The 237500-nt window shown below is 43.3% G+C and overlaps 18 protein-coding genes across 34 annotated transcripts in view; 14 read left to right on the top strand and 4 right to left on the bottom strand.

Moving 5' to 3' along the window:
* Nucleotides 1-510: 510 nt before the first annotated feature.
* LOC139649321 (ubiquitin carboxyl-terminal hydrolase isozyme L3-like) lies at nt 511-2017 on the top strand (the record flags this gene model as incomplete). The annotated part of the gene is made up of 4 exons (XM_071525686.1): nt 511-558; nt 728-803; nt 1003-1061; nt 1172-2017. Coding segments are annotated over 4 exons (273 nt in total), but the record flags the coding sequence as incomplete, so codon positions are not given.
* Nucleotides 2018-3448: 1431 nt separating this feature from the next.
* Nucleotides 3449-53269, top strand: lmo7a (LIM domain 7a). Its single transcript, XM_071525676.1, has 31 exons — nt 3449-3532; nt 11047-11117; nt 13204-13273; nt 18607-18713; nt 27037-27067; nt 28313-28426; nt 29471-29699; nt 30654-30900; nt 35911-35940; nt 36846-36960; nt 37911-38053; nt 38738-39422; nt 40054-40317; nt 40870-40984; nt 42100-42261; nt 43213-43397; nt 43572-43635; nt 43940-43996; nt 44351-44392; nt 45458-45483; nt 45952-46059; nt 46889-46975; nt 47787-48151; nt 48387-48443; nt 48814-48869; nt 49142-49300; nt 49864-50068; nt 50502-50819; nt 51676-51784; nt 52329-52431; nt 52518-53269. The coding sequence occupies exons 1-31, from the start codon at nt 3464-3466 to the stop codon at nt 52538-52540; spliced, it is 4416 nt and encodes a 1471-aa protein (XP_071381777.1). The 5' UTR covers nt 3449-3463; the 3' UTR covers nt 52541-53269.
* On the top strand, nt 31149-34930 carry LOC139649315 (LIM domain only protein 7-like). The gene is made up of 4 exons (XM_071525677.1): nt 31149-31513; nt 31996-32313; nt 32854-33000; nt 33476-34930. Exons 1-4 carry the CDS (start codon nt 31149-31151, stop codon nt 34293-34295), a joined length of 1650 nt encoding a protein of 549 aa, XP_071381778.1. The 3' UTR covers nt 34296-34930.
* A 28519-nt stretch (nt 53270-81788) lies between the features above and the next one.
* kctd12.1 (potassium channel tetramerisation domain containing 12.1) lies at nt 81789-83331 on the bottom strand. The gene has a single exon (XM_071525689.1). It carries the CDS (start codon nt 83329-83331, stop codon nt 82456-82458), a length of 876 nt encoding a protein of 291 aa, XP_071381790.1. The 3' UTR covers nt 81789-82455.
* Nucleotides 83332-85323: 1992 nt separating this feature from the next.
* Nucleotides 85324-87804, top strand: acod1 (aconitate decarboxylase 1). Its single transcript, XM_071525679.1, has 5 exons — nt 85324-85345; nt 85576-85737; nt 86266-86355; nt 86462-86661; nt 86857-87804. The coding sequence occupies exons 1-5, from the start codon at nt 85334-85336 to the stop codon at nt 87797-87799; spliced, it is 1407 nt and encodes a 468-aa protein (XP_071381780.1). The 5' UTR covers nt 85324-85333; the 3' UTR covers nt 87800-87804.
* A 95-nt stretch (nt 87805-87899) lies between these two features.
* On the bottom strand, nt 87900-89634 carry LOC139649318 (glutamine amidotransferase-like class 1 domain-containing protein 3, mitochondrial). The gene is made up of 4 exons (XM_071525681.1): nt 89382-89634; nt 89010-89181; nt 88668-88866; nt 87900-88541 (listed from the first exon to the last, which is right to left on the bottom strand). The coding sequence occupies exons 1-4, from the start codon at nt 89487-89489 to the stop codon at nt 88346-88348; spliced, it is 675 nt and encodes a 224-aa protein (XP_071381782.1). The 5' UTR covers nt 89490-89634; the 3' UTR covers nt 87900-88345.
* Nucleotides 89635-89966: 332 nt separating this feature from the next.
* cln5 (CLN5 intracellular trafficking protein) lies at nt 89967-92873 on the top strand. The gene is made up of 4 exons (XM_071525691.1): nt 89967-90169; nt 90730-90904; nt 91049-91274; nt 91877-92873. The coding sequence occupies exons 1-4, from the start codon at nt 90063-90065 to the stop codon at nt 92362-92364; spliced, it is 996 nt and encodes a 331-aa protein (XP_071381792.1). The 5' UTR covers nt 89967-90062; the 3' UTR covers nt 92365-92873.
* Nucleotides 92874-92983: 110 nt separating this feature from the next.
* Nucleotides 92984-100087, bottom strand: fbxl3a (F-box and leucine-rich repeat protein 3a). Its single transcript, XM_071525678.1, has 5 exons — nt 99835-100087; nt 98873-99251; nt 98634-98756; nt 97069-97240; nt 92984-96517 (listed from the first exon to the last, which is right to left on the bottom strand). The coding sequence occupies exons 2-5, from the start codon at nt 99248-99250 to the stop codon at nt 95877-95879; spliced, it is 1314 nt and encodes a 437-aa protein (XP_071381779.1). The 5' UTR covers nt 99251; nt 99835-100087; the 3' UTR covers nt 92984-95876.
* A 799-nt stretch (nt 100088-100886) lies between these two features.
* On the bottom strand, nt 100887-165752 carry mycbp2 (MYC binding protein 2). 13 transcript variants are annotated; one of them, XM_071525698.1, is made up of 83 exons: nt 165065-165752; nt 162652-162727; nt 157316-157531; nt 155179-155332; nt 154627-154823; nt 152589-152831; nt 152156-152227; nt 151630-151726; nt 151441-151514; nt 148797-148935; nt 147965-148041; nt 145802-146006; nt 145447-145611; nt 145132-145290; nt 144802-145006; nt 143061-143206; nt 142451-142537; nt 141984-142088; nt 140037-140156; nt 139302-139383; nt 139099-139216; nt 138471-138829; nt 138072-138244; nt 135154-135279; nt 134604-134731; nt 134087-134178; nt 133803-133937; nt 133534-133617; nt 133323-133419; nt 132994-133186; nt 132406-132680; nt 131789-132010; nt 131337-131528; nt 129690-129896; nt 129413-129550; nt 129145-129323; nt 128914-129056; nt 128668-128768; nt 128330-128548; nt 127978-128200; nt 127447-127565; nt 127207-127294; nt 127052-127101; nt 126768-126940; nt 126454-126598; nt 126055-126261; nt 124691-124746; nt 124500-124615; nt 124272-124369; nt 123434-123550; nt 122608-122748; nt 120125-120349; nt 118883-119015; nt 118653-118778; nt 115621-115800; nt 111526-113160; nt 111178-111347; nt 110450-110694; nt 110178-110345; nt 109753-109910; nt 109427-109626; nt 109041-109190; nt 108789-108949; nt 108263-108419; nt 107868-108092; nt 107635-107700; nt 106903-107142; nt 106650-106739; nt 106469-106549; nt 106087-106353; nt 105526-105809; nt 105285-105381; nt 105009-105128; nt 104809-104910; nt 104586-104714; nt 104260-104392; nt 103947-104050; nt 103575-103763; nt 103373-103480; nt 102862-103071; nt 102647-102754; nt 102371-102536; nt 100887-102230 (listed from the first exon to the last, which is right to left on the bottom strand). In XM_071525698.1, the coding sequence occupies exons 1-83, from the start codon at nt 165334-165336 to the stop codon at nt 102115-102117; spliced, it is 14148 nt and encodes a 4715-aa protein (XP_071381799.1). In that variant the 5' UTR covers nt 165337-165752; the 3' UTR covers nt 100887-102114. The 13 variants fall into 13 exon arrangements, with proteins under 13 accessions (XP_071381799.1, XP_071381804.1, XP_071381801.1 ...); XM_071525703.1 differs by having other exon boundaries at nt 120314-120349; nt 142451-142561; XM_071525700.1 differs by having other exon boundaries at nt 120233-120349; nt 142451-142561.
* A 4611-nt stretch (nt 165753-170363) lies between these two features.
* scel (sciellin) lies at nt 170364-177995 on the top strand. 3 transcript variants are annotated; one of them, XM_071525684.1, is made up of 25 exons: nt 170364-170468; nt 172092-172136; nt 172504-172612; nt 172883-172945; nt 173104-173172; nt 173348-173383; nt 173519-173557; nt 173640-173675; nt 173798-173842; nt 173945-174022; nt 174110-174190; nt 174691-174762; nt 174897-174965; nt 175071-175124; nt 175224-175265; nt 175361-175429; nt 175525-175575; nt 175675-175725; nt 175907-175981; nt 176086-176145; nt 176314-176376; nt 176508-176579; nt 176679-176787; nt 176916-177018; nt 177160-177995. In XM_071525684.1, the coding sequence occupies exons 2-25, from the start codon at nt 172106-172108 to the stop codon at nt 177174-177176; spliced, it is 1494 nt and encodes a 497-aa protein (XP_071381785.1). In that variant the 5' UTR covers nt 170364-170468; nt 172092-172105; the 3' UTR covers nt 177177-177995. The 3 variants fall into 3 exon arrangements, with proteins under 3 accessions (XP_071381785.1, XP_071381784.1, XP_071381783.1); XM_071525683.1 differs by having other exon boundaries at nt 173643-173675; nt 176505-176579; nt 177160-177994; XM_071525682.1 differs by having other exon boundaries at nt 176505-176579; nt 177160-177992.
* Nucleotides 177996-178609: 614 nt separating this feature from the next.
* slain1a (SLAIN motif family, member 1a) lies at nt 178610-187597 on the top strand. 2 transcript variants are annotated; one of them, XM_071525696.1, is made up of 9 exons: nt 178610-179058; nt 180635-180771; nt 182695-182811; nt 184088-184198; nt 184446-184595; nt 185091-185420; nt 186570-186755; nt 186967-187300; nt 187522-187597. In XM_071525696.1, exons 1-9 carry the CDS (start codon nt 178610-178612, stop codon nt 187595-187597), a joined length of 1890 nt encoding a protein of 629 aa, XP_071381797.1. The 2 variants fall into 2 exon arrangements, with proteins under 2 accessions (XP_071381797.1, XP_071381798.1); XM_071525697.1 differs by lacking the exons at nt 178610-179058; nt 180635-180771; nt 182695-182811; nt 184088-184198; nt 185091-185420 and having other exon boundaries at nt 184535-184595.
* Nucleotides 187598-189979: 2382 nt separating this feature from the next.
* Nucleotides 189980-191328, top strand: LOC139649322 (p53-induced death domain-containing protein 1). The gene is made up of 3 exons (XM_071525687.1): nt 189980-190000; nt 190110-190273; nt 191094-191328. The coding sequence occupies exons 1-3, from the start codon at nt 189980-189982 to the stop codon at nt 191326-191328; spliced, it is 420 nt and encodes a 139-aa protein (XP_071381788.1).
* Nucleotides 191329-192855: 1527 nt separating this feature from the next.
* Nucleotides 192856-195995, top strand: kbtbd7 (kelch repeat and BTB (POZ) domain containing 7). The gene has a single exon (XM_071525712.1). It carries the CDS (start codon nt 192856-192858, stop codon nt 194722-194724), a length of 1869 nt encoding a protein of 622 aa, XP_071381813.1. The 3' UTR covers nt 194725-195995.
* Nucleotides 195996-196355: 360 nt separating this feature from the next.
* Nucleotides 196356-197871, top strand: LOC139649320 (ras-related protein Rab-33B). The gene is made up of 2 exons (XM_071525685.1): nt 196356-196613; nt 197392-197871. Exons 1-2 carry the CDS (start codon nt 196356-196358, stop codon nt 197836-197838), a joined length of 705 nt encoding a protein of 234 aa, XP_071381786.1. The 3' UTR covers nt 197839-197871.
* Nucleotides 197872-200341: 2470 nt separating this feature from the next.
* Nucleotides 200342-208321, top strand: katnal1 (katanin p60 subunit A-like 1). Of its 2 annotated transcripts, none has more exons than XM_071525694.1 (10): nt 200342-200503; nt 200742-200902; nt 201776-201947; nt 202162-202289; nt 202396-202501; nt 204995-205153; nt 205266-205392; nt 206136-206270; nt 206824-206950; nt 207526-208321. In XM_071525694.1, exons 1-10 carry the CDS (start codon nt 200342-200344, stop codon nt 207722-207724), a joined length of 1476 nt encoding a protein of 491 aa, XP_071381795.1. In that variant the 3' UTR covers nt 207725-208321. The 2 variants fall into 2 exon arrangements, with proteins under 2 accessions (XP_071381795.1, XP_071381796.1); XM_071525695.1 differs by having other exon boundaries at nt 201776-201938.
* Nucleotides 208322-212224: 3903 nt separating this feature from the next.
* Nucleotides 212225-218392, top strand: tspan7 (tetraspanin 7). Its single transcript, XM_071525693.1, has 7 exons — nt 212225-212356; nt 216449-216637; nt 216987-217061; nt 217162-217257; nt 217420-217575; nt 217881-217964; nt 218324-218392. Exons 1-7 carry the CDS (start codon nt 212291-212293, stop codon nt 218390-218392), a joined length of 735 nt encoding a protein of 244 aa, XP_071381794.1. The 5' UTR covers nt 212225-212290.
* A 7772-nt stretch (nt 218393-226164) lies between these two features.
* LOC139649326 (mid1-interacting protein 1-B-like) lies at nt 226165-227779 on the top strand. The gene has a single exon (XM_071525690.1). It carries the CDS (start codon nt 226451-226453, stop codon nt 226925-226927), a length of 477 nt encoding a protein of 158 aa, XP_071381791.1. The 5' UTR covers nt 226165-226450; the 3' UTR covers nt 226928-227779.
* Nucleotides 227780-231100: 3321 nt separating this feature from the next.
* The window catches only part of LOC139649323 (cyclic AMP receptor 3), a gene marked incomplete at its 3' end in the record, with an annotated part of 20410 nt that continues 14010 nt past the window's right edge, over nt 231101-237500 (top strand). The window contains exons 1-5 of the mRNA XM_071525688.1: nt 231101-231232; nt 233879-233931; nt 234784-234838; nt 236120-236176; nt 236313-236373. Coding sequence (XP_071381789.1) covers nt 231152-231232; nt 233879-233931; nt 234784-234838; nt 236120-236176; nt 236313-236373 — 307 coding nt within the window. The remainder of the gene's footprint in view (nt 231233-233878; nt 233932-234783; nt 234839-236119; nt 236177-236312; nt 236374-237500) is intronic.

A 237500-nucleotide genomic window follows, 5' to 3' on the forward strand; every position in this document is an offset into this window, starting at 1 on the left:
TTTTGTGTAGCTCTCTCTCTAGCCCCTTTCACACTGGTCAAAAAACCCACTAACACCCACTAACATCTGGCTTTTGTCTTCAGCATGAAAGGGTACAATCGACATTCATTCCCGGGTCAAATGACTCTGCAGTAGTCACGGGTATTTATCGGCTCCAGCTCCAATTGGCAGTGATGGAAACATGACACCCGGGTGGACACGCTAATCTCTCTCTCTTTCTCTCTCTCTCTTTCTCTCTCTCTCTTCTCTCTCTCTCTCTCTCTCTCTCTCTCTCTCTCTCTCTCTCTCTCTCTCTCTCTCTCTCTCTCTCTCTCTCTCTCTCTCTCTCTCTCTCTCTCTCTCTCTCTCTCTCTTCCAACTGAACTGTTTGAATAGAAAAAGTTGGGTGGACTGCCCACTCTTTTGGAAAAAAGCAGGGGGGATGAACTGTAAGGATGATGACTCAACTCTTGCAGTGCAAAGCCTTTGGTAAATTATAAATGATTTTTTTTTTTCTGCTTTCTCTTCCAGAGTATACGCGTTACGCATGAATCCAGTGCACAGGAAGGACAGACTGAGGTTAGTGTTAAGTTTTAGGTATATTGTCTGAGGTTGCTTTTGACAGAGGTAACACCACAGCACATATTACAGTGTAGAGTTATGTGATGGACATGCAGTTTATTACACATTAATCTAACAACATGACTTGAACTCAGCCGAACTCTGTGTTTATTTTTGTGTGTCTTAGGCCCCGAGCATAGATGAGAAAGTAAATCTGCATTTTATAGCTTTTGTGAATGTTGGAGGACAGTTGTATGAACTGGGTAAGTTATCCACTGCTAAAGGATCTTGTTGCACGTCACATACAGAAAATATTGTTTGATTGAGCATTTGTCACATTGTTGACAGTAATAGCTCCAGTCCATATGACTCAAAGTGATGGATTCAGTGGTGACAGAGCTGTTATTTCAGTCAATTTAACGTGTTGAAGAGGTCTTGATGAACTGTCTTTGATGTACCTAGATGGCCGCAAGCCTTTCCCTATTGTCCATGGAAAAACGACTGAAGACTCTTTCCTTGAGGTAAAACAATTAAAAGATACAACAGACACACATTCTCATAAAAATGGCTGTGCAAGTTTAATTGCAAATATTATTTTTTTCCTCTTGTTTTGTGTTCCCATGCACTGCAGGATGCTACACAGGTGTGTAAGACTTTCATGGCTCGCGACCCTCAGGAGCTTCGTTTCACGGTCATCGCCCTCTCCAAAGATTCCTACTGATGACACTTCCTTGCGACTGCCGAGAAAAGAAAGAAAACGCAACTGCCAATCATTCTCAAGTGCTGACTTTATTAGAAAATTAGAATTTTTACAAAGTAGCTTAGCCTGTGGTGTGGGAAAAACAATAAAAAGTAAGGGATATCATTCTAAAGTAATGTTCCACTTTTGTTACACATTACTTGTTAAGAGTTGTGTGGCATTCTAAGGGAATTAGAATGTTGCTATGCAACTGAAAGTGGCTGGTGTGAGATCAAAGTAAACCAGTTTCCCATAGTTGAAACATCCCAGTAACTACTGCAGATTTCAGTTGTGCTACCTTGACCCTGCACTAAAGTTTGTTTACATGGCGTATTTGGCACTCAGTTAAGATTGTGAAAGTTGGGCAATATTTCCCATAAGACACTGGATAACTGAACTTGTTTTAACACTATGGACTTAAAAGATAGATATACAGTAATCTTTCTTTAAGCCCATATTATCAAAACAAGTTTAAGAAGAGTTTTACAAGGCTTTCATAATTTTGTTCAATAGAATAATAGCTTTGAAAACAGGTAGGCCTAAATTATTGTATGCAGTAATGGCGTTATGAAGGAGCTGATCAAAGGAGCCTGCCTCCTATATGTGAGGCTAACTTTTTGTTTTTTTTACTTTGGAATTTATAAGATCAAAATAAAAATGCAAGTGATACATCTATGCGGAAGGTGCCTACATTTTTGTAAGAAGAATTAGACATTCTGTCAAATAAAAAGCAAATTTATGAAACACTTCTCTTGTGAATACTCTATGGCACAAATGAACAGCATTTCAGTTATTTGGAGCATGCATCTACTTACTGTAGTGTATTTTGTAATTTGTACTTGGACAGGTTTGAAGAATCTAATGTCAATAAGACTGGTGCTACTTCAAAAGAGTATTTTTGAAATGGTGAAGTAGGCTACTCTATCTGTAGTGTCAGCAGTGGTGAGGGAAAACCTGTCCAGTAACTTGAGGAGAGGTCTTAAATAAAAAGTGTCCACTTCTTCAAAAACTATTTTGAATGCAACCATGAACCTATGTTGAAAGTTGCAAGCCTAAATCATAATAATTTTACTGAAAGTGTTATAACACTCTGCCAACAGTTTCGTTCTGTTATTTTGGCTGATGAGAATTTTTAACAAGGTTAAAGGGGGGTTATGCTCAGACAATTTTGATGTTTTCCTTGAATATAGATTTTGTAATTTCTCTCCTGTTGTAACACTGCAACACAGCCTAGTCACCGCTGGGTGGCGTTTCAGGAAAGAATAACCCACATAAAGTTTTTGGGAGAGAATTAAAGTTCACTTTCTCTTTAAAGTGCTGTCTCCTTTGGGGCTCACAAACCTTTTTCATTTTCATCCAGATAATCCTAACCGTTAGACCACGGACCCCAGTTTGATAAGATTTTACCACGAGGGGGAAAAAATCTGAGAAGATAGATAGTTGGGATTTGGTATAGAATGTGCTGCAGATGGGGAGGAGGCAGTGAAACCTGTGAAACCAAAATTAGCCTTCTTGACTTCTAGGGAGTGAAATAATAGCGAAATTGAACTATTCCTTATTTTGCTGGGGACCACCTGGAGCCCCTCAAGGACCCCTGGAGGTCCCCGGACCCCACTTTGGGAACCCCTGCCTTAGCCTACAACACAACCTCCACATGAAAAGAGTCGGTAGCTCCCCTGTCTGACACTGCTGACTTTCTTAGAAACGCAGTGAGCTCCGGCCGGCTCCGAAGACACGTTTGACCGCCAGAAAGGTGAAGTACTGGAAGCGTAACGGATTGTAAACAAAGAAAAAAACACAAAAAAACAAAGGTGTGTCGGAGGAAAGAACAGGTAAGCAACTGGTGCAAGGGAATTCATTACTGTTACACCCTGCATTCATCCAATGATATGAGACCAACACGGTGTCAGTAGCCGACCCAACCCCAGAGACACCGATGGAAATGAACAATAAGAGGCATATTTCATGATGAATAGTCAGGAGTGTTGTTGTTATTAGGCTGCAAGTTCACCTGTCGCGCTGAAAAGTGTGCCGTATCAGTCCGCGTGACGACTCTGAGTGTCTTAATTGTGTCTGCTTGTCTGACTTGGCCCACATTTATGTCACTGGACTTTACATGCGGGCCACTAGGAACTGATTTGGCCCACTGGTGTTACTCAGATCGCGCTTGGATAAGTTTTTGTGATGGAGTGGCGTGAGCAGTCCGCCGTCAGCTGCGACGAAGCCTACTTGGAGGCGCAGAGATGGCTTGAGGTGAGTGCAACTACCTAATGTTATACCATAACTTTTGCTTTGTTGTTTTTTTTTGGGGGGGGGGGGTTTACAGCTGTTGAAAAGCCTACAAAGATTTCTGTCATTTTTCATGGAAATAATGAAACTGAAGCAGTGTGAAATATATGGGGACCAGTGATGTTGAGGTAAATGATTAGGTGCATCCAATCGGTGATCATAAGGCAATAATAACAAGCACCAGTATAAGCAAAAATCGATTGTATTGTCAGGAAAGTAACATCTTTCCCCATATCCACGTATAACTTGCGTCAGTTTGATACTACTCAGGCTACTGTATAGGCTACTCTGACTTTACATATTAAAAATGTCAGCCTAAAAAGATGAGTAAGCAGAGTTTAAGTTGGGTTATTTTACAACACATTCCTGATTGAGAAGCATGTTGCTTCAGTTTTTAAGCCTTTGGGTGAAAGCTGATCAGGCAGCCACAGCTGCTTGCCCCCAGAGAACAGAAGTTTGGACCAACAGATGCATGGATGGATGTGTGACTCTTGACCGGTCCTCACCTCTCAGATAACCTATGAGGTCGTAACAACTAGAAGAACCACTGGGTTATTTTAACTACTGGAACTCAATTGGCTTTACTTCACCTAAGCAACCCCAATATCTTTGTCTGTCTTCAACTTCATCTCTCTCTCTCTCTCTCTCTCTCTCTCTCTCTCTCTCTCTCTCTCTCTCTCTCTCTCTCTCTCTCTCTCTCTCTCTCACTCACTCACTCTCTGGTACATGGTTTTGAGCCCATTTATCATTATTGTGTGCTTGTTTCCTTTGTCAGGTCTTGCCTAGACCTGCTCATCAGATTTTTGAATGTTTTCAGCAAACTCTGAGCTTTGAGGCTCCAAGTGCAAGGAGGCAGTGAGGAAGAAATTAAATGTCAGAGACATTAAGTAAAAGAGTAGATCAATGGTCTCGGTATTGCACTACAGACCTAAGTGTTTAAATGCAGAGAACAAGCCAGATTCACAGGATTTCACAGAGTTTACAACACATGCAATAAAACTGTTAACACTCTCAATCCATACAGAGCATATTGGAATTGTTATATTAAATGGCAGTAATGAAGGAAAACCTTTGCAACTTGTTTGGGACAATTTTGCGGAAAATCTGTAAAACACAAGCTCCATTTGTATACTGAATCAGATCCAATTCTATCACTTGTACCAACTGTTCACATTCACATACATTTTTGAAAGAAAAAAATCCCAGACACCTGTACATGCCAGGAATATTTCTGTTGAGGATAAATCAGCTGTTGAGCAGCAGGATATGTACATACATATACATGAAGAGCTTGTGATGTCTCAGTAAGTGCATTGTTTTCTGAGCCAAAGTAAAAACTGCTTTTTTCATGATCATAATGTGTCCCCTTTCCTAGTGCAATAACCCAATAGCTACCTACCCAGTAAACCTATCCAGCCCTTTCAATAACACTTTCTTTTCATTTCTAAAATGTCAAATTATCTTAAGTTTCCATCAAGGCTCCAGCCAGCCTCCCATTCTTTCTTTCCTCTATATAAGCGGGTGAAATTATGTTTCCTCGTCCTGCAAATTCCCTTCCCAGCAGGGTGTCATGGAGCCGGTGCACCGGCTGTACTAAACAAATATTGTTCTAATTTCATGAGGGGTGAATCTGAATGCTTTCAATGTGACATCAGCGTCTCTCACACTTGCACACTGGCCCATTGTAGTGGCTTGGCTCGTGGACTTTGGTGGGGGCATGATCTCAGGCAGGAGCAGAAAGATTGAGGGGCGGGTAGGGGAAGGGGGATTAAGTAGGAAACTGACTAGGTTGAATAGGTAAAGGGTATAGGTGCAGGTATAGGAGGCAGGGGCTGGGGCAATACAATAGAGAGCAGAGGCCAAGTTCTGGCACAGGAGTCACAGTTTCCTTCAAAGGGAAAGTTTTGTGGCCATGGGGTCTGCCACTGAATGATTAACAAGCTGCTTGGCTTCACAGCACTTTTAACAGAGGCGTGTGTGCATGGCTAGGTAGGTGGTGTTGTTAAAAACTAGACTAAATGGTCTGGAGTCTGTCACATGGACACATTCCTGCATTAGCTGCCATGGCTGTGAGCATAGCCCCCTCAGAGCTGGCTGGCCTTCAGCTCAGTTCACTGTGTACTACAACTACAGGGCCTTGTGCAATAATGAAGGTCCTTGTTAATTGAATAGAAAGGCCTTTGATAAGTGACTCTTGTGACAATAAAAGCAAGTGGCAGCGACAGGTCATAAGTAACATGTAACATAACAGCATTAGGTCTGTTATGAATAATAACTGAGTTGTTATAGCAGTTAGCTACCCATAAAGTAAGGCTGGGTATTGGCAAGGACCTCACAATACGATACGAATCACGATACATGGGTCACGATACGATTGTATCACAATACATTGCAATACGATACATATTGCGATACATTGCAATACGATACATATTGCGATACATTGCAATAATTTAATAATAATAATAATTTACTGAAAATAGACCTGAAAATACAACTTGCTGTGTACCACCTGGGTAGTCTAATATGTACATCACATTATATTGATAACTCAGCGGACAAATTGAGTCAAAACTATTTAATTCAAAGGGATTTGAGGGAAATTTAAGGACATTTTAAATCTGTTTAAAACAGGAATAATTTTTTTTTATGTATCGATACAAGGGGCTGGAAAATCGATACAGTATCATGGAAAAAAATATTGCAATACTCAGCTGTATCGATTTTTTTGCACAGCCCTACCATAAAGTATTGAGATTATGGTTTTTTCTGTGCTACAATGTTGTTTATGGTTATAGTAATGGAGTTTAAGTAACTGTAGACTGTCAGATATTTTATAATTTGGAAAGGTGGGTGCTTTTAAGTGCTTTGTTAACTGTGATGAAGTGGTACGTCACATACATAGGAGTGTCAAAAACAACTGCCACGCCAATTTTGTCATTAAATGTTTCATTGAGGGTGTTATAGGCATGAATGTGCTGTCTCAAAGTGCCTCCACTCAGAGAATCTTAGCCAGAATACTTAGAATACCTCTTTAACAATTGTTTCTTTTCTCTGAGTATTAGGCAGAGGTTCAGCTACAGTAGCTAATGATCTGGTTGAAGGTAATTTAACAATGCAGGGTATGATCTGTTCTGTATCAGGTTTCAGATCCAGCTTTGATTTTTATTCACCTGCTTTTGTGTCAGAGTGACTGATTGAAATGGACCATATCATCTTCCTCATAATTCTTTAACCCTGGAATAAAGCAGCCAATAGAGGGTAACATAATCCTGTGTATTCCTTGAAGTTTGGTTACTTATTCTGTTGTTGCTCTCATGTAACATTGAACAAAGCCTGTGGTGTGAAACTTCCCTCATCGCTTCCTCATGGTTTTGGTGTTTGGAAAACAGTGCAACATGATGCTACTTTTGTGGATGCATGCTTAGATTGATTGCTCTGAATGCTAATTACTCATGGATCTGCATGTATATAGGGAATTTGCTCAAGCTTGCAGATTAAGTCAACAATGATTAAATCACATTTTTTAATATTTCCCTCATTCGCCTCTCTCCTTTCGTTTTATATCTTGCCCGTTCTTCCATTCCATCATTTGTAATGTGTTAGTCTTGCGGCCCACTCTCATGAATGGCTTTCGTGACCTACAGCTCAGTGTTGTTTTTCACACTACGGGCAGTGTGGCCGGACCGGTCCTTCATCACGTCACTGCAGCGGCATTCTGTTTGTTGACTGTTTTGATAGAGAGCCATGACCAGCCAGCTTGCATGCATTCAGATGTACTCATGTGAAGGAGGACCTCACACGAGGAGCTACGACTTGCAGTTACACATTGATGCTGATAAGACGCTAGTGTCAATAGTGATAGCTTCCACAGTGGTATATTTCTTGAGGCAGGTCCTTGAAATATTTGGATGATGTCCCAATTGCCCCCATGATCCCATCCCAGGAGCAAAGAATTTTAGGAACAATTAGCGGCGGGTTGCATTTCGTGCATCCACACAAACCTTGAATACTGATTTGCCTCAGTGCCCTGCATGAATAAACAATGGCTGTAGTCGGGGACCCAGAGACTCCCCCTTCCTCAGATGAGTCACGTTCTACTGAGACATAATTCCAGCATGTACATCTGATTCATTGCAATAATAATGAAATCTATTGTTTTCTATAGAGTTTCAAGCATGTATCGGAGCAGCAAAAGACCCCTTCGTGTTCTCCAAGGTCTCCATTTGTCTTCACGGGGAGATGGGGAAAGTTGTTATGGCTCCAATTCCTGGACACCTTCAGCTGCGAGGAAGTCTAGCACATTCTTCAAGGGAGGGAGGGGGGAGTTTGCAGGAAGGCGAGCTGTTTTTCATATCTGCTCCTGCCTTAAGTCTCCCCTGTTTAGTCAGAGTAGCGGTATGTTGTTTGCAGATTAGAGCTGTAATCCGACATGGCAGGTTCAGCGGGGGAGGCAGGGTAACGCAGGCTGGATCTAAGGGGAAGTTAATACTTCTAATGATGACGATACAGGGGAGGAGAAGTACCCTCGTGCAGGCTACAGCCAACTTAAGCGCCAGTGCCAGGGTGGGTCACGCCTTCTACACTTGGGCCGGGAGATAATATCTTAATTAGCCCATTCACTCTGCTTGACTGATGTAGCTTGATAAAAGACTGTATAGTCCTGGATGCCAAGTCTTTATGTAACAGCAAAAACTGAATCACAAGCACCTTAAGTAGGCAGCACTGAAAGCAGGAAAAATAATGGTGCTGTTTCCCCTCCACCCGATTTTATCAGAGGTGTGACCAAGTCAACTTGCTGGAGTCCCAAGTCAGTCTCAAGTCTTGAGACACAAGTCTCAAGTCAAGTCCCAAGTCTAAATGTAGATTGCCAACTCACGTCCAAGTCAAATCCATGTCATTTATGTCAAGTCTCAAGTCTAAATGTAGAACACCAAGTCAAGTCAGAGCAAATCAAAAGTCCAGTATCAATTTAATATCTGAAAGAAAACAAAATATGTTGGACTTTTCAATGCAATATTGTTTTATATGGATAAAAACTTGGTAAGTGCATCATGAGTTTGATTCTGTAATCAGTTTCAGCTTCAATAAATTCAATCACTCCATTTAAATTCAGAAAACAGAATTCAAATTCAGTCACTGGTGGAACAAATATCATCACTTTCAATCTAAGTAATTTACACAAACACACAATCTTTTCAAGTCATCAAAGTACAAGTCAAGTCAAGTCCCAAATCACCAGAATCCAAGTCAAGTCAAGTCTCAACTATTGTCTTCATGCATCAAGACAAGTCTCAAGCAATTAAAATAGTGTGTTTGTGTATTTTCAGTGTTTGCGTTCGCTTTTCATGGTTGAATACTCAGTGTTTTCAAGTGAAACAGAGAACAACTTAGAGTAACTGCCCCAGGTCTCTGCTCTCTGATAATAGCAGGTTGTCTAATAGAACAGTAGGGGTCAGGATTTCATATGCCAACACCAGGGCATGACTGATGATGGTGTTTATTGCTGTGTTTATGTGTGTGAGTGTCTTTGCATATGACTGTTTGCAGCTTTGCTTGTCTGTCTGTGTTCCTGTTTTCAGTGTCTGGTTATGATTGTAATTTTGTCAATGGAGGTGGAGTAGGCCAAGTGCTTGCTGTGTTTTGTAAACAAATCAAGTATTTCCTAACAATGGCTGGATCACATGACAGAACTACTTTATGACTACTGAAGGCTAAAACCTATGAAACTTGAGCTGCTTCCTCCAAGTCATTTAGCACAAGTGAGCGTTCTCACAAATCTTTGATCGTCTTACAGTTTGAAGTGTAATGAGCCTGCACACTCGACGCTTACACCATGCAAGACAAAGAGGAATTCCTGTGTCAAAACATTCACCTTATTCATCAAATACAATACGCTCTAATTCCCTAGGAATGATGAGCATTTTAGGCCTTGGCTTACTCAGGTTTCCTAGGGTGTGTTCTGGGGTGTAACCAGACTTTGTTTGCAAATAATAGTGAGTGTCCTCCTGTCAATCCAGTTAATTGGCCTGGTTTCTCCTGCTCTCCTCAAAATGATGACCTTTACTTTGCTATTTTAGTGTTTGTTCCTTCAAAGAACGCCTGTAAGGGAAAGGGACAAAAGCTTGAAACAAGGCGCATCTGACCAATTTGGTTGGTGTGACCTGTTTGACCTGTTTTGCTTCTGTGTGTATGTGTGTGTGTGTGTGTGTGTGTGTGTGTGTGTGTGTGTGTGTGTCTGTCTGTCTGTCTGTCTGTGTCTGTGTGTCTATGTGTGTACTTTCCTTTATACATAGTGTCCCATTCTTATTATGTCATATGTCCCTGTGTGTGCATATATACTTAATAAATATAGATAATAATTGTCAACAATAACAATTATTGTAACAATAATAATTAATTTTGTCCCACGCAGACTCGGAACTAACAGAAGTTGTTCTGTCTTATTGTTTACTCATTTCTTTTACACATATGTCACTTTGTTTGGGACATTAGCAATTTATTCTAAAGCAGTTTATCCTTTTTTATCCTAAAATAATACACATCCTGTTACAGTAAGTATCACAGATCCATGGCTGTAGCAAAATATGATTACAATGTGGCTCCCACTGTAATTATTTAAACTATTTTTGTTGGATTTAGCAGCCGAGCTACTGATACTGCTGGGGGTAACATTCCTCAACAGAAAACAGGAAGCTCTCTTGAGGAGTGGCTATTGGCACGAATTAGACATCCCTTAGCCCTGCATGAGAACCTCATAAAAAATCAGACACTTTTATTGCCTTAAAAGGAGTATAAGTTTCACAGTGCTAAGATACATTTTTACAAAAAAATGTAACAATTTCAGTGAAAACCTCAACTGGCAGAGTTTTTAAAATGCAGTTGAGTTCAGCTGTGTACATTATAATCACATATGTAGAGCATTCTGTTTAAAATCAAGGATGTAAACATTGTGTGTTTATGTATGTGTGTGTGTGTGTGTGTGAGAGAGAGAGTGTGTAAGCCTGCATGTCATGCATGCAGTGTGCGTATGTTTGCCTGCGTAATGGGTCTTGGTGTTCCTGCAGCGGTGGTTTGCGATCATGGGAAAGGCATGAGGCTATAACACAGCGCTGTGTTTCTCCGGCGCTCCAGATGCTCCCATAGCCTTGTGGCTTGGGCTGCCTGGCTCCGACTCTGTTCAGCACAGCTCTCCTGTTTACCAAAGGCTTTTAGCATTGAAGTGAGGAAAGGACCGAGCCACTCCAGACCTTCCCAAGGAATACCTGAAGAACTCTCAACCCTGTCCCAGAGACACTGTAGGAACCCAGGAGGAAATACCACTGACTTCCTCTCCTACTGTTCTCAACATCCTACCTTTCTTCTCCGACCCCCCCCCCCACACCCACCCACCCTTCTCCTCACTCCACCCTTCTCCTCACCCCACCCTTCTTGCTATTTTGCTCTCTCTCTCTTTCTGTATCCTTTTTTTTTTCCAGGCAGTAACCAAGAAAAAATTTGGGAGCAACAACTTCCGATCGGCGCTGGAGAATGGCGTTCTGTTGTGTGAGTAAGTACTCTGCTTTTCCCAGGCACGTCTCTTAAGCCACTCATTCATTGGGAAGCCCTCTCCTCTCCTCCAGGCCTGCACTCCACCGTAAGTGTTACTGATATTTCCCAGGGCGCCCGGCAGACCCCCTGCCGGGAGCGAATTGTTTGTTTGTCGGCCACGTTAATGGAGCCAGTGTTTTGGGACGGCAGCAACAGAGCTTGTATTGTATTGTATAGTTAGTGTTTTCAGTGTCAGATCTGCCCTCTGTGGTCTTGTTTGAGATTATGCGCTCTGATCTATTTCGAGGGGGATTGTGTTGCCCGTTTGACAGATGTTACAGCGCTGTGGATGGGCAGAGCGCCATCCTTACTTTTAATGAGAGCTGTGAGAAGCTGTGTAGTAATTGGAAATCCTCTAGCTGAAACCACACGGGAGAGCCAGCGCACCCTGCTTTCTCATTAGACTGGGTGCATTGAAAAGCAGGAGTTTTGATAAGTTATAGAAAGAACTTTGTCTGCACAGAATAGGTTCTTGCTTTCTTAGAGTTGTGGAGCTGCAGCTTTTCTGAGGTGTAGACTAGATCAGGGATGTGCATGTGTGTATATGTGTGTGTGGGCAGCGCTGGTGGATGGACACAATGGTGTTATTTGCATGAGTCAGCAGGATGCTGTAATTACCAGCGGCCCGTGCAGAATCTCCCAGACCTCTCCTGGCATCTGTTCTAAGGAGAAGCCCTTCATTCTGCTGATCTGAGCCTGACTCCACTGTTTCATCACTCTCTGTAAGAACAGCAGGCACATTGTCATTCAGAGAGCTGTCCATGATTTCTCAGTGTGAGGAGGAGGAGGAGGGAGCCAGACAGCAAAATAGTTATCTTTACCCACAGACACTCTGCCTCCCATTGTGTTGTGGTTATCACAAGTGCCTGGGAAGAATTGTTCTGCTATGTTTAGTATGGGTCCTACACATGATCATTATCATACTCAGCCTGTTTTAGCTCAATGACAAAGCCACCATAGCTTTCTATTGTTTTATTCCTCCTAGTGCTGCCGAACGACTAACTTGGATACAAATGTCAGAGGTTGTAATCTTTCTTTACCTGAATTATCAGTCCAGGCAAAAGTCAATAGACCAGGCCTAACCCCCCTCCCCCTTCCCTCCACACACAAACACACACACACACCCCATCCCAACCCCCGCACCCCCTGAGTCTGTCTGCTGAATGAGCAGAAGAGACACAGGGTCAGACACAATCTTCTAGAAAGACTTCTTGTCACTTCTTTTACTGCATTGTTACTTACATCCATGGTCTAATAGGTCATATGTGTTTGATTTGAATCAGTGCCATACATTTTTTTTCTTTTTTAAACTGTGTCACTCTTAGCCTTAGTCAATAGTCACATTGCCACTTTCCTGCCATGCTTTCATAAATTGGGACCAGATGAGACAGAATTGCAATGTGGCCCACAACCCCTAACTATCATGTAGTGCAATAGACTATCTTTATCTGTCTGTTTCCAATCCCTTCATTTGAGGAGAATGTGGAAAGGCATCACAAACATAGCACTGTTGTCGTGTGAACTCCCATTTAGGTGATTTTCATTTTTTAACTTCAATTGAGAGATTACATGGTCCTCTATGGGTTGAAGAAATTCTTTGACTTCTTAGGTTTATTAAACCCTTTCAAAACGAAATATTATGATTAAATATTTAAATATGAAATATATCAAAATGCATTGTTATCAAGCTAAAAACAAGGGTATTTTTCGTAGTTCCTGAAATGCTGACATTTTGGAGATACAAGGTTTTCACCCAACAGCAATGATAAGGGGTGTGTGTGTGTGTGTGAATTCAGTGGGGTTGTTTCAGGAGAGGAGGGTATGTTTTAGCAGCAGAGGACCAGCATGTTTACTTCGTAGTGCTGCACCGGCCATTTACTAAACTGAAGCCAGGTGGCTACCATTAAACCAAGTCGTAAACACACAACACCGAGACTTTGCAACTGTTTTTGTTCATTCCTAGTCAGACCAACCTAGCCAATGACCAACCGCTCTCACTTTCCTTCTCCCTTTCCCTGATTCCATCTCTGTTCCTTTTCCCCCAGTCTGATCAACACGATCAAACCTGGCATTATCAAGAGGGTTAACAGGCTCTCCACACCCATCGCTGGACTGGTAAGTTGAGGAAGTCTTCCTCTCTTTTTATTTATCCTACATGTGAGGTTTAAGATTTTGCATGTAATGCTTTGGATGATTTACCTGGACTTGGCATTCCATTAAAAAGACATATTTACATTCACAATAATCCTTAAATTCATGCTAGTCTTCTTTCCATATAATTACCTCCACCAACAGAGTTGGACGGGGGTTATGTTTTCGTTTAGTTCGTTCTGTTTGTTTGTCTATTAGCAGGATATCTCAAAAAGTTATCTGTGGATTTGCACAAATCTTTGTGGACAGATTGGTCATGGGGAAGGGAAGAACTGTTTAACTTGGCACATTGATTGGCCGAAGGGGGGTGTGGCAGTGGGCGTGGCTTCTCACAAAAAGGTACATAACATACGAACAGATTCACGTAACACCGTCAAACTTTGTGTGCATATCAGCAGACAGAAGAAGAGGCAAACCCTCCATTATTGGCCCAAGCAAAGAACATGGGGGCACTGGAGAGCTCATTTCCAGTTTAGACATAATCGCCCTGCTAATTTTTCCAAAATTCAGTACAGTGGTAGAAGGGCAGCCCTATCGGCCGCTGAACAGTTATAGAGCTGATTGGCCATGTGGTGTTGCAATAATTGGCTAAAATGCTTAAAAATGAATTCGAACAGGCAGATCTCATGTCCCATTTTAGGTCCAGTCATGAAAATGTGTGCATCTTCTACAGTGAAACAAGTTGGAAATGGAGCATGGAAGAAATAATTAACTTTTGGTATAAATCTGACATGTGGAACTGGCATAGCTTGACAATTGCATAGTGGTGGCAGAGGTATGCGCTCTACTGAGTGCTGTCTGGTTTTGTGTCTCGTCATGATAATTTCTCCATAGTGTATTAGGGCAGCGTCTGTGGGAGCGGGTGTGGTCAGATGTGACAGGGAGCAGTGTGAGGTGCAGGAGTTGAGTTGACTGATGACAGGTCTGAGGCATGGCTGCCAGTGAGAGAGAGAGGTGTCTGCCTCAGTGACTTGTCATTTCTCATATCCATCCACGCTAATAAGCGCAGTGAATGCGGAGCTGCTTGAAAGGCCAGTGGGCGTAGTGGAGTGCACCCTAAATATGATGTCTGCCACGCTCGAGGCTGTGCTCAATCAAAACCAGCATCCTAACACAAAAAGTCTTTGTACTGGTGTGGTAATTAGTTTTTTGATTGAGTGGTGGGAGGTCAGGTGGGGGTAGCGTTTGGTTTAGGTAATTAACTGTTATTAGATCGCCGCTTCTCAATCTTTCAGACAGTTGCTCCTTGAGAACGCACCTTTTTAGGCCTGGACATGTTTTCAGATCTAGGCAACTTGTGGCCGAGGCCTTTTGGGCCACAGTGGCTCAGTTGAAATAAATGTTTTGGGAGTGTCTGCATAAAGTACTTGGGAAGTAGAGGGTTGAAAGGCACTACCTTAAACCCATCCCTCACAAAGCGCTCTCTTGTGGGTGTAATTGAGTCCAGCTGCCTCGAGGAATTATAGAGAACCCCAACCCTAGACCCAGTGAGTCTGGGTGTTTGACGGTGGGCTCGGTAACACTCAACATGTTTGGCAAGACAATGACAAGCTGGCTGTAGTAGAAACAGACTAGCACTTCAGGCTAGATGTAAACAGTAGACATAGTATTTACAGTACCAAACAATGTACCATCACATCTGTGTTATGACATAAATCACACTGCCAGCCAGCTTGTTTTGGACCATTACTCTTTTAACTGGCCAGGCACCTGCTGAGTAATGGGGATAAGTATCTTCTCGATCAGTAGCATCGGTGTGGTATTTTTCCGAGACTTGGACTCGAACCTGAAACCACCTGATCATAAATTCTCCAGCAACTGCAAAAGCTCCTGGTTGGCCCAGGGCTATCAGTTACTGCCAACCACATGGAGAAAAGTGGAAAGCACTCCACTCACACTCAGTCTGTAGTGGGAATATCTCTTCTCCCAAAGTAGTCAGGAGTGTTGTTCCCCTCCATACGCAGTTAGTCTGCTGCTGTATCTCTCTTCTCTAGATAGTGATGTGTCCGTTCTTTAAATGTTGTCAGGAAGGATTTCTTTTTATCTCACCTCCTGAAATAGTTGGGGGATTTATTTGTGTTTTCTAAAATAGTTAATTAACTTAAAACTTTAGTTTTGCCTTCTTGTCTTCTGATAATTTGGGTTACTGTATAAAGTTTGCCTTAATGTATGCTATACATTAACTGAATGTTCTTGGAGAGGAAGGAACTGGAAAAATTTTGTTCTAGTGTGTTGAACTTTCATAAATGCCTATGGAGGAGAAATACAATGGACAAAGAACAAGAGGAATGCTGCCGGTGCTTTTTTGTTTGTAATTTGGATATGACTTAAATCGGCGCTGAATGAAAGGCTCTTTACGAGCATGCCTCATTAACACTCAAATATGAAAATGTGCTGCCATTATGGTTATATCTGTCCTTTTAGTTTTGCTTTCTGAAAGATTTCACCACTCAAAATCGATACCAGGCTCCAGCCCTGGCAGAGTCAAAGCTGAGGGAGGGAATGGGAAAAAACGGAAATCTCTGGTTTTGTGGAATATTTAGCAACATTGGCTCCAGATCCTGGCCTATTCTTTGGTTTCACTTGTGTCCAAGGGAATGTTTCCCATGTCAGCACACTTCTCTCCCTGTTCTGTCCCTGATGAGCACTCAGTGAGCTGCGGGTTTGGGTAACGGTGCCCCGGTTTCTGCCGGCCCGTTCTGCTTTTACCAGTGCTGGGGAGGAAGCCTGCAGTTGTGCGGTGGGGCAGCCAGCCACATGAGAGGGGGCCGGGGTTTGAAGCCCGCAGGGCTGAGGCCAGAGGGACGGAGTTAAAGATGACTCCATCGGCCTCTGCCCACCGTAAATACACTGTAATTGACGTGTTGCTGGATGTTCCCGCACACACCAACTCCTTAGTGAGTTGAGGCTGTATGAAATAGAAGGTGGAAGGAGATAAACAGACATTTTCATTGGCCCTGAGGGCGTCCTTGCTCATTTAAATGTCTGTGTAATATTCTCTGTAACGACAGGCATTTGACCATGTTTTGTTACAGTGTTTGTGTTGTAAGGGTGCATGTTTTGCCTGGATCTGACTGTTGGGACAGGAGGGTTTTTATGGTGTCTGTTTCAAGAGAAGGAACATTTCAAGTATTCCGTCTCCTCTCAGTTTATTGTGACAGGATTTGAAAAATGTGTAGCCTGATATTTTAACCATGGTTTAGCTAGATGTTTGAAGCATTGCCAGGGGTCAGTTGAGGGTAATTGTAGAGTTCGCCTGTCTCAGACAAGAATCCATTGGAATAAATAGAACGACCACAATGTGACCAGTAAGGATGAAGGTCCTGTTATGCCAAATCAGACACCTTATGAGTAAAATCTTTCCGTTTCTTTGTGTGAAATCCTTAAATCAGAGTCCTCCAGTCTGTATGAGAGGATTAGAGGCTGCTGGATGGGTACAGCATATTTAGCAGGATTATGTGCAGGCACAAGTCAGCATAACATTCCTTCAACATCATTATCTCTGCATGCTCTGAGACTGACTGGGGGGGCTTTCAGACTGGCTTACAGTGTTAGTAATGCTGTTGGATGGGGTTGTTTAAATGACACCCATATCTCCGTGTCATTAATTGCGCTCTTATTTTTGCATAGACTGTTTCACATGCCCGAGGATCTGCTTCACAGGGGTGCAGGGGAAGCTTAGGGCACAAAGGAGATAGATTCTCAAATGTTCATCTAGATTGTAACAATACAGCACATACAAAGAATATAGAAACTATACTTGCACAATATCTGTACTTGATAGTTCATAATCTAATGTTGTCTTGTGAGTCAACATGTTGCGGTGAAATAACGTGGCCAAGATGTATGAGCCACAGTCATGTATACTTTGTTACTTCTAACCGGAGTCACAGTACGTGCCGTACACACTGAATAACAAGGTCTTAAAAGACAGTGTCAGTGAAGAATGGACATGTGGATTATGTTATATGGTCTTACATATGATTTAGAGGAGAGTTTTCTTGTCCGGGGGAAGGTCACTGTATACTATCCGTGTAATTAAATCAGTTTCTCAATCAGTCACTTGAATAATTAGCTCGCACGTCCCTTTTCCATCTAGATCTGGCAAATTAGATTATCCCCATAACCAAAACAAAGTGGGAAAAGAGAAAAGCTCCACTGTATCATTATGAGTAAACAGTGGCCTCCATACGCAGTTGACTCACGCACAAGAGGAAGGGGGCTTGACCTTTGGCCTGTAGGGACCCTTAATGACATGTGGGGCCCAGCAAAGCGCCATTTAAAGCAAAGCTGTTAGGAAGGGACGCCGACACAGAGAGGTCAACTCTCTCCTACCATTTGCTAATAAGCATGTTTGCTATTTAAATATAGAACTAGCTACCCCTTAATTATTTCAGCCCATGTTGAAGCCATGTGTCATTACATGAAACCCTGTTGGGGAACGCTGTCCCAATGGGAAATGCAGATGTACAAACAAGACACTTGGGAGTACATCGGAATGGTGCTGTGTGGTTGAGATTTGTTTGAAATGCTTGCGATGTGCAAAGTGTAATTTAAGAGCAAAATGTATTTTCAACACCTTCCAGTACACAGACACACACACACACACAAACACACACACACACAGACACACACACCACACCCACACACACACACACAAATGCAATCTAAGATGATCGAAGTGTAGGAGTTGAAACTCTCATTCCACTCCCTTGTCCTCTCGAGTTGCTTGGGGGAAATATTTGTCCGTTTCTGTCACCCGACCTCCTGTTTCATAGCAACCAAATGTCTCCAAAATACTCCGCCACCCCATAGATTCCACAGGTATTCTCCAGCAAAGGGCTTGGCGGGGAGGGGAGGGGAGAGGAGAGGAGGGGAGGGGAGGGAGGGGACAGTTTCAGGGTGTGAGAAGGAGAGTGCAGCAGCAGCAGCACTCCTGGGTGGCGGCTTTGCCCTGCATGGTCGGGTGGGTGGGATTTGTGCAAAGCTGTGATGTCATCCTTCCTAGTTCTGCCTCTGGCCCCACCCTAACCCAGCCCACAGGTAGTTTTGGTGCTGTCAGTCACCTCCTGTCACGCAGCCTCACCCCCTGCATGTGTGTTTGTGTGTGCTCTGCATTGTGTCACTTCTTATTTGCTACACACACACACGCTCCTCCCCGTCCCTCTCTGTTCTCCGCTGATATGAACTTTGGAAGCAATGAGTTGTGGGCTGTGTCCCTGCCAGAGAATTCCTGAGTGATTATTCTTTGCCTCTGAAGGTGGACAACCCTTCTCCCTGCTTTGTTCTTTGTCCAGGACAACCTAAACGTCTTCCTCAAGGCCTGCGGGAAGCTAGGACTAAAGGAAGCACAGCTCTTCCACCCAGGAGACCTCCAAGACTTATCCACCAGAGTTACAGTCAAGTAAGTTCTGACTTCTGTGATCATATTAATTGTGTGTGTTGGTAATACCATTTTGATTGCCATGCATGCCATCCAAGTAACATAGATGATCCAATAGACTCCCTCCTTTCTTTGACACTTTGTTGACTGACAGTTCTCAGCTTCTGTGCTTCCACTGATCTGAATGTTTAAATGTAACTTTTAGACTATATTTCTGAGCACGTGTCTCCTCATGTGAGGCATGTTTCACGCTACCCAGAGAGGTGTAAAAGGGGTCAACAGAAGTCATATTTGTTGCTATTTTCAGTACCGTGTATTCTTGTCTGGGTAAGCACCTGTTTTAGCACAGTGCTGCATGTGTCTTGTAAACATGATGGAGGTTAGGGTTGATGAAACCACACAAGCCAGTGGAACAGTGAGGTAGGAAAGACAAAATGACCTCCTGCCTGTCTGGCGCTCTGAGCTGATTTTATTCACTGAGGAAGGGAATAGAATAAAGTCCAAGCAAATTCACTTCCCTGTGGTGCAGCTTAAACAAATCATGGCCTATGTCAGTCAACGGAAATTAGTCATAAAAGTATTTCATTACTGTCAGGTGCAGGTTATTATAGCTTTCTAATAGAGAGAAGAGAAAGTGCAGTTCAATGTAGGTGGTGTTTGAGTTAGAGAGCAAGAATAGAAATGTCATTGCACTGCTACAATGTTTATTGTTTCTGTGTTTTTGTCAGTTGCTCTTATGTCACTTGCGTGCCGGGCAGGGATGCATGCGGTATGTTGAACAACCTGTTCAGTTTTTAAACAGGTGTGCCTTTAGGAGGCGGCGGGGTGAGGCAGAGCTAAGAGCAAGGCCCATCTACTCCCACACGTTCTCCATGGCAGCGCACAGCAAGAACTGTGCAAGCATAAATAAAACTGCTTCATCAACAGTGTCGGCTGTATTGTTGAAGTCACAGTTCATAGGCGCTCTATAGCAAATCTCCACAGACCATTTCAGGTGGCAAAAGTATTCACAGTGATGTAATGAAATTGAAACGCTCTGTGACTACAGCTCGCTCTCTTTCAGCTCCAAGCTTGCATGCGTCATTTAGTGTTGCTTAATTGTGCCATTATGCTCATTTTGGCCACTCCTTTGAGATGCTGGCACAACCTCTAGGATATTTTTTCCCATGATCCACCCTAGACTGTGGCAGCCACCCTTCAACAACACTGAGAAAGATGTCGAAACCACAATCATCACAAACACACACATATTGTAATATGCAAACAGACATACATACACTGGAATACAAGCTCTAAATAAACAGCTCTGCCTAACCATTATCACAACACACCCTCTGCCCAGCCCTCACAACAGGGGAGAGAGAAGATATGCTGCCTTAAGAGTGCCTCCTACAGCAGTGGTTCTCAAACTTTTTCACGTCAAGGACCCCTAAACTGACACAAATTAGACCACGGACCCCCATCTGATAAGATTTTTGCTTTCAGATGTTTTATTACAGAAAGTGTATGAAACCCATGACCAAAATAGTCATACATTCTGTCATTGTGTTACTTATTGATGGAATTATATGGAAAATAAATTATTCCCCTTTTTGCTGGGGACCCCCTGGAACCCCCTCAAGGACCCCTGGGGGTCCCTGGACCCCACTTTGAGAACCACTGTCCTACAGTATGATAAGGTGGGATTAGGTAATATCATTCATGAAATGATTGATTCAGTGTTGCAACTAGCGACAGTGCCTTTATGGATCTAGTGCCCTGTAACTTAACATCATTATCAGTTATCTTGCCTTTGACATAATCATTTCCCATGATAGTGACAGTAAATGTAAATTTAGTTCCAAAATGAGATATCCACCATTTGGTAAAAAAACAACACCCACTTTTATATAGTGATTACTAACATGAATGTAAAACTAATGAAATATTACTTCAGTTATTGACCATGTGAAGACCTTTGTTTATAAAAATTACAACTTTTTTGAGGAGGCATACACATGCATTTTACGTAACAAGTTTTTCGCTAAATAGAAATATAACATTTTTGCATGTAATCTTTCAAATGTTCTGCAGCAAATCCCACTGCCAGTGTTCTGTTGGGGCTGAGTTTAACTCTTTGCCCCTCTGTTTGGCCTGTGTGAGGGGGTTTGGCCAGAGGGGGCTCACTGGCCTATTATTAGGACCTGGAGGGTCACTTTGAGACATAGGATTGATTGGAATGGTGTCAGGACTCATGGGAGTGGAGCTTTTTATAGCGTGTTTCTCCTCCCACTGCATTCTCCCTTGCATCAGGACTTGAAAGTACATCCGTATTTGTGCGTGTGTGTGTATGCGCACGTGTGTGTATGCATTTGGAAACTTGAGTTTGGTTGTCAGTTGTGGTTGCATGTTTGTCATTGAAAAACCACTGGTCATAGAGTGAGCCCATTCATACAGAGGAAGACTTGAAAAGGCTGTGTGTCTTCCTGGAGCAGAACGCTGGAACGCACCATTGCTCATCTCACCCATGCTGAACAATCACAGTCTCTCATCTTTAGATGGACCTGTAGTTGCTCTTATTATGGTTACCAAAGTGTATTCTGTTGAAGTTAGCCGAATACTTTTTGTGGCTAGTCAGTGAGTCAGTCATGATGAATTGTAAGGTGGAAGTTTCTTCATTGTTTGGGAAAGTGACTCCTTAGATTAGAGTCAGTGTTATTCTTACATACAGCAGGGCTTTATTCAACCTCACTGGGCTGAATACTCCTGTCATAAAGAATTCTTATGAGATGTAAAACTTTGGGGGGGAGTTGAGTTTGTGGGCACATTTATGTGGTTCCCCCACTGGAGCATTTCTAGCCCATAAGGAGAGAGTGGAATGGATGGCACATGGGGAGTAACATGAGGAGGTACCTCTCTCTAATCCCAAACAAGGCTGCAGACAAGCAACCAATAGCTTTATTCACTGTTGCTTATCAGCGCCTAGGCAAATGAGTGACAGAGAGAGAGAGAGAGAGAGAGAGAGAGAGAGAGAGAGAGAGATGTCTCTAACAGCTGTCTCTACCCCTGGTGTGCATCCAACCTCCACTCCCTTAAACCCAGTCTGACAGGTGCTCTGCTCAGCCTCCCTGGTCTCGGTTTCTGCAGCAGTATGGCTGTTCTCATCCTGTTGGTATGTTGTCTCTTGGCCAGGCCTATTATTTGGTGTTCTTGGCAACATCCTGTACTTGACATAAAGTTAAATTAACGTGGTACTTTGTGGCACTGAACTGATCGATGACCTTTCACTGACCAACGATTGAGAGGCCTTGCTGATTGAAAAGGGCTTGACATCTGCATAGGAAAGGCTGAATTTCTTCGACATATTGACAGTAGGTTGCGCTTAAGATAAAGGTCCAGAGTTGAGCATACTGTTTGACTAGACCTTTATCTTTGTTTCATCTTGGAATTGGAGTCAGTTGTTGGGTGAGGCAACGTGAGCTGAGATCACAGTTCAATTCACAGTAGGCTTTTTTGTCACGACAACCATAAAAGATTATTGGGAGTGTATCTTGACCTTTGAGCTTTGTTAGTTGTTGTAGTATTGGCCTTACCTACCATCTGGACTGTATATTGCTCTAGTGCCTCACGTTATGCAACCTGCGCTCTGATAAAGACACTTATCTGTTACTGCCTGCATACTTTCAATATCAAAATTGTCATATACCATGAAAAACTGTTGTGATAGAGATACAAACTGATAAGAGGGAAGAAGACATGACACTGCAATGTGATATGTGGTCAACCAGGGAATGTTCTGGGAAGATTTCCTCATGCCATCCACCTGTCATAGAACTATATAACCTAGTGCAACCACACTGCAAACCACCCAGAGGTGTCAAACTGACCAGACTGAATTTGATTCATCATTGGAGGCTATGATTCACCGGCTACTTTGGACCAACTCCGTCACTTTCTAGCAGCTGCCCAGGAAATGAGGGCATTTAAGTGTTACAGTTGAATCATGGGCATCTGGATGGGCCAGCAGCATAGAAAGCTGCTCTATTTTAACGTAAGCCACTTCCTTTAGACCCTGCCTTAAGCGAGCATTTAGAAATTCAACAACAGCAGCATGGAGTCCAGGCCAGGCCGGTGCCACAGCTCTGAGCTGTCGTGAAGGAAAAGGCTGGAAAGTTTCGAGCCTGGTTTCCCCTACTGACCCATGCTGTCAGCATTATATTATACTTGACCTCTATGAATCTTTTAATAAGTGGCATTTCTCACAGTTCTAATTCTTAAAGGGGATTTCTGGCTTAGAGGAATGGAAATTACAGTGCATGGCACCGTGGATGCACAGGTATTACGCCATTACACACTGTGCGGTTAGTCGCTGAGGAATTCACATGCTTATTCAGCTTGTTTCAGTGTGTGAGCTACAGTAACCCCAAGACACTGATACAGGCTCAGATAGATCTTCCTCACCCCTATTCCCTGCTAAGGTTAAGAGGGATTACAGTATATCTGATCCCAGATACGTGGCGATGAATGATTTATATAGATCTTGTTGAACTCAGATGGCTTGGCGCGCTATGAGTCAGCTTCCGCTCTGTGACCTGCAGCAACTGACAGAACAAATCCCCCACTGAGAGCAGTCCAAAGTCTCACTGGTGGCTGCCGTTTGATTAAGCAAATTATTGACAAGGGTTGAACACTCTCCGAGCCAAAAATTAGGAACTGCACAAGATAGGTAGGCAGATCAAAAACTCTTTGCCCTTTGAGGAATTTGAATGACCCTTTCTTAACAATAGATAAAGAGGAGTGGCTGTGTGGCGTGATAGCTTGATTTTGATTATGCAACGGCATCTCTGGCTGTTAGTCAAACCGACTGTTTGAACTACCTGAAGGAATGTGTCGTTTCCCAGGCAAAACTGAACCGATTAGCAACGGGTTATCAGAATTTATTCAACAGCGGCATGCCGGGTATGATTCTGACCCATTGTACCTCACACATATGTGTGCCGTCATTTAGCTAGTTACTAATCTCATTGTGACAAATCTTTCAACTCACACGCGTTCCCTGCATGAGGCAAAAAAGACACACCAAGTGCCCTGGCTGTTAGCATTTGGGGTGCGGTTCACGGTGCTGGCACTGTGAGGCTTGGTTTCATGGTTTTGATATATGGCACCGCCGTCACTTCTTGTGCAGTGGTGTGTGAACTGTGGGCAGATTGTGAAACCAAACGAGTGATGATGGTGGATGGCCAATAAAGTCTCTACTCCATGGTTACGGCCCTGGCTGTAAACGGCCAACACAAGGGCTATATTTGTGCTGCCTAGCTGACTGGAGAGAGAAATGCCAGCCTCACCCTGTTCCCCCGCTCACAGTAGCTGCAGTGTCTCTGATAAGTATGACACAATGATGCCCGACACTGTCTCGCTCACAGCTGACTCCTTTATTGAAACTCTCCTTGCATCTGGCGTCTACGCTCAGCTGCGCTTAACCCTCCCTAAAAGCTCTCCTAGTTTTTGAGAACTCCTGACGTGCGCAGGGTGTCCGGCTCCGTCTTTAATTCCGAGGTATTCTATTATAATGTAAGAACGTGGACGGAGGGCATTCCATGCGGTGTTGAATGCGGCAGAGCAAGTGATCTTCATTGCTGAGGTATGCTTGTAAACATGCACACCCATTAATTTAAGGCTTTGGTGTTGGGTTAGTGATAGTGCTGTTTCTGTTGGACCAGAGGTTTAGGGAGTGGGCAGTGTTGGGACACTCCAAGTGCTCTCCAGCCTTTGTCCTCTCACTGTTATTGTCTAAAAAGAAAGGCTTGGCAGGGCTGGCTTGAACTAACGAGTTACTGGCATTACATGGACTGACACCGCAGGATGTGGTTTCACCCATAGGTTTTGTTCATCTTGTTCTGGACCTAAATACATGGTTCTGTCTCTGTTGCAACCATGGCCCGAAGGCCACTGCGTACCGATTGACTAATTTGGCAAGATCATTTACGTTATTTGTCTAACATTTGAATAGTGTCTTGTGTTTCTTCAATGTGTGTCTTTGACGTGCATAGGCACAACACACTCTTTGACTCTTCCTTCGAGTCAAATCAAATTTATTTAAAGTGTATTTTACACACAAGTGACACAATATGCTTTGCACAGACACTGACAAGAAAGAAAGGGAAGATGCCAAAGTGATAGCAATCATATCAATAACGTTTCCACCGGAGGGGGAAAGAGGAAGGATGTCACAAGCTGGTGGGGGATTGGTTCCCTGTAACCCTTTGACCTCTGCAGGAGTGCGGTGATGTGAAAGCTTGTGTAAGCATGCAAAGGTCGAGCCTCATGACTTAAATGATAGGCTGTGGGAAGTGATGAGAAGTTCCTGTTAATTTGTCAAGCTGACGAGTTTCCTGTCAGAGCGCTACATATCTAAAACTCGACGTGGTAAAGGTGCAATATGATAGCTTATAGGCCTATAGGTTCCTGTCATTCTGTTGTCAAACAACACTCATCAATGATAAGGATCCTGAAGTTATAATAGTCAACCAAACTGGAGACAAACTTGAGAAAACATGAGACAAACCATTGCAATAACCTTTGCCTAAAAGCCAAAAAATGGTCAAAGACCAATTTTTGGCTTCCTTACAAAATCAGAATTATTTACCTCCCTTTAAGATTTTCACATCTTCAGAAGACAGCCTATATGTTGTTCTGATCATATTCTGTTTGAAATATCTATTCTATGTATTGTATTTCTATGTTGAATTGAGTGGAATGTGTGAACTAAGATTCTTGTGTACTCAGTGTGGTTCTCTAGAATTTTCAGGTTTTCCTCATTCCCTGCGAGTACCATAGAAAAACACAACACTTCTCCCCTGTGCACATCAAAAATCTAATGTGATTATTATCAGTGACGCCATAATCATCTATTGCTCAGAAGTCATGTTGCTATTCTCAGCCCACACTGTATGTACAGAACATCGTGTATCAGACTCAAGTGACGTTTGTGATGATTCTCCTTATTCATATGAGCGCTCAGCTGATACAGCACAGTCCCGAGGGTCTGGAGGCCAGAGAAAAGCCCTTTTTATTCCCTCCTCTCTGTTCAGCTATTACCACTAACCATAAATTAGCATTAGGTAAGCGGTGCTGTGGTAGTTTGGTTTGCAACTCCCTCTCTCTGGACTAGGCTGCCACAGCTATAATCGTAGACTTTGTGACTGTGTTCCAAGCCACACGAGAGGGCATTTTTTCCCCACCTCTTTTATTGGGCCTATAAATCTGCAAGATGTGGAGTTGGTAAACGTCCATTTCAATTTTCACATGTTGGATCCCCCTGGTGTGAAATGACGTGTGTTGGTCGGAGAAAAGATCGGCCTCTCATCCTATCTAATGCTGCGTTGTTGTTGTTGTTTTGCCAATACTGTTGTCTCCTGTTTAGTAGTCCTTGTCTAACCAATGGCCAGGATTTAAAAAAAAAAAAAAAAAATATGTGTTTAATTATACCTTCTTGCTTTGCTCCCTCCCCATGAGCTAAGGAACATGTAGGAATCTCAACATTTTTGATTGACAGACAGTCATGTCAGGTGTCAGAACAGGGTGTTCATCACATTCTCAGCAGGTGCTCCCAGCTGCACCAGTTACATTGCATGCTGGGAAGGGTCTATACGATACCTAAGAATGTGTAGCATGGGAGATATGAGGCAGGCCATATATCGTCCTCTGTTACCGTGGTTATCATGCTCGTGTCGCCCTTTATCACCGTTTATAGGCCCAGGTCGTTTGGTTTCACAGGCGCAAGAATGAGCTGATGTTTTCCTGGGAAAGTGATTTACTGACAGCCAGACCTCTGAAATATGACTGAACTTCTGTCTAACCTTGGTAACATGCTTGGGGCTGTTTGCCTAACACAGGAGCCTTGTTTGGTATTCAGATGTCGAATTAGTAGTTATTAGTTCTATCAGTAGTAGGAGCAAGAGCTGTTTTTGTGTCCCTGACCTTAAACTTTCAAACGCTTAATATTTGTATGGTCGCATGATTCAGTGATTATCGTAAAAATAGCACACACCCACACGTTTACACACACATGTAACAGTTCACAGCGCTTTTTCATTACAGCTATTTTTGCAGAAATGTGTGTGTATTTGTGTTTGTGTGTGTGTGTGTGCGTGTGTGTTTACCCTCAGCCTTTGTGTTGTTGTGTGAGGCAGCAGTATGGGTGATTCAAGGGCTGGCAGTAGTCTGGATTGTGCTCTCATTTTCCAGCTCTTTCACTGCCGAACACAGAGACCCAAGCATGCCCTCCATTCTTTTATTGTCATTTTCCCAGCCTTTGGGCGATAAACCTCACACATACACCTCTCTCTTCTGTTCTTTCTCACAGGCATCAAGAGACCAACAGGAGGCTGAAAAATGTGAGTGGAAAACTTAAGCTTTGCTCCTTTGGAAGGTTTGATTTGGCGGCCAGTCGACCAGCAGTGAGGCTGAAACAGTTTGTTTTCAAATGCAATTCTCTGCTTGGGTGGTACATGATCTTATAGGTGTTGTTGGTCCTTGATGGTATTATAACAGGGCGTTCCACTGTGCCACAGAATACTATCTAACAACATCCATAGAAACCATGAAAACTGAAACTCATTGAAGCAGAGAGAAATTTTAAGCAGGCGATAAAGAAATGGCTAGCAAATAGTCTCTCAGAATAGGGACCTTGCACAAATTAACTTTGAGTTGTCCGTTTATGTTATTTCTGTTATGTGATTAAATGGATATTGTATTTGCATCTGTCAATCTTGCCGGGCTTGGCATCTTGCCCCCAACCCCCCCCCCCCTCCCCCCCCTTAGAGGATCACAATGGAAATAAGCCTGTGGGCTTTGTTGTGTAATTTAATCCTCGACAGTTTGTAAGTGTATGTGATAACTGTCTTCAGGTGAAGCAGTGTTATGTGTATTTTCAGATTGTCAAATAAATCTGTCTATCTATCTATCTATCTATCTACCACAGAAACCACGTCACACTTTTTTTTTTCAATTGTTTATTTTTAAAATTTTTCACAATACAAGTAAAAGCATTTCTGCAAACAATGTGTTTCTCATCACTCACTGTTTTCCCACATTTTGCCACAGCACAGTGCACAAACTACAATAATTTCTGATTTACATGAAGTGAGCCCATATTCATAAAGTAAGACCAAATACATACGGTGAGAGGTGACACATAAAGTGGAACCGGATCATGTGTAATGTGGCCAGCGTCGTTGATCTAGTGGTGTTTGTTTGTTTTTTCAGTGCACTAGGCTTACCTGTCCAACCCAATGCACACACAAACAGTAGCAGAGTATTCTGGATGGGCCTGGAAACAAGAGCATAGTGCTGGGTAATATGACCTTGTGTCAGAGCAGGGCAACAACTATCATAACAATCAACAGCTTTAGCACTGCACAATACATTCATCACCGAGGGTAAGCGAAATGATGCGCTGAGTCGATTGCACTACTATTACTGTCAGTCCAATAGTTGTGGCTGCTGAAGATGACTTATAGGTCTATTCCACTGTATTTTGCCTGGTAATAAACATTCATTTCCATGTATAAACATTTAGTCTATACATGGCAGATTGTATGATTTTGTAATAATAAGCTGTGTCTCTTTTTTCCCCGCAGGTGTTGATCACCATTTACTGGCTGGGAAGAAGGGCTCACTGTGACCCGTTCTATGATGGACCTTACCTGAATCTCAAGGCATTTGAGGGATTATTGGGCACAGCACTATCCAAGGTAAAGTGCTCCACTCCACTGTAAGCGAATAATCATCCCATGGTACAGTTAGAGCTGTCTTATGTATGTCGCCATGTAACAGGGGTTTAATTATTCTATGGAAACCAGGAATAGTATGAATGAAATCCTCTTTTACAGCCATTGCCCAGTACATTTCAGTATCCTTCCTGGTATGTAGACTATGTACGGAAGAATGAATGTGATAGGCTGAGGGGCCTCGGATTGCTGGCCACTAAAACCAAAGCTACGTTAAGTCATAAATGATCCGATCCCTTGACTCAGCTATTTTAATCTTGTTTACAGTGGGGCACACAGTTCACATAGTACATATTCGAAAATAGCTTCTTCTTTTACTGAAGAAGTCCGTTTCCAACCCCTTGCCGTGCCAGTGTTGAATTTGACACTTTGTTTTCACTTAGATTTATAGGTGGCAGTATGTCAGGCCCCTATAATTCAACTGACTACAGGGATTTTCAATAATAGCAGTTGGTTACAGCATGCCTTGTACGTTTAGCTATGATAATCCAAGTTCACTGGAGCAGTGTTAGGCTGGGCTTAGTTAGCGGACTTGTATTGTCTGCCAGGATTCAGGTGATCACAGATCTGAATATTATTTCCTTTGAAAGTGGCTGACGAGTTTTTGCATGTTTGTAACCATTCTGGTTAAAGTGGCTCCAGGGCTCGCTATGTGTTTATGCTATGCCTCTCTTTTTTTATGCAGTAAACACAACCATCAAAGATGCATGGATCGCAGCACTGTTTGTTTTCAGTGAGACAGCAGTGAATGGAAAACAATGAGGTGTTCCGCTTAAATTGCAGCATATGTTGCCCTTATAGACAGCGTACGAGTGCATGTGTGCAGTAACAGAGGGTGATTCTGCAAAGACCGAGTGGCCTGACGATACAGAATTCACACTCTACCTGGAATATCTCTCACTCACATGCACCACACACACAGACACAGGAGCTAAACACTGTAATTGGTGCGCGACTAACTGACCGTGTGTGTGTGTGTGTGTGTGTGTGTGTGTGTCTGTGTGGCAGGCTCTCGAGGAGTCGTCCAGCCAGAAAGGCAGCAACGTCAGAGACAGTGGTTTTGGAGACAGCTGGTACTCGGAGCGCGAGGAGCTCTTCCAACTGAGAGGAGGAGGAGTAGGAGGAGGAGGAGGAGGAGGAAGACACAGGAGAGACGACTCTCTGGACAGCCTGGACTCTCTGGGCTCTCGACCCCACAGCATCTCATCTGACGCCACCCTTAAAGGCAGCAGCGAGGGTAGGAGAACACATGGCAATCGCAACTACACACACACACACACACACGCACACACACTGAGACACATCTGACAAAACCTTTGAGACACTATGTTTCTCTGCTTTGTCTTCAGCAGTCCTTGTAGCCTGTTGCAGCCTCTCTCTTCATTTGAAATCTTATGCTGACATGATGCTGTTTGAGATGCCACAATGTGGGTTTTTTGTGGGGGATTTTTATAATACTCAAGATTGCCTCTCAAACTGAGCTTGTTGATGCTGGAGCTGTCTGTGTTCCCAATAGATTGTGCTCATTAGCTGAAGTGTTCGGGCTCTCTCACATGGTATCTCTGCATGAAATATTTATAATTCAATTCATCTGTCTAGAACTTCAAATATTTGTGAATAGGGAAGATATGCCATATCAGAGCCAGAAAAGTTGACTCCCATTTGTGAAAACAAATACCTATTGCCATCTAGTGGTATGTTATTGCAACTGAATACCTTTGTATGAAAATTCTCCAAGTCCAAGGAAGGAGACATATAAACACCAAAATCCCTCTGTGATTATATTTCATGACAAAAGTGTAGTGTGCTTTGAGACAGAGGAGCGTTTGGAGCTGGTCATTACAGAGGGCTAGCCCCCCTGTGGGAGAGGGCAGTGAGACATTCCACAGCGCTCCACACAGGCTTGTAAATGAGGAGGCCTCCATTCCCCACCCAACACCCCTCTGTTACTGCTCCAAACTCACGCCAGGAGACACAACACACTCCCTTCACTGGTCCTCTGCTGTCTTCCTCGATTCTCACCCCACTTGTCCTCTTAGCACTTCACAGCCCTTACTGGACCTCTGCCCTCCTCCGCCACATGTTGCTCTCCTGTTTCTTTTCCCACTTATCTTTGACCCTCCCTCATTTGTCATAATCTGTCTTACACCTGTTTATCTTCCCTCCTCTCCTCTCCTCTCCCATGCCCCAGGTTGTTGCAGTGACACAGACACAGACTCCGTCTTCAGGATGGCCGAGAAGGACTCTCTCAGTTACCGCCGTTCGCTGGTCATAACTCCCAAGGCGGCCACCCAGTTCAACCAGTTCCTGCCCAGTAAAGACAAGCCTTCAGGCTATGTGCCCGCTCCACTGAGGAAGAAACGGGCTGAGCGCAATGAGGACAACCGGCGCAGCTGGACCAACCCCATGTACACAGAGGAGGATGGCACATTCACCAGGTACCATATATAGTATACACGACTGTACGCACATAGTGTTGTATCTCATCCTGGCTTATTTATTGAGAGTTATTATGCCCTATACTTCTTTCTACAAAGCAACTAAACAGAGAATGATTAGAGAGAATGATGAAGTGCTGGGTTCAAATTCCTGGTTTGTACTTGCCTGATGCTTATACTGTGGCTGTTTTTCACCGTCTCCTCTCTCACTATTGTTGTTGTTGGTGGTGTTGTTGTATTGTCTGCGAATGATCCATGGTGGTCGTGTTTCATTGTGGCCGCTGTGGCATGGCGACCTCAGTGAGTTTTCTTCCGACTCCCACGGCAACGGACGAGTATCCCAGAGCGGCCTGCCCGCGGCTCACCTACAGTGGTCGTACGAGTATGAAAGCGGCAGTGACTCTGACGTGGACCGACCCGACCCCGATCTGGTTCTGGACGACCTGGCCAGCAGACGCTTCCACAGCCCCTCCCCTGCACCCCCCACCAACTTTGCCGTGCCCGTCAGTCCCCTGGCGGGGCGAGGGGCGTCTGGCAAGGAGAGAAGGGGCTCCTGGCCCAAGGTCACTATGACTCCCAGTGTCCCCCTTCAGCAGAACGTGACCTGCCTCAGGTCAGAGTAACGCAAGGCAAGAGAGTGACTTTGCTGTGCCTGCCTGATGAGAGAGCAAGTCAGAGTGCTTCTCTTGCCCTCAGTTTGCATGGTTAGCTATAACCATGAGCAACGCCTTTGGTCGTAGTGTGCTGCTTCTAACAGAGCTCATAGTTTTACAGTTTGCTTTTTTTATTTTGTTGGTTTCTGTTTGAATTGATTTAAATTTGGGCTTCCGCAAGTCTTTCTTTGCCCCTTCTGGATTGTATGAGCTGGAGGAGTGATTTGAGTCAGTGGCACAACTCCTCAAATGGATTTTTGCCTCCTTTACAGCTTGAGTTTTGATTTGAGTTTGCATTGTTTTCCTAATCCTTGCGTGCTCTCGTTGGAGAATTTTTGTGCTCAAGGAACAAACAGTGTGCTCCTTGCTGTGTGACTGGTTTGCTGTACGTGCTGCTGATAAATACTTTTGACGAGTGTGATTGGCTGTCTCTCTCGAGCAGCAGCAGCAACAGCGGGGCAATGCAGTCCCCCCAGCAGGGCTCCGTGAGGGTGGACCACCGCCGGCCCTTGTCTGCTGACAGCCTGCTCAGAGAGATGTACGATGACTCTGAGGATGAGGATGATGAGGTGGGCTACGCCGACCCCATCCAGGATGATCTCTATGCCCGAAAGTTGGGCCTCACAGGCCCGCCTGGTGGCAATGCACCTTATGACAAGTTCTTACCCAAGTTCTGGACGCCTGAAGAAGACGTTCACATACAGAAGATCAAGCTGGGCTCTCAGAGGAGACCCTGGTACAAGAAGATGCAAGGCTTCAGGTGTGTGAGTCCAATGTGAGATGGAAGTCACAGAAATATCCACCTAGACACATAGCCTGCTGCCACTTCTCCTATCTGCATAGTTTGTTATCGTCAGCACACTATTTAGACACATACAGTATGTTTGCCATATTCAAAGTAGCAATCCATTAAACCATCCAACAGTTTCACAAGTCAAGTGGCAGTACGAATCACATGACATCACTCCTCAATATCGGAGATCAAATTTATTCCCCGCTGCATTTGCACAGTCCTTTCTTGCTTACTGTGTATTTCTCCTTTTCTGTCTGACACACTTGATTGATATGCTATCCTTAGAGAGTTAATGCATGCCATATTAACCCTGTTCATGAGACTTAAATTACTGTTTTGATCCAGTTAGATCCATCCTACTGGTGTTCACTGCCTTTTCTGTTTGGGTTCTTCCTATCTGACCTATGTTTCTTTCTTTCTTTTCCTGTCTCCTGGCCCTCACTTTCCCCTTTTTACCCTCTCTCCGTTCCTGTCCCCTTCTCTTCATCCTGCTGTCGGTGGCTGTAGCTATAAGAAGTCGGGCTCTTCCTCAGATGATTCGGACTGTGACATCAGTCCATGGCTCTCCTCTGCCCCCTCCCCCTCCGGCCCCTCTCCCTCCCATTCCCACACACCCGAGGCCTCCGCCCACACCACCCTTGTTGTGGGGAAAAGGTCGATACAGCTGCATGATTGTGACGATGCAGGAATGTTCTAGAGCATCCGGATACCATAGGAGAAATATAAATGGCTCCTATCGGGGCATAATTTCTGATACGCTGCTTCCTAAAATACTAATGATAAAATACACTGTCAAGCTACTGGAACTGCCCTAACATGCCTGACAAAGCAGCTTGCTTGCACTGACCTTCGTGGAATATAGGCTGTGTTTCAGCATTATCCTATTTTTATTACAGCCCGTTATAGAGAAGCCATCAGTATTTTATAGCAACTAGCATAGCAGTATTACTTCATAGCAGTGTGATTGTAAAATTTTCATTTGATCAACATCTGTTTGAATCAAATATCACCACTTTGGCTGCTCATTTTAGTGCTTCCTCCTTTTCTTGCTCTTTCTGTGATCTGGTTCACATGCATGCACTCATCACCTCTCTATCCTTTTCTCTCTCTCCTTTTGCCCTCCCTCTAGTCCTCATATTCAACCACACACTACCCCCCAGCTCCCCAAGCAACAGCCCCCTCTGTTAGAGAGCCCCCCTCTGGTGTTTGCCCCAGTGGACCCCACCTCGGGTCCCAGACTGGTCAAATGTGAGAAGCGACCCCTCCTGGGGCGCCAAGACCCCAGGGAGCCTCCAGACCACTTTGATTATGAGAGCATTTTCCCTGACCTGGAGAATGATGACATGTTTACCAGGCGAACCCAGACCTTCCAGCAAAACACAGACCTGGCTATGATGAAGACTCAGCTGTCTGCCAACCGCTCCACACGTCATCTCTACTCTTCTGATCCACAACTCAATATTGTCACCCAGCCACAAGGCCTTGACAGCCCCACGGAAAGGATCCAATTCCCCGACATCGAACGGGACGACGTGGTATACCGTAAGATCAACCCCCAGCAGGCTCAGCAGCAACAGCCTCTCTCAGGTGCCCCTGACCACTATGCCCCCATGCCCATCCCAGAGCCCTGGGCCCTGCCTCCTAATCTCAAGGCCAGACTCCTGTGCCCTCCATGTCCTTTGACCCAGGAAGCAGCAGCGGATAAAAACAATCAGGTTAAGGAGGAGATGCGGCCCAGAACTGATGACATGCTGATCCGAAAGCTCGGGGTTTGTTCTAGTCAGAGTCAGGGGTCACTGAGAGGCCCATCAGCCAATCAGATGACTCCCTCAGTGCCAAATTCCTGTAGCGAAGGTGACCTGCTGAAGTGGCAGGCTATTAGGGAAGCCAGTCGGTTAAGGTATAAGAAGAGGCTCATGGTGGAGAGGCTAGCCGCTCTGAACTCGTAGGAATGGTCGGATGTAACAGTGCCTGTTGCTTTTACTCACACTGTAGGTTGTGTATTTTATCCTTCCATTTTCATTCTCTTTTCATTATTTCTGTGAGAGCTCATTAGTGGCATTTCACTTTTGGAATATATTCTGTCTGATGTTGAAGTGGCCTTCATTGCATGTTGATATACCTTATGATGGATTGGTGCTAAGGCCACCATAATCACAGATAATCACCCAACAGAGCACTTCCTCTTGAAAACTAATAGGTGCCTTCCACATTCACTGGATCAATCGCGACTATTTGAACACAACCCCCACTGGAGGAAGTGTAGTGAAATAACCTGCAGCACCAGCTTTATTGATTCTTTCTTGTTTTTAATGTTTGCTGTTACCTCAGAATTTAAACAAGAGGATTTACCAGTCAGGTAGATGGTGTACAATGCCTTCATAGGGCCTTTCATTATGGTTTACTGTACAATAGCAATGTGTTATACTGTAGTACCTTTGCAATACAATGATATAAATGCAAATACCAGATTGGATGGCCGTACTGTACATCATAACCTTCTGCTGCTGTCTTTTGAAGTGTTATTTATGAACAAACCTGCATGAATTCTCTTACAGCATTGACCAAAATGATTTAGTACATCATCAGCATTGGAAAACAGACCCAAATTCTGTGTTTTGTTTTTGTTTTTCTTCTATTGGACTGAGTTTGCCTGTGAATGGAACAACTTTATCCAAGCTTAAATAAAGAAAAACATAGACTTAAAAATTTTGTGATGGAATGCATTGAACCGGCCATCTGATGACCTCACCGCAGCACCGACATGGATCTGACCAGAGCACAATGTTGTTTCCTCTCAGCGAAGGGAACTTCACACTGACATGTAAAGCTGACAGCGCAGTGGGAGGGGTAGTGTGGAAGGGTTCAAGCCTGAGTAATAGCCAAATATAACCGGGGGCATGTCCTGAACACACTGCACCAAGCAGGGTCATTAAATGTAGTCGGGTCTATTGAGAACATAAAAGCCTATAGAAATTCCTCATAGCTCTGTAAGAAGATGAAAGTTATTAACTCCATGGTAACATGAAAACAAATCTATACCGCAGTGTTTGTACATGTCATGAACACACGCACACACACACACACACACACACACACATACACACACACACACACACACACACACACACACAAAGCAGCCATTTAACCTGAGTCAAGGCCATCTGGATTTACTTCACTTGCGTATGGAAAGTGCTTTCCAATGACATCATCTTGGAGACTCTAGAAAGGCACTATTGTTTAGAGAAAGATACATGTCCACACACCTTCTCAGCCAAGTGGCAGGCCAAGGAAAGGTGATACGGTAGTGTAAGCCTACTATATACACACCTTGAACTCTATCCTCTTCACCGTAGAAAGAGAAAACCAGGGGAATCGTGTCTTGGGTCTCGACTGTCTGGGTTTACGTTGGAGTCGAGCCGATGTGAGAGTCACCAGTTGGCCTCGCGAGGGAGGCCGCGCTCTCGACCCTTATGCAATGACAGTCTACTCTCACACACACAGTGACAGAGGCCAGTCTGCAGAAATGTGACTTTTTGTCTGTGGTTCTCTTTGGTTTCCTAGACTGCCCCAAATGCATGATGGTAGCGACGGGTGAGTTGATACGTGGTCCCAGGAATGTGGCACGTTTGCATTTGCTCTGCCCTCTACAGTCACACCCCGCTGCCTACTGCTTTTGTGTTGCTGCTCTCACTCTCTAGCTGCTAAACGCTGACACAGAACATTGCGGATTGTATGGCACAGGGCCAAGTCGGGGGTGGGGGTTGGTGGGGGGTGGTATTGCTCAACAAAGCTCTATTGACAAAGCAACAAAGTGGAGTGAAACGATGCATACAATACCAATACACTGGGTCATCTACCCAAACTGGTGAGTGTGTCCCACTGAGAGTTATGAGAGAGTGGTGGCCTAAGCTCTGTTTGAGTCCCTAAACACTCCTTGCACTCCTGTTAGCAATATGACGCACGTATAAACCTTTACAGGTAAGTGAAAACAAAGAGTAAACTTGTCAAGAGTCTGCAAGCTTTGAATGACTTTGCTGTTTTGCATGAAGGGTTGGATGTGATGTCCGTGAATACAGTGCTGCAGCATGTGTTTCTAACCCATCGAGCTTATAACTGCGCCGCAGTTTTTTGTGGCTGACCTGTGTGCTGTGTGTGCATACTAACACTCAGGCACAGGTATAAATGCAACTCATTTTCAGCCTCAATGCCAAGTATACGGATGGGAAATACAGGTTGAATACATTTTGGATCTATAGGCCGTGTTTTTTTCCTACAGTTTGTTTGGTGTAATGGTAAGAAATTATGCATGCATACTGTAACTGGAGTGGAACTCATTTTCAACTTTTGCAACAGTTTGTTTAACTTTTCATATAAAGCAATCTGCCAGGAAATGCAAACTTTACATACCCTACGCCTCTCACATGAGCTGCAGACGGCCTCTGGTCTGTTTTCAACTTTCTCTTCTGTCTGCCCCTCCTCTATCTCACTGTTCACAGGAGCAAATCAATGAATGACATCCAAGTGGACGCTGCCGTGCTGCGGCAGGCTCGCTACGAGGAGCTGCAGAAGTATCGCGAGCAGGTGAAGGAGAGCGATGACAAGTGGCAGGATGTGAGTATGACTGCACAGTACACTTAGAGGGATACTTGTTTGTTAACCACCAACCTTGTTATTCGAAACAAAAAATGTCTAGTGCGCCCAGTTTCACTCAGTAAATATCTGTAACCTGACTCTGTCACAAGGAGCATAACTTTCCAACATAGATGTCATTGAAGTGGAAGATGAGCACATTATCTATGGGATCTGTAGTCTAAGGAGAGCAGGTGTTGTGGTGCAGCCGGTGGCCACAGGGTGCAAGGAGAGCTGTTTAGACAGAAGCCAGAGACGGAGGCAGACACTGATTGGTGCAGCACTGCCCTCTGGCTATGGACTGTCCTCATTTCCAAATCTCAGTCTGTGTGATACTAATCACCACATTAATACTCAGAGTTATTGTGTAATGGTGTCGTCTAAGACAGAGACCCTAGGATGGAAATAATTAGACTGAATCTATGAAAAATGATATTACATAATAAGTTGTTTCATTATATAGTGGAAATGTGATGCAACTTTTTGCATGAAAAGTAATTTTCAATGGCCAGTGCTGTACTGCTCCAGTTTTGAAGGCCACAGATCCCAAACACGTCATGCTCATTAGGTCCTTCTCAGGTAGAATCATAAAAAACCCATTATCCATGTATAGTTGCGATGAGAGTGGTATGTCTATCAGCAGCCTGATTGAATAGTGTCATGGTAAAATAATGGAGTCTTAAAGCAGCATTTAGGTCACACACAGTCCCTAATACTCGGGGGACGTGAGCCGGGAGGAGCCTAAAGCACACAAATAGAACACCTTCAAATGTAGCCCTCTCTCTCTTTCTTTCTTTCTGTCTCCTTCTCAACTTCACTCCCTTCAGCTGTACAGTGAGCCACGCAACATAACAAATCCCTTTTGTCTATGTTGGCTGAATTAGTCGAGTAAGTGACAGTGGATGAGGTGATCTGGGCTTGTTTCTCTGCAGGACCTGACCAAATGGAAGAACAGGCGCAGGAGTGTCAACTCTGATATAGTGAAGAAGAAAGAGGAAAGGGAGCAGATTGAGCAGATCACAATCGGCGGCAACTCCAGAAGGTCTAAGACCTTCAAGGAGATGCAAGAGGAGAGGTAAGGAAAAACACACCTGGTCAGGTACTTATTGTAGTGCGAGGATAGTGCACATTCACTGTGAACTGATAAGGGGCAGGATGGCTGAGCGCACTGGAATACTATATAGATGCTATTTTTTGCTCTGATCCATTTTTTATTTTTTTTTACCGAAAAGCTACAAACATCCTAAAGGATTTGCTGCTACCTGTTGCATTACAAACACACTGAATTTGCTTCTCTTTTTGCTGTTTATTTAGCCTCTCAGGGGAGCACTTTGCTTTTTTTTACAACAACAGGGTAACAGCGAGAGAAAAGCTGTGTATGCAAAGCTTGTAGTACCAGACATAGGATCCTGCAGTCAGAGGCAGTGAAAGAACGAACTCTCTCTAATTGTGTCTTTAGTCGGCGAAAGTGTAATCTAATCATGGCTTGCAACCTGTCTCCCCTTTTTCTTTCTGCCCCACCTCTCCCTGCCCTCTCCCTTTCAACCTGTGTTTCTCCTTCTGCTCTCGTCCCTTTCATTCGCTCCCCTCCTCATTTCAACTCTTGCTTCCCAACCCTTTGTACTTCTCCCCTTCATCTCTCTAATACGTTTCCCTTTCATCCCCCTCATCCTTTATTTTACCAATTACTGTCCGTCCTACCCTCTTCCCATCTCTCCCTTTATCCCATTTCCCCTCTCCTCCTCTGTCCGGCCCACAGAGAGAAAAAGAGCTCCGTTGGCAGCCGTCTCGGATCTCTCTCTTACTTGAGCGACGACCAGGACGTATTTGACAACCCCGTCCCGCCCCCACGTACCCTTCCTGCCAGGAGCTACACTATTGACACCCCCTACTCCTTGGTGGATCGCTCCCCCGCCCGCTCTGTGCCCTCTCTGAGAGAGGAGGACCCCCCCGCCGTGTTCCCAGCTACTAGCCGGGCCGCTTCCCCTCCCACCTCACGTGAAGTTGACATTGTGGATAGTCCTGCAGGCAGTGACGCCACTACCGCTACCACTACCACCGTCTCCACCAGCCGTAGCTCCATCCACAGCCCCCTCTCTCCAACAGCTGCACCCATGGAGTGGAACACCGGCAGAGCCAAGACAGAGGAGACTTCCTCCCCCGCCGCCCCCGTCTCCTCGGCCAGCGTCCTCCAAAAGGCGCCCGAGCCAAGGCGCCCATTGGCGGGCGCACGGAGGGAGGTGGAGGCCCCCTCCTCCGGCTCCCTGTACAAACAAGCACAGTACAACCCGATGGAACCCAAGCTTCCCGGGGTGTCTCGGGTTTCCGCCTCCCTCCCTAGGAGCTACCAGAGATCGGATAGCGCGCGTCTCACCTCAGTCGTCACGCCCAGGCCCTTCGGGACCCAGTCCACTCGCATCGCCTCATTTCCCCGGGCCTTCACAGTGAGTACTGGACTATTCTACGGCTAAATACAACCTGTACCCGCGCAGTGCATAGGGCTGAAGGACGTCTAGAGGGCAGGATGAGCCGGGTGTTTATTTGGCAGTAGGAAAACCTTGGTCTGTTACAGTGTTATCTATTTGGAGTACATCAGAGTCACTCACGAGTCAGATCTGATTACTTTGTTTGTGAATAATGGATGAAGCTAATGTTTTTATATTGCTAACTCACTTAGCAGAGCTGCTATTTTCAGCCTTCACTTTTAGCACTGTTACAGCCAATGATAGATGATACATAACGCTTCATTGTATCAGGGGAAATAACTGTCAGGTTTCCTTAACAAGTTAGTGTTTGTCTGTCAGGCCCAGACATGATATGGTTATGTCATTTTGAACTCTTGAAGCAGTTCCAGTTTACGTTCTACACCACTCATCGAAATCGACCCACACATCTACTGTACATTCTCCAAATGCATTCCCCCCCATTCAAAAGTCTTAAAGGTTAAAAGACACTATTTAGTAACCAAAAGCTCTATTCTTTATTCAAGTTTGTTTTTTTTATGTGCATTCCATTCTCATGTACTTGAGACTCAAGCAGTGTGTACTTTGCCACTCTACACTCATCCCCTGACAGATGGATGACTCTCAAAAGCGTGTGAACGGCGACGTGGATGTTTCTAAGAAGTCGTCCGTGCCGAGCCGCTACCACCAGTTCATGACCTCCGAGGACGAGGCCCGCTCCCACTCCAGCTCGGCCCACAGCAGCGAGGATGAAGAGGAGGAAGAGGAGGAGGCCACAGGGAAAAGCATCACCCCTATCCAGAGCGTCTCGCCCATCCCTCCCCAGGTCAAGAGTGAAGCCCCAGTCAGTCAGGCTCCAGCCAAGGAAACCAACCCGGTACTTAAAAAAACAGATCAGCTTTTATCTACAGGCCAGATTACAGGCGTCGCAAAATAATACAAGCATTTGTCAAATAAACTGTGTTCAAGAATGAAAATGTGAAACGTCAGATAATGTATTTTTAGCTTTGAAGTGAATGCTGTAGTGCAGCAGTGAGTGATGTAGATGCATCATAACATTGCACTTTCAATTGAACCTGAAATTTGATGGCACTTACAAAAAGACAGTTTGCCTAAATAAAAGTTGCACTGAATAAAAAATACAACACAAAGGAGTCAGCATTACAGAAGTTACAGTAGAGGATCTAGGCTTGGCTTTTAATCAACAAACATAAATCATTCATCCATAGGAACAAGGGGTTCTCCATTCCCTGGAGCTGGAGCCCAACCAAAGCAGGCCTGCTTACACACAGACACACAACCCGACATGCTGACTCTCCTCCAGGGCAATGGAAAGTCAGGATCATTTAGACACTAAAGGGTGTTAGGGAGAGAGATGAAGAGTTTGTGTTCATGTATATTCATCTATGTGTGTGTGTTTGGTTCCTAGGAGAGCTACTGTGACATGCGGATCAGCCTGAATCAGAAGCCCAACAGCAGCAGAGACTTTGGCTTCCAGGCCGACTGGGACTCCACAGGAGCTCACGTCACATCCGTCCAACCAGGTAACAAGACGTCCCGCCAGGCTGGGTGCTCTGAAAACATAGAAATAATTTCAAACAAAGGGATTTGATGTGAACTGAAACATGGGCAGAGCTTTATTCACCTTCCGTGATTAATATTTCATTACCAGTGAATTAATTGCACTGGTCCAGCAGTGGTCCAGCACCGCAGGTCAACCAAAACTGGCAACCATCACCTCTAAGGTTCTCAGTGGTCAGTGCCAGTGGAAATAGAACTCACAGGCAGTTGTCATATATAATTCTCACTAAAGCCAGCTGATGTATTCACAGATACAGCAGTAATATTGGAAACCAGTGCTTGCGCTCTCTCATGTATTGCAGTCAGGCACTGCTGGTTAGTCCTCAGCATGCCTTCCAGCAGGAGCCCATTGCAGTGGCTATGCCAGGCCTATGTAGGGCAGCATCTATCTGGGTCAGATCTGCTGGGCCCGAGCCTCTCTTTCTACTGAGGTTTCTCCACCTCCATATGTTGCCGTGTATCATATGGGGTATAAGTAAAAATTTGATTGAGAAACATAAAAATAGCTTTGATGCCGTGTCTTTGTTGTCAGCGTCAAAACTGCTCTGGGGTTCTCAGGTGTTTTCATGTCGCGGACCCCCAAATAGACACACACTAGGCCACAGACCCCCATTTGATAAGATTTTACCCCAAAGAACCCCCATAGGTGAAGTTTTTTTATTTTAATTTAGTATTGAATTATGTAGCTGTCTACACAGTATGTGGGGAGATAGTAGTGGTGAGAGTGAAACCTATAATTAGAAATAGTCACACTCTCTAATTGGGTTCATTTCTAGTAAATTAAATTATAGTGAAATTAAAGCACTGCTCATTTTGCCACGGGGCCCCATGGAGACGAGGGTCTTATACAACAATTTCAAGATTTTCTGCTCATGTATCGGTCTAATATTACCTCCAAATGATAAAGAATTCCACTCCTGTGCTGAGGAAATTGCAATAACTAGGAGTGGTGGAGTTTTTATGTAACAGGAGTGGTGGAATTGGGGTCACCTGTCCGACCCTCTCCGCTAATGGTGTCCCGGCCCTCTGTCCCGGCCCTCTGTCCCGGCCCTCTGTCCCGGTCCTCTGTCCCGTGCAGGCAGCCCGGCGGAGATGTGCCAGCTGCAGGTCGGGGACGAGGTGCTGAGCGTGAGCGGGCACCGGGTGGCAGACATGAGCTACACAGACTGGAAGGCCCGCATGGAGGAGGCTCTGCAGCAGGGCAGCCTGGTCATGGATATACGGCGTCACGGCAAGAACAGTGAGTCATCTGAACGCTGTGTGTGTGTGTGTGTGTGTGTGCTTTTCTGTGCGTGAGAGAGAGAGATTGAAAGAGAATGAAAGAGCTGAACCACTTTAAGGGTTGCATTCCTGGACTGACAGTGCTGCTTATGCTGGTTGCGTTGCTAAACGGTTTTGACACTTTAAATTGGCCCGTAAACTGTTGTGAAACCATCCATGAATGATCTCATGACAGTTAAACGGTAAAGGTCTCATAACTCTTCTACTCTGAGAAGGGAAGATAGTTTTCGTATTGATAAGGGACTTCAGCGGCTATTTTCTCCCTTACTACTCTGTCATTATTATCTGTACCGTATGTCTGTCTCTGTTTTTGTTTTCTTTGTTTTCTATATGTTTCTTTTTCTTCCTCTTTCCTGTCCTTTCTTCTTTGTGTCCATATGGTGTTTACCTTGTGGACAACTAACCCAGCTCAGGTACATGGTCCTCTGAGTGAAAGTGTGCTCTTTTTACGGTGTTAGTATAACAGGCTTACTTGTTTCTATCATGTCAGTGTCACTTTGCCAAAACAATAATCCACCCAACATAGCTGACTCGAGCTGAATGTGCTAACATACTTTGTTGAAATAGATCAACTTAGTGTAGTGGATGTGAGCCTGTTAGCAACACTGTGGGGTTTATAAAAGCTTTAATAGACTGCATGGCTGGGGAAGGTGGTTTCTCTGTCATCCCCTGCTGCTCTCCCAGAATAACACCATAACAACAACCTTACTCCCTGCTTAATAGTGGTTTTTAATGTATTATAATTAACAGACACATCAGTGTCAAATGTTGGGTTTTCACATGTACATATGTGCATACACAACTACTGATATTCATACCATACATGTGCACACACATGCACAAACATGCCTTCTTGTGTGCATACACACATCTACATCCTATTCTTTGCCATTGCATTGTCTGCATGCAGACTGGGACAGAGATCGGCCTTCCCCGCCATTTAAAAGCCATAAGACCATCAATCTGACCAGTACGGATCATCCAATACTTCTAGGTTCCCCTGACGCAAACACTGGCAACACCAGCTTGGATTTCACTTCACGCATATCCACGGAAACGCTGACAACCAAGGAGGTCCCCACCCACCCAATCATTGTAAGTGACCTAGGATAACTGAAGTTGACATACAGGGTTAATTGCTTTCTGTTGTCTGTCTGAGAAGGGTGTCTCCTGCTTGGATAAGGCCACACCAGTCAGTCTGTATTCTGTAATGTACGTGCTTTATTGTTCCTGTTCAATGAGTGTACGCCCTGCCATGTCTTCCTGCAGGATGTGGCCTCAAACGGACTGAATGGGGGTTTCCGTGAAGAGTCAGTGACCATGAGAAACAAAGGTAAAGAGCAGAGCACACAGTCTTGCAAAACAGTTATGAAATTCAGTTTGGCCATGAAACCTGTTCTGAATGCAGCAGGGGTCTGCTTTTTTGTGACCTGGCTTTGAAAGAAATTATTAAGGATACTTAAGGATAACCATGAGAGACTGTCATCTGCAAGATACGATTATGATGCATCTTTGCCTCTCTGTGTATATCTAATTCATGTCAATGTGTAGGTTATGAAGATGTTTTTTCCTTAGGTAAAACTTGTTTCTCTTTTCTACTGTACCTCACTATACCCTGTTTTCCATTTCTCATGTAGAGTCAGAACCCATATCTTTGAAAAACTTAAAACGGAGGTCAGAGTTTTTTGAACAAGGTAAAAAGCGCTGACCTAAGCGGGGCTATTAATGACGGGTTGACTTGTATGTAATTTGGTGGCTGGGCGCTCTGTGCTTTCGTCTCACCAAATTCCACTGATTTCCAAGGGGCTTTTTCATCTGGTGTGCATGTTTCTTGTCAGTCAATACCTCATGTTCAATCGATAAGTAAGCTTTAATTTTATATCAATTGATCATGAGCCTGTGGGGATTGAAATAGAAACTTACATGCAAAGTTTGAGATTCTGCCATGGCTCTATTTTGGGGCTATTGCTTTTCTTTTTTTTTTTTTCTTTGTCAGTCTGGTCTGCTGCGAGAGCGTAACCCTTTTGCTGTGCCCCTTCCCTCTTCAGGCTGCTCAGGGTCCAGTGTCAGTGCGCTGGTCTACCTCTGTGGTAAACAGGGTTGCGTGTGCGGTGACCTCCTCACCTCCACCTGGTACAACTGGGGCACTGACATGCTGTTTAAGCCAAAGGACAGTAGAGTGCAGTAGCTGTCGACCTTTATGGCTTTATTAAAGTCTCCTCAGAAGCCTCCTCACATACCAAACAAGCTTAACTTTAACTTGATTTATTATTGAAGGAAGCCCAGAGGCTACAAATATCCATTGTTTCTCCAGAAAGGCAAAAGTCACAAACATTACTCAAAATTCGCAATTATATATAATTTATTTGTATGTGAGAAAATGTAACTTCTTGTCTGTTTGGTCAAGATGAAGATAAGCTCATAAGCTAAGATGGAATGGGAAAGAAAACACGATTTGGCACAATTTGTGTATAAAAAACACTCTCAGCTCCAAAGGCCGTGCAGCATGCCAGACTCTGTGCCAAAGTACCAACCACAAATACAGATCTTTCGATCCTGATGTGTTTGTGGTGTTTTTTGTGTGGTGTCCAGGTCAAACACATGGTTATATTTTTCACTTTGCTGCGCATGATGTTAAAAGCATTCCTTTTGCACCCGTGTGATTATTAACAGTCAGTTTCTCTTGGCATGCGTGCATTGAAGTGCCCTTTAGCCTTTTCCACTGGTTGCTCTGTACTTGTGTGCATCTTGTGCATGCAGCTGATGTGCTCTTTGTGTTTTGTGATTTCTGTGCATTTGTTTGATCTTATTTTCTCTACAATCAATTTATTGATATTTGGCGTGCCATCCAGTGTAAATGTCAACTAGTGGGCGATCTTTAATTCAATGACTCAATAACTCTTAGTGGGTGAAATTAGAAGACCTTTGTTGCTCGAGGCTTTTGAAAACATCAATTACTGTTGTGCTTTCAAATGCCATTTCCAATCATGATTTGGTACTTGACTTTAAAATTGAGTTGAAGTTTTAATAAACGTGTCAACTTTGTGTCGATATGGTATATAGCCTCCAGGTTAAGTTGTATATTTACAGTATGTTCCATTGCTCTGACCGTACATGCCACAATTATTTATTGGATGAATTTCTCTCTTTTAAAGGAGGATCGGAGTCCGCAATATCAGATGTGAGTAGTATTCAATATATCAAGGGGAGCTTTTCCTCTCTTATGTGTATTCTTCTAGTATGACAACATCTTTGAAAGTGGATTCCTCAGTTATTACAAAGCCAGGGCCCATTATTAAACGTGGCACATCGCTACTGCTTCAGAGACAGGTTCACTCTGCCTCTTAAGCCCTTGATTGCCCAGTTACCTTGAATACAAGGTAAAGATTGGAAGAAAACATTCCACAACTTTGTGTCATTGAGTATCATATGAAGATAAATCACTTGATGGTCATGGCCTTTTTTAAGAGATCTGTCATTTTCATCTAACTTTGAAAATTGAAGTAAACTACTGAAACCATTGTAATGCCATAGAGTTGGTTAAGATGCTGTAGAGTCGATGGCTGCTGTTGATGTAGCGATACTACAGCATGTAGGCTATAGGATTTGATGTACATTTACATTGCTTGTGTATCCTCTCTTTCATCAGATACCTGTTCCCTCAATCACTCCCTCCACCAACCGCTGGTCTTGGGACCCAGAAGAGGAGCGCAGAAGACAGGAGAAATGGCAGAAGGAGCAGGAGCGCCTCCTACAGGTGAATAAGAACTCACTTGATTACCAGTGACTGCTCATATGCAGCCTGGTAATCCATTAATAGAACTAACTGAGCCCCTCTCCAAATGAAAAAACCTCATATGAATAATTCAGTCAGACTGGAGTTGAAATTTAGATCCGGTTGAAGGACCTGGGTTACCCTCCTGGAAATCCGTTGCGTGTCACATCTGTTGATGAGATGGGGTGCAGAGCACTGAACTGACAGGCTAATTAACCTAATTATGCATTATCCCAGTCATAATTTGTTTAGGAGTCCTCACATTGACCGAAGACTGCTCCTAATCGTCTCAGAATAGTCAGCACCCAGGCGGTTGGAAATAAAGGGAGTGTGTTGAGAATCCACCCAACATGTAGTAGAATCCTGTCAAAACATTCCTCTGAGCGCGTATTTCTGGTTTGAGATCAAAGGTGTCCATTGGAGGGCTGATGTAGCTGGGAAGGCTTGTTACTCCCCCTAGTCTTATTCCCTGTTGGTTTAGCGGCCTGGTTTTGAGATGTGCCCGAGAGACTTCCTGCCCCGGGCAAAGATTCTCTAGGTTTATCAACTTTCAGGGCGGTTAGATAAAACATAGGTGAGCTCTCAGTTGAAATGATCTGGAACTATCCATCTCTCCATTAAACTTGGTATTCTCACTGTACTGCACAATATGGCCATGTAATTTAGAATAACTTCAGATAGGTCTTTGTAATTTTTTTCTAGACACTTTTGAGAAAAATATGTTCCAGGGAACCACTTCTAGTTTTGTTGAATCCAAAAGTGTGTGTGTGCTTGAGTGTGATGATCTCCTTCTCCCTGCTTTTTCGTCCAGGAAAAATATAAGCGTGACCAGGAGAAACTGGAGGAGGAGTGGCGCAGGGCCCAGCAGGATGCTGCCAACAGCACACACCAACAGGAGGTAGGGGGCAATGCAACAACTCACTCCATCACATCTAACTAGGACAATTCAGTTATATATTCAATTATACTCTACATCATATACATTATATGCAATTTTACATTATATCGTTTTACTTTGTAAATTGCTCAAGAAAATATTAGATATAGATATTATTAGATTAGAATTCATTCCTAGGCCAACCCCCAAACCAGATAACATTAAAAGGGCAATAAGTAAAATTTTTACTATCTCACAGCACTAAATAACCTCAACAATTACTTCACCAAACACTGAGATTTCTGACTTTCAAAACCCTCTTTCTGGCCCGTACTCTGTTTTGCAACAAAACCCCCTGCCCACTGGAATTTGAAGCCTCTCCCAATGTCGATCCTCCACCCTCCTACTCATATTTTCAACTGCTCAACAATGGAGGACAGTGCTATGAGCAACCGACCATCGTTGCAAATCATTTCAGCTACAAAGGATAATAAGCTTTATTCTCAAGCCAAAAAGGCAAATGACAAGGCATTATTATTATTCCAGTGTTTTGCACTGTGATATTACTTTTCTGCTCTAATTAGCTAGCATGCCTGTCTTTATTGTGCATATGTGCATATGTGTGTCAATTATGGGCCACTGTCAGGTAAGGGGACAGGAGGTGTTAGAGGTTTGGTATCTTCACCATAGACTTGTGTTGAAGGAGATAAGTTGCATCGATGTTGTTGCAGTTCCTACTAATCCCAGATAAAGGCCATAGATTTCTTAATGCCCCTTTAAAAATCGTCATGTGTTCCAAGGCTTACTCTTTTCTCTCCTTCCCGGCCTCCAGCAGCCAAGCAGCCTGGAGGTGAACAACCACAGCGCCAGCCCACACTCGCCCCTCTCCCCCCTCACCCCCCTCAGCCCCCTCAGCCAGCCCACTCCTCCATGGGAAGATAAGGCAGAGGAAGAGCGAAAGAGGAGGGAGGAGCAGGAGCGCCAAAGACAGGTGGAGGAGAGGAAGAAGAGGGAAGAGGAGGAGCGAGAGCTCCAGCGTCTCCAGGAGGAGAGGAAGAGGAGAGAAAAGCAGGAGGACGATGAGAGGAAGAGGAGGGAGGAGGAAGACTTGAGATGGCAGAGGAGGAGAGAGGAAGAGCGGGAGGAGGAGAGGAGGCGTCAGGAGGCGGCAGAGCAGCAGCAGCAGCAGCAGCAGTGGTCAGTAGAGCCACTGCTCTCCTTCTACTCGCCCCACACTTTGTATAAATGTCCCTTTGCCTCCCGCATCTGTCTGTCTCGCTGATGCTAACCAAGTTAAACACTAAGTGTAAAATATAACCTGCCTTGTCTGTGCATCACCATAACTCCAACTAATGTGTTTGCATGTGCTTTGTCCTGGCCTGTGTGCTGTAACCCTCTTCCCACCTCTCTCTGCACCGACCCTTCACTAAAGGGCTGGTGAATCCCATGGCTTTGCCAATGTCCAGCCTGAACTATCATTTGCAGACAGGTTAGTATGGGAGAATGTGCATGCATTTTTATTCAAAGTGCAGCCAAACCGTATGGATAATGCCTGTTTAAAATCCCTGTTTAACCATTCCCCGGCTAATCGCACCATACAGCACATACAACTAACATTTAAGCAGTACATGTCTGCCTGGTTTCCCGTAACAAAAAGTAAAAATACTTCACGTCAGTGTCCAGCAATGACTAAAATGTATTACCCTGTTTCAAAGTAATAACTTAGATAGGTTGCATTTCACCTTGGATTGATCCATGTGGCTTTTAATTGATCTGTTACCCCTGTAAATAAAGCTAAATATGATTACTTTCATTGATTTTTGTATTAGATCCTTCAATCTTTTCTGTTTGATTGACAGGGCAAAGTCTAAATCAACTCCCCAGCTCGATGAAGTGGAGAAACCAGAGAGGACAGGTCAGTCATTTCACCCATCAATTCACATTGAGTGAAGCTATATTTTGCCTGTAATAAAGGTGATAGATGGCAGATTCATGAATGCAAAAGTGATGTGTGAGAATGGGAATATGAGAACCTGTCTTCTTATTTGCTGTGTGTGTGTGTGTTTCTCTGCATTTTTGCTGTTTTATAAGTGAGTCTGTGTACACATGTTGGGCTACACCTATGTGCGTGAGTCCATTCCTTTCCAAAGAGGCTGTGGTTAAGAGCGTATGCGGCCTGTGCCCTAGGTGTGTATGGGCGAATGGGGGGCATGGCCCACTGGCTGCTGGAGGAGCAGCTGAGGCACAAATGTGACAAAGAGGCCCAAAGTCAGAGGGCTGCGTCAGAGCTGGAAATGGAGAGGAGAAACCTTCTCAATGCCATGAGATACAGAGAGCCAGAGAGAGGTGGGCTCGGCCCCGAAGCTCCCCGTCTCCAATCGATCCCCAGCCCAATCAATCTATTCCAACTGTGATCCTCTAAATCAGCTAAAATCTGTCGATTTTGGCATTTCACCAAATCCAAGTTACAGCTGTTTGATTAAGAGCTGACCAATCAATTAATCAATCAATCAATCAGGCAGTTGCACAGAAAATTACACACAGTAAAACAGTATTGATTTGTTTATATTACCTACCAGGTAATTGTTCTCAGGTTAATGCATCTGATACAAATTTGTTGAACAAATGTTTGATTTTAAGAAATGATTACTTCATATTAAAGTTCCTATAATTTAATTGCACTAAAAATAATTCCCCAATTACTGTCTACAGCAGGTCCCTCTGTCATAAGACTGAATCACCACAGACTCAGGGGAACACCAATGTCTACTTCATCACGATTCCATCCCTCTGTCCTTTTTTCTGTTTTCCCTGTCCGTTGCCAGCTGTGATTTATTTGTGACTTCCAGCAACTTCACCCAGCATCATTTTCTCTTGCCAAAACGTTTAACTCATCCCTGTGTGTACAGTGACAGACAGCGGAGGGGGCGAGGCGTCGTGGAGGGACTCTCAGAAGAAGGGCCAGCAGTCCGTGTCCCAGGCCGAGCAGGAGAGGCAGCAGATCCTGAAGGAGATGAAGAAGAAAACTCAGCTGCTGACAGACAACAGCTGGATCCGCCAGCGCTCCACCAACACCGCCGCCAGCAAGGAGCCCACCAGCCTGCCCATGCGCAGGTACGCTACCTCAACATATACACTGCAGACATTACTCAAACTGCACCTTGAATGACGTAAAGACATTAGGCAGGTAGACTGATCTAAGAGTCAAGTATGGAGTATGGAGTGTCTCTAAAAATATGTCAACGAGGGAGTGGACAAAGACCAAAAATCCCATTTCTATTATTTTGTGGTGGTGTGGGCTTCATTGGTGCAATGGTTGTTTTTTTTAAACATACTAATATTCTGTAACTTGTGTGCTCAAGTAAATACTGTATATTGGTATCAAATGGTGTTGGTACCAGTCTGGCTACCAGTCTGAATCTGCCTCGCCAAATCTGGTTTTATCATAAGTCTTGAAAAAACATCACAGCAGGTATAGCTTTTAGCCAGACGGTTTAAATGCTTCCACTAACCGGCTAACATGGGCTGGCTGGGGTTGGCTTTGCAGAGGCGAGTCTCTTGACAACCTGGACGCCCCCCGCACCTCCTGGCGCTCATCGTGGACTCCGGGTAGCACCTCGTCCATCCCCAACTACAGCCGGCCTCACTCCGCCCTCTCCGGCAGCGCGTCCTTTTACGGCGGCGTGCCGGCGGCTCGGCCCGGCTCCGCCACCCTGCCCTCCTCCTACTCCACGGGATCCCTCAGAGGCGGGGCGGGAACCCCCTCGTCCCTTTGGTCCCAGCGGTCACCTTCCCCCTCGCCCTCCTCCCCCTCGCCCACCACCTCTCCGGAGCCCACCGAGACGCGCTCCCAGCTGCGTAGCAGGTAACGCCCCTTTTAAAGCGCTGCTTCGCTAAATGCTCCCAACAAGCAGACTCTAACCATACTGGGTATACTGGGTCAGTAACTGTTTAAGCAGGACTCTGGATTGGGAGTGGTGGTAGATGGCAACTTGAACATATACTTTGGTTTTTACTGCTGATACTTTTGAGCATACTATTATATGTTATTGGATATGATATTGTTATTTTGTTTTGACACACTTCTTGCCTTCACCCTCTGTTTCAGACCCAACAAATTATACTTTGTGTTATTCTGTGCAGTGCTCCCTGTTTTATTTCAGTTGCACATATTTTGTAGAGTTTGTGTGTGTGTGTGTGTGTGTGTGTGTGTGTGTATACTATATGGGTTTTTTAAGCCCAAGATCAATGCAGATATTTTTAGACAGAAGTCGCCAACAGCAGATATTTTGCATCAATGTTCACTATATTTAAATTTGACCATTTTCCAATGTTTCCCCCAGAATTTTATTCTTTCCATGGTGGAAAAGCCTCTGACACATCATGTAACACTAAACTCTCCATTGAAACACATATGAATGAAATTCCTTTAGGCAACTGAACAATTTAATGAAATGTGCAAAGAAAATAAAATGTCATGTCGTGTTTTACAGACTGTGCTCAGGGACAAACCTCCATCATATCGGCAATGGACAACATAACTGGCCCATTTAACAAAAGGCCAATATTGGCCAGATATATCAGCCAAAAATGATATATCGGTCTAACCTTAGTGTATACCTGTGTGAGCATGTGTCTGTGCGTGTGTGTATATGCAAGCACACATGCATCATGCATGTGTGCTTGCCTCTCAAATCATGGTTGTACATTCTGTAATCCAGGTCAGTGAGTGGCAAGAAAATCTGTACGCTCTGTGACACCCCGCTGGGAAAGGGAGCGGCCATGATCATCGAGTCCCTTGGGCTCTGTTATCATTTGGGCTGTTTTAAGGTGAGATCTGGACCGCTGTGGCCTGGAGATCGGCAGCCCATCTTGGCCGATCCACAGAAACTAACCCTGTCTGATCATGGCAGCCTCAATCTTTCATTACTAACCTGGTAAAGAGGAATGGATCACAAAGTTCTGATCCCTTTGCAGCTGAGCAAAGTAGATTTTCTGTGTAGCCAACAAGATTTTTATTCATGCCAAAACCTGCAAGCCAAACTAATCAACCTTTCACTTCGTTGCTTCCTAACATCCTTACACTTAACTGGTTGTTGCTCCTGGAACATTGGTCTTCACTTGGGTATGAGCTGTTGGTCTCCTGCATCTGATTATTGATCCTGCCCGCCACTCTTTGTCCGGTGTTTCTCATTTACTGTGATTTGTTTTCCCACTTGCTCCTCGTGGCTGTTGCTCTGCAGTACATACTGTACAATCCAGGGCCTTCGGTCTGTCTGTCCTCATCACTCCTCCTGTGGAGTTGGACACTGTGGACTAGCGCTGACAGTCAATTGAGTCCCTCTCTAACGCCCGTCTTTCCTAAACTCCTCAGTGCATCGACTGTAAGTCCGACCTCGGAGGATCAGAGGCTGGGGCTGAAGTCAGAATACGAAGCAAACAGCTCTACTGTAACTCCTGCTACATGCGATTCAAAAGTGAGTATGTGAGCAAACGGATCAACATGAGAACCTGATGTTATAGGCTTTCCCGTTATGTAATTTCACTGTTCCCTTCCTTGCAGCTGGCCAGCCAACCTCCATGTGACATGACTGTGCTGCAGCAGATTGATGAAGAGACTACTTTTGACAACAACCCATGAACATTGCAGCCGTGGCAAAACACTTTGTGGCGAGCTTGGGCGTGTTTGCATTTACGATTCTAGAAAGAAAATAGACTCGGCCGTGAGAATCATATTCCTTCTTTTTACAGTGTGTGTGATTGAGAGGGTAAGCTTGAAAAAAAAAGTTAGCAAATTTAATGTGTTTATATCGTATTAAGTATTACGAATTGTACAAAGTATAAGGGATGTGCATGCACCAGAGAGTTTTTAGATGTTTTAGCCAGAAACTACTCAAGCATTATATTGTCTATAAGATTATTGAGGCAGATCTTTGTTATGACAGCTACCGTGACACATTTTAGAGATGGAAGAGTTTTCATGTTAGATCGGAGGAACCCTGCAGTATCATCTCCTCTCGTTTAGACTTCTTCTCTGCTGAGTCTTGCGCTATTAACATGTTTGTTGACCAAGGTATTCCTATCATGTCTATGTGCCTTTTTCGTTTGTAACAGGGGAGAAGTAATAAAGATTATTAGAAATATATCGAAATATATTTAAAAAAATGTTCAAGTTTGCTTGGAGAGCACTTATCAGGAGTTTTCACTGATAGATTGAAGATTCTACACGAGCAGGTTTTTCATGAGGAAAATATATCATATTGGATGGTATTGAGGCAAACTTTCTTCAGTAACATTTGTAAATAAAATGACCAAATGCTCATCCTGTGTGGCTTTGTTTACCTTTATTCATTAAACCATAGAATTGCTTAATACATCATCATGATATTCTGCTATATGATACAAGCTTATCCTGCCTCTGTAATCAGGAATCCATTATCCATTTTCTCTTTCTCTCCCTGCCTCTCTCTCTCTCTCTCCCCTCTTTCTCTCTCTCTCTCTCTCCCTCTCTCACTCTGTAGTGCCATAGTGGTAATGAAAGAAATTTCAATGAGCCTTTGTGCAAGGTTCAGAGGACCTGCCTGCTCTATGTTCTCCAAAGCCAATTTGTCATGCATATTTCATTCAGTGCGCATGCATTACATTTGATTACACTGTGATAAACTATTCTCCTAATGTATTCTGTCATTCTAGCTGTTAATGAAATGGTATCTGCATAAACATACATTCAATATTCATACATAAATGAATGGAAACACTTCTGATTGCTCAGTTCTGAGGTCCCAAATGCATTTTGAATGACAAGGTGATAATTTGTCCTCTTCTCCACTAATGAAAATAAGCTCTTCTGAGGCAATAGATGGAAATAAGTTGGACTGAGCATAAATAGTCCCTGGCCTCTTGAGGTGGAGCGTAAACAGTCCCTGGAGGCAGACTTAGATTTTTCTTGGCTCTTTTGTGGGGGAGATTTTAATCCTAATGCTTAGAGAACAAGCTAGGCCCGCATGGCGCCGAGCGCAGCCAAGTGGCCAGGAAATCTAAAACCTTTCAGCATAAGCGTCCCATCTCTTTTCCAGAGCCAAGGCCGCAAACAGCCTTCACGAGAGGCTTTGAATCGAACGGTGTCGGTCTGAACGGCTTGTGCGTCTGCTGGGGCTTACAGCAGAAGCGTTATGCTTGGCTGGCCAGAAGAATGAAGTCTGTAAGCAGATTGAACACAGATGGAAGAGCTTGGATGATGTGCCTGCTATACCCTCCATCAGAAAGTCTCTCCTAACTCTTGCAGCTCACTGTCAGCTTCTTGGTTCCAACTAATGCTCTCCTGCTGAGAGAACAGATTACAGATATTTCAGTAGATATCCAGTTGGGGCCATGTGGACGCTTTTTTTTTTGCCTTACAATCAACACACAACAGTGAGCCTGATAATCACGCTCCATTTCCACAACACAGGCCTCATTATGATTATTCCTGCTTTTGGAAATTGAGGCTTGGGTGTAGTTTGGACTTGGCCAGAAGGGGGCACTGTGATCTCAGGTTACAGTATCAGAGGCTGAAATGGTCCTTCAGCTGCAGTCACTTTTATTTAGCTGGATGAAGACTGCTGTTGCTTGCACTAGGCTACTCAGCATGTCAGGAAACATCACATCTTTCTGTGAGGTGATGCACTGAAAAGAAGAGCTGCTATTTCCTTGGAATTTACCCACAGTATAGTTCCCAAAATGTGTACTCAGTCATAAGACTTTGCAGTTTAGTTTACAAATTAAACATCACTGACAACGCATTGGATTTCTGTTTTGACTGTGAATGTCTCTGGAGCACTTTCAGTAGCCTGGATGACATGTTGGGCCAATCTTTTCGTTCTTAGCTAATAAACTTGGATTTCTCATTAACAGCCATGTACAGCTGAGTCTCTTCTGAGTTTGAAGACAGCTGAGACCCCGCAGTCCTTGTCATATACTGTGCGTGGACAAGTAGAGCTCCCTGCTGCTTAAAGTAGTCCCTTTCATGCTCCAGAGAAACCATCAGGCACTAATCCACCTGCAATCTGAATTGATTCTATAATTAGTCGTGTCATCGCAGACACTGTCTCACCAGACCTGTTGCCATTGCTTGCAGCATCCATGCATCTGGCTTGAACGCTGTTTTGAATTGAATTAACAGGGATTAAGGGAAGTGAATGGAAAGCTCACATACCCCAAATATCTGGATTAACCTATCAGGCTATTGTCAGTTCATAATAGCACGGTTCAAACTTATCTGTAAATCAACCTATTGTACATAAAAATAACAAGGTAGAGCAGTTACAAAAATAGCATTGAAAATGTGAACAGTTTTTCACTTGTGTAGAGATGGACTTTAAAATAATTTTATCACTAAATAATGTATTCAAATAAACTGTTAGACCCTGTTAGACAAGCATGAAGACGGTGATCATGCTGGATTTGATTTTATTATTGAATGGATCTACAGTAATTGGAAATAGTTTTTTTTTTTTAAAATGGTATTTAGTAGTTTTACTTGTATTTCTCTTATTAATAGGGGATTCTGAACTGAACATGGTTTGAAGATGGTAAATGTCCAGTATCTTTCAAGGCTGGAGAGGCTATTAAAAAGCCTATGGATTTTTGCCCTGCAGGATGTAATCCATATACCCCCTCCACTCTCAGTGTTCAATAGTTTTTACAATATTTAATTATTTGTAGACTCGAAGCTGGCTCATGTTCACTTTCTGTAAAAAGTTCCAATGTAAAATGCATGGTTTCATCTTTCTGGGTGTCTTTTTTCTGTATGTGCTCCTCTGTAGCTCAGTGGGAACAGCATGGCACAGATATTGTCAGGGTTAGTAGTTCCATTCCCACTGGGGCTGTGCATAGTAAAAATGCATGAACTCCAGTAGGGTAAGGCACTTTGGAAAATGTTCATCAAATGGCATAAGTTGTGTCAAATACTTCCCAGTTAAAGTTTCCTTCATTCTTCGGGTGGCACAAACAGCTCTGATAATCAGTTCTCTTTCCCAGATAAAAACTTCTAACTTCAAGAAGTATTCTGCGACCTTTTGTTCATTGAAGGAAATATAAGCCTAGATCCCTACTCATCCTCATTATGAATGCCGACTCTAATCTCTGGCTCACAAAAGGGTAAAAGCTCATTCAAAAGGGATTCAACTTTAGAACAGGGATGGCACTGATCGTGTTTATTCTGGGAGACTCGGGATTAATTTGATGAGTAGAGGTTCCAAAGGAAAGTTTCACATAAGAACCCACATTCACAGTCACTGGAAGAGGTCAACTGCCTGTGGATGGTCATTAGACCAGACTCATGAACGAATCTGTTCCCCTGTCCTCTCCTCTCATATCACGCACTCACACATCTTCACAAAGGAGAAAATTTTTCTCCCGCTGTGTTTTCTCGGGAACATCCAGCAGTGTGGACCTGGAAGGGAACAGTACAGGTACAGTCGGCTGAAGAGGAAAAAGGAAAGCTTTTGTTCATCTTTTTTCTTTATGTGCAAAAAGGAAGAGAGGCGGGCAGGCTCTAAAACTTAATGCAATCAGAAAGACGGAATCAGGAACAAGAACAGCTGTGATTTCCCTCCATGACCTTTCCAGCCCTCCAATCTGTTTCTGCTCCTCTGCTTACCCTGGCCGAGTGAGGAAAGTATCACTCGCATTGAAATGCATTTTAGTTGCTTTTACATTTTGAGGAGAACGGTGGGGGGGGGGGGGAGAGAGAATATAAAGTGTTACATGGTTTCTAAACGATAAGGCTGCATGGTCACAGCTGGGGCACCCTGATATGCTTGCGACGTTATTATGCCTGGGGTGACAGGGGACCAAGTTTTCTGGCCTTATATTAATTCATCCTGCCTCTGTGTTATGGCTGAGCACGAGCTGGAATACTGATTCTCAGTTAATTATTCTCTTCTCCTTCTTTGGTGTTATTTTCAGCTGTAACTTTAGGGGAGGACGAGCAGAGTAAAGAGATAAAGCATCTAGATTGGATGCTATCATTGCTGTCTGTGTGCCATCCTACTCCTCTCTCCTCTTCCAATTTAGAGCCTATGGAGTAATACCCATTCAGTTAATATGCCATGCTAGCTCTTGGTTCTTTGTAGCGCACTAGCTGACATTCCTTGCTAATAGCATGACTGCTATGGCTGTGTATTAGCAGCACGTTTGCTGGGGCATTGATCTGTTGGCAAGTTGGCTTGTTAGCTTATGTTTGTACCATGTTATCTGACAGAGTGTTTGGTAGTAGCATGGCCGCTCTGGTTGTTTGTTAGTAACATGGTTGCTGGTATATCGATTCATATGTTGGCTTGTTTGCTTTCGGTTGTCTGCAGCATCCCAGCTGACATATTGTTTGCTAGTAGCATGGTTACTCTGACTGAAGAGAAAGGATGTCTGCTGGGGTCCAAAATCTATCATACGATTAAAACATCAAGTATGGGAGTATATGAATATCTATCTTATGATTGAAACAAGAGTTTCATATCATATGACAATACAGACGTGGTAGTCAGAGTGAGTTGTGATACTGTTGATCTTTGCTGACAATTCAGTTTATGAACTGCTGAGCGGCCTGTAAAGCTGAAATCACCTTTGAGCCTTCTGGAGGTGTTGAGGGCTCAATACATGTGTGATGGGAAAAGCCCACTTGATAACCTCAGTGACATAACCACACTCACACACTCAACCCTGTAACATGTACATTATGTGGCTGTTAAATGGTACAGCCTGTCTGATGGTCCTGTAGATTTATGATCTAGTCACTATCAGTGGATTAGTACATCATTCTTTGACATCTGTATTGGGCTTCTGTATGCTCACCCTGGATTATGGCACAAAGGATTATAACATAAAATTCTGTGTATTTGTAAATGCTGTTAGGTTGATGTCACTTAGAGCCCAACTCCCTCTGCATTCAACAATGTAGAATTTGTTTATGAGCCACAAGAGCAGGCTTGCTGGTTGACTCAGCAATGTGTCCCAACAGAAATCAACTGGCCAGGATTACAATGCTTCTCTTGCACAAATTGACAGGGGCATCATATTTGCGTGCTTCACAGGCCCTACCTCATCTTCAAATACAGCGCTGTTTCTGCTCCCACCCCTTGTCATCACTTGTCACACAGGATTGAAGTTAATTAGAATTTTATCAGAGGAAGACTTAAAAGAGAGGATGACGCATTCTTAATCTGTCCTTCATTTGATGTCAGGAGAATCAGTTTGACGTTTGCAATACGCATATCACTACAAAGACAGAGAGATGGTATATAGGTCCTGTTAATACCTGCCACCCTGGCAACCTCCACCCCACCCTTCATATACAAAAGATAACAATGAGTTGACGCGGAAAACTCTTTATATACCTGCAATTTTCGCCAAAATGTACGTCATGCGTAGAGTCACTGACTGCACTCCTCTCACTATGAAATGGATGACATTATTCCTGGAATGTCAAAGCTCGATCGTAGATGCATAAATAAAAGATAATTTCTAATTTTTCAAACAATCTGTTATTGGGCTGTGGCTATGTAGACAGTGAATTCTCATTTTGGTCGAGAGACATTGTCACCCTCGGCAACACAGATACAAAAATACAATCTAAATGTGTTGCTCTGTGTCCCATGCAGGCGCTCCTGGCCCAGTGTCCGTGTCACATCATCAGAGCAAGGACAAATGAGGTGGAGATGAAAGTGATTTTGTGTGTGTGTGTGTGTGTGTGTGTGTGCGCGCGCGTGTGTGTGTGCATGTGCAGGGGAGCAGGGTTGACAAAGAAGAAGCGGAGCGGTTAGATTTATCTGTGGCATTACAGCACAATTCTCCATGTGCCGTAGGGAGCTGTGGAGAGTGTTTGTGACTGTGCATCAGAACCGCTCATTCACTGATGGTTTAAGCAATGCCAGGACCCAGCTTTGTTTCCCCTTCTCTGAGTAACCATATGGGCCGGTAATCCTCTGGATATCCCAAAGCCAGCCTGAAGCTGCAACTGAAACAGCCTTGTCAACACTCACTGACAGGACATTTCCCTGCACCGCAGCATGACCATTTATCCTGTGTCATGGTTTTGTGTTGATTATACAACACATGAGAATTAAATCATGGCAGACCGAATAATATATGTAGTGTTTTGCAAATTCACACTGATCGTTATGTTTTTATTGATGTGTAGCATTTGACATACAAACTATTTTAGAGATTTGTAGTGGTTAGCAATAATTAGCGTGTGCATATCTACACAATAATCTCAAGTCATAAAAGGCAGTCACAGGTTGCACTGAGCGATTCTCCCTCACCGCATGCAGTTCATTCATTAGTTCATCCATTTTTTTTATAATCCTTGCTTTTATTTGGCTAGAAATAGGATCTGTTTGTGCAACTCTAATCTCTTAGGCAGAAAAATCTGTTATGTAGATTATGTAATGACTAGTGTTGACTGGTTCAGTGTAACAGGCAATTTGGTTACCTGGTTTGATGGCCCAAATTATGTAGTAGGTTATGTATTATATGTTACAGATTTGATTATCAAACCCCTCTCAAAATATCAGCTTTGATCTGATTTCCAGTACATATGTTATACAGATATTCCTATTTAGTATTCCCCTGATGCCACATGCATTTCCTACCAATATGGTAGGAAATGTTTTGCTATATACACAGCTCATCGGCTGTGGCTGTCATTTGAGTATAATCACCTTAATTTATTATACCTGTTATTTTCCTACCAAGATGGCCATGTGGTGATGTAACAGAATACTCTGAATATGAAGAGATAAAGGTCGCAGATGTACAGACGTGGATAGCATGTTTACAGAGATGCACAGGTAGTTAAGATGCCCTCCTCTGGACTTACATACACCCATGCCGACCTAGGGGGAAATATCCAACCAGAACCTTCTCTCCTGCGTCCGTCTTAAAGGTTTCTCACTGTCTTAATAAACTAAGGAGAGTGGGCCGCCCACTCTCCCCTAAAAAAAAAAACACAAACCTATCTGAATCATGAGTCAGATTTTCACACAAACAACGGTTCGGTTAGACCTGTTCTTGGGATCAGCCCTATAGCTATTGTCATGGAAAGATAATGCAGAGCGATGGATGACAGGAAGCAGAGTGGAGGTTGGATTGTTTGGATTTGTCATCGGAGCGGAGGATAGACAAGACTGAATCTCCTCCACCCATCCTTTCCCTCCATAATGGCCCTGAACGCTCTTATGCAAAAGATCTCTCCGCATCTTTAAGTAGTTCCTTGTCAGTATTTTGGAAGGAATTTTTTTAAAACATCTTATGAATTTTCGGGTTTGTTTGGAACATTACTTTGCACACCCTTAAAGGCCAGACTGATGACACATCAGTTTGAAGCATATTTTTGTCAGTGCATCGATCCAGAGCTGCAAACATCACATACACAGAGCACCGACGCGGGGATTCACTTTATATGCCAGACACTGACTCCGAAGCCCGACACGGAGGAACTGTCTCCACTTAACATTGTGTTCTTTTTAGCGAGGCAAAACAAACAATAATTCGTACAAAAGTTTGTAACTTTCTGAAGTGCTCGTTGTCTCAGTTTGTTCTCCCCTACAGTAGCATGCAAGGAATATGTCAGGATCTGACTTCCACTGAGGCCATGCACTTGCCCTTTCATCACACACACACACACACACACACACACACACACACACACATACAGTGGTTTGCAATCCTAATGAATCAGATGTTCTCAAAATGCTTACCATCAAATACCATGTTTGGCCATGTCCTGTATGTCCTCATTACGTATTTGAGCTACATTTGAGCATGATGTTTTAGTTTATTGCCCTCTTGCTGCCCTCTTGGGGCAAAGAAATCTCTCCCACTGACAAACACACCGTTTCTTTTCAATGCTATCTGTTTATCTTGTGGAGAAATCGTATCACAGAAACAAGCAGAAAATAAACAATATGGAAAAACTGAATTCTGGTAAATGGCGCACATGATATGCTGTGTTTATCCTTGCTGTCTTCTTGTAGACTAAACAACACTGTTGGCGGTTTGCAGTAATTTGCATGGGTGATTGGCTGTCACGCTGACAGTCTCAAGGGACTCAATGATTTCTGACCTTGTCAAATTGTGAAAAATCAAAAGGAGAGGGAATATATGCTGTGAATTGTGAACGTCCATTTAGACCATCATGGGATGAAAATAAATTTGGTTTAATCAATGATTGAACAGTGTAGAAGAGATCAGAGATGCCTTATTATCCTGTGCTCATTTCTGCATCAGCAGCCATCATAACTGTGTCTCTGAGTTTACCTCATGTTACCCTAACTGAGCTTCTGCCTTCATGAAGAGACACAAGACTGGGGAGTGAATGGATTCCTGAAAGACAGCGTGCCAGTCTGGATGGGACTTTATTGTTGCCACTGCAGTAAGCGGGTAATATTTTATCTGAAAAGCACCACTAGAATGTGAAGCTGTCAGTCCAGTCTTTTGTTTGTGGTCCATTCAACATCATTATCTCCATAGCAGGGCAGTAATTACTGTATGGTGAATAGCTTTCCAAAAGCCATCATTTCCTGAACTATAAGCTTCTTGTTTTGTCTGTCCTACAGCAGTGCAGCTGAGCTATTGTCAATATATTGATTTAAGCAATTTTCATGCCAACGACACTGTGGAGAAGGTATTGCAACTCAGGCATTCATATACAAAGAATGAGAAGAGAGATCAATAAGAACTTTGGGGTTGAAAAACTATTGACAACTTCTCAATAGTTTTGTTGAAGATTTGACTTCAGCCTCACTTTTGGTGTGATAAAGAGAACTGTAAAGAGCATGAGAGCAGCTGTGTGCCGTACATCTGGGTTTGATACAAGGCTGAACATTTAAATCAACTGATACTCCAGGTTCTCCGCTGACAGAGACACACAGTAAATTTAATTTGGAGTTTAAGGTTGCAAATGAGTGAGCTCACAACTTTCGGAGGGCTTTGCCCCTGAGTCCCAGGCGTATGGGAGTTTGATACGCCAGCTGCTATCTTCTTCATACTTGACTGCAGGCCCGAGGGGAATTGAGCTGGAGCTGGAACAGGGCCTCCCTTAGGGAATCCTCTGAAGCCCTCTCTCCTCTATCACTGTTCGACAACTTGTTTGTTTTGGATGACTGCTCATCATTCATATTCAAACTCTGAAGGCACTCCACGTAGAGATGAAATGAAATTCCAATAACTTTTCCCAGTCATATCCGTGTAACTGCAATAAAAACACAGAGCCTTTGTCTCACTTGCTGTTGTAAGCACTAAATTAAGACTAAATGAAAGACTTTCCACCTTAGGGGCAAAGGTAGATCTGATGTTCTCTGTTTTATTTTATTAGTAGGCATGTCTTGTCCCCCTTGCCTCTCAATTAAAGTCTGACTGTGCATGTCTAAGCTATACTCTGTTCTGCCCCAACGAGTGCCACTGTTGCCACTAGCAATGTTCCCGAGATCAAGTTAATGAAACTTTTGTCTTGATCATTGTTGCAGTCATTGATTTGCTATGTATAAGCAATTTTCCCTCAGTATCCTTTGGTCCCGAAAGACGTGACCAGAAATTCCACAGTTGGCAAATAGACAGCAGAGTTAATAGGTTGAAATGTTCAGATTAAACAGACCTCCAGCTGCCCTCCCCTCCTCCTCTTTTATTGTCTATTTGCGATCCAGCCATTACCCAGTTCATCATTAAACCCCGTAAGTGCTCCAGGGTCCTACGCCGAGCAAAGAGAAAAGCTCAGCTTATTAGAATGTTTGGCTTGTTAACTTGCTAATGGTCTGGGTGTTTGCTCTAGGTGATCATAAAACCATCAGTTACGTCCATTTGTCTCTAAACTCAATTTCATGCTCTCCTGAACTGATGCTTTATGTCCTGAGGAGGAGGAGATAAGGAGGGGTCCAACAGGGTGGATCACCCCTATGCCATGCACCCAACACGGCTATAGTTCTCTGGATAACACGCCTATAAACCTTAGGCCACTGGGGATGTCAGTGTCAGAGTTTTGAAGCCTTTCAATCCATTAAAGCTTTAGAACGCAACTGCTGCTTAGAAATTAAAATAATTTGGCACAAATTTAGTCCTTAACAGGTCTAGCTGAATCTACCTGTGGTGACTGCCTGTGTTTGAAGCGGATGCTAGAGTTGTGCGCATGCTGTACATGGTGCTTATTACTGCTTGCCCAGTCACTGGAATCATTTGAAGTGGAATTCAAGTTCGGGGACATTTTATAGCCTTGATCTTTATTTCATAGTGAGCTGGCAATTGAGAGTTTATTTCCTTGTCTCTCTATTCGTTTTATCTCAGTATATGTTGATTAAAGGAGCCAAACTATAAATAGAGGCTCCGTTGGACAGGTTGCACATGCTTACTTGAGAATGAGAAACTGCGCTGTAAGCATCACAGAGGGACTTGCATTGTTAGGCCAGTGCTAAAAAGGACTTGCCCTCTGCCTGCCCGCATTTTGTTACTGGAGAATTTAAAGAGGGCTATGTAGCTGCTAGTTAGGAGTTTGTACACATACCAACACACACACACACACACACATACACAGTGTAATAGAAATCTCATACATTTTACTAAAATGATAAGAGATGATAAAGACATATCATGATCTGAATTGACATTTGCAACTTTTGAATGACTTTAGATCTCATTACTTTTCACATACTACTTGATTAGCTGCAAATGTGCAAGATGTAGTCCTTATTATGAAGCGTGATCTTTCTTCTCTAACACTGCTTTTCTGTTGGTTGTTATATCCATGGTGCTTCAAAACTCATTTTCAACACATTAAAGCTTCGTACTCATGGTGTGCTTATTGTTTCCATGGCTACCATACAGTAGATGCAACATTTTAGTCTTGAGCGCCTCTTTTGAGTTTCCTTATTTATTCTGTTATTAACAGGTTTTTCTGCCAGGTCCCACAGTCTCTCCACTCACACCATCTATTCTCAACTTCAGCAGCCTTACATCCAGAAAATCCATCTTCCAGCTACTATTAAATTTGTATCTAATGTCATATTGGTTCCTGTAGTGCAACATTTCTGTAGCTCTTTTCAAATTATTTTGGAGAATACCGTTAATCCCTTTCCTTAATCAACAACACTGTGCTAAGCCTGGAAGTTAGAGTTTTTGATGAATACCTGCAGGTCTGTCATACTCTGTCAGACTGAATGTGTTTCTCTAAGCCATTGATTGATTTTCAAGGGCTTTAGCCCTTTATGTCTCCACATGAATCATACCGGCTATTTCAAGCATTCAAGTCTCAGTGGTGGCGGAAGTAACTTAAATTGTGTTTTCTGTTTTATTTAAAAGACTAAAAGTTGTGCTAGAAGTCATTTTATTTACAGTTTGATTGTGTTAGAAGTGTGCATCAGTACTGGGCCTGGTGGCAACACAGACTTTTCTCCAATAGAATCTACTTGTTGCATGTTTAATATAGTCCTAAATAGTGGAGCAGGAAACAATAAAGGTGAAACAGTAGCTGTTGTTGTGTGTGTATTGATTCATCTCACATCCTTCCTTGTTATACTGATTAATCTCCTGTGCCCTTTAGTAATCTCTCCTGGCCTGCTTTCCTGACTCAGGAGTGGCAGCTGTTGACCTCTGGTATGGATCAGAGTTTTACTCTGATTTAAGAGGTTGATTTTCTTTTTTTTTTACCTGTGAGCCATTCATAAGAAGCTATCTGCTGATTCACCAGCTGGAGCACAGCTGCTGTAGCCTTCAGGTCTCCACCCTCAGTCTTCCTGATAAGCCCTCTTCAATCACTACCTGATCAATACCCCTAATATGCCGCCCCGGCTGGCCTTCTCCCAGCTACAGAATATCTTGCATGGGGTCAATCGCTGCCGAGGCAGGGGGGGATAAGCAGGGTAAGTGAGCAGGATGAGGCGGACAGCCCACCCCGGGTGCGGAGGCTGGTGATCGAAGTGAAGTGGCTGATTACCTCAGTCCCTTATGGGGCAGGTGGGAAGCTGATGGGGAAAACCTGCTGCCTCTCATTCTACCCCTGGAGATTGATCAGGGAGCAGCAGGGACACAAGGCCACCGGCACATCTGCTCTCTGTCAGACTCCCGTCGAGAGACAAGAATGAAATAGAGGGAGTAAAATACGAGAGGGAATAGACCTACCTTTGCCCTGAGGTGGGATTGGTTTCACTCAGCTGTACCTAAAGTAGGCATGTTCATCACCCAGGGAAATACTCATCACCCATGTCCATTTTCAACTTGAGGAGTCATATTCTTCCTTCGTCTGCATAAAAGGTTTCTCTGCTATTTTCATCCTCTTGAATTCCTTGCGTTCCTCTTGCCATAGCACAGTAAATGACATTGTTATTACATGCAGATCAATTACTACGTTCAAATCAGATCAAATGGCAGACTATATAAACCAATATGCAATATATGTAGACAAACTGTACTATCGCTGATAAGAGAGCCAACAGTCCTCATGCAGTGTTGGCACTGCCATTAGGCCATTACATAATTGCTTTATTATATAATTGTTCTTGTTCTCTAATGGTATTACAGGAAAGAGAGCCAAACTGACAGCCAAGTACTAGACGTCTCCAATTATACCTGTAATTTACATCAGCATAAATATCCGATCATGATCCAATGAGAGGTCTGACTTCAGAGCACATGGCATCATAGCATGGATAATCAGACTGCAGCAGCAGAAATCAATCCTGGATGACTCACAGTAATGAATCTGAACCCACCTCTGCATTTCAAAGTCATATCTGTGACTTATCTCTCCACCGTTCTTAATCAATATTTCATAGCTGAATATATGACAGGATCAAGCCTTTTTTCCGATTGAAACGATTCACCACAACTACCATAACCTGAGAGAAATGTTCAGGTTAGAAGAAAATTATTTTTTCCCTTCCACGGTACAATGGGTTTTGCAAACTCTTGTTTGGGTCTTGTTTCATTGTTGTCATGCACTAATTTTCATAAGTTAACTTGGACTCACTTGGTATTGCTAATCTTCTAAAATAAAAATAAAAACTGTAGCAGCACTCCTTCAGTGTTTCAAAATGTGCAACTACGGGGTAAAGTCCATGCAAAAAGCAATGCGTCTGATGCAAATAAATCTCGAGAGACCATAACTCCATTTAGAACGTTTAGTGGAAAAACAAAACAGTTACAGACTAACAAGATTCATCAATTGGCAATCATTTTCTCTCGGTCAAAAAACTGTTGCTCCGTGGACTTTCTCACTCCAATTGAGTCTAATGACGGTGACGTCAATGTAAAGGAGCATTTCAACTACTTGGAATCTATTAGGCTATAGGCCTACATAAGAAACTATAGGACATCTAATGTTCTATAATAATCAACAAATATGACTATAGTACAAATTAACTATTCAATATCACTAGTATTTCAATTATTTCAAATATACAAATTATGAATATATCAAAATATATTTTCCCCTAGAATGGCTCTTACATTTCCAGCCTTGGCTAAGGAAGCAAAACAATTACTAAATATTTCTCAAAATAAGAGCCATAAATTGTCCAACTAGTGTCCATAAAGTGCAATGAGTTATATAACAAAGTCTCTCATGCGTAGTTCTTTTGTCTTCTACTGTTCACACTGCTTCTTATAGCAGACAGAGTTTATTTATAGGTCTGTCCAGTATGCTGGTTTTGGTCTGCACCTGTCCTCTTTTGCATATGAAGCGACGTAGGGCATTGATACATGAATCTGTGTCCAGACTGTGGGCAACTTCAATGTGCACAGCTCTTATTGTAAGACAGGTGAAAAGCACACCATACCTTTTGACAAGGCTCCGTCCTCCCCTGACTTCAAACGGTCCAAAATAGTCAACTCCGACATTGGTAAAAGGTGGCTGGTTGGGTAACAAGCGGTCTTCTGGCAAATCTGCCATTTTTTGCTCTCCAGGTTTGGTGTTGAATCGTCTGCACACTGTGCACCTTGAGATGATTTTCCTGATGGCTGCATTAGCTTGGGGAATCTAGTACTTCTGACGTAACTTTGCAAGCATGTAGTTGCACCCACAGTGTCCAACTTCTCTATCGATGTGTTGCAGGATGAGAATGGCAACATGTAAGTCTTTAGAGAGAATTGCTGGGTGTTTAGCCTCTTCTGGCATAGCAGATTTATTGAGCCTGCCGCTGACTCTCAGTATTCCATCCTGCAGAGTGGGATCTAACTTGTTGATCTGCCTGATTTTCTTCACGTGAGTGCCTTTCTGCAGGGCCATAATTTCTTCGGTGTATTCCTGTAGCTGGCTGAAGCGTATGAGCTCTGTTTCAGCTTTATCCAAGTCTTCCAGAGAGAGTAGGCTTGGCTCCATTTTCGATTTGTATTTGATTATGTGTTGTGTGACAAGCATCTTCTGTTTATCTGGATTGCCCTCAGACTGACTGATTATAGCTTGAAGTTCTTTCCTCTTGGTACTCAAGTGCAGTAGCATTTCTCTGAGCCTGAGAAGCCATGCAACTGCTCTCTTTAGCTGTAGCCATTCTGAGTAATGAGTGATAAGCTTGTTCACTGGGTCAGCTTTCTCCTCTGCATTTGTTAAGTTGACTGTAGCACATTTCTTGACTTCAGGGTCATCTCCAGGAAGTAGACTTATTTGATCAGGTCGTTTTGGCCATTCACTCTCTGGTTTCAGCAGAAAACTTGGGCCTTGAATCCAAGTCTCACTTTGGATGAAGGTTTCAGTTTTCAATCCTCTTGACGCCTGGTCAGCTGGATTCAGTGTAGAGTTGACGTATTGCCATTGTGAAGGCTGAGAATGCTCCCTTATCACTGATTCTGTTGGCTACAAAGGTCTTGAAGCGAGTGCTTTCATTTGAGATGTACTTGAGCATCGTAGTGCTATCAGTCCAGAAGACAGATTCATGGAAAGGGACTTCAAGTTCACGTTTAAGCATCTTGTCTATCTTTACTGCGACAACAGCTGCTGTCAACTCCAGTCTTGGTATGGTGATATGCTTCAGTGGCGCTACCCTTGCCTTCCCCATTAGGAAGGAACAGTGCTTCTTGCTGTCGTTATTGGTCAGGAGAAGGTAGGTAGCAGTGCCATAGCCATCCTCCTTAGCATCAGCAAAATGGTGTAGCTGTGCCGTCTGTAGAAGTCCAAACCCCACTGGCTTGATGCATCTATTTACACTAAAGCCAGCAAGTAGCTCCAGGTTTGCTCGCCACTTGTGCCATTTCTGGGCATGCTCATCTCCTGTCTGTTCATCCCAACTATGTCTCTCCTTACACAGGTTTCTTAGGATCGGTGCCAAGAGTCCAAGGGGATCATAAATTGAGCTGACAATGGACAAGATTCCACGTCTTGTGATAGGCTTGTCCTGCACGTTCATCTGGAACTTGAAACTGTCAGTCTCTGTGCACCATTGGATGCCTAGGGCTCACTCCATAGGAAGTGTGTTGTGGCTTAGGTCCAGATTTTTCTCTTCAGTTGCCCTTTCCTCTTCTGGGATAGACAACAAGACAGTCCTACTTTTGCTAACCCACTTGGTCAGATGGAAACCACCTTTGGAACACAGAGCTTGGAGGTCCCTTGTCAGATCAACCGTTTGTTCTTCTGATGCCACTGACTTTAAGCAGTCATCGACATAAAAGTTTCTGAGCACTGTATCAACTGCCTCTGACATTGTTCTCTCTTCTGCGTAGGGTCCTTCACCTTTACTATTTATCACATGCCACGGCTCCAGTGCTTTGGGTATGTCAGTGCCTGCAGGATTATTAAAATGACTCTGACTTGCAGCAACCATGCTGACAAAATAATCACACTTGGTGTAAATGTGCGTCACAGCAGCATATCATTTTAAGTGGATGACCTGAATGACCTGAAATGGGCCATCTGACAAAAAAACATTTAGAAACAGCATGATGCCAGCTACTCTCTGAGAGACTTGTACGAGGGAAACAGGCCGGTAATTTGGTCCCTGCTAATTCAATTGACTTCCCCACTTAGACAAACAAACATTAGTTGTGAGGCACAAGCAAGCTGCACAGCACATAAATCAGGCTGTTAAAAGTGGATATTAATTTTGGTTGAATTGCTTACTGTCTCCTCTAGCCCCGACGGTGAAGAGTTGAGCTGTTGTCAACATTTCCACAGTGCCAGCACGTATCTAACCTGCAGGCCGCACGTCGCTCAGAGAGGAGAGACAGAGCCACACTTGTCCCCTCGCAGGTAGAGAGAGAGAGGGAGAGAGAGAGAGAGAGAGAGAGAGAGAGAGAGAGAGGGAGAGAGACTGAGGACAGCTATTCCTCCTGGAGTTTGATCCACATTTCAGCGCCAGACAAACAACAACAAAGGAGCTTGACCAGAGAGTGCTCAGCATCAAAGCAGGTTGGGCTGGCACACATCCCCTCTGGGCACACACACACACACACACACACACACACACACACACACACACACACATACATACACACATACATACACACACACACACACACAGATGCAATAGCATGCATGCAATACCATACACATATTGTAGAAACTTGCACAGGACATTACAAGAGAGTGATATGAAGGTTTGACAAAAATGCCTGCCTGATGAGAGTGTAATATTCTCATATAGCCCATCACTACGTGCACACACACTCACACACACATACACTCAAAGACACACAACCACAGGCTTTCAGTGACTTAGATTTCAATTTCCTTTCCACCAAATGCTTCCTTGTACACCAGGAATATCGAAATGCTGATAGATAACTGCATCTGACTATCACATAAAAAGTGAGCGAATGTTTTTCTACACATTAACATGATCATGCACATCGATCACGAATGAATCTGTATGAGTGCTGCCTGTTTCTCTTCTGCGGGGGCCTTTTGCAAAGCCCGTCGGTGCTGTGCTCAGCAGGTTGTCAGGATGGATCTAGCAGTCAATGAACCTCTCTATCCGTCAGGCTGACTGCTGCTTTTGATCGCAGCAGAGAGTACAATCACATCCTCGAAGGCCCACTTGGGTGGGTGGAAAAGAACAGGAGTGGGCAGAGAGGCCACCTGAAGTAAGTGAGGAACTATAGAAGATGGCAATGAGGGTCTTGAGAGCCAGCAGTCATTGATTGCATGGTGTAGAATTGAAAAAAGTGGCCCAGCAGGACTGTGTTATTGAACTAGGCTAATGGACCTGACAACAATGGCAGCTGAGCGGCAGAATTGATTGGCAGTTAGAAAAGCAGCACAGAGGAAACGGTTTGTCCGGGAGATGATGTGTAAAATTCAACATTGCCTGTGTAATGGAGCATGAAGAGAGGTTATGGCTAATCAAGGTTGGGATTTTCAATTATCTGTCATACTTAAAACCAAAATGGCTCTCTGACAGTTACATTTAATACATTTCAACTCGCCCACAAACAAAAAAAGAATCCAAAACTTTCACACTTTAAACTTCAAACCCCAGACAGGTGATCAGTGACTGGCATGTTGATTTTTTCTTCCACCCTGGCATCAATATGACCTTTACGTTTCCAGGAAATTCTCGTTCTTTTCTCTGAGTAACTATGGTGTCATCTTAATGTCACCTGTCTCAGCGTGAGCGATGCTGCTCGGTAAAAATGGAACGTTCTGGAGTGTAATTGTTCGGACCACCTGTCTCTCTGTCGTCATCCGCCGTCTGTGTGCATCAGGGTGTGAAAAGATTATTTACAACCAGGCACCGACTTAATGGGTCATCCTCAGCTCGTGCCACACAATATTTTGAATCAGCATTTAAGCAAATCAATCTGTTCAGCAAAAAAAAAAGATCCACATAAACCAAGCCATAGCTGGCAACAGTCATTAATAAAATAATTTTGTGACCAAATTAGCACGGCTCACAGCACTGCAGGCCCTCAGATACAGAGCCGTGTCCAAATTGGCAACTAGCTTTCAGTGTTTCTAAACCTTTCACTTCCCACCTACTCACCCAGTCCACCACAATAATTTGATCCAGTTGAAATGATGAAGTGGGGGTGTGAGTTTACACCGAGGGGCTGTATCACATCGTATCATTACTGTACACTCAGCCTTATACACACCAGAGCAATCCCTGCTAGTGATGTGGGGCTGGATTTACAAAAATGCTCTTAAGATACAGTAGAGCTTAAAGCCCCTGGAAACCTAGTCTCAAATATAATTTTTTTTTATATAATATCACAGCTGACCATCACATTAAGTATCCCTCCAAATATGAATGAAAAAAAACGTTCACAACTATTATAAAGCAGAGGTAAAAAACAGCTAATCTGGCTGCTCAGATCATTTCTCAGGACTGTGGGGGCGTGGTCAGACCATGTTCGATCTACCTGTCCAGTTTTCCGAGCAATGTCACGCAAACGATCTTTCGTTACTACTAACAAGAAGATAGGAACACCGGCAAGGCGGCAGAAGTGGCGCAGTTCAGCCACACCTCAATGAACCCTCAGACTCTGAGTTTTCAGTTTACCTATAGAGATCGCGATTCAATACAACCATGATTGAAGTTGTTCGGTCACTTGTTTTGTCACACCTGGAGTACTGCCCGGTCATCTGGTCAAGTGCTGCTGAAAAACAACTAAAAAACAGATTAGTTTGTCATTGTTCTTTCCGTGCTAATGTGTGTGAGAGACATAAATGATTATCTTGGCTAACAGTGGAGGCTAAATTAAAATCTAGTCTTCTGTTATTCATGCAAACTGTCATCTGGAATAATACACCACACTTCTTTTGTGAAAAACTAGTATATGCTGGTTTTTGTCATGGGTAGCCTTTATGACAAGTCAAGTGAGTACTGGTCATCTGGTAGTACCTAGTCCACGAACAAATTGTATGATGAGAACTGTTCTTTATAGAGGTTCTTCTGCCTGGAATATGCTCCCCACCAACATCAGACAGATCAAAAACAGATTTTCTTTCAAAAAGTCACTAAAACAAAAATTGATGAATCTCAAATAGCCTAGCTGTTATTGTGTTGTTGCTGTTTTGGAACCTTTTTGTTTGTTTTTATTTATTTTTTTGGTGCCGTGTGTTTCATTTATTTTCTGATCTTATATTTGGCTTATGGCTTTTTCTTGTTAATACTGTGTGATTTCAAAATGTCTTTTTATTGTTGTTGATTTTGTGTGGACCCCCCAGAAGACTAGCAACCATCCAAATGAAGAATAAAGAATAAAGAATACAATGTAATAAATAAACATTCAATGACAACAAAGTGTGACTGAGCAGAATGATGTTTATTTCTGAACCACAAATCTTTCTAGCGATGCCATTGGCTTGCTAGAATGTAAACAACAATTTAAAAATGTCATTACAAAGAGCAGATAATATAATTTTGATGGAGTTTGTGAAATTGTGATGGGCAAGCATCTCATTTGTGATTACTACAGCAGAATAAAATGGAGCCAATATTACAATAAATTTTTTCTGTCACATTTTTGTATCGCAATATATTGAATTTCGATATATTGCCTCATCCCTAAAGCTCGATCAACTTTTCTTAACTTTTATCTTAAGACTAAAGTTACAAAAAAACATATCACTTAAGATCATAAATCACTTTCACTTTTTTCCTTAGACTGGTGAATCCTTGACCTCAACCTCACTGTCCAGGTCAAGGCACCAGAGTAAACAACGGTCCCTGTCCACTCGCAGAGGCTTTATCACATGGTGTCCACCATGTCACACCTCCACTAATGGCTCTGAAAAATGGGCTTTGAGAAGAAAATGCAAATACTGAATGTTAATATTATACTGAAAATAGAGAAATACACTATTAATACATGCACACATGCCTTTGCAGCTTTCTAGTGGTAATAAAATGTTAGACATGCCAATGCATCCAAATATATTTTTTAAAGTTGTTCTCTGGTGTGATGTTTTTCTAGCATCAAAATAACTCCATTGACGCTTGCCAGAATATGCAGTCTAAGCTTTGCCTCGAGGATGTAGCTCCTGTGGCACCGCGTTTGATTTTCTGTCAAACAGGAGCTCCTCTATCTGCATCTACCTAAAACAGCAACATCGATAAACTGATATATTTGCATTTTTCAAAAAGCATGGCTTTGATCAAATTCAAGGCAAGTGATAAGCTTTTTACATTAAGTATTTATCTAGCGCGTATCCTTGGTAACCAGTGTGAGCCGTGTCATATATGTTAATTGCCAAAACAAAAGAAGACTCTTATGTGCACTTGCAGTATTTGTGTGTTTCACGTATGATGATTAAAAGCTGTCTCTTGTGAGGGAAGCATCTTCGACCTAGTTATCTAATCAAGCTGTAACCTGTAAACAAGGGCTGCAGAGGAGGCGGACATCTGTCAGTTGGAAATAGCCGGGCAGATGTCAGGCATTAACTAAGCCAGTATTCCTATACAGCTTCCCCTCAGCGTGCTTGTTCCTGAGCGCGGGAACAGTCATTGCTGTGATCACACATATTGAGGAGAGCTCCTGCATCAGGCCATGCTTCAGTTTCTGCTGCTGCTGCTGACAACAGTTCCCTCTTTTTTTTTGCTGGTATTATCCCAATGACGAATCTCATCTTCTGCCTGCCTGCCTGTCAGTCTGTCAGTGTAGCTCATCAGAGAGAACAGATATTTCAGCAGAAGGAATCACACAACACTTTGACCAAATATACCCCCAGCAGTACATACGAGAACAAGTGCCAACAGTCTCCACCTCTTTTCTTTTTTCTTTTGCTTAATAACGGAGAACAAATCAGAGGGAAAGACCACCCAGAAGAATCGCATGCACCGGTAGTGTGTCCCTGTAGGTTGCTATTGATTGAGCGTATATTACATAATAGCTGCAGGGGCTCCCATCCACTCCTCCAGTGCTTATTATCCTGCTTACGAATAGAGAATTGTCAAAAAGCCAGTGTAGAAATGTACAGTGCGGCAAAGCTCAAAGTAAGCGGGATGAATTCACCTGAGAAATACACAGAATGTTGTTTTATGTTTTCCTCGGTTCTCGCTCTGAATCTGATATGACAGATACAAACATTTATTCATTTTTATCTCAATGTAACAGCTGTCTCGTAGGCTGTATGAACTTCTGAGAACACTGTGATTTCCAGCCTTGAAAGATGTGCGACTCATTTGTCTCCTGTCTTTATCTACAGTTTGTGTAACAAGCAATATATGTATATGACTTTTCTGGTTTTGAATCCTATAGCGCCCGTGTTATCAGCAGGGATGAGAGATGAAGTTCTGGTCTACCTCCGCCTCCTTTTATGTTATATTTCTATTATACTTTTTTATTACATTCATTTATATGGGGAGGTATTGGCAGGGGGGGATAAACCGGGGGATAAACACAGAAAATAAAAACAAAAAGGAGAAGAAGAGGAGATCAGTTTGTGCAGAGATGTGGAAGAGAGGCAGAGGGAAAAACATAAAAAAATATGCCCTTTCTGATGTCACTAATTTGACAACTTTGAACAATACCCAGTGGGGTTTGATGTAACCCAACAACACATAAATCATTATGAAAGACAACTGTCTTGTGGTTCTGCACTAGCCTTTTCAGCTGAAAGATCACAGATCAGTATTCCTCCCAAAATCAGGGAGTCGGTTACGGTGAAATGCCACACTTCACTGTTCTGTTTTCTTTGTACTTCAGGGTAGAGGAAACGATTCTGATGGAAATTCCCAGGAAAATAGAATAAAACCAATTATATCCTCACACACTCTACCGTACAGATACAGGCACGGTAATGTTTGTGCTTGATTCATATCTTAAAGTGCAGTTTGTGCTCACTGGGTGCACAAAATCAAATATCACAGTCGTGAAAGTGTAAGTGAGGTGCTTCTTTAAAGGTTAGACATTTGTGCCGATACCAACAGAGTAATGCCATCACAGGATTTTATTATAGACTCACAATTATTATTACCACATTTATTTTATACCACAAATAATCAGCTGGCCCGTGTTTCCTTTTGGGGAAAACTCTGTCCTCGACATTCAGCTTTACCAAAATGTGCATGCTCAAACAAAACAGGAAAATGGATGTTCATAATCAAATAATAACACACTCTAGACGGTTTCCAAGCTTTTTTCCAGGGACCCACATTTTCAAACTATTTTCTTGCTTGAAATCCAAGCCTGATTTTGGAAGGGATTGGGAAGGCTTTGGCAACATAGCAGAACATAGCAAAAATATTTGATATCAATATCAAAAGAATAACCTATTTTAACCTCCCCACTCTCACCATTGGGACCCAATGTTTTTCAGTACTAGAAAAACACTTCTACTGTATAGAACCATCCCTAAATGGCAATATATAACACAATCTCAGAACCAAAATCTTAATTGTTGTTCATTGAAAAACACTCTGCAAACTACAGAGAGACTCAAGAGTGAGAGCTCAACCTGGCCAAGGTCATCAGTGGCTAATTTAGCTAATGGTGTAATATAATATATATAATGTATATGAATTTGGTGTAATGGGGTCGGTCTAACAAGCAAAGACCCACTAAAGATCTTTTCCAGTTACATGTAGAGTTGAGACTGGTTCCATTATAGAACCACTCTGTTCTAGAACTCAGAAACCACTGGAGGGAACTATCTGTGTAGAACCTCCATAGGTGTCATTTACACTGGGGACACTGGGGACATGTCCCCACCACTTTTTGAAATGGCCGATTTTGTCCCCATCACTTTTTAAAAGCATAATTTGTTAAAAATGTTCTGAAAAATAGCTTGCACCAAGAAATGTTAACTAACAAATGAGAACGCTTTGAGAAAGGTTTATTTGCACAATAAGAAAACATTGCAATGTAAATATAGAAGAAACAAATGCGCATTGTCCAAAAAAAGTAACATAAGCTAAAAAAAAAATCCCCCCTAGCCTACTGATTCTAAAATGACCCAAAAACGTGCATGCGCCAATCAGTAACTAACAAATTCTTGAAATGTGTTGCAGCTGTGGATGTGATGCATATGGATGACTGCACTTGTGCAGTCGACGTTGTTGTGTGTTTTATGCTGAGTATTTTCATATTGTCGACTCTGTAGTAGCCTAGGCTCTGGCCCTTTTGCTGCGCCGTTATGCAACTTTTTTCTCGCCGTAATTATCTACTCTGACCTCATACCGATCCCCCCATTACATTGCCTAAAATCGCACATGCTGAAGACCGAAAATGTTTTTTCATCTGAGCCCTTATGTCCCCACCACTTTTCAACACAAAGTGACACCCTTGAGAACCTCTGATGGTTTTTCAAATAGCAGTAAAGTGCGTACCAATTTCACATATTCTCTCACACATTATTTACTGAATAAAAAACACCCCCTTTCATCAAAGCCCAGCATTCAGAGAAGAAAGCGAGTCTTCACATACGAAGCCTCACAAGCCTTTCTGTCCGGACTGCTGCCTAACAAGCCAACTTGGGAACTGTGCTGCCAGTATAGATGACTGAGGAGGAGGCTGTAGTGGAAACACAAGATGTTGTGGTTCGGAGTTAGCCCTATAATATTACATTATTCAAGCCATGACAGGAGCAAATATAACTATTCTTTGATAGGACCACAAGTACTTGTGCATGCTCTTTTGAGTGAACAGTGAGAGGCTAATGATCAGGGTTAGCCTTTCTGAGGTGAGAAAAGTGCTGTTGAGAATTAATTGCCTTTTCCATGGTAGTGCATTAATGACCATGAATTTCATATGGAGCTGCTGCTGCATAGCGGAGCAATTATTCCCATACCTCCAACTGAAAGCTGGTTCCACTTTACGCTCCTATCCAAATTAATCCGCGCTCATGGCTATATCTTAACTCAAAAGTAAGTTGTGCGAGTTGATATTTTGTCCCTTTAGAGGTATCATTCATGCTACTCCACCCTGCCTGTCTGTGTCCCATAGACAGAGATGCTTCTACCCAAAGCCAAGCCAGATGTGGAAAGCCTGAAACAAGAGCAATGGCTGCAAAAACTGATCTTCTGAATTCATGCGATTACCACTGGAATGGAAACCGCAGTGCGCAGAACTGAACCCTGTCATTGTGGACTAACTGCACTCCCACTGGGTAACTCAGACAGTATGTGACAAACTCCCAAGTTGGGCAAGAAGAGAGAGAAGCACTTTAACATTATACACTCTGCACAATCCTAGAGGCTTGGGAAGTATCTGCTTATTGTATAAACAAGCCTTTTTTTGTAGCTCCCCAAAGTAAACTGAAGTGATGCCCCCAGAAAATGCAAGATAGTGAGTGACAACACAAGAGACATTTCAGTGTGGAAACTGAACCATGTACGGATAAGAATGGCTCCAGAATGGTTTAGCTTACAAAACGGTGACAGCTGTTTGATGCCGGGATCAAAGACGGGGTATCTGCCGCCAGGCACAGCTACACAAGAATTGAACTTGTGCAGAGCATCAAGCAGAAAACAAATGCCTTGCTAAAAGGGCCAGCTGATTTGCAGTAACCCTGGGAATGCAGAGAGCGCTCTAAAATGAAAGGCCTCCGCATGAGACCGTGGCCCCCGCACATGGCAGCAAATACATATGTGCGTAGCAGCTGTGGAAAGGGCATCTTGTGTTTGATGACTGTAATTTTCAAAAGAACTCGCTTGGTTTAAAAGGTGGGAGGTATGATGCTTATGTGAATGGCTGCAGCGGCGTCTCGGTCCAGGTGATCAGAGCGCATCACATCAGTCAGGAGGCAGCTGATTGCAAACGATGGAGAGTTAGACGGGTATGGTCTAAAATAAGAGTGAAATGCACATGATGCTGAGGCTTAGAAACTCTAATAACAACCGATTTTATAAGCAATGCGATGTCAGCAGCATAATTTGCCATATGTGAGATGTGCTTAATCTGATGTTATTGGTGTTATTATAGCAATATCACCAGTAGCTCCAGTGGCAGTGGCATCACACTTAAGACTCAGTGGGACCTTGACTGGTGTTTTTCTTTCTCATATCCTGTGTAATACTTTCTTTCTGTCTTGCCTGCATTTTAAGCCTTTTATCTGCACAGGCTTTTCTTTCTCTCTGGCACTCATATTCAAGAGGAGATGAGTGCGGTTATGACATCCTTTCTCACAAAATTACCTGATATACATTTTTTTTTCTAATAATATGGGAGCCATTCTGTAATCTCAAATTACCCGCTGCCACATTGCACAGTACAAGTTATTTGTGGTTGAATCTGAAAGTAAATGTATATTTTTGATAGATCATCTAATACTGCATTCACTGATGGATATTCTTCTGGCTTCTGGGCTCCATTAACACAATGTGATTTTTTTTTTTTTAACTTTATGAAATACTGTTATGTGATGATTTCTCATATCAGCATGAACTACTCTCCTATGAACACTGACTGTTGTGTATCCCCTGTTGGGAAGTCAAGTTGAAGATGTATTTCTGACTCAGAATTTAATTAGAATAATGAAGCCTTTGGTCTGGAGTCACTGTTGTGATGTGCTAATGAAACAGACTTTGATCTAAAATAACTCGGGAAGCTGAAAGGCATCTTGGACCAATGCACGGGATTCAAACAGTATTGATGTGTTCAGGTTCATGTCAGGGAGCTCAGCACAGAGCATGCGCAGTGGAGAGAGGGAATGGAGAGAAGGCCTGATGTTACAAATACAGATCACCATATGAGGAGAAAAGATCAGTACAGAATTCTTGATAGAATCTGTAATTTGCTTTCTTTCACTCTTCCTATTTTCCCTGTCGTCTTTCACACACTTTGTCTCACATCTTCCTTCTTTTGTTCTTTGGCATCCCATCATCGTTCACACGGAAACCTCCTTCTTTCCTGTGCTTTAATGAAAGGTAAAACCATCTGCGAGCATTTTTTAGTCGCTGGTACCTATTCTGTTTATTACTAGTCACTCATGAAAATAGAAACCTTTTTTTTAATCCTTGGAAACTAGGCATTGATATCATTTTCTCAGGAGTCTCAGGAGTCACCATTCCAGTGTCATTAAGCACATTAATTATTCATGAGATATTGTAAATCTAATTAATTTACCATCATCTGTTCCAGTTCTCACTACTCTTTTCTTTCTATTCACTGTTTAATATTAACTAGTAGTATTTCAATTGCTTCAAGAAGCATGTGTTTATATAGGAGGATAGTGTTTTTTGTAGTTCAATAAGAAATTCAAACAGATTCTGTGACTAGTAGATAGCAAAATGCTACTGGTTACCTATTTAATAGCAATAACTACAAGCTGTAGAATGGGACTGAATCTGAATGAATGAATCTGAAGACTGGAATAATAATTTAATGAACCATTACCAGTAAGTAATGACAGATATAAATAAAATTGGAATAGAGACCAGTGACAGCTGAAATGTTCCTATCTGAAATTGGGCTACCATTTGTCAAAATATTATTGCTGATAATTTAATCTCTTTTACAGCCAGTAAGCATGCCTTTGGCGCCATCAAATCCTACTGTCTCAACTGGCAGAAATGTAATCATGTTTACAAGTGCAGAATGGGATTGCATGTGCATGTGTTGCAGCAGCTTGAAGCGTTTGTATGAACAGCAGGGTGCATAAGAGTTAGTAGTGTTGTCACCTCACAGCAAGAAAGACCCGGGTTCCACCCTGGTCCTTCCTGTGTGGAGTTTGCATGTTCTCCTCCTGTTCCTCCCAGAGTCCAAAGACATGCAGGTCAGGTGGATTGGAGACTCTAAATAATGCCCATAAGTGTGAATGTGAGTGATTGTCTGTCTATCTGTGTTCTCCCTGCGATAAACTGGTGACCTGTCTAAGGTATTTCCCTGCCTTCTTCCCAATGCATGCTGGGATAGGCTCCAGCCCCCCGTACCCTGAATAGGATTAAGTTGGAAAAGACAATGAATAAATGAGCCAAACTTCAGTCATCCACAACTCTGTGACTCCCATAGCTACAATTGCTCAGGTCTGAATCAATACATTAAACAGCCTCTTTGTATATTTTGGTTTTACTTTACATATGGAATTTTGAGGGATATTGTCATATTGTCAATATCATCATATTAATAGATATCTAATGGCAATTCCATTGTAGATATCTTTGATCTAATTGCAACAGGTTATGCTTTACCACTTGTAGGATCATTGATTGTGACCAACCAAGATATCTAAGCTATATAGTTCTTAAACTACTTTGTGTCATTGAATAGCTATCACTGAAACTAGAAAAGTTGACAAAAAGGTCAAACATAGTAAACATAGTAACAACTGAATAAGGATTAGTGTATGGTATTTTTTTTATAGATTTACAAGAGTGACCAAATGATAACAACAAATGATAGGGACAATGTCGGTCTTCAAAAACGTGCCTACCCAAATTTACACCCTTGACACAAGATAAGTATTAGGCTAGGCGAACAAACATCAATACAAAACCACACTGCAAAACTCTTGCTTATAAAAACTGAAGATACATGAATCTTTTTCTTTCATCACCCTGATATCAAAACCCTTTTCCATCTGTCTGTTGATTAATTTTGGATGAACTTGTCATGGAGACCTATTCAAGATCATATAATGGAAATGTATGTCTAGATTCAATCCAAAGTGAGTATATGCTCTACCAGATCATTTTTATCTTACTCTGTCACCTAACATTATCATGCATAGAAGCATGATGTGAAGAGGGAACCAAACTAATGTTCACACTTTCAATTTACGTTTATTATGTATGAATAGAAACTGACCAGTGGCATTACCTGGATAATTACCCATTACAGTCAGTTCATCTGAGTCATCATTGTATTCACAATGATCTCTAAAGAGATCATGATTCTAAAGATAATTTTTGGTCCCATCCAAACAGCGCAACCTTTCATCAAAGGTAACCTTAGTCATTTCTGCTTTTCCCCAGAACTTTTTTAGGTGATGTAATTGCTCAAATTGCACCAGATTGATGTATTAAGCACATGAAAATCAAATTTCCCCTGGGGGAGGATGCCCCTGGACCCCCTACAGAGGTTATGTCACTGCCTGTGGGCTATAAGCCCCTGATGTTCTATAATCCTAGTCATGCCCCTGCATGGAAGGCCATTTTTTCATGTTTATTTTGAATGAAATACATAATCCACGGCTGGCTGTACACTAACCGGCCATAATTCTGCTCTTGTAGCAAAGAGGTACACCATTCTACTCTCCATTCATTCACAGTCCCTGGCAGAGTGAACCCTCCTATTTGTGTGCAGCTGGACCCTTTCATTATTTACACTTGAAATGATAATGACATCATATGTGCACAGCTGCGCTATTTGCATCCAGACAGCATGCAGCTGAATTTCTGACAAAATGGATTGGCGGAAACTGATACTCTTGCAATATTTACATACTAACTGCATTCAGATGTGGAGGTCTTTGGTTGTCCAAAGATAATAACAGGCTGAAGCTGGTTGGCCCTGAGAGTAGATACTATCCTTGAATTGGCAATTTACAACAGTGAATGACTAAAGCAAGGCGCCAGAGCAAAACAGGATGTCCATGATTGAATTTCACAATTGCAGACAGACTTTAAATGAGGACTACAGAGACATTACCGCCACATAATACTATCTGTAATATACTTGTTCAGTAATGTGTATTTCCTTCTGGGTTAAAACGGTATGACAGTTTGTCAATCCCATGTGGGCTGAGGTTAACTTCCTCATTAGATCACGTTTTGTCTGGGTCTCTTTGACTGTGACCCTCTTGGATGAAGTTTGGGGGGGGGGGGATACATACATTACATACATTGTATAATAATAGTGCAGCAAATGTAAACATGAAGTTGAGAACAAGATGGGATTGTTGGCAAAAGGTTGAGAATAACTTGGTAGAAGATTTTATTTCATATGAACAGGTTAACAAATACAATGCTACAAAGCAAGTACATACAGTTACAATCATGTCAGTGATAGAACTGCTAAGAGTAGCCTATTAGAAAGTACAAAACTTGGCCAAACAAGTGTTCAAGCAAGCCTAGAGTTTACAATGACACTGAATACTAATTGCTATGTTCTTCTGTTCTTGAATGCTGTTCACTTCACACATTACTGAGTCAGATATGACTGAAACACAGACATGCAGTTCTTTGAGACGGAGATGACGGCATTTCATAGTTAATCTTGCCATTGCCAGGCAATTTTGGCGCTTTTGATGAGTGTTAATTTAAGCCTTGTGCTACCCATATTTGGACATTCAAATTTGTATTGCATAATCTTCTCCTGACTTTCTGTCATATTGTATGTGTGTGGAAGAAGTTGGGTCTATTATTATGCACTTTGTGTCTCCATTTAACCTCAGTGCCTATCATTTCCCTCCATGGAAGTGGCAATACCTCTATTTTGCTGGCTGTTCTTACTATAATATGGGGTAACAGAACAACCTTTCGCAGTAGGGAAAATAAAGGCTCATGACTATAGTTGCCATTCACTTGCCTGTGACAAACGTTGCCATTCAAGACAGAAAATGCAATAGGCTATATTTTTTAAGACATCCCCCTCGGGATTATGAAATGTCTATTTACATCAACATGGCATGTTCAATAGACACCGACGTTATTGTGAGCAACTGTGAGTTATTCCCGACAGAAGACATATTCAGTGTAGCTTGTCCAAATTTTGTCCTCGTTTGGATCGTTGCTGGTGTAGGCGCAGGTGCCTGTGGAGCTGCACGCCACCATGTGAAAGCCCACCTCTGTCAGCTTGTCAAATGCCTGCTCTAGAAAATTATACTTCAGGTAGTACCGGGATGTGTACCTCTCCGGGGGCCGGTCGGGGTCCCTGCTCTCATTCAGTGTTTCCCCAAACACTTCTTTGGCCAGGGACGTCTTCCCGCACACCGTGATGCGCGCCACTCTCCTGAATTTGGCATCGGTCTGGATATCTCTTCCAATGGTGTACGAGCCGCGGTATCCTATCGTGATGTAGCCCGACTTTCTGGAGTCCAGTGAGGGGGAGCGCATGGCACCGCCGGCCGCAGACATGGTGCGTAAAGTCTCCATGCCGCCAGAGGAGCCGAGGCCACACTGGAGCGCGCCTTCCTCGGTGTCACTGTGGCAGATCTCCTCGCTGATTGAATTGTCCTTACTCACCCTGGGGCTCAGGCGTTTGGCAAGGTCCCGCAGCTGGAAAAAGTCCGCCTCCCTCTGCAGTCGACTCTTCTCAGGGAAATAGTCCGGCAGGACCAAGTTCAGATCTCGCAGGTAATCTAGGATGTAGCGGAACAAGAAGCCGTCCCTGTCCAAGAAGAAGCGCCCTTTGCTGTCTCTCGCCAACTCTTTGGGGGACTTCTTGCTGAACATGTTCCATAGTAGAGAATCTGGGACGGCAACTAAAGTTGTGTGTCTTGTAACATAGACCTGTCCGCCGACGTTCAGTTCAATAATCTCTGAAAACGGGGAGCCCGACTCGGCGCAGTTAGATCCTCTGCGCTCTGTGTCTGCCAGTGCCATCTTCTCTGAGGAACCGCGCGCCGCCGCTGCACTGATGTGGGATCAGGAGGAATACTGAGCTGGGAAGTGGCAGCGGCTTGTTTATGTAGCCTAGTGTATGTGTGTGTGTGTGTGTGTGTGTGTGTGTGTGTGTGTGTGTGTGTGTGTGTGTGTGTGTGTGTGTGTGTGTGTGTGTGTAAGTGGGGTGGGGGGGTCGACGGCTGATTTACAATTTAACTATTTAATGACTGTCCTGACGAGATACAGTCCAGTGTGTGTGTGTGTGTGTGTGTGTGTGTGTGTGTGTGTGTGTGTGTGTGTGTGTGTGTGTGCTAGAGAGAGGGAGGGAGAGGCAGAGGGAGAGACCACGCTCATGTGTGTCCATATTTGCCAGTAGTTATCAAGCAGCTAAAACAAGCCTCTTCCTACTGAAGCGGTTAAAGGAATTAGATGATGTTGGCAATTTTGTCAAATCCCATAAGCAAAGCCAAATCCTTAGTTTCTTCCGAGTTAGGCTATTCCCCAGTTTAAAACGCAGATATGGTTAGACAACATGGAAAGAGTGACACCTGCTGCAACTGTGATGGAAATGCAGCCTGAGTTCCCCAATTTCTTTCGATTTCAGTCAGAGGAAACCAGAGCTACCGAGTAGCCTGGGATCAAATCAGCTTGGTCATCATCCATGTCACATGCAGTATCGCTCCTTCACTACTACACAATAATACTTATACGAATAGTAACACTAATATTACTTCTAATAATCATAATAAACTTTATTTGTATAGCACCTAAACAAAGTGCTTTACAATAAAATATCAAATTCAACAGTAAAATAAGCAACCATACAATAAAATAAACAATAAAATACAATAAAATTAAAAATATGTATTATTGTTACTATTAGTAGTAACACTACTAGTAGTAGTAGTATAGACTAATTATTATTATTATTATCATTATTATTCTAACTGTATTTATATAGAACCTTTGAAAACGGTTTCAGTGCTTTGACAGTCAAAATAAAAGCAGAATACTTAAAATGTTTTTTTTGTTGGGTTTTTTTTTTTTAAAAGGCAATAGAACAGCGTGATAGGATAACCGTAAGATAAAAAAAAAAATAGTCAGGATAAAATAAAATTAAAAAAAATAAATAAATAAAAAATAGACGACATCACATATAAGCAAGTCTATCAAAATGGGTTTTAAGAAGTGATTTAAAAGAAGTCACTGATTCTGCTCTAGTCACTAAAGCAAGTCACTATAATAGTCAATTATGTACAATTTCTGTGATGTATTCAAACTCTGTAGGTATATAACTCTATTTTGATGTAAGCTATATTATAACAATATTAATTGCTGCAAAGTAATGTTTTCCTATGGTTCGAAGTCAGACCACCGCCTGTCATGTGATTGTGGGGTTTGCTTGCGGTGTCTCATTTCCCCGTTTAAAACTCCCTATTGCTTTTATTGCAGACAGCTGAATTCCCGTTGTGTGTCACAAAGCTATGATTGCGAAAGACAGCAGCATGATTGTTTTGTCTGAGTCAGTTTTTCGGTCCAAAGCAGTCCTGTTACTACTCATATTCTCACTATGTCTTGTAAGTAATGGAAAACTAAACAAAAAATGCATGGGATATGGTGTGCATCCCATTTTTTTTTTAATTCTGTAGTACACTAAAATGGAGCTCATATTCTTTATTTTATCTAAATTAACGTCTCTGTTTTCTTAACTACAACCATCATAGATTTTTTGTACCACATCCAAGAATGCTGAAGTTGTTGTAAAAAAAAAAAAAATCATAATTAAAGCAAAAACAGGAGATTCTGTAGATTGTACAGTCAGTGTGAGGAAAAATGACCTCAAGATAAAGTCCAGTCATTGTGAAAGTTCCTACTTCTCATCATGGGTTCATTTGGCCATTCTGGAAAGTTAGTAGACCAGCCTTCACACAGTGCCAGCAGCAATAAAAGGGGCTTCATGTGGGTGGTTTGTCATTACAAGAGATTGTTGAGACAGACAACAATGATCCGCAAGGTATGACCGATCCCTTTCATACATGCATATTTTCTTTGAATCACACTTTGAAGTCTGTGAGATATAACCCAGGCACTTGTTTGGAGCATGTTTCATAGTGTTTAAAGACAGAGAAATACATTATACATTATGCTTCTAGCCTGGTTAGGATCCCTAGCAACAACTGTATGTGTCTGGTGACTTTTGGACCTTGGAGTTTTTGACTTACTTGCCTTGTCTCACTTTTTTAGGGTATTACCGAGAGCTTTGGAGCAGCTATCTGCACCCTCAACCCCACCCACCTGACAGATGGGGTCATTTACAGGAGCAAAAGGATGATGTTGGACACCCTGGGCGTTGGGCTGCTAGGAACCACGACAGCTGTCTTCAACAAAGCCCTCCAGTACAGCCAGGTACTGAAAACTGCTCGACTAGACTGGGAGGAAACTGTAATACTGTAACATATGTTATATTTAATAACATATTAAAGTACACTACCAGTCAAAAGTTTGGACACACCACATTTTTCTTTATTTTTACTATTTTCTACATTTTAGAATAATAGTAAATACATCAAAACTATGATGGAATTATGCAGTGACCAAAAAAAACAAATCAAAACTATCTTATATTTTAGATTCTAGCCGCCCTTTGCCTTGATGGAAAGCCAAAGGCTTTGGGAAGAAATTCACACATAGGCATCAACTTCACTGTTTATATTTGTCTAAGAAACAAATTTCAAGCATTTAAGCATAAGTCTTTAGATCAAAATGGCTTTTAGATAATGAAAAACGAAGTACATTGAATGAGGTGTATCAAAACTTTTTGACTGGTTGTGTATATGGCATTTTATTTCTTCGTTAAGCCAGTTGAGAGTCACCTCTACATCCATGTTTCACTGCCTGCTTTAGTCTCATGTTATTAACGGTGTCTGATTACAGTGGTACAAATCCGAGGAGAAGAGCAGCGTTTGGGGCCAATCAGGGATAACTCTTCCTCCTCAGTATGCTGCCTTCGTCAACGGCATAGCGGTAAGCTTGGCCGAATGAATGCATCGTATTAGATTACCTACTGTATGTGCAAGTCTTTCATCTTGATTTGGTTTGACCTCTCATTCCCTCTGTTGGCTGTCAACAGGTCCACTCCATGGATTTTGACGACACCTGGCACCCTGCTACTCACCCCTCTGGGGCAGTGCTCCCTGCCCTGCTGGCCCTGGCAGAGGCTCTGCCCAGCCGGCCCTCTGGTCCGGACCTGCTGCTGGCCTTCAATGTCGGCATCGAGGTGCAGGGCAGACTCATGAGGTTCTCCAAGGAGGCCTACAACATCCCTAAAAGGTGAGACTTTTTTTGGTAACAGCCTACACCAGACCGATTTGGGGCTGATGGAACCATTTTCTACAAGTTAATGTGCAAATTTGCTGTCCATCCTCAAATGAATCTACACCAGATATATTTTAATCTAAAGTGCTACATCATTCTCTGTGAATTAGAATCGTAATGTTTTGATCATCTGTGTCCCAACATTGTCAGATTCCACCCTCCTGCTGTTGTCGGGGTGATGGGCAGTGCTGCAGCCTCAGCCAAGCTCCTGGGTCTGTCCCCGGCCCAGTGTACCCATGCCCTGGCTATCGCAGCCTCTTCTGCCGGCGCTCCCTTGGCCAACGCCGCCACCCAGACCAAACCTCTTCACATCGGGAACGCTGCTCGGCGAGGCCTGGAGGCCGCCCAGCTGGCCTGCATGGGGCTGGAGGGGAATCCAGGCATCCTGGATCTGGAGAGCGGGTTTGGGGTTTTCTACACAGACTACAGCCCCGCGGCGTTGGCAGAGTCCGCTACTAATGGCTTCAAATGGATTCTGGAAGATCAGGATGTGGCCATCAAGCGCTTCCCTGCTCATTTGGGGATGCACTGGGTGGTGGATGCGGCATTGGCGGCCCGTGCAAAGCTTACAAGCAGAGATGGGAACTTTGACCTCAGCCAGATCAGAGAGGTGACGCTCCGAGTGCCTCTCTCCAAGTACATCAACTGCCCCTTCCCCGCCTCAGAGCACCAGGCCAGGCACTCGTTCCAGTTCAACGCCTGCTCAGCCCTGCTGGATGACAAAGTGACTGTGGGCTCCTTCAGTGGAGCTCAGATCGACAGGCCCGCTCTGAAGGAGCTCCTGTCCAAAGTCAAGGTGGAGAGCCCGGAAGACAACCACCCCAGCTTCGACAAGATGTACTGTGAGGTGGTGATAGAGACAGAACAGGGGCAGAGTTACTCTGCCAGATGTGACACCTTTTATGGCCACTGGAGGAAGCCACTGAGCCAAGAAGACCTGGTGGAGAAGTTCAGGGCCAATGCCTCCAGGGCGTTGTCCTCAGAGGGAGTGGAGGGGGCAATTGATGTGATAGGAAACATAGAGAGAAACAGAGAGTGCGCAAGCTTGGGTTCATATCTGAAAATGACAGGCAATCTAGACAAGTGGTCATAATTTGTACAGATATTGACCATCAGGATTTTGTAAATATACTATATTTTATGAAGCCATTGTGGCAGGTGTGTTATTTTTGTGTGAATGTTTTGTGGAGTGTCTCAATATTATTAACTGTCATACACAGAATCCACAAGGATGAAAAAAAACATGCTGCATATGGCATTTTATTGTGATTCATACAATAGCAAACCAATTTGTCATGTTTATTTTAAAAAATTCTATCAACGCTGGCATCAGGACATGCTGATTCTTCTGCCTCAGAATATAATGGAGTTAAACAGAGAATATTCCTTGGCTGGTAATATGTACATAAACCTGCAGAAACACACAGGCTAAGTAGTACACATACCCAATAAATACATTTTGAGTATCTGATACTGCTTTCAAGCAAGGAATTATTGTAACACGACTCCAAATAAGGACCTGTTCAACATCCATACAGCTCAGTCGGCATCTACAGTAGAGCGTGATAAGCTTTGCACACAAAAAAAGACGCAGTACTTTTCTTTTTCTGTTTCGACCGTCTTTTGAGTCTCTAGAGAATCAAGCGAGCTTCAGCACATCCTGCACCATGGCCCCAATCCCGTCAAATATCTCATGGAGTGGGGCGTCGCACATGAAGGCGCAGGTGGTGACCAGCTTGTTCTTCTCGTCCACGTGGCTCTCGCCGACACCCTTGCTCACGTGCTTGCAGCCCAGCTGGGTGATGGCTTCTGCGGTGTCAGCAGTGTTCGGGTACCTGAGAGAGAGAGAGAGAGGAGGTATCACACAGCGGTTAGTGTGGCTGCTGCTTGACGGGTCTGTTTGGATTCCTGTTTGAGTCGAGAAAACAGACTCTTTAGGTGTTTAAGTAGGTGAGACGCACTTGTCGTCCTTCTCCAGGCCCACAGTGACCTCACACCCAGGAAACACCTTGGCAGCCAGAACAGGTGAGATGCAGCAGAGCCCGATGGGTTTGCCCTCGCCGTGGAACGCCTGCAGTGTGGCCTTCACCTCCTCGTTAACGGAGCAGTCCTTCCCCTGCACCGCCCAGGTACACAGGTTCTTAGCTGCCCCAAAGCCACCTGAATAACACAGGGCAGTGGAGAGATGAGACAAAGACCTGTCTGAATGAATGAACAAATGAATGAATGAAGTACAGTCACAACACAAGACAGTGAGATCTAGGCTACTGTATTGCTGATGGGAGCCTCAGCCCAGACCAAACCTGGGAAAACAATAGCGTCATAGTCTTTGACACTGAGTTTGGACAGGTCCTGGATTTCGCCACGCGCCAGCCTTGCACTCTCCACCAACACATTTCTCTTCTCCTCAGACGGGGCGCCTTTCAGGTGATCCACCACATGCATCTGGTCAATGTTGGGAGCGAACATCTTCACCTGGGGTTAATAATAATAATGCAAGAGTGATGAGGATTCTCATTTTGAAAATACAGCAAAACTGGACACCAGCTGATTTAAAATGACACCATCAGGCATCCCCATCCCTCACCCACACAAACACACCAGGCACATTATGGGCTACACCCGCCCCACACACACATTCATATACAGAACTTATGAGTGAATATGAAACTTACACTTGCACCGCCCCTGCTAAGATGGACCAAAACAGCGGAGGCCTCGTGAATTTCGCTGCCATCAAAAACTCCGCAGCCTGCCAGAACTACAGCGACGCGCTTAGCCATTGCGATGCTGATATATATCGAGTTATATTCACTTTTTGAATGGAGCTGAAATACGTCAATGAGTAACTACAACTGTAGTGCAGCAGAGGTGAGCATGGCCGAACTGATGCGAGGTGTCAGACAGGGACGAGGGCGCCCTCTGCTGTGGTGGATGATGCATAGCCACACCTAACGAAATAATATAATGCTGCAGACTTATTTAATAATTAATGTTTCATTCCAACAAGCTATACACGCAAGAAAAGTTTTTAAATAAAATATTTTACTAAATATGTCTAATATAAAGGTAATTCAACCCTTCAAAGTGTTACTATTTTGTGGGCAAAAGTCCTAAAACAGCCAATAACTTACTCATTATTGTAAGGCTAGGTATCACTTTTTCAAATAGTGGACATCGTACTTTGGAATGAAAGTCTTCAATTATCGCCTCAAAAGACAATCATGTGATTTCTTATTATCAACAAAACCATGTGACCACTTCGTCACTGACAGTAACAAGGAAGTAATACAGCGGTGGGGAAAGATGTCTCCCTGACTTCTGCTGTTGAAAGTTTGTCTGCAGTCGGCTCTAACATGAGACACACGGAGGCTGTTCTCTGTTTAAACCTTCTCGTTTTTCTCCATGTTGCTGAACAAGGCAGGAGCGTCTACCGACGGGAACAGTGGCCCGTCCCGTACAGGTATGGAGCAGAAAGCTGCTCTCATTCAGCTGCCTTCTCTATCATGTGACAAGAAGAAAGTCAACTAGCTGCATCTGTTTGGAAAAAACTTTTAACTCAGAATCTGTATCGCAAAAGTTCCGGGTCCTCGGTCCTCGGTCCTCGATTGTAGTCATGTTCGAATAATATTATAATATCATACTTCCATCGTAAAATACCTGACACACACACACGCAGGACCCTCCCCTCCAACACACACTTGTGATTGAAAAATCAATGCGCTAACCGAAAATCTACTACTAAAGAACTATATTGCTTGGCGGAAGAATACGAAAAAAAAAATAATAATAACATTTGCGTTCTCTATTTGTTGCAATGATGTGTTACCGTTGTATTTATAAAAGCATTAAGCCGATTCAAGTGGTGACATACAATGCCTTGGTGTTTTAAATCACTGGCTTAAGTTTTTAAAAAACTTAAAAACTTGAAAATGGTTCAATTGCTCTTCGGCCCAACACCACTCAGCTAGGCCCAATGCAACCAGCACACAGTCAGTGACCTGCATCTCATTTCATCTACAGGCGGTTTGATGGTCGCCCTGATGTGGACTCTTATTGTGAAGCCCTGTACCCCTTCTGCCCCACCGGTGACAGAGATGGACGCATTCCCTACATGTGGGACTCGGATGTCATTTCAGTTTATCGACTGCAAGCTCCCGTTTGGGAGTTCAAGTACGGGGATGTACTGGGGAAACTTGTAAGTACAGTAAAAAAAAAAAAAAGGAAGTGCTACTGTATTATTTATATAAACACAGCTGTCTTGTCTCCCTCTCTCACGCGCACCCACACACGCACACTCACTCACGTGCCGGCTGAAGTATTATTTCTTCTTCGTTCACAGCATATCATGCATGATGCTGTCGGGTTCAGCAGTTCAGAGACGGGGAGCAACTTCACCATGGAGTGGTATGAGCTGTTTCAGCTGGGCAACTGCACCTTCCCTCACGTGAGACCCGAGATGGACGCCCCTTTCTGGTGCAACCAGGGAGCTGCCTGCTTCTTTGAGGGCATAGATGACATACACTGGTCACAAAATGGCACGTTGGAGAAAGTAGGAGAAATCACTGGTGAGACAGTCTACATCACAACTGGCATGTGAAATCTTGGGTCATTCCTTATAGAGGCCAAGAGGAGTGCATTAGTGTTGGACCTCCTGGACCTCCTGTTCTGCACAAGTCTGTGTTCAGAATGCTGTTTTTGCTTGTTGACCCTTGAAAATGAAGTTTCAAGGGCTATGAGGGTTTTTTTTTTGATGGGCTATTGCTGCGTGTGTAATCACATCATTATTGGTTTCATTAGTGACACTTGCTTGGGGAAGGAGTAGACTCCAAAATCCATGTAGGATTACTGATTTTCTTTTGGAATCATTTAATGTTTAATCTGCAAATTGTATAATTTTGGCCAGTTTAACCCTAGAAAGACCAAGCCATGGTCAGTTGATTGCTGTTTTGAGTTTTAGAATTGAAATGTTTCAGCTTTCAAAATGTCCCTCCATGACTCTTCCCAGACCCACTTTCTTTACAAATCAGTATTGTTGGATTTTCAAACTCACCCAAGGAAAGAGTAGTTAGAATTATATTTACCCCCTTCAAGCAATGGCTTCTTGGACTTCTCTCAGATCTCCAAAATCCACTGTCCTTTCTAAAATAGTTTACCCTTGTGTCCCCAGGGAACCAGTTCAATGACCTGGCCCAGTGGGTCCAGGAAGACAACGACACTGGGATCTACTACGAGACGTGGACGGTGCGCTCCGACCCCGGCCCCAACGCCACCGTATGGTTCGAGTCGTACGACTGCTCCCAGTTCGTCCACCGCACATACAGGAAACTGAGCGAGCTGGGGGCCAGACTGTCTAGCCGATCGCAGACCAACTACACCAAGATCTACCTGTACAGCGGAGAGCCCACCTACCTCGGCAACGACAGCACCATATTCGGACAGCCCTCCATGAAGACTCTGGCAGCAGACATCCGCAAGTTTTACCACACCTTCAGACCACACCAGTCATATGTGGACTTTGCCGTCAGTCTGTTGGAGGCTTATGAAAAGGTTGTGTTGGACAAGAGCTTCTACCTGTACTACAACTTTGAGTACTGGTACCTGCCAATGAAACCTCCCTATGTGCGTATCACATATGAGGAAGTGCCTTTGCCCTAATGTTCCACTTGCACTGCAGTGTTTTCATCTGGGATGTGATCAGGAACAAAGTGGTGATCTCCCAGTAGACATGAATGAGTCAAATGTTCATGAAATGCAGAAATCCTGAAAAAAAAATTCCATTTTTTTTAATCAGTATTTTCCATTTTTTCAGGTTTTCTTTCAAATGTGAGGATTAAAAATGCACTGAATAAAATGCACGTCTAAAATGAGAAGTCAGGTCAATACAATGTGAATCAGTACATCATCTCTGCTCTGTTATGGCTTCTCCTGATGTGCACAGAACAAAAACAGCGTTAATCCTGTACCTGTTGCATTTCTTATGCTTTTGTTTAATGATATAGATTTTTGTCTAAAGGTGTAAAGTATCTCAACAATTTAAAGCTTTAGTTTTGTCCCATCCCAGCTGCCTCCCCCTTCTGAAAAGGCTTCTAGCATTGTTCCCATAGTTGATATATTAAAGAAAGTTTTCACTCTAGGGTGTATTGGTTGAGCTTTTCATACAAGGAATGAGCAAAATTTAGATGGTTAAATAAATTGCTTATTTACCTTTACTTGTGCATTAATTTTCCTATTTAACTACCTTCTGCAAGAATAACAAAAGCAAAACTTACATTCACAAATTTTTATTCCAGGATCACATGTCCAAAACAATTATTTTCATTTCAAGACAGGTGACCAGTAAAGCAAAGTAGACAAAGCATTTGCCATACAGAAGCAAAAGTAGAAGGAGAGCATCGCCAACACCAGTTCACTCCTAATTTATTTATTGGAGGAAAATCCGAACAAATGAGGTTCATTGAACAACTGCTGACAAGGGGCATCTTAATAATCAAAAGGTATATAATTTTCCCTCTTGGTCTGCATTGATGTGAAACATGTTTTACTTATCCAACTTGATTTTCCCCATATCCAGTACCAAGCCAATACAGACAAAGAAAAGGATTAAAACCAACTGACTGAGATGCCGCCTCCCAAACACAAGCAAAACTAAGGAGGCTTAACTTTAGAGCTGCTGTCACAGCAACCTTTTACAGCATTGCACACATTTATGAAAAATAATCTGGAGATATGTAACTATATGTTTGCTTTTGTATATGAGCACAAATAATCAGCATGGTTATCGACTTCAGTGATAAAAGAGACCAATGCTACAGATGAACTATATTAGTTTAAACCGCTAATACAAAGAAGCATTGCAGTTTCTGCAAAGTTTTGCAAAGTGTTTCAGTTTGATTTAGTGTCCTATTACTGTTTGGCTATGTGAAAGGTCTAATACCACTTGGATGAAAGGAAGTCCTGTGGAAAAAAAAAAAACATGAGTATTTTAAAATCTGTATTATCTGCGCATCCTAACGACAAATACATCCAAAACGCATTGACAGAGGTGGAAGCTTCAAAACCGAAAACCTCTTGCTGCTGGTCATACCGATTGCTTCCTGTATATAATTGTAAAACCACCAATTAATTACAAAAGCAGTATCCATATATCAATAAATTACATGGCTAATCATCTCTAGTGACTAGGGTACGAAAAAAAGATCCATCTAGCAAAGGATAACTCGCACTCTGGTATATAAAAGACATGAGCCATTGGTTAAGGAAACTTAAAACCCCGACATAGGGTGCGATAAAGAAATAAGTACATTTCTATTCATATAATCAAACACACAGCGTTTTATATACAGATGCACTGGACTTCCTTCTTAAAGGAAAAGTTTGTTTCACTCATTTGACTTGCCAAATCTCTTTGCACTGAAATGAATGGATGTTTGGGCAGGATCAATAGCAATATCTGCAAAGACAGTGTGTGTAGTGACAAAATGAATACCGTGTCCTCTCCTATATGCATGATGTGATAACGCAAATACAGCAAACTAACAGGAGGGCAGGTATTCACAACACAGAGACAAGGTTCAGGCAAATAGCAGAAGATACAAATGAAACCTATATAGTTAATATACTCATGTAAGCTTCAACACACCTGAGAGACAAATTGGTTGATTTTGCATTCCCAGTGTGCGTTATAATCTAATAGCCGCAGAGACTATTATTCTATTGTTGAATGAAAACAAACCAATCAGACCATGACGGTCGGAGGCTTTGCAATATCTACCCCCAATTCTTTGCACAATCTAGTATCTATATTTACATTTCTGTAATTGTATTTTCGCATTTATTATAGCTCGATTTCAGTTATTTTCATATGCTGGCCTGGGTAGTAGAACCCCAGTACAGCATAAATGATCAACCTTAGAATAAGGGAAAATTTAGCATTAGGACAGGATCTCCCCTTTGCTTTCATCGGGGCGTTAGACGTCCCAGCAGACGTTAGACGTTTCCCTGACTAATGTCATTTGGTATTCATGTAAGGTGCTTGTACACAAACCATCTTTAAACAAAACTGAGGAATTTATGAATCAAACCAATTTGTGCCTGATACAGGGGGGAAAAAATCTGCATAACCTTGAGAAAATACAATCCAAATGACATCAACACTGTACACCTTCACATCACAAATATATAGGCCTATATACACATGCCTGTTTCTCCCCTTACCAACTTTTAACATTTCACCACAGATGAGGCTCCCGTAATCATGTTAATGTTCAGGTAAGTGACGCATGACTGAGCTTGGGCTGGGGACAAAATCTAGGATGTCACCACCACTAATGTGCGATTATTTTTTAAAACTAGTTTAAATCAGGTGTAGGACCCAACCACTCCTCGACCAAGTTACTGAATCCCCCACAACTACCTTCCTGTCACATATATACAAATAACATTGAAGCCATTTGAATACCTCCAACACCATATTTTGTTACAGAGTGCAGAGCTGCTGTCATCATCTCAGACTGGATTTAAGTAGGCCAAGTGGTAGTGTCACAACATGCAATTTTGCACCTAATCCTCCCCAAATTACTCCACAATGCTAAAAAAAAAAAAAAAAAAAAAAAAATCAAATATATATATCTATAGACACACTTTAACTGTCATCTCTCATAATACAGCTTATCATAACCAGGCTACAAAGTCCATATAACTCAATTTACAAAGTTATATAAAAACATTGTTTTTATAGTCATTTTTTTCCCACCTGCAGCTGTCTCTGTAATGATTGTCCAGTATGTGAAGGAGCCAGCTTGACTAGTTCTGTCTCAGGAGGCCCTGCAGCTTTCCACAGTCCATTTTGAAGCCAACAGGCAAAGATTTCTGTGGTGTTTGCTTTTCTTGCCAATATAAGATAGCTGTCAGTTGTTCAACTCCAACAACACATTACATCGCTGCCCATTCCGACTCCAATCTCTCTGAAGGAGTGGGAGTGCTCTGCTACAGAACCATGGACGGGCCCCGCTCTACACAGTTCAGCAAGCTTATGCCCTCCATGTTGGCACCAAGCATTCCACTACTACTAAGCATTCAAAGGCTTTTCAGTGCAAACATGGTGGCCATAAATGTTCCACACCACAAACTTGAGGTTGCTGAACTCTGTGTGCGTCTGTGGCTTTACTTTACCAGGTGGGCATCATGTCTGGGAACCAGACCCGGCCCAAGTGCTTGGATACCTCCCAGTGGATCTCATCCAGGGAATATTTGTGATCAGGGATCAGCACCTCCTCCATGATGGACAGCTGGGACAGCCTACGGCCACACATCTTGACAAACTCCACAAAGGCGCTGCAGGAAACCTCACACTCGCCCAGACCGATGGCCGATAGCTGGGTGCAGCGTTTCGCAATGCGGATCAGTTCTTCATCCAGAGGGCGCAGCCCGTTGGCACACACCACCAGCTCCACCAGACGGGGGCAGTGCAGGCCCACGCGGCCCAAGACGTCCTTGCTGACTGAGCGGCCGAAGTAGAGGTGCGTGACGGGGATCTCCTCGCAAAAGAAAGGGCCGAACTCATCCTCGTAGAGGAAGAAGTACATGACCAGGTTGAACTTCGGGGAGTGGCGCACCATGGCGTCCCAACTGCTCTTCTTGATGGTGTGGAAGTGCTGGCCCGGGTTCTCGCTCACCACGTCGATGCGCAGGTGTTCCAGGTGGACATGCTTCTCTGAGGACAGGGCCAGCAGGAGTTCATCACTCAGGAGGTGGTAGTTCAATGCCAGCTCTCTCAGCCCGTGACACTGGTCTGCCACACACAGAATTCCTGCAAATATGGACAGAATTCATCAGCAAACCCAATTTTTATTTTCAAATTTAAAAAGTTATAATAAGGGTCAAGAATTCTGGAAGACATGTAACCATTACCAGAAGGAGGAAAAATACATTTTATTACTCCAATGTAAAAAAACAGGCCCACTATGTTTGCCAAACAAGCGCCTGACTGCAGTTGAATCACCAGTCATTACCACAGCAGGCAATTAAAAATGGTTCCAGGAAAATGTATGGTAAGAGGGAGAAACAGGGCAACCACATACAGGTCATTCATAAATGCCATGTGATGTCTGCCTGTCTGCCAGATGAAATGACGCCATTTCATATTGGCAGCAGAGAAAATTACAGACCTTAAATAAGCCATTGAATGGAAAACACTTGTCTTGTGACTTAAAATATAAAATCTGCGTTAAAATATAACATCGACACCGCCTGAAATTCTGTCAGCAACAAATTTGCCTGGAGGACAAACGGTTACAAGGCTGCCTTCTCTAATCTCAGGCGCTGAAGCATCTATAGGGGGATTCGGTATGCCCATTGTACCTGCTGGGGAGACATGAGGACAGCTGCTCATCTTCAGCAATTTCAGGGTGTCACTGTTGTTGGCCACCAGCACCTTCAGAGACGGGTCATCCACTGGCGTGTCATCGATCTTCAGTGAGGACAGCGATTTGGAGTTGACAAACACCACAGTCAGAGCTGAGATGAAATGAGACTGTGGAAGGACAAAGATGCCCATGAATTACAATGCAAACTGCATAGTCACCTCGAGTTTTCAATCAAAAGGTCACTAAAGATTGCATGATAAAACGTATTTACACCTGGATCGCCAACACACACTGAACATACAAAATATTAGGGACATCTTCCCCCTTTTGCACAATCGACATCTCAATTGTCTCTAAACTTAAAAATCCTTCTCTTACTCCCTTTAATAAGGAAAATCAATAAGGGATTATGGCTTTTACCTGGATTCACTTCAGTGAATCATGAAAAGAGTAAGTGTGCCTAATATGTTGTACATTCAGTGTAAAATGCTTGTGGTCTGTCTTCCTTGAAATAATGGAAAAAAGTGAACTGGAAGGTTACTGGCCAGAAGTCTCACCTTCATAGCCCATGGCAGACAGCTCAGGGAAACGCCAGGTTAAAAGATTAACTGGCCGCATTCCACGGCATAATTATAGCACTCACAAATTTAAGAATTTACAATCCTGAAGGCCAGCATGTCAGTTATTTAAGGACAGCATTGGGACAGTTTAGGTTTTAGCTTTTTAACAACACTGGTTTGCACTACTTTCATGCAATTACAGTTTATGTTTCTTGTATGTGTCATTTCCGGACTCTATTCTCTCCCATTCTATTCCTAATGGCAGGAAAAAAAAGAAGGAAAAAAAAGATGTGAGGAAAGGAATGTTTGATACTTTCATCCTCTCCTTTTTGCGATAATGGATTAAGCCTCTCAAGCAGGTTGATTTTGATGCCATTAGAAACAAAATCCTAGAGGCCGACATCTGGAGCGACACGGGACACTAAGTCTGTACGTGTGTGTGTGTGAAAATGTCCAGTGCCTACAATGAATACTTACTACTGTGAATCAATGTTAATGAACCAAAAGCAAAATTTGATCAGTCTAATAGCTTAACATATTAAAGTCTAACTCTTGTCTTCTGTCTGACAGCTTAACAGGGTTCAAGGTGTGAATCAAGAATAAGGCAAACTAACTTTTAAGAGTTTATATAAAGAATCTCAGTGCACTTAGAGAGCAAGAGAAAATATAACATTGGCAAAAATAACATTCTTCTCTGTGCATTTAAGGACTCTGAACTCCATCTTGTGCATGTGACCATGCACAAGAACAGACTGTTTTTCAGCTCAATCCTAAGAGCCAATGAAAAACATTCCATTTAATCTATAAACTATCCAGCCAACCAACAATTAAAGTGCTTGGTCGCAGCTTTTAGGACGCCACGCAAGGTAATTTATAGCCAGTATCTGCAACGAAATGGAAACGTAGACTATAAAAACAAGAGTTCCTTTCAATTTTCTTGTATGTCTGAATAACAGGATACTAGAGAGACCAAGGGCCCTCCTTTTCATGTTAAGTATACCTTCGGCAGCTCCATGAAACTGGGCCTGGCTGTAGAGATGAGCCCCAGGGTCTTCAGTGAACAATTCACCAACTGTGAAAGAATGTCACAGGCTGCCTCTGCAGACTCTGTACTACTGTCCACCTGGAGAACACAGACAAACACGCAAGACACTTAGTAAACAGATTTTTCAGCCCTGAATCTAGACATAACTTATGATGCACCTCCTTTTTCATATACAATTTCTATTTTCCTCTCACCTTGAAGCTGACATACTGCAAGTGGTTGGAGTGCCTCTTTATGATCTGCTTGATGAGGTCTGGATGTGTGGCTTTCAGGTAGGAGCTAGCCGGCTGGTTGAGTTCAAACTCAAAGCATCTCCACAGCTCTGGCATGTGGAAAGCCTGGTTCCATCCCCGACACACCTGCGAGGCGTACGCCCGGTCCAGCAGCGGGAGGTACTGGAAGATATGGAGCAGGATTTCCTGGGGCAGCCGTGCCCAGGCACTGTTGGACTCACAGGCCAGCTCTTCCTCTGGCTCCTCACCCTGCTGCTTCCGCACCTTCTTGCGAGCCTCCGGAGGGCTCTCACTGGACGAGCTGTTGCTGTCCTCCTCATCCCCTTTCACCCGCTTCATCCTGAAACATGGAGATAAACATGTGCTTCACAGTCCCGCATGTTAAACAACACAAAACCTGAAACAGAGCTACTTCATTACAATTACACACTAGTAGGGATATATAACTTGGCTAATATCAAAGTTATCATATATCTTAGAGTTGTTACTGAAGACACTGACATTAAGCGATCTTGGGTGAGGGCCCTGTATGGGTAGTTAAAGTCAGTGCAAATCATTAGTAATTCAGAGTTGATTAAATGAACATTTAGTCATTTTGTCAGTTTGTCTTGCTTGCTGCGACGCTTGAATACTATTCGGCATAAATTGGACGAATAACTGAAATTAGCTTACATACCTAGCTGACTAACGCAGTGAAAACGCCACTGAATGTAGCCGTCAGCTAGTTTGCTGTGAGTGTAAAATTATATCTGCGCAGGACTTTTAAAGTTAGCTCCCGTTATCAATCTGTTTGTGGTTAATACGTAATATAGCTAATATCCCACATTTTGTTTACAGAGTGACAGACAGCTTAGTTAACACTGAGATATTTTGCTAGCAACGAGCTTAGCTAGACGGCTAACCCGTTACGCGTCCCCTCCTACCTTGTTGTGTTTACACTTAGCTGGCTGACTTGCTAGCTGTTAGCAGGGAAAATCCGACAACTGACTTGACACTTCAACCCGGGCCCGCGCTGGAAAAGCTCATTCGCACCAGCCAAATAACGCGCATCAGGGAACAATACCCGGGCAATAATTAACGGTAAAGAAATTAACTAATATTTTCACTGAAGAAACGGCCAGAGTCTCTGGCAGCTCCGCTTGGTTGACCTAATTCCTTCGCGGAAGTTTCTACCCCCTATCCCTGAAATGGCGAAGTGTTGTTGTGACAGTAGTGGTGCACCATGGGAAATGCAATGTGAAATGGCAGTGGCTAAAGATCGTCTGTGTTGACAAGATGAATCACTCAATAGTTAAAGAACTGTCCATCCGTTAGCTTTGCAAAAGTGGGCATTAACCCTCACGCAAGCTCTCTAAAATGTTGCCTCAAGTAGAGACAGCATAAGCCTTGATATGATTCTTTGCCTCCACTTCTGCCCTATGGAAGTACTTTTCCACAGCAACTGAGCTGGTACAGGCCTGAAACAAATTTCCTCTCAGAGACTCAAAACATCATAAAACCTAAATTTTAGCTCCAAATTCTCTGCTCTCTGTTTATGTGTAATTTGACCCATATAAACTGTAGACGTCTTGAACGAAAGATATCTGTAATACTAGGCTTATAATAATGTAATAACTATCGATAATGCTGAAACTGCATTTTTCCCATCGCGCTTCCCGATGACGTTTGTGATACACGGAAATAGGGTCAGAGTAATACCTCTTTACTTCCCCCCCCCTCTCTGCTGTGGCGCACAATATAATGGCCTTATTTTCGTTTCTGAAGAAATTATATAAAACCATTATATATATATTACATAAAACACTCTACATTACATAGAACACTGTAATTTTAGCAAGATATAGCACTATAATAGGCATGTCTCTCCATCGATCCTATGTTAGATTCAGTAATATATTATCTTCATATAAAAATAGGCCAACACTTAGATAATTTTGTGGAAATGTAAATTCCCATTAAGAAATGGCACAATGTGTACTTTGCGAAACAGAGAACCTGGTTTATTACCATTCAACTCCATCCACCACAGATATTACAGAGCAGATTCACAAGTATTAAGCTTTTTTTTTTTTTTTTTTTATAACAGCAGCTGTTTTTGTCACACTCCCTTCCCCAAACCCTCAATCCCCCTGCCTCCTACTAGGGAAAAGCATTACAGATTTACAATTATTTCAATATTTGGTGTGAAGACTGGCCCACAAAACGTTCAGTAATCACTCCTTGAAATCAGTATCACTGTGAGATTATTTTTTTTTATTATGGAGGGTTTGGTACTATGATTTTCTGACAGAGAGCTGAAAATGGGCTTCACATCCACTATCATTCACTGCAGGTGCCAGGTGATCTGACATTTTGAAGGGGGGAAAATACAACTGTGTGTCTACTGTATAAAAATGTACAGTGGCTTTATTGACATACATTCCATAGGTTAAACAGCTGCAAGATAGGAGGCACACCCAGTATTGCACTTCATTAAAAGTTCTGGCTCAAAACATAACCCAGAATATCAAACGAAACTGAAGTGAAGAGTAGCAACTTCGGAATACAGCTATTTTGGATACTATCATTATATACAAGATTAGATAAATCGTACACTATTTTCCTCCCAAACATGACATTCTTAACAGTCTTATTCACCAACTCATCTTTTTTTTTTTGTCCGTCAACCCATGATGCACTTGACAGTGGAGAATACTGTACAGGATTACGAAAAAAAGTCAGTTTACATACAACAATATTTTAAATTCATAGTTAGGAAGCTGGAAATACGGCCTGTCTCTTTTTTTTTTTAATCCACTTTCATCCACAGTTGCCTTAAGCAAATTTATTTCATATTCAATGTTTAATCTTCAATATATTGTTACACTTCAGTGATCAGGAGGTGTGCAACGTCTATGGAAGCCGAGGGGATACAACGGCCGCATGCAAACACGTCACAAGTTTTTTTATTATTATTTTATTTTTATTTTTTCATTCAGTTTCCTCTGAATCCAAAGGAGCCACGACTCTTACATATTTTCGTAGCAGAGCCTGGACACTCATGTTGGTAGAAGAGCGGACCTGAGGACTCTTGGCTACGGTAGAAACCTGGTCCAGTGTCCAGGCGATTCTGACAACACAAGAGCCGAGCTTTGAGGCTGAGCTTCAGCAGCAGCCACAAATCACAGTAGATGAACAGGTTTTCAGTATGGGTCTCTTGATGTTTAGAAGGTGTGGGCGTTCCGGCACACTCCGCAGCCCAAGGCGAACTCCTCCCCCGTCGGTGGGTGCACCACATGCAAAGGGCACTCGGTACCCTCCAACTGTTTGCCTTTGGGCCCTGAGATGGGAAGGACAAAGATTGCATCTAAATTATTCCAGTCTGGTGCTCGCCATCGATCTGTATCTTTGAGTGTGCATGTGCACTCTGAATAATTTAACATTTTCCAGAACAGGACGGTCAAGATAATTGTTAAATACCTGCAGGACAATGGGGCAGTTCCTCCTTGGGTACACTGGTCATCCTCTGGAAGTCATCATGGCAGGCGTTGCAGAAGTGTGTGGTGCCAAAGCAGAAGAAAACGGCCACCGAGCAGCAGTACCGGCATTTATACTCCAGGAAGTCCGTGCCATGCTTGGAGCACATCTGGTGATAGCACACACAAATTATCAGGGATGGGATGATAAGTTGTTGGAAAAGTTTTGTGTGCACAAATAAGCACTATGCCAGGATCCTCAAAGGTTTCATCTACGCACCTGAGCCCTGGAGACATCGGAGCATGCTCCACAGATCAGCTCACTGGGGTCGTAGTCATCTCCCTGTCCCGCCTCCGCATCGCAGCGCGCCTCTCCCCCAAAGTAGGCCTGCAAATGAGGAGAGCGTCAATTCTCAACTCCTAGGCCACACTTACAACTTCTTTCTTTCTCAAAATGCCAGCTCATGTTCTAGTCATGTATAGTTTATGCAATACCTTCTTGCACTTGTAGCAGACATAGTATGCATATCTGTTCATGGCAAAGCCTGCAGGGTCGTTGTGGAAGCGTGCGCCTGGAGTAGTGATGGCCTCGCTCTTATGGAGGCCCTCGTACTCCAGCCTCATCAGAGCCTTTCTCCTCACATCCTCATACAGCTCCTTAATGGGGTCCAGCAGGTCCTTGATCACAGAGTGATTGATTTTGTTCTGGAGGCAAAGAATGAGGTAAACAAACCAGCCACTGTTCATCATTCTCATAAAGGTTGTTCTATGAGTATCTGTGTCACACTTTTGACAAGTTCCCATAATGAATACAAATACAGGAGCAAGCGATGACATTTCACATGACACTGAACAAAGCCGTCATGATATGCAAGGGCAGGCAACACAGTTGAACGAGCTTTTTAACAAAGCATTTAAGCAAACGGCAAGGTGTGGCAGATATAGTTTCCAAGCTCTTTGTTGCGGAGGTAATCTCTTAATCGCAGAGTCTCAGGTGACACCTTACCTTGCAAATGGGGCATGACATAAACCCAAAGGTGATCCGGGGCCCTAGCCAGCGGTTCTCAAGAACACGACGAGTACACTGAAGGTGGAACACATGACTGCAGTCCAACTGGGAACAGAGCAAAGAGGAGTTAAGAAACAAGGATAAGCGAACACATTTAAGCTGTGAATCTCATACCTCATGGATAAGCAGACATGCATACCTGTACTGCAGGAGCAGCAGAGAGGGCTTCTGTGAAGCAGATCATGCACATGTCGTCTGCATCCTGCTTCAGACAGCCAGTGCTCTTGTCACAACCATGCAGACATGGCAGGCAGCTCTCCTCGTTCTTAACTCCACCACATGGATGCCCGCAAGGATGGGTCTTACTGCATGCCAGCTTGGCATACTCCTAAGGAAAACAACATGAGAGGAGTTGGAGAGGCTTTCAAACTGCTGCCAATAAGTCCTTTCCATCACAAATTACTGAATAGGCTTAGTTATGATCTTAAATCTTTGCATCAGTGGTACAATAACACTTTAATATTCAGTATGTCAGTGCTGTGCAGGCTTGTGAACAGGCAATGCTTCGTACCTGGCAGTCTGGGTCTGAGCAGACACTGCCCACTGCAGACAGCTCAGTTCCATTCCTCGTACCACAGAACCTGCAGGCATCGGAGCTGCTGGAAGCTGGTTTACCTACACAAAGATTGGATTTGTCAGAGAATAGCAATACATGTGCTAGAGGTTAGCCCCTGTGGAAAAAACCATGGGCCAAGACCTACCAGTTTGAGACTAACAAACTGGTAGGCCTTAAATGTAATTCAGTAGTCTTTTCAGCAACTTTTTAGAACAGCATTACCACATGTAGCATTATTTAGAAAAGCTGTGCACTGTGGGCGTGTTACCTGTGTGCTCTCTGAACTCCACCATAGCCTTCATGGTCTTTGAGTCAGCCAGAGCCATGAGCCAGAAGAGCTTGGTCCTCCCACAGCCTTCATGGAGATCCACCTTTATAGCCTCCTCTTCCTCTTTGAACACCTGAAGCAGCCGGGAAAATAAGATTAAAAAAAACAACCCTTCTACTCAACACTCATTTTTATAAACTTTTTCATATTACCCAAAAAGAACAGCACTTGAGACTATGATTAGTGGAAGAATCCTAATGCTTACAAACATCTCAGGCTTCATATGAGGAAGGTGTGTCACCTTCAGGGAGACAGCCAACACTAACCTGTCTCTGGTGAGAGCGCGTGCGCCGGTGCAGGTGGAGGAAGCGGTCGCAATCGGTACAAAGGTTGCCACACATGTTACACAGGATGATGGCCGCTGTCTCACCATCGTCGTGGTTGTCACACATGGGCTGAGGATAGGAGAGGAAGGAATCAAAACGTCATTCTTTTTAATGCTAGTTATTCCTATACAGTGTAGCTGTTTGCTGCTTATATAGTTTTTACCATCTGCTTCTGCTGTCCATCTTTGCCCATCCAGCGACCAGAGGACAGCCTGTCTACATGGTCCTGGTCCAGCACACACAGCGAAGCCAGGGCCAGCCACAACTGAGAAAGAGAATAGTAAAGGATACATGATTAATCCAGATACAATACTTCTAAACATAGATAGATGCACTGTGTACTGCTGGGACTTGAGTCCATACCCTGGTGGTGGCGATGCAGCGCACAGGAGACCGATGGTCCTCCTCCATTTTGGTCAGGGCGATGATGGTCTCAGCGATTGCGTTTTTGGTGACTCTGGACCAGGCATCTGAGAGGTGGCCCTAAAAAAAAAAAGCACACAACTGTCTTTCAAATACTTTTTTTGGTATTTAATAAATAAGAAATATGACAGATAAAGAGGAGTGAATGTGATTCCATGTTACATTATGTTTGCAGAAAGCGAAAAGAAAGGCTCAGTATGGTCACTGGTAACTTACAGCTGCCATGTCTTTAACCAGCTTTATGATGATCTCTGCAATCTGAGGAGGAGTGGAACCCTTCATCCACCAGTGGCTCTCCCCTCTGCGGATGTAGCTGAACACAGCAGAAAGGAGGAACAAGTTTAAAAATCAAAGGGAATTGCTGCCATAGATCAGTTTGAATTTGTATTGTTTTGAGCCTCATGGGATATATCTTTTGATCAGCGTAGTTGTATTTAGGCGTATCAGAAACACGCACCTGGAGTTGAAGATCATGGGCAGCGTGACAGTGGTGACCCCCTTGCCCGCAGCCATACCGGCTGTGCCAGAAATGGTGGTCCCTTTGGCTTTCAGCTGCACAGTGAGGGCCTTAGCGATGCAGCCCAGGAACATGTCAAGGATGCCTAGCTTGTTCCAGTCACCCTTCTCCGTGGAGTGGATGATGTCACTGATGTCCGCTGGTGGCAGGGCTTTCACACCAATGATGCTGGCAAGTCGCACGGGTGTCACCTCTGGAAGGACACGTCTGAGCAACGACGTCACCTGAGAGGAGATCAGATGAGATGAGATGAGATGAAACAGAGGGGCAAACAGCTACGGATTCAGTATAGTCCCATAGCGCATTTGTACCTATGACATATACACCAAAATTATGATCAGTTGATTCGAGTGCGATCTCAGCTCTTTGGCTCCCTAGTTGATCAGGTGTTTTCATCTCTTCTATGGAGAATACAATAATGTTATGATATACTGTATTTTAAATAGTTCTAAAGGTTAAAGAGAGTATAATGCATTAACTTGTGTACGTAGGGTAGCCCACCTGTCTCTGTACTCGTGGCGAAGCGGTGTGCAGCAGAGAAAACAGGTCCTGCATGAGCGTTAGCTGCTGAGCCAGGTACTGGCGGCCCACATTGGAGCCGCTGAGAGCCAGGACCATGGACAGGAGCTCAAAGCAGTAGGCATCTGAGGAGGCGTCATCGTCGCTGGGCTGGGAGTTGGCGTTCTCTTTGCTGGAAATTGCGTGCTCCCACTCCTCCCTCACACGTGTGGCCTCCATACGGATGGCCTGGACGATGTGTGCGCACACCTGGAGGGAGGGAAATTAGTACATGCGTTAGAGGGAAGGAATTATTATATTTAATCCTGTTAAGAACTGTTATTTGGAGGCCACTGTCGAATGTAATGTGGAAGTGACTATTTACCTGTTTCTGCAGGTTGGTCAGTTTGCTCCTGCTGAAAATGATTCCTACCATGTGCTCTTTAAGGTCTGCATCAGACGGTGCCTAATGACGATACAAAAAGGACAAAACAAGAAGTTTAGGCTCACACTAAATAGGTCTTGATTCAGTTAAACTGTGCAACTACTACTGGCACAGTGCAGACCTTGTCTTCTCCTTCAGGTGATGAAAGCAGGTTCTTCTCCTCCTGCTCTGGAGTAGGCTCTGCATCTCCACAGATCAGCTTTCCAAACACCTAAATGTACACAACAGACGTAAACTGTTGGACTTTATGAGACACTCTAGTTGTTTGAATCCAAATGTAACCTTTGCCACCAATGTTTCATACAGATACACACAGTATGGCAATATATAAAAAAAAGAGCTGTCAGGTCAGCTGGTTGAAACAGAAGACAGACCTGTGAGGTGATGAGGCGGAACACTCGGAGAGTCTCGCCCTCACAGTTCTTTTGCTGGGCCATGCTGGCTGAGATCTGGCCTGCGATCTTGATGCTCTCGCCCTCTTTCCAGCCCAGGACCTTCACCTGCCGCACCCTCAGGGTGTTCTCAGGACCCTTCAGCTCCACCTTGATCACATGATGGTCCCCTCCAGGAAGCTCACTTGTCACCCAGCCCATGTGACGCGAGTCGAGGTCAACCTTGAGTGAGGAGACATGGGGTTGATTGCCTAACAGCTTATATCTGTGTAAGCCTCCTTATTCTGACATAATTTCTATCATTTTCAGCATCTCTCAATGTGTTCTGCGACATGTAATTTTGTATAGTGTGTTTTGATGTTAAATCAACCATGGTGCACTTTTAAAAAACAACCTTCTAATTTAATGCTTCAATGTCTCTACATCCCTTGCTTCAAAGGGAAGCAATACGACTCAGAGGACAGATGATATATACAGCTACATACAGTACAGCTGAAAGGGACAAACTACAGAGAGGCCACAGGCCACCTGATTTAGCGTTTTGAAAGTGGCTTTGATGTAAATGGATTTGGCTTCGGTTTACTTCAAACGCTCGAGACCCAGTCTCTTTAGACTGCATCATCCATTAAAGCACAGGTTATATTGGTTATTTCTCATTCTCCCCCATCCCTGACTCATTCACTGTGAAGTAAAAAAAAAATCAAAAGGCCAAACCTGTTTGATTCTGCAAAGGTCCTCTATTGCTTTTCCACATAGGAATGTCATTGATGTGACTTTGTTCTGTGGATATGACAGAGAACAGGAAGAAATTCAATAAAACCAGATGTAAAATCTAAGCGAATAGGCTGTTTCATCCCACTGCGGCTGTAACTTGGCATTTATGCCATTACATGTAATGGGTCATCCCCCCAAACACTTTAATCCCCGGCCTGCTGTCTCTTCCTCACCCCAATGTCTCTGGAGTTGTCCACATGAACCGTCACGTAGGAAGCGTTGATGCCTTTGACACAGCTGATGGTGATGCTCTTGGTCTTGTTCTTGTCCTCGTCTCCAGACTCCCAGAAGGTCTCAGTGGAGCCATCTGTTAGGCTGCCAATCATAGCAGGGCGACTGGATGTCTTGATGTCCACTACACTGGTCAGGTCCTTCAGACAGGTCACCAGGCAGAGATCCTACCAGAGATCCAGATCAGGTCAGTGCACATCATAAACACAACGGTGCAACACAAACCCTAACCCTTACAGTCTGTTCTGTGTTGTTCAAAATACTAGCCAGATGTCACCTATGGCTCAGATGTGTAAATACAGTAAAATCACTGTTGAGTCTGTTGTTGTTGTCTTACCTGGCTCATTGCTTCATAGCCTGACTGCACACTTATGTTGAAGCTTTCCTCACTGTCTCCGTCATCGGACTTCGACAGGATATTGTTGATGTGATGGAAAACGTTGCTCTGGTGGAGGAACTGGTGGTCCGACTGCTTGAACTTGAGACTCCAGCACCTAAAAGGGTGAGTCAACAGAGTTATATTCCCGTATAATGTGAAACAAGCTCAAACCTGGCATATAAACACAGGAGGATAATGATAATTATAAATGGGGGCAATTTGTGGCTCATTTGACTAAGGTCCATGTCAGATTGCGACATACTGGCTTGTGACCATATACATATACCACTTCCCTCTCTCTCTTCCATCTTTTCTGTCAATTTGAATTTCACTAGAATTAAGCAAACATGCCAAAAACTGTCTAAAAAATTTATGAAGAAAACATCAGAAGTTTAGGACATTACCACTCATTACCACATAATTTGAATTCAATGAGCCTAAAAATGTTGGCGTTAATACTCATGTTATACTAGAGAAACTGTACCTCAGGGCCATCTGCTGAAGGGAGCTGCCACTAGGGAGTGACATCATGAGGTCAGAGATGGTCTGGAGGAGGCGGTGGAAAGTGTGGGGGAGAGGATGGGCTGCCTCCCCAGCGATAACAATGTCTGACAGGGGGTGTTCACACACACCAAGGTCTCTTTCCTGAAGGGGGGAAAAGGAGATGTTGATAAAGGGAAAATACAACAACAAAGCATAATTAAGTTAGTATGTTTGATTGCTAACCACCCATCACCTGTTCCACATTTTCTTTGTTCCCTTTGTTCTCATCCTCTTCCTCCTCCTCAGGTTCGAAGGGCGATGGGGTGAGAGATGCTACAAAATGCCAAAGGATGTCATGCAGCGAGGTGGTCTGGATCACATTGCACAGCAACCAGTTGAATGCCTGAGAGGAAAACCAAGAGTTAATCATACTGATTAGTCTTATTAACTTTCGACAAACAACACTAGATTCTAATTAGAAAATAATAACTCTAATTATGACTATACAAATCTAGTTGATGCACAATAGACTGCCAACTAATTACTTATGACCTTGGCTCAATGCTGTACAATTAGCAGTAATTGTTGTAACACTGAGCCCTGAGATTGCAAAAGATATTGCGGCCTAGACAGCTGTACCTCCATGGCGAACACCCTGCAGGCGGACTTCCTCAATGCATGTTTCATAGCCACCTCCAGGCCCTCCAAGTCATGGTGCTGGATAACAAAAGCCAGGACCGGCCACTGGAAGTTCCTCTCCCCCTTACTGAGGGAGCCGTGGGCTGAGATCAGCCGGGATAGCTCCGGAGAGGGGTGGCGCAGCAGGGAAGAGCCCACTTCTATATGGGGGACAGAGCAGATTGACGTTACATATGATGTTGTAGCTCATTCATTACACATTATCACAAGTAAATTAAGGCTGTCCCATTGATGTCTTAGGCAAATCCACTGAGAAAATTGCCAACCTGCATCACCACTATGGACCCTGCGTCTCGGCACGGCTTTGACGCGAGCGGGAGAGGCCGAGTGCTGCTTGTCATACTCAGAGGCCACGACTGAGTAAGACCTCTGGAACACTGTGCGCTTAGCCGTGTCACTGTCTGTGATTGGACTGGTCTCGAGACTAAAAGGGAGAATCAGGAATAATGAGTAACAATAGTAGTGTGCTCCCCTTACAAGCACGCTAGTAAGGGGAAAAAAGTCAGTTAAGGTACAATCAACAATTGATGGTCACCTAATGTCACTAGCCAGCAAGGTTAGCTTTTTCTAAAAGCAAACTGTTTACATTCTGGGTTGTATATTTTTGTAATTCCTCTTGCACAGACACAACAGGGTGCACATGAGCACAAATTGCAGATTGAAGCTTTAAAGCGGTAAAAAGATGTGTTACCTGGGCGGCATTGACTTCATGTTGCTCTCTGGTTCCTCAAACACATTGGGGCAGGCGTCAGGGGTGACTGAAATGTAGGGGGCAGGAACAGATGTGGAGCGCAGGTATCTCATCTCATCTTGGAAGAGGTTATCGTCTTGGTAGGCCCCAAAGTTCTCTGTGTGTTGCCTGAGGGGTGAGAGCAGAGCGGTGACTCACTACACAAAAAACATTATTTTAGGGTATTCCTATCTATAAAACGGCAATATATTATTAACTGAGTGGTTAGCTACCTAGCTAGTGTCTGCAGGTAGAGGCATCCCATTTTATTGGGGAGATCGTCCGAGACGCCTTCCTTGAGGCTGGGAAGCTGGGAATGCAGGGGCCGGGGAGGGTGGTGGCACAGCATGCTGGGTTCGGCGGCACTGCTGAGGGACAGCAGGAACAAAGCGTTGGCCCGGATCACCTGGTGAGCCTCCATAGTGGGAAGTGCCCTTGGAGTCTTCACCTGCAGAGGTTTCTTCCTGGACTGCTTCACCTGGAAGGATAACGCAAACTGGTTTTGGTTTAAGTGTGAAAAGTCTATATGACAGAAACAGGTTATGCTGATGGTGTTTTAATAATATAGGGATAGGGATTTAAATGCCACCACTTTCTCTGTCCTTTGACGAGTACTGTGATCATAGGCATAAAAAGTTAAAATCTGTTCCAGAGCAATGCTTGCAAAAACAGAATATTGGTGGACCTTCGTGAGACACAATTATCTTTTCTTTTACAAAACAGTCACCACTTCAAAATGATTTGAATGGGGTGACTCAAATGAGCTCTCAGTTTGTTTTCAAATTGCAAGATTCACGTTTTAGATCCCAACTCAAATCGCGAGATTCATGTTTTAGATCCCAACTCCCTTTGACATAGCATTGTGCTGAAAAGGAGGTGTGGCAAATTATCATCTGAGGCACCTAAACTGCTGAAAATGGACAGCATTCCTAAGTGATAAAGCCATGCAGCAATAGGCTACCTTTTCCCTGGCAGCAGTCTGTTTCTCTCTCAGGTATTTCTCTCGGCAGCGATCACACACCAGGTACCAGGTGCTGCCTCCTATGCCTCCATCACCACAGTTCCCAGCCCAACCACCACAGAAGTGGCCAATGCTGTTGTAGCCCTGGCCTCCAGCATAGCGGCCACAGCCTGCCATAAAACACAAAAGAGGGATGTTATGGGCACAGAACATATTTTACGGCTATAAGTCACTTTTATCAAAACAGTATGATGAGACACACAGAGAGACTTTTTCAAGGGCTAGTGCCCTTCTTTACGACTTAAAAACTCTCCTGAGGAATTTAACCAAAACAACCTTTACTCTTACCTGGGTGAGCCTGTCTCATGTGGTAGGTGACAGGGTAAGGGTGAGACTCCCCACACAGCTCGCAGATAGTGTCTTTCTCAGGTCCACCCATGGCGAGCTGTGCCATCTCCCCAAACAGATTCCCTCTGGGACGTACCTCTGCCTTCTCCCTCTTCTTCTTCTCCTTCTTAGCCTTTTTACTGTCTTTCTCATGCTCCTTCTTTTTCAAGATAGCGCTGGACCCTGGGCTGGGGAAGATCATGTTCTGAGTGGCTGCCTTGATGGTGGCCATGGAGATGTCCTCCCAGAATGCCACCAGATGCTGTAAGGTTAATGGCAAGATTGACTTTGCCCTCATAGAGGGGTGAGAGGTCATCTCATAGGAAATGCCGTCTCCTTTCCCGTCCTCACACTTCTCTGGCAGTGGAGGCTCCTTCAGCATGGACAGCACCTTGTTCTTGTTGATGCTGCCCATCTTGGAGATATCTGGGCCATGGGGAGCAATATTAAACATGTTCAGCGCAGAGGAAATCTCTAAGGAGTGGCGGTTCTTTAACTTGCTCTCCTTCTCCTCAGCACCCTGTCCTCCCAAGGAGCTGCGGATGGGTGCATGCTCTTTGGTTAGGTCAGGGTTGAACTTGAGGAAGGAGGAACAGGCCATGGCATCATGGACAATGCCCTCGTGCCACAGGAATGCTGCGAAGACTGCTCGGGCACATTCAGCCACCGAGGGTGACATGGCCTGCTTGGCAGGCTCTGTCAGCTTTGATGTACTCTCACCCTTAAACAGAGGCCCAGATTTGTCCTTCTTGGGGCGCACGTGCCGACTGGAGGTCTTGCGGCTGACCTTGGGTGAGGAGCGGCTCTCTAGCTCCTCTTTGACAGGGGCTTTGCCAATGCTGAAGTGCACCTTAGAGGAGCCCTCTTCAGCATTACGCAGTTCCACGTTCTCATCATTGCCTTCCTCATTGGAGAGGAGAGCACTAGAGGTACAAACTTCCACCACTTCACTGTGGAGGTTCTCTTGGGTCACGTGTGGAGAAGGAGCACGGTTCTCTACATTACTGATCCCTCCTTTGTTTGGATCTTTAGGAGACAGTTTGGGTTTGGGGGAGGTAGACCTGCCCCTAATTGGCTCTGTAAGTGGAACCTTCTTCTTTCTCAGTGTGTCTGGGTCCAGGGTGTATGAGTCTGACTTGGACCTCTCTCTGGGAGGGTCCAGCCGGGCCTTGGAGGATGGGCTAACTTTAGGTGGGAGGTTCTTGTCATGGTGGCTTGAAGAGGAGTGCTGGGAGGAGGTGCTGGAGGGACTGGACCTGCCTGAGGACAGGCCTTTCTGTTTGGGGGACGATGAACGGGAGCCAGAGTTCGGGGACTCAGCCCGATGTCCTGGGGTTCGTCCATCTGCCTTCAGGGCCTGCAGAGTGTTGTGGTTGGGTGAGTGGGAGCGACTATGAGAGTCAGACCTCAGTTTGGCTGTGTCCGACCTCAGGATCAGGGCCTCACTGGCAGAGAGTCCACCATCACCAGTCTTGACTCTGCTCTGGTCTGATGAGCGGCTGCCCCGATTCTCCTGTTTGGGTGACCGACTTTCCTGTCGGTGTTTGGAGGCTGGGGACATGGGCCGTGCCCCGGACAACAGGTTCCCTCGTTCACCTAAACATTCATAATTCAAAAACAATTACACTAGGAAAGAGGCTTGATTGAGAAGTAAGAGTGTATCCATCTAACTCTGGGCACAACACTCAACATCTGAGGGATAAACAAAGGAATTAATGCAAAGAAGACATCGAAAATGAAATGGAGGGAAGAAAGAAAATGAAACAACCAAGGTGTCGAAGGTGAAATAGGTGTTATGCCTCGCAAAACAAATGACGTTGAGTGACAACATTATTTTTTATAAACAAGTTTAGATTACATTTAATTTAGCACTGTATTTCTCTCACAATCTGTCCATCTATTACCTCACAGTGTCTGGTATGGATGACAGTAGCTAATGAATCATGGAGGAGCTGATGAAAGATGGATTCCAGCCCAGTCCATGTTTTTTTTTTCTGCTGATTATACTATTGTCTTTAGATAAGGCCTACCTTATGGACACGCTTTTGAAGGATGGCGCTAACACTACCAAAATGTTATTCAGGAGGTACAACACAAAGACCTTTGTTGACCAGGGAACAGATCATGTTTCTTTCTCAGGTTCCTACCCACCCTCTGTTCAGTCTGAAGAAGGCATGCATTCTGTGATTACCCACCCTTTTGCCTGAGAGCGAGAGATGAGAGAGCAGTACCATGCCCAGCCGCGGACACACTGCTTTTGTGCACACGCTCGCGAGAAGCAAGGCTGCGTGATGAACCATCTACAGCGGAAAACAGTGGCAGGTAAACAAACAAGGCACGAAATGCAAGGAGGCCATCACAGAGAGAAAGAGGGCAGAGAGAGGCATTGGGGTTTGACACATTTGGGAGAAGAGGCCAAGAAGGTGAAATAGAAAGAGACAAAAGGACAAGACATTAGAGTGATAGATAGAAAGATCAACAGACAGGCAGAGCTAGACTGATAGAAAGGAGAAGAGGAAAACTGACAAACATAGAAAAAGATCAATAGACAAGCAGGTAGAGAAAAAGATTAATAAACACAGGTAGAGAGAAAGTAGCAAGATAGAAGAATAGACTGACAGGTAGAAAGACAGCTAGACAAGTAGAGAGAAAGATAAAGACAGATAAACAGATATTTTGGACCATGTTCTAAGATAACCTTGATAACCTCATATTAGTTGGTGCAAGTACAAACTATGAATGCGTGTGATATACACAAGTGTCTTTAATTAATGAGTAGGCCCTTATGATATTATGCTGTGTCAGCCGGTTACTCTAGATTGACAACAATGAACTATAGAGACTATTGTTATTTTAATTTGCAGTGGAGCCCTGGGCTGGTTGAGGCAGAGAGTGAAACAGGGTGTTAAGCAAGGATGGAGGCTGCAGAGCTGAAGTTAAAGCAGCGATGAAGATGATGAGGAAGAGAGGGACAAGCTGACTAAGCAAGAAAGAGCAAGCAGAAAAATAATAAGCAACTCAGCCCATAACTTCAGTACAATGCAAAAAAATATCAATCTTAACAAGTCATTTTGTCTAGTACTGAGGTTCAAAATCTTGTTTTCCATAAAACAAGTAAAAACACCTGCCAAGGGGGTGAGACACTTGTTTCTGGGGATGTCCCATCCAGTTTTTTTTGGTCTCCGATACCAATCCAGAATATTAAATTTTAAGTATCTGCTCATACAGAGATATTTTTGTAATTAATTGGAAATTGTTTACTTCTCAACACCGCACCTTGTAAAGTAAAGCTCAAATCAATCCAGTCCATGGTCAAACATGGCCAAAAAAGCACTGACATGAAGTCCAAATGGCCAAAAAGTGAGACCAATGCGGTCACATCTTTCAAGCAATCCACGAGGTGTTCACATACCTTGTTGTACAGTAGCGAGAGGGCAGTGTCTAAGTCGCTCCTAATGCTCAATTGAACGGTGAAATCCCAAATTTGACACCATCAAGAGTAGCTGGTCATTCAGTGCAATAAATTCAATAATTTTTTGCTGCCGTGGGGTAATTTATCTGTTGTTTTCAGCGCATCTAATGTGTGTTGCCTGGGCGCAGACTTCTTATGAGCTACTATCTTTTGCCATCTCTCTCTTTTATGTCAATTTGCATAAATGAATCGGGGGTGGGGGGTTGGGGGTTGGGGGTCAAGTTGATTGAACAACCTGTAGCCAATACCGATAACTCTAAATCTTTGCTCCGACTCCAATACTGGATATCGGATTGGTGCATCCCTACTGCAGTTTTACCTGTTTCAAGAATTTTCTAGAAACAAGATGTTAAGACTCACTACTAGACTTACTGGCTTGTTAATAAGGATATTTTTTGCAGTGTAGAACATAACAGCAATGTTATGTGTCACACATCAGTCCCGCCCTCCCCAAAAAATAAATAAGATAAAAGAAATAGAGAACAAGTCAGGAAAACCAAGTCAATAAGGGAAAAGTTGGGAGGAGAAGGACCAACACCTGTGCAAGCAAGCGCCGACACTGTCAGACAGAAGGACAGACTTACTCGGAAGCTGTGGTTGCGGCTGAGACAGTTGGGAGGGGGATTGTCCAAACACAAATGGGCTGTGGACAAGGGAGGAAGAGGGAGGTTGGGCGGCTTGCTCAAATACGGAGGAGGAGGAGGGAGCTGCTGGGAGGAAGGGCCCAGACTGAATGGAATTCAGTATGGCACTCAACCGGTCACCTGCAAATATGGGAGACAAAGGAAGGGGAAAAACTACAGCTTACACTATGGCTTTAGGATTCCCAAAGGGGGATGCAAGTCATTCAGTATTAATCATTAGCTTATCCATCGATCAATCATTCAGTCATCTCCCACAACAAAGTTGGGGTACGGTTATACTGAGGGAGGGGGGGGGGGTGGTGATTTTCTAACGGAGTAAACTAAGGCATCATGGGGTAATGGGTGACGTCACAGAGAAGTGTTCAGGGCCAGTTATCGGTGTTGGGCTAACCCGTTGTATAACTCAGATGGGTTGAAGCAGCCCGAATAGTCTTAGAGTCCAACTTGACAGAAGCACACTGACTGGCCCATGCACACAGACAGACACATATGCCTGACATTGCAGTGATGTTAGGCATGATACAACAGGAGACACAAGAACCATGCAGAAATAAAAAGAAATGAGAGATCAGTGACTAACCGATGGCACCAGTGATTTAAGAGGGATTGATCGATCCATACTGTATCACATATGTACAGTATCAAAGATTACACTGCTATAAATTGTGGTAGTCAAAGGAATTTGTAAGTCCCTCTTATTCAGCATGAAATAAGAGAGTCCTCATTCTACACTAGGGTGAAATTACTCCTTAACCAAAGATGGCAAAAATTTGTTAAACCTTAAAACATCTGTGCCCAGAAACTAGGAATGCTCTCTTTCAGTCAACTTCGTTGGACACAACTCACTCTATGGGAATAGCATCTCCGATGCCATTGGCCTTATACACGCCTGTTAGGCAGAAAGGATTGGCCAGCACCTGGGGAGCTCCCCCTCCTCCCCCAGGGTCTGTGCTAGCCTCTTTTCCTTCACAATTTAGCTCTTCAAGACTCGCTTGATAGTTCTACCCACCACACTTAATAATATCATTTACCAGATTTATTGGATAATCTGTGAAAATGCAGCGGTTTACCACTTCATCTTGAAGGAGACTTCTTATTCCATCTACCCTCACGAAGTGTTTTGTGGTTTGTTCACAGATTAACAGTGGGTTTCTGTTGGCTAGCAACTAGCATCCTCCTAGTTAGCTAGTAACTCATTTCCCTGTCGTGCTTGTTTTCCCCTGGAATTCGGCTCATTTTTGAGGGATGGATGCACCCCTCAAGCTGGACGCCCTCACGCACCCGTGGCTGAACGTCCTTCTCTATGCGTTTCCGACAACTCCCCCAGCTACGTTTGAGAGAGTGAGACAGGAGAGACTTACCCCGATTTTGATAGCCTTGGCAGTGGGGATGGCTCTCGGATATAATTAGGCTTTTGAACTGCGACCCATGGTGCCTCCCACACCACAGGGACCTTCTACTGCAGGCCCAGGGGGAAATCTGACACCCTCCACAGGATGTATGGAACCCGTGGACGGGGCCCTTAAAAGGTCCAAATAAACCATGGAGGGGCTTCCCCCTAGTGTCATTGCAACAATTCAGAGTACCAGAGCTGCATCAACTAGGTCAATATATGACCTTAAATGGAATCCATTTGATGCTTGCTTTCAACAGAGAGGCCTCATTCCCTACCAGTGCTCCATTGCACTGCAGCCATTCTTACATTAATGCAGGAACTGCTTGACCAAGGCTTATTTCATGAAAGGGGCATGCCATCTAGGTCTCTCTCCCAGACCATTAGTCCCGTCCTGGCATTTCACACTAGTGGTGGAGGCATTGTGTGATGCTTCTTCTCAACCGCTACAGAACAGCTAAAATTACTTTCGTACAAGACAGCTCTACTGCTTGCTCTGGTGTTGGCTACGTGTGTGAATGAAATACACGCTGTTCACCCATCCTGTATGCTGTTTGCTCAGGCTGATGCCAAGGTTTCATTGCATCCTAATGCAGCCTTCACTTCGTGCCTACCTAAGGTGCCTACCAATCATAGTTGTTCAGCCTTCAAACTCTCTGCCTTTCATCCCTCCCTTTGTCTCTGAGGCGCAGCGAAGGCTCAATGCCTTATGTATAGTGAGGGAACTGCACATTTATAAGGAGAGGACTCAGGTCTACCGCCAAACTGACCAGCTGTTTGTATGCTTTGCAAACTCAAGCTAGGGGTCGAGCTCTGTCTCAGTAGCATCTTTCTCACTGGATTGTTGGCTTTTCAGGGCATTTATAAAACTGCTATAGAGTGAGTTGTGTTGAACAAAGTTGACTAAAGGAGAACTGCTGGTTACCTTGTAACCTTTATTCTCTGAAGGTAACAAAGTGAGACACAACTCTGGAAGGCCCCTCATAGCTGGTTCGTCTTGAAGAGCTGTATCAATGTGAAGGAAAGGAGGCCAGCACAGGATCTTATATCCCTGGTGGAGGAGGGGAATCCCCAGGTGCTGGCCAATCCTTTCTATGTAATAGGCATGTAGGCAAGGACTTCAAGCCAATTGTATCAGAGATGCTTTTCCAGAGTGCTGAGAAAGCCGTGTCTCACTCCTTTCCTTCAGAGAACCAAGGTTACAAGGTAACCGAGCGTTCTGAGTAACCTTACTTTAACATAGGCCTAATGTTTTAGAGTTAAGATACGGAGAATGTATGTAACTGGTCATGAAAAGGTCCCAGTCAGAACCACAGGGAGGAGTCACATATGTTGCGATAAAGTAGCGAAGAAAGACAATCAAGACAGAGGGGCAGAGAGAAGTAAGAGGTGAGATATACATTGCTATTAGAGTAAATGCACTCAAAATCTTTCAGTAATGCCGCAGTACTCAAAACCTTTCAAACATAAATGAACAGCATAAAAAATGAATGTTAAAAGCAAAGGTGATATGCCGAGTAAGTAAGTACTTCAAATTTATGTCTTAAAACCTACTCTATCAGCGCCAAGCTGACCTCACCTTTGTTGTTGGAGATGCCATAGTCAAATCCCTGCGCGCCATTGGAAGCTGTGGCTCTGTTGAAGGCCTGCACAGAAAAGGGGCTGGGTGGTGGGGTCTGGGCCCCATGATCCAGCAAGACTTGTTCTACAAGAGCAAATTAGATGTTATTTCACAATACATCACATTTCAGGGTTCAAAATTTTTCCCAACGAATTTTGGCTACTGTGTAGTGTCATGCAATGCCTTACCGTCATCATGGCGAAGGTACTGATTTCCCCCACGGTCTCTGGCCAGTGACCAGGCCTCTCCTTCATCACTCTCACAGAACTCCACCACACTGTTCTTATCCAGCTGCACCCAGGTTCCCTCTGAGTTGACCACCTGATGCACAAATAACGCTCTTTATCCATACTCACACACAGTGAACCATTCACACACACACACACATAAATACACACAAACTCTGTCTAATCCTCATCGATCAAAAAAGTCATTACAGCCATTTTCCTCATACACACAAATCCATCCATATTATTATTACACAATGTACAGAACCATAACACACACACTCTACTACATTAGATCACTACCATGCAAACACATCCATTTTCATCTGATTAACACACACAATCCACAACAGTAGATCACATGAATTTGATTAGATCGATTGTTTTTTGCATCAACAGACATCGCGGGACAAACTTGAAGTAGCTAAAAGAAAAAAAACTTACTCTAAAAAGGGGTAGCTTATTGAAAGGTAAATGCATGGGGTTGTTTTTTCTTAACTCCCTGAAATATTATCATTTTGGACAAACAGACACAGATGGAGGTGTTAGTGTGTGAAGGCCGCACATCTCAGATCCAGACAGACTGGCATTCCAGTACAGGCTCAGAGAGGAAATTATTGAACAGCATGACACACCACAGCAGCCAATAAGAGGTCACGTCCAAAAGAGGGGAGGCTCCATTCAGTACCAGGTCAAAGACAGTTTAGAGAGTTCAAAGTACCAAGTTATTCAGAGAAGAGTTAAAAGAGTGTAAGAAAGATGTAGTCAAGGCACAAAATGGCTCCAGCATTATGTGAATCAGACTTCCATTGAGAAGTCTTGAGGCAGCTGAATAAGACACCTTGAAACTGCAACGAATTTATAGACAAACTGAAATTAGTAAGGAAGCACGTAAAAATCCTGTAGCCAGGGGAGTTGATTAAAGAGAAAGAACCTCAACAAGTGAAAAGATACAGAACACACACCCACACCCAGAAGCATCTCATGTATTCCCCTTAGAAAGAGAAATTACATTCTTTACATTCAAAATCACTTAATTCAATTCAAGAAAAAAAGAAGAGGAAATACTTATTTCTGCCCGTTAGCAAATTAAGGGCAAAATCTAGCAACAAGAACTATAGTACTTTAAGTGATCTAAATAGACTGATTTATTCAACTGCAGCCACAAAAAACACATTGCATTTCTTTGGGGTGAGTGCGTACCTCGCCTATGGCCTTGACCTTGTTCCCAAGTACTAACATTCCAATGGGGATACCCCTAAGGTTTGGGCAGCTTCTGATGTTGTGACCAGAGGGGCCGGTCTTCACTACCTTATAAAGCCCCGGGCCGCCGCCCTGCCCTGCCCTGCTCTGCTCCCGCATGGGGGCCTCATGGGAGGGGCGGCTGCTCACCTCCTTTACGTTCTCCTCCGATTGGCCCCTGGCCTCCTGCAAGAGGGAACGGCATGGATTAAAGACAGGAAAACATGTCAACAGACTGCAAAAATAAATGTCCTGATTTAAAGAGGAAAGCCACTGTTCAGAAAATAAGGCCACATTCAAAGAGTGAACTAGTTCTTTCCTCGTCAGTGGCAAATGACATTCTTGAAGCATTTCCAGAATCCAGATATTCAAAATGTACACTCTATCAGCAACACAGTGTATAATTTCAACATAATTTCATATCAAAATACCTGCAATATTGATACAATATAAGAATTCAACACATCCATCCAACATTGCAGTGATACAGGTAAATGACCAGTAGACAATGGACCTGCTCAAATTCAGTGGAAGGTTTACTTCTTCCATATAATCTTACAGGGAGGCATGCTATGACACACAGGGATACAGGACTGTACAGTACATGTCAACCCTTTCAAACAAAACCTCATGCAACAAATTGGACATTGGTCTCTTCACCCCCATGCAACATACACTTTGATAGCTATCTTTAAGACGAGGTAGCAAAAAGGACTTACAAGTCCCAAATATAACCTCTAGGGGAGTCTAAGGGACTAGCAGTAGTCTCTGAAATGTCATCACCATTCAGATGTCAAAATGAAACAAACAAACAACCATGCAACTGTGGTTCAACCTCCTATGCCTGACTGTAACACTTTGGGAAGTCTACAACATCACAAGGGGTTCAAGAGGACAAGTATAAATAACAGACTGATGAAAAGCTATGGGGCAGTCAAGCTATATACATCTCTCCTCCATACAACTCACCTGTGGTGGGAATATAGTTAAGGGGGTCCACGACAAAAAGCCGATATCCCTGACTCCTTGGCTAGCATTAAAGACATTCTGAGCAACAGATTGTGAGACAGTCAAGAAACGGTAGACGACTCAATAGAAGAGAGAGAACAGGAGGGGAGAAAGCGCTGATGTATTTTTTTGGAAGAAAAACAATTTTTGTCTCGTTTCTTCAGGAATTTCCGCCATTACAGGTTATTTGACAAAGTGAAGAAAACAGGGACAGAATTTGACTGGTGTCAGACAGGCCTGTTAGTGAAGCTGTGGGGCATGGATGGTGAGGGACCATGAGGAACTAGTGGGAACACTGACAAAGCCTGTCAAATCTTTGAACACTTTTCATAAAGTAGGATCAAATGCATTGGAAAAAAAAGATACAAAACCCATTTGCAGGGGTAGAGAAAGGATTTGAAGTTCACTTTGGACATTTTAGGGTCATATGTCCGAATCAACGATTCAATCACGATCAAACAATTTCTTCAAAGAAAAAAAGGAAAGAAAAATAAGAAACTTCCAAAAAAATTCCCCACTTGGATGATGTAGCGTGTCATGCTGTTCAGACAGAGACCTTACATGGAAGCCTCTTAGAACCTTAAGCATCCCAATGCAAAGGTGGAATTGTGGAGCAGTAGAGGTACAATTTCCCACTGAAGCTTTGTGTGACTGCTTCATGACAGAAAACCACCTTGATATTATCGGTAATCCTTCAGCAACTGCCCTTATTACTGCAATGCCATGGAGCAAATTCATGTTTTAAAATATACCCTCTCAAATTCCTGATTTGCTTCCGCTGCATCTTCTGGTGGTTTTTGTGGCATGGAGCAAAATGTGAGAGAAGCCCTTATTTATCACATGCTGTGTCTGCTGTGTTTGTGAATTATGAGTGAGAGGAGATGAGGAAAAGAGGACTCAACAGTGCAGATGGACCCACCAAACCACACGCTGAAATTGCTCATCTACTACCTCTCCCCTTTTCGGTCAATTCCTGCATTGGGGTTCATTTCAATGCGCTGAACACGTACTACCTAGGCATGTGAGCGTTTACAAGTGTTTTGCCCAACCAAACACGTGATGGTCATGTTATGATAAACTTTCCACCCTCAACACATGGGTTAATGCATGCATGCACGCTCCCTGCTGCTGTAGTTCCTTTACACAGTCTGATAGTGAAAGCTTCATACTCAGTGTTGCTCGGATAGACACTTCATGCAAGAGAACACCCCTACAGTAGTCCTAATACTCTCAAGATGTTCTCAATTTTCCATGCTTTAAGGACATTTGGGGAATGGGTGCCAAACTGTAGGGGGGGGGGGCTTGAAAACCATCATTATTAGTCTTTCCCCACTGGGTTAAACGGGAGAGGTGATCTCTGAGCTTTCCCCAAATGAGCAGCGCAGGAGCCTCTGCCATTCAACTGAGTCAGACTGCTCAGCGGGCCTTCTACTTACGTCGGCTGGGACCAGGAGGCTCCTGCCCAGGTGCTGGTTAAAAGAGAGGCACCAGGCTTCAGTGTACCCATTCATGTTGGGAACATACTTCTTTACTGTTTCATCATTCAGCCTGAGCCACACACCATCATCATTGTGGATCTATGGGAAAACAAGCAACAGAGCAGAGCACAGCCATGCCCTCCTGTTACTATGGAAACAGGAGGGGCAGAGCCCTCACACAGATCATCTCTGAGGCTGCAGGAGAGACGCGTGTCAAATTAGAGGGCAGGAACTTGGCGTAACAACAGGTCACAGGGAAGACGGACAGAAAATTTCACTACTGCTGTTACTGAGAGGGTGGGAGTGAAAATACTGTGTGCTGACATTCAGCGCTCATCACACAGAGCCAAGTGACATATTTTAAGATTGGGAAGTTAACATGTACTGAATATGTGTCGCACAGCAAATAATGGTAATGGACAGACTACAGGGGAAATCCTTTAGTTAATGCTTTGAGTGCTTTGTAGGCATCCATGCCTTTCCTGTAGCCTCAGAGTGTCTTGCAAGGGTACGAAGCAAAATTAAAGATAAGGAACAAATCTGTGAGCTTAGACGAGAAATAGTAATCATTACTGAGATAGGTAATTGCATATAATACATATAAGCCAAGAAGACTCAAAATTACTTAAGACAAAAAAATGTTACTTTTGATTACAATTCTCAGGATTCTGCCCTCACTGATTGAAAGAAGAGGAAACCAGGAAATGGGGTGTAAAAGTGGATAGTGCTCTGATTAGTCTACTTAAAAAAACAGCTTTATTCTGCCTGGTCTAGAATCAATTACCTCGTCAATGAAAGTGATGGTGCCATTGACTTGCACTATGCCTATCTGTTCACTCTGCAGGGAGGGGTGACTACGCACACGCAGGCCTGCGCTGTCCTTGGACACAAATTTGCGGACCTGAGAGAAGCAGAGGGAGACAGGGAGACAGTGAGCCGCAGGAGCAGAGGGAGAGAAAGAAAAAAAGACAAGAAGTGCAGAAGGAGGAGGAGGAAGCAGGACATGTTGACGGTGGGGGATTGCATGCACTAACACACACACACACACACACCCAACCTGCTTCTGTGTACACACACGCACAGCGAAAGAAGAGGAAAAATTAAGAGCTCTATTTTCAAAAGTACCAGTTGGATGAACTCAGTTTCAATCCTGTTTTCCCATTCTACATCTCTACAGGTGCAGGTTACACCATGGAGCACACGTTCAGAAGGGAAATTCACAATGCTGATTTCACACGCATGTTGTTGCTTGTTTCCCCATTGTAGGTTACAAAATCACAAATGACAAAAGCTTCACAAAAAGATGACAACTCCGGCGCAGAACCATGTTTAATATCAGTTTGATGCAATCACCACATTTGAAGAACCACTTGGAGTTTTTGAATCGGGAGTGAAAGCCGTCACTCAACAGTCACTCACTGCAGCATGGGGCTGAGACACCAGCAGTGAATTAGCACAGCATGGCTGTGACTATGAACTGGTGTTGGCAGGTGCTCAAGGCAGGGCGAGTTGTTTTTATTCTTTGTTGTGTTGTATTGGAAGCTGATAGCAAGCATGCATGCTGTTCTTATGAGTATGTTCATGTACATGTTCATGTGTGTTTAGCCAAAGTAAAGCCTCACCTTGCTAGGCTGAGGCTCAGCCTTTGGTTTGACCATCTGAGTGCCAGGTGGGATCATGCCTTTGGGAGGGTCTTTCACTTCCACCTCCAAACCAGCATCTACAGGAAAAACAATTTTAACATACAACATTATAAAAGAAGGCAATGTTGAACATCCGTTGTATTCGCTGTGTAAGAAATGCTTCAGCAGACAGGAGGGCTGTTGTAACACCTGTTTGCATTGACTTGCCTATTTCAATGCCATCAATGGTGACATGGATGGTATAGAGGCCTACTGCCCCTGGAGTCCAGTTGGCACTGTAGGTTCCATCAGTGTTGGCACGAATCAGCATGTTCTCACTGGGTCTGAGAGGGAGGAAAACGATAAGTAGGTTGTATCTCACTGAAAAATCTGTTTTGCTTCTGCATTATCTCTCTTACCTCTTTGGGGTGGGGGAAGCAAAGCGCAGCTCTTCAAAGGAGTAGTTCTCATAAGCCTAGAAATGACAAGGAGCAGAAGCATTGAGCTAACAACATCCAAAACATTGACCTACAAAAATCTAGTGCAATTTTACAATTACAACAAGAGCGTAGAGATGCACCGATTGCAATTTTCTTGGCCAATTCCGATTTCCGATTTTTTAAAAGTCTGACCTGCCGATTCCGATTTTGGCCGATTCCGATTTTCCTTCTTTCTAAGAACTATAATTAACGGCATACAAAATTTTTGTAACTTTTCTTTAATGGAAAATCAAAATTCAATTGTATGTTCATAATAAAACATTGACTGTTAATAACTTTCATTTTCTCCAAAACTGCACCAGGTTACAGGACCTTCTCTCACTCTCACTCAAACAAATCTCAAAATAAAAAAGTGCTCCAGGTTACTGGACAGAGCTTTTTTGTACAAATAAAATCCAACTGAAAATGAATTGCAGTATATCCTACTTTATCTACCCAAAAGAAAACATGTGCAACAGATCTATATAACAACACACCTAATGTCATTTCTTTACATCAAAAAGTTATCCATGGCGCCCAGCCCAATGTAATGTAGATTTAAAGAGTCATAGTGCCATCTTGTGGTGAAAAAAAATGACTTTTTGTTTTGACTCCGCTGAGATCGGGAGGTAGCTCGTTTCTCCCACACAGTAAGCAGGCTGACCAGAAGCTTGAAAAGTAAAATCTATACAATTATATCATATCGCCGTTTATTTCCATGCATATGCGCGAGCTCCATCCACCTGACACCCTTCTGTTCTGTCGGCGGAGAGAGAGACACACAGAATATTGTGGTTTCGGCGCGTCAGCCAACTCTTCCCGGCCAGGGAAGCGTTGGCCGTCGCATCAGGGAAGGCGCCAGGGAAGCCGATTTGTTCCCGGTGATCCGTCCGAGATTTCAGCGGGGGTCCCGACGCCGATGCGTCACCAGGTTTTTCGAACGGGTTTGGATCGGGAGGCTGAATGCGGCCCGTGGGCGCGGTGGAGAGGACAGCGGCGGAGAGAGGAGAAGGGACGCGCTGGAACGGAGATCAGTATGGATGTATGGACTATTATTCTGTATATTAACAGTTGTCTTAAATTTGACCGGCACAGAATCGGATATATGAGACTGATCTCCCAGTCACCGGTCATGGCCGATCAGCTGAAAACCGTCCGATTCCGGTCACCGGCCGATCGATCGGTGCATCTCTACAAGAGCGACATTCAGATGCTCTCTCAATGCCACATTTACCCAGCTTGCATCTTTTCCAGACGAGGTCATTCACAATGAAACCAAAAAAAAAATCCCAAAACCCACTGACCTTCATCATGGTGATAGCAATATATCGAGCCTCTTTGACAATCATGGGCTCGTAGGTGGCCTCCAGCTTGGGCATGGGCAGACCGCCAAAGGTTAAGTCAGTGCCAGAGGAGGGAGGGGAGGAGCTTCCAGGCAGCCGCTGCAGCTTCTTCACATTCTCCGGCTGCACGGACTTCTTCTGTGAAACAGGCACAGCCTTCACCTCCACCTGGACACGACGCAGAGGATGAACACAGGTCAGATGTACAGTATGATAGTGGTACAACGGCACTATCACAACACTACTATGGATATTTGACTCTTATGCAGGCCTACTAAAATTCTTTAACTTCAAATTCTATAAAATATTTCAGAAAATCACTTGGCTTGGCAGCAAAGAAGCTAAAGCAGTCATCCTGACCTTCATATTAGGAACATGCACCACGTCTCCATACTGGTCTTTGGTCTGAACAGCAACAGTGGTTGGCCATCCACAGCGTATGTCATCTTTGTTCAGGATCAGAGATGTCTTCTGAGGGTCTGCGTATGAGTCTGGCTGCAGCCACCTGGATGGAGCAAAGATGACAGAGAGAGAAAGAGAAGATAATAAATAGTCTCGTTTGTTACGATCTCTGAGAATTACCAAACAAAACCTGACCTGAAGGACAAAAGTAACATCCAAGTTGAGCCTCCATGGCTGAAATTTAGTCAGACATACACTGATCAAAGCCTTACCTAGCCAGACGTCCTCCACTGGAGTTCTGTACACAGGTGATGAAGTCCTCCAGGAAGGAGTGCTCATTGGTTTGGAGGTGCAGGGGCAGATTGCCCTCCAGGGCTTCCAGGATGGTGGGAGAGTGAGACAAGGCCAGACCCTTCCCCAGGATCCCTGAGTGGGCCTTGCATACCTGGCAAAGGGCCAGAGAAAGGAAGGAAGACAAGGGTGTTGAAGAGATGGAAAATATTTAAGACATGATGTGATTCATAAAGATGATCTCAGAACATAGCAGATGACATACCTGAAGAGAGGCTTCCTCAAGAATCTCAAGATCCTCCTCCAATTCATTCCCTAAAAATAAATAATAAATGAATGATTTAGTCAAGATGTCATGCAGGATGAATTCAGTTCAAGTAATTTCCGGGCAAGGAAATTCCCCATTTCCTGTTTTCTTACCAATAGGCAGAGCCAGGTCTTTCTTCATCAGAGCTGCAGCACACACGCTGCCCAAGTAGGCCAACTCCTTCTCTAGCTGGATGATTCCCTAAAATGCAAACAATGCTTTGTCAAAATGGTATCGCAACATTCAATATTTTTCTCCCTGGACCAACACAAAACATACACACACCTAATCATGCTTCTCAGACATAAACAATCATTATCCAGAGAGAGCAGAATATATCTGAGTTTCTCTACCTCATCAGGCCCAGGGTTGAATTCATATCCCACAGCCACACACTTGAAGCCATAGAAGCAGGCCTTCTCATCTTTCACATAATCAGAAGCCGTTTCCAGTGAGAATAGAACTTCATTTCCTGAAAGCAGAGATGATGGAAAAACACAACTGCAGAACCAAGGAGAGACAGGTGGGCAAATTTCTGTAAGTAATCATGGGTAAACTAATGGCTGTTGGCTGTGGCAGGTGGCTTAGTAAAGCTTAATTAAGGAGATTAAAGCACACACGAGGATAATGAAGTTCAATGAATCAAGATTTATCTGTATGAAACTTCCTCGTTGGTAGGCTTAGAATGGTGTCACTGGCAAACTCAAGCACTCTGTTTTCCTTACTCATGTATGCTGCAATATACAGCTGCAAATTTTATCATAAATATTACACAAATGCATGTAGAAACTTCAGGTTAATTGTGTATTTCAGTTATCCGTTTGGGTCTTATGAAGCTGCATGGCCAACGAAGGCAACAATTGGAACTGCTTGTCCTTTCTTACCTGGCAGAACCAGGACGGTGGTTGGCCAGCCTGTGGCGCCAGAGAACTTCTTGAGCTCAGTCCAGGTGTTGATAGTGTCATGGGCCAGAGGTTTGCTCCCCAGGCCGGACAGGTGGAGGATGCGGCTAGGGATGAGCAGGCGTAGGACGTCCTCTGGCTGGGCAGTGCCACACTGAGGGTCAAACTCAATGGTGGTCCAGCGGACACAGTCTGGGAATGATACCTGAGGAGGGCAGAGATAGGGCAAGACCAGTTAGAACAGAAATTATATTTATGTCGCTTTTCTTTCAGAATAGCATTTTTTGGGCACAGGAGACTTGCTAATCAGGTAGTATGCCAAGTTATACCTTACCCTGTATTGTGTGACTCCAGCTTGCTTGTAAGGGTGGTCACTCTCGATCACAGAGTAGTGGCTGGAGGTGGTGCAAGCTGATAGGCCCTGCTCAGGCTGGTTGCCTGTGGTGCTGTCCGTTGACTGGTTGGGATTAAAGGTGGGTGGGGCGTATTTCTGGTTGAGGGCAGAGACGGCAGGTAGCAGCTCTTGGACCAAGCCAAAGACTTCAACTGCAGCCTGGAGGAGGAATGGGAGGGACAATTCACCACAAGTCCACATCGTGTGGAGTGTGACAATTCAGAAGTTAACAATGAAAGAGGAAGGGTTGCAGTCCTACTCCTTGTGTGTTCTCTTACCTTAGGTACGGATGCAGCCACGGGGCCAATGTAGGCCAGAATGAGGGGAAGCAGCATGGAGAAGAGGCTGGAGGAGCTTAGTAGCTCGGGAATGTCTTCCGCTGGAGACAACAAGGGACATAGATAAAACCATCACAACAGATTTGATCAAAATTTTCTTCAAGTGGTCAGCTTTAAGTAAGTCAACTATCTGCAACTAACCCTCTGGGCTACTTTGTAATACAGTTGCAAGTTTCTTGGTCTTACCATCCACAGCAAACGCCCTGTGCAGAAGGTCCTTAGCAGCTCTGACCACAGCGCTGACCACAGACAGAGCTCGGCTGCAGTTCTTGTCCTCCTCATTGGCTTTGCTCAGCAGCTGGGACTGGAGGTCCCCATCGTACTCACTCCTACAGCCAGGAGACAAACTCAAATCAGAAAAGACAAACATTTGGGACATTAATATAAGACATTAGAAGATGCTGCGTTTGTGTGTACCTGTAGTAGAGAATCTGTGGGATCTGTCCTCTGGTCTGGTTGGTCCCGTTGCTGCTCAAGCTGCAGGTGCTGAAGGTGAAGGACACACCATCAGAGCACTGCACCGTGGTCATACCACCGTCCCCATTGGCTGTCCTGCTGCCATAGTTTCGCAGGCGGACGGCATACTTCACCCCTTCCTGCAATACGAGTTCAACAGATGTGTCACATTCTAACAGCTGTGTCTCAACGGCAAACCAGATGTGTATTGTTTTGTTGTCCTATGTACCTTGAGTGGCACTGCTTTGTCCAGGCGAATCTCAGCAATATCAGTAGGGGAGTCATCAGTGCTGTAAGTACCCTTCACCAGCTCTAGAGACGTCCACCTGTGGGAATGTGCCGAGTCCCCTGGGTGCTCCGTCTGGGCCTGGAAGGAGAGAGAGCAAAAACAGTAGAAAATAGTGAAATGCCAAAGGCTGAAAACTGGTAAAGGTAGTGAAGCAACAAGAGAGGACATGTGAAATGTAATAAAATGTAATCTGAAGTTGATCTATAATCTCTCTTACGTCATCAGCGAGCACCTCCAATTCATACTCGTGGATGCCCCCTCCTCCATAGACGCAAAAGCCCACCAGCACCACGCCGGGCTTGTCCACTGTCAGACAGATGGCGTCAGGAGAGCCATTGCCCGTGTTCCAGCTCCGGCCCTGGCTCGTTTTGGTGAAACGGTTGGGAGTCGCCTTCACAGAGTGCAGCGAGTTCAGCCCATCCACCTGATGAGCAAGGACACATAAAGGCTTGTAGCCAAATACTCAAACCTATCATGTAAATATTAGGGCTGCTAGAAATATCTGAGGAGGTCCAGCTGATATACAATCAAGTTTTATTCCAGATATTAGTAAAAACTGCAACGGCGAGTGTAAATTAGGTTCCATGTCCTCTATATAGGCCTAATGGACATCCTACAATCACAGCAGCATGCATACCACCAGGTGGCAATATTGAGGACAAAGAAAAAAAACACAGCAGGCCATTTCAAATATTGCTGTACACAGCAATGGATGTTGTCCAAATGTGTTTGCTGCCAATGTCCTTCATTTAGAGACAAAGACAACGCGGAGGAAAGAATGGACAGTCTCTGGTGTAAATTGTATCAAACAAACACATCACAGGGATGTGTGGCATGTGTTTAATAATATAAACTCTATTTATATCAACTAGCTGACTACACAGAGAGCCAGACATTGTTACAGAAGAGGATATCCAGGTGCTCTAGAGAAGAATAGTTGTTTCCCTGACAACAGACTGGGGAGAAAAACACAGTGGTGGCTGGGGCTGTCGTCAAGACAACCAGCCTGTGACGGTTGCTATGGCAATGGGAGCCAAGAGTCCAGACTGCAGTAAATGGGTATGCGTGTGAACGGAGAGAGTGATGGAGTGATAATTGAATGAAGAATGAGTGAGAGAGACAGACATCACCACAGGGCCTATCCCACCCCCTTCATGACTCAGCATCCCATAAAAACAATGCAGACAATCCAATGACCCCCTTTTGTTAGTGTTGTTTGGCAACAGTGAAGACACTGCCTGCTGCCAAGCATGAGTTGTCCCTTTGAAAAGGCTAATTGAGAACAATACAGCTGTAGGTGGGGAGATTTGGAATGAGGAAGAAAGGAGGGGAAAGGAATGAGGAAAGGCTTGTATTCTGGCTGACAGATCTCATCATCAATGAACATCCACACCCTGTATGGCTGAATTTTGAGGACCAAGCAATGTCTAATTTGATTGGGACAGAATTGGGGGTTGATTCAATTGTGTTCCAAGCTGATCCAAAAATAGAACTGAATGTGACAGGGGAAAATTATTACAATGTACATGTCCAGCACAGAGGCAACAGAGGTTAAAAACAGAAGAGACATTACAGATGACTGTTTATGTGCATGCAAGACAATAAATTATGTGATTGATTGATCTCCATAGGGAATTTCTCTTTTCGTTTGCCCCCCTCGACAGGGAGGTCAGAGTGCATGGTCAGCTACAGAACAGCTCCCATGGAGCGGGTAGGGATTCAGTGTTTTGCTCAAGGACATTTGAGCGGGCTGGATGCTTGCCAACAGAAGGCCCCCATGCTGCCCTAAAAACTAGCCTGTGTGTGTTTGTGTGTGTGTGTGTGTGTGTGTGTGTGTGTGTGTGTGTGTGTGTGTGTGTGTTACCTCAGAGCCCAGAGCAGAAGCGGTGAGCTCGGAGACGATGGAGGCCAGCAGGCCGCAGGTGTTGGAGACCAGGTGTGGAGAGAAGAGCTCCACCTCCTTCCTCAGACTCTTCCTCACTGGCAGTACCACAATCACCAGCATCTTTTCCAGAACCTCCCGGAAACTGGTCATGCCCATCAGGTTCTCCTCCGTCTGAGCAGGAGTAAAAGAGAGGACAAATATGATATCACTGTAATGAGCCTTATCTAACTTGTGTTGGATATTTCCAGAACAACGGGATAGCTTTTGGTCACAGGCAACCATGTTCTCGGGGAGGGGGGGGGGGGGTTCAATTAAATCTTGCATCTTTAAATCATTTCAAGTCACTGACAGCAGCCTTAGGCAGGTATTCACCATTTAGAAGTGAGGGTAACTGATGTTGAGTGATGTGCAAAAAGGTGCTTGCTACTCACGTGGCTGAGTTTCTCCATGTGGGCCACCAGCAGGGGGAAGCGGTGAGCGAGGGCAGAGTCATTCTCTGTGCTCACTTGTTTGACCAGTGAACGCAGCAGCACTTCCCCATCATATGCGATGGGCAGGATGGACGTCAGTTTAACCGAGGTGTTGCACAGAGCTGACATTACCGCTGCCAGCAGACGGCTGCTGGACGTGCGAAAGTTGGCCTCAGCAATGTCCTGAAATACAGGGAGGACAACAAGAATAAAGCTCTTATTTTATTCTTTTTCTAACACTTCTCTCTTATATGTTCATTCTAAAGTCATAGGAATATTGCCATGGCCTCTGTGCTCCTTACTACTGGATGTTTGTAATTTTCTAATACTTTAGGCGTAATCTACTGTTGCACTCATTGGTAAGTCACTCTGGATAAGAGTGTCAACTAAATGCCTAAAATTTAAAGTAAAAGTAAGACTGAGCCCGCTGTATGTAGTAGAGAATGTGTAATCGAAACCATTTATAAACGCAATAATTACCACACTATTTTCAAGCGCTCTAAACCATCCTTTGGCATTTAATTCCAAACTACTTCTTAAGGAAAATGAGGTGGTCTGCCCTTGGCTCCCTTTCTGACCTGGTCCAGGCAGTTGAGCAGGTCACACAGGCAGGCCCACTGCAGAGCCGGGGTGGGGTAGAAGGAGTGGAAGCAGGCGGTGAAGGTGTTGTGGCACTCCTGCAGCACAGCCTCCAGCAGGGTGAGAGGCTGCGACAAGTAGCCCTGGGGGTCGTTGTCCAGCTTGGTCAGGCAGTTGTCCATGCCTTCTGACAGGATCTTCTTCAGTAGGCTGCGTGTCTTCCCCACGCACTCCGCCAGCTTGCTTGACTCCTCCACCACAGCCTTGGTGCTGGCTGGAAACCAAACAACAGAGCGATAGAAGGATCTAGTCAGGATGTACTCTTTAACTGAAGAGTTCTATTCAAATAAATCCATTTTGGAATAAAACTAACTGAAGTTCATCATTCAATATCTCTAAAATATAGAGGATCCAGTCTGTAAAGGTATTAACATTTTGTAAGCCAAAGACTTAAGTTACCTACTTTCCTTAAAAACACATATTTTTTTACAGTTTATTTTTTTGTTGTAATTTCCTTTTCCACAGAGAATGAACCATTCCTTTTCCAAGGCTAAAATGCCATTTCATTAGGGTCTTTGTGCTCCTACCAGAGATGGGGAAGATCTCACAGATGTAGACCCTGAGCAGGCGGAGGCAGCACGTGCCAACGAAGCGCAGCCTCTCCAGATCAAGCAGGGTGGCTGTGTACTGGAAACCCTTCAGGCCTCGTAGCTCCTCCACACCCAGTACCAAGGTGGTCCAGCTCCAGTGAAGGATACTCAGCAGTGACTCAAAACACTCCTACAGAGAGTGAGAGAAAGACAGACAGACACAGACATGTTGATTGCACTTGTCTTGTCTTACCTGTCAAGACACTGCACCAGACAGAAAAAGAGGGAAGGCAAAACACTATTCAAAAAAGAGAGACAGTACTCACCACTGAGACTGTGCGAGCGAACGAGCGTTTCAGGATATGGACAGGCTCGCTGGTCTGCTGCTTCCCTTTAGAAGCATTGCCATCATTTGATGGAAGCCTGGGGTTAAAATATTGAGAGAAAAATAAAAAACATATACTTGTCTATAGATAAAGCAGGCTGCATCACTGTTCACTGAATGTAAGAAATGTAAGAAAGTCACAGGTTACTTGCCTGTACAGTAGCTGAGGTATTTGACCGGCATTAACGTCAGTACCGTTGTTTGACTTCTTGGAGCTCTTGAACTGAAAGACCACACTATAGGCAAGTAAAAAAAAAAACAGCAGCGATTAGCAAAACACTGTGGCCAATTCCACTCCAAATATGTTTAACATAATTTACCATCAACTGAAATTTGACCAAATAACACATATGGCCAAAGTATAGCATGCATTTGTAAATACAGTAGGTTAATCTACTGTTTATTGCGATGTCTGTTTTACCCGTCATCAGTAGTAATGGTCGCCTGTCCGTGGGAGCCACAGTCACTGCTGGGCCCAGACACCCTGGCCCAGGCCACATACCACCAGCCCAGCTGCAGCAGCACCGGCTCATCAAACATCATGGCATACTTCTCCCTAAGAACAGAGAGCCGGATATGCTTCACTGTCAAATCATACTGCTCCATTACAGTGTTTTCCTTTATGTACACTCCTCTACTTGTGAGAAGAGACAGGATCATGAAAATGTAAGGTTTTAATGACACAGATTGGTATATAAAGTGTACCTGGCAGCACAGTCATAGGCCAGCACATCAGTCTCAGCCAGCAGATCGCCATCTGTCTCGTGATCGCCCCCATCAGGCCCCAGCTCAAACAGCTGCATGGCAACAGTAGCAGTTAAATACAAATGTCTCCTTGAAAGACTCACTGAAGGCCAGGATCACACTTAATGCGCTGAATGCATTACTCTCCAATGGAATTTCATTCATTTCAGGTGTCGCATGCTTTGGAATTATTCTACTTATGCAATGATTATGCAACTGTAAACAAAAACAAATGTTCTTTGCTCATTTACTAGCTTGGTGAAGGTTTTGTGAACAAACAACATTTGTTAACCTCATCTAATCAGTTTCAATTCAATGCATTTGAGAGATGCCAGAGATTAAGTATGATCCTGGTGCCATTCATAACACTCACAAAACTACTACAATGAAAAAAGGAAATTCTTTAAATAAACATGGAGCGAATGACTAATATATCTGATGTCCCTTGGGAGAAAATATATGTCGCAGGACTGCTCACCTTGATCTTGGCAGTGTACTCCCCTCGTCCCCCGAACAGGCCCAGCCCACCCAACAGGATGTCTGCATCGGCACAGAAGCGGATGGCCTCCACAGAGTGGGCCGAGTAGCCCCAGCCACCACCGTGACCTACAACATCACACATGAGATCAGTCAGGCTCCACAGGGTACAGCTGCATCGTTCATATACTATGAGTATTTCCTACCGCTATTAACTAGGGGAGATGATTAACTGATTTGAATCAGGTCGTCAGCCACGTATCTATGAACCAGCATTACAGATTCAACAGCTATGATTCAACAGCTTGGAGGTTGGTGGGGGGTGGAGGGTTGTGATGTGCCTGATTCTTAAATAGACGGCCCTGACTCAAAGATTTGATGATTCAATTATTAGCCTAAAAAGAATTGAATAATTCAACAGACCAGAGAAAAAATATTAAATATCATATAATCACATTACGTAAAATCAAAGCATAAATAGCCATTGAAGTATATCTCCCATGTATTGTATCAAAGACACAGTGTAGAAAATGTAGAAACTGTCCACTTACTCTCGAAGCGGTTGACCACACTGTAGTCCTCCTTGGAGTAGACCTTCATCACAGCCTGGGTCTCCTCCTCTGCACTGGCTACACCCATCTTCAGCTCCTGCATGGCCGCTAGCGTATCCAGGCAACCTGATCAGATACACCAAGAATACCTCCTATTAGCATTAAATGATGCCCAACATATAATGTTTATAGTTAAAGCATTCCTGCACACACATAATAACACTTAACCATATGCTGAGCTGTCTGTTTCTTAAATCAACTATATAGTGCTATGATTTCCCTACAATTATCTGGAAAAACTGTCAAAAGAAAGGAGGACTGACAGCAGAATGGAAGTAGCAGACTAAAGCAGTTAAGGGCCTCCAGAGGTCCTTAAGAGGGCCCCACATGGTCCAAAGAAAATGTGGAATAGAAGAATTTCACTATTATTTCACTCAGTAGAGCAGGCCTATTCAATTGGTGGCCCGCGGGCCACATCCGGCCCAGAAGCAACCTCAGAGTGGCCCAGCGAGCTTGAATTAAATAGGCTATTTTAATAGCTATTTTAATATTTTAATTGTAATATTGTTTTTATAAAAATTTGGACTCGTTTTCACTCGTCATGAATTGATTTCCTCTGTGGCAGAAAAACATGTTACACGACCCTTCAGAAACTCCTGCAGGTTAAACTGGACTAACGAAACACTTTTGGGGCTGACTGACTCTAACAGACTCACTATAAACAGACTGTGACACTCGCTAGCCTAGCAACATTAAGGCTACAAACAACCCATAATGCAACACTCCGTGTAGGAGTCGGTTTTACACCGGTACTTTATCCATTCAAAAAGAATATCTGATGTTGTGAACGTTTGTCTAGTCCTCGAATATAAGACGACCCCCACTTTTTCTGAAAATATGTCTCTGTCAACCCTGAAACGTAAAACTGACAAGGAAAAGCGTCGGTTTAACCCTGCCTGGACTAGCAAATAGTAGTTATGTGTAATCAGTGGTGGAAAGTAAGTAAGTACATTTACTCAAGTAGTGTACTGAAGTACAGTTTTGAGGTACTTGTACTTTACTTGAGTATTTCCATTTTATGCTACTTTGTACTTATACTCCACTACATTTTAGAGGGAAATATTGTACTTTTTACTCCATTACATTTATTTCACAGCTATAGTTACTAGTTACTTTTCAGATCAATATTTTATATTTGAAACATTTGATCATTTTTATAAAATAACTATAAAATAGCATTGTTATAGATTAGCCTACCCAAAAGTATAGCTAAATTATTAAGATTAGCTTCACGTTGACAACTTTAAAATGCTGCTTACATGTACATGTATGTCAAGAAATCAGTATTAATATTCCAATAATTTATGAAAAATACAACTCTCAAAATGCGGAATGTTTCAGTTTGCATAATGAGTACGTTTACTTTGATACTCTAAGTACATTTTGCTGCCAATACTTATGTACTTTTACTTAAGTAAGATTTTGAATGCAGGACTTTTACTTGTAATGGAGTATCTTTACATTGTTGTATTGCTACTTTTACTTAAGTAAAACATATCAGTACTTCTTCCACCACTGTGTGTAATAGAGTGTGTTATTGGTTACTGTTATTGCCACCTGATTCTGTGCATTGAGCTCTTTTTTATTCTGTTTCTGCACTTTGTGATGTGCCTGGGTCAGAAATGTAACCAAAAAAATATTTTTTTATTTCAAAAGTGAAACAATAAACATTGCTATTTTTTACTACATTCATTTGCGTTTGTTTAAATTTATCATGACCAAGACCTAAAAAAAAGGTTTTAAATAGGCTGCTGAAAATATCTGGCCCATCTACATTTCCTGGTTTTAAAATCTGGCCCAACTGAATTTGTAATTGAATAGCCCTGCACTAGAGCTTAGTAAAATGAAAGAAGTTACAAGGATGACAATTTCAATTATAGGTTTCACTGCCCCTTTCCTAAAGACTATCTTGCAATTCTATACTAAATCATAATTAACAACACAAGTCTTAAACGATAAGGTAAATTTGGACAAAATCTTTCCCGATGGAGGTCCATGGGAAGGGTAAGAAATTAACTTTTTTTTCAGAGGACATTTTTTTGCCCCCTTGATCTGATTTTTAGGGGAATTTTGGGAACAAATTTACTGAACTATGAAATAATACATTTGTATTGCATGTTGGCAAATAAACACTAAATTTTGTACCACTAAGATTTGTTTCATTTTAAATCACAATATACCACAAGTCCCACTGGAAACTGGCAGCAGGCCTTACAGAAGAAGATGGTACTGTTTCCCACTTTCTGTCCCCAACCAGTCTATCTTCCATCCCTCCATTGTTGAGGTTTTTTTTAATGATATTGGATGTTTTATTTTTTGATGATGCAGTGGTTTGTGTGGGATCGGCATTTTCTCCCACTGCTGGCTGCATGGTGCCAACATTTTCTACTGCTTCAGGCTGCGTACTGGTTGTTTTCTAACCAGAAACCACTCAATCTTTCTCACCCAGAACACACTGGAAAGAATCCCCCCCGGTCATAGGCTCCCACGCATCACCTATGATGACCCATGGGGGACAGTAGTCGCATTCAAGTGTGAATATTTGACAACTCAACAAAAAAAATTTGAACAAGGGGAAATGCTAAAAAAGACACATTTTCAAGGATTTTTTTTTTTCCTAAGCCCCCGTTCATTTCTGACCCTGTCTGTGAGCTATTGCTCATCTATTTGAGGGTCCATGACATTAAAAATCTAGGAACCCCACAGACTAAACTACCTGCTCTTATGCAACAAAGCTGTCAAGTTGCATTCTTTGAAAGGTGAACCTTTGCAACATTTGTGTTGTAGCTTTAATGTACACACAGTACACTAAAGTATATGCCAAGAGATTTTGCTGCAAGGCTTGTGTAGATGATTACCCAGGATGTGAAGGGCTCCGTGCGAGCGAGTGGTGGTGGCATGCGATCCAGAGGGCAGCGCCAGCTCTGGGCTGAGGATGCTACAGCGAGCCTGCAGGTCTGTAGCAGAGGGCACCCTCGCATCAGCTATCACCGCATTGTAGCACCACATCTCCCTCGAGGCTGGCAAGAACCTAGACAGGGCATGGTCAAGGGTTAGACACAGAAGGGTTTAAAAGGCAGAAATTAAGCTGTCAACAATCTTATTTGCAGGGAATCTGGAGCTTTAAAAAAGGGGCTGAATACAAGTAATTAGTACTTGGGGATGGTACATTGTAATACTGGATAACTGAAATTAAATAGCATAATAGTATTATACTGAGGGATGTGATGACCATTGTGGGTTGCCCTTGGACTGACCTCCATATGACATCATACACAGGATCGAGACAGAGGCCAAAGCCCTGCAGGTCCTCCTGCTCAGAATCATTGAAGGTCCGGCAGCTTCCATCCATCTTGTTGATAAGCAAGCATTTGAATGGAGGTGGCTCAGACACAGAGGTGGGCACCAGGCCTATAATGTGTTTGCTGGCAAAGATCTCTGAGGTGGCGAGGACATGGGAGTTGATGAGGGCCTCATCAATGCGCAGGAACGTCTGGTCTCCGCTGGCACCGATCCAGGTAGCCTTTCGTCCATATTTGGCACCAATGTTGGGCATGGGAGATGGCTTGGCGTTCCAGTAGGGCATGTCTAGGATTGGCCGGCCCAGCTGTCCTTTCTGTAAAACCAAGCGAGACATATTCACTCTCCAGGTAACTCTGTTATCAACCACATCAAAACTATTAAATATACAGCAACGGATGCCCAAAGGCCTGCTCCATAATGTATGAAATTTGGGGAATAAACCAAAAAGGAAGTATCATATTTCAACAGGAATTCTGTACTCTTGGAAAAACACATTCAAATTATAAAAAAGGCGCTAACAAATAAAAAGCAGGACACATAAAACAGTTCCTCACATGGTATCGAGGACAATGTTTTGCTTACCGAGAAGCTGCCAAAGGTGAAGACTTGCCCGTCCATGAGGAGCACGGCTGTGTGGTTACTGCCTGCTGTCACCTGGACACTGGGACCTGGGAGGGCCTGCACCAGGGTTGGAGAACCCCTAATAGGTAGAAACAATAGCTTTGGTGGTGTGTCTGTGTGTGTGTGTGTGTGTGTGTGTGTAAGTCATATGTAGCAGTACTTACCTGGAGTTGACATCCCCATGTCCAAGTTGCCCATGTTGGCCATAACCAAAGGTGTAGACATCTCCATTCTCCATCAGCACCACTAAAAGGCAAGATAATCACAACTATCAAAGTGAGTGCAATTTCACATACACAACAAGTAATAGTTTGGACACACACATTTTTCTTTATTTTTTCTGTATATTTTTCATATTTTTGAATAACAGTAAAGAAATGAAATGAAATGAAACACAAAAATGAAATAACACAAATGGAATTATGCAGTGACCAAAAAAGTCACAAGTCTCAGAACTATCTTATATTTTAGATTCTTTAAAGCAGCCACCCTTTGCCTTGATGGAAAGGCAAAGACTTTGGAAAGAAATTCATACATAGGCATCAACTTCACTATTTATATTTGTCTAAAAAATACATTTCAAGCATTTAAGCATAAGATAATGAAAAACACAGTAAATTCAATCACTTTTGACTAGCAGTGTATAGCTTAAAAAGGCCATGTAATGATGAAAGGTCACATTACAAAGCACTGTGTTACTTTCTCATTTTCTTTATAGTAAAGTCAGTCTTTGACCATTTTTCTTGAAAGAGAATGTCTGATATGAAGACAAGGCTGCTTAACATTAAGCTCCACCACCCACCCCATCCCCCATTTTTTAAATCAAATACCACAGAGGAAGACATCAGAGGAAGCAGGAAGTGGCTAACAGGAAGCAGTCATGAGGGAAGTGAACCTACCGGAGTGGTGGAAGCCGCAGCTGACCTGCACGGCCCGCATCTCGCAGTCAAATCTCACCGCCCCTGGAGGGTAGGTGGTGATTTTACTGGCATCCTTCTCTCCTCGCTCACTGCTACCATCTACAAGGCAAACAGTCAGTCAGCACAGATAGAGGAGGGGGAGAGAGTGAAGATAAAGCTGCAACTTCAGAGCCCCGAGGTGCATGTCTCTGCACAGTCCTGGAAAAAAAAGGATCTGGAAGGAGGAGTGGGTTCAACAAAGAATAGGAGGAAAATGGGAGAGCATGCTGAAAAAGTAAGGAGGGAAGCAAAACCTCTACAACAGAAAGGCTTTTGGAAACCAGCCCCCTTCTGTGTGTGTGTGTGTATATGTGGGTGGGTGTGTGTGTGTGTGTGTGTGTGTGTGTGTGTGTGTGTGTGTGTGTGTGTGTGTGTATGAGAGAGAGAAAACGTCTGGTGGACAGAAGATTTGTTTACTTGACATCAACAGATTGGAGGGTTTTGTGATGCTGTTTGAAGTATGTGGCAAACCTGGTTAGGTATGATGTCACCGATTGGATGCTTTCTGTGTACAATGAGGAGGAGGGAAGCTGGTTTGCCCTGAGCCTTGTTTCAGAGGTTATGTGTGAGGGGTGTGTGAGGGGAACAAGGTAGATAGAGGCCCATGCATTACAGCAAATACAATGTCTCTGAATATCCTTTTGGACCAGGGACCAGCTCATTGTGGTTGAACTCCTTTGAAAACATCTAAAACTAAGACCAGACAGGTGATATCTGTTTTAATTGGTTTAAGTTGAATAACTGACCTTGTCATAAAATATATCATAAACCTTGCCAGTCCATGGCCCAAGGATCTAAAGGGTAAGGTTGAAAGTTCAGCTCATGGACACAACTCTCAGTGACAGTGAGTATAAACAACTGCATTTAATTGGCATCTGAAGCACCCTGAATGCTTCTTGGAGGTCACCGAAGGGAACACCAGTATATCAGTATGCCGGTGGGGGGATGTGGAACACCCGTTCCTCTTCAGTAGTGTAATCCCATGAAGTGGGCTGCTCAAGGGCAGCATCTCAAATAACCTAGCCTTAGCAGAGGAAACCTATTTAGTGAAGCCAGTACAGCCTCAATCCCTAAAGTGACAGTAGGAAGGAAACCGCTGCCGCTATGAAATCTAATTCATTGTTTCCTCATTGTTTCCAGATATAACAGTGGGACATAAAAACAAACTATTTATACTTAACACTGATTTTCCATCCGGAAAGGTTTCAAACAGGACCTGTTCAGTTACTGCCTCACATCCTAAAAATATATGTTTTAAAACTAGCAACTCTGCTTCCCTCCTCTCAGATCTGTCCCATAATTGTCAGCTTGTCGTTTATCAAAGCCTGCTCTCCCCATTGCCTGCTGTTTCATCTGCTTCTAATGCTGCAGTGTGGCCCATGGAGTGATGAATCAGACACTCAGGGAGTGATGGCAAATCCAGTTAGACTGGGACATTGATTTCTATTTAGGTCTAAACAAAAGCACTCGGCAGAGCAGGCGTCCTACTCCAAGGTCTAGAACCAGAAACCAGAAGAGGAACTAACATAATAGACAAAATCTTTATTGTCCTTCTGTCCTATCTTATGTGAACACACTTATCAGAACACCCAAGTAAACAATCAGTATATGTATATTCAAAAGGGACTTTCTACAGAAACCATCCTGTTGAAGATATTTTCCTTTACCCCAGCCAAAAGACTTCACATCCATTTCTCCACTGTGGGTCAGAGTGAGTGAGACCTTCCTGCCAACAGGCTTCATTGTTTGTTACCATGAGATGTGGTGAAGACATAAGAGTCCTGCCTTCAGAGAGTGAGAGAGGAGGTGGGCGGGACAGCCAGATTGGGAGGTGAGTCAGAGGGGTGTCTCTGCACCCGTTGAGTTAGGTAGTGAAGACCGTAGTACCTTTGTGCTTGTCCCGTTTATGCCTTAGGGCCTGAAGGGGTCTTATTCTGGCTAGGGCCTGCTCACGCTGGTTCATAAATATGGGGCCGGGGAAAACAAGGGGGCCTGGGGGAGAAAGAAACTTTCACATGCATGCACAAGGCTTACAAATGGGAGAGAACACATGGTAATACTACAACACAACAATAATACACACACACTGCAAAATTATAACAGACACAAGCAAGGGGGAAGTCACCAAGGCACAACACCCAAGCTCACAACAGCACCTGAAGGCGTGATCTATAAGAAGCTAAAAGGGATGGACATACTGTTTGTAGCTTCAGCCTTTTAACACTACTCCCCTCCCTGTGCATATCTTGAATTCTCTATATAGTAATGACAACCTCCTAAGGCCAACAAAAACACACACCCTGTCCCTACACACCCTCCCATTCTGTCACTCTCTGTCTAGCTCTGTCCCATACCTCGGCCCTCCTCCAGCCTGTGTCGGCGGTTGATCCTCTGCCGTTTCTCCTCCTGGCGGATCTGAATGTGCTCCTCGATGTTCACTCCTGGAGGGGGAGGGACAGGCACAGCTGAAAACACAAAAGGCCCCCGGTACAGGCAGCCGAGACAGGATGCAGGAGGTGGAGAGAAGACAGGGCAGAGCAGAACAGAACAAGACATACATGAATGAATGATGGGCAGACATGATGGACAAGCGATGACTCTGCACAACACACGGACAAAATAAGGCATGAGAAATGGCAAGTGTGCATTATACTGCATCCAAGCAAATGCAACAAACGATGTGACATGAACGGCAAAAGCAGCGTGCTGGCACAGCTCAGAACCATACAGACAGATAGTTTGCCCAATAGTGCTCAAGACAGGCCATTTAATTCTGATGAATGAGGGAAGAACACATTGAACAGCACTGCAAATTAAAATGTCATTGTTGTGTAGGCATGTGGTGGCTAAATGCATGGGGTTTTAAACAATGCCAGTAGTGTTGCAGGTGAGATGTATTTGTTTTATGAATGACAGGCTAAAACAGGGGGAACATAAAGCCATATAATGTATCAGTGGGTATACCTAGCAGCAGGTCCAGTGGAATCATCTCCTTCACAGCATCAAAGATGCCTCTCTGTCTGGCCTCCTGGCCATCCAGCTCCCTGGCACAGGCCTTACAGCAGCCGCATGCCGAGCAGCCGGACTCCCCAGAGCCACAGCCACAGATACTGGTGGAGGGAGGAACACAAAAACATACACAGAGAAGGAGAAACAGTCATATAATGATAAACAATATAGCCAATACTGTGATTAAAAAAAAAATTCTGAGCCTGAAATGTTCCTGACTGATTGGGGGTGGGGGGTAGTCAGCACACTACACTTATTTCTCTATTTTTCTATAAAACTAGTCCAACAAGAACAACGAAAACAATTGACACATTTCTGTGCTGAATGAATGAATATTCAACACACAGCATTATTAATCTATAAACCTAGCGCAATAAGGATAACTGTGGAGCCCCCCAGGGGTCACCTGGTACAAAAAAAATGATGCGGAAATCAGTGGGCACGGTTTTCTTACAATTTACTCCTAAACCGTGCCCACAGAATAGTAAACCATGCACACAGATTTGTAATATCTACGTTGATAACATCAAAGAGGGACTTTTAGGCCTATATACAGTGAGCCAGAGCCATTACACACAGCTTGGCATACATGTAGTGAGCTGTAATAGCCATTAGGCACCTAGACCATATGTGAACCATAACCATTGATTAATCACATCAGTAGGTCTAATTTATGATCCGATGTGTGTTTTGGTGACAATATGAAACCCATTTACTCCCTATAAATCATGCTCGTAGAAAAAGCATGTTAGTTAAATTTTATATGCAACTCTGTGGGCCACTGTGGTGTCCCTGTTTGATGTTATCAATACACATATTACAAATCCGTGTGCATGGTCTATTAATCCTCGGGCATGGTTTAAGACTCTGTGCGCACTGATTACTAATTCGAGGGTACGGTTTACTTAGCCGTGCGCGGTTGCCCAATCGGTGCCCGTATGGATTTCCACATCAATTATTTTTTTCTTACCAGGTGACCCCTGGGGAGTTCTGTAGAGAAGAGCCAAAGCAATGCCACATTTTTATGCTGAATGACGATTGTAAAATGTGAAAGACAGATCACATTCAGGTCTGTCATTGCTGCTGGAGCGGCAGCTGTAACTGTCGCTCCCGGTGTGGTCAGATATCGGAGTGCGTACATAGCGGCGTTGTGTCTGGGATTTACCTTGTGTGGAAAGAGCATTTTCTTTCTGCTGGTTGAGCACACGGTGCAGAACAAACACCCGGTTCCCTTAATTTGTCGCACCAGGTGTCAAACGTTTCCCGTCTCCACCTGTTTATTCAGTCCATACCTATCGCTGTTTTTTTTTACTCCTGTCTCAGTGACATGTGTATCTTCACCAGCTTTCATAAACTTTGTTTCCATATTTCAGCTGTGCAACACCACGGAATCGGTGCTAAATTGTGATAGAAAGTAGCTTTCTGTTCATTGGATAAAAAAAAACTTGCTCGCATTCCATTGGTAAATGTAAAATATTGCTTTGCTTCGCTGAATATGATTGGATAAAACGCATCAAAAACAAAACCCCACCTGGAGTGAGTTTTTTTTTTGTTTTTTTTGTCGAAAATAGTTTGTGAATCTAAAACGTCCATATGCCAGAAATCCGGCACCTGGCCGGAGGTCTTTAAGCCCTGAAGTACTGTATAAATTCAGTGATGACCACCTTCACCCCTTCCACAGGTTGTGTCTACTTACCCTCCCGGTACTCTGTCTGGCCGTCCGCTGCTGACACAGCTGGCACCATAGCCGGTGCAGTCTCCACACACCGTGCAGACCATGCACTGGTCCAGCTTCCACTTGTGCATGCCTGGCTGGCACATCATGCTCTTCTCCTCCTTCTCCTCCAGCTCATCCTCCAGGTCCTCATCCATGGCTGTGGCCATGCTCTCCACACCAAACGCTACAGAAGGAGAACACACATACACAGAAATGGATGAGTACAATACAATAGTAAAAAGCAATAAATAAACAAGGTAAAACCTGTTGGATTTGTTCTCCTGTTTGTATGTTTGCATATTCTCTCACCTTTCCCTGCCTGGCTCATGGCTCCAGTGTCTCGACCACACTGGCCCTTGTTGTTGACCCCAAATGTCCACACTTCTCCACTCTTGGTTAGGACACATGTGTGGGCCTTCCCCATGGCAACCTGAGTTACAAAGTGACCTTTCAGGTCCGTCACCTGGCCTGTAGAGGGAAAATAGCAGTTTTGATACAAGTAAATAAAATGACTTCCACTGTAGAAAAGGGTGAGAAATAAATGAAAATAAATAAAAACACTCTTTCATTGGTCGTCAGAGTTCAGAGTCTGAATAGGCCCTGTCCCTGCCCCAGTCCACTCACAGGTGCTGTCACTGTAGATGGCATCTTTGCCAAACATGTAAAGCTCTCCATCCTTGGTGACGATGCTGCTGCTTCCATTGTTGCAGGCCGTGTACACCGCTGTCTTGGTCTCCAGCTTGATCATCTTCTTAGGCTTGTAGGGCTTTGGCTGTCTGCGACTCTTGGCTGCACAAAAAAAGAGATATGCATCAGCTTTACAATACAACATACAACAGAGCCGGCCTTGATTAAATTTTTACCAACAGTTGAATCGAATTTCAAAGTTTCAAAGCAGGGGAAGACAGTTATGATTCAGCCATTATGCCTCAATGTGGTACATGATTCGAGTGTGGTGGATCATTTAAATATGTCTTACTGGACTCCCCGTCCTCTCCCTTGCTGGCAGAGCCTGTGAAGAACACACTGCCGTCCTCGGCCACTAGCAGCGCATGAGAGCCGTCATGGCCGACTGAGAACTGGACGATCTTCGGTGACTTGGTGACAGGCAACTCCACCCATTTGCCTGCCGACGGGCCGCCCTGCTTTATGCCCAAGCTCTGGTACTTTCCTGTGTAGTAGATCTGAGACAGGAAGAAGAAGAAAAGATGGATAAAACACACAGAGGCAGAGAAATCCAAGTGAAGGCTACAGCAATACCTCTTTTGAATTACCATTACTGAGGAGTGGAAGTCTATAATACCAAATGCACAAAAACAACTGTTATACTTTATTAGCCCTTGGTGGGAAATTGAAAAAATAGCAAGTCTAAAAAGAGAGAAAAACAGCCAGCAGTAGCTCTCCTATTCCTGACAGTTCCGAGTAAGATGATGCATCAAACAACCTGCAGCCACAGGCTCTATTACAGAGCTGCAAAGCATCTGTAGTCAGGGGAGCAGTGAGAGGGAGGACAAGCAGGACAGCACAATCATTACGATCTCACCAATATACTGCTGTCAGAACTCTGAGATGAGCCCATGTGTCATTAGAATTATACTGGGGCACTCGCGATGATACATTTACACAGGCTGGTGCTGGGGGTAAGAGAGCTATTATTACTCAAATCATCTGACATTCACTTGCGCAAATTACATAATCCCAGCAATACAACATGCTGAAAGGACAGTAGATTGCAGGCCATAAACAGTGGAGAGCAGCGTGGGCCTTTGACTTTGTGATGAATGTCACGTGCCAGCCACAGTGTTGGCGCAGAGCTGAATTCTCTAGTCCAGGTGATGAGTGAACTTTGTGCCAAGTCACAGGTCAGCTGCTCCTATTTTTACCCGTCCAGCCAGCCTGGGTTAGGGTAATCTGCAGATAAGGCCTGTTGTAAGATCAGGCCTCTACACAGACACGGCTCTGTGCAGCAGGCAACTGCCCTCAGGCTATCTACTAAGGAAGCACAGCGCACCACACCCACAGTACACAGACACACACAACCACACCCTCTCACACGCCCCAGCCACCTTCATACTTTGCATTCTCTTCATATTAAGACAGCACGCAGGAAACTGTCAAATCTCTTATTCAGCCAAGCACTGCAACCCTAAGCACTATGACAAAGAATCCACAGTCTAACACCAAGTCAAATAGTATACACAGTCAATCCCCCTTCACCAGCCTTGTGTACATAAACAGACACAAACACATACATTACATAATTTCCATGCTATACCATGCACATACTAAAATTCTCTGGTCCCTGAAAAACTACGGTTGTGTTTGGGGTTTTTTACCCTTACAGAAGTTTATATATGTAGAAAAGCTTCCCCCCACAGCAGCCCCTGATGTGTTTTCCTGGAAGTGGACAGTGTAGTGTAGGCCAGAGCCGCTGCTTAGCTGGATGGATGGAATAACCTAATCACTTCCAGTTATTTAAGCATGGATGTCTCCTCATGAGCTCAGTACACACACACAACCCCTAGCTGGAGGGGAGGAGTCCAGAGCACAATGGACAGTGCCAGGACCAGGAGTTGTCTACGCATTAATACACATGCAATGTATCTTCCTTCGCTTACGGTTGTCGATAACACACAAATTGATGCAAACTGACAAAAAGAACATGTATCATTTAAAGACAATTAAGCATTTAAAAGAGGGTCAACAAATGTTTCCAGAACAGGAAGATCCTTGTTATTGGTATGCTTTAGAACTGCCTGATCCTAGGACAAAATCAATTCCGAGCAGTTAAGTATAAACAGATGTTACGAATTGGGAGAATGATAATTATGACAGATGGGTTTTATTTGGCCGGTGTGATGCAGCGGGGAGAAAACACACGCAGAAACACTATTAAAGTTTAAGCTTTTTTCCACAGGTGCACCGTCTAAAGCGATCGGCCTGTCATTAGCAAGACCAAAGCTCTCAGAGCCCAGCTGCTGAAGCCGCTCCAGACGAAGGAAATGCAGATTAAAGGAATCAGATGCAGACACTTGGAATAGCGAATGTCTGCTGGCACAAGCATATCGGTAACACACACCCAAGCCTTGTATTTTGGTTTAAAATTCAGACACACCAGTAGAAGGAAGATTTTCGCTCTCACCTTTCCGGAGGCAGTTTTCATCAGAGCAAACTCCCTGCCTGCTCCGAGCAACGCTGCCTCTTCGTCAAAGCCTGTGCCTGAAAGAAGAACATACCATTTAGAGCCGCAGACATACACACACACATACTACCAATGATTTATGTCAGATTTACAACCTTGTTTACACATATATGAATACATGTTTGTGCCACAGGTGTATGTACATCAGATGCACATGTAGGAGTAAAGAAAAACAAATCAATGGCCACAGCCCCACACAGACTAGGATTGTAGGGTAAACCAGTACTACAAAAGTACCGCAGTACCAAAATTTTAAAGTGAGAGCGATAGCTGCCAAAGCTCAGTATCCTCGTGGAGAAATCCAATGATAAAGGTTGAACCTGAAGGTATTACTGTGCCCGTCTGCAAAAGATGTTTAAAAGTTATCGCCAAGGGGGGCAACACATCTAATTTAAGCAAAGCATCTGTCCGACAACCATCCCGTTCTCTACAAGGAATTCAAAGCCTGATAGGTGTGATAATAACAGATAGATACATGGAAATAGTAGATTAAGGTATTTTTAAGATTTAACAAGTGCAGTGCTATTGTTCATGAAGTGCTCATACCTTTGACCTTTATCTCTTAAATTGAGCTTAAAATTAGTTGGAAAACAGACTGCAAAGACCTTATTTTTGATTTTGTGTGTCAGATATTTTCAGTCAGTTTCATTTTGTCAGAATTTCTTGGTTATCAGTGATTTACCGTTTATCGACGTGGTACCGCTATCGAGGTAACAAAGCTGGTATCAGTATCGAAAAAAACACAAACAACAGTAAGTTTTGCATGACTTACTGATGATGTGCAGATCCTTCTCCAGGTCAAACAGAGAGATGCCGCAGGCGTGCAAACATTTCCTTGCCAGCTTCAGCTGCAGTTCCTGCTGCAGGGCCGGGTCTGAGCTCGTAGCATAGATCCGCACAACGAAACCATCCTGCAGGAGTCATGGAGAATAGGAACAAACTGTTTGTTTATTTCCACAATGAAACGTGGTATCTAGATGGCACCTGCCTATTTTCAAAGTCAGAATGATCCACTGATGAGGAATTTAATACAAAGCCTATGCCTGCTTCACCTGACTGAATGTGGCAATCGAAATGCATCCTGCTCTTTAGGCACTTACTTGTCTTGTGGAGACTTGCAGGACTTTTGATGTGATGCTTTTGACACCAAAACAGAGATCTGACTGTAACCCGTCATAACTGTCCAGACCGCAGGAGCTGAACAATGTGTCATAGCTGAACTGTGTGTGTGTGTGTGTGTGTGTGTGTGTGTGTGTGTGTGTGTGTGTGTGTGTGTGTGTGTGTGTACAGTATAATGGGACACAACCCAAGTCATGGCAACAGGCCAGCACATACCACACAGCCTCTCATCCCTACAGACTCCCTATGGACCGGCACACTGCACACACACACAGAACTAATGTGCTGGGCCTAGGATGCGGTTAGGATTAGGGATGTGGTTGTGGATAGAGAGGGGCCCAGACACGGGAATTATACCCTAACTGGAGTCACGGCTGGGTCTATCTACTGGGGTTATGGCTGGGTCTATTTACTGAGGGTGTGGCTGGGCCCAGTACAAAGGGTGTATACATTTTTACTATGGGTAGCCATAGAATTTTGGATCAGTGCAATCGTTTGGCTTCAGAACACTTGGATTATGTTGTTTGAAGTAATTTTATGGTTATTTCTGGCCTTTTTAGAACATCCATGCTTAAAGAAACAGTCTCCATTCACTCCACTTGTTTTGGCTGCTATGGAGCTGCGCTAGCTAACTCGCTGTGTATATTGACATACGAACTTCACCAGTGTTTCAACTGACATGAGGGTGAGTACATAATGACAAATTTTTCAATTTTGGGTGAACTATTCCTTTAAGCTAAACAGGACCACAGGACCACAAATTCTGATTTATCGCAGAACACATAACAGATGACAAAGCTGCCAGTTGTATGTTAGGCAGACTGCTAGGCATGTGGCTAAGAGGGAGAATTTACAGGGGATGGTTTGAAACAAGGAACAGAGTAAAGAGGGGAACAGAAGAGGGAGGTAATGAGGAATACTAGAGACAAAAAGGGATAGAAAAAGGGATGAAGGCTAGCCTGGGGCTGGTCTGGTCTACACTGTGTGATAATGATGACAGACTTGTCTATTGTGCTTTGATTCCTGCTGAGTAGAGCACATGTGCCTCTCCCATCATTAGACAAACTCCTCTGTCCTCTGGCCACACCTCCACCCACCCACCCTCTTCACCTCACTTTTTTCCTCTGGCAATCCTCTTGACCAGCTATGGTTTACCTCTATCCTCCTTCCTTCCTAGCATCTCCCCTCCCCTTGTCATCTTGCTCACAGCCTCCCTCTCCAGTCTCTCTCTCTCTCTCTCTCTCTTGCTCTTCCTCCTCTGCAGGAGGTCTGTGTGGTGGTTGCACTGGCTGGTTGCTCGCTAAGATGCATGCTGCTGAGGAGGAAGAGAGCCCCCCTCCTTCCTCTGCATCCAACCCCCTCATTGAGCCTCAAAGCTGCTACCCAAGGCTGGCTGCAGAGGCAGATGTATGGATTTCACATCTTCCCCTCCCCCCACTCACATTACATAGTACTTATGCAGATAACTGCCTGTGAGATTAAACTCTCTGGAGAATGCCCACATGCGGTTCCCCCCCACCCCCACACCCACATACACACACACGCACACAGACGCAGATACATGCCACTCCCCTTTGTGGCACAGCTGGTGCTCAGCTTCCTCTTCTGAGCGAGGCTGGGGCCTCTACAGCAGGGGAAGTGACAGATGCATCGCCGGGCAAGTCAAGAGGAACGACTAACCTGATTTCCCTTAACAAAAGATTTGTTTTCCATGAGGGGAACGAGAGAGAGAAAGAGAGAATGCTACCCTCGCTAGCTGCCAAATGAGAAGCAGGAGAAGGTTTAATCCCACTAGTGTGCATAAACAACTGATTCGTGGGAGCACGATAAACCGCAGCATCTCTTCCCATTCATTCTCAGTAAAACGAGCGCTGTCGCCAGAGCCGTCAAAAACGTTGCTGCATGATCGACTGCATCAGCCGTAACCTAGCCACCTGCCAAGTCCTTCAGGGCGGTCGGGCCAATGACAAGCTAAGTACGGTTTGCGCGCGGCTTGCGCACTGGAGACTGCCTGCTGGGAAGTGAACAGCGTTACGATCTCGTAAGATTATCAAAGCACTTTAGCGTCAGGCATAATAAAGCCAGACCCCTCCCCCATGTTTGCGGCAGACAAGCCCAGCTTGACAAAGCTGGGGTTTTATTGGGTTCAATAACACAAGTGGGGGGTAGTCCTCAGAGCACTGTGATATATTGATTCAATATAAAATGTCAGGTTTAAGCTTTTGTATACATTGAAGAAGCCCGGTAAAGGTGATGAGTGTGATTATCATGATAATGAGGAGGAAAATTAAACATACGTCTTTGCAGGCTGCGATCTGGTTGATATACTCTCCGTCTGTGAAGATGATGTTCTGTCCGTCCGAGTGTTGACCTGCAGAGAGAAGCAAAGTGAGTGAGCACACCTAATATTCCGTGTTGGAATTTTAATTACTTTATTCCCATGAGTTGTTTTATAAGTAAGACCATTAGAAGTGTTTTCTCAGCACCTGGCATGGTGACAGTCCCCTCGTGCTCCAGAGTCTCTGGGTTGATCTTGACGGCTGACATACTGTGGTTACTCGTGTCCCGATACAACAGGTACCCCTGAAGACAAAACACAAACACCATTGCTGGTTTGCAATCAGTAAGGACTAACAAGGAATGTCCTTGTTGAGTAAAGCTAATTATGCCATCTAAAATGTTACTGTTTTTTTAACCAGTAATGTGGAATTTAGTCCCTGTCACCGTCCTGACCACAACAATTAGGTCACAGTCGCTAGACTCCTACCGGGTTCAACTCTAGCCCAAGAACTACTGATTTTGACTTTGCAGAATACAAATCACCAGCCTCATTTAAGGGTCACATGGAGGTCAAATTAAATCAGTGCCATGAATACCGATGTAAATTATTTGAAAATTGAAAAATATTTACTTTGTTGTAAATAATCAAAATAGATTTTTACAAATATTGAATTCTATAGTGAAGCCATTTCAGTATATGAAGTAGGTCTTGGTGTAAGTTCAACTGCCTACCTGAGCGAAGCCCAACCACGATCTCTTCTCCTTCCTATTCCTGATGCGAGACGTGGAGTTGTACACATGGCCCTGTGGGACATTGATCAAACATCAGCAGGCGACCACAAACACTGACGACACTTACTTTAATGTTGGCAGAAACACAAAATAGAAAAGAAGTGAAAAGAAGTGCCAACTATGGCACAACTATGAAACGCTGAGGAGAAATATATAGAGCCTTCATCTCAGTGATATGTCTTGACTTCATGACATGTTCCTGTGCATCAAAGTAAAATAACGGGTTGAACACAATGTCTAACCTGGTAGAAAAATCAACAGTCATGTATGTCTCAAAGGCAAGCCCATTTTTAAGAGCTACTACTAGCATGTGCAGCTCTTTCTTGCACACATCAGACACAGACACAGACATACAGAGCCCTGTGTTATGTACCCTGACAGTGCCGCTGTATCCAGAGCCCACTTTGTAGAGTCCGTCCTTGCAGAGCAAGTAGAGGAAGGAGCCGTCGGTCTGTAGCAGACAGCGCTCGTCCTCGTCAATGGCCACCTCCTTCAGTACCCACTTGTTCATCAGGGCCGCCCGTTTGATGCCGTTCCCAAACCAATCCTGGATCTGGATCTTTCCCACCAGGACAGCCTGCACACTCCTCTGCAGCGCATTCAGGATGGTGGGCACCTGATGAGGAGGAGGAGGAGGAGGAGGAGGAGGACGAGGAGTGGAGAAGGTGTGGAAAGGATATGAGTGGAGCACCGCATTTGTTTAATGTGGTATCATTTTGGACCAATGTTGCTGTAATTATAGCCCAAGATATGACATTGAAGCCGGTATGAAATCATAGGGGGTTATTTTGTTATCTAAAAGTGTCTCCGTCACATAGGAACTTGAGGAGCTTCTTCCTTGCTAATAGAGTAAAATTCTAATATCGGTGACTGGGAGATTGGTTACATGCATACTCGGTCTCCTCTTCTCACCCACGCCCGAAAGCTTTTTCACACGCACTCTGTCAACTCCCTGGCAGCCATTACACACACTACTGATCTCACCATTCACACACATGCAAACAAATACACACACACAGACACATACACACACACGTACGGATGTAAGCACACACTTCCCGCCAGCCTGCCTGCCTGCCTGCCTGCCATTGTGATGACTCACAGTCCAGTCAGTGCCTGGCCGATGAGGATCCAGTAGAAAAACACAGGCCTGCCTCTGTGGCCCAGGCTAATCAACCTGCTCCACCTGTTTAAGAACTCTCAGCACTTTTCCTGCAGGCCAGAGACACTGGCCAAACGCTGCACAGAACCACACTGATCTAGGACTAGAGCTACTAAAATAGACAGCAGGGCAGACCACCTTACTGGGCCATCAATTCAAATATCTGCCATGTTAATAACCCTGGGTAAATCCCCAGCTAGACTCACACAGGGTTATAAACGTGTGTGTGGCTAACGACTCACCTCAGCACAATTATATTAAGTGGAAGCATTAATTCTGCATGCAGGTGCAGCCGAATAGCCGTGTGACGGTCAAGTGTACAACGCCCGCCTACTAAATTACTAAATATGTTGAAAGTGCTTACTGTTCAAGATATTCTCTAAACTTTGCACCAGAGGTTCTGATATGGAGCCAAAGAGAAAAGAGCAGACCCGAGCTGAGAGAGGAAGGGAGGAAGAGGGAGAGAGAGAGAGAGAGACAGAGAGAGAGAAAGAGAAAGAGAGAGAGAGATCAAAGCAAAACAGAAAAGAAGGCCGGCTAATTGGCGGAAGAATGCAGGCAGGGTAACATAATAAGACAGGAGAATCAGAGAGGCTTGACATTTTCCCAAATTCAATTTGTGCTGTCCAGACTCTGCCCTGAGTCTCTCTGCTCCAAACAGAGATGCATGGAGGAGCCAGTGGTTACTGTAGCCTCATCTAAGTCTGCAATCCACTGCAGCAATCTAAAGCAATTCTGCTAATCTGAAGAAAAAGCCTTGATGGATGGAAGCAAGGCACAAAATTCTGGGTGGGGCCGGCTTAGGAAATGGAATTATTCAAACTCTGGAATGTTTACTCCTCCGGTTAGAGCCATTCAAACTCAGTGGCACCAAATAACCACACTGAGAACACCTGAAAATGCGAGTCTCAGTTCCCTTCCAAGCAAACTGCGATGCGGTTTGGTAGGAGTGAGAACGGAATCCAAACCAACTACAGGCAATAACCCCAAAACGCCAAGTTTGGGGTATAAGGAGATTAATGTTGACATCTGATAGCCAGCAGTTAGGCTACTCGTACTTAGAAAGCCTAGCTTAACAAAATGAACAAAAGGCAAACTGCAGTCTCAACTGATGCTCATATTCAGCTATTTCTCCATGTGTTTCTAACTGGTGTGACTACCAGAGAAGGTAGATTACAACAAAGAACACAGACAAGTCCATCACACTTAGCTAAAGTTACAGGGTCTGGAATTGGAATTGGTTAATCACCTGTATTGTCTGGCAGGCATGGCTGCCGTTGTTGGTGAGGATGGCGGAGACGGCCTGCAGGGTTTTGCCAGTGTCTCCCCAGGACACCACCAGGCTGAAGAGGCAGGCGCAGGACAGAGCGGTGAGGGCCTGGCCTGTGGGGTCGTTGGGCCCCGTGCTCCGCACCGTGGTCTCCAGCAACAACTGAAATAGAGACTCTGAGGGAAGAACACAGCCGAAGGGGAGGTTACAGAGACACAGTGAAGGAGAAAACAGGAGAGAAGATTGTGTTGTGTGCGTGTATACAACAAGATAGATAGAGACATGTTCAAAGCTGTTGTAAAATACCCAATAAACACTTTGTTTGGCAAATTTTCATGAATTACATTGCTTCAGCCTTCATATCACGGTTTGATCTCAGCCACTCAACACAGTGCTTTACAGTGATTTTAGACGAGCCTAACAACACCTCTTAGGTGTCTAAAATCACTATAAAGCATGGCCTCTCATGGCTTATTGCTCAAGTATGTGTGTGTGTGTGTATATACAGTACATACGTGTTTTCAGCCTTACCTAGCACATCAGGAGGCTCAGTCTGGAAGCCTTCAGGCTGTTGTCCCTGCAGCATGTCCAGCAGGGCCTGTAGGCTGCGCAGGCACAGTGAGGGGTGGGAGAACCGAGTCTCCTTTATCAACTCAAACACCCCACACAGGCCGATGCCAATGATCTACAGACACACAGAGAGAAACACACTTCTATCAGCTATCAGCACAGCGCTGTCACACCACAGCCAAATACCAGTTAGCCTAACTGTGAGGCTACTGCATACAGCGACTGAAAATTAAACATACTGACACAGACAGGCTTAAAAATCAACATTCTCTGTCTTAAAAGTGTTTTGGAGACAGATTACGTACCAAGGAGGGTATAAGCTTAGAGGTTTGGAGTGGATGATTTCTTATACAGTACAGTCCACACCCTCATCTTCCTACAACCAGAGAGCAACATGCGGTCCCCCTCCAGTTAGCTGGAAGCCCACAGTATATACAGTCATTACTGCTGACTTCAACATCCAGTATTAACATACTGTATAATGACAGGCCCACTTGGAGAAGGGAGGCAAGCAGAGGAGCTTGGCCTAGAAAAGGCTGCCTTTCTCTTTCTTAGTATGGCTTGTTAGTGAATCAAATAAATAAAAAAGGCTCCAGTGTCTCTTCTCATCTCAGCGAAGAGCTTGTTTTGCAACGTTAAAACAGCAAAGATAAAATAAAAGCTTCACATCACCTTAAAAAGGAATAAAAAAAAAAATTAGAGAGACATATAATCAGACAAAGAAATGGCAGAGAGGATAATGCGGGGAGGGAAGTATAAGAGCAGATGAAAGGCAAAAAAACTTGTGTATAGAAGTGTATAGTAGGCTGCTTTGTTTTCGAGCCACCAATACTTTTGGCTTCTGGATTGTTGTACATGTAGACCATAGCAACATTAAGCTTAGGCTATATATCCAAAAACATTTATATCCTTTGATTTCCTTGAAACCACTCGATTTTCTTGAAACCACTCGATAAGGACAACACATAAACACTAAAAAATGATTATTCTCACAGCTATGCCAAAATCTTACTATGGGATAACCTGAAAAAGGTGGAATAAATGACATAGTAAGCCATAAAACTCAATCAGGGTGTCTGCAATTTGAGACTCTTTCATACATTTTGAATGCCTGTTAGAACAAAGTATAGTTTCCAATTGAAATATGCTGTATGAGAAAATGAAAATTGGAGACCTATCAGAATAGGTCTAGAATAGGTCTGCATTATTGGGCTGATTTGTTACCAGAAAAAAAGACAGCGCAGCAAGAAACCGTAATATTAATTGACCTCTAAAACTAACTTTCTTTAATGAGCTACATTCAAGACCTTTAAGACCTTGAGATTGGATTATTTAATTGAATAAATTTTAAGACTTTGTCAGGACTTGCAGACACCCTACTACTACTCATTTAAAAAACACACATAGACAGCAGCCTAATCTCAAACATATGGCTTGTTGGCAGTTGGTAATAAACCGGCATTAAAGCTAAATCCAAAACAATTATTATATCATCAGTAGCCTATTTATTCTGTATGAAATATGATAAAATAGGACACATCCTAAGTCTACCTTCTCAGTTTAAAATTATGAGGAAATTAAATTCATCCATCCATAGCATTTCATGACTTACTCGCTAAATGTTAAACCACTACAGTGATGATGCACAGTAAACACACATTTGAGCACCAACACACAACTCTCTTACACACACACAAAACTGTTTAATGACTGTAGTGTGACACTGTAGTAGGGCACGTGCCCTGTTGAAGTGACGCTTTTGCAGGAGCAAGACAGAGTGGATGAGAGAGAAAGAAAAGATATGGAGTGAGAGAGAGATAAACAGGCAGGCAGAGGGAGACAGGGAGAAGGAGATGGGGAAACAGAGAGGAGGAGGCTATAATCCTCGCAGGATGGGGGGTTTAAACCTCTGTAGCGTGGCTCTAATTATCATAGCAGTCAAAAAGATGAGTCCTACACACTAACCCAGAGAGACAGAGAGCACAGGCTGGCTAGAGAACTGGGAAAAACCCTTATGATCCAGCTGTGTGTGAGCAACATGCGGATCTCAAGTGCTGCCGCCGCCACTTGAGCGGCCAACACTCCTCCCTGCCGGTACCTTGGGGAGCTTGATGGCCGGCTCGCGGTACTCTTCCTCCTCCTCGCTGTCCGAGTCTCCGCTCTGCACGGAGCTCCTGGAGGCCAGCGCCAGGGAGGCCTCTCTCTGCTGCCAGTCCAGCACACAGTGCCGCACGTTGCAGTAGACGTTGAACGCAGACGGGTTGCTGTGCAGCTTGATGTCCGGCACGCAGAAGGCTCCATCTAGAGACTCGGTCTGTGGAGAGACAGAGAGTGGAGGTGGTCAGCAAGGTCAGCAACACTTGCTCTTTGCAACCACCACTGTGTTATCATTTTCGACCATCAACAAGCCATTTAGCACACCACATAGCCATTTATAAAAACAAGAAATGGAAATCTGTATTAGTAGGCCAAACTGTAAAAAGTCACATCTGAGAATTCCCCCGAGGCTAATGCAAGGGTTCAAAAACAATCGCAAGGAACTCAGTCTGAGCAGATTTCTGCTGTTAGATAACACAGAATTATATAACTGTCTATACTGTAGGGTGGGAGTGTGAAACCTGTGATCAACACAGTCAGCAGTCATCCTTATACATTCTGTCATTGTGCTAACATCTAGTGAGTGAAATAATTGTGAAATTGAACTATTCCCCATTTTGTTTTGGACGCCTAATGGACCCCTGGTGGTCCCCAGACCCCACTTTGGGAAACGCTGGGCTAATGCAAGTCTTAACACATTTTCTCAACTAGCTTGACAGAGTTCACGTGTTGGAAAGTGGCCTACCTAACAAATTGCATAGCCTACCCAGTGTGTAAAAGGAGAGAAACAAAATTGTGCCAATTCAGCAGAAGAGGAGGGAAGTGAAATTGTAAAAAAACATTTTTTAAAAAGTAATGACTGCAAAAATGAACTGCAGGGTAAAAATGAAATAGCACAAGAGGTGATTTTTCTGGTTCGACACAGGAGGCTGCCCAATAACCATTTTGGGGAATGGCACTTTTAATCATTTAACACAGGAGGAGGAGGAGATGCAGCCATTTATAGGTCAATACACTGTGTGCTGTGTGCTCTGGGCTAATCTAAGGACAAGGGCACACATACTCAAATCATTTACAATCAAAAAGCTAAACCAAAGATCTTAAAAGCAAGGATAAAAAAAGAACAAGATAAAGTCAACTAATCAAAGAGAGCATCACTCCTCTGGGTTTCATCATGAATATGGTTAGTACCTTGAACCATTTACTAAAAGGTCCATATGCCCTCTGGCTTTTATAACAATGCTTATTATCTCAAGGTATCTCTCATGGCTCATTAAGCCATGTGAATGGGCAAATTAAACAGTAAGGTAAATCAAGCTGAAAGGGAGAATTTAGAATAAAATCATTATGGCATGGCTTAAGCACCTTTATGCTAATAATAATTATGATCAATCACTTCCACAGGGAAACCATAATCAATCAGGCTTCTACCTCCCACCAAGCAAGGCATTCTTTAGCTACAGTCCTGGGGCAACCTCTAGAGAATCTTATTGATCGATTGTGCTTCTCTCACAGTGTTGCGTTTTTGGCATCGTAGTGACAGTGGGTGATGTCATCTATTTGAGGAGAGAGGTCATTCATTCTCAGCTCACACCAGTGAGGAGGTGATATCTCCCTCTCATCTAGCAGTAGTGTCTTCTGCTCCCCTGCCCTGCCTCTAGGGTAGCACTTCCATCACAGCTACTGTATGGCATTCAGCAAGGAGCACATTGCCTGGAAAGAGCACTTAAAACCATTTACCACATGGAAATGTTATAATAGCCCAAACCCATACAGTGAGGGAGAGAAAATGGGTTTTCTAGGAGAGGGTGGGGGGAGCAAAACAAAAGGGTGGAGAGAAGAAGAGATGTGTTGAAGCTAGGCACCAGAGATAAACAGGTCAGCTTTTTTGGCCCATATATTACATTATGACATTTCTGCTTTTTAGAGAGTCTTGTTAAGAGTGACAGCAAAGGAGAGAGAGAAGGAATGACATGCAACGTAGGTTGTGAGGCAGACTCAAACACACAATGTCTCAAGCATATGGTATGTACCTTAGTATGCTATTACTCTACAATGAAATAAAATTTAGCCAACACAAAATGGTGCCCTAAAGAGATTTGTCAAACTGCATTGGCTAATGTCTGCCAATTGACACCATCAAAGACAATAAGACAACAGACAGCAATAAGACAGCTCCACTGGCCAAAAGAATGCCTCCGCAGTGGGGAAAATGGTCTAGGGGTACTCAATTATTTTCCAGACTTAATCTATCTAGCAGTGATTGAGAAAGCTATTGGAAACCAATATAGCTTGTTTGTGGTATCATGCTGCTTTGAGATCTTGTTAGTCAAATTGCACAAGCACTCTTAAGATGTCTCAAGCCAGAGTTACTGATAGCCCTTTGGTTATCATTATTGTCGAATGCAGTGGCTGGTTGTAATTGGCTCTCTGTGTCAGCCCACAATGCAATGAAATTAGTTTGTATTCAAATGAAAGGTACTGCATAGCCTACATTGTGTGAGCAATCCAAATGTACAGCTAACAAAACTGTAATCTCTTTGCCTGTGTAGAAGCAGAACAACACAAACATTTCATGAAAGAGCAATTAGTATGTTCTCCACATTCCATAGGACGGTCAATTGGGTCCATATGTAGGCCAACAACAATTGGGAAAAGCTGGTTTTGTTTTAAACATCGCCTTAACACAAACACAAAGTCCTTGAATGATACGCTACTTCTGAGGTTACATCTTACAAACAGAAGCTAACACGAGGCAGCTGAAACATGGTCCTCACAGTTCAAGTGAAAATGATATTTGACAAGTTTCACTAGAGCTGACAGTACTCAATAAAAGCCTGAACAAATCGTCGGAAACTTGCCACTGAAGGTGACACCTTCAAGCGATATCATCATGCACACAAGAAAACAGACCCAAATATGCCAAGCCCAACATGCTGCTCGTGTTTTGTGATTTTAAATGCAAAACCTTGACCACAAAAGTCAATGCTATAGTGCTCTCCTCTGTTGCTATAACATTGTAGCTTTTTACACATGTAGGTCACCTGATGGATAGGTTAGCCTTAATATAACATAAAACCTGTACTAAAAATACATCAATGCATAAAAACAGAAACAGATAAAATACAAAATGCTTTGACATTGCTTATGTCATTTTGTACTTCTGTCGTTCAGTACAAGGACATCTAAACAAGCTCAATCTTCCAGCACCCTTCTCGCTATATGTTGACGCAAATCCATTAACAGCCTGGTGTTGAGGGATGGAGAAAGTTGAGCCTCCCAATCCTCGTCTGATGCTCTACATTGTGTCTCTGTCTGCACATCACTGATGATGTAATGGCCATCTAAATGCATTGGAAAAGGCTGGTAGCGAGCCCTTGACTGCACTTGGACAGCTACACACTTTCGGCTTGCTGGCTTTATGGGAAAAAGCCAAAGAACAGAGCAGATAAAACAGGTGTCTTCCAAAAAACAGTGGCACAAGCACAATGCTTGTAAATTTGCACCAGCTTGTCAAATCAGTCAATCTACAATTGATCAACAGGAAAATGTTATATCATTAAAAACCATCCATCAACACATGACCTTAAAGATAAAGGCTATGCCTGTCTTTATATAGTCAAACTCAGCCTTTGACTAGACTACACCTCTAGCCCCTATGAATTGTGTTGTAGGGTAGATTTATGATGTTATTCCATTAAAGCCATTATTCTGTACTATAATATTCTTATTATAATTATGATATTACAGCTTTCGAAACAGACAGATCACATAAATCTCCTGCCTGTACAGAAGACATTACTTCATCCTCCACATTAGGATGATAAGTGTTTACGTTATCTCTTTTGCCCCGACTCCACCTGCATGTTTGTAAGCACAGGAGCAGACAAAGGCGGAGGAGAGGCTCTTTTAAACCACGCTGTGACTGTGTCGGAGAGGCGTGACAGAGCAAGAGTGAGCTCAACCCATCCAAACACAGCATGACTGCCTGTGTAACTACCCACTTTCCTGCCTGCCTGCCTGCCAGCCTTGCTTACAGGCAGTGAATCCTGTCTACCTTTATAGATTATATTCTGTTTGTCTACGCCTACAACTCACTGAACGATTCATCCTGATGTAAAAGTAACTGACTAGCCCACTCTACCCTGACTTGCCTGCCTGGGGGTGGTTTTGGGGTGGAGGGGGACAGAAGATTACAATAGCGTAGAGCCTCTACCCTTCTCTGCTACTATCACATTAATCTCTCTACCCTCAGCCTGCAAGCTGCTGGTATACACTAGGGGAGAACAAAACAGTAATAAAGTTAATCCAAACACAGACAGGCGATATTACAGACCCACCATAGAGCAGACTACACTCTCAATCTCAGAGGGGGAGAGCAAGGAAATGATCCAGTATCAGCTGAGGGGATTATGTTTGTTGACATAGCTCGGGAATCAGCTAGTTAGCCTACATTGTACATGCAAAGTCTACAGCAGATGCGCACACAGCCAATGCTTCCTCTGACACAGACAAGGTTCCCTCTTTGGATGAAGGAGATGGAGGCAGGCAATCGTTGCCGTGGAGATGTGGAACACATTAGGTCGCTCGGCAACAGGCCATCGTGCCCAAGCCAGAGCCACTCCCCAGAAGTGTCTCTCCTTCTCCCTCCCAACCACCTCCCCTACTTCATGTGCGAGGGGGCTGCCTGGCACCTGACCAGCCCTGCCAATTAAAACAGTGTTCCTGGCAACCACCTTAAAGATTGCAGAGGGGAATCTAATCCATTAATGTTGTTATCGTCAATCCATCGAGTTCATTTGGTCGAGAGTGAAAGCAGCAGGCAGGGATCTGTCAGAGCATACCTAAAGCCATGATAGTGTAAGCAAATATATATTATGCAAATTAAAACTGCCAGACATGTTTTTTTTATTAACACAAGGAAAAAAGATAAAATATTAAATGTAAATATTATAGTACTTCATAGACACATTTAGAGCAATAAGTATTGAGAATGTTAGGTATACCTATGTCCCACTAATAAAAATTATGCCTACTTGAAATAGCACTCTGCAATATTAACAGTGCATCATGTTATGTGTCTAACTGCTTTAGTGTTTGTTCACTTTACCCAAAGTATAACAATAGATGAACAGTGCAGGTATTTTATATAAATATTCCAAAGGTTTTTATGTTATAATCTAAAGAATTATCCCTTGTACAATAGCCTTAATATTACAAAACCTCTAACAATATCTATTCATATTAGCCCAATATCAAGACAGTAATACTGACATTACACAGATAGAGCAGTTTAATATTGCTATTTGGTTTGTTAGGCTCGCAAGCATCTCTTACCTTTGTTCTTGCTTTGACTTTTGACTTGACCTTCTGTCGTCTTTTCAGTTTCTTCTTACTCAACGCCTTCTTTCCCCTGAAAGTATACAGTGAGCAGTACATCAGTATTAATACAGCCATATTTTGGTTATGGTTATAATGACATAGCATAACCTTAAAGACAGTCAGTTTGATCTTTTCACTATGTTTCATATTAAATATGATGATGTGAGAAAGTTGGGAGATAAAGTCCCTGAATGGTCAAAACAACATTCTGCTTCAGGCCAGAATAACGTTGGGGAAAACTGATCCTGTAATTTTTGTCTGAAAGGACTGTTGAAAATTAAATCTAGGCAAAACTTCTCTAATGGTAATCTCACTCTGCCTTTTTTACCCTTGTAGAGCAGGTCTATGTCTTATGCAGCTGGAACGGTGGTGAGTAGGCTACATGTCCTCTGAAGTACAGTATAGCCTGAATAGTTGTCAGAGCTGTAGTACTGGTCACCCAGCTTAGTGCTTGATCATCCTAACAAAGCCCCAAACAAGCAGAGATTTGAATAGCCCTTTTTGACACTTTTGACAAATGCTAACATTTCACTTTGGAATCTGTTTTTATTAGCTTTTGGCAGATGGTAACTTTTCACCCGCTACAAATGAGAAGTGCTAGGGGCTACAAAAGGAATTACTAATTATTATACTACTGAAAACAGGGAACCAGTGCAATGAACAATAAGCAACTTTAATAGTCTGCTGTCGTTAATCTACTGAATGTATAACTATATAATTCCTTACACTGTTTGCAAACTGACTTGAATTGCTTTTTTTAAAGTTTCAGCATTGGCCTGTATGTGTATCGTCAGAAATGGAAGTTGAAAACAAACAGAAAGGTTTAGAGTATTCCAATGAATCCCAGAGAGCAGCTTGTAATATTGATTTCTAATAGCTTGTCTTATTAAAAATTAGCTTGAGTTTCTTCAGTCCTTTGAGCATACAGTGACCTGCTAGGTGGTAATCGTATTCGCCAACAATCAAGCCAAAATCAATCTCCTGATTCACAAGCAAAGTCACACAGACAGACATCAACAAATCCATCAGAGAAAGAGCTTTGGCGAATTTAATCAAACCCTTAGCCTACAGTAAAGGCCTCCAAAAACAATTGCCTACCACTTCTCTGTTTCTCTTGGGTATTGACTATATGGATTTTATGTATAGGCGGCATGTCTATAAATTCTCTCCGAAAAACTTCAAAGAAAAATTGGTGTCAGATAAGATGGCAAGTTCAAATCAAATGATGAATCTATGATTAGGGTATCTAAGAATGTTTTCTTTCCTGCTAATAGATCCATTAATTGGTTATGAAAACAACAGTGGTGCACTTACAGTAATGTAAGACACGGAAACAAATAGCTGACTGGCCTATGCTTAAAGCAGATTCTTACACATGGAAGATGAGAATAACAATATAGTTGTGTGAGGGCGGCTTCTGCAATGATCAAGCTTCTCATTCCACAACCTGACTTGCTAGATGACGTAACTGTATACCCGTTTATGCCAGAAAAGCAAACGAGTTCCCCACCTCCCAACACAACCTAACCCAAATACGCACTATGTGCAAGGTTACAAACCGTGTTGTGTATAAAATCTACCAATAATGTGTTCCAATGCGTGTATTTAAATGAACATCCCATGATTGTGACCTCCAGGCTTAATGAGAGATAAATCGCTGGTTGCGTTTTACGTTAACCTGGGAAGGGCTGCTCTTCTTGAACGTTAGCTAGCTACAAACAGTGACGCCGTTGGGCCCACATACACAGCGTTACTGTTCACTATATTAACACAGAGTTAGCTAGTTAGGTAACGACAAATAATGTGACAACACCAGCAATGACCGTTTAAAGAGGTTTACAATAAATGTAATTATTACTCGAGTCCACGTTTGTTTCGGTTTAGCTAGCTTAGCTATCAGTCAAAACAAATAGACTGCTGTCATGACAGTTAGCCTGCTAGCTTGCTTTAGATAGACACTTTTCTATGTCGCCATGGCCCGAGTGGGAGGAGTTCTGGTTACAGTGGCTCTGTCAATGGTACGAATACAATATTCGGTGCACCCGGGCTGCGGAGTCTACAAAAACATACGCGCCTGGGTAAACTAGCTTAGCTGGCGAGGTAAGCTAGGGAAGTCAAAGCCAAAATGCTACCTAGCAAGATGATCATCAAACTGGTACACCCAACTTGACGAGCCCGAGGCTCGTTGTGTGTAGTTAAAACATTATATGACAAAATTCGGGCAAGCTCGGGGACCATAGATAACGTTTAGCTAGACATCTGACGCTGAGATGAACTAGTTAGCTAACGGTCGTTAGCTAGCGAGCCCTACAAATGACAGCCCAACCACAGCAATATATAACATTTTTCGCAAACGTTAGCCACTCACCTTCCTTGATTTATCCCTTGCTCTTTGTCATTGATAGCTGTGGTATAAATCCTTCTGTATCTTTCCGCCAAAGCTCGCCCTGAGAGTAAAAGCTGGTACCGACTTCGACAATCCGACTGGGCTCCGGGTGTCGGACACAAACCCATACCCGAACCAATGGTGGCGAATTCGGCTCCAGCTCCAGAAATGACCCTGACACCCAGCCCCATCGACGGCGATGAGGAGGGTAGAATCCCTCCACCGGCGGCCGCTGCCGCAGCAGCACACATCATCGTTTTGGAGAACAATGCATATATCACATCAAAGATATAACAGCTAGATAATCACTAGCCAACAGTTACAATCCATTTGTCATCGAATCCGCCGCACGTCACGTCATGTGTCCATTACAAAATGCAGAAATGGCAGGATTAGCATCCAGTATCTCCAATAATTATCGGCGTAAATTGTAGCCACTCCGGTGGTGCAACTGTTCTAGATGGTCTTCCGATCCAGGCAGAGCGTCAACACGGTTCTTATCTCCCGGGAATTTATATTCTCAAGCCATAACGAATTTTATTTTGAAATAGCATAAACTACAGCATTCATTTCCAAGAAGCGTCTTCTCGTGTTTCGTTTTCATTCGTTCCTTGAGTATTTCTTGACCCCGGAGAGGCAGCACCCTCAGTTGGGCTGCCATCTTAGCTTCATCATCCCTCCCCTGGCTCAGACTTCTGTCGCTGTAAGCATGCCGGGATATTTTCATGTGGCTAACCTAAGCGATTCTATTATGGATTATGCGCCAGTTTTTCTGCAAACATAGATTTTTACGTATTTATTTTAACATTGCATTCCCTGTATGTAATTATTGTGAGGAACAGACCATTTATTTACAAAACAGGCTGCATCTAATTTGAAAATATCAAAAACTGGCTATTCATAGAGATCAAAGCATCATTAATGTTAAGTAGCATGATGGATAGAGAAACGCATATTTCTTTTGCATAGCCTAATAGATTATAATTAGAACCTGGACAAGGACAATTCATTTGCAGAGGTCCATCTTGGGCCTCTCCCAGTTTGATCTATAATAAGCACACTGGGATACTATGTGATTAAATAAAAAGTGATTAAATACTTTGTAGCCTGAAAATCTGAAGCTCTGATTTGATCTTTAAAAAGAACAGAGCGTAGGATTGCCTTGATATTGTAGCTGACACTGACTTTCTTTTCTGCCTCTCTAAAATGCTCTCCATCTACTATTATTTCATGAATAGCAATTAGATGAATGATCGGTGTTGGTATTCATGTCATTTTCTGTCCAGTAACCACTGTGTAACTGGGTAACAACTCCCAGTTGCCCTTTGAACTTGTCTTCTTGAACTGCAGATTATCTTACACAAGGATAGCAACCATACATACCCTATGATTAAATCTCCTTGTTTGTGATTAAGCCTCATACAGGCCTGGCCTATAGATAGGATCTATCTATAGTGTACGGCTCTTCCGAATTCATTGAAAAGACTTGGCATAGCTCATAGATACCACATAAAGTAATGTGTACTATTTCTATGGCTTGCACGTCATTGTACAGAGATACCAAATGTATATTTGTTTATTTTTGCCATAAAAAAAATAGTTACACTGGAATACAGAAGAGCATCAATTATGCAACATGATAATGATGGTGATGATGATGGTGATGATGGTGATACTCTTATCTTCTGACAGGGATGGCACATGGGTGGGGGAGGGGTGGGAACACTGCAAGGGGGAATGTGGGAGTCACTGTGCTTGTGTGTGGGGCAACATCAGACAAATAGGATGCTCAGTCATACCTATAAAGACCAAACTACTACACTGCTAAGACACACAAAAAACAGGAGCAGACAGACAGTGCATAGTTAATGGAAGTACATTGACATAACACAGACATGTTTTAATGAGCACATGAGTGAACCTGTATTCAACTTGTCATCTGGTCACAGTAAATTCAAATTTGCAAAATCCTTTATTCTACTGGAGCCTGTGCTCTGACTTTAATGTCAGAGTCTAGTTAAATGTATAGTCAGTATGTATAGTCAACCTTCTGTGTGTGTGTGTGTGAGAGAGAGAGAGAGAAAGAGAGAGAAAGAGATTTACACAGCCCTAGTGGGGCTTTATTGGTTGTAAGGCGTTTCTGCGGCCCAATAAGGAGAGAGGGGTAGGTCTACAGCTTCTTCTCATAGCAACCCAGGATGCATTCCTAGGTTATCAAACACAATGTCAGTGTGCATCAGTGATGCAGAGGACTTTTGATTTCTGAGCATAAAAATTTGCTTGATTGAACTGTAATAAAATGATAAGCAATGTTATTTAAAAAAACTGGTTTTGCTACCATGCACTACAAACGGCATATGTATGCTAGATCACAAATTACTGATATGCAAGGGGCTTTCTCCATAGCCCTATTCGGGTAGGAGGTTATGACACAAGAGTGAGCAGGAATCAAATTGTGTAACCTGAGGATGCAACCATATCCAAAGGCTGCTCCATTAACCCCTGTTTGTGTCAGCTCTGTCCCAGTGATGGCTAGGAGACAAGGGGAATGGAGGGAGGAGGGGCAGAACATCCCCAACTAGGCCAAGAGGACACCACTGGTCAGGCAAGAGTGTCACAAGCATGAGCTGAAGTGGCAGAGATGAAACCCAGTTACCATACACACACGCAGCAACTGGGACTGGTACGTATCAAGCCTTGAAGCACGGATGGCTTGTGTTATTGAACTATCCTAATATGAAAGTGTGTCATTTGTAATCTATAAACCTGATATGATAGTGCAGCTTCAACGCAGTGGGGTGTAGTGATGATGTTCATAACTAGAGGTGAAATTGGTGTGTCAACCTGTATTAATATGTGTAAATGAAATGCAGACATCGTGTCCAGTGCTCCAGTAAGCCCTGTTTCCATGGTGTCCAGAGGAGGGTATCGTATTCAACACTGTCTCTTTCAGTGGCCATAACAGAACAGGTGAAGTTCGCCCTCTTTTCAGCTCCCTCAGTTATTGCAATTTTGAATGATCAGGACATTTATTGCCTGTAATGGTGAAGTGCGAATAGTATTTTTTGATTTCTGCCATGATAGCACTGGCGCCACCCAGTGTTATTAATTTCCACTTAAAAATGATACTGAGGGTGGGTGATTACTGTGGACACACTGGAATTATTTGGATGACTCACCATCTGTTTCATAATGGCACATGTACCAGTGTACTACAAAGATGTCACATAGATACATTAGGGCTTGAGTGTGGTTATTCAATTACTTGAAGTTAATTCCTAGCCACCTTAAATAAGCGGGATATGCTGCTGGGTCAGTTACAGTATGGTGAACATGGCTAAAACATTATTGTGATATTTAGTCATGAATGTTACTGAGTAACAGATATCTCTCCCTATTAAAAAATTCCCTTGCCCTCTGGTGACACTTGCTCATGGCACAGTTAGTATAGTCTGCATTCCTTTGTGGGAGGGGTTACCATGTCAGTTTCCACCTCTGTCACACCCTTGCATGCTATGCACCTTTCATACCTTCGGTCTACCACATCTAGACACTCCCAATAATCAAGTTTACTGAAATGGTTAATATGGCATCTACAGTTCAAGCCTGTTCCTCACCTACTTTATGTGTCTTCCCTATGACCTATGTGTCTTTGTATCATTTAAGCTCTGTTCTAGCTAATGGCTCCTAGGCTATAGGAGCTAATCTCCTATAACTGTGCCATGAAGCAGCTCAGGCACTCAAATACACCCCTTTGGACAGGACTCCAGTCCATTGTGGGGGCTTAGTCCTACTCAATATAATAATATACAATATATGCCATATGGTGGAACCTTTATCCAAAGCACATTACAGTAACATGAGTGCATACATTTTTTTTATATGGGTGGAAACAAATCCATAACCCTGGTAGTCTTAGTGCTTTGCTCTAACCATCGCTCTAACCAGTCCAAGTTAGGATTAAATAACCCATTTAGTCGACAGTTAACCGGTGCATTAAGGTCCCATTTTAAGGTTATGGTATGACTTGCCCAGGGCTCAGGCACCAGTAGCCTGGTGATTAGTGTCCATCCTGGTACTGGGGGGTTTGAGCTTCTTTGTGTTTTTTTTTTTTTAAAGATTTATTTTTGGCATTTTTTTTATGCTTTATGCTTTGAGAGATATAGTGAGAGAGAGACAGGAAGGTATGGGAGAGAGAGCGAGGGGAGGACATGCAGCAAAGGACCACGGGCCGGATTCGAACCTGGGTCGCTGCGGGAAGGACTGAGCCTTATGGTACGTGCCCTACTTGGTGAGCCACCAGGGTGCCCCAAGGTGGAAGTACTCTTGTCAGATATTCTGATATCTGCTTCATCCTATAACTTGGGACTGGAAATACAGTTGTGGATGGAAACCACCCTTCAATACTTTGATTGGCAACACGTTAGTGCAAAGTCCATGTCAGTCTTGTACTGTACTAAATGTCACAAAGATAATGTATACATTTCTGAAGGGTTAAACAGTGTCACCTGCTCATTTCAAAGTGGCAGATCAATCATATTCCTATATCCAAGATCCAAAATATATTACAATCCCATTTGCATTATCGTCAGAGTGAATATGGATAAAACTATGAAACTACTGGATTACTACCCTAGTTCTGTCTCATTGTCCTTAAATGCAAATGAAGAGACCAGCTGAAAAGCTGTACAATAGCTCCTGTCCTGAATAAGGTTACAGCATTAAGGACATCATGGAAAAACAGGCTTGCATATCAAAAAGAAGAAGCTGTATCTCACATCATGTGTGCCGGTCAAAGGTTACAGCTGTGAAACACATCATGTTCTCAAAACCATCTATCACCTCTCTAAACTCTGCCTCATCTCACTCTTGACATTTTTTTTTACTTCTTACTGTGTCAATAAGTTATACTGTTGGTGACGTGTGCATGACAGGTTATTATGTCAAAACTCTATAAATCGTATGCTTTTGCTTTCAGGTGATGAGCTATCAATTAATTATTACAAGTGTACAGGATTCTCGACGCCAACTGAATAGTTACGCTTCCCTGACACCCATGTTAAAGGGCAAGTCCTTCTGCATTCCACCTAATTCCATTCTCTTTCAACCTTCAAACAAAATACACAGCAATTAATGAAGTGTGTGACAGGGAGACAGAGAGAGAGAGAGAGAGAGAGAGAGATAGAGAGAGACCCACTATTCTTGATTTGATTGTTGTCTGAGGCCACACCCTTAGGTGGCCTTGGAATCTCCTCCCTTAAGGTCAAAAGCAGAGCGAGCAAAAAGGGTGTGATTGCACACAGTGGAGTAACAGACGGTGCAAAGACCTGAGCTCTAGTCAGAGTTTTCACTATCTGTCTTGTGAGTCGCGGAGCTTTCAGCAGAGGTATGTAGCCTGTCAATCTCTTTCTGAATCCTACGTTTCCACTAATATCTTCATATGTAGTAATTCTATTTCAGCCTTAGATGAAAATGTGCATGGACTGTTTTGATGTTAAAGGTTTTCATGTACGGTACCGAGTTCTTTGAGACGACCTGGTGTTTTGTGCTGAGGTGCAGTAGTGCTGGAAAATATATACAAAAACAGATTTATAAGCATGATGTGAAATATCATTGCAGTGCTCGTCCTCTTGTGTTCATTACAGAGTGTTCTTTTAAGTGATTATACTGTGAGGAATGAAATGCATGACTTACTGTTATACTGATTCACATGGAAACATATTATCACACACACACTGAAGGACTTCTGTTCCAAGCTTGCTGTCAACTCATATTACCTAACATGAACCTTATGACTGGTACACTGATGGCACATGGCAAACATTAAAGATAGTTTGCATTCTTTTCCAGCTTTAACCTATGCTGTTGAAACCGCATGTTGTTCCTGAATAGAGGAATCAGTCCAGACTGCCAATCATGTCAAAACAGATTTGTTTCTGATCTGATCTGATCTGATCTGATCTGATGTACTCAGAAAAATGTCTGGTATTCCACTTTGCAAGCATCCTTTAGGAAGGAAGTAGAAATATATTTGAAATTTGAACCAATATCAGAACCAATGTGCTATTGGACAGTACAAATGGATTGTTATAGCAAAGCCTAAGAGCAATGTTTTGAATGTTACAAGACTCAAAAGTCTTGTAAGACTCAGAAGACAGAGTTTGTTTAGCTTTAAAATCTTAAAGGATTATTTTTTGACAAGGGTCAACTATCACAACAGATCATAAAGAACCAAGACCATTTTGTTTTAGCTATTTAGGATACTGCCACATACATTACCACAAGAGATACAAGACTACTTCACACACATAATTAAATATGCACATACCCAATACAAAACAATTATTATTATTATTATTATTAGAGGAATGATAGCCATCAGGCAATCAATCGCATGACTGATATTTGGACAAGAGTTTCATTTACAGTTGTTGCTTCATTTAGAGCTGTAGATGGATGCGATATTATTTCTCATAGGGAAGTGCTTGTACTGGAGTGTGTATGTAGGAGGAGGAGTGTAATCCTTATCATGAATGGCTAATGGTATGTTACTTATGTGCCCCTCTGTTTTGCTGCCAAAGGCGTGTTTGGAGAAGGTGTGTTATGGAGGATGGGTGTGTCTTTGCATGGGGCCAGATCAAGACAAACAGGTTTATGGTTTAATCAGTGAGTCAGGGGTTGAGCAAAACTACCATGACACACTGTTGGCACAGTGACAGAATGGGCATGGCATGTTAGATAATCCAAACTAATGAAAAATGCGTGTATGAGTGTGTATGAGAAGGCAAAATGATGCAGAGATAGAAAAGAATATTGATTTGTAAGCTATTTAAGTGAAACTTTAGTTGACATGCACGCCCACCATGGCCTGATTTCATATTAAAATATAATATATGCAGTTGATTGGGCATGGTAATATGATTATTGTAGCCAACAGTACCACCTAGTGGCTGACATTGGTTCATTCTGTGATGAGTTCCCTTGTTTTCTTGTTCTTTTACACTTTAAGGTAAAGATACAAAGATGTCCAGGAAGACTTACACCACCCAGACTGGTAAGTATTGAGAAATGTATGTATCAATATAGGATTCCATGTGGTGCAGATACTTCAAAAACATTCATACAAATACTCAGTATTCACTCCTCCCTGTTCACAGTTCATTCATTCATTCATTCATTCATTCATTCATCAATTCATTCATCAAGTCTTCTCTTTCTCCTCAACCCAGAGCTCAATGGGAACAGCCACAATGCTAGATGATGTTTAGAAATTCACATACATTTGTCCATGTCATTACCTCAGCATGGTCTCAGAACTCCACCACACCTTATGTTGAGTGACTGCAGTGAATATATCAGCTGAAAGCCCTCTACTCCTCCCTGAACCCACTGCTCATGTTTTCATCACCCTGTGTACGCAGCCAAAAGCTCCAGTCCCAGCCAGGCAATTGAGGACAGCAAGAAGAAGTCATCTCTGCTGAAAGACAACAGTTGGATCAGAAAGGACGCTGAGGAGGATGAACCGGTTGAGTAAGTCACAAACGCCGATACAAGCATAAAGGCAGATACACAGATACAGAATCCCGCAAGCACATGGGCGTGCACACACTCGCATGCAGTAGGGGCCTAACAGAACTCTTGGGTGTGAGTTGTGTATAATACACTTTCAACTCACACTTCAAAGTTTGCCTTTGTCACACATCATAAAATAGCCTCCTGCCACATTTGTCATGCAAGCTACAGTGCTTACTCATCTCTGCCAGCATGAATTAATTATTTTATCCTTTTTTTCCCCCTCAGCCGAGATCCAAACTTTGCCAAAAGTATTCTAAGCCGATACAGGTCCAATGACAGTCTTCCGAGGTAAAACTACATTTTTGACCCTTTAACAATGGACAGATCAATAGAAAATTATTATTTACACTTATGACTGGGTATAATGTTGATGAGTTGAGTCACTACTCCCTTTATTCAAGTTAAAGACAGTGGTTGATCTTTTTTCCAATCTTTTTTGCTCATAGGTCTGAGACTGAAGAAGCAAAGAGCCCCACAGTTAGAACCTCATCTTCTGTGCATGCTCTCACCAAGAGGTAGCTATCATTTGCATAAACAAACTTGTAAAAGCTTCTGATATTGATTATCTCATTTACTGTAGAGCTGTCTAAACGAACATCAATGTTGGCAGTTTGGCACCTGTAATAAGCAGGTTGTGACAAGAGCCCATCAACTGTTTGCTTTTTCAAAAACTTGTTTCTCTGATTACAGATTCAGTACAAGTCAGGATGAGCTGAATAAGAGCAGGTTGGTATGCGTTTCCCTCGGCACACATATAGCACTATTACACTTTTGCCTGTTAATTTCTGCTACCCAGTCGAGGCACATAGCTTTAACCAGAATCATGAGTAAAGTAGGCCTATGCTTCTCTTCTATTGGCAGCACCCTCCCTTCCAGCAAGACTACAACCTACACCCGAAGGTACACTTTGAAAATAATACTATTAATGCTACAATATCTAGCTGTTTTTTAGAGATCATCTAAATGCTGTACTTTTCTGCAGCAGTTCGTCAACGCTGAAGCCAGAGGTTCCCAAGACGTATGTAAACCTCCAATATAATACATTAATCAACAATAATATAATGTTTAATGCGAAAGTCTACAGAGAAACCACACATATTGATGGTGTAATTGTATATTTCTGTATCAATGTCAATATAGGACTACCACCTCCAAGACTACTGTTACACAGGAACCTAAGACAAGGTAAAAAAAAAAAAATGAACGAATACATCCAGCAAACCAATATGGAAAAAATATTACACTGAGGCATTTTGTAAATTTGTCCTTGTATTGATCCTCCATTAGCACCACAACCACTACAGTCACCAAAGATGGCAAGACCACAGACACCACCACCATCACCACCACCCAAAGTGTTACCAGGTAGCAAACACTACAGCATTAATATGTACATCAACATATCACTTAATTTAGCCTGTATCTGCAATGACTAACTCTCTCTGCTTTAAGATCCCCTGTGAGTAAAACACCTACCAAGACTGAGACCTTCACTGAACGGGTCTTCTCTGATGTCAAGAGCTCCAGCAAAGGGTAAAAATACTGTTAAGTCTGAAATGAAGCACAGCAGGAGAGAAGTGCAATTAAGTACAAGACCCTGGCCTCGCATAATGACACTATACTGGAGACAAGAGGTTTATATTTTGTTTAAGCCTCGCAGTGAGGATGAGTTTATTATTGATTATAGTTATACACTCTGCTCACTGGCTCCATGGTGTTACACCCTACCATAGTCAGCAGGGGAGTGGGGCCTAGTTTTTATATCACGCGCACACACACACACACACACACACACACACACACACACACACACACACATACGTATTCTGTGACTTCAGTATTTTACTGCAAAAAGAAATGGAGGTTCCATTGCATCCATATAGTGCTGATGATGAGCTTAAATCATAGCAAACTTAACAAATGAACATACTGTACTCAATTGCAATTCTAGGCTGTTGTGGGCTTTATTTGTCATGCAAACTTGATCTGTGATCATATGAGAGGCTGATCAATTATCCCTTCTATTCACACAGGACACCATACACATCCTATTCACCTACCAAAACAACCAAAGTGACTGAGACAACTATTACCAGCAATAAAGAGTAAGATATAGTCTACCAAAACCTCTTGACGGAGAATTTAATATATGAAAAATATTTAATTATTATAATTGAAATAACATCTAAATTAACATATCACAAATTATTTAACCTATGTTGAAATCATTTCTCTGCAGCGCTGAGGCCCAGCTGTATGACACACTCATCCCCAAGTCTGTCAAAGATGATTTCCCAGCCACAGACAGGTGATATTTTTATTTACCAATCAAGTGGTCAATGAAGTGGTTTGAATTAGGCTTGATTTCAATCAATCACTAATTCTGTAATAAATGATGTTTTCTTCATTACAGCAAAAAAAGTGTCTCCAAGACTGAGACTGTGACAGTGAAAAGCAGCAGTGACGGGTGAGTTTTATCCCACAGTGGGCAGTGCAGGAAAGGCACTGTGCAATGTGCAATGTTGGTGACCGAGTCAGATAAAAGTACCTTGTCTGTTTTTTTCAGTGATGGTATTAAAACTACCACTACTACAAGGACCTCCTCTACGTAAGATATAAATTCATTCTTTAAATTAATATTTCTCCTGCATAAAAATCATAAAATAAAGATTCTAAATATTGATCATGCTGTTTCCTTCACAGGGCTGAGGATGACCTGTATGACACCCTCCTGCCTAAATCCATGAAGTCTAATCTCTTTTCTCCAGTCAGGTGAGGTCACTCAGTGAATAACTTCAACAAAACAAACAAATAAACAAACAAATATGATCATCATCTCACTGAAACGTCACATCCCGCACTTACAGCACTACAAGCATCACAAAGAGAGAGGTCGTTACAGTGGACAGCGGCAGAGGGTGAGCTTGACTGGAAGATAAACGATTGAAAATGATCTATTTTGTGCTGTCTAGTCCCTTATCCCAGTTACATCTGACAGTATCTTTTATTCCATTCAGAGGAGACAGCCCAACTGTGACATCTCCAACCTCCACCCGCACCATCACCAGGTAAACATGCAGACCACTTACAATCTGCATAACCTTCAAAACTACAATCCCTTACTTTTGTACCTCGAAAATTTATATCCACTCTCTGTCAACACAATTTTCCTAACTGAAACTGTATTAGCTGATTGGTAGCAAAGCAAAGTTCAGCTGCTGTAACGTGTGCAACACATTCCTCACACAGCTACAGCTCCTACAGCAGCAGTGATGATACTCCCTCCACCCGCACCTCCTCCTACACCATCAGCTCCAAGCCCAGGTGATGATTTATCCGCATGTCTCTCATTCACACGCCTCTCGCAGAGGTGTTTCTGTCTACTGCCAGATTAAAACCCTAATCTATTAATGTGTTTGCACACACAGTGACGAATCCACCAGCAACACATCAAGCTACACCAGGAGCTACTCTCGCCCAGACTCCAGGTATGGAGAAGCAGAGCAAACCATTACATAATGAATTTTCATGATCACTGAGAAAGCAGTTAGAAGTATTAGGTATTTATGTTTTTTTATAAATATGAAAGTTTGAGGTCTGTCTCCATGGTGTCAAAATCTAACATGTGAAATATGGTTTATCTGGTCTTTGCATAGCTATGAGTACACCAGTGTCACCAGTCCCACTGTCTACACCACAACATCATACAAGAACAACAGGTATTGGATCAAGTTCTTGCAGCTGAAATATGACTGGGAAATATGTTAATGTAGAAAAACAACTGCAGCCTATATCAAAATAAAGTGAAACTCATGTCCAGAAACTGATAACAGTGTTACTCTCAAAGCAGGGCGGATGACCTTCTGGCTGATCCCGACTTCTCTAAATCCTCCATCAAGACTGTGTACTCATCTCCTGAGAGGTAGGAACAGCGTATACACACAGTTACAAGACATTCTTTTAACACACTGCATTGCTGATTCTCACGTATTCACACTAATAACACCGCTGGCCTCTGTAGGACAGTGCTTGAGAAAGATCTGTGCACCTACTGCCGCAAACCCTTCAACTCTGACGCCAAGATGGTCCTGGAAGACATGAAGATCAACTGCCATGCCTCCTGCTTCAAGGTGAAATGCTCAGATGTGAATTATTACAAGTCTCTCCATCCATTAAAGTCCCATGGAGATGTTATCAGGAACTGAGTGGTTAACGCATGCCTCTGTCCTCATGTACTCTTCTGTTTGTGGTTTGGCAGTGCCAGGTGTGTAACAGCACTCTGGGTCATCTGAAAGCTGGGGACAGCATGTGGATCTACAGACGCACAGTGCACTGTGAGAACTGCTTTGATGTCACCAGAGGTAAACACTTTGACTTGATGAGAGTCATCACCATCTTCCTGAATTACAAAATCCACTGAATCAATCTGTTTTCTTCATTTTGTTCATTGGAAAGTGTTGAAAACAACTTTCATTTAATGGGTGCCATCTTTCTTTTTACAGAAAAATGGCGACGCTGAGCATCCCTATCCCAAACCTTCAATAACAGCACTTCTGATTGAAAAAAATAGTTATGTTTATCTATATGTTTTGGGTGAAATGGGTCCTCCTGCACATATGTTGTATATGCTGATAAATACCTTTATGTTCATGGTGGGATGTTTTGACGAATAACAGTTATGTGTGAACCTCACTCTGCAGTGTCAGGCACACACTACTAGCCAGCTGTAACTGTCTTGTTGACATCATGACACCTCTGTCTTTGTATCTAGCCCTTTTCACAACTTCATAACCTTATCATTAACTTATCACTTTTATGATTGTGTTCTATCTTGTCTCTGTATTGAATGTCCTGTCTGTCTGTAACTTTGTGTTGTACTGCTGCTGTTGCCCGACCAGGTCTCTCTTGTGAATGAGACCCCGTGTCTCAATGAGATTACCTGTCTAAATAAAGGTTTAATAATAATAAAAAATAACAGCATGTATGGGAGTCTATAGTATGTAACATAGTCTAGTATGAGGTATTGCAAGAATTAGGGCCGGGGGCTTGTTGTGTGTGCAATAAAGGGAATCAATGTATCTTTCTCTATTAAATTAGTAAAAAAAAAGTGTGCTGCTTTGTGTTCAGTTTACCTTTTTCTTTATTTCTATCATTGTTCACTCTGTGCATTATGCTGATGAAGGGAAGGTTTATGACAGATTACTATTATGAAATTTCTTTAATCTTAATACTAATAGTAATAGTTTACCGTTTGTACTACAGTAGACTAGAGCAGAATAGAATAGAATAGAATAGACACATTCTATTAGAAATATTTTTAGTAGACTGTTTTATTTTTTTATTTATTGAATGGAACAGAATGAAATTGAATTGAATTAATACAACAATAAATGCTATTAAAACTTGTATGGAATAAAAAAACAATTTATTCTATATTCATAGAATAATATTTTCAATGTATTAATCGTTATTGTATTATTTATATAATTTTATTTTATAATTTATCGAGTACAATTGTTATTTTATTTATAACATAGAATAGGCTACAAGAGATTTTTATTTATTTATTTATAGAATGGCATAGAATAGTATAAAATATATATATTTTTTTAATTTGTTTATAGAACAGAATAGAATAGAATAGAATAGAATAGAAGAGTCTATCTGACAGAGCATAATAACTCCTGAGCAGCGGTGGTGTGATGTGAGTTGAGCTCCAGGCTGGTGACCAATGGGATGAGGCTGTCTTGTCATCCAGCAGCAGCAGCAGCAGACCCAGTCCTGTGTGTGTGTGAGTGTGTGTGTTTGTGTATGTGTGTATGAGTGTGTGTGTGTGTGTTGGTGTTGTAGCCTAACGTTACAGCGGGGGAATCTGGACACCCTCTCTGAATTGAATAGGACCCTCTGCAGACAGGCCGTGCTGTTCGCCCCTCTCAATGTGCTTTCTACCAAATGGAAGCAGAGGTGTTGAACCCCCAGATGATGGCAGACGTAAATGGCAACAGTAAAATCGCCAACGCGGAGCTGGAGGTGATAAAGCTTCAGGAATTGGTCAGAAAATTGGAGAAGCAAAACGAACAATTGCGGACGAGAGCGAACGCTGTAAACAATTGCTCCAACGGCCCTCATCTCCAGACCTCGCTGTCGTGTCTGCACGGGGGTACGGCGTGTTCGGCTGAGCATTTCTCCGGGAATTACGGCGTTTTGAGTCCGTCACAGTCGCATCCGTGTGCCCTTGGACTATATGGCTCAACGGAGGAACCGTTCGCCTATTTTCAGCCGAGCTCGGTGTCTCCTGATGCTGCCGGGGAGGACAGCGGCGCCGCTGGACCCACTGTTTTGGACGAGGTTGATATTTTAGACCTGAACGCCGTGCTGCCGGTCGGAGAGCCTGATAGCTGGTAACTGCTGTTCTGTTTTAATGAACCACTTCCTAGCAGTCATATATCCATGTCTTTCACTGTGTGTATACATTTGAAAATCATTGTCCCGTCACTCCCGTGTGTATCCTCCGGCCCATTTAGATGCTAGGCTACAAAGACTATATATCAACTACAGTTTTGAAACAAATATGTGCAATGTGTAGCTCTATCATGCACATATAACCTGGCCTGTATCCAAATCCCCCTCTTATTGATCACTTTATTGATTCCTCTATTATAGTTGTGGAGTGTTATGCATCCATTGGCATGCAGGGTGATTTCTTACAGGAGGAAAAAGACCAAAATAGATGTTACACAGGTTTTGGCCATCCCAGAAGGCACCATGAAACCGAATGCAGTCTGTTTATTCACACTATCAGGCAAAACAAACCTGCAGCCCATGATCAAACAGCCAGGCTTTGTGTGATGTGTTTTAGCCCCAGGCTGAACTACATTGAGGCTCTGTATCTGCTGAGTTAGGCAGCTCATACTGACATGCTGACTGCTGAACCATTTCCAGCTCCACGTATCTGTATGTGATGATGTGGAAAATGTAGCACACTCAGTGCAGCGTTTATGGTGTCCAGCATTCACCCGCTGATATCTTCTCACTCCATTTAGCAGAACTAATCGGTTCCGAGTCTGTTTAACACCATGACCTAGTTACCACACGAAAGGTTAGTTCTTCTGTATTCTCAGCCTCCTACTTCAAGACACAGACACAGAGGTGGCAAGTCATTCTCCAGTGATTCATTTTGGTTCAAGTTAGCACTCTTATCTCTCTAATATTGCATAGTCACACACACCTATGTTTGCATCACAGCTCTTGTTTAAGAATTTCTTTAAGATTTATCACATAATCTTCTCATTGTAAATAAAATACAGAATCAGGCAGCATCCTCTTCACTCAGTGGTCAGATGGGCTTGGTTGGTAACAAGCAGCCAATATAATGGGGCTCTAATTTCCAGAGGTGATGTGCTCGTTCATCTTGTCTCAGCGTTTACTCGATGCGTCCCGTGAAGAGCTGGACGTGGTTTTGTCTGGCAGAGGCCCAGGGATCTATATAAGGAGTGTAGGTCACACTACGCACAGCTTTATTCACAGCTGCCAGAGCGAAGGGTTTCCAGGTGAGGAAAGTAATATGCGGTAGCAGACCCTCCTGTGTCTCGCAATAACAGAGACTCACACCCTATATATCACTGCATCGAATCAACACTTTCATTTTCATTTTACCCCATTGGTTTCATAGCTTCTGGGGTCGCCAATAAAATGGAAATGACTCTTTAAAGACATTGTGAACCTTTAAGGGCATATTGGCTTTGCGTGGATGTAAAAAAAAAAGAACAAAATCACTCCCTTCACACAGCCATGAGTTTTGCTTTGCTGTAAAGTGGCCCTGCCTGACTGGGTTATTGGGCTGAGAAATATTACCACTGTGAAACGCATCACATGGTCCAAGCCTCAAGGTCTTCAGCTGTTCTGTGTGGTTTCATATAGACGCAGATTGTTCCACAAACAAATATAATCCAGTTTATTTGCTGTGCTGTGTTCCAGGTTGTATGTGAGTCCCAGAGCCAAGCTACAGGGCGAGAGCGTCCTCAGCCCTCTGCAGTGGTGCAGGCAGGTACTGGACCACCCGGGGCCCGAGGTGGAGCTGGCCAAGAGGACCCTCTGTCACAGACTGGACCAAGGTAGCGCACATGTAACCAACCTGATTAACCGCCGTCATCTGTGGCCACATCTGGACATCTGTCTCTCTGGCTCACTGACATGTGATCATAAGCTGCAACGCACTTCGCACAAGTTGTCTCCGCGTGCGAACAGGATTTGCATGTCATTTACTGAGCCATGGGAAAGTATTTCATTTCACACGGCTCAAGCAGGCCCAAAAGCAAACCGTTTATAACACTCTCTTTAGGTTTATGGGTTGAGTATCTCAAGCCACTTCCCGCAGAGTGTTTGTTTCTGTGGCAAGTTGGGAGTTGGGAAGACTCCCACGTACACATATTAGTCTCTATCGCCAGGCTAGTTAGGAGCAATTTAGGGATTTGAGAAAAACAATTCCATTTGGAGGAGGCCATGCTGTGCTAGTAGGGATGGCATCCCACTGTGTTAAGTGGAAGACAGTGTAGAACAGAGAGGATTACAAAGAACGCTATCCTCCTCCTCCTTCGGTCAAATTATCACTTTCATTTCCTTGTGACCATCTGCACGGATCCAAATATTCATAGATCTCCATTTGCAACTTTTTAAAGGCATTTTATTTAAAAAAAACAAGCATAAGTCAAGTGAAGATATTTTCCTCATGGCACCGTCTGAAGTCTGAAGTGCATTTTGAAATAGTAAACATAAATGTAGCTGAAGCCTTAAAAAGAAAACATTTGCTGCTGCTCCCAGTATTCAGATTGGGTGCTCAAGTTTTGCAGCCATACAAGTGAATATGGTTTCCATAGAAACCATACTTACATTAACCAGCTTTTGAAGCAGATTTGTTCAGCACTCATCGCTTTAGGAGCCTGTACAAGAGACTCTTGTACTGTGAAAGCACATATGTGTGCAACCATGGGTGTGTGTGTGTGTGTGTGTGTGTGTATACTGTATGTCTGTGTGTTTCTATGTGTCTGTGTGTACTTTGATTTTGTAATTCAAATGGGTTTTCTGAGATCAATTATTTTCATATCAATTATTCTGTGTGGACCTGTTGTGTCCACACTGGGGTTGAATAATGTATGTGTGTGTGTGTTTGTGTCTGTCAGTGTGGCTGTGGATGTGTGTGTGTGTGTGTGTGTGTGTGTGTGTGTGTGTGTGTGTGTCTGTGTCTGTGTGTGTGTGTCTGTGTGTGTGTGTGTGTGTGTGTGTGTCTGTGTGTGTGTGTGTGTGTGTGTGTGATTGAGTGTCCTCTTCTTTTTCTAAAGCTGGATTCAGTGAAGGTTGGCTCTCCTCCTCTGGGTCATGAATACATCCTTGTCTCTGAGCCTCAGTAGCTGTTGTTTTTGTAACTTGCTGTGAATGCTAGTTTTATCCAGTAGTGGTTGGGCCTAATTGTGTCAGGAATGCCAAATGCCCTGCTCTGTCAGGCGTGTGCCTCTCTGACTACCAATCAATGGGGGTAAACTCAGTGTTAATATATTGAACAAACATCATCTCATGTCACCCAATTTAACTCACTGCTAATCATAATGAACAAGCATAAAAAACTGAACAAAAAAATCCGATTTTAAGTTTTTGAGCATGCAGTATAAACGTAACCTGTACGTCCCAAAGCAGCCCACAGTAGATCTAATTCTGATTTTGGGAAAGGGATGTAGCCTACATGCACAATCCCTGCTTATCCTAAGATCCCCTCCCAAAAAGCTGTAGTTTAACCCAATAAGCTGCAGTGGTAAGCTAAACCTCGTCTTACTGTATCAGCCCCTCTGATCCAAGCTGTGCTTTGAACCAATCATTTAGAACATCAATACTGATCTGTAAGAAGCAGATTAACATTTGGCCAGATTGTGTTAAAAAATAATCAATGTACTGTATGTGTGTGTGAGTTTGGGTGTGTGTGTGTGTGTGTGCTACAAGGTAAAGCCCTCTGACTAACGTGTCCTTCGCTGCATTCTTGTCTCTAGCCAAGCGGTGGAGAGGAGTTTCCTCCGTCCGTCCGTACAGCTGCATAGAGGGGCTCTCCACCCTCAGCTGCCCCATCCTGCCTTACACTAAATCTGCTGCACTAACCGAGTCCCCAGGTAACAACACAGACAGATACTACACATGCATCTAACTCTGCTAACCACACAGATATCACTGCAGCTTCTGATAGGTATCTGAGGATAATTTATAGATTTGTAAGGTTGTGCATTTATCTAATGAACATGCAGCTACATGCTTAAGGATCAAATTACTGAACGCACCTATAATCAATTTTGCGGGTACACTGGGGGTGACCTTGAGTCAAGTCAATCATTATCTGTAGATCAGATATCTTAGGACAGCTGTCTGTTTTGTTTCACACATAGCAAATGGAGTAAAATGAGACCGCTAATGCATTGGTGTGATCTTTGTAAGAGAGAAAATGCTGCTTGTCTTTGCATTTGTGTGCTCTTTGGAAAATGCAAGGTTGCATTGCAGGCGAGATGATGCATTGCAAAGCAGAGATAGAAGGAAGGCATTTTACTGCTCAGTGTTACACCAACAGCATCAGAGCTATGAACTGCAACTTGGTAAATGCATTTTATACAGTTGTTGTGATCTAAATCAGATAAATCAGATCGTCTAATCTGTTATGGTAATGTGATTTCAAAAAGTGTTTGGACAGCTGCAAATGTTTAGTTTTGGATGTGAAATGACAGAGTGACTCCATACTGCACCAGTGTAATTTATAGCCAAGTGTAGTCCACAGCTGCAAATGCATAAATGAGTGGAAGAGTGCCTGAAATGTCAAGAGTCTGATGGGGTTTATGAGATCTAGGCTTATATTTTGACTAGTTATTACTACCTATGACTACTTTATGACTACTTTGACTACAAACTAGAATGACTACTTTAGAGAATATAATCTTAATCTCTCCCAAATACATTTAGCATCCTGACATAGGGAAACCATGTACAAAAAGACTTTCTTGAACTCCTAATTTGGCTTACTGTACTTGAACCTCATAGTCATTGTGTCATTTCACATCCAAAGTAATAAGAGTACAGAGCCAAAGCATCTGTCGCTTCCCAAATACTTTTGGAGCTCGCTGCATAAACATAACCTAGATTCTAAAACAACCTGTTACTTGCAAATTACAATCAGATTACAGCAAATCAGAAAAGCTTGCAGTGAAGAGATTATAAGGTCGTACCCTCAGACAGCTGGACAAGCTCAAACTCAAACAAAATATGGAAGCTCCTTCTGCACGTTCAGCCATATTTTAGATTGACACATGTCATTCAGTGCAGGTTCTTGTTTGATTTGCATGTTAGGCCGGTCCTTTCTGACTTAACCCCGTCTCTCTTTTGCCATGTCTCTCTCCCTCCAAGCTCCATTCCCGTCATCCAGTCATTCCCTCCTCCAGCAGACTCTCCCAGCGAGGGCCAGCTGCGGCCTGAGCGACAGAACTCCCACCTTCCTATCTAACTCCACACTCCACAGTAAGACCCACACTGATAATCTGTCTCATTGCTGCAGTTTCATCCAGTGTGAGTCACAACACTAACAGCGCTCCGTAATGATAATATATGATTGTTTTTTACCCATATTAGGTTCACATCCTTTGTGCATGAGTGCCTGTTACACATCCATATATTCCATGTTGGTGCAGTTTCTCCTGTTGTGTTTTTTCCTTGGCTATATTTATTGTCCTAGTCAGAGAGATGCGCCTCTCCTGTGTGTTTTTAGATGTGGGTCGCAGGCATGCAGCGATCAGCCCCCAGTCCTCTTTGGACAGTGAGGTGGGTGTGTCAGAGCTGGAGGATGACTCCATCTCCATGAGCTACAAACTGCAGGACATGACAGACGTGCAGGTCATGGCACGACTACAGGAGGAGAGTGAGTCAGCTATCAAACTGTCCTTTAGTAGCTATCTACTGTGTTAAGTGTTGCTGCACAAGAAAAGGATTTTTTTTAAATATTGAACTAGATGGAGGTATTGTTTTGAACCAGTAATAGTGAATGAAATTCAGCCAACATGCATAATAAAAAAGATAACCTATAGCATCTGAAGATAGTGGGGCATGCTACACGTGCAATGGCTGGAAATTGATTACACTACTACATTTTAGTTGCATGCCTAAAACTAAAGATCAGCGTTTGACCTTTGAACAATTGGACTTGAACTGGCAGTGATATCTGCGAGTGTGTAGTTTAATTATGCAGGAGATTTGAGGAAAAACATTTGCGTATCAATTATTCTGCATGGGTCTGGTCTATCCACTCAGGAGTTGAATAATGGATGAGGGGTGCCTCCAAAGGGAAATGTATCATGCGTACGAGGTTCGGGGTCACTTTGCTCTCAGACAAACGCCGTCGTTTTTCACCCATTAGGTCTCCGACAGGACTATGCCTCTACCTCAGCCACAGCCAGCCGCCGCAGCTCCAGCTTCTCCATACACTCCCTCAGGCGCAGTGAGATGGATCTGGAGGAGGAGGATGAGGACGACGAGGGGTACGACCAGCTCCCGCCTCCCCAGCCTCGGCTGTTCCGCACCGGCTCTATGCAGCGGGGCAGCCTGCCCCACTCTCATACCTTCTCCAGTATCAGAGACTGCAGACGCAGCCCCTCCACCCCTCAGTACTCGCTCAGTGGGCTCTCCCAGTACGCTGGACCCTCCAGCCTGACCACAGAAACACACACAGGATACAGGAATAGCACAGGTGAGTATGGAGTTGAGAATATAATGAATTATTTGTTCCTTTGCAGTTGTAAGATCACTAGCTAGCCTCGTGTTTTTTGTTTTTTTTTGTTCTTTGAAATGATGTGATTTTTTCAGCACAATGGATATGAATGGCCCATTTCAGACTGCACAAAGTTAAGCATCTTTACTGATGTGCCCACATTTGAAATGTCCCTGATTTCTGAACCAGACAGTTTCTGTATGTGCCAAGAAGGATTTAAGGAGTGCCCTTGGTTTTAAAGAGCATCCTCAGTTAGGGTCAGTATGCTGGTTTACACTGCCCCACCGCTCTCATGGATTGTGCATGCCTTCGTTTATTTGCATTGAGTAATTTTTTCTGTACATTTAACCGAACTGTCACTTAATGTTAAAAAATGAGAGAGGGGTAAGGAGAACACATTCCTGGCTTGTTGAGGTGCTGCCCACAGTGGAACATGAGTTGAATCATAAGAAGTTTCCACACACTCATAGCCTTGACGTAAATATATAGTTTTGAAAAAAGCCTGACAAAGATGTGTGTCAAAACCTTTGTCAACCTTTGTCAAACCTGTTGTTTGACCTAAATAAAGTATATGCATTGAGGCTAAGACTGTACAATGGTCAAAGTCTAAAACAATAGTGACAAAAAACATCCTAAATGAAACTGAAATATTGCTCACTTGGTTGGTTCTCATGTTTTTATGATGCCTATACATAAAAAAAACTTTTGGAGAGAGCTGGAAACCAAACTGATGATGAATTTGATTTTAAACATTTGTATTGCCTTGCGATTGTTGCACTTGTTACACATATTAGATCTGTTTACATGTTGTATAATGAATCATCCATTGAGTTTGTAGAATGAATCTCCCATCTGAAACATAATGTTAGATTGCATTCAAGCGTGAGACAACACAATCTTGTTGAGATGATAAGCTGTGGTCTATGACAGATTTCACTTTCACGGTGAGAGGCAGACCATGTTAGGATTTTTTTTTCCATATTACGGCTTTCATATGCTTTGCACTCTCAAGTCCAATGTCAGAATGCCTGATGTTGGAAATGTGAAAAAGGACCTAAGCCCCTACACGGAGTGCTTAGGTGAACGTCTGAAAAGTGCCTGACCTGCTTTGTTGATATGGTTGCATAGACAAGCTAAGAAGAAGCATGCCCAACCTGATCCGAGCTCCCAGCATGCCTAGTGTTCCCAGTATTCCAAGCCTGGCTTCCCCCGTCAACCCCTCACACGGCCCCTCCTCCTTGCCAATGATGTCCTCCCTCCGGAACAGCCAGAGCTTTGACTCGTCCAATGGGCTTGCACGACTCCAGTCCTCCAGTAAGACACTTGTCCTCATGCTTTTGAATTAATGAATCCCACATACCTTCTTTTTATTCTGCAGTGAATGTAGCACACTGTAGCAAGTTTTCTGAAGGCATGTAGATTTCACTGGCATCACTTACAGTACTGTCACTCACACTGAAGTCACTTTCAGCAGTCAGCAAAGTCAGACTCTCCAAACCTTCTCTCGCTCTGTCCTGTGTTCCAGTTCCTTCCCCAGGCCAGCTCAGTCAGCGGGTGCAGAGTGTGGGGAACTTCCCCACCATGCCCCGACACCCTCTCAAAGCCACTGCCTACGTCAGCCCCACGGTCCAGCAAGGCCCCCCCTCCACCGCTCTGTCCTCCTCTGTCAGTCTACACTCCATCCCCAGCAGTGGTGCACTGCCCCAGCCCCTCAAACCCAGCAGCACTTCGGTACCGCAGCCCCTAAAAGCCTCCGCCACCCAACCCGCTGTCCCCCGCAGCTCCCTACCTCGCCCAGCTTCCTTTGTAGGGTCCAGTGGGACTCCGCGTCCCAGCAAAATCGCCCAGCCCACACGCAGGTAAGGACCAGTATGCTGACTCAATATGAGCTAGTCTAATGGCGTTGAAACATGGTATATATATCATATACTACATCATGCCTATGGGTAATTTAGAGTCTTCAATTCACCTGACCTGCATGTCTTCGGACTTTTGGATTAGTAGCGCTGACTATAACATCCTCATAACGTCATGGTGCAGTTATTCACTAATATCCCAACCTTTTTCTTAACCCCCATAGTTTACTGACTCCCCCAAAGAGCCTGGCTGCCCTGAGCGCCCTGCGGGACGGCAGCTGGAAAGATGGCTGCTACTGAACCAAGCTAAAATGGAAGGCCAAGAGGTGTACAGGGTAACGCCGCATGGGACCCAACTGATTAAAGATTTTGCTGTCAGAAGGGCCCAGTCTTGGGCTGTGACCCAAGAGAGAGTGACTGTTAACATGTGGAAGCACTGTTCTTTACTAGAAGACATAGTAGAGACTGAGAGCAGTATGGGTCCAGCAGGCTGGATCTTTACCTTACTACAACCTGGCAATATGCTGATAATCAATTGTTTGATATGAATTGGATCCTCTTTGATATGGGCTTTTTTGATTTGGCATTGTGGATAGTTAATGCTTTCATTCAGTAGAATGGAAATCCATCTCCAGCTGAAAGATAAGAAAAACTATAGCCTAATGCTTTTGTATGAGTATATGCTCATAATGATTTCCTATGACATCATTTCACCATGATTAATTTCTGTCAGTTAAGATTGTGGTGTCAAATATACTGAAATTGGAAGTTTTGTTACATTTTGTGCCTGTTATAAAGTAGTGGAATTCATGTCAGTTATATTTATTGTTTGGGAACTTACCGCACTTTTTATCAGAATTATCATTAACACATCTAAATAAATTATCTGCTTTGTTTGTTTCTTAAGGAAGGATGACATTCAGTAACTTAAAACGCAACTCTACACACATGATCTTTTGGCTAGTTTCTTTTCATTACTGTTTACATGACAGCCAAGAACTTTAATGTTCTTTGATGAACATTAGCGCTGCAATGATCTTGCACATAGAGCTCTGATGCTTTTTATGGATGACAAGAATTTGAAGAGGAAGTGCATTTTTAAAGTGAATAAAAAAAAGCTTTTCAAAGTATTGTTTTTATCACTCCACTTTTTCTAGAACACAATAAAAAGAATCAATTCATTTGATCTTACTTATTGATAATTTTCTAGAAGCTCTCTCATCAAATCAATGAAGCCTACTCAGTTTATCCTTCTGAGGATTTATACCAACAATCAACTGTAGATGGTATTGTTATGCACAACATGCACTATAACACAAGCTGACAGTATTAGGGGTCTTCTTTCTTTCTTTTTCTCTGCTAAAAGTGTCTGCGGCTCAGAAACCGCAAGTCCCAAGTCAACAATCATATTTGGCAGCTATCGCCCCCCACTACTCAGGCAAGTAGAAGGTGGAAGTAAAGTAGTTTTTATGTGTAGTTGAACATTTTTGAATATTTTCTTAAATCAGAAATTTTACTTGTACTTATGTTTGACTGAAGTATTGTACTTTGCTGTTTTTGATAACACCTCCATTACAGAGTACAGATGTTTAGTTTCTCCGTAAGCATCAGAAACTGGCCAGTCAGCCAAGAAGAGAAGAGTAATCTGGCATTATTTTGTATTTTTTTTCCAATTAATTATTTTTACTCTTAACTCTCTTTACTCTCATTTTAACTTGAGTTGTTTTTTACAGCAGTAATCTTACCTCGACTTCAGTAACATCTCAGCAAAGTAACAGCATTTATACTTGAGTGGGACATGTTGGTGCTTTTTCCACCTTGGGTGTAGCTACTTCTTAAATCCATTAGATGGAGCCAGAGAGTTGCCTTTACTTGGTGCTGAGCTGTTCAACAAACCCAAAGAGATCCATAGAGGAGCCAACTCCAGTCACTGCAAGGCAGTTTTCTAGTGTCATTGCATGTGGGCAGCCATTGTAGAGAGAAGTAGTCTAATTCCTTCTTCTTTGGTGTTTAAAAGCATGCTAAGCCTACAGTAACCATTTCCCACCCTGCTGTGCTAAACTGTAATGGGCTTTTTCATTCTGAAGAAACACCACATGATGCCAATGGAGTTGAAACACTTGAGGAAACCTAAATAGAAGTAGGCTAGTGTTTGTAGAAAGGGATACCATTTTACAGAATTCACCACACTCTCAACAATACAATGAAGGTGAGTTGTATGGGTGTACATGATGAGTTGTATGGGTGAATATTTCTGTATTGATATTTGATAGGTCATTCATAGATCCACTTATTGAATTAGTGAGTTACATCTATACAGATACACAGCACACCCATGCCTCTTTGGTAGCAGGGGGTCTTACTCTGAGAATTATTAGCTCCATGAAAGCCCCTGAAGCTGAAGTGACTAATCTTTAACAGGACAGTATGTTGATGTTGAATCTCCCAGGTAACGCTGAATCCACACTCATTTTCCAACCTAAGGGAATACCTCAGGGTAAGTAGCCTAACTAATATCTCTCCCCTGCTATTTGATATTTTGGACCATAAATGTGCATACATGAAAAACAGCAATCACTGTGATATATGGAGAGAAGAATAGTTTAAAATATGTCAAATTGTCTTTATTTAGACAGTTAAGCAGAGTGTGACCAGAGCTACTGATTTGTGGAATTTGAGATAATGCCTAATAAAGCACAAGAGGTATGTATGTCTGTTTTTTTCACAATTTTATTTTAATGTATTTTCAAGATATTTATTTAAATGCTTCATCACAAACTGTGTGCTTTTGCATGCCATCATGGTTTTCTAGGATGCTGTAATCAACCTGAAGACAGTGCAGGAGATTTCCAGGCAGCTTGGTTTTGAGTGGACAGTTTTGGCCTATGAGCTTGGCTTCACCAGAACCGAGATCGGACAGTTCCACACCAAATCCTCAGAGAAGAGAGTCCAGGCCAGGAACATGTTGGAAAGCTGGTATATGATGTGTGTTTGTGTGTGTGTGTATGTGTGTGTGTGTGTGTGTGTGTGTGTGTATTTGCATAGTAGCAGCAAGATTTAGTGTATGAATAGATTGTACTGCAATGTCAGGTAAATGAAATAGGAATCTCATATTGAGAAAGAATAAAGGAGGTGTCTCACAGGTGGCATGGTCAGGAGAAATATATAGACCTGGGCACAACATGATGCTCTTATATTTGATACTTTAACTATGTACATAAAGCTGGTCGTCCCCTGAATTAACATCAGTAGAATATCTCTCTAGTAATGTTTGCTCCACTTCTACCTCTCAAACTGACAAGAATGGATAATTATATGTAATCGTTACACTCAATATAGATTCAAATAGGGTGCACAGGACTTCCAAAATAATCAGTTATCACACAGAAAAATAAAGGTGCAAACTGGAACCGAAAATGGTTCGTCGGAGTGATGCCATAGAAGAACCATTACTGGTTCCACAAAGAACCTTTCAAGAACCATTTAAAAGGCTTCTTAATTCTTAGTTATTAGATTGTGTGTGATGGCATATAAACAAAAACACAATGCAGGTCTCTAAGCAAAGGAGAGCAGAAATGGTTCTTTAAAGAACCTTGGTCTGATAGGTTCTGTTACTGCGTTCCCTTGGGCTTTTTACCTGCAGTTTATCTGCGATACTACTCTTTCTACACACTCCCTCACTCTTATTCTGACCCCCTCTCTTTTCCCAACCCCTCTCACCATATCTATTCTTTCCTCTCCTCCGTTTCCCCACCTTGGTCTCATATCTCTCTCACCTGTCCGTCTCTGTCCACAGGTACGAGAGGTCGTGGGACAAGCCCAATAAGACCAAGCTGCTGCAGGACGGGCTGGAGCGGGCGGGCAGGCGGGACCTGGCCGAGAGGCTGCGCTGCCTCCACTGGGGCCACCAGAAGCTGAGCCGCCGGGTCGAGCTGCCCTCCGCCTTCCCCTTCCTCATCACTGTCCACAAGACCATCCGCAACCAAGACGGGTTACGCAGGATCAACGACCTCAACCGCAAATACACCTGAGAGTATTCACACAGGCCTATATACACACAGAAGCATGCACACAGTACATATGGGCATGCTGGCTGTAGCAGTGTTTCAATACTTCTTACTTCACAAGCATATACAGTAGGCTGCACAGCACACTCTGGACCTTTTTCACAGCCTTTGTCAAGGCCCTCAGTATCAGTGATCTGAAATAAATGCAGCAGGGAATGTCACTGCAGACACAAATGATGAGAATGGACCTTGTATATATTCAACAACCCCTGATGTCTCATACTCTGATGTCTTTAAGCTTTGCATTAAAGATGAAAATCAAGTTTTTAAAACCCATCCTGATTTATCATTTTAATGTGATATTATTTGAATTAAATAGATAGACAGACAGACAGACAGACAGACAGACAGACAGACAGATAGATAGATTTGTTCAGATACATTCTCAGTTCTCAGTAGGCTATAGTAGAAAATTAGCATATTACAGAGTCATGGTCATTTGGGTCAACAAAGAGCCTTAATCCTAGGCAAGATGAAGCTGTTAAGTCTCTCAAGAAACTGAATTTCAATATTGAAAGCAATTTATTCTTATTTGTCTATTCAGTTGGAGCATTTGGAGAGCAACTTGGGTATGTTTCAACATGTGATATATAATTCAACATATTAAAATTGCACTTAATAATTTGTATATCTACTGCAAGCTTACGTTTTCCTGTATATTGTTTAGGTTTAGAGTGTGATACTGCATATAACCACTTGGCTTGTTGATCCACTGATGCTTCAAAATAAAAACATCTTACAAACCTGATCAACCAAACTTAATTCCTTCCCGGTACACGCAACCTATCAGAGACATATGCGACCAGTCCATTCTTAGCAAGGTTGTGTGAGCGAGCAGTGGACTATGCCTGGAAGTGAGTTGATTTTGCCTTCAAAATAAAAGCGTAATTTTTTTTCACTTTGGAGAAAAGGCAGTACTTAAGTATTGGGGAGTATAAAACATTAACAACGGCTTCCAAATCCTTAGGGAGCCATTATATTGAATATAGAGTGAAACTACTGTGTGTTACACAAAAACGTTACAATATGTTCGTCAATAAGGCTTTTATCTTGAAAACTTTCGAGCGGAAATTATGCTTTCTACTCTGGCTGGCTTGACACTGATATTTGAAGAGCTCCTTGGCTGGCTGTTATGCAGAAGACATATATGAGCTATGACTAGAAGATCAGAGAAAATTGACCCAACTGGTACAGTGACTCTTGACGTACACTCTGTGTCTCATCTAGTATGATATAGACTCAACATTATGATCACTCGGAGACACAACACAGCTGGCTCGCATGCATACGGGTGACCGTCCACCTACCAAGCCACTGCTAATCTATTTTCCACACAGCATATGTTTGTTTTTCATTCATAAGCGGATGTGCCATTACAAGCCCACGGGCATTTTCACGTTATCACTGAGTAACGGTATCCGCATGTCAGCCATTTATTTACAAGATTTACCGACGTAACGTGGCGAATCGCTCACCGGAGAAGCTGCATCAATGGCTTCGGCACTGAGCTGCTTCAGTGGTCCCGAGGAACTGGAGGACGTGAACCATGCGCGGGGCTTGGTGAAGGAGCTGAAACTGCTGTACGACTCTCGGCTCCTCGGGGACGTTACTATCGGAGTGGAGGGCGACGAGTCCCTGGACCACAGCGCCCAGTCGGCCAAAGGTGACATTGACAAACTTTTCCTGTGTAACCGCAACATCCTCGCCGCTGCCAGCCCGTACTTCAAAAGCATGTTCACCGGCGGATTGAATGAGAGCGTGCAGGAGAGAGTCATCATCCGTGGCGTTGACGCCGAGTCCATGTCTGTGATCATAGACTACTGTTACACTGGCAAAGTTACCATCACGGAGAGCAACGTCCAGAGGCTTTACGCTGCTGCCAATATGCTGCAACTTGAGTACATCAGGCAAGCTTGCTCCAGTTTTATGACCAGGAGGCTGGACCTCTCCAACTGCGTGGGAATTCTGAAATTTGCAGACACATATGACAATCCTGAATTGAAGGAGAATGCACAAGCTTTCATAGCCAGGAACTTTTGCCAGCTTTCCAATGGGAGGGAGCTGTGTGAGCTGGACTTGGTGCAGTTGAAGGAGTTGCTGTCTCTAGACACCTTGGATGTAGACTGTGAAAGGAATGTGTGCTCAGCTGCTTTACAGTGGATAGAGGCTAATGTGCCAGAGGAAACTGAGGATGCGTTACAGGTGTTGAGATGTGTGCGTTGGAACCTGTTTACAGAGAACGACAAGGCTTACCTGGAGGGTCTCATGGCAAGGCCTGTCATTGAGAAATACCTCGCATGTTTCTTCGACAGGTCTGCGGAGGGAAGCTGCGGATTGTCTGCAAAAGTGGACGTACCAAAACACAGGATAGGTGTGAGTGCAAAAGAAATGATCCTCTTCTTTGGCCTACCCAATGACAACATCATGTGCTGCGACCCTTACTCAGAGGACCTCTACTTCATGGCTCCCCCTCTTGTCGACCTCAGCTGTCAGGATTACAAGCGCTCCACCATGGAGTCCTTAATCGCCTGTGCCACACCTGAAAACAACCTGTATCTCGCCTCCCACCTCTCCAAGCACTTCTGGCTGTACAACCCTGTGCTGAACAGCTGGCAGGAACTGGCAGAGAGGCCGCTGGGGAGGATACACTCTGGGATGGGTTATCTCAACGGCCATGTGTACCTCCTGGGAGGGAGGAACCCAGTGACAGACGCCAGGCTGAAGGAGGTAGAGTGCTACAGCGTCCAGAGGAACCAGTGGACGTTTGTGGCCCCTCTGCCTCACTCTCTGGGCAAGATGCAGGTGGTGGCGCTGAACGACCAGCTCTATGTGGTGAACAAAAGGAGAATGCTTTGCTACGATCCCAAGAGGAACCGCTGGCGCCACTGCGGCTCCCTGAGAAGAGACAAGCTGCACAAAGCCTGCGTGTTCCAGGACCAGATCATTTGCGTGTGCGATATCCCGGTGGTGAAGGCCTACAGCCCCACCAGGGGGGAGTGGCGGAGGCTGGGTGACATTCCTATCGACAGTCGCGCCTTAAACTACCAGGTGATTCAGCACAACGACAAGCTGCTCCTGCTCACCCAGACCTTACTGCAGCACAACAAGAACAGGGTCCTCATCCATGAATATGACCCAGCCAGGGACAACTGGAAGAACGTCATGGCGGTGTATGTGTCCTCCTTGGGGCCCGTGTGCGTTTCGACACGCGTGTACCCGGCGTGCTTGGGCTCCGCTCACAGCTTCTCTACAGAGGAGGACGATGACAGCGGCTCCAGCGCCGACTGGGACTTTGATGGGCTGACAGACGCAGACTCAGACTCCGGGAGCTCTAGTTCGTTCTCAGATGAGAATTGGTAGCGAACACTGTTATCATTGTGTCAAAGGAAAGTTTACCTTATTTATGATTTAATGAGTTTTCATGGGGTTCCGGATGCTAGGAGAGATTGCAGTGCTAGATTCAATTCAGTATTAAAACCCGTCAGTGGATCCAGAAGTTGAGTACCTTTACTTCATGGGAACAATTTCCTCTTGTGTCTCTCAGTCTCTCAGTGTCAGTTTGGCTAATGATCATTTACACAAGAGTTGATGGAAATGAACAGAGCCAGTTTCATTTATTCTTGATGTCATCTTCTTTCACACTCTGACTGCTTTGCTGCCTCCATTTTCATTATGTCCCCACCAGACATGTTGTCATGGTGGCATCTGTGTGTGTCTGTCACAATAATAATACATGACAGAAACCTCATACTTACACCATAGGTTCCCCATATGGACTAGATGATCTGATTAGATTTTGGAGCACCTTGCTGCATACATTTGCATACTAATGAGGATAAAGTGATTTTCTTGAAACTACTATAACTCCTTAATGCTTTGAGATACAGAGTTCATATTGTGTCATGTGAAGACAAGTATGTTGACAGAAATATTTGCTTAATAATGCATTAATTTGCTGAATTAAGGACCTAATTGTATGTGGTTATGTTTAATATATCATGGTTATTATGGTGGTGGGACAGTAGGCAGCTCAAGTGCCTCTTGTTTATATCTAAAAACACAAGTGGTAATTTATATGTTTGCAGAGGCTATAAAATTTGCTGTCTTTTTATATGTTAAGACATCACACACAGCCAGTGTTGTGAAACCTACTGTGTGAAATGTAGAAGCCAATGTACTGTATGCTGACTCAGGTTAGGCTTCTGCAAAAGCCTGTATGCCATGATTGAAATGACTTCTTTTGAGAAGAAGTCAAATTTGGTTGAATTTATTAAGTGTTGTTTGAAGATAGTCGGTGAAAATACGATGTTGCTTATACTTGTATGGAATTATTTTATTGTATGTATGAATTCATTTTCTTATTCATTCGGTGTGTTGTTTTTTTTAACAGAACATTTATATTATATTCAGGAAACAAGAACCTTTACAAAGTGTTCACGTATTGTTTGTCCTAATGAGTCATTTTTAGGTGGAGAGCATCTTGGCTGCATGTAATTAAAGTATTGCAATGCTATTGCCCCCCGAAGTACCCACACATACATACACAGTACTCACTGTTTTCTATCTCTGTGGTAAATTTGACATGGTGGTGCATAGTAAAGATGTTACAGTATTATGTTTTGGTGTGTGTGTGTGTGTGTGTGTGTGTGTGTGTGTGTGTGTGTGTGTGTGTGGAGTGTGGGGGGTGGAGGGGTACTAACGGGACTAGCCTAGTCGTGAGGACGTGAGTTGTGTTTTTATAAATTGATAAAAGCTTATGCTCTAAGGCACAATTCAGTCTAAAGCAAGCTAGGCTGCTAATACACAGGGTCTGAATTGTAATGCCTTTTTTGTATGTGTCAAATAAACATGCATACGTCTGATGCAAATGCCTACTGTGTGGACTATCGTCTGTCTGGTCAGTGAAGCAGCATCCAGTGACATCTATTGGTGACCAATCATACTCTCGCGATGTTTCCGTACCCTACATCCAGACGGCGAGAAGATGAGCGATGGCAATAGAAAACAAGCCTGGAGAAGAATTTGATACAGTCTTCAATCGAAACGACTCCCTAGAGTTGTCGTCGCATCATGAATATGAGACTGGGCAAGCTCGGATTTTCAAGATCATAGTCATAGGAGATTCAAATGTGGGGAAGACGTGTTTGACTTACCGGTTCTGCGGGGGCACTTTCCTCAAAAACCCAGAAGCAACAATCGGGGTTGATTTCAGAGAGAGAACGCTAGAGCTCGATGGAGAGAGTATCAAGGTAAAAGGATCTACATAAAGGTTTTACACGTACCAGACACACTGGAACACCCTATAAGATTATTATAGCAATGTAATAGGGTTATGCGCCATGGTTCATAACGGGACTCCTCATATTAGATAATCTCAAATAAGATGAGCCATCATTCCCTGACCTGTGTGGTACCTGTTTTACACACATTCAGTACACTATACATGGTGATAAGCGCCTTCAAACTACAAAATATCTGACAAATGCAAATGCAATTTCTAGATGTCATATCATATGACGTCTGGAAACAGGCTCATATCACCCTCCATTAAAACCACCACGTTACACCAGGCATTAGACCGCTATGTGAATGAAAAGTAAAAATCAAAGACATTTCTGACATTTATACATACATATACATTTATACAAATAATACTGGAGGGGTTAATGAAGATAGTTCCATTGTAACAATTTACACTTTAGCCTTTTTTTGTAACACACACTGTATTCCTTGCTTGCCCCACATGTGATAGATATGGAGAAGAGGACAACAACATGTAAAGCATATTAAGCGTCTGAACTGTGACCATGATGAAACTATCTCTGATGACAACAACATGGGCCTGAACCCCCTATGAGAGACATGGAAGAGTGCAAACTGAGAACATAATCATAATAACACACATACTACTGTAGCTTTAAGCCTATCTGTTACTTTAGGCCTTCCTTCTTCCATATGACTCAGGCTTATCAACATGGTGTGTGTGTGTGTGTGTGTGTGTGTGTGTGTGTGTGTGTGTTATGTCAGTTGCAGATCTGGGACACAGCAGGCCAGGAGCGCTTCAGGAAGAGCATGGTGGAGCACTACTACCGCAGCGTCCATGCTGTCATCTTCGTGTACGACATGACCAGCCTCTCCTCCTTTGAGAGCCTGCCCGAGTGGATCGAGGAGTGCAGCCGGCACTCGGTGGGCCCCATGGTGCCCCGCATCCTGGTGGGCAACAAGTGTGACCTGAGGGACCGCCGGGAGGTGCCCATGTCGGTCGCCCAGCGCCTCGCCGACAGCTACGACTTCCCGCTGTTTGAGACCTCAGCCAAGGAGCCGGCCGAGAAAGAACACGTTGACGCTATCTTCCTGACTCTGGCCTACAGGCTGAAGAGCCATAAACCCCTGAGACTGAAGCAGCCCAGCGACAGCAGCATCAGGCAGCTGTGGAACCAGAGAGAGCAGGAGGCCGCCACTTGTCAATGCTGAGGTCACGTCTGTCCTGTGCAGGCACACACAGAAGCTCACCAGACCTCTCATGAGCATCATGGTGCTGAGGATGTTGAAGAGAGCTTCCCAATATTTAGACTGAATTTGGAAAGGTCTGTTATGGTCAGCAGATAGAATGGGAAGAGGGGAAAATGGAAAGTACCTTGTTGAGTTTTTAAGATTTGAACCCACTTCCCTGCTGGAAAGGCACATTGCTAGTGACAGTATTACAGGTTTGAATATTAAATCAACAATTCAATGAAATGCATGTGAATGAATACTTAGCTATGCCAAATAATTGCAGCTCAATCTGCACATGAATTCACTTTGAGTCAAACAACATAGCATTACAGACAGCACTTTAGTAGGCCTATGTAGACAAATGATGAGCAGTCAACCAACTAGTGGCACTATATGTCCAATGCAGACAGTGAATCAAAGGAAAATAATAGATTTCAGTGAGAGGAAAGGGACCAATATAAGGGGCAACTGTGAAGAAAAAGGTGCAATCATCTGAGAATTTACAAAACTTTGATTTTTTTTTTTTTTTTTGTGAAAGATATCACAGTTCTTGAGAAAACTGTCAGTGAAACTGTAGCATGAATTTTGATGCTGTTATGGAACATGTACTCTCAAATATAAATATCGACATAACCAGCTCTCATATACAGCAGTTTCTTTTGAGATAACTCAATCAAGGGCACTAATGGCAACATGTAGCTATCCTTTGGGACAAATTGTGACTTTGGTCTTCAAATCCACATAGTTCACTTGAAATGAGTGAGGATGAGTGAATGTTAAGTATTCCATGAAATGAAGGTGAGGCCACAAGGAAACTGATGGTATGAGGTAAAAACACAACTGACTGGTACTTGTGTTGCATGTAATGCGAACGCCTTCTGACGGTATGGAGCTGTGTAACAAAATAAAGCTGTCAAAAATCCAAAATCAAACCGGTTTTATCAGCATTATTATCAGTTGAATTATTTACGTTGCTGGTGGCAAATGTCTTTCATTTTATTGGTGTGATGAGTTTATGAGCAGCATAAAAAAATTGGTAAAGTTGCTGTCACAGATCCTTCAGCCATCTCGGCCCTGCTCAGATTCAGACAACTCACTGCCTTCCCTAACTTATGTTACTCTTTCGTCTTATAGAAAACAAGTTACAGCTAGATTAATTCTCAGCATTGCATGCAGATGTTGCTTGAGAACCAGCCAATCAGAAAGGATACAGCTCCTGTTATTCATCTGCTCACTTTTGCTGTGTCCAGTTCTCAGACAATGTATGGCTGAGCATCAACTCAACGATGACTTGTTTTCCACTCACTTTTCCACTTTGTTTACAATTTATGACACCGCAAAGACACTGTCCCTGTTCCCTACAAAAACATTTGTTTAATTTTTTTATTTTTTAAAAAGGCCTGTTAAACGTTGTTTAAGCTACATTAATTGCAATTATATATTTTCCTACATACAACTTACAGTATGTGCTTTCAAATTATAATGTAGATATAGATACTTAAATACACATTTATAATTAGTCATATACACATTACACTTCTTCAGCCTACATGAATTGAAAGGGTTTTAGCGCCAACCAGTGGCCCGCTTTTGCCTAGCTACGACTCTGATGATGTGTTCGAGCAATCCTTGTAAACTAGTAGACGTTCAATTTTAAATTTAAATCAGGTGATAAATACATAGGGTAACGTCTAGTTCGATGGTGCCCGTCTTTACGGATTTTGTGGAGATGGGCCATTTATTGTTTTAAGTCGGAAAACCGCAAAACAGTTTTTTGTGTACATGAAACAAAACAAAGTCTGTGACATTTACCAGTCTGCAACTAGTACCTGAATGCAGCTCGAGCCTTGGTTATTCTCCACACGGCGTCTCTCCGCGGCCATGGTAACACTGGTTACCATACAGGACTTTTGATCAGAAACAATACAAACAACTGCTTTTCATGCAAGTATGTGTGTTATTTTCATGTTGGATATAACAATGATATATTTCGGCTGTCGGACGTTTGGTTTTGTGTACGTGCATATGGGACACATACTGGGAGGATTAACGTTAGCGTTAACGTTATTTGTTGTTTTCTGTGGCCTAGCTAAATTAAGCTAGCGAAAGCTAACGTAGGCGATGCGAGACAGAGTGTTAACATGAAGAAACGCTGATGGGAAGAGCGGTTTGATTTCATTGTCAAGCGCAACTGTCTGTGATCAACAAGACCATTTCAAATCACAATCATTGACCTTAGCTAACCAGCTTTGCAGGAAAAACAGAGATAAGCTATCTCTGTGACAGTTGACTTGAATGGAGCTAACGTTACACTATCCTGCGAATCAATAAGGAGAATCTCCTCTCTTTGATGAATGTGTGGTTTACTAACGTGTTCCGGTGCTGTAACTGACATTAGCTATTGGTTTCTGTGCTCAACCCTGTTGCAGTTTATTTATCCCCAGTTCCCTGTTTTTCCTCACCACATAGCTCATCATTCAGTATGAATTTGGCAGAGATATGTGACAACGCAAAGAAGGGCCGTGAGTATGCTTTGCTGGGGAACTATGACTCCTCCATGGTGTACTACCAGGGTGTCATTCAGCAGATCCACAAGCACTGTCAGTCCCTCAGAGACCCTGCCCTCAAAGTCAAATGGCAACAGGTGAGGCCACTTGTCATCTCCAAACCACTGACCAGACTACTTGCATGCAGTCATTACACATCATGTTGTTTTTCCACAGACGAATACACACCTAACAATTCAGAGAGGTTATTACATTGCACTATTCAATTCAAAGTTTTTGATGTCTGTATTTTCAGTTGGATTGATAGCAGAGGTAACACAAAGTTTCCTCTGTGGTGTCATGCTGAAAAACCCCTCTTCTTCTGTTTGTGTCCAGGTGAGGCAGGAGCTGACAGAGGAGTATGAGCAGGTGAAAGGCATCGTGGGAACGCTAGAGAGCTTTAAGTCAGATAAGCCAGTGGACTTCACCACTCCTCAACCAGACGAGAGACCCGAGGACCCAGCAGTGTGGCCCCCTCCCATCCCTGCAGAACACAGGTGTGTGTATGTGTTTATGAGTGTTAATTGCTCTGCCTTCAAACCTCTTGTCTCTGTGTGCAAGGCTCCAAGCTGCACTGTGCGGGAGGTGCTGCTTATGTGGCATTTATTTGATTAAGTGTTGTCCTACGTTTGTGAAGAGATTGACTCATAGATGGAAAATATTAGCTTGTAGAAGTTTACTAGCCCATCCATACTCAAAACACATTAGATTTAAAAAGAAAAGTAAAAAGGTTGGAAAAGGAAGAGGCGGTTCTCTAAGAGTTCCACTGATTGCTATATTTGATGTGACAATTATCTATATTAGAGTTGGGCTAATTGAAAGATAAGGGTGTTAGGTTTCAGTCATATTGCCAATTTTGATGGTGACAGACATCCAAAAATGGCCCCTACAGCTAGTTTCCAAGACTCTGATTGGGCATTCTTCATTTCAGCTACATGCTCAGGGGCCACCTGGTGATCAAGAGCATTTCAGCACTTACCTAAGTCAATTTTATGGTTTATCTGGCCCTGGTTATAGTGTTTGATACTACCCAGCAAGTCTGTGAAACAAGACAACTCCGCTAGCAAGCACTCTGAATTGCAAAGAGACATATTTTGCATAATCTGTTACAGCTCGAGCAGCACACTGTGACTGACCAAGTTGGATTTTTGTTCATTGAAGTGGACATATCAGGCCTCCACAGAGAACTGGCAGAGCCGGTTTAAAGTTAATTACATTCTCTGGTAAAGCAGGGGCAAGGAAGTACCAAATAATTACCACTCAACAAACTATTTCCCCTTTGCAAATTAGCTGGGGAGTTTCTGTCTGCAAGTGCGTCCTAGTGTTATCAATGTGTGTGGTTTTATGCTTGTGTGTGCATATATTTGCAGGAATTCCATTCCAGCGAAGCGTCCCAACAGTGCTGTGAAGCAGCAGAAGAAGGATTCCCCTGGTCTGCAGCACAGAGGGGCGGGGCCAGGGGGACGTGGACAGCCCAACCCTAAAACAGACCGTGTGGGATCCAGAGATGCCCGTGGGACCAAGGCCAAGGCGGTTGCATGGGTGGGTCAGCTCATGAAGAGATGAATATTATAATTCTGTCAATCTGTCACTGATAGAAAGACCATCAGTAGTCTGTCTGTGCCCATTCAAATCGCTGAATGGACATCATTAACATGGAACATTGCCATCCTCTCTACTGGCGTGTGGCTCAGGTCAGAACCACAAATGTGTGTGTTTTTGTATTTGTTCATTTATTTTCCTATGTCTTCCCCAGGGAAAGAAAGGGGGTGAAGAGGGAGTAGGGGACGCAGAGCTGAAGAAGTTTGATGGCACAGGATATGACAGCGACCTAGTGGATGCACTGGAGAGGGATATCGTGTCCCGCAACCCTAACATACACTGGTATGGTAGCATACACACACACACGCTCTTAGGGACTCATTTATGCATTGCCGCTGAGCCTGTACTTCTTAACATTGCTCATTGAATCCTACGTGTGATATTGTAGGGATGACATTGCTGATCTGGAAGATGCTAAGAAACTGCTGAGGGAGGCAGTGGTGTTGCCCATGTGGATGCCTGACTTCTTCAAGGGCATCCGTCGCCCCTGGAAGGTACATACACCCACACACACCTACACACAAACAAACAAATTTGACATACAAATGTGCTTGCTCATCGTTAGTGCAAGAAAGATTTTCTGCATGCCTCGTACATTGAGTTCTGTGGAGACAGTTTCAGATTCATTTTACAGTCCAAATCGGTGAGCTGTGCTCAAAGTTAAAATAAATTGAACTTTGAACCCTCCAGTCGCTGACCTTTCAACACACAGCCATTGGCTTTACAGTAGGTGGTTGTAGCACACCCACCATCTTTATAGTCTTGTTATGATTTCCAAAATGGAGGGAAGCTCATAGTACATGTTTCAAAATTTCCCGAGACTTATATTACTTGTTACTAACTCCCGTGATTCGCTTCCTGTGCTTTGAGATGTACTGAGCGGGTAGTTGCACAGAAAACGTGGCCAGAAGAAATTTCTTCATTGGTTTTTATATCGGCACCACCCAGTGTGCTGGAGAGGCTACAACATTGTGCTTTTCAACACAGTGAGCGTAGCGCAAGAGCCTTGTTCTTCAGTTGTGTTCACTGAAATGTGAACACAACTTTATGTGTAAACACTCTTGTGCACACACTTGATTGCATCGTCTGAAAAGGTAGAGCCAATGACTAAAAAAGAAAGGGAGAGTGAATAGCTAGTGGCTTTGTGTTTGTTTGGTGTTTGTGGGGGTGAGTGTGTTTGTTTGTGTTTGCATCATCAACATCCGTTGTTAAGGAGCCCGATCAGTCATGCTACGCTCTGCCTCTCAGTGTCAACATGACTCTGGCTGAATGACTAATCAGGGGGATTTTCTCACTACCAGCCTGTGTTGAAGTTCATCATGTGAGGGCTGTTTCCCTCAGGCCCATCATGTGAAGGTCAATGCTTCATTGGGCTTTCAGCGGCACAATGGCTTTCATTTGTTTGATGCATGCATATTTGAACTCATAATTCAGTTCAATTGGATTCAAATTCTTTATTTATACAAGGAATGCACCCTAATGGCATGCGTTATTTTACAGGTATTTACAAGATATTTGCAAGATAAACAAAACTGCAATAAAATGCAGATGCAGAATTAATAAACTACGTATACATAAAAGACAGTCCAAGTTCAGGTTTGTTTTATTGCCACACAGGCAAACTGGTGGTATTTGTTTCATTACAGGTGACATTCAGTGAAGCTCTGACATTTACATTACACATTTCAACAAAGTAACAACAAATTAATGTTGTTTTGCCCCATTTTGTACTAGCCCTCTGAAGTTTCCAAGAATCCACAATGAATTGGAGCTGCAACGAAAATTCATGTATTACTACAAACGATACCCACATCTGATCACTTCCATTTAAATATGTTTGAGCCAGAAGATCTTGTGTAGAAATCTGCACACAGTTTGCAGCAACACAAAAGCATTATGAATTAACTGTGATCCTGGCATCATGGGACATGACGAAACAGTAGTGAAACAGCAGTACAGAGACATCACAGAAAACAAATTTGTGTGAAATGGATTTGAATGTGCGATAGATCTACAATGGCGTGAGTACAATAAGTGAAACTAATTAGGTTGTTTCCTGTTTTTCTCCCATTTAAAGGTGCATGAAAGCCAAAGACTGATTTTTGTTATTCAGTATTAACTAATGGGGTTTCCAGTACTCCATGTCCTTGTGACCTGGTATAGTGAGTTGTATTTCTATGACCATATGAATTGAGGTATTGGTTACTGTAATAATACTTGATAGATAAATAACAAGTGATGTTGCTCTTGCCTGATACTGAATGATGGCCAGTTTACATCCTGATTCAGATTACTGTAATGTGTATTAAAGATATAACTAGTGATGACGCAAATAGAACTATGACAGAGATTTAGAGGCAGCTGTTTTGCAAACCAGTAATACCACTGTTATCCAACACTGGAAAAAGACTGACTGAACTGGTTGTTTCCTGCTCTCACACATGAAATATTTCTTGTTTCTGTAAAAGAAGCAAGGTAATTTTTTATTTATGTGCATTTCTACACAAGTTCTGAAAGATAACTTGGTGTCTATCCAGACACCCAAGTCTTCCCCTTTATAATGTGGTACCTGCTCAAATCTCTTGTGGATGCACAGACCAGTGGTCAGTATTGGGAGACTGAATAATATGCATTATTTTTTTTATTATTTTAAAACCTATTTTCAAGCTTTGGGCCTGCTGCGGAGGGCCTGCTTGACTGAAAGGGCACAGACATATTTGACAGTGTTATAAATTATTGTTTTCAGTGGTACCAAGGTGAATACAGTTATCTGTTCTGATAGCAGCAATCTTTGATAGTTTGAGGCTTCTTCTCTGAATGACTTGGACCCTAGGTTTGTGTGTGGCTGGGTAATCACAGTGACAGGCTTTCTGTGACGTTTTCAATTGGTGAGGCCCTAGTAGTCTCTCCACAATCATTTGTATGTGTGTGTTTGTGTGTATAGGTTTGAGACCACCTACATAACGGTGTGTAACATTTTGTCTCAGGGTGTGTTGATGGTTGGCCCTCCAGGGACAGGGAAGACCATGCTGGCCAAGGCTGTGGCCACAGAATGCGGGACCACTTTCTTCAACGTGTCTTCCTCCACCCTCACCTCCAAATACAGGGGCGAGTCCGAAAAACTGGTCCGCCTGCTATTCGAAATGGTAAATATGTGTGCATGTATGGGGACAATTAAGCAACACTTCACAAACTGAAAATCTAAATGTGTTGTTATAAGCCAGAAAGCACGTCTGTGACCGTTTTTCCCCTTCCAAGGCCCGGTTTTATGCACCAACGACCATCTTCATAGACGAGATCGACTCCATCTGTGGCAGAAGAGGGACATCGGACGAACATGAAGCCAGCCGCAGGGTCAAATCAGAACTCCTGGTTCAGATGGATGGTGAGTGGGACGAGAAGTGAGGAGGTGAAGGTTTGGGTGGTTGGTAATAGTGTTATTGTTGGGGTTATTGGTTGCTATTTCTTAGACCGATTTCCACAATGATGCATTTTAACTGGAAACTGATTATGATATTATGATTATGTTATGACCATGTTTCCACACCCTGTCACCTCATTCCTTCCCACCCCCTGAACATTTACCCAACAGCCCCACAAACACAACGTTTGGAATATTGATAGTCTTAGAAGTCAGTAGGGGAAGAGACCCTGGGTGACACAGATGGAAAAAGAGGGTCCATTGACCAATTGGTCCTGTATCTTCATCTGTCACCTCACTGACTGCAACCATGAAAGCAGTCCAAATAAGAAAGAAAAAGCACTTTTAAACACAATCAAACACAATTAAAAACACAAATTGTACAGTCGAGAGTACAGCACAGAATAAAAAAATATCCTATGCAGCACTCTTTTCTCCCCTGGCTTTTCTTGATAACACAAACCACTCAGGCTATCCATAAACATGAAACCTGCTTTATTACTGACCTTGTGTAATAGAATCTTACTAAATGTGTAGAATTATAGAAAAGCCAGTATAAAACAAACATCATGGTGACACAGATGGTAGAATCCAAGAGCTTCTACTGTCTTCAGCAGTACCGCCATAGTAAATACGATACATGAGTATATCATATGAAGTGATAATATGTAAGATCTAATTGAATTGTGTGTGGTGTGTGTGACCAGGTGTGGGGGGAGCCTTGGAGAACGACGACCCCTCTAAGATGGTGATGGTCTTGGCTGCCACCAACTTCCCCTGGGACATCGACGAGGCGCTGCGGCGGCGGCTGGAGAAGAGGATCTACATCCCCCTGCCCACAGGTGACCGCTCACCCCTAGCCTGACAACACACCAAGCTAGGTAGATAGTCGCTGTATTCATCCAAGAGAGGCTGCATAATATTGTACACAGCAGTACAATAGAGAAAAGAGATAATGAACAGCCAGCCGGTCATTATTGCAAAATAAGCCCCGATAGGGTGATTACACGGCTGCTTAGCAAAGGCATTAATCATTTGACAGGAAATATGGATTTAAAATGATTTTATAATGAGTTAACGTAACTGACAAGCTTCTGCCAAAAATAAAAAATAGTCCCAAGAGAATTGAAACCATAGCAACGTAAAACAGCAGTCTGTTATATGAAAGAGCAGACCTCAGAATACGTTCATTGGCTAATCAGAATTGAGTATTCAACATAGCCATGTAATGATTAATATTAATTCATATCGTGGCCTTACTTTGGGGTCAATAGTTTTTTACTCACTCACCTCACCTATTCATTCACTCACTCACCTTCACTCAACATTAAGGTGTCTCTAATGTCCAATGAACTCTGTGTGGCTCTGTGTGTGTGTGTGTGTGTGTGTGTGTAGCGGTAGGTCGTGTAGAGCTGCTAAAGATCAACCTGAGGGAGGTGGAGGTGGCTGCTGACGTGGACCTGCACCTCATTGCTGAGAAGATCGAGGGCTACTCTGGAGCAGACATCACCAACGTCTGCAGGTATGTGTGTGTGTGTGTGTGTGAGAGAGAGAGAGAAAGAGAGAGAGGAGCGTGAAACAACATGACACAAGTACAGATTCTCTGCAGTCCCACAGTGCATTCATGGCAATTACATATAGACCTAATTAATTATCACTTTATTTTAATGTGATCTCTGGCTCCCCGGTTGATGAGCTGCCTTCATCTCTTCTATGGAGAATACAGGAACGTTGGCAAACGTAGCTTATAGTAAATTACACACATATATACTACATATCAGTACGACTCATACAACAAGTTGAATTTTCACAATAATGCAAATGTCACCTCCATTTATTAATTAAATACCACTCCATAAACAATAGACTTGTTCTGTGTATGTTTACCTGTGTATCTTTAGCATCAGATCTCAAAAAAGTGTAGCCATAGACCTTTTTTGCTGTATGTGTGTGTGTGTGATCATGTCTCTTTTTGAACAAGTGTGTGTCATGTCTCTTTTTGAACAAGTATTTGCATTTGGTACATACGGTACATTGTGTACATACGGTGATGATATATGTCACGGTTTCTTCTCTCGACTGCTCTCTTCCCCTCAGGGATGCGTCTATGATGGCCATGCGTCGTCGTATCCAGGGCCTGAGCCCCGAGGAGATCCGAGCGCTGTCCAAAGACGAGCTGCAGATGCCTGTAACCATGGAGGACTTCACCCTGACACTCAAGAAGATCTCCAAGTCCGTCTCTGCTGCCGACCTGGAAAAATACGAAGCCTGGATGGCCGAGTTTGGGTCCGTATAGAGACAGTCGGGTACCGCACAGAACCAGAGGGACCAAAACTGTTTAAGGAGCGCTCGCAGCTTTGAAAATGACGAAAAGTCTTGAAGAGGGAGTGCGTGCCACAGACTAAGGAGAACTGCAGTATGTGAACCAGCATGCCAGGGATCAAGATAATATGTTAAATTTACATCAAAATGCTGGTGCCTTTGAGAGAGCATGATGAGAATAGTAGTAGTAGTCAGTGGCTTCACTCTTTCCATTTCACAGTAGCTGCACTCCTTGTTGCTTTGAGACATCGGACACAACTGTTTGTGTCAATCATCTAGCTGACTGACGTTGGTGGTAAATATGGTTCTGTTGCCTCAAACTGTACCACCGCTCAGACTTAATACTTGAATGTCACATTTCTCTCGTACGGGGAATATTTACTGTAAGAAGTAGCCTAATACAGGTAGACCAGGGAATGCACAGTACTAATACTCACACAGTGTTTTAATGTCGCTGGGTTTGAGCACCTTTAATGTCATTCCTCCAGAAACCTATGTACTATATACTACTGACTGAACAGACTTCCACAGGGGCGCGTGTGCGGCTTGTTGATGTCCAGAGCCACAGTGTCTATGTAATGTAGTGACTGATCATGGGGTTTGATTTTAGGTTTTTTTGTATATAATTCCCTTGAGACAAAAAAAAGGGCAGACAAACAGAAAAATAAAAGCAAAACAGCCACCAGGTCGACATAGATTGTTTACAAAAGGTGCAGACAGAGAGCACTTGTGTGTCCCTGAAGGGTACAGCTAATTCTCATTAAGGTACCTAATAAATGGCCCCTGTATTTTAATAAATCTGTCAGGTGACTGAGAGTGTTTGTACTGTATTCTCTCCTTTGGTATAATTTCAATCAGGGCACTGGGCCACTTTTGAAAGGAAGGTGGAGGAAGGTGAGCATCAGTCCCTGTTGTTCCTTGTAGGAGAATCTCAATACAGCCTCTGAGCATCTGAAGAGAGTGAACTCCAGATCAGGCTGTATATCTTTCTCCTAGACTATTGTGACTAATTGAAACATATTTATCCAAAACCTGTGTTGCCTAGGACACAACCAGAAGAGATGTGACAGTCACCCATCCGCTGATTTACATTTCACACACTTGGGAGAAACCATGAATACATTCTGTTCGGCGTTGTCAAAGAATAATGCAGTCTGTGCCTCACCTTAAACTGAATCACTTTATATCTGGCATTCAAGGAGCGCGAGTAGATTCTAGACAACCGCTCCTCCCAGATTTATCAGACGCTTCAACATTCAGATCATTGACCCAGGCTCCCTTCAGGTGGATACAGTGAATACAGAGGGGGGAGAAAAAAAGAAGAAACAAACTGAGAAACTTTGGGATAACATTTGGGATAATGTTTGACTTTTAGGTTTAGTTTTAAAGTTTGGAATCATTTATTGGCACAATGTGTAATTTTAAGGTAGACAACAAAATGTGAGTGACGGGGGTCTGAATCTTATTCTCAGCCGACTGAAAGATGCAAAGTGTTTGTCTCTGTACAGATCACCAGTCTTCGCCAATCCTCTCTCCCTCCAGACAGTGAGCACACTTCATTTGTCTGAGAGAGAGAGAATGAAGGAATGGTGATCGCAAATAAGTGTGTATATGGAAATGTCTGGTGTTTTATGAGTGCTCCATATTTGTCTTTCTGACACTGTACTACCACACCGCCTGTTTTGAAAACTTAGCGTCATTCTTAAATGTGTTAATTCAATCCATTTGTTTAATTTATGTGGATTATAAAATGTATCAGGAATTTTATTCATGAATGTCAACGTTAAGATTTGTGAATGTTAGTGAAAAGATGCACTCTGTGTTTGCATTATTGTGTTTGTCTGTTTTTTTAGCACTGAAATACTTGATGTATTATAGATGTAGTCAAAATTAGTTTGGAGACACAACTTTACAGTGGCCTCGACCTTTTTTTCTTCAAGTCATTTGACTGGTGAAATGTATTGGCATGTTTATGACGTTTCAATCAAATGTAAGCAGACATGTCAGACGAAGGGCAAATATTACAAAGCACTTTCCAATGTTCACCCCTAGTGACTATTTGGCCTCTCAATGGGATTTTAGCGAGCTTTATTCTCTAACAGCCTACTGTATGCTCTGACTTTGCAATGATTGCAGTCGTGTATTGTAAGGATCTCACAACAGATTTGTCTATAATATATGATCTGAAATATTGGGCAGTTTTTCCAGCAATACAATATGCCTCAAATTAAGCGAGGGGGTGAATACTCTTTAAAACAGTTTTCTTTTTTTGTGTATCACAGCAAAATGTGCAGGAAATCAAAGCAGCATGAGTGCTTTCTTGAGCATCTGTATGCATCGCTGCTGAGTTCAGTGCGACCTCTTGCCCTGTATATCCTTAGCCTCTTGTCCTCTCTCTGCAGGTGAAGGAGCTTGCAGGAGTGACTATCCACTGGTGCATTGTGGTTCACATAGTTTTTTGTGGTCATTGACGGAAATTATATTGGACACAATAAACTAATAGATTTTCATGATGAAATCTGTGTAAAGGATGTTTGGAGTGGAGTGGAAGTGGTGAGATGAGGGATGACGGCCTGGAGGGCAGGTTGGGAGAGAGGGAGGGAGAAAGTGTATGGATCTCCGATCAATATCTCTCCACTCTTCACCGAGCCCTTCCAGCGGTCTCTGGTGGTGGTGTGTTCCGGCACATTGGGATCGTACTATACCACAACATATCCGCTATGGATCCCGTCAGATTGTCATGTGTTTTTCTTCCATTGGAACGGGAAGGAAAGGGGATAGCCGAGATAGTACGCACATTTGTATGACTGCAAATGTGCAATTAAATTAAATTAAATTAAATTATAAATTTACCTCCACATGAACCCAGGGCTTTGGTGGTCTAGAACCCCAGGATATACGTTGGGGTGTATATTGTGTAGCTGTGCCATATCTCAGCTGAATTCAAGGATATCCCGCATGGTGCTTAGGCTCATTCAGCGTCTTTGTTTGGGCCTTATTTTCAGCCCACTGTTCCCACCACTAAGTATCAGTAGTGTACCAGTACTGGTCCCCAAGGTAATCCCCAATTCAGCCTCTAAGGAAGAGGAAACACTGGTTCTGGTTAGAACAGGATTGCACCTTTCTGAAACTGCCACTGGTGGCATTCTCCTTTGGAGAGGAAGGGACTGCTATTTTTAGAACTGTTTGCTATCATGAAATAATAATAAATGAGTAATTATGAAAGTCTATAGTTTAGAATTCTTTACTTCATAGGAATCCCTGATAGCCAGATAGAGCTATTTTTCCATATTTTTAATCACTTAATAATATAGGCCTACTTTTATAAATATTTTTACAGAGCTTTCATAAATAAAGAAAATATGCTATGGTACGTTACATATATGATTAATTTATACAAATACACCTTTCTTTAAAGCCATATAATTAAATTACACATGGTGTAATTGTATAATGTATACCACCACACTGAAAAGCTGGAGCATTGCCTCCAGAGACAGCGGCAACAGAGTAACCTGTATAGACTGCATCACTCAAACATGACATCCTTATAAAATGATGATAATAGGAATCACATTCAGAGCTGAATTCATTCAGCAGAGAACAGAAATCTTAGCCAATGCAATCTTGACTGGCTGCAGGATGTTGTTGCGCTATGTTACACTTCGAACATAACCATGCCAAAAATGCAAATCTCTTAAAGAGCAATACTAATGAATTTAAACTATGAAATATGTCTATGCCTTTGGGATGGCTTGGTCTGTTTTAGTCAACATTAGCAATTGTTACTACTGATTTGCCTATATTGTATTTGAATGAATTACTGTCAAAGTAATTGCCTGAGCTGTTGATACAGGAACTGCCATTATGTGACAGTAGCTAGGCTATTGTGTAAATGATGGAGAGAAATCTTGAGTTTAGGTTGAATCTGAAAGTTGAAAAAAGCAGATTTTCTATCATGGATATTGGCAAGCCATACCATAACTGATACTGAAACCTCACTTGAAAATTGAGAACTCTTACTGAAAATTGTTTTGTGTTTTGTGCATTTCACTATTGCTGATGTGGGGTCCGGGGACCCCAGGGAACCGTGAAAGGGTTCCAACTGAGAAATAGTTTAATTTCACAATTAATTCACTAGAAATTATTCCCCCAGAATGTATAAGAATGACTGCTGCAATCATAGGTTTTACTCTCTATCTCCACGTGCGGTGTAGACACTTATTGGCAAGGCACCCTAACCCCCCACCCCCATACCCCCATCACCCTCCACCCCTCCTTGTAAGGGACATTTAGTTCCCATGACAGTCTCGGTGCACCTTCAAACCATTATTTGTCTCCGCAATCCTTCAGATTGTCACCGCGAGTAGTGCACGCTCTGTTAATACTAAATGAGAATAATTTGAGCCCACAGCCTGGCTGTTGCGTTGTTCCAGTGACGCTGTGTGGGTGCATCAGCGCATGGTTGCAACGCGACGGTTTGCAGAGACGTTTTTCCGTTCCCGGTATTATTATTATTATTGTAGGTCTACGCCACAGAATGGAGACCAAACCAGTGATCACCTGCCTTAAAACCCTTCTCATCGTATATTCCTTCGTGTTTTGGGTATGTAGCTGTTCAGTATCTATCCATATTATAGCCTTATAGGCTTATTGCAGTCCATTATAGACTACCCCCCTTTTTTTGTTGTGCGTGATGAAGGGGTGGACAGCCAACATAATCGACGGAGACCTGCTGTTATTTCAATGTAGATGATTGTCGACTATTTTGACCGGTTTGACCGTGCATTGATATTTTATTATAAGATGGCATCCGCGTTATGTTTAGGCTTCAGACATTTGTACTGGGCGTCAGTGTCAGCAGCGCAACATAGCCCACATAGCATCATGGTTGTTGTCAGTGAATGTGATGGAGGGACGTCCTCATCACCGCAAGGAAATAACAGTAGATTAGACCGTGGGCCTAGTCTAACTGAAAAGGCCCATTTAGAGCCCAATTTTGACCATATAAATTTTGGGGTTGCTACCAGAGATTCTTAAAGGGACCTTGCGCCCTTAATACTGTATAGCCTACATTGAGATAAACAACTGTAGTAATCCTATAATACATTTTAGAAGGATACCATACAAATACCACAGCAAAACTATTTACCCATATAGGAATATTATAGTGATAACATAGGGGATAAAACAAAATACCATAAAGTAAGATAAGGTCACTATAAACAGAAACACTATAGGAATATTATAATGATTTTTTTGTTAGGGTTTTCCCAATCCCTTATTCACATTGAAGAATTTTTGTCAAGGTCTGTAGTTAGATGCTTGGCTGCACAGTATTGTTCTGATTTCAATTCATAAGAAACCTTATTCACAATACTGAGCAACAATGCTCATTTGAAAACTATAGCGTGCCTGTATTTTCACTACATTTTCACTATATTTAACACTTCTTCTTGGAACAGATTCAAGGTTATTAACTCTCAATAAGTCAAACCAAAGAAATTTGGGTGAGACTGCTTACAGTTTTGGGACACATGAGATTATGATTGTGTCTGCTCCGCCAATCAATTTGACAAATGGAAACATGTCTCTAATTCCCTGTTTGATTTTCAGTGGCTGGGATACCCCCTCTTTGTTTACATTGGATTACAAATTGAGCCTTTAAATATTGTGGAACATTAGTCTAATCAACAGTGTGAATCTGAGACCACAGAATACATAGCTAGCCAAGCTAACCACATTACCGAGTGACTAACTGGCAATCAGTGTTGTCAATTTAGCGTGGCTCTGGCCATATTTGTCTAAATATCTTGGGTTATAATCTGCAAAGTCTCTGTCAATTCTGATCACAGCCGGTGTAGCCAAATACAGCTAGGGAAAGGGTGTCTGTTATCAAATAAGAAAACATGGAAGAGATCCGTCCATAATGCATTTAGGACCAGAGGAGTAGTACTTCCCCTACATTCACCCTGAACTGTAGGAACTGGCACCAACACTGCCACTCGGCCTGGAACCAGAACTAGATTAACCCTAACCCTCCCCACACTGCAGAAAATAAATCCTGGCAGAAACCCTGAACTGAAATCAGCCCGAGTTAAGATCTGTATTCATGGAGGCTTGAAACGAAGGGCTGCGCTCCGTGTCTCCCCTGCCTGCAGCCATGTGTCGGTGTCACAGATATGAACATTTATATTTAGTCAGTGCAGTCTTAGCGCTCCCGTATGTCTGCGGCATCAGATTTCAGATGCCTCTCCAACGAGGATGATTGGATTGAAGAAGTGGTCTCCTAATCACTGAGACGGCTCACAGCTCGGCGGCTCTTCTCGCCCCCGAGGGTAAGAGGAGAGCGTTGGCATACAGTTAGAGGAGGGGAGAGAGCTGTTCCAATGCCCATGGACAACTTCAGGCCTCGGTTTCACTGTCATCAGCTTGTCGTGGCACATAATGTCTTCAGTGCGAACGCCTGTATCGCCATCCTTCACGCAGACGGCACAGATAAAAGTAGCACAGGTGGCAGACTCTGTGTTATGTCCGCACCGGCATATTTTTCATGCACTTTCCCATCACACCTTCTGTTTCTTTATTGGGCCAGGGGAGGAGGGAGTAGGGGTGACCTGTTTTAAACCCTGTGCTGTAACCAGGGTGGCCGGCGTGGCATTGAATTTCAAACAAAACGTGCAGGGGGGTGAGGAGGGGGGGGGGGTCTATGGAGCCTGTTTGGAATTCAGCAACAGACAGGAAGTCTAGACGACTTGCTCCTGCTCCTCGGACTTGATTTCCCTGTTGGCTTTATCGTGAACACTCAAGGATTGACAAGCCGATCCTTCATTTGTATTCAGGAGCGGCCGCTGTTTAGAGCAGAGACATTTTGTTGCTGATTCGATATTCCATAACAACAAGGACGTCGTCATCAAAAGAAGACCCGAGTCGGCAGCTATTTTTCTCACAAATGACTATCGGCCCTCACACGTAGACTTGCAGTAAATAGTTAGTCATCATACTGAGTAATCAGATGATGGATAGGATGTAACTTCAGTCCAAACTGCAGAGGAAACTGTATTCAGTCCTTCAGTTCAACTGGCAGCAGGTGCATAGGTTGCATTAAGCAGACTGAAAAAGGACTGAAAAGAAAAGGAGGGAACCCACGCACTACTAAATATGTATAAGACCAAACAGGCAGAAAAGCCACTGAGGATTTCTCATCTTTGCATCTGATTGCACTTGTTCAATAATGCAAGTTTTTACAGGCCTTGAGGTTTTGCCTGCTTAATAGAGGCCACAGCTACACGATAAGAGATACATTACATTTGCAGAATTACAGGTAACTAATGTAACTATAATGTCAAAACATAGTCAAGTCAATCTACAGGTTGTTTTCCCTCGGGGGAAACCGTTCATACAAAAAAAAATGTTTGCCTGGGGCCTTTCTCCCTTGTTATCACCTCTCCCACAGTTGAAACATTGTCCTTTGTGTTGATAGGGAAATCCATGTGTGGATGTTTGCATCTGCTGCTGTGTTAAAGTTCAGTCACTTCAGTTCTAGAGCTGTTGTTACCGGATTTATTACAAGACCAAATGCTCTCCTCACAGCTTTGCACACAAAATTTAACCAGCATTGTAGAATGATACAGCAATCCAAGAGCAGACAGGCCAGACTCTAGAGATCTGACATGCTGAAGAACCTTGGCCTGCTCATTATGTACAGAGCTACACTGCCAACAGATTGAGGCCTAAGTGATTCTCTGTTAACATAGTTGCTCATCCGCAGAGACTAATAGTAATGGGTTTGAGCTACAGACGGAAGACGACCACATGGCAATTCACAAGAAATCTTTTTTATTGCATTGTTGTAACAATCAATTCTGTGTTAGATCAAGCCCTCTGGACAATATTGACTTAAATACTTTAGAATAGCTGAGAGGGAAGTTTGGTCAAAGAGGGAATTTGATGTTTCAGTCCTAGTAAAAGTTTATTATTTACCAGAACTATGTGTTCTTCCCATCAGGCTCAGAGGTTTCAGGATGCGTAGAGACATTTTGCAAAGAGCACTCCCCCTCTAGTGAGAGAGTGCGGCAGCAGGGCGGCAGGCAGGCAGGCGCTCATGGAGGGAGGCTAGGATGATGAGTTGGCACTGGCCCTCGCTAGAGGCGGGTCACCGGCAGCCGTTCCACACCCCGCTTTCTTTCCGATCCCAGTAAGACATACCCAGCTGAGACACACGCTGTTTCAGCTGCCTCGTACAACACGCTCTTTTATCCGCAGCCTTCATTTGAAATGCTAAGAGAAGCGCAACAGGAGGAAGCGTCTCGCCATAGATCAAAGAGCTCCTTTGATTTGTCCCCTTTCTCTCTCTCTCTCTCTCTCTCTCTCTCTCTCTCTCTCTCTCTCTGTGTATGTGTATGTGAGCGCACGCATATTCATAAGGCAGGTGATTGCTATCCCATACTCCAGATAAATTTTCCTCAAATGTGTCTTCTGTCCCCCGTCTCCTCCTCCTCTCTCCCCTACTCTAATTACCCTCCTTTCTTGTTCCACCTTGATCCTCTGTCTCCTCCTCCCCCTCACTGGGCTGCTAAAATATGGCTATTGTAATACCGCAGAAGTGGACAGATAAAGGCTCTTCCCTGCTTTGATGCTTTTTCATGCTTTTTAAAAAGATTTTTACATCCATCTATCCACCCCCCTTGTCTACTAGATAACAGGAGCCATCCTGCTGGCAGTAGGAGTATGGGGGAAGTTGATGCTGGGCCCGTACATCTCTCTGATAGCCGATAACTCCACCAACGCCCCCTACGTCCTCATCGGCACCGGGACCGTCATCATCGTCTTTGGCCTGTTTGGATGCTTTGCCACCTGCAGAGGGAGCCCATGGATGCTCAAGCTGGTGAGAGGCCTGGAGAGGGAGGCAGGGAGAGAGGGAGGGGAGGAGGGAGAGAGGAGTGTTCTGGATGCTGATTAATTAGCCTTGGGTCACATGATAAGGGGAATAATGCTTGACCTCTGTCCGGAAGAGAGGGATCAGAAATCCAATAGATGCTGCAGGGTAAATTGCTTGGTTAATGGTGGTCAAGTGAGTGTGTTTCTGTGTGTGTGTGTGTGTATGTGTGTGTGTGTGTATGTGTGTGTGTGTGTGCACAAGCAAATGATACACATTTAGCGTAAGGGAGAGGGTTTCCATGCAAACTATGCAAATGTCTCTCTCTCTCTCTCTCTCTCTCTCTCTCTCTCTGCAGTATGCCATGTTCCTGTCGCTGGTCTTCCTGGCTGAGTTAGTGGCTGGGATCTCCGGATTTGTCTTTCGCCATGAGGTCAGCGTGCCTTTCACCACATAGCTCAACGCTGACCTTTTCACTCTAGCGGTGGAACTGTATAACACTGTTTATGCGTGTTTGTATTTGCATAACACAGATAAAGGGAACCTTTCTGAGGACGTACACTGATGCTGTGCTGAACTATAATGCTGAGAACGAGGCGAGTCGTGCTGTTGACAACTTACAGCACAAAGTAAGTCCCATGACACAACACCATCACATTACGACAACATATAGGCAGCAAAACAAAACCACAATGCTGAATGTTATAGGTGGCATTTTGTACTCTTCTTCTGCTCTCATCACTCATTCTCTCTCCCTCTCTCTCTCTCTGTCTCTCTGTCTCTCTGTGTAGCTGCGTTGCTGTGGAGTGTACAACTACACCAGTTGGTTGGCCAGTGTGTATTACCCAGCCAATGGCCTTCCCCCCAGCTGCTGCTTTAACTCATCTGACTGCAGCAAAGAAGACCTCCGCAATGCTACTGTTGCCCCGAACAAGGTCTACCACCAGGTCAGTGTGTGTGAGTGTGTGTGTGTGTGTGTGTGTGTGTGTTTACCTCTCTGCCTGTCTCTGTCTGCCTCCGGCCTGTCTGCACCATAGGTATGCACCAATGCATGTTTCAGCAGTCAGTAGGTTACTATATTTACGTCTGACACGTCCTCATGTACCTTTTCAAACCACCTCTCTCTCCTCTCTTATATTAATAACTGCCCCAGCTACCCTTTCTGCCCCTCTTGCCCCTCATTAACACTTACAACATTTCCCTGTTCCCTCTGCACACTAACCTGCCCACTAACCTGCCCCCTGTGTTACAGGGCTGCTACGAGCTGGTCACCTCGTTTATGGAAACCAACATGGCCATCATTGCAGGAGTGACGTTTGGGATCGCCTTCTCACAGGTGAGAGTTGAATAAGGGTGAATTGTGGGTGTTGCTGTGCAGTTAAAGGTGCTGCGTGTAGCATTTTAGCATCCAATTACTCATTAGTGCAGTTATTGAGATGTAAGCATAATTACTGTAAACAAACAAGACCATCACTGAGAAGATTCCTGCATTTTACAGGAATATCACAGGAAATCCTACGGCAAAAGGGATATTGCTTTATGGCACAAAACAGGAACCATTTTACTTTGCAAGGAATGCACAATTTTATTCCAATCCAATTCTCAACTAGCAATGAGTTGATGAGAAATGCGGTCTTAATTTTGAGAAGCCCAAAATGAACCCAAACCCCACCCACCGTCCTGTCTCTCTTCCAGTTGATTGGCATGTTGCTGGCCTGCTGTCTGTCCAGGATCATAACAGCCAATCAGTATGAGATGGTGTAGCTGATGTGACGGGGCAGGTGAGTGACATTCAAACACACACAAACACACACATTTCAGCTATTCTTTTCTCTTCATGGTTGTTGTCGTTGCAGGGAGGTGAAGAGGAGAGGACAAATGTGCACCATGATCAATGACGAGAGGAAATTCCCGCACTACTAGCACACGTCTGAATTAGACTTCACCTCTCTCTCTCTGTCTCTCTGCCTGTGATCTTAATGTAATATCTCAATGTAACTTATTGTAAAGCACCATTCCTTAACTCACGGCTGTTGCATCAAAGCTTTCTATACCATGCTTTACACCGCTGCTTGGTGTAGAAGTTGCTCGTAAGCATTTGTCTTGGATCAGTATTATAGCCCGCTCCAAACAGTTTTACCAGAATTGTGTGAGTAGACAGCAGTGTTGGTCTCAGACAGGTGACTGGGTGCAACTTGGCTCCGCAGTTGGGTGCAGCATGACTGTCATCACAAGGTCACTGCACATCTTTGTTCAGAATGACATAACTAATGCTTGAAAAGTACTTTAATAGATAGGTTGGATTTTGCGTTTGATTTTGCTATTGCTCGCCTATGTATATTCCTATAATTGTGACATTTTTTGAACTGAGAATCTACTGAAGATGATATTTTAAGTTTAGAATGACTTTGGGAAATGAGAAAACTTGACAAGAGAGAGTAAAGGGAGAATAGAGAGTATTTAGACTTTTAGGCACAAGGCACAATACTTTTTTCGTCCCGAATATGCAATTAAAGAAATCAATCCAATGATAGATTAAAATGTGAAGTGACATGTTAAAATTTTTCCTATTTCAACATTATTTAAAGCCTCAATCTGGGATATACATACATGAATTTTATACACACAGATTCTTGAAGGACATTTTGTTCATCTTCGCTTTCAAACTCCCACTGTGTGACTTAAACATACAGCTCCTTTTCCCCCCCAATGTTACAGCTAGTGTTAAAGTAGTAAACCATTTACAGCTTCTAAATACACCTTAAATTGTGTTTAGCGGTTGCATATAATGTAAGTCATCCAATTTTATGGGGAAAATAAATGTATCCGTCCAATGAAACAAACATAAACAAGGTCAGTGGTGGGCCAAACCTGTTACAGGTGGGACTATAGACCAACTCTGGTTCTGAATTTAGCTTGAAACGCCCAATTACTTTGAGTGAGTTTGGTTATTTTTCTTCATCAGACACTTGTCACAATAAGGGAAAATGTTTCTATACTCTTTCTTCTATTAACCTAAAATGTTGGCTTTGCTAGAATCACTCCCTGAAAGAAACATAGTTAGTGGCGATGTAAAAACTTTTCTCAACATAGTGACAAATGCCTGGTTCAATAAAAATAACCAACAAAAATTAAAAATGTCAGTGTATGACTTTAATATAAAAAACACACTATTGGTTGGATATGATCATGATTACAGCTCTTCGTTGTAAAAATGAATATGTATATAAGCACTTATATATATATATATCAGTGGTTACAGTACAACAAAGTGCTGTGATCATGGTCATATCAAATCATTAATTCATTATGGTTATGAATCATTTTCTGCAAGTGGGAGGTAATGCCAGCCGTCTGTTACAGTGAAAAAAGGCAAAATCGGAGACACGAGGTGTTTGCAGTACTCCAGCTCTTTCAACCTTGTATTTATAGTATTCTATGTTGGTAAAAATGTAGTGCATCAACATGTCATCACTATCATCATCTCAGTCTGTAGATATGTAATGGATATGTAATTTATATGATGTAATGTTTCTCATTCTAACATGCTAAACAGTGTAAATGTTGTGCCTGAGTTTGGACTCTGCACTCTGTGCTGTTAATCTGTATTTGGTTGATAGTTTGTAGGACGCTTGCACTGAAAAATAGTTGTGGCCAATGTTTTCTTGAGAGTATTGTGCAACATGTAGCTGTTTAAATTCTGCTGTATCTTTATTAATGGTTTGGTTCACATCTAGTTTACTGTTTTACCAAGTGATTTTCTATCTCTCTTTCTTTCTGTGTGCGTGTGTGTGTACGTGTGCGTGTGTGTGTACGTGTGTGTGTGTGTGTGTGTGTGTGTGCGTGCGTGGGCGTGCGTGTGTGTTTTTGTCTGTTGGTTTGTCTATTTGACTGTCTACTTGACTGAGTGTGTAAGTTTCTTGTATGAGAAGGTGTGTGTGTGTGTGTGTGTGTGTGTGTATGATGTGTCTTAATTTTGAGGATCCTGTTGTATTTAGTTTTGATCAGCGTTGCAGGCTAGTCGTGGCTTTTAAACACTTATTGCTTCTGAAGCTGTACATTTATTTGGTGAATGTATGTATTTTCCAGCACATTCAAACTTCTTTTTCCTCCCCACACTGATATAGTAATGTAAATACTAAACTGTAATGCCATCCAGCTTACACATGGGGTCACCAGACACTCAAGAAGAAATCGCACCATGCTACTGTCTACTATTGACTAAGTCACCATCAGTGGTCTTATTATCAATAAATATTCAGAATAACAATTTTGTGAGAGTTGGGTCTTTTTTGCTACATATGCAGGCACTTCTTACATTTTTCTCTTAATTTCATAACAGTAAAGTTGCTCTCTTATTCATTGTATTTGTAAAACTGTTTTCTACAGGTTGTGCTTGAGTCATGGTTTTACTATCCTGGGGCCTGTAAATGTTTCCTGTTTAAGAACTGTTTTCCACATCTTAATCAGGACAAAGGATATTTTAGAGTTAGGATCAGTGTTAGAATTAGAGGAAGGATAAGAGGTCAGGGTAAAGGTTAAGGTGAGGCATGGTGAAGGTTAAGTTGTGTGGGTTAAGATTAGTGTGTGAGTTTGTGTGTGTGTGTGTGTGGGCTATCAAAGAGGGAGGGGGAGGGAAAGAGATGCTGCCTTTATGTGCTCTGTGTAAGCTCCTACTTCCGAGTTCAGAAGTTATGAATACAGCATGTCACGTTTTCAAGCGCTTTTGGTCAGAAATAATAACAAAATGGACATGGATGAAAGTATTTTTTGGTGGCTGATCAAGGAATCAAATGGCACGATGTTGCTGCGGCACAATGAAGAGGAGGAAATCCAAATCAGGCATGTAATTGATGGATTAAAGTCATTAAAAACAAAAATGTATGGCAATTAAAAGTTAAAGAGTGAAAATAGAAACATACAACTATACCTGTTATATACATGGGATGCCAAACAACATATAGTAGGCTAAACTGCATCATTGTTCCCTTCAGTTATCGAGCTGGCGTGGCCTACATGCTCGCTGTTCCCTAAACGTCACATCTCGGCAACTCTGGTCTTACAGAAAATTCCGACTTTCCCAGTCGTATTTACCACTTGGTTGGGTCGTTCATGTGCGCTCAACTCGCAATTACTATTTCCGACAGCACTTGAAGGCGCGGAGGGAGCAAGGGAGACAGAGAGAGAGATCAGAGACCAAATTCAAATCACATTCTCCAGTGGAGAGGAGGAAGCCCCTGCTCCACTACTGGGCTCATAGGGAGTCTGAACTTTTCACACTGATTTCTCTGGAAACTAGAGGCGACCCATGTGGGATTGTTGCGACGTCACTTCTGTATTTTTGGGTTCATTTTGTAGGCCTAATTGAGATATAGGCTATGTGGTGTGAACAATATAAGAACCATTGTGCCTAGTGAGTGTGGGCAGAGAACAAAAAACCTGTTGTAAAGGGTAAACCCACCTAAACACATTTAGGCCTAGTTGCTAAATAGAGTTTACCCACCTTTTTAACCTGACATAAATCTTTATGGCATACATTCATAATAGCCTATACATCACTGGAAGTGGTATCAAACCGATGTGGCCTAAATTATATGAGGATAAGATCTATCAAGGGGGGAAAAGCATGAATTAATTCATGCTTTTCTGAAACTAGTGGTTTGTATCACCGCCTGGAGGTCATGTAGTTTACCCATCCTAATATTAACCATCACAACACGTACCCGCCGATGGTTCTCCCTAAATGTCCGGTACTGGCCTACATCCTCCGCCACATGATGGCGCTTGAGCAACAGCGGAAAACGTAACTGGAGGCTCGGAGCTCCGGAGAGAAAAAAACGAGAGGAGATCGTAAGTATGAGAGACGACAGAGCCCCCACCCCCCGCTCGCTCGCTCGCTCGCTCGCTCGCTCTTCCCTCTGTGTGTGTGTGTGTGTGTGTGTGTGTGTGTGTGTGTGTCTCTGCCTGTCCGCGAGTCTGTGTGCGCTGCGCACCGGAAACAAGGAGCGCTAAGGCCGGGAGGGGGGGAGGCCGTTACCCAGGGAGACCGCTAACCGGGGCGCGCTCTCATCTCGTTACGCAAATTACCGGCAGATCGGCACGGCAGTGGGTCCGCTAATGGAGCGTGCGTGCCGTTGGCTTCCGTGCCCAGCCTCCTCCTCGCCTCCACCTCCCGACTAGGCTTAATGGGCTATAGGCTAGGGGGAGTCATCCACGAGGGAAGCGCTAGGCCTATTACACACACACACCACGCGATGCACGCGGCGCACACGCGCACACGCACTGGCGCGTGAACGCACGGACACGCTCACAAAGTCAACAAACGCAGCCTACCAAATTATAAAATATTGGTGGCAAAGAATTATAATACAGAATGCAGAGTGTTTCAATTGCATTTTTAATTCAGACTACACCTTTATATCTCTGTAATAAAATAATAAAAAATATATAGCCTGCATGAAGAAAATTCAATTCTGTATCATGTCATCTTAAAAAAAACAGTGGACACTGAGGGACAGGTACAAAGAGCATTTCTTAAAAATGTTTCAGATCGTTTGAGATGTACTTTTTAAGCCTTATTTCAGAGGTTTTTGGAACCCCATCACATAAGCATAAAGGCCTAGGGACTATATAAAGGACTATATGCTGGTCTACACTCATCAGATGAATATTTTGTATTAAGAACACCAGCTTCTAACCACAGCACAGCAGTGGTTCATGTTGCACAACATGGAAATATATGTTTTCAAAGGGCAATTTCATCTTATTAAAAATCTTATTAAATCTCTGCCAGGAATTATTTTACCATAAAATGGTCTTGCTGCAAATTTCATTTCCAAAAACATACAGAGGAAATACTGCACATTTCTATGCACACTCACACACATGCTCTCTCTCTCTAACTCTGCGGGTGTGTGTGTGTGTGAGAGAGAGAGAGAGGGAGAGAGAGAGTACACCCTCTCCTAACCTACAGCTATATTTCAGTGAATTCTTGCTTCCTTATTAAGTAAGGTAGCAGGCCTACCTCACTCCACCCCAATCTGTTTTGGATCTGAGCGGTTGTGGCTGTTGTTCTTGTTGCTGTTGTTGTTCTAATTGCTGTTGCTGCTTCTCCTCCAGTTACCCCGCTGAACTCAGACACCCATGGCTCACACTTTTCAGTAACATGCAGTTGTGTTGACAAGTACTAGAGTTCCCACTCTAGCTGCCTGTTCCAGTGCGGCTCCCCCATCTGCTCCCCACCACCACCTCCTCTTCCCCCTCCTCCCCCATCTCCTTCTCTTTGAAGCCTGTGGGATGATGATGACACCCGCCGTAATCGGTGGATGCTCAGCTTCTGACATGACATGCAATCGAGAAAACCTTCCGAAGCGATCCGAGTTTTCTTTGTCGAATTCAGAGTCAGACACAGAACGCCCTCTGATGGAGGGAAAGGCCTTTCCCAGGAGAAAAGGGAAAGTCGCTGGAGTGGGGGTGGGGTGAGGCAGGTGTCTTGATTGACAGCACTGTTGAGAAAAGAAAGCAGGCTCGTGGTCTTATCTGATGCTGTGCTGACCTGCCTCTTTTCCAACTGGATGTGGGATCAGCTAAAGTTCGGAGGAGTGACAAGCTTTGTATACAGTAACTCTGCTTCTGTGGAAGACCGGTTGTGGGGGAGCGAGAGAATGAGTAAGAATGAGCAGGCTTCTGGACAGGGAGTGGTGGTACTATCACCGGTAGAATAAAAGGGAGTTTTGAATAGAGACGAGAGAGACATGCACATAATCAAGAGGAGGCAGGAGGAGGACGAGACAGAGAGAGAGAGAGAGAGACAGAGAGAGAGAGGGAGAGGAGAGACCAACCCAGCAGGTTTTGCCGTCCATGCTTGCATTCTCCCCATTCTTGCTGAGCAACAATTCTTGAACACTGATTCATTGGCCAACTTCCGGAACAAACTGTGCCTGTAGATCTCTCTTCCTGGGCCTGTGGTATCTGTTAGGCCACCTTGTGCATGCCAACCTCTCTCTTTTTCCCTCCCTCTCATAACATTCCTATATGCCGCCTATGCCTAAATATAATGTGTGTTTATTTTAAACTTCATTCAGCATGAATCATGCAGACATATTTTGATTTAACAGGAAGACAGACTGACTGATGATCACACAGTGCAAAACATGTTCCCAGCCTCAGCCTTACAGAAAGTGTTTACTAAAGCTCTGGTTTCAGGCACAGCAGTTCCACCAGTACTTATGTTGTGCGTGTGTATGTTTACAGCCGTAGGTGAAGGTGAAGTTAGGCTATTTCTGATGCAGGGCCTGTGTGGGAGTCCCCGTGTTTACCAGCAGCAGCAGCCGTGGTTTGAAGAAAGGAGACGGATCAGCTGTCCTTTTCTTATAAGTGGGTATCGGCTGGGGCAACAGTTTGGTTTTAAGTGTAACCTGACAACCCTGTCAAGTCAGGGGCACTGGTTTACATGTTTAGTCTAATGTTACCCTGAGGAAAAATCACTACAATATTCCCACAGGGACTTCTAGTGTGTCTGTGGTGCTCAATATTAATAGAGTTTATAATGAACTCATTGTTTTTCATGGTGTTTTTCTGTCCTATGATAATATTAAAACAGGGATTTATGCTGTTTGTGGCACACAATAATGAGTTTATTGTGACCCTATCATGCTGTATGGATTTTTTTTTAATCTTCTATGGTATCACTATAATATTGCTATTGTTTTCATGGATTGTTTTGTTGTGATGTTGTGTATGGTATCCTTATAAAAGTTATTATTTGATTACTACTTGTGCTGAATACTTAAGAAAATTAGTCAAAATGATAGTGAGAATGTTAGAAAACACTTTTAGTTTTGATACAACACATGAAGTCAGTCCATAAATTAAAGCAATCACTAGTACAGGGAGCTTCAGAGCTCGACCACGTGTTGCCTCTGTTTTCTATGAGAGCTATTGAACGGTGCTTCGCCATTGGTCAGACATGGAGTTTGTCCCGCCTCCGAAGAGTTGCATATGGACATCTGATTGGCTTTACTGGGAGCCCGAGCAGTGGGCTGATGGCTTGGTTCATGAATATTCATGACCCGGTCCGCTGCGTGAGGCCTCACCCTGTCTTGCTGTCTGGCTCATCGGAACAGAATGTGGGCTGTGGTGATGTAATCTCAGCCACTCTTTCACTAGAACAAAACATAAACCGATATCCAGGGCAATAGATACCACGGTAAGTCCTGTTTGGGATGAGACTGTTGACCACTGAACGCGGACTGACTGTACTGTTGTGCGTAATATAACTGTAGAAATGAATATCTGGGCATGAAGACTTTGTATTACTTTATATTTTCACGCTTTTCTGCATTCAGTGGAATTGGATGTGCCTTAACTAACAATTAGAAGCCACTCCTCTTCTAGTAACTGTGCCAAACATCTCTGCTGCCTGTGCTATTCCAGGTCATTGGGGTCCGGTTACAGCTGCAGAGGAAGAAAACCTTGACTAACAGGTTCTGGGACCGCCCTTGAACACGAAACCACCTGCTCTATAAGAAGAGGACTCGCACCACATCAGGCAGAAAAGAGCGAGAAGAGGGCACTAAAACTCACCAAGGGACAACAAAACAACCGTGCCCAACTATCAACGCAGCTCGCCTGACACGAATTACAGGGCAGCCAATCTCTGCTGCAGCATTACAGACAACCAGCCGCTTCTGTAAGCCGATTAGAGCAGAATTAGAGCAGGACGAGCACAGAGAGACTGAAAAAAACTATCTCGTGCATTTGACAAGCAGCTCGGATCTTCATTTTCACTCCTGCTTCTACGGGAAGAACAGTCTCGCCAAGATGATGATGCAGCTGTCAGAAACCCCCAACCAGAAAAACTCCCTGTTCAACGCCATGAACCGCTTCATCGGTGCGGTCAACAACATGGACCAGACCGTCATGGTGCCCAGCCTGCTGCGGGACGTCCCCCTGGACGAGGAGAGTGAGATGAGCACCATGAAATCATACATGGACGACAGCGACATGTACAGCTACTACCAGCTGCTCAAGTCCATCCGCAGAGACATCGAGTGGGGCGTCCGGTGCGCCGGAGAGAGGCGCATGGAGAGCATGAAGATCACCCGCATGGATTCATCGGCATCCTGCTCATCCTCGATATCATCCGAGGAGGACGAGGAGGAGGACGAGGACTTGGAGAAGCAGTTCCAGTACCACCTGACCGGGCTCCAAGGGGTGCTGTCCAAGCTGACGCTACAGGCCAACTCTCTCACCAAGCGCTACAAACAGGAGATTGGAATTGGAGGATGGGGCCAATAAGCTGAGAGCCCACAGAACCCGAAGTCCCTCCCCAATCAATGGTGATTATACTGTGGACTGGCCAGTAAGGAGTCCATCTGAACTGAATTATCAATAGGCTCTATAGTCACTTCTAATGAAATTCACTGTCAAGAATTTGAATAGTAGAGGAAGAGACTTTAATTTGCTGCCTATAGGCCTATGTGGTGTTGGTCTCTTGTGGTATAGACTGTTGATGTGTTGATCCTGAAGAGAGCAGCTGTGTATACTGTACACCCAGGTTCATCTTTTCCTCAGATGTTTTGCACTCATGCCTTCAGCTCCTGCGATATACACAGATGAAACATATTTATTTAATGGTATATAATTTATTACCTCACACTGTATGCTTGAGAGCTGTATGTTATTTGAAAGTTGGAAGGAGCGGCCTGCATGAACTACAGGACCTGACATTCAAGAACGCCCCGCTGGGGGAATATTGACGCAAGAATTAGCTCTTTCACTGATGCTGATGATGTCAATGTGTTCAGATGTGTTTGTCCGTGTATGACCGGTGCTGCTTCCAATCTGACGTGTCTGTGTCTTTAAATTGTTTTGGAATGGAAGGAGGCGGATGCTTGCGCACAGCCTATGATCTCCCAATGCCCTACATGATCAATGAACTGGAAGCGACTGATAATTCTCCTATACAGAGAATAATGAAGGTTTCCACAAGATGCATTGTTGTTCCTGTTATTTTGTTGCTATTACTAAGGTATTATTGGAGATGTTCAAATCCCAACTGTCAATATAAGCAAAAGCTTTTGTATGTATGACTCCTGTTTTTGTACTGAAACTATTTGTTTCTAAAATAAACTTTTTTTTATGAATTTACTCAATTTGTTATGTATAATTTATTTCAGAGGAGAAGATATGGTAAAAATGACCATTACATTACAGCAATAAATAAACAATACACGCTTGTGTGTTGTAAACTGAATTAGTCCTATACATAACATTAAGACATGTATTTATTTCAACTGATTTCTGCTCTCTGCTATTCCTTGTAGTGCAGTGTCAGTGTTTGTAGAGGGAGTACCAGCAACACAATGTAGAAGTTTCCCCTGACCCAAAGTACAAATTCAAACATTTATTAAATAATACTGTTTCAGACATGCTGAGTATCTTGATGTTTCTACATCTCTTAGTGGGAATTTCTGCTGCTCGCCCCCCAGCCTTAAAAACGGAATTTGTATGAATGCCATGCAGAAACAGCATGTAAAAACTGTTAAGACTCAGTAACAACTGCTGTTTCTCCTTCTTGCCAATTAGATGCTATTCAGAAAGGTCATTTTACTGCATTCTAGATCAGAGGTTCTCAACCTTTTTCATATCAAGGACCCTAATTTAGTTCACATTAGAGCCATGGACCCCCATTTGATGAGATTTTGTCTCTCGGACCAAAATCTGAGAATATTTTTTTTGTTAGATATGATTTTGTCGAGAATTCCATGACTACCTTTATTGTAGGTAGAGAGATAACAGTGAAACTAAGATAAAAATAGTCATTTTTCTACATTCTCTAATTGTGTTCACTTCTTGTAAATGAAATAATGGTGAAGTTTAACAATTCATCAATTTGCTGGGGACCCCCTGGAACCCCCTCAAGGACCCCTGGTGGTCCCCGGACCCCACGTTGAGAACCACTGTTCTAGATAATGCATCCTGCACCTAAAACTTCCAAAGATTTGGTTTCAGTACTGGATGATGGCAGATGTGCCGTGTTCAAATTGTGTATGTTTTTCTTTAAGTACTCCCTCTTGAATGAGAAAAAGTGCTAATAACACATCAGTATTATTTACGGCTGTGGTAACAGCTCGGTGGCACGGTCAGAAATATTTGGTTTTGAAACAACATCATTTGCATAAGTAGCACCTGTTGCTCTCAGCCAGTCAAATGTGTTTAACGAGAGAGGTGGATTCACTATTACCCGGAGGTTGTGGAATGCTGCTCGTCAATCTTGCTTCAAGCCTGTAACTACACCTTGAATTTATCCTTGGACCACTTGAACTCTGCAACTGTGGAGAGTCTGTGCTGTAAAATGATGCCATGTTTTCAGGCTGAAGCGAGGCCCGTCGAACTATGTGACATGCACTTTAGCCTAAGACCACTTACTTTCTTTAAATGCATTCAAAACCTGTGTTTTTTCATTCCTCACATTCTGATCATGTCTCCTTATCTAAGAATGAGGATTTCTTGGGCTAGAGTGTAAAAACAGCAGCTGTTTTTATTCCTGAATAGAGAAGCAGTCAAAATCTCAATCTACTGTTGGATTTTCACCATGCACGCACTGAATATCGTTTGGACAACAGTCTGCCGTCTGGGCGCACCCAGGACAATTACAGTTGTGCAATAAAATCAGGTTAGATTGTTTTTTATTTCCACATCTAATTTAATGTTATTTTGGAGACAGAGAAGGAGGGTGAGGGAGAGAGTTTCTGTTTGTGTGCACGCAGGCACGCATTTGTTGTTTCAGTCTAATCCATTTCCATGGAAGTGATAGAGGGACATGACAGTTTTTCCTCGTTGCCCATTGTTGTGGGGAACAACCGACACTGACAGCCTCAAAGGCCGCTAAGGGCAGTGGGTGCAGCTGGAGTTTCAGAGTCACAATGGGTCAGGCTACACACCCACTTGCCTTTTATCTCTCTCTCTCTCTCTCTCTCTCTCTCTCTCTCCCCCTCCCTCTCTCTCTCTATCTCTCTCTCCCTCTCTCTCTCTCTGTCTCCCTCTCACAGACACACAGAAAACATGAAAACACTCAGCACAATGATGAAAGTACATGCACTGTTACAATGTCAAAATCCCTCAGTCCACTTCATACATTCCAATCCAGTGGAAAGACAATAACAGACAAAACAGAAAGGCACTCATAATAGAACCGGTCTCAGTGTATGTGCCAAAAGGGACACCGACACCACAGCTAATTCTTGAGGGATGAAGAGTTATGTATGTTTTGGATGTTTATGATAATATCTGCAGACTATTTTCAATTTTGGAAAATACAAATCACTTGAAAAACATACAGGATGTAAAAATGTTGGCACTTTTCAATCAAGGACTTAAGTCGCCCACTAACCTTCAAAAAGTACCTTTATTTGTTTTAATGTTGTCCTGTCAATCATTTTGCAAGAAAATATGAAGCCTAATCTTACAAATGAAGCAAAACTCCTCAAACATCTTAGACACAGACACACCTTTAAATTGCTTCCTTTCCCTGCTTCAGACTGTTTACAGGAAGTGTAGACTCTTGTTTGCTCGTCTTCTTGTCATTTCTCTGCAGACTCTGCTATCCAGATTTAGGACAAAGGTGACATGCTTTGCTGTCTTTGATTGTAGATAATGATGTTGGTTTCTAAAAACACCCGCTGGGATAAGCTAATGATCAAGAAACACAAGATAAATGCCATAGGCCATCACTAAAGTTATAAATGCAGTGTTTATTATCAAAGGCTTTGGCACTGCAGATAAGTCACTATCCTTGAAAACAGGCTGTTTTCAGTAGATTTGATGCAGCATCACCTTTAAAGACGCAATCCATGTGTATGTTCTGTGTGTGTGTGTGTGTGTGTGTGTGTGTGTGTGTTGGTGGTATTGGTGGTGGGAGCAGGGTGGGGGTGTGTGTGTGGGGGGGTGTTCATATACTGTGGTTGAAGTGTTTGAGGCACTAAAACGTGTTATGGTATCAACCACCAGTTCACTATACACACTGCTGTTATCACAGCTTGACATACACTTTCAAACCAAGTGCTACTTTTTCTTTACTTTTTGTTGAGGCAGTAGTGAAGCTTTGTGTCAATATTAGTAATAAATAGGTCTTTATTACGTAGTAAAGATGGAAATGGGAACTGTTTGAAATGATTATCACAGGAAGGTTAATTGTAGTGTGTTGAAAACCAAGCTGAATGGATAACATTCACATTGTGATTATGGGACCGCAAACTTGTTTCAGTCTAAAGCAGAGCTGGAGGTTGAGTTCATAAAATTATAAAAGTAGTTCATGTATTTACCAGTCAAAGTCTTCAAAACAAAAAATGCCCATAACAACAGCTACAGTGTCTACACTGACTCGTAGCGTGAAGCCATCCTTTTTGTCCCTCAGCGCGCACAGTAGAATCAGGAAGTAGTTAGTAATGTGTGGCTAAACAAAAACCATTTCAAGCAAATTTCTCTCAAAATCATTCTCTCAATCATTCACTAATCGAAATGGATAGCCCAAGTCCAAAGTCACTGAATAACGATTCACGCTGCGTATTCTTTAATACAGATTCAGACGACTATCGATGTGTAAGTAACGTCAGAGTAGCCTCGGTTTTAAGGTTAGCTCTGTAGCTAACCACATACACTGCTAGCTTACCTGGCTTAGCTGGTGTTGGTAATTATTTACCACGCCCTAATTGATTATTCCTGAGTGATTGATTGATCGATCTATTAATTGCTTGGTTAGGGGCTGAAACGCGCATGGCTCCTGCTGCTAAACGGTATAACAGTTAGCTGAACTGTCTGAACAATTATGTAACATACTAGCTGTATTGACTGGCCTTTTTAATATGATAGCAAGTAGCCAGATATTTGCCCACTGTTGGTGACATTAGCTTAACTGGCTCACTTGCTAATGAAGCTCTACTTTGCTGGGTTTGAAAAGCCAACTAGCTGAATAAGGCGCATGCCAGCTTCGTGTTTGTCAGCTGTCATTATTGATGCTCAGTGGGACAAGTTCATTGCTAAGCTTTGGTTATTTTCTGATTTTAGCCTTAGGCCCGCATGTGGAGTCAGTCTCTGTTTGTTTTGTTCAGTATGACTAAAGATAAGCCCCGTCAAAACGCACAGTTCCTTATCTTGAAATGAGTGATAATGGAACCTGTTTGTCAATTTGAATGTAAACTGGGATGTAGGCTAGGTGTGGGAAAGGGTGAGAGAATGTGTGTGTATGTAAGAGGTATCAACACTTCCTTCATCTTCAGAGTAACCTACTTATGAAATACCACAGGCAGAGTTTCAACAGCCTGAGGCAGCTGGGCAGGTGTGAATGTGTGTGGGTGCATGCCAGCACCTTTGCATGCCAGCAGCATCTGGCTATAGGGTATCATCCGCACTCTTGACCCAACTATATTGCTGAAGAATGCTGCAGTAATGCGGTCCTGTTAGCCACTCTGTTACAGACAAGCAATCGCTCACATCACTAATTGTAAGCAATCAATCACACTCTCCTGGCTCTAACCTAGATACAGATGGCCCACATTGACAGACTTTGTCAGGCCATCCCAGTTTGACTTTCGATTTTGAAGTATCACACTTCGCGTGAAAATCAACGCTGAGACAAAATATACAGTACATGGCGCTCCTGTAATAATCAGTGCAGTCAGTGTTTGTGAAAATGAACAATTCATCGCCCAAACGCTTGGCACAAGAGAGCTAAGACTCTCATTCTCTATCAGTAATGAGTTGATAACTGACTTTATGGGCTCGTTGGGAGTTTAAAACTGACAGCCAAATTGAGTTCTGTTTCATCATAGTGCAGTGATAGTCATAACCCACAAAAACTGCATCCAGATCTTTGCAAGTCACCCTGGTATACTGACACTGTGTCCACACTGTTGGTGCTTTTCACTGTCAGTGGAGCAACTCCAGGTTTTGTCTCTTGACGTCACAGACTCAAGTCTTGGTTCTCAGGTTTCTCTGCTATAGTAGAGTATTTCATGTTCATAAATGTAGACAGAACTGTCCAAGATCATAGAAATAAGGTGTGACTTTTTCTGTAGTTTGAATTGTCCCTCTGGAATTGATAATTATTTGTGTTATTGCCTTCATCTTGGGGTATTTCTGTACTGCCAAGTGGGATCTATTTTTTGATCTTCACTCATTTTAAGTCAACTTTAAAAGCTAACTTCCCTTGTTTGGCTAGGCTTGTTTGATGAAGCTATATTGATATGGGGATAAGCTGTTCGAATTCAAGTTTAGCGTCACCCTTTCTTCTGTATTTGTATAGTCAGGTTTCTTGGCTTTGGATTTCCCTGTGTTTTTATATAGGGCAACACATGGCATGGCAGCATCTCTGCAGAGGAGTGAGTGTTAGTGTTATCAGTCAGGTTGAGGGCAGTCCTGTCCTCCAGCCGCTCCCTAGGGGATCCGGCCTGGGTGTGTGACATGGGTTGTGTGTGTAGAAGGTCACGGCTCTGATGTTCCACTGCTGACTGTATGGACATGCCCGCTCTATTTTGCATACAAATAAACTGTCTTACTTTACTCTTACCGGACCCCTCATTTTCCCAGAGGCTTGTGTGTGTGTGTGTGTGGAGCCTACTTGACTAACACGTTTCTCATTCTCTTCATTCTCTTGCTCTCTTTTTTTCCTTCTGTTTTTTTCTCTCAGAGTTGCTCTCAGAGTTTAGTTTCAGGTTGGATGTGGGCCAAACAATATGTCTTTATGCAAGGTATCTAGAGTCTCAGGTTCCGGCCCTGTTAACACGTTCTCCTAACAGTGATCTATCTCTCATTTCGCCCAGTTCTCATTTAACAGCCCTCTGTGTTTTACAGTGTGTTAAAATGGGTCAAAGGCGTGTGGAGGAAATGTTCAGAAAGGCCTCAAAGTACCTGCAGCTGCCAAACTGCCGTGCGTGGCTTAGGTGTTTGTCAAGTGTTTTTTTTACAATAAAAGTCCTGATCCTTGGGTTCCTGTATGCAAATACCATTTTGTTGCAGCTCCCGAAAACACACACGCTTCTACACACACACACAAACACAAAAAAGAGAGGTTTGAACAAATGGCAGTCTTCTAGAACCAGTAATTTCTAAGCCTATGATTTAACCCAGGCTTCTTCCTGTTCTTCCACTTGAAGAACAGGAAGAAGCCTGGGTTAAATAGAATATCTTTTTTCAGATTGATGGATATGAGTTTTAATATGTTATTAATCTGCTGTTTCTGATTTACAGGTGGTGATTTTAACGGTAAAGCGAGCCACAGGGACCTTCTCCTTAGTAGGATGGTGAGTATCTCTTTAAACGATCCCATCCTCAAATGCTCGGCCTAAATTTTGTCTTGTCCCCTTGACTTTTGTTTCACACTGCATATTTATAATGGCCGTAGCCTAAATGAAATTTAGGGATGCACAGGTATTGGATGTTAGGCTAAGCCCAGGCTAAAATTGGATATTGATATCTGAAAATTTCCCATTACCAAAATCTGACACCAAGAGCCACGTCTATCATGTCTGAAATTAAAGCCTTGATTTTCTGCCTTTTTCACAATCAAAGTATAATAGATCATTCTAAGGGAGAAAAGAATGGATTATATGTCGATATTTTTTGTCCAATGAAGACAAAGTAATGATTTAAGTCTGTATTGTTCATTAAAAGTAGTGGATGACCCCAGTGCGCTGAATTGGACTGGACACCAACTTTACTTTGGATCTGCATTGCAAAGTGCAATCGGTGCCTTCCTAATGAAACCGAATGGTTTAGCTCAGAGTTTCTCGGACTGGGCCGGGGACTGGTGTTGGTCCCTCGGATTTTGCTGAGCAGTTCCTTGGCAGGTTTGGCGGTCAAAGATGCAGGTTGCTTTAGTTTCAGCTTAAACAGACACTACTTTCATGGTAAGTGGTCTCTGTAGCTGGCAGGACAACTGCTTGCCGTTTCTTGAGACGAAAAAGTTAGAGAATTTTGGCAGTTACAGTAAAGGTTATTGGAGGATCTGCTGGGATAAGTGCCACAGTGTTTGCACAGGACAGTACACCATTGTTAAAGCAGGAATAGGCCTGTCCTGCTCATGTTGTTGCCCCTGCAATTAGGAAATATCTCACTGTTGTCTTCCCTCTCTCTCTCTCTCTCTCTCTGCACAGCTTTTTCATGCTGTTTGTGATCTGGTTGCTACGCAGGTATCACTCTCTGGCTCAGGTAAATGTGCACCGCATGTGTGTATTTATGTTTATGACTGTATATGTGTGTGTGCGTGTGTGTGCTTATGATTGTGTTTTTGCTTGCTTCGGTGCCATAGGAAATCTGTTCAATTAGCCATGACAAATCTTGGCATAATTGAACACAATTAAAATGCACAGATTAATCAATTATGGAGCTAATTGACTCATGGTCTGTCTCTGATAATGACTGCTGTCTTGTGCTTTTTCCTCTCCAGTTGAAGGAACTGGTATTATTCTTACAGACCTAGGCTACACTGAGAATTACTATTGGTTAGATGTTAGATGTAGGATTGGGTTTGTTTCCCACATATTTTTTTCCACATAAAAAGGCTTCTTTTCTTTGATCCGAAAAGATTTTGATTTTCTGATGTGTATTAGCAGTGGTTTGAGCTGTGTGTGTGTGTGTGTGTGTTAGGGCTTGCGCTAGTGCGTGTGTGTGTGTGTGTGTGTGTGTGTGTGTTTGAAGCCTGTCCAGCCAGTCTGTCAGGTTGAGCAGCGCTCCACGTTATCCTCCTAATCTGAAGTAAATGACAGCTTAACGTGGGGCTCTGACGGATCCTATTACCTCTGGACCACGGAGCGCTTAGAACCAGGTCGCAGGGACCGCACCCCCCCACCCCCCACCTCCTCCCCCTCCTCTTTCACCAGCTCCTCTCCACCACATCAACCCTCTCCTCACCTCCATCCCCTTACAAAGGTTATCCGTCAGTCGATAGTCTTTAGTGCTCTCTGCCCTCCTTCGCTCTTTTTCTATCTCCCCCCTCCTCCTCCTCCTCTGTAGCCTTGGCCGGACACAAATCGATCACAGGCTGTGTGTGTGTGTGTGTGTGTGTGTTTGTGTGTGTGTGTGTGTGTGTGTGTGTGTGTGTGTGTATATCTGTCTGTCTCTTTATGTGTCTGTGAGAGCCACACCGGACACAGTCAGGTTATGGCTGATAGCTGGCATGCATAGCAACTATGCTCTCACAGCTCTGCAGCGCACAGGTTATTGATTCTGTTGATAAAACAATAATGAGTTTAGTTTGTACAAAACGAATTAAGGAGTCTGTCCTCTCCGATATTTTGATAAAGTTGTCACTAGGGATGCCATATGCCAAGCGCTCAAGCACATCACAGATCATTTGATCTGTAATTTGCCTTTCTCCGAAAGTGAAAATAAAGACAGTAGCACAGTTATTGGAGATATTTTGGTAGAGCTTCCTAGAGCTTCTTTATGCCTTCTCTCTCTCATTTTCTGTCTCTCTCTCTCTGTATTCAGAAGATGATTCTCAGCCTGACAGTAGCAGCTTTCTTCGACAGTGTAGCATATGTTATGGTGAGTCACACACTGTCTGATTCAACACACACACACACACACACACACACACACACACACACACACACACACACACACGCAGTAGGTCTTTTAGGGTGTGTGAAAATGTTGCCCTCTGCTGTCCTTCCTTCCCCAGGGCGATTACCATCCAGAGGGATCGCTGTGTGACTTCCAGGCCTGGTGGTTGACTTACTTTGGTAAGATACAAAATGCATTCATAACAGCTAGTGAAGAGGTAATATATCACCATGCAAAAATAATACAGCTTTCTCTTGTTTTTTTATTTTGGCTTGAGAACAAAATGTGTTGTGACACCGGTCGCTCTCTTGCAACACTGTCCTCCATCTTTGAGCTTTTGAAAATGTAAGGAGGCAGTTTGTTTCCAAAACAGAGAGTACGAGCCCAGAAAGTTTTGAAAGTCAGAAATCTCAGTGTCTGTTGAAGTAATTGCTGAGTCACTGGTACTGGTCAACAACCATATCAAACCCCCACAGACTTATTATGGTCTTTTTGTGCTGTGGGACAGTAAAAATCTTAGTTAGTGCACCTTTAATGCGGCAATAGGCAACTTCGCACGTTGGCAGCCCCAAATGGGAGCTGTTGAATTTTGAGGACTTGATTACTCAGAAATCATGTCGTGTGACATCAGTAAACTGCGCTTTCCTTGGACATAAATTTCTTCTTCTTAGTTTTTGGTGGGTGGAGGAGAAGAAGAGGTTCAGCTATCGTCTGTGAGTCATTGCTGCAGTTTAAGAGACAGTTTTGCATTTCGCTCTTCAAGTTTTGATTTACCACTTTCTGTTTGAGGGGAAGATTTCCTGCCAGTGATCTTACCTGGAACCAGGATTTCATTTGGATAAACTGGGCAAATCTACAAGTGCTCAATTAGGGGGAATGTGATGCTTATTCCTGTTGCAGCTCCACTTTGTGATTTACGCTGATGAGACGGGTGTGTTTTTATATAAAAATCTTGCCTGGCGCAGTTTTAAGCTTCACAGGTCGCACACCGGGAAATGTGTCTTATTCGCTTTGCTGGCTTTTGTTGCAATTACAGCCCCTTTAGCCTTGATTAGCTTTAGGATTCTTAGTTAGGACTAGCTGCTAATAAGACACTTCACCAGAGCTGTTTTATTGGTCTCACAGGCAGACACACACACAAACACACACACAAACGGATACAGGGTAATAGGCAGTGAGTTAGTGCTGCAGGGTCGGTGCGTGTCACCTCGGTTTATCATTAGGATCCTCAAGCTGAGGACAAACGGCTGTACATAAACACCAGCCGCACAGCCACTTTGTTCTGTTGCAGAGCGTACAGTCCGGC

Source organism: Centroberyx affinis, unplaced genomic scaffold (assembly GCF_046629955.1).
Source record: "Centroberyx affinis isolate AG114_WGS23_722 - 3 ecotype Tasmania unplaced genomic scaffold, CSIRO-AGI_Caff_v1 ptg001328l_1, whole genome shotgun sequence".
NCBI lineage: Eukaryota > Metazoa > Chordata > Actinopteri > Beryciformes > Berycidae > Centroberyx > Centroberyx affinis.

What these genes read in the sequence shown, in the direction of transcription:
- lmo7a (XM_071525676.1), top strand. Translation starts at nt 3,464, where the DNA reads ATGGAGTGGCGTGAGCAGTCCGCCGTCAGCTGCGACGAAGCCTACTTG. An exon ending in GGAGAAACCAGAGAGGACAG is followed by an intron (nt 48,870 to 49,141) that starts GTCAGTCATTTC and finishes CCTGTGCCCTAG; the next exon opens with GTGTGTATGGGCGAATGGGG. An exon ending in CGCTCCCAGCTGCGTAGCAG is followed by an intron (nt 50,820 to 51,675) that starts GTAACGCCCCTT and finishes TCTGTAATCCAG; the next exon opens with GTCAGTGAGTGGCAAGAAAA.
- LOC139649315 (XM_071525677.1), top strand. Translation starts at nt 31,149, where the DNA reads ATGATCCATGGTGGTCGTGTTTCATTGTGGCCGCTGTGGCATGGCGAC. An exon ending in CAGAACGTGACCTGCCTCAG is followed by an intron (nt 31,514 to 31,995) that starts GTCAGAGTAACG and finishes TCTCTCGAGCAG; the next exon opens with CAGCAGCAACAGCGGGGCAA. An exon ending in AAGAAGATGCAAGGCTTCAG is followed by an intron (nt 32,314 to 32,853) that starts GTGTGTGAGTCC and finishes CGGTGGCTGTAG; the next exon opens with CTATAAGAAGTCGGGCTCTT.
- kctd12.1 (XM_071525689.1), bottom strand. Translation starts at nt 83,331, where the DNA reads ATGGCACTGGCAGACACAGAGCGCAGAGGATCTAACTGCGCCGAGTCG.
- acod1 (XM_071525679.1), top strand. An exon ending in AAGCCCTCCAGTACAGCCAG is followed by an intron (nt 85,738 to 86,265) that starts GTACTGAAAACT and finishes GTCTGATTACAG; the next exon opens with TGGTACAAATCCGAGGAGAA. An exon ending in CCTTCGTCAACGGCATAGCG is followed by an intron (nt 86,356 to 86,461) that starts GTAAGCTTGGCC and finishes GGCTGTCAACAG; the next exon opens with GTCCACTCCATGGATTTTGA.
- LOC139649318 (XM_071525681.1), bottom strand. Translation starts at nt 89,489, where the DNA reads ATGGCTAAGCGCGTCGCTGTAGTTCTGGCAGGCTGCGGAGTTTTTGAT. An exon ending in TTAGCAGGGGCGGTGCAAGT is followed by an intron (nt 89,182 to 89,381) that starts GTAAGTTTCATA and finishes TATTAACCCCAG; the next exon opens with GTGAAGATGTTCGCTCCCAA. An exon ending in TGACGCTATTGTTTTCCCAG is followed by an intron (nt 88,867 to 89,009) that starts GTTTGGTCTGGG and finishes TGTGTTATTCAG; the next exon opens with GTGGCTTTGGGGCAGCTAAG.
- cln5 (XM_071525691.1), top strand. Translation starts at nt 90,063, where the DNA reads ATGAGACACACGGAGGCTGTTCTCTGTTTAAACCTTCTCGTTTTTCTC. An exon ending in CAGTGGCCCGTCCCGTACAG is followed by an intron (nt 90,170 to 90,729) that starts GTATGGAGCAGA and finishes TTTCATCTACAG; the next exon opens with GCGGTTTGATGGTCGCCCTG. An exon ending in GGGATGTACTGGGGAAACTT is followed by an intron (nt 90,905 to 91,048) that starts GTAAGTACAGTA and finishes CTTCGTTCACAG; the next exon opens with CATATCATGCATGATGCTGT.
- fbxl3a (XM_071525678.1), bottom strand. Translation starts at nt 99,250, where the DNA reads ATGAAGCGGGTGAAAGGGGATGAGGAGGACAGCAACAGCTCGTCCAGT. An exon ending in GTTTCATGGAGCTGCCGAAG is followed by an intron (nt 97,241 to 98,633) that starts GTATACTTAACA and finishes GTCCTTCCACAG; the next exon opens with TCTCATTTCATCTCAGCTCT. An exon ending in TCCTCATGTCTCCCCAGCAG is followed by an intron (nt 96,518 to 97,068) that starts GTACAATGGGCA and finishes CCATATTTGCAG; the next exon opens with GAATTCTGTGTGTGGCAGAC.
- mycbp2 (XM_071525698.1), bottom strand. Translation starts at nt 165,336, where the DNA reads ATGATGTGTGCTGCTGCGGCAGCGGCCGCCGGTGGAGGGATTCTACCC. An exon ending in CTTCTGCTCTGGGCTCTGAG is followed by an intron (nt 129,897 to 131,336) that starts GTAACACACACA and finishes CTTGCTCATCAG; the next exon opens with GTGGATGGGCTGAACTCGCT. An exon ending in TCCGCCTCATCACCTCACAG is followed by an intron (nt 106,740 to 106,902) that starts GTCTGTCTTCTG and finishes GTGTACATTTAG; the next exon opens with GTGTTTGGAAAGCTGATCTG.
- scel (XM_071525682.1), top strand. Translation starts at nt 172,106, where the DNA reads ATGTCCAGGAAGACTTACACCACCCAGACTG. An exon ending in GACTTACACCACCCAGACTG is followed by an intron (nt 172,137 to 172,503) that starts GTAAGTATTGAG and finishes CTGTGTACGCAG; the next exon opens with CCAAAAGCTCCAGTCCCAGC. An exon ending in GTGAAAAGCAGCAGTGACGG is followed by an intron (nt 175,125 to 175,223) that starts GTGAGTTTTATC and finishes TGTTTTTTTCAG; the next exon opens with TGATGGTATTAAAACTACCA.
- slain1a (XM_071525696.1), top strand. Translation starts at nt 178,610, where the DNA reads ATGGAAGCAGAGGTGTTGAACCCCCAGATGATGGCAGACGTAAATGGC. An exon ending in ATCTAACTCCACACTCCACA is followed by an intron (nt 184,199 to 184,445) that starts GTAAGACCCACA and finishes GTGTGTTTTTAG; the next exon opens with ATGTGGGTCGCAGGCATGCA. An exon ending in GGCACGACTACAGGAGGAGA is followed by an intron (nt 184,596 to 185,090) that starts GTGAGTCAGCTA and finishes TTCACCCATTAG; the next exon opens with GTCTCCGACAGGACTATGCC.
- LOC139649322 (XM_071525687.1), top strand. Translation starts at nt 189,980, where the DNA reads ATGCCTAATAAAGCACAAGAG. An exon ending in TGCCTAATAAAGCACAAGAG is followed by an intron (nt 190,001 to 190,109) that starts GTATGTATGTCT and finishes ATGGTTTTCTAG; the next exon opens with GATGCTGTAATCAACCTGAA. An exon ending in AGGAACATGTTGGAAAGCTG is followed by an intron (nt 190,274 to 191,093) that starts GTATATGATGTG and finishes CTCTGTCCACAG; the next exon opens with GTACGAGAGGTCGTGGGACA.
- kbtbd7 (XM_071525712.1), top strand. Translation starts at nt 192,856, where the DNA reads ATGGCTTCGGCACTGAGCTGCTTCAGTGGTCCCGAGGAACTGGAGGAC.
- LOC139649320 (XM_071525685.1), top strand. Translation starts at nt 196,356, where the DNA reads ATGGCAATAGAAAACAAGCCTGGAGAAGAATTTGATACAGTCTTCAAT. An exon ending in TCGATGGAGAGAGTATCAAG is followed by an intron (nt 196,614 to 197,391) that starts GTAAAAGGATCT and finishes GTGTTATGTCAG; the next exon opens with TTGCAGATCTGGGACACAGC.
- katnal1 (XM_071525694.1), top strand. Translation starts at nt 200,342, where the DNA reads ATGAATTTGGCAGAGATATGTGACAACGCAAAGAAGGGCCGTGAGTAT. An exon ending in TCAAAGTCAAATGGCAACAG is followed by an intron (nt 200,504 to 200,741) that starts GTGAGGCCACTT and finishes GTTTGTGTCCAG; the next exon opens with GTGAGGCAGGAGCTGACAGA. An exon ending in GACATCACCAACGTCTGCAG is followed by an intron (nt 206,951 to 207,525) that starts GTATGTGTGTGT and finishes TCTTCCCCTCAG; the next exon opens with GGATGCGTCTATGATGGCCA.
- tspan7 (XM_071525693.1), top strand. Translation starts at nt 212,291, where the DNA reads ATGGAGACCAAACCAGTGATCACCTGCCTTAAAACCCTTCTCATCGTA. An exon ending in CGAACAAGGTCTACCACCAG is followed by an intron (nt 217,576 to 217,880) that starts GTCAGTGTGTGT and finishes CCTGTGTTACAG; the next exon opens with GGCTGCTACGAGCTGGTCAC. An exon ending in TTGGGATCGCCTTCTCACAG is followed by an intron (nt 217,965 to 218,323) that starts GTGAGAGTTGAA and finishes TCTCTCTTCCAG; the next exon opens with TTGATTGGCATGTTGCTGGC.
- LOC139649326 (XM_071525690.1), top strand. Translation starts at nt 226,451, where the DNA reads ATGATGATGCAGCTGTCAGAAACCCCCAACCAGAAAAACTCCCTGTTC.